Below are 288,358 nucleotides of genomic sequence, written 5' to 3'. Positions count from 1 at the left end.
ATCTCAAAGTCTTTTTCAATCTCACTCTGTTACTCTGCCACACTAGTCCCAAGTTCAAAACTCAAGAAAACCAATCAAAGGGCTATTTGCTAACATCAGTAACATTAATTCAGATTCTGCCAATGTTCAGCAATGCAGATTTTGGAATTTACTGAATCCTAGAAATGTATAGCACAGAGGTGACTATTTGACCCATCATACCCACACAGGCTCTTTCAAAGAGAATCGTGCTTAATCCACTTTGTGTCCATAAACCCATAAGATCCCCATCCTCAAAAATCATTCCAGTTATCCTTGAAAGTAATTACAGAGTCAGCTAACACCTTTTCAGATAAGAGTATTCCAAATCCCAACAACTCTTGTGAAAGGAAATCTTTCTCATCTCCCACCTAGATCTTTGCCATTCATTGTATATCACTTCTGATCGTTGACCCACCCCCTAAAGTAGATAAATAGTCTTTCTTAATATTAAAACTTCCCATCATCTATTTGTTCAGACATTAAATATTGTTTATTAATATATCTGCTTAATATTTCCAACCTCTCTGGAATGAAGCTCTTCACCTCTGGTAGTTCTTAACCATAGAACCATAGAACCATACAGCACAATTTCTTGTAAAGACATTTCTAGCCTGATGCATTCTGCAAGCATCTGATGTCTACTTTGAGAGTGCTGACCCAAGCAACAGCTTCATATTTTAAAACTTAAAAATACTCTTCAGTCAGACTCCTCCAAGTGGTGTTCCTGCAGAAAGGAATGGCAGTGAAATACTCAACGTTAATGTAGGATAAAAGGAAGTCTCATGTCGTCAGCTTAACCATGAAAACATCCTCCTCATTACCATCCACCATCCTCCTTCAGTTGGTGCTTACATATCCCTCCATATGGAGCAGCACTTAGATGAAACAATGAAAGTAGCAAGAACACAGTGGCAGCAGAGTGGTGCTGCTGGTAGACCCACTGCCTCAAAGTTCCAGAGGTCCACCATCGATCCTGATCTCTGGTGCTGTCTGTGTAGAGTTTGCATGTTGTCCCTGTGATCGTGTGGGTCTCCTCCAGTTGCTCCGATTTCCTCCTACTTCCCAAAGACTTGCACGTTGGTAGGTTAATTGGCTGTTGTAACTTGCCCCGAGTGTGTAAGTGAGGGGTAGAACCTGGTGTGGGGGAGGGGTAATTGATGGGAATGTGGGAAAATAGGTTACAGGGAAAATTAGTGGGTGGATGGAATAGCTCTGTGAGCTGGCATGGACTCAATGGATGGAAATTCTGTGTTAATTAAATATGGAAGTTAGAGGACAGAGGAGGTTGTCTGGGCAAGGCTCTTCAATGTTCATCACCAGGGACTGTCTCAGTAATTCCACCACTGACTGAGCTAGTTGAGTCCTGTCGGACACAATCACCAGACCGGGTCTGTGGAGAGAAGCGGCTTGACTTGTCCTTAACAATCTACCTGTTGAAGGTCTATCTGTTCATGACAACACTGGTAAGGATAATTACATAGTCCCTGTGGAATAAGTCCTGCCTTCACACAGAAGACACCCACTATTGTGATATGTTGAACAATTGGTTTATTAAATAGAATAGTTTAGAACAGAACTGGTTCTAAACTCAATATCTATGAGGCGCTGTGGGCCATCAACAGCAACAGAATCGTATTCCACTGTAAAGTGTAACTACAGGGCCCTCTCTCACTTCACCATCACCATCAATGGACACTGTGGAAAATTGCCCAAGAAATCCTAAAGAGCAAGAAAAATCCAGTCCAATAAGTAACTGCCTCCTTATTTACTCTCAGCAGTCTTTAACAGTGCTATCGAGAGACACTTAGTCATCACTAATCCGCTCACTCATGCTTAGTTTGGATTCCACTTGGACCAATTGCTTCCACACATCGTCACAGCCTTAGTCCAAACAAGGATGAAGGAGCTGAATTTCAGAGGTGAAATGAAAAGGACTGCTCTTAGTATCAAGACATAATGGTGCCCTGGACAAATTAAAGTCAAGAGGAAAACTATCCATTGGATGGAATCCAATCTCATGTAAAGGAAAGTGGTTGTATTTGTCAGAAGTTGATTATCCCCACCAAAGGACATCACTGCACAAGTTCCTCAGGGCAGTGAGCCAGACCAAACCACCCTCAGCAACCTTATTAACAAACTTTGCCCCATGATAAGTACAGGAGTAGGCGTGTTCACTGATAATTGTAGGACATTGAATTTCACTTGCAACTCTTTATGTAATCTCTATGCCTGCATGTAGCAAAACATAAACAGTATTCAGACACAGGCTGATAAATGTCAAGGAACATTCCTACCCTGCAAATGCAAGGTAATGGCAATCTCCAAAAGGAGTCTAACCATCTACCCCACACATTCAATAGCATTGCTATTGCCAGTTTCCTTAGCATCAACATTCTTGGGGTCACTATTGGTCAGAAACTCAACTGGACCAACCACAAATAAACTGTGGCTACAAGAATTGGTCAGAGGCAGGGTCTCCTGTGGTGAGGGATTTTCCATGCTTTTCCATCATCTCCAAGGCAGATACGTGATGTCAGAGTCCTCACTTGCCTGAACAAGTGCAACTCTGACAACATTGAAGAAGCACCACATCATCCAGGACAGAGTAGCCACTTAATTGGAACATCATCCACCACTACCGATGCACCACGGCTACAGTGTAGCTCATCTACCAAATGTAGCTCTTTGCCTAGCCCATGCCATCAGCACATCCCGAATGCACAACATTTACCATCAAGAACAAGGGCAGCAGACAGATGGAATACCACCCCCTGCAGTTGCTCCTTCAAATTGCACTCTGTCTTGTTTTGAACCATTTCAGGGATCTTTCATTGTCACTGGGTCCTTATCCTGGAGCTCCCTGTCCAACAGCACTGTGGGAGTATCTTCACCAGAAGAATGTATCTTATCTTAAGGTGGCCCACCAGCCTTCTCAAGAGCAATCAGGAATGGGTAATAAATGCTGACCCAGTAATAAACACCACTAACATGCAGATTGCATGGTCATGTTGCTGTTTGCAAGAGCTTCTCTGTGCAAACTGACTATCTTGCTTCCCACACCTGCACTTCAGGAGTCTGCTAAGGACGTCCTGGGTCATGAAAATTGCAATACAATTGCAAGTCTTTCCTTTTCCTTTGTAATGGATTGCAATCTGCGTTTTAGTGGTGCTTGTTGTGGGATAGACATTGCCGAGAAAATCTCCCTAGGTTTTAGTGCTGATACAGTTTGATTAATAAATGTAGTATGTGCAGTCAGATTCTGGAGGAACCCATTATAAACACCCCTGGACAAACTATCATGGTCCAACCTGGTGATCTGCTCTTTACAAGATTTAAAGTCCAGGAGTATCGTACGATATTGAAAGGTTATTGTGCTTCCCTGCATTTAAGGTTTTTGGACAATGTGTATTTCATGAAGGGGTTGCTCCTCCTTATTGGCCACACAGATAATATGCATTAACTTGCTTGCATTGGAGCTCTTATACATTGGAAGGGGGCCACAAGGTATCTGCAGACATCCAGCTGAGCAGGCTTCCTGCATAAAACGTGGCAGGGTGCAGTGCCAGCCATAAAGGGCATCATAGCCAATTCTCATCAAGTCAGGCTGAAATGTGCACTATTATTCTGTATGAATAACAGGACAGGAAACAAGCATCTGACTAGGACTCTATCACCCTTGCACAGGAGCAACTCCACATCGAACCCAGCTGAGGTCAGCAGCCACAGCATACGGCAAAGATCAAAACTGGGAATGCTCCCACCCACGTCCGAAACCTTCCGCCTGGCCAAGTCCTGTGGTTCAGTATTTCCACCATTTTGGCTGTGGCCTGAGAATTGTGTCTGTGATGAGGCTGACGTGATTTCAAAGCCGTCACTTCTTGAAACACACTTGGCTACAACACAGTTCTATCACCAGAAAACTGACAAGGGCAAAGGAAGCCTAAATTTGAGCTCTATGCATCCATAAGATCAAGTAAGATGGAAGAAACATGAAAGGTTTTGACAAATCATGAAAAGTGTGCTATTTAATATTACCTGGTTGCTTTATAATGGGTCTGAGGACAGGAATGCACTGCCTGTGTTATTAAACAGTGTCCCTCAGGCACTGTAGAGGGAAACAATGCTCCAAGTGTCTGATACTAAAACATCAGCAAGGATCTGAAGCACTGAATGAGCTGTCAATCAAGCAAACTGTAAGCAGTTTTAATAAGAAGTTGTTTTTACATGAACCAGCCAGACAGGGCAAGGTATGTTAATTAAAGGGGAATATTGTATAGGACACTGGCAGGACAGAAGGTCTGAGCCACAGATGACTGGCAGTGTTTTTTTATCCATAGTTCAAGCCAAGATATATTTGCTAATGCCAATTGTTCCTAAATATTCTCCTCCTGAAGAATATGGGCTGTTCCTAGGGTACATTTCACTTTTTTCACTCAAGAAGGGTACTCTTCAATTGTGAAACAAAGAGCAATTTAGCGTGCTAATCAACTACGCAATGAGCATTGCAGTGAAATTAGCCTGTCTTCACCAGATGTCAAGAATAGCGATCAAAAGAAAAACCCTCAGTGTTTGCCCCTCTCTGTAAAGTTCTTCATCTGCATTGCTCAGTACTGAGAATGACTTGCTTCCCCTCCAGTGCCGACCATTGTGGGACCCACAGATTTCGGGGACGAGGTGACTGGTGGCATTGGCAGTTGGGTGGTTTGTGAGGAGATGCACCTTTGGCTACTTGCACCGAGCTTCCGATAAATGGACTTGAATGCTCTCATTTGGGATTCCCACAGGTTGGTCGGGATGTCACACTTTGTCAAAGGGGCTTTGAGAATACCCTCGAATCATTTGCCCCTGTCCGCCTGGTAATCCCTAGCCATGAAAGAGCTGGGAATAGAGTATCTGTTTCAGAACTCTGGGGTTGGGCATGCAGGCCTGCCCTATAGAACTGTGGTAATTTGGGGTATTATCCTGTGACCACCCCCATCATCCTGCAGTCTAAATCTTTCCTCCTCCCTGTGAGTCACATGGCCATTTCTTGTGTATTCTGCAACTTCTTTACCATTTAGGTCTAAATCAAGGACTGAGGTCTTAAACTGGAGCCAATACCTGAACTAATGAAATCAGTGGAAATAATGGATGGAAGATTCAGGACAGTACAGTTTGATGGAGCCTCACAGCTCCAGAGACCCAGCTTCAGCCTGGATCTCGAGTGCTGTCTGTGCAGTGTATGCACATTAAGACAAGGTTTCTTTATTAGTCACACATACATTGAAACACACAGTGAAATACATCTTTTGCGTAGAGTGTCCTGGGAGCAGCCCACAAGTGTCGCCATGTTTCCAGCGCCAACATAGCATGCCCACAACTTCCTAACCTGTACGTCTTTAGAATGTGGGTGGAAACCGGAGCACCCGGAGGAAACCCACGCAGACACGGGGAGAATGTACAAACTCCTTAGAGACAGTGGCCAGAATTGAACCCGCGTTTCTGGTGCTGTAAAGCATTACGCTAACCACTGCACTACTGTGTCTGCCTGTGAACGTGTGAAGAGGTGGCTTCCTGACCGGAAAAGGAGATGAAACCTGATCCTAGAGTGGGAATGCAGCATCGAGCTTTCCTGTCTTTTCTTCTGGTATTCCACCTAATTCGGGGTGTTCCACTGACCTCCTAGATGCCAAGGACATGCCAGTAGATTAATTGGGTACTATAAACCACCCCTCAGCATACATTAATGGCAAAAAGAATCAAGAAGGAGTTGATAGGCATGCAAGAGGGTGAATGATTTTTCTGCTTTGGTCACCGAGCTCTGGAGCCGTCTAGAGTAACTGTGGGGCAGTGACAGAAGGCCCACTAATGCCCTGGGAGGAAACACTGGCACCTCAGTCATCAGTAGCTCAACATTGATGCAGCATGGACACCGGAAGAAAAATCTGCTTCACCCTCAGGACCCTTTAAGCAGCCTCTTCTCCTCCAGACAGCACTGCTGTTGTTCTGCCTGAGTTTTCCAACAGGTTATTCCTTCCTCATGGGGTTCCCACTGGAAGCCCACTCCATGCTGACTGAGCCTGGGTAAATGGCCACTGGAAGCCTAATCCTGTGGGTCAGAAGGAGTCCAGCCACGAAGTGTAGCTCTGTATCAAGAGTGTCCTTGGAGGGCCAAACCACAGCTTCAGAAGAGACCCAGAAGGAAAGTTGGAATCATTACAACATCACCAAAGCAAATTCATCTCATTGCCAATCCCAGCATTTTACTGTGAACAAAGCAGCCAACAGTTGGCAGCCCAGTGGCACAGCTAGTAGAGCCACTGTCTTAGAGCTCCACCAACCAGGGTTCAATCCTGACCTCTGGTGCTCACTGTGCGGACTTTGCACGTTCTCCCTGTGACCATGTGGGTTTCCTCTGGGTGCTCCAGTTTCCTCCCACATCCCAAAAATGTTAATTGGCCACTGTATATTGCCCCAAGTGTGCAGGTGACTGGTAGATTCTGGGGGGAGTTGATGAGAATGTGGGGAAATAGAAATGGGATTAGTGTAGATGGTGTAAATGGGTGGTTGATGTCCAAAGGGCCTGTTCTATAATTCTACAACTCTATTTTCCTTATGTCTTCAGAGTACTTTATTGACTATAAAACACTTGGGATCCCTTGAGGTTGTGGACAACGTGACATAAATAAATGTTATTTTTTTCGTTAGTAAGTAATCCATATCCAACTGATTAAATGGAAACTAAACTAGACATTTGCACAATGAGCTACCCTGGGTCTGTGAGTCTAAAAAATGAACATTAGGGGAGATTTTCCATCTGTTTATTTTGGAAAAGTTCAAATTATCAGGAAAATAAAAACAGAACTGTTAAATAATAATAAGCACTGTGAAAACTTCGGTCCCTGGTGCCTGAGTCCCAAGACAGGATATGGAAAGAATGTGTGAAAATGTAAGCAGAGACTCTGAATCTGTTTTCATCCAGAAGCTATGTATATAAATACATAAATAAGATTCGCAAAGGTCATAAAATTAAGTTATCAATGATGCCTTGTGTTGAGCCCAGTCTATAATTTCTGTTCTAACCATCAGCAGGAGAAGCAGACTCTAAGTAATGAATGTATTCACAATTATATTTCTTGCATTAGAGTCAAAATGTTATAGCAACAAGGTCACATGATTTCCTGTTGTCCGCAGGGCATAACTCCAGGATACACCCAGCAAACACCAAGAGCTGCTCATGACCTTCAGTTCAAAATGATCATTAACTGCTGTGAAATAAATTTACCCCTGCTTCCTTCCACCCTCCCTCCAGCGCCCTTCACTACCATTAGCCCTTTTGTTCTAGAGTTAAACCTCTTGAAGGTCACCGGGGGATCTTGCCCAAATTCTCATTCATTGTGCATCGGTCACATTGCAACCAGAGATATGTAGATATTTAAAGATTAAAGCAATCTGGGGATATGGGGTTTAATAACAAACTTAGACCACAGGTTGCAGGGAAATAGAACATAGAACATGGAACATGGAACATTACAGCACAAGAACAGGCCCTTTCGCCTGTTGTGCCGAACTAGTTAAATGCCCAACTAAACTAATCCCTTCTGCTGACACAGTGTTCATATCCCTCCATTCTCTGTGCATCCATGTGCCTGCCTTAGAGCCTCTTAACGCCTCTATTGTGTTTGGCTCCACCACCACCCCAAGCAGCACATTCCAGGCACCCACCACTTTCTGTGTAAAAAACTTGCCCTGCACATCTCCTTTGAACTTAAGCACTCTCACCTTAAATAGGTAATCTCTAAAATTAGATAGTTCAACCCGGCAGAGGAAACCACTAGGAAATAAAAATTGGAAAAGAGCACCTAATGAAGAACTGGGGGAGGATGAGGGCCATTTGGTATTGGTACTGATATTGGTATTGTTATTGGTTTATTTTGTCACTTGTACAAGGTACAGTGAAAAACTTGTGTTGCATACCGTTTGTAGAGATCAATTTATTACACAGTGCATTGAGGTAGTACAGGATAAAAACAAAACAGAGTACAGAGTAAAGTGTCACAGCTACAGGGAAGTGCATTGCAGGTAGACAATAAGGTGCAAGGTCAAACAAGGTAGATTGTGAGGTCAAGAGTCCTCATTTGTTGGACACTAGTGGGCACGGCTACCACAACAGAGGGAAGTGCCAGGAAATGGGAGGGTCCAGGAAGTGGAAAATTAGGAGAGGGCGCTAGTAAATGAAACATAAGGGAAAGGCATGTAAGTGGGGAACTGGGAGGAGGGAATACCTGAGCAGCATATTCCAGGAAGAGCACTGTTAATGGAGCACAGGGAGGGTACCAGTTCATGGGATGCTGGGGAGAACATCAGTAAATGGGAAAATGGGCTATAGTGTGGGCAGCTGGGTAAATGAAAAATTAGGGGAGGGCAAAATTAGGCTTAAACATGAGAAATGCTGATCAGGTCAGATGAAGTAAATAAATACTAGCAGTGGTTAGTTGGGCTGAATGACCTAACATTATGTATAACTGAAATGCAAGAGGGATCTTTGTCTTCTGGGTGAGATTTTTTTTTACAAGCCATTTTTCACTACTTCAATAGGAATTAAGCTTCAAAGGCCTCTCAGTTCTGTTAGCACATTTTGTGCTTTCCTTTGATCTGGATTTTTTTCTTGTTTTGTTTTTGTAAATCAGATCCCGCACGCAAAATGAGCAAAGAGAAAAATAGCAGGAAATCATTTGGTGCTGTTTCCATAATCTTCCTGGCCACTGCCCGGACAACTTTGCAGTGGGCCACATCGACATTCTGCTAGGAGGTGGAGGCATAGGGAAGAGACAATTCATTTTTAATATCCAGATTTGGGCCTTGTATTGATATTGAGTTACTTAGTAGGAGGGAATATTCAAAAAGTAATGTGACAAATCCTTAAAATTCAGTAAATCTGGTCAGTTGATATGTGGTCACTGGATAATGTGTCCACTAAAAACTAACTGATTGTTGTAAAAGCCCAATTGGTTCAGTAGGAATAAATACAAAGGAACCCTTCAGTTCCTTCAACACACCCTGCCATTGTATTAGGTTGTCGTTGATCTATATTTTAACTCTTGTCACCAGCTTCTGTTCTATAACCCTTTGTCCAACAAGAGCTGCCAAGATTTTGAAATTTTCAATAAACCTAACTTCATTAATGTTGGGGAAAGGGGGAGTTCCAGGTTCCCAACATCCTTCGTCAGAAGAAGTGTTTCCTGAATGTTCTGGCTCCAGGTTTAAGCCCTGTTTTGGGCTCCCACACAGTGGAAATAGTTTCTCCCTGTCTACCCAATCATGTGCTGTAATGATTCTAAGTACCTCAGTTAGGTCACTCATACTGATGAGAGTAGAGCCCAGTTAATGCAACCTCTTCTCAAGATTTAGCCTCCAACATCATTAACTTGTCCACCCATTTAGCCTCCAACATCATTAGCTGCCTCACATCGCCAGCTACCCAGGTTGGATCCTGACCTCAAATGTTGTCTGTGTGGAGCTTGCACATTCTCCCTGTGACCTCTGAGTTTCCCCCTGGTGTTCTGGTTTCCACCCACATCTCAAAGACATGCGGATTGGTAAATTAATTGGCCACAGTAAATTATCCCTAGTGTGCCGGTGATGGGAAGATTCTAGGGGGAGTTGATGGGAATGTGGGGAGAATAAAATGGGATTAGTGAAGGATTAGTATAGATGATCAGAATGAACTCAATGGGCCAAAGAGCCTGTGCCTGTGCTGTATTGCTCTAACACTCCGTGTTCATTCTGGTGAACCCGTGTTGAACCCATTTCAAGGACATTATTGCTTAGAACTTTAACCCTGGTGCCAAACATGCTTTATACATCAACGTATTCTTCTGTGCCTCTGAAGTTCAGACCCATTGAAGCCGTTGCAATGAACCTCAGAGGGAGATTACAACCTACTGCCCCGGGTAACCGGAGACAAAGATGATCTTTCCTGGGGTTCCATAGCATTGCAGCATTACAGACCTTGAGCAAAAGACCAATATCCTTTAAGCCATTTCAATGTATTTGTACGTGCACTAGCTTTTAGGTTTTTTTTATATCTGGACATCTAGATCTCTCTTTCCCTGGCTACAACTTGCAAAGAATACCTTTGCAACTTACTTCTCCGATCCACAGTATTTACCAATGGTTTTCAGGGGAAGGCCACCTGTCACCTCAAGCAGCCAAGGCTCAGGATTCCTTTGAGGCATGTTGGATTGGGCAATAAAGTGCAGAGTGAAGGAGGGATGCTCATATCATATCCCCAGGGACCCTATTAGAGACCACTCAAAGAGAAACCCCAATCTGTTCTCATTACACAAAAATAGTCTGTGCTAAATGGAGTTACAGACAAGACACAGAATTTCCCACTTTAAACCAACACCAGATCAATGCAAGAGTCAGTCTGCCTTCACTTACTGGGTGAACCTCTCATGCAGGTAGCTCACCAGATTGGACTCAGATTTCAGAATGCCTGAGCCTCTTGGCATATTCTGCCTGCAACCAACCATGTGGCACCAAATTCTAAAATCAGGCCCATTTTCCTGGTCTGTGGTTCTTCATCTCCCCTGAACCCCCAACTCTCAACCCCAAGCACAAAGATTGCTGCAATGGCAGGTAACTTGTTATGTTGCAGTCCCTGGATGCTCGGGTCTGTGGTTATGTGCCGGTGGTTGACTAGAAGCTCATGTCTGAGGTTACCTGCAGTCGATTAGAAGCATTCAGCTTTTATAAAGCAATTCAACAGAAGGAAGTATTTTAAACATGCTTTTATGCTACTTGTTAATTAATGATGAACAGCTGTTCAGATGTTCACCTTGGTAATGACAGTAATCATTTCCCAGGGCTCAGTCTCTGACATTAGTGCTGTGTAGCAACCTCTTTCATAGACTTTGATTATTTGTGCAATGTTAGATGCCTTTCAAATTTAGTGATTAGGTTGTGTTTCACAAGTTGTTATTTCGTTGTGTTTGTTTGATTGCTTTTCATCGGCTCTCCTCTGCCAATGTTCTTTCATACCTACACAGATTGTTTATGGGTACTAATTACCACTTGGGATACTGCCCTAAGTGACCACCTATTTCCCATCTGTTTATCCTTAACTTGTCCGTATTTTATGTCATCTTGACTGCACTTTCTCGATGGTACATAATTTAGAGTAGGTTTTCTCACCAATATCCACTTGTTAAATAACACTTAGGATCAGGGGGTGCAACATTGGTCTTAGTTTGCATAGGGTCTCGGCCCGAAACATCGACTTTTCATTTCCCTCCATAGATGCTGCCTGACCTGCTGAGTTCCTCCAGCATTTTGTGTGTGTTGCTCCAGATTTCCAGCATCTGCAGCATCTCTTGTGTCGTACATCTCACTGCACTAGGTTTAGCTGAACCAGTCGAACATCTGTAAACATTCCAGGAACGAGTCTAATGAATTTAGGATCAGTGTAGATTTGGGATTTAGGTCACAGTCAAAATTTGGTTCTGGGTCAGGGTAAGGATTGAGGGCTGGGACGGAATGGGACCAGGATTAGGTATGGATTCAGGGAGTGATGATTGTTTGCTGGTGGCATTGACAGTACATGTCATGGTTTGTTATTCTGAGTATGTGAGCATGCATTTATCAATCAGTGTGTGAGTAATGTAATGGCTGAACGTGTGGAATTTCCCTCTGATTATTTTAGTCCAAGTGAATGTGGTGTACTTTTGTTCGTACATTGGTTTGTGAGGGTAGAATATCTTTCATGTACACTTTTGTTTCTATAATTGTTTATCTATAATTGTCTGTCAAACATTGCAGTATATTTGGTGTGTATCTGCATTAATCTGATTTTGCTTTAATATGTTTCATAAATCACAAGCTGTTCCTGAGAGTGCTTCCTGGCAGAGGTACTGACTTACTGGTGCTCTGGTCATGGAGAGTCTGTCTGAGTTAAAGAGATACTTGTCTGAGATAGCAAGAAGATAATTTAGCTGAAATAACCCAGAGAGGGTCCATGTGCAAGTCATCATCTTTGCACAGACCACCCTGAATGTTTAACACCAAACGGCCCAGAGCGGAAACACCATCAAAGCTCGGCAACTTTCCCTACATTTCCAGAGGTTTCCCACCAGCACCCTGAACTAGGGAGTGGAGAATTACTTCAGCGCTCTTCCTACCAAAGATCGCGGAAGCTGAGATTCAGGGGCCTAGGAATTGAAGCAAGCCTGAAACCATGTTAAGCAGCCCTATGCTGGGTCTGGTCCCAATCTCTAACAGGACTTCAGGAAGCAAGAGTGTTCAAAGGCCTTTTGTGTGCAGGATGGTGGAGTTAAGAGAGGAAGAGAAATCAGGCCATGGATTGGAGTAGGGGGCTGGAAATATTGACCCTGATCTACTGATTAAAAGCCAACAGTTCTGCAGTAACTGCCAGCTCTCCCCTGTTTAATTGGAGAGGTGCTTGAGATTCCTGAGGCAAAGCTGCAGTCTCTTACCAATGGCCGATCTCGGCTCAACCATTACACTCTTCATGGAGTCCAGTGAAGAGCGCAAACTTCCACAGATTCTCTTGCATATAGGCTGGGAATCCTGCCTGCTGAACCTATGCCAGGGTAGCCTGGCGCAAGTCCAGAGAGCCCTTTGAATCGAGTGGGAAAAACACAGCTCCAGGCAGAGTGTAAGTAAAGGTAATTTCCTTTCCTTTGTTTCATTGAGTTAATTTAAATATATTTAATTGTTTTTAATTGTCCCATAGCACCTTCACATGCTTTAATTGGACATTGAAGCATTTTCTTGCTGTCCTGGTGGAAGTTCAGAAGTCACCTCCTCTGACCCTCCCTCTCTCAGTTATGTCCAATGCTCGGACTTCAGCCATAACTCTCTGCACACTTTGGCTCTGCTGCATTGAACTGACATCAGTAAGTCCAGGCCAAGAGTAACATCACTCAGGGGATCTACAGAGCTCTTGAATCATCTCCACGTTTTAATGCATTCCTCCCTCAAGGCATCCAACTCAATCTGAACTTGATTCAGCCCATTCAGTAACCCCATAAAAAACAGAAACCTCGTTGACATCAAACTTTTTCCCAAGATTTTCCCAGTCTCATCTGACCTCATTGCAACACCCTGGGTGTAGCTTCTCACCCGTGTATCCTGACAATGGTGCAGCCATCACCCTGACATTACAATCAGCCAATGTCCAAACAGATTCTAAACTCTTTCTCCAAACAGTCTGCTATCGAGCACAGTGAGTATTTCCACTAAGTCACTATCCAAATGATATTCTGGACTTCGGCTCCTCACAATGGGCCGTCATCCAGTTTGGGATCACTCACTCTGGTCTACTTTTCTGGCTTGTGAATGCTCTGCTGTGCAGGATTGTCCTCCAGGGACACTTAAGTAATGGACAACTTCTCCCCAAGCACCTCACTGCCATTGTACTGCGAAGTTTGCTTTTCCCGTTACCTACGGTGAAATAAACATGTGCACAACTCTCAGCAAACCAGTCAACAAATCAAACCCATAGCTTTCAAAAATTGCTCTCAATGTTCTCCGTGTGTTCTCATCATTTGATATTACCAACTCACACCCCAGCCCCACTTCTGGAGTGTTAACTATCCCTTCACTACTTGGTGACTTTCTGCTGAGTTCCTCCAGAGTTTTGTGTATTTGATAAGATAAGATATCTTTACATGTACATCAAAACACACAGTGAAATGCATCTTATGCGTAGTGCATTCTGGGGGCAGCCCACAAATATCGCCACGCTTCCAGCACCAACATAACATGCCCACAACTTCCTAACCCATATGCCTTTGGAATGTGGGAGGAAACCGGAGCACCTGGAGGAAACCCACGCAGACACAGGGAGAACATACAAACTCCTCACAGACAGTGGCCGGAATTGAACCCCGGTCGCTGGCACTGTAATAGTGTTACGCTAACTGCTACACATAATCTTTGCTCAACATCATCCAATCATTATCAATCTCTTTGGCACCCAACTGTGCATGCAATGACCCAATATCTGGCTTTCGCCTTCCCATGACTGTCTTGCATTTAGCTGCATACCTTACGCCTTCTTTGATGAGCTGTCACCAAAGTCCATCTGCAATGGTACTGGTGCATGAAACACAGCTGAAGAGTACATTGTTGGTTGGTCCAGGGTCTGCTGGCGAGAGTTCTATACATGTTTATATTTCTGTTGGTAGCAAGAAAAGCAGACACCTCGGTACAATGGCAGTGAAGTACCTGGGCAGAAATTGTCAATAACTGGAGTGTCAGTGGAACCTACCACACAGTGGAAGCAAAACCTGCAGAGCACACAAGCTGGAGAAGTAGACCAGATTCAACACACCGGCTCCTGTGGACAGCGCTGTCTACTTGTGGCGTACTCTCATCCCAAGTTATATTTTCTTCAGCCATCAACTGGCTCTAAGCAGCGTTTTCTTCTGCCTCAACAGAAAGTCATGGAGTCATACAGCACAGAAACTGGACCTTTGGCCCAACTCGTTGATGCCGATCTAAGCTCAGTGTTTGAGGTACTTCCAATACATGCTAAAAACAGGAAATGCTGGAAATATTCAGCAGGTCAGGCAGCATCTGTGAAGAGAAGAACAGAGTTAATGTTTCAGCTTGGAGAAAGAAAACAACAGGGGAAAACTCATTTCTCTCTCAGTTCTGATGAAGGCTCTTCGACCAACTTTAACTGTGTTTCTCTCTCCACAGATGCTGTCTGACCTGCTGAGTGTTTCCACCATTTTCTGTTCTTTATTTTAAGTTTACAACATGTTCAGCTTTTTTTTTGATTTTGATTCCAACATAGCCAGTAAAAATGTGCACGTGTTTATGATGTTATTCTCAATTATAAATTGGCCTGGGTAGTACCATTGTTATTCTCCCCTTCCTGTGTGCAATAAACTCCATTTACCCTTCTTCCAATGTCAAGGTGCAGATGATACCCCTGTGGAACTATTCTATACTTTTGCCCCTTGCACCTGAGGAAAATGAGACCAGCAGCACGACGGTGCAGATAGTAAAGCCGCTGCCTCACAGTGCCAGGGTCCCGGCTTCAATCCTGACCATGGCTCCTGTCCGTCTGGAGTTTGCACCTTCTTCCTATGACTACATGGGATTCCTCCGGGTACCCCGGTTTCCTCCTACGTCCCACATACCGCTGTAAGTTGCCCCTAGTTTGTCGGTGAGTGGTAGAATCTGGAGGGAGTTGATAAGAATGTGGGGAGAATAAAAAATTGGACTAATGTGGAATTAGTGTAGGTGGGTGGCTGATGTTTGGCACGATTCAGTGGGCCAAAGATCGTGATGACTAGTATGTTTGCCGGGAGTTATTTTCTTCAGGAACCTGCACCCCCATGCAATATTCTCTACCCTGTGACAATTATAACATGGGGCCTTCTTCAACAGGCATTCTGAAGCCAGGCGGTTGCCTTAGTATCCATGAAAGGCCTCCTAATTTCTGCCCTCGGCAGACCTACTGAATTGGTGCCAAACCCACACTGTGAAGAACTCTATTTTACTGCCAACACCGTAGTTCTGTGGACTCCTTTCCTGCCTCCATCTCAGAATTTTGCCCTGAGCAAAACTATTTTCTATCTTTCAGCACCTTGGTGACCATTCTGTGCACTTCCTTCAATGTTAGGTCCAGGGTCAAAGAGTTCTGCTTGAATTCTCTCAGTTACCAGCCTCCACACCAATCAACCCCGCAGCACCTCATCTAAAGAGGTCCTAAAATTGCACCTTTAAGCCAGTGTCCAGCCTGACGGTGGACTCACCAAATATTTTCTCTGCTCTCTGGTGCCAAACTTTTAGCTCTGAAAAACTTCTGAAGGGGTTAAAATGTTTTTCCAAGGCCCTTCCAGGAGATTTCATCCATGCTCCATGACACTCGTAACCTCATCAGCATCTCAATCACTTCTGGCCCTGCTACCAGCAGGAACTCGACTTTAACCCACAGCAGTGACACTCTCTGTTCTCCGACTTTCCCCAGACCTCAACAATATCGTTCAATCTCAGAAATAGCTCCACTTGTTCCATACTAAGTGAAATTTGCTGAGACCTTTTGTATTTCTTAAGCTCATTGACAAAATCTCCACAGCCACTGTACTGTCACCACTACTTTAGTGGAGAAACCTGTCATCTGTTACCTCACACTTGATTAATGCCCTGCTGCACCCTTAATCAGCAATACATCTCAAATTCATCTCTGATTTATTGTCCACATATGCTATTGTGTTGCTGCTCACTAAGGAAGTAACAAGGAAAGATCTACCAACAAAACATCTTACTAAGGGAGACAACACTCAACAAACAGCAGTACAACAACATATCAAAAGTCATTTTATATGTTACACACACATCTTTAAAGTAACGGATGCTTAGTATATTTGATATTGTTCTGCTTCATAAAGCTTGTAAATGGAGTAGAACAAAATTGGGGATCATTGTCATAACAAACTCTTCAAGTGAGACATAATGTGCAGATAAAGCCCTCAGCACATCCATCGTACGTTCAGTAGTGGTTCATGACCTCATCTCTTTCACTTCAATCCACTTTGGTGACCATAGGTCGGTACCGGGAAACAGTCATTCCATTTTGCACAGAAGTCTGCATGTAATGTCTGAAAAGAAACCATGATGTTAAAGAGTTTTTGGTGGCTTGTTTCTACAGTTTTGGCAAATAGTTACTGTCAGTTCCTCATCAGCCACATTTAATGTATAAATCACATGTTCACTTCCAACATCAGAGTTTTCACGTGTCAACTGAAACAGAGTTTCTTCAATGACCACTGTAATTGATTGCATAGTTATACAGCAATAGGACTGCCCATCTCTGCATCCTTGATGCCACTATAATGGGTATCACTGACCTGGGATCTAAAAAAAACACATACAGTATTTGCTTTGCATTAGCTTCACCTTGTGCTCCTTTTAATTCCCCAAACACTGCCTCCAAAATCAGAAGATCAGCGACCAGCAGAACAATCTTGGTTGGATGAGCAATAATCCATCCTTGCAAGGTTTTATCTGAGAAACCTTTGGCAAACACTAACCCCAGAGAGCAACCTTGTGTAGGAGAATAGTCTCCTTTGTGGGTTGATGGTCAAGTGGCGACTATATTTGTCAACAGTCAACTATACAAAGGATATTGCTGCAAACTATTTGTTCCAATCAATGATATCGTTACATTGATATGAAGCAGCGACATTGTATGACTCCTGTGCCATAGAATCACAGTACAGTACAACCTGTAACAAACAGGTTCCTCTTTTACAGACATTCATGACTTTGTCTGTAATTCAGGAAATACATAAAAATACTTCTCGCTGCCTAGGAAAAGCAGGAAGCATAATTAAAGACCCGTCCCATCCTGGACATTCTCTCTTCTCCCCCCTTCCATCAGGCAGAAGATACAAAAGCCTGAAAACACGTACCACCAGGCTCAAGGACAGTTCTATCCTGCTGTTATAAGACTCTTGAATGGACCTCTTGTACGATAAAGATGAACACTTAACCTTACAATCTACCTAGTCATGGACCTTGCACCTTATTGTCTACCTGCACTGCACTTTCTCTGTAACTGTTACAGCAACACTATATTCTGCATTCTGTTATTGCTTTTCCCTTGTACTTATTTCAAAACATAATGTTCTTATGTTTTGAAATGATCTGTATGGAAGGCTTGTAAAACTAAATTTTTCACAGTATCTTAGTACATGTGACAGTAATAAACCAATTCTAATTCCAAAATCACTTGATATGTAACTACACCCCCACAGGATTGTAATAAATGGCAGCAAAAGCACATGACAGATGAGAAAGAACAATTACTAAAAAGTGGAGAGAGAGGGGAAACTAGTTCTGCCGTTTGTAAGAATGAACCAACGTACGTACGTCAGACTTTTTAACTTAATATTATGGGAGCTCATTCATATGTAGGGATGTCCATGAGTCGGCTGTTCATAACCCAGGGATGGGCTGTGTATCTACACACAGAACAGATTGTGTCCAGGCAATAGATACACTACAAAACCCTTCTTAAAATCTGCTTATTGATCAAGCTAAGATCTTTCTTTGGCTTCATGTCAACTTTTATCTAATTATTCTCCTGTGAAATAGCTTAAAATGTTTATGAGATCATACAAGATCAGCCACGATCCCACTGAATGATGGAACAGGTTCAAGGATGAAGATCCTACTCCTGCCTCTATTTCTAAAACCTGGAACAGGAGAATTGTCCCTTGAGGAAAGGTTAGGCAGGTTATGCTTGTGTTGACTGATGATCAGTAGAGTGAAAGAGCCTTGACTAAAACATAGAGAATCCAAAGAGACCTTGACAGCATTGATGTGGGTGAATCTAGAATTAGGGATCACTGTTTAAAAATAAGACGTAAAATAAAATGTAAGAGAAATGAAGTAATTCTTCCTACTCTCAAAGGGTGGTAGAAGAAAGTCATTGAATACTTTTAAAGCAGAAATAGATGGATGTTTGACAAGCAAGGAGGTGAAAGGTTACCGGGGTAGGTGGGAATGCTAAACTGAGGTTACAGTCAGATCACCCATGACCTTATGAAACAGAGGAGCAGGTTCAAGGTGCTGAATGGCCTACTCCTATGTTCATATATATTTCCTAGGTTCTTATTTTCTTCTGCCTTCTTGCATTAAAGGTGCAATGTAAAAAAAATTGTTATTCATGTAATAAAAGCTGGGGGGCAGTTTAAAATGGCTTCAATACATTTCCCACAAGCATACCCTATCTAGCTCTCAGCCTACATGTTCTGTAGGATGCTAAGATGAGCAAGGACCACATATCACTGAGAAAATTTAGTTTTACCTCTGTAACATCTAACAGCTCAATATTTAGCTTAATTTTGCTTGTCGAAACCCTAATCCATACTTGTTTTTTCTTTTACACATGACTATTCCAACACGATCCAGCCTGGTCTTCTCATACTAACGATGTGTACTTGAGGCCATCTGAAGCCCTGCTGCTTACGGTTAAAATCTTCATCCTCAACCACAAATCCCTCCTTCACGTCACCACACCGTTCTGCTTCAACCCCACTCAGCCCTACATCCCCAATCCTCATGACTCTGAGACACCACCTGTCCCTCCTCTCTAATCCACCTCACCCACTTGTATCCTATACCCTGAAACCTCCTCCCAAATTCCATCCAAAACTCCAAAGAATCACCTCTTTGATCATCTAGAGCCTCTTAGAAAAACACCTGCTCCTTTTCTTCACAGTGAGATAACTGGCATTGTTCCCCTGTGAGTGGCTAAAAGGAAATGCAGGTTGTTGAGTTGCTAATCTGACAATAGCATAGAGAATTGACTGGGTGGATCCAGACAACGTTGGTCATTCTGTCCAAGTATCTCAATGCAGTGTCTACATTATGCTTTAGCATATAGATTTTAGTCAACCCTAGTTGTAGCTAAGGGTCTGAACAATTGAGCAGGTAAAAATTGCAAAACTTGGCACTTGGCCCTTGTTACCTCATGAACTGCGATCAAATACAGTAGCAATTGGACAAATAGCACATATCTGGGGCACATGGCTCAGTGCAACATGTTCCTCACTCACGGGTGAACAGGAAGTTAATGCAGGGCGTTAATCAGACCAGTGAACCGCTTGACAAGCCTTTGTAACAACAAAAAAATAAAGCCTGAGGTTTGCTCCTTGCAGGTGGGATTCAGGCATTGGATTGATGACAGAATTCTACTCAGGATTATTAATTGGGAATCTTTGTTTGAATGGGCTTGAGGCATTGCCGTGGGATGTTTTTTCATTAAGAACAGTTGGATTTACACAGGATCCCCTCTTCCAACAGTTTGCCTCTGTTTACAGAAGCCTTCATTGCAGCATTCAGGATGACACAGTGAAACATGGAGAGAAGCAAGGAACATAAACGCACCAGAGGCAAGGCCATCCCTTCTGTTAGAGAGCACGTCAGCATCACTTCTCTCCCTCTCATTTTTCTCCTGCTTTAGTTTAAGTTCTGAACAGGAATAAATAACATTTTCCCTCTCACCACTCTTTGTACTTCCAAGAATTATGTTTGTCATCCTCTCCTGCATGAAGAAGGAATTTGTTCCAATCAATCAGTTTTTTATGGCTCTCTTGTGATTTCAGTGCTTAAATCTCCCACCTCCCACAGACGTAATTTAATCTTCAGCTCTTTCCCTTCTGAAACAGCCTGCCTCTTGCAGGTTATAGTTCCAAACACAACAGCTGCCCTTGAACACCTCATCCAAGGTAGCATTCTTCACAATGAAATCTAGATAGTGGATGGCAGAAGACTATTTGATGTCACTTCACGCTGAGTCTCAGGTATAATGCAAGAAGATGTAATCACGCACCATCTCATACATATGCACCCACACTTACGTGCGCACACACACAAACACACACACACCCCTATGCACACACAAGCATGCTCACACTCACACAGTCACACAAATACAAACACACACACCCACCCATGCACACACAAGCACACACACAGACACACATGCTCACAAATACAAACACAAGCAAACACAGACACACACACAAAAAAAAACACACACACACACAGGTTTACACAGGGAAGATGGAACTAGGCTAAAGTCCATTTTTGGTCAGCATGAATGGCCTCTGTCTGGGATGTATGATTCCACAATACACTCAGATATTCCCTCAAGCACATACAGGTGTAGACATTTATTCTAATGAGATTAACTGGACACTGATCAGGGTCGGAGAATGACAGTGTCTCACTTAGGCACTGTGCCTGAGGCAGCACCAAATGGAGTAAGAACTAGGGACCATTTGAGCAAAAGGTTGGGTTCACTTTGGGTGTTGTGATCAGCCACTGGGCCACTGTGGAGCTCTTCAATTCAAATTAACAAGGCACTCACAGATACTTGCCGGGTAAAATGGCTTTCACATTATTGCCATGTTGCTAAAAGCAGCCATGCATAAAGGTTTGCAATATGTAACATTATTTATCTTAAAACAGTTTGAACTTGTAATAAAAATAGTAACCATGTTTTAAATAAGTAACAATGTATATGAACGTAAGGACATTAAAATGCAAATATTACAAAATAACATAGGCTTGTAAAATAAGAGCCATTCCATATTGCAGCTTTGTGCTGTAATATATCTGGGAGTAGGACTGCAGCATAAAGGCAGCAGTTCTGTAATGACAACACTGCTGTAAAATAATTGAGGGCGCGTCTATACATTCATAACAGTAACATAATGGTGGCATTGGTGTGCAATGTAAACAGCGTGTGCTCTGTGTTATTACTGAGGTAATAGTGCAGAATAAGTGACAGAAGTCCTGGACATCAATGATGACAGAGCAGTCTCATTTATGAAATGTGGGCTTTGCTGCAAGGCCTGCATTAATTTCTCATCCCTGATTGCCCTTGAGAAGGTGGTAATGAGCTGCCTTGAAGTGTTTGCAGTATATTCCCACAATACTATTGGGTAGGGAGTTGCAGGATTTGGTCCCCGTGCTGATGAAGGAAGTGTATTTCCAAGTCAAGGTGGCAAGTCAAGGGGAACCTGCAGGGGATCGTGGTCCCCGTGCACCTGCTGCCCTGGTCTTACTTACTGCTGAGGCTGTCAGAATAGCTGCTGAGTAACTGAAGGAGGGAATGAATGTTAAGACTGGGTGGGCTGCCAATTAAACACAGGACTTTGACCTGCATGATATTGAGCTTCTTAAGCTGCACTCACACAGATAAGTGGAGGGTATTCCACCACACTCCTTGGACATAATGGAAAGGCTTTGGGGAGTTAGAAGGTGAGTCACTTGTTGTAGAATGCCCAGCTTCTGATCTGCTGCTGTAGTCACAGTACTTATTTGTAGACCGAGCTAAAACTCCCATCAGTGATGACTCTCAGAATGCTGATGGTGGTGTTGGTAATGCCAATGAATATCAGGGGTAGGTCAAGCCTTGCATTTGCATGATGCAGACATTATTTTTCACTGACAAGTTTGTGTCTGATTGTCGTCCAGGTCATGTTGCATGCAGATATGGATTATATCATTTTCTGAGTTGTTGCAAATAGAATTGAACATTGTGCAATCATCAGCAAATGTCCTCACTTATGATGGAAGGAAAGTCATTGATTTCCAGCATCTGCAATTTTTTTGCTTGGTAATCACTTGGCGTTTGTATTAAGGCCATCAATTAATCAGCATTAATGCACAAATTTGAGATATGTAGTGAAGGCGAGACGTGGAATTAAAGGCTGCCACGTGGACGGCACCTTCAACCTGCCCGGCTGACACCTAATGACAAGGATCGCAGATAACGGGTGCTCTGCTCCTGAACCACACACACCCTTGGCTCTGGTATGCTGCTGTGAGATCCACTAAACAGAAGGGACCCCAACTGAAAGAGGATAGGACGGTCAGAGAGAGGGAGAAAACAGGGGGAGATAGAGAGAGGGAAGAGACAGATGGGGGAGAGAGAGGGGAAGGGAAGGGGGGAAAGGAAGAAAGAGAGAAGGGGAGAAAATGAAGCAGAGAGTGGAGGTAGGTAGAAAGGACAAAAGGGGAAGACATTACAAATCCTGAGAAGTAAGTTCTTGGCTAAATTATTACAAGGTGCGCAATCTGCTGTCAAGGGTACGTACTGTGCACTGTGAAGGTGACGAGAGAACATTTACCATTTGGCTGTGAGGATAGATAGTGCACAATGTGGTAATAACTAAAGCCTGTCATGCAACATTTAGATCCAGTTTCTCTTACAGATGTTTATCAACCCTTCCCTACTATTGCTGTAGTTCTGTGCTATAATTCTGTTACTAGATGATGAGCAGCCAGAAGCAAAGTGGAGGTGAATGTACATGCTAAAATTATTTGTTTATTCTCCTGAGCTAGGAACAACACTACGCCAATCAAAAGAGTTTGTCTTGTTAATGCAGTCTCAACAAAACTACCGAGGCCCCACATCTGGAAGGTATTTTGTCCAAAATCTGTGTAGGCTCAACTGTAAAAGAACCTTTGAATGTACTGTTGAAAGAAACTATTAAGGATGGACCACATTAAGTACACAGGAAGGAGAGCTCACTGCTAATTGCAGAACAGGCCTTTGGGTCTGTTTAAGGCCATGTTGAAGGTAATCAGCCGTCCTGCAGAATGAGAAAACTTGCAGCAAACCCTCATCCATCAGACCAATGACAACCAACGTGCTGAGGAAAGCTGCTATCAATAGGTCAGCAATGGAGCCACTTCCTGATTCTGCTTAAAGATCAGGTAAAGTCCTCAACTAAAAGATAAAACAGGACTGATTTCACATCAGTGAAGATGAAAATTCCTTAAGGCTGATCATGACTCAGTTACTATGTAATTATTATGGGATGATCTTTCCTGTTAAACTGAGGGGTGACCATGCTGGGAATGCAGACTTTCATTCTGAGCATGTCAATCAATGTCATTATCAAGTATTTCCAGGCTAAATTTCACATGCTTTAACCACAAAGTAATGCCCATTTTACACAATATCATCAGTGTGGGCATTTCCTTTTTACAACCAGCTTGACGTCTGCTCAACTGACATTGTCAAGTTACTGCCCATTCATACTGAATTAGGGTAATTTAGTGCAATGCTCATTAAGTTAATATCCCCAGGCTCTCATTGGATCTGCATGCTTGACGGATTATAATAAATCATTCTGAGCTGGATTTGACCTCAGATCTTAAAGGTGGTGAAACCTTCCACACTCTCTATAATGGCCTGAGTTGCACAGGCAAAAACAATCTCCTTCTATACCTGTTGGATTTTGAGGGAAGGTATTGCCTCTCTGAGCTGAGTATTGAGGGAAGGTATTGCCTCTCTGAGCTGAGTATTGAGGGAAGGTATTGCCTCTCTGAGCTGAGTATTGAGGGAAGGTATTGCCTCTCTGAGCTGAGTATTGAGGGAAGGTATTGCCTCTCTGAGCTGAGTATTGAGGGCTCTTCCACCTTCAGAATTTGGTGCTGACTGTCATTAGACTGATGTAAGATCAATCTCCAAAACTCATCAACAAATCAGAATTTTACCTCGCAAAACATCAGGCTGATAAATATGATTTGAAACAGAAAATGTCTAATAGCTAGTTTGTCTACATTATAACACTCTGATATACCTCAACAGTATGAGTCTCAGTACATCCTATTTCATTGTATGACCCTCAGTAGAATCTTAACTGTTCAACTCTGCTCATTACATGACTCAGTCTAACCCTACTTAATACAGCATCCATAGTATAATCCCTTCTGATGGGCTGTGTTCATCAGATGATTCTCAGTATAAGCCATTGATAAACATCGGTCATTACAATACTCAGTTGACCCCTTTCTGGTCGATACTGTCCATCACACTTCTCAGTATAACCCTTTATGATGGATCCTGTTCATCATGAGATTCTCAGTATAACCCTTGTTCTTTATGTGATTCTCAGTTTCTAATAGACCCACGATTCTCATCAATATTCTTTACACCACAACACTATATTAGAAAAATTTTCCACAATAATACCATCCCATTTCCATGCACCATGTCTATAACACTACTTGTTTCATTCTCTCCCTCATCATTAGATTTTCAGTTTTAACACTTTCTTAATACTCAGACGACTCTTCTTTTCACAGCTTGCCAGTATGTCACTCATCTTTCCATCACCCCAACATACATTTAAAGAAACAGAGAACATTGTCAGCAATGATCATTCTTTGATTCTGTGAAGGGGTCCTTTTCGATTAGTCCTCTTATTTTAATAACTCGATCCAGGACTATGTGTGTGTAAGCCAATGACACAAATACTTTCATTACCCTTGTAAAACTCCCTTTCTCTTCTTTATTAGAGGGCTGTTCCGTTGTTTGTCCTTTAAATTCAAAAGACAAAACCTTTGTATCTATCCCATAAGTGCTCATTTCCTCCACTGATGTGCCATTAGATGGTTCAACTTTCATGGGCCCAATTAATGGGGTTTTTTAAAGAGCCCTGTGGCACAAAGACAGCCCAATTAAAGGTCTGTCCATGGTAGAATCCTCACCCTCAGCATTCTTTGGTGGATTGATCTGGATTTAATTCTCAGTATTCTCCCCACCCCTCAGTCAATGTGGGAAGCTTTTGACAAACTGGTTCTTGTGTCTATTTTCCATTTACACTGCTTGCTTCAAACTATTTATCCGTTGAGGACAGCACACCAGGTCCACGGTTCCTCACCTCACCCTGTATCCGTTCCTGTCTGATTAGCTGCAGGAACATGCTGAGTGCAGATGTAGGCTGATATATCTCTCCTGGCTCAAATCCATCTCTAACTTTGCTTTGATGCTTAGTACAGCAACTCCAAAATGACAGCCTTGTTAGGACAAGCACCAGGTGATCAAACACATTGATGCAAAGCCTATAACTTTTTTAAATTATACTAAAGTGGAAAATAATTATTTGATCTAACATGCCTGTTCCAATATATTTCTCCAAGGAAAACACCTTGTCGAATTTTACCTTACTGCTCAAATCTCTCTTTGTTAAATAAATATCTAAGGTCTTGCTGAAGCAGGTTCACTTTGGGTGTAGTCATCACCCTCTGTGCTCTGTTTCAACAAGCTGAACATTTTAACCATCTCCATGTAAGGAAATCCTGCACGACAGTGACCTTCCAAATCCCAAACTACACTGGTATATAAGACTGTATGAAGATAGTTTTAGACAGGAGAAGAGATTTGTCTCCCAAGCCGCATACCCTCCCCGTATCTCCCTTTCCAGTAGAAGTTTGCCCAGCCCCTTAAGCCCTGTCATTTTCCTTGAACCTTCTTTCTGTAGCCATGCACCACAAAGAAAGTTGCAGAAACTTCCTATTTGTTTGTCACTTGGATTTAATTTGTGTCTCTTCCAATCTTCAACTTCCATGTCTAACTGAATTCTTTTCCGTGTGCAAGTTGTTCACACACTTGAAAAATATTCCAGCAGTTATTCACTTTTATTCAGTAGTTAAGATCGCAGGGTTTGATTAGCAATACAGTGGCAACACTGGGATTTACCCGACAATTTCTCAGGTATGCTCTGTCTAAAGAGAAGTAGCCAGGCTAATTACCATCCAGTCAGTCCACTCAGCAAAGTGACAGAGGTGTTCTTGCTACCAAGTGGCAATCGGTCACCAATAACCTTCTCACTGACTCTCAGTTTAGAGTTCTCCGGACTTTTCGGCTCCAGACCTTATTATAGCCTTCGTCAAGATAACAATTCCCATTCTTAGGGATAATCAGGGAGGAGCAACAAATGCTGGTCTTTTATCCACATCCCATAAAACTGAAGTTTGAAAAATGGAGGGAGAATCAGTTTTTGTTCACTAATAAAAACAGAAACACTTTGCAGATCAGGCAGAGCATTTTGCAGAACAGGGAAAGTGAGAAAACGAGTTAGTTTTAGGTTGCAAAGAAGGTGGAGGAAGATGGGGTGGATCGGACAAAGGGAATGTCTCTGATGGGGGTGCCAAGATGATCTAATGTTTACGGAGCTGTTGATGGATTAATGAGGGCAGTTAGAGAGAGAAAACAAGGCTGTGAAATGCAGGTCAGGGCCATTACAGGAACCTGAAACCAAAAGGAGAATGCTGGAAATGCCATAGATCAGGCAGTGTCTGATTTAGCTCCCTTTATCTGTGAACTTACCTTCCTTTCCTCTGCTCCTCTCTTCCCTCTGAACCCATTAACCTTCCTAAGTGTGTTTCTGACACCCCATATGCCCTCTGATGCCCTATTATTCAGATCCAAGTGCTCTTCTGGGATGCGAAATAACCTGGATCATTGCTAACAACACACAAAACACTGGAGGAACTCAGTGGGTCGGGCAGCATACTGGACTCATCAGTCCAGATGAAAGGTCTCGACCTGAAACGTCAACTGTCCATTTCCCTTCATAGATTCCCTCCATCAATAACCATTTCCCTCTGACATCGATTCTGCTCCAGGTTCCAGCAGTCTCTTGTGTCTGGATCATTACTATCCCGGGACACCACCCTCTCCAACATGAAGGCCCCCTCCTGCAGCTGAATTGGCCCCACCTTGTTGCCTCAGTTTGCCAAGCTACATGGGGATGCTCCTTGGTTCACTTCTCAGACCTGATCAGGATCAACCTGAAAATCAGGAAGGTTCTTTCATTACTGGAATGGGGAAACACTCAACCTTCATCAGTAGTCACCCCATAGTGAAAATAGCCCACTGTCTGTCTGATGTAGCAGATTGACTGCTGAGTTTGCAGCAGACATTGCTGCAATTCACCTCAACGTCTTTCAACAGGCAAGTCAGCTCTGATTGGTCCATCAATCAGACCTGACTTGTCAGTCAGGTGCGGGCAGTACTGGGCTCTGGTGTCACAATAGCTGGAAACCCTTCCAAACTTTACCTAATCTCACACTTAAAGTGAGCACATTGGTTGGGGTAGGATGAGCACCTCTCCCCCTCAGTGAAAGTCATGAACTAGAAAAATCCTGTCCCGTACTGAATGACTGTTGGACAACGTTTTAGGGGAAGGAGCAGGATTGTTGGAAGCAACAGTGGGAGCGTGGCCAGGAGAAGAGGCGGCCCCACTGGGGCAGGATCCATTAGCCACCCATCCCAGACTGTGCTCATTTCTGGCCTGCCAGTTACTTGGTGTAACCTGTGCTGGCAGGTACATTCCTGCCTGACCTGCAGGATCCCAACTGCTTGGCACCATCACCAGGAACCCAGTCACAGGCCACGCAAGGACCCACTCCCACCCCAACAGCTTTAAACATCATTACCAGTAGAGTCTGAGACATAAACTTACAGATGAAAGAATAATCCACTGGGAGATTGCTTTGACTGGCTGGCACATTGGTGCAGCAGTTACTGCTGCTGCCTCACAGCTCCAGGGACCCAGGTTCGATCCTGACCTCCAGCACTGTCTGTGTGGACTTTCCACGTTCTTTCTCTGACCACAAGAGTTTCCCCAAGGTGCTCATATTTCCTCCACATCCTAAAGACACAGGTTAGTTGTCTGTTGGAAATTGCCCCTTAGTGTAGGTGAATGGCAAAATGAATCAAACGGGAAGTTTATGAGAAAGTTAGAGAGAATAAGTGACAGGGGTGCAGGATAATAAAGGGAAGGCAGTGGATCCAATGGACCAACTGAGCCAAGTGGCTTCCTTCTGCTACATGGTCTTCAGTGCAGGAGGATCGAGAACTTGGATCTAGAACTTCAATACTAGAAGACATAGCTTTAAGGTGAGGGGGGAAAGTTTAAGGGAGATGTGTGGCGTAAGTTTTTTACACAGAGTGGTAGGTGCCTGGAACACGCTGCCAGGGGTGGTGGTGGAGGCAGACACGATAGTGGTGTTTAAGAGGCATTTAGACACATGAACAGGCAGGGAATGGGGGGATATGGATCATGTGCAGGCAGATAGGTTTAGTTTAATTTGGCATCATGGTCGGCACAGACATTGTGGGCCGAAGGGCCTGTTCCTGCGCTGTACTGTTCTATGTTCTAACTTACAGGCTGGTACTGGCTTCATTACTTGCAGCACAGCAACAGAGCTTCCTGCAGTTTGAGGCCAAAACAAGCCCCGTCTAGAAGATTAGCCAGAATTTAATCTTGTGTGGGCTTATTTAACCTTTAGACCAGTCCCTGTCTATAATGAAATGGGCTGAAAACATGAATTCCTGCAATGACTAATCTCACCTCTGCAGCCATGCCTGCTCAAGGCATGACTTGTGGTTACCACCACGTGCCATTGTCATATATGAGCTGGATGGGAGGATCCACAGAGCCATGAATACTCTCTGCCCATCTCTAATATCTACCTGACAGGGAGGAAATTTTGATTTGTTTGGGGCTTAGCGTGTGAGTATCCGGACTGAAGAAGCAAGACAGTTGTTAAATGTGTTGGAGAAAGGATGAGGAAGGCAGATGGTCTGGTTGTTGAACTGTGTCCGTGTGAACAGACGACCATGGCCTGATTTAATGCTGGTTGTTGAGGTAGAGAGTCAGGCAAGTTTAGAAAAAAGTCTCCTCAGTGCATTAGGACTGTGTAATACTCCAGGGGCCTTGGTAGTGAAATGGGGTGGTTGAAGTGAATTTTTTCAGCAGTGAGGCAAATAATTTTCTCTCAGTTTTGTCTTGTGTGACATCAGAATCTGCCTCATCACAATCGATGAACATGTACTCAACCAAATAACCAGCCCAAACCATACTTCTGCATTAAATGTACACAAAGGCATATTATCAATGGCTGTTGTGTATTTTTTAAAAATTAGGTCTAACTCATTACACAGTTTTAAAAATTAATTGTGAGTTAATCATAGTTTAAATCCCAATGTTAAACAGCAATAGATTACCAATATTCTTAAATATTCCGACGGAAAATATTTGTTTTCATATTCGCCAGTGATTTAATCTAAAATTCTCATTGTGTTTAACCCAACTGTGTGTCAGCCCTTACTTGTCAGCCCTGCACCCGGGGTTTCAGTGTTCTGGCCCCTTGCATGTCCCCGGTTTCACTCACCAGCCCATTGATGACTGAGTGGCTCATTAGCAGACGGCTTAGCAACTCACTGCAATATTTACACCTGAAGAAAAGCCATTGTTGCATGAGAGGGCACAGAGCTCAAAGAGAGGAATGCGACTGGGAATGGAGGCAGGAGGCAGGAACAAGGTGATGGGAGGGAGGAACCAGGTGGATGGGTCTGGATCTGGCCTGGCTGTGACCACCTCTCACTTTCCATTTGCTCCAGATGCTGGTAACTAAGCCAGATGCAATACAGCGTAGAATTGGGGAGAGAACGTACAGTTTTTGTAGGGAGGGCAGATGGTTTCATGTTGTAGCGATGATATATAGGAAACTATGTGGTATTGTGGAAGGATAGCACAGGGTACTTGGCCCAATGAATCTGCTCACGTGACAGTGAGTGTAGTTAATATAACATGCAGCAGAGAAAGTAGAGAGTATACTACTTGTCAATGAGGAGAGATGATGTACCAGGGCAGTGAGGGGAGATAATGTACTGGGGGCAGTGAGGGGAGATAATGTACCGGGGACAGTGAGGGGAGATAATGTACTGGGGGCAGTGAGGAGAGGTAATGTACCAGGGGCAGTGAGGAGAGGTAATGTACCAGGGCAGTGAGGAGAGGTAATGTACCGGGGCAGTGAGGAGAAGTAATGTACCGGGGCAGTGAGGAGAGGTAATGTACCAGGGCAGTGAGGAGAGGTAATGTACCGGGGCAGTGAGGAGAGGTAATGTACCAGGGCAGTGAGGAGAGGTAATGTACCGGGGCAGTGAGGAGAAGTAATGTACCAGGGGCAGTGAGGGGAGATAACGTACCGGGGCAGTGAGGAGAGGTAATGTACCAGGGCAGTGAGGAGAGGTAATGTACCGGGGCAGTGAGGAGAAGTAATGTACCAGGAGCAGTGAGGAGAGGTAATGTACCAGGGCAGTGAGGGGAGATAACGTACTGGGGCAGTGAGGAGAGGCAATGTACCAGGGCAGTGAGGAGAAATAACGTACCGGGGCAGTGAGGAGAGGTAGTCTACTTTCAGTGATTCATGTGCAGGGACATCCAGGTCCCTCTGAACACCAACCCCTTTCAATCTCTCACCATTCAAAATATTCTCTGCTCTTCTATTTTTCCTTCTAAAGTGGGCACCCTCACATTCTCCACTTTATCTTCCATCTGCCATGTCCCTGCCCACTCCTTTGGCCTGAAGCTTCTCCTCATCCTCATCACTGCCCACGCTGCTACCTACCTTTGTGTCATCAGCAATCTTGGATGTATATCATACTTGATCACTGTATAAAATCATTGACATAGATTCTGAACAACTGTGAACCCCAGAATTCTTCCCTGTGGTACCCCACTGATTACAGCTTCTCAACGCTTAAATGAGTTATTCTCTGTTTTCTGATTGTTAACCAGTTTTCAATCTCCAATACTCTGTACTTTAAGTTAGTTTAGTAAGCACTTGTACAACACCTTATTTAAATCCTGTTGAAAGTCCAAACACACCATGAACCAGTTGGCTTTTATTTATTCTGCTAGTTACAAGGACTATGGGACTCTTGGTCTGTTAGATCCTCCTGGGTCTGGGCTAGAGGTTTTTTCAGTCCATCACACCTCCCTGCTCCCTGGGTCTTTGCTAGAGGATTTCTCAGTCCATTACACCCACCCACTGGGTCTGGGTTACAGGGTCTCCCAGTCGTTACACCCCCTAGGTCTGGCTTAGTCTCTGAGTCTGTTAGATACCCCTGAGAATGGCTAGAGGGTTTCTCAGTCTGTTAGATCCTCGCACTCCCTACCCCCCACCCCGACCTGGATCAGAGGATCTGTCCATTCATTAAACCCCGTGGGTCTGAATTGAAGGATCTCTTCATCCAATGAATATACCAATCCTGGGCTAGAGGTCTCTCAGTCCATTATTGTTTGGAGATATATTTTAATATTTAGTTTTTCTATAACTAAATAGCAACCATTCATCTCTAGAAGCTTGAAGAATTTGCTGAATATTCCTACAATTTGCTTCTCAGCACCCCTTACAATCATGTCAATTTTGCAGTATGGTATTATTGTCCGGGGGAAAAAAACAACTCTCCCTGTTGAAAGAAGGTAAATTAGTTTGCAAATACTTTCTTTGTAAACTCTGCCCCTTTAGTAACATCTGACTGATGGAGGGTTGAACAGCAGGTGACTGAGACAGCCTGGGGTGAGGCTGCCTCTCTGCTCCCACAAAGAGACAAAAGCCTGGGCCTGTTCCCCTCCACCGGATCTGCTAATGCTTTCTTCTGCTGCCTGGTGTGTCAGCAGCTTCAGATCAAAGCCTTGTTAATCACTACAGTAGCATGCAGAGGAAGTGGCACCACACAATCCAGCTCCGGAGATGTGTTTGTATTTGCCACAGATTTTGTTGCCTGCACTTAAACTGCTTCATCTTGAGACAAAAGATGTCACACACTCAGCAAGTTGTGGGGAAGCTGCAGAGGAAGAAGTATTTCGGGTTGATCATCCTGTACCAGAACTGGTCATGAACCTCTGTTTCTCACTCCAGGGGTGCAGTCAGATTTGCTGAGTATTTCCAGCATTTACACCCCACTGCAGAGATCTGACACACAATCCATGTCTACACCACTGCAGAGATCTGACACGCAATCCATGTCTACACCACTGCAGAGATCTGACACGCAATCCATATCTACACCAGTGCAGAGATCTGACACGCAATCCATGTCTACACCACTGCAGAGATCTGACACACAATCCATGTCTACACCGCTGCAGAGATCTGACACGCAATCCATGTCTACACCACTGCAGAGATCTGACACGCAATCCATATCTACACCACTGCAGAGATCTGACACGCAATCCATGTCTACACCACTGCAGAGATCTGACATGCAATCCATGTCTACACCACTGCAGAGATCTGACACGCAATCCATGTCTACACCACTGCAGAGATCTGACATGCAATCCATGTCTACACCACTGCAGAGATCCAAGCACATAATCCATAACATCACTAACATAGGTTGTGTGGGCTCTGCTCCTCATGAAGCAGAACATATACTCTGATACAATACAAGAAGTAATTGATTGGCAGTGAGGTGCTTCTCACATCCCAAGGTTTGCCAGAGGTACAATCTTTCATTGAGTTCACTAAATGGCCATGCTTCATCGCGTTACTGTCTTCCTCTGGAGCTTCCCCGCAACCTGTTGAGTGTGTCTAGCATCTTCTGTCTCAAGCTGAAGCAGTGAAAGTGCAGGCAACAAAACCTTTACAGTGTTGCAGTAATCTTTCTTCCATTTCCCCATCCATCCTCTTTGCTCAGTCCCACTACCCTGCCACAAGCAGCGATGATGGGATAAAGGCTTGGGAAAACCATAGATGACAAAGTAGAGAAAGGAGGAAAGCTGGAAGGAAGTGGCTCCACTCGTGTTGCCTCTCTGACACCTCTTGCAAGTGCACAACAGGACAGGTTTCAGCGGGAGAGGTAAGTGAGCAACTCCAGTCATGCACTTCCACAAAGCACCAATCTGGCTTAACTGAGAAGATGTGATGGCCTGGAGCAAGTTGTGTTGGCGAAGGTATACTTAAATGTATCCTTGGCAGCTGTGCTGTGCTCCTGGAATAAAACTGCCCTCCAGGCCAGAGTCCTTGCTCTTCATATGATTCCACCGGCCAACACAACACAGCACTGTCAGCTGGAGAATACCGGGCTACTCTCTCATCCTGGTCAACTTGGCCAGTAGCCCAGTCCCACGTGCTATAGCACACATTGCTGTGAGGCACTTTCAACAAACAGCTTTATATCCCATCACATCCTCTCTCACTTACTTATCCAAATTTATTTAATCCCTACCTTGGGACAATTAACGTCCCTGTAATTTTCCAGTGGGCTCTCCCAATCTGCAAGGTTGCCTTCCCGGAAGGATCTGCTTTGAAAAAGCCGATTCTTAAGTGAGTGTGAGCAAGGAGGAGGGGAGGAGAGGGAAGCCAACTGTTTAATGGTTGTCAGCATCAAGGAACTTATCACAAGGTCACAGCACCAGTTAAATCACTGCAACCCAAAGGAAATCCTGTATTACTTGTACAAGTCGGTTTGATCTTATCCCTGCACAGCCACTAGAAGCAGATCCCACTGTAAGTTCACCCTTCCCTTATTGAAGCCCACGTTTCCTCCTAAACTGGCTGTACAGAGCCTCCCTCACAAGTATATTCTGCACAGCTGCAATCATCTCCAGGGATACATCTGCCTCCTCCTGTTGTGTAGGGAACTCCAGAAATCACCTTGGCACAGGCAGTGTCCAATTCTTTGCGCCCCCCCCCCCCTCCATTTTATAAACCTTCTCCTTAAAGTTCCAACTCTCTGAGCAGGAGTTAGCCACCTCTCTTAACACCCCACAAAGGATCCTTCTCTGCACTTCCTCTCCTCTATGAAATGTCACGGAACATTTTTATTCAACGAAGCCTGACATAAATGCACATTGTTCTTGTTGCTATAGAAACCAGAGAACATCTAGCTATTCTGCAATAAACACCCTTGTTTCCAACCATGTATAATTTGTTTTTATAAAATGCAGACTGCCTGATCAACCTCAGGCCTTTTTCTCTGTTCCTCCTCCCCCCAGAAGCAGCATCAGTTTAATTGTAAACATCAGCAGGGTCCTTTGCTAAAGCTACAACACTGTGGCCAGGTGACAGGAAAAACGTCCTCACCTCTGTGACAATTGGTGTTCAGCAGATGTTTCCGTCAGTTGGTGGGACGTATTGATTCAACAACTCAACTTCAACAACAAACAACCATATCCGTAAATCCCTGTGAATCTCTCAGGGCTGAATCTACCAGGGCTCCAAGGTAGCAAACCTCCATCCTAGTTTTTTGTGAAGGAGTACTGGATTCTCCTACATTCCCACACATTCCGAACGTTACAAACAATGATCTTGGTGGACCCATTGTTGGGATCACTGTCTTCTTTAGATGGGGAACAGCTGCTCAGAAAAGAAAAGAGCAAATTACTCCATGAGGTTTTTTTTAACAACGTTAATCCCTTCAAGCTTCACACATCCTGGGCCAAACTAAAGGATTGTCCAGTTGAATTTGGCTGTAGGTGGGTCCCATTGGTGGTGTGAACTATAAACTGGAAAGCAGCAGATGAATGGAATTAAAGGGGAAAAAATCCAAAAAAACTTGCAGATGCTAGAATTCTGCAATGAAACATAAAATGCTGGGGAAGTACTGGTAGTTATCTTCCTACAACCATCAGTTCTTGAACTGACCTGCACAACCCACATTTGGTCTCACCCTACCAGAGCTATTCCTCTTGTTCTACCTCAGCAACTACAGACCACCTCTTGCACTACAATGGACTTGTTTCTAATTGTGTTTTTGCACAGTCTTTTTCTTTACTGTCTTATATAATTTATGTGTTTTGTTATCTGAACCTATGTACCTGTGATTCTGCTGCAACCAAGCTTTTCATTGTACCTGTACCTCACCGTACTTGAGCACATGACAATAAACTTGATTTGATTTGAACACTTAGCAGGTCAGGTAGCATCTGTGGAAATAGAAACAGAGTTAATGTTTCAAGCAAATAGTTATTGTCAGAACTGGGAAAGAGAGATAAGTTAGTTTTCCAATAGCAGTCAAGGACTGGGTAAAACAAAGGGAATATCTCTGATAGGGTGAGACCAAATGGGTTAATGCAACAGTTAGAAGCAGGTTATGGTTCTTTGTCTGTGTTATGACAAGGAAGCATAACGTCTCACCCTACCAGAGATATTCCCTTTTTTCTACCCCCTCTCCCTCACCTTCTCTGCCATGGAAGCTAATTTGCTTTCTCTCTCTTCCAGTTCTGATGAAGTGTCTCAGATCTAAAACATTAACTCTGTTTCTCTTTCCACGGATACTGCCTGACCTGTGTGTTTTCTGTTAATAGAACTGGGGCAGACAGGGACCATCACAAAGGTTGTACCAGCCACATGCCGATGAGCTGAATGACCTACAACATTCCCGGAAGTGTCATCAGGATAATCAGCAAAAGGAAGCTTCACAACTAAGCACATTCTCATTCTCACCCACAGGTGCAACTTTGGAGGTCAGCAAGTATCAAGTAGGACCCTGAACCATTAAAGCTTGCAGCTTGGAATCAACCTTCACTGCACAATACTAGCTGAATGATAGCATGACCTGGAGCTCGGTAATGAAACCTTTATGTAAACTAGATACTATAATCTCACACTGGCTCTTGGATGTCTCCATTCTTCAGAAAGTAAACTAATAAGCCAGTTTATTTAATATGTATGATATGAACAGACGCAACGCAGTTCTCAATAAAATTCAGTTTTTCATGGCACTTGCTTTGATGTGGAATAAACAAAGGCTTAGAATTCTACCAATGAATTCATTTTCCACCTTCCAAAAAACATCTCTTGAATCAGTCAGCTTCAAACTTAGCAGGCGATTGGTCTCCCACTGAGATTTATTTTCAACTCCACATGTCTACTGCTTTTTTATGTTGCTACCAGACAACTCAAATCCAACTTTATATTGCTCTTATTAATAAATTAAATTCAGTACTTAAAGGTCTAACACATTGGCTCACTGGGACAGTTTTCAAACTCTTTCCATGAGGTTTATCAAATGTTTTTCTCCCTCTTTGTAACTGATGAACATTCTCTTCTCAGTTCTCCTTTTGCAGGATTTCTTCTGGCACTTCTGACCACAAGTCTGGGAGGGATCCTGCTGAAACCACCTGGGGGTGCGGTGACAAAGATACCAGTTTGCACGAGGTTTCTTTGGCAGGGAGTTGTGTGGCAATCTGCCTCTGATATTGGAGAGACATGTCTCACCCTTAAACAAGATTCAGGTGGCACGACCACCACTCATTTCATTCCATCTCTCCTGGTCTTCAACCTATCGCTGACCTGCCTTTTTGTTCTCATAGATTCATAGCATGACACTATATGGAACCATGCCTTTTGACCCAATGAGACCAGACCGACTATGAAGCAGCCATTTACACTAAACCTATGTAATCCCACTTCACATTCCCATCATCTCCTTTCAGATTGGTACAATTTCCTCTGGTGTGTACTCACTAGGGGCAAGTTACAGTGGTCAATTAAACTACCAACTTACATATCTTTGCAATGTGGGACGGAACTGGAGCGCTCAGATTGCTATCACTCTCTTGGTGAAAAACTCCTCCTCAGAACTTCTTACCCCTTATCTTAAACCTCTGCCCTCCAGTCTTAGACACCTCTGCACTAACGATTTGGAAGAGGGGACCGAGTGCAGCATATCTAAATTTGCTGATGACACTAAATTGAGTGGCAAAACAATTGTGCAGAAGGTGCAGAGGGTCTGCAGAGAGATATAGATAGGCTAAGTGAGTGGGCAAGGGTCTGGCAGATGGATACAATGTTGGTAAATGTGACGTCATCCATCTTGGAAGGAAAAATAGAAGATCAGATTATTATTTAGACGGTGAAAGATTGCAGCATGCTGTTGTGCAGAGGGACTTGGGAGTGCTTGTGCAGGAATCACAAAAGATTGGTTTGCAGGTGAAACAGGTTATCAAGAAGACAAATGAAATGTTCTTCATTGCTAGAGGGATTAAATTTAAGAGCAGGGAGGTTGTGCTACAACTGTACAGGGTACTGGTGAGGCCGCACCTGGAGTACTGTGTGCAGTTCTGGTCTCCTTACTTGAGAAAAGATGTATTGGCTTTGGAGGCAGTGCAGAGGAGGTTCACCAGGTTGATTCCGGAGATATGGGGGGGGGTTAGCCTATGAGGGGAGATTGAGTCACCTGGGACTATACTAGCTGGAATTCAGAAGAAGGAAGGCATTCTTATAGAAACATAAAATTTTGAAATGAATAGATAAGATAGAGGCAGGAAATTTGTTTCCACTGGTAGGTGAGACTAGAACAAGGGGACATAGCCTCAAGGTTCAGGGGAGTAGATTTAGGATGGAGATGAGGAGGAACTGCTTTTCCCAGAGAGGAGTGAATCTGTGGAATTCTCTGCCCAGGGAAGCAGTAGAAGCTACCTCATTAGATATACTTAAGACACAGTTAGATTTTTGCATAGTAGGGGAATTAAGGGTTATGGGGAAAAGGCAGGTAGGTGGATCTGAGTCCACGGCCAGATCAGCCATGATTTTAATGAATGGCAGAGCAGGCTCGATGGGCCAGATGGCCTACTCCTGCTCCTATTTCTTATGTTCTGCTCTGGGGTAAGATTTTCTACTATCTACCCTATCTATACCTCTCATAATTTTACATATCTGTATCAGGTTCTCCCGTCAGCCTCTTGTTCCAAGGAAAACATACCCAGCCTATCCAGTCTCCTCATAACTGAAACGTTCTGTCCCAGGCAACATCCTTGTGAATACCTCTGCACCCTCTCCAGTGTAATCATATCTTTCCCATAATGTGGTGATCAGAACTGTACACAGTATCCAAGCAGTGCCCTAACCAATGTTTTATTAAGTTGTACTATAATCTCTCCTTTCTTATACTCTGTGCAAATGAAGGAAATAATCCATATTCCTTCTTCACCTTCTTAGCTACCTGTGCTGCCACCTTCAGGGATTATTGGAGTTACACACTGCGGTCCCCGTTCCTCAATATTACCTTGGGCCCTATACGTATTAATCCTCCCAAAGTGCATTACCTCACACTTATCAACATTAAATTCCATCAACCATTTTACTATCTGATAAATATCATCTTGGAGCCTGCAATTATTCTCCACACTATCAACAACACCGCCACTTTTCCTATCATCTGCAAACTTACCATATCTACAAATCGTTCAGCTATTCTACAAATAGCAAGGATCACATGCACCAAACCCCATGATACATCACTGGCCACAGGTTTCCAATCACACAAGCAACCCTCCACCATCACCCTCTGCCTCCGATCGCAAAGCCAATTTTGGATCCAATTTGCCATTTTGCTCTGAATGCCATTGACTGTAATCTTTTGGACCAATTTCCCATGTGGGACCTTGTCAAAGGCCTAATTGAGGTCCATTGACTCTACCGTCCTCATTAATAACTTTGTTACCTCTTTGAAAAATTCAATCAAATTGGTCAGACAGGAATTCTTCTCAACAAAACAATGCTGACTATCTTTGATTAATTCATGCTTTTAAAAGTTTAGATTAATCCTGTCCCTCAGAATTGTTTCCAACAACTTCCCGCCCACTGACGTGAGACTCACAGCCCTGTACTTTCTTGGCTTATCCTTATTGCCTGTCCTCCAGTCATCCGTCACCTCACCTGTGACCAGCAAAGATATAGGAATCTCTGTCAAGGTCCCAGCAGTAATTTCCATAGTACCGTGGGGTACATTTCATCAGGGTCTGGGGATTTACCCATTTTTAAGCCTGCTAAGACACCTAATATCTCCACCTTTTTAATGATAATGTTTCTGGAATGTCACTGACCTTCTCCCTGAATTCCGTACCACAGTGTCCTTATCTGTGGTGAGAAGTGTACATTTAAGACCTCACCACATCCTTTGGCTCCATGCACAGTTTGCCATATTGATCCCTAATAGGCCCAACTCTCTACCTGGTTATCCTCTTAATATACTTAAAAAATGCTTTGGAATTTTCCTTAATCCTGTCCACCAGTGATATTTTGTACCCCACTTTTCCCTCCTAATTTTTTTTGAAGTATACCCCTCCCCCCACCCTCCCACCCTCCCCCCCCCCCCCACCTATACTTTCCACTCTCCTGAAGGGCCTCTTTCCTGTTCTCCATATTCTTCCTTTTTTTTCTTTATCCAGCCCTCAATATCTGTCGATATCAAGAGCTAGATAAAGCAAAAACGGCCTCAATAACCCTCCTCCCTGTATCCACACCATGAAATCCTTCCATTATTTTAAAGATCTCTGTTGGATCTCTATTTGTCAAGAGAAAAGACACAGTCTGTTTTTCCCTTCCCTATAATGTGTGCCCTCCGGTATCTTCCTCAGAAACCTTTGCATTCTCTCCTGTGCTCTGTGTCCATTTTATAATTCTCCTTTCTGTGTGGGCAGTCCCCCAGAGTCAAGGATAACTTGTTTCCACTCCAGTTTTCTAGATTTTGAGGGGACTGGTGAGGACAATGTGTGAACTACTGGTGGGCCAGGGTAGGTTGGGTAGTAAGTGAGGTGGTCCGTTCCTTCCTTCCAGGCTGGTCTTCTGTAGACATCCAATTCATACACTCAATGATCTCTGTGCCATCCTGAGTGCTCCTTCACCACTTTGAGTGGTCATGGGCCACAGGTGCCCAGGATTCAGTGGGGATGTTGGAATTTTTTTCAAAGAGGGTTGAGAATATCTTTGCAACTCTTTCTCTGCCCTCTGGAGACCTCCTTCTGTGACAGAGCTCAAAATAGAGTATCTGTTTCAGGAGACACAAGAGACTGCAGATGCTGGAGTCTGGAACAACAAACGATCTGCTGCAGGACCCGAAACACTGACAATTGCTTTCCTCTCACAGATGCTGCCTGACCCGCTGGATTCCTCCAGCAGCTTGTTTGTTGCTATCTGTTTCAGCAGCCTGGTGTCAGACATGGGACCAACATTTTTTTTAGATTTAGAATTAGATATCTTTATTGGTCACATGTACAGTATATTGAAACACACAGTGAAATACATCTTTTGCGTAGAGTATTCTGGGGGCAGCCCGCAAGTGTCGCCACGTTTCCGGCATCAACATAGCGTGCCCACAACTTCCTAACCTGTACGTCTTTGGAATGTGGGAGGAAACCGGAGCGCCCGGAGGAAACCCACGCAGACACGGGGAGAATGTACAAACTCCTTACAGACAGCAGCTGGAATTGAACCCGAGTCGCTGGCACTGTAATAGCGTTACATTAACCACTACACTACCGTGCCTGACTGAATTGAATTAGGACCTTAATGCTGGGGATCAGAACTGTACGTAGTATTCTTAGTGTATAAGGATATTAAGCTACATCAGATCCCATAGGAGTGAAGGAATATGACAGACTAGGCCAACCTTTATCAGAAGTCAGTTTCTTATAGAGCCCATGTATCAGAGAAAGCAGCATCAGAGTTTTTGTGTCCATTGTGTACAGCAACTGTTCTGTTTTCACTATTGCTGTGCACAGCTGTGGCCTGTAGCCCGTGTACACAGACCATGATTTCAGGACATTGAAGATCTTGATCAATCCCAGGTCGGTGCACACAGCCTCTGGCCACTGCCTTCATACGAACAACTCCCAGATGCTGAGCATGTGTGGGCAAGCTTGACTCTCCGATAGCCCCTGCAGCCTTCTCCAGAAGGGTCTGATCTTCCCCACTCACTCCCAGCTCTGATTCATTGCACCCTGACAAAGATATACCCATACACCTCCCTCAAGAGAACATCATTACAAGTAACCTTGGCAATCTCTTCGCCTGTAACCATTAAATCATTAACCACCAGGAATCAGATCATTCTGTGCTCTAAATTAGCCATCGCCTGCTCACAAAACAGCTGTGATAAAGCAGTCTGCCTCGAAGCACAGTATTCAACATCGTGGTAGACAACTTACCTCAGGATGGCCCATTGCTTCAATTGTATATCCACCATGGATGAAACTTGGGCTGACTTTGGTCCAAAAATCACTCCCTGCAGTTTAAAGTCCACAGCCAGAGTGAAATGCCTGTCAACAAGAAACTTCTGAAACCAAATGACCCCAAAAATAAGATAAGATAGTTTTATTAGTCACATGTACATTGAAACACACAGTGAAATGCATCTTTTGCATGGAGTGTTCTGGGGGCAGCCCGCAAGTGTCGCCACACTTCTGACGCCAACATAGCATGTCCACAGCTCCTAATCCATGCGTCTTTGGAATGTAGGAGGAAACCGGAGCACCCAGAGGGAACACACGCAGTCATGGGGAGAAAGTGCAAACTCCTTACAGACAGTGGCCGGAATTGAACCCGGGTCGCTGGCGCTGTAATAGCATTACGCTAACCGCTATACTACACCAAGATGTTTTGACATTTGCCAATAAGGGATTATGAATCAAAATCTTAAAGGTAACAATACCAACAAAGGAATTAGTCCCCAAAAGATAGGCTCAATCTTTATGATTAAGAGAAATCCATAATATGATGGCCAGATCTTCTTTCACTCAGCGCACATCTTTCCTTGCTGGAGGGAAGGGAGCAAGAAACAAATGCAAGACAGTGGCTCATGGTCAGATTCTATTACATGGGCAATGACCACATCCATCCCATAACTGGACACATTACAGTTGTAATGGTTCCACAGACAATAATGCAAGAGGAAAGATTCACTAATAACTTTTGCTCCACATTGTTTATATGTGTGCAGTGCTCTAGATGCCCAGAACCAGATCTCCCCATTGTGTAATAACTGGTGAAGAGGGCTCAATCTGGTGGCTAAACTGGAAAAAAAACACACTTAACACTGAAGTATTCTGATTAAAGAGAGAAGCTTAGTAACATTAAGTGGCATTCAACACAGACATCACCCTTTCTGAGTCAGATCTCTGCCCATTCTGAGTCACAAGTAGAGAACTTCAGGCTGCCTAAAAGCACACGTGTCAGACTTCAGCTGAATGTTGTACCTTTGTATCCTGCAGAACACTCCTCCCAACACCTAACTTGCCTCATCTGTCAGTTTGCACCCCATGCAATCTCCCACACAAGCTGTCTGAAAGGTCTGGAAATTCTACCTTTTTGCTTGACTACCAGTCGGTTCCTCTGATCCCTGGTTACATGGACTAAATTTTCTCAATGTCATTGGATTAAAGTATCCATTTCTGGAATTTCATGGTCTTGTGTGAGACGGCGCTGTGGGATAGCTTCAGCGACCTGGGTTCGATCCTGACCTCCAGTGCTACCTGTGTGGGGTTTGGACATTCTCCCTGTAATTGTGTGGATTTCCCCCAAGAGGAGTTGATTGTGGATATGGTGAGAATAAAATGGGATTAATGTAGGATTAGTGTAAATGGGTGCGTGATGAGTGAGGTGGACACTCTGGGCTGAAGGGTCTGTTTCCATGCTGTTTGCTTGTATGGGACCCTACCTAGCTCATGGTGATTATAGATACATCAATGCCTTGTTTCTCTGATCCCCGCTTTCCCCCAGGATCTCATGATATTGTTTACCCTCAGGAACATTTCATCTCATTCCATATGCTGGCTGAGCCCACTCAAATTCTCGAGCCAGCAAACGTATCCACTTCAACTACACCCCACTATCCTCCCTCCTACACAAACAAATCACACCCTCTATTAGCTCCACACTGCATCACCGTGCTGCTGCTTCCTCAGTGAGCAACATCCCAAACTCAACAGCAGCATCAGTAGGCTCTCTAGTGGAGCTGCTCACAAATCCAAATTAGAGATAGTGCTATCAAGAAAACATAGAAAGCAATAAACTCAACAAAGAGGGTTGGTGCAGTAAAGCTTTAAAGTCATCAGAATCAGGTGTATTGTCACTGACGCATGTTGTGAAATTTGTTGTTTTGCGGCAGCAGCACAGTGCAAGACATAAAGATTACAATAAATCACCCTAAATAAATAAATAAATAAATAAATGAGTAGATTGTGAAAAAGAGGAACAACAAGGTGGTGTTCATGGGTTCATGAACCGTTCAGAAATCTGATGGCAGAGGGGAAGAAGCTGTTCCTGAATCGTTGAGTGTGGGTCTTCAGGCTCCTGTACCTCCTCCCCAATGGTAGTAATGAGAAGAGGGCATGTTCCAGATGGTGAGGGTCCTTAGTGATGGATGGCGCCTTCTTGAGGCACCGCCTCTTGAAGATGTCCTCATTGGTGGGGAGGGTTGTACCCGTGATGGAGCTGGCTGAGTCTACAACCCTCTGCAGCCTCTTTCAATCCTGCACATTGGAGCATCCATACCAGGCGGTGATGCAACCAGTCAGAATGCTCTCCACCGTACAGCTATAGATTGTAAGAGGCTTTGGTGAGATACCAAATCTCCTCAAACTAATGAAGTCGTACTTCGTGCATACCACATGCAGACCCATTTCCTAAAGGTCTGCTCACATTATGTACACAAAAGAAGTATATGGCCATTCGACTCATCACATCCATACTAACAGCCTAATCTCACTTCCCAGCTTTAGACCTATGGTCTTGTAGGTTACAGTAGATCAAGTGTGCACCCAAATACCTCTCAAATGTGATGATAGTTTCTGTCTCCATCTCCCTTTCAGATAACAAATTCAAGACCCATGATATTCAGCATATCCATAGACTTCTCCAGATTGAATTCCATTTGCCACTTTTCTTCCCACCTGGCCTGCCTGGTGATATCTGCCTGCAACTTATTGTTTTCTTCCTCACCGTGAACCATACTTGCAGTTTGGATATTATCTACAAATTTCCTGATTGTTGATCTGTAGCATGTAAAGCAAAAAGCCCCGCACTTAGACATGTGGAACTGAGAGCTCACTCCTTTCGTGTACCAGGGAAGGTGCATTCCTAAACTGAGGGCAGCACAGTGACACAGCTGGGAGAGCTGCTGCCTCACAGCTCCAACAACCTGGGATCAATCCTGACTTTGTGCTGTCTGCGTGGAGCTTGTACATTCTCCCTGTGACTGTGTGAGGTTCCTCCAGGTGTTCCAGTTTCCTCCAACGTCCCAAAGATGTGCAGGTGTGTGGAGCAATTGGCCACTGTAAGTTGCCCTAGTGTAGAACGTGAGGAGAATAACCTGCAAGGAAAATGAGTAGAGAGAATGGGCTTGTTCTGTGAGCCAACATGGACTTGATGGGCCAAATGACCCCTTCTGTGTTGAAAGGAAATAAGTAAATAAATAAAGAGCAACACGTAAAAGGCACTGGAGGAACTGCCGTCTAGATGAAGGGACCCGAAATGTCAACTGTCCATTTCCCTCCACAGATGCTGCCTGACCTGCTGAGTTCCTCCAGCATTTTGTGTGTTGCTCCAGATCTCCAGCTTCTGCAATCTTTTATGTTTTCAAGGAAATAAATAAGATAAGATTTCTTTATTAGTCACATGTACATCAAAACACACAGTGAAATACATCTTTTTGTGTAGAGTGTCTCCATGCTTCCGGCGCCAACATAGCATGCCCAAACTTCCTAATCCATACATCTTTGGAATGTGGGAGGAAACCAGAGCACCCGGAGGAAACCCACGCAGACACAGGGAGAACGTATAAACTCCTTAGAGTCAGCGGCCGGAATTGAACCCAGGTCGCTGGCACTGTAATAGTATTACGCTAACCACTACACGTAAGTTGATTGCATTTTATATTGACAGCATCTTCATTTTGAGCAGAGTCCATCTATAACAGAAATGCAAGCTAAGACATCAGTCGGCCACTGGACCTGTATAGTATTCTCAGCCGGGTTTGCCTTGTGGTCAATTTAGACTAAACTCTGGATTTACACTACGCAATCTTAACTAAGTGGAGAATTGGGGTGTAAATCCTCCATAAATCTAATATTTTTGTAACTAATCTGATGGGATAACTGAAAAGGGTTTTCAGCAGATCAGATAACCATCTGTTACTGATATTCCCAAGGGCACCAGGTTATACCCCAGGGGATGTTAATGATCAGCTAAAGACATCAGGTCACACCCTGGGGGATTAGTTAACAATGGCAAGGGATGTTTTGCTTCTTGGTGTTTGCTTAATTGCCTCAGAGAATTGGAGGGGGATTTCTGAAAGCTTTTTTCCATCAGTTATTGAGGACCCAGCTTGGCTTGAGCTGCTTTTGTCTGTAAGGATATGCGGGGGTTGTGGGGGGGTGTGGGGGGGAATGGTGGTGCAGGGGGGCTGCACCATCTAAAGACCGTCACAGACTTCCCTCCCTCTCCTCCACGATTGAAGAGTGACTGTGATCTGTGGGCTGACAGTACAAGATCGTTTCAAGGCCTTGGAGATGCTGAAAGCCGGATGTGTGTCAGTAATGGATGATCTGCAGGATGCAGAAGCTGGACAATGTGCAAAGGAACTTTTCACAAGATGTCAGCCTGCCAGGAAGTAGTTGTCAGATGACGTCTGGGACCTGGGCTGATTGACAACTTCTGTTACCCCTTGCCCCATAACCCCCCATAAACCAAATCCTCTTGGCTTGCAGCTGAAAGAGATTCAGAGGGAGAGGAGGTTGGAGAATTCCTGAAGCAGTTGATCCTGGGCACGAGTCCACAACATGTGAGACCACCCACCCAGCACAGCAGCTGACGGATCTGCTGACTAACAGTGATCAGAATTCAATTTAAGTAACAACTCAGAAGCAACCCTTATTGTTTTTGTTGAAGGATAATTAGATAATTGAGAAAGAGCAGGCATCTTTTTGAGGACACTGCTAACCGTATTCTCTCTCCGTGGCTCTCACTGAGGTACAGTCACTGTGCTCAGAAAAGTGACCTGCCTTCATATGTGAAGCAGAACTGCTGGTATTAGAAGAATAGATATTCAACTGCAGAGGGAATCACAACTAAACCTGATCTTGCGCAGGAACGTAAGAAGCTGCAGAGAGTAGTGGACTCAGCCCAATACATCACGGGCACATCCCTCCCCACCATCAGTAATATCCCTCCTCAAGAAGGCAACATCTATCATGATTCCACCATCCACCATCTTCTCGCAGCCACCATCAGGCAGGAGGTACAGAAGCCTGAAGTCCCACACCACCAAGTTCGAGAACAGCTTCTTTCCTTCAACCATTCGGTTCTTGAACCAACCTGCACAACCTTAATCACTACCTCAGTATAACAAAACTAAGACCACTTTGCACTACAATGGACTTTGTTTTTTTGTACTAATTGTGTTGTTTCTTGTAAAAATTGTGTATAATTTCTGTTTAACTTATGTTTTTCTTGAGAATGCTGCTTATCTGACACTATATGCCTGTGATGCTGCTGCAAGTAAGTTTTTCATTGCATCTGTGCACACATGTACTTGTGCATGTGACAATAAACTCGACTTTAGACTTTGACTTGGCGGATTCTCACACAGAGATTGCTGGCCAGGGATCAGATCGACAGTGGCTGAGTTTCCCATTTCTAACACTGTGGTTTGGAGGCTTGATGTTCCTGTTGTGAGCACAGATGATGTTCCTAAGGCAGCACAGAGCTGGACCTAAGGTGCAAGAAGGACCTCAGCCATTCTGGATGTGAAAAATCTGCCATTGTTGACACAGCACCCAGCAAAGTCCCAACCTGACTGCACTGCTGGATATCCATCAAATAGCAAATCTCCCAATTTCATTAGCTGCAATTTTACTTTGCTCTGTCATTCACATTTAGTCAACAGTTATCCTTTCCCATTAAAAATAATCTTTGGAATCATTTATTGTTTCCTTTCCCTCCCTGTTTGTGGAGAGGACAATTTTTTCCCTCTGGTTAGTTTCAATTGTCTACCAGTCAGTTTATGATTGTGTCTCTTTCATTTATTCAAAGACAGGATCTGCATTTATATAGCACCCTTCCCAACTTCAAAACATCCCAATCACATTACAACCAATGAAGTCCTTTAGGTGCAGGGAGTGGTGGGACGTAGAAAACACTGCAGCCAACTACAGAAAACACAGTTAGTGATAGTGCTTTACTGATTTGTGTTGATTATCAGTATTATCCGTCACTAGGAAGAACTCCCCAATTCATTCTCAAATACTAACATTGAAACTCTCACCAGGAAAGGCAAGAGAAGTCTTGGTTTATCTTCTCACCCTGACAACTTCATACTCCCTTGGAGTCACAGCACAGATTTTGCGCTCAAGTCTCTGGCTGGAACTTGATTTGTGCTCAAGTTTTTAACACAGCAGCTTCCAGCTGCCTTTCCACCCTCTAGCTGAAGATCAGACGGATCCCATACAAAGAAATACACCTAACACCTGACTTCTCACTCCTGACGCCTGGACAACATCGGAACAAATCCATTGAGAAAACTGTTCAAATTACAGTTACACTCTCCACTTCACTGGATGATCATGCCTCAAATTAATTAACCCTCCCGTTCCATCCGGTTCGGCATGAGAATGACTTTATACAGCACGGTAGTGTAGTGATTAGCGTAACACTATTACAACACCAGCGACCCTGGTTCAATTCCGGCCACTGTCTGTAAGGAGTTTTGTATGTTCTCCCCATGTGTCTGCGTGGGTTTCCTCCGGGTGCTTGGGTTTCCTCCCACATTCCAAAGACATACAGGTTAGGAGCTGTGGGCATGCTATGTTGGCGCCGGAGGAGTGGCGACACTTGCAGGCTGCCCCCCAACACGTTCTGAGTAACACAAAAAGACGCATTTCACTATGTATTTCGATGTACATGTGACGAATAAATAAATATCTAAATATCTTATAGATTTGTGCTTGATATATAACGTGCTTAGGACTGAGTTGGGTAAAAATAGCCAGGAGACACAAGAGACTGCAGACGCTGGAATATAGAGCAACACAACCAGGTGCTGAGGAACTCAGTGGGTCAGGCAGCATCTGTGGAGGGAAATGGACAGTTGACATTAGCTGTGGTTCCCATCAGTAGGAGCATGTCACTGCAGGGGTACCGGAGCATGGCAAGGGCACAGGACATTCCTGGCCCACCCTTCTGAGCAATTAGCCCCAGTCCAGTACTTTCAATCGAAATGGTGACTGCCAATTTCCCTCCATAGATACTGCCTGAGCCGCTGAGCTCCTCCAGCTCCTACTGTGTTGCTGCAGTATTTTCAATATCAGGCATTGGACCAAGCACTATTTCGCAGAGACACTTTCCCTGCTCAACCTGTCCAGGGTAATCACACGCACCGAATAAAAACAAGTCCATTTTCAGGTTGTGCCACTTTTTAAACTGACTGGCCTCACCCCACACCCAACCACAGGGGGAGAACTTGCCCCCAGTCCATTACCTGACAAGGAGAGGGACAGGCTGTTGATGTCTGTTTGGCTCAGGACTTCCACGAGATGACGTCTTGGTGTCAGGGGTAAAATGGGGCTCCCTAACGGGCTGAATATTAATGAAAGGGACAATCATTTTAATCCACACATTGGTCGGCCACTGGCTGACAGAATGAGTCACCCACACATGCATAACCAGGATTTACAGAACATCATCGCCTGCTCCAAGTATCTGGGAAACACTCCATTGTTCGGATTCTTTAAAACCTGCAGTGTGTTGAAATGATTAGATGACTGACCCAAGGGCAGTGACCTGAAGAAATAAATCACACAGACTGAGTTTGTACACCCATTAGCAGCACGGCAGCATGGAGGGGGAGGGGCTGCAGGAGAGGGGGCTCAACCAGGATTTATGACAAGTTGGCTTCACCTGGAGGATCTGGTGGGAATGTTCCGGAATTACGGTTGCCATGTAATGCTTAACACATGTCGCCTCACATGGATTTCATTAGTAGACGGGAGCTGGTCCTGAGTGAGTAAATCATTGAGAAACGGTGAACGGGAAGGGCCAGAAACACAGTGTCAGGGAGTGACAGGAGAGTAAACTGGGAGTGATCACTGTCAGTGTGGGGGGAGGGGGTGATGACTGTTGGGGGGGGGGGAGTGATCACTGTCAGTCAAGGGGAGGGGGTGATAATTGTCAGTGGGGCAGAGTGATCACTGTCAGTGGGGGGGGAGGGGGTGATCACTGTCAGTGTGGGGGGAGTGATCACTGTCAGTCAGGGGGAGGGGGTGATCACTGTCAGTGGGGGGGAGTGATCACTGTCAGTGGAGGGGGAGGGGGTGATCACTGTCAGTGGGGGGGAGTGATCACTGTCAGTGGAAGGGGAGGGGGTGATCACTGTCAGTGGGGGGGAGTGATCACTGTCAGTGGAGGGGGAGGGGGTGATCACTGTCAATGGGGGGGAGTGATCACTGTCAGTCAGGGGGAGGGGGTGATAATTGTCAGTGGGGCAGAGTGATCACTGTCAGTGGGGGGGGGAGGGGGTGATCACTGTCAGTCAGGGGGAGGGGGTGATCACTGTCAGTGTGGGGGGAGTGATCACTGTCAGTGGGGGGGGAGGGGGTGATCACTGTCAGTGTGGGGGGAGTGATCACTGTCAGTCAGGGGGAGGGGGTGATCACTGTCAGTGTGGGGGGAGTGATCACTGTCAGTCAGGGGGAGGGGGTGATCACTGTCAGTGGGGGGGAGTGATCACTGTCAGTCAGGGGGAGGGGGTGATCGCTGTCAGTGGGGGGGAGTGATCACTGTCAGTGGAGGGGAAGGGGGTGATCACTGTCAGTCAGGGGGAGGGGGTGATCACTGTCAGTCGGGGGAGGGAGTGATCACTGTCAGTTGGGGGGGAGGGGGAGTGATCACTGTCAGTGTGGGGGGGGGAGGGGGTGATCACTGTCAGTGGGGGGCGTGGGTGATGAGAGGGACCATGGGATCTGGTCTGCCCATCGACACGTAGACCTGGTCCTGCGAATAGTTTGTGGCCTGAAGGTGTAGATTCAACCACAGGAAGACCAAGGTCGTGTTCTCCTTCTGGCCCGACCGATCCTCCATTCCCTTCACCGTCACATCTGAGTACCTGAAGGTGCTGGGGATTTGGTTTGGAAGGTCTGGGGCGTGTAATTAGCTTGAGTAGATAGGCAAGATGCAACACACGTTGGGCACTATGGGAGCAACACTCCCTCAATAACTGACAAGAACCTGGTCATCGGGGCGAGGTGGTCTCAGTGTTGCTGTACTTGGCCCCCTCACTGTGGCCGTCACCCAAGCCACTTCCAATTTCATCTGGGGATCCAAGGTGGAACATGTCCGACAGGTCACAATGCACAGGTCTCCAAAGTCTCCTGACAAAAGGGGGGGGTGGGGGGTGAAGTGTACCCAGCATTGTTCTCGTCCTGATGGCCACCGTTGTGTGTGGCTCTCTGTGCATAGAACCAAAGTACACAAACACCAAGTCAGAATCAGATTTATTATAACTGAAAAATGACATGAAATTTGTTGTTTTGCGGCAGCAGTACAGTGCAAAGACATAAAAATCTATAAGTTACAAAAATAAACAAATAGTGCAAATGAAAAGGAATAACAAGGTGGTGTACATAGGTTCATGGACCATTCAGAAATCTGATGGCAGAGGGGAAGAAACTGTTCCTAAATCGTTGAGTGTAGGTCTTCAGGCTCCTGTACCTCCTCCCCGCCTCCCTGATGGTAGTAACTAGAAGAGGGCACGTGCCGGATGATGAGGGTCCTAAATGATGGATGTCATCTTCTTGAGGCACCGTCGCTTGAAGCTGTCCTTGATGGCGGGGAGGGTTGTGCCCGTGATGGAGCTGGTTGAGTCTACAGCCCTCTGCAGCTTCTTGCGATCCTATGCATTGGAGTCTCCATACCAGGCGGTGATGCAACCAAAAAGAATGCTCTCCACCGTACATCTATAGAAATTTGTAGAGTCTTTGGTGAGATACCAAATCTCTTCAAACTCCTAATGAAGTAGAGCTGCTGGCGTGCCTTCTTTGTGATTGCATCAATGTGTTGGGCCCAAGATAGATCCGCCGAGATGTTGACACCCAGGAACTTGAAGCTGCTCACCCTTTCCATCGCTGACCCCTCAATGAGGACTGGTGTGTGTTCTCCTGACTTCCCCTTCCCGAAGTCCACAATCAATTCCTTGGTCTTGCCGACATTGAGTGCAAGGTCGTTGTTGTTGCAACACCACTCAACCAGCCGATCTATCTCACTCCTGTACGCCTCCTCACCACCATCTGAGATTCTACCTACAACAGTGGCGTCATCGGTGAATTTATAGATGGCGTTTGAGCTGTGCTTAGCCACATGGTCATGAGCGTAGAGAGAGTAGAGCAGTGGGCTAAGCACGCATCCTTAAGGCGTATCTGTGTTGATAGTCAGTGAGGAGGAGATGTTATTACTGATCTGCACTGACTGTGGTCTCCTAATAAGGAAGTCAAGGATCCAATTGCAGAGGGAGGTACAGAGGCCCAGGTTTTGAAGCTTGTTGATTGGTACTGAGGGGATGATGGTGTTGAACGTGGAGCTGTGATCAATAAACAATAGCCTGACGCATGTCTTGTGGTTATCACTACGTGCTGAGGTTCTACCTGTCCCAGGTGTTGCAAAGGATGGGCCTGGCCTCATTGCCACACAACGTCCCAGTCAGTTTTTCTTTGCCGTACCTCCTGTCCTTCGTTGAAAAGTTCTTTCAGAAAAACACATGTGACCATTAGGCAGTGGTCAGTGTGGACTATCCTGTGGGAGAAGGACATGCTGGACCCTGTGGGAGAGCTCCCTGAGCAAACTGTCAAAACCATTTGGCAGAACGCCTCATCACCAGAGCTCACCAACAAGCACCAAGGCCTCACTTGGCTGGTAGCGAGAGGGGACCTCCCCGTCAAGTCCTTCCTGCACGGTCAGAGTCTCATTCCCATCGCCCGCTGCCCTAGGGACAGCTGCGGTGAGGGCGAGACAATCGCCCACCTCTTTGTGGACTGTGGATTTGCAAAGGTCTGGAAAGGATGCAAGGGTCCTTGTTGAGGTTTATCCCAAGTTGCTCTGTAACAGAGGACTCGCTGACCTACGGGCTGTTCCCAGGGGCACACACTGAGACAGACATCAGGTTCTGCTACAAGATCATCGGATGAGGTGTGACCCTCTACCCCACTGTGCTTTTGGTCCTGGAGTATTTGGGTATTTGGACCCCAACACTGTAACAAATCAGTGCTGTGAGGGATGGTGCTCACTGGGCTACTGATGAATGTAGGCGTGGCATCGATGTTTCAGTCCCAGACATTCCACCAGCAATGGGTTTGAGTGGTCTTTACACAGGGCTTGGCCCCTCATGTCCAGCATTGAGATGACCCAGTATATCCACAGTGGCTGCACCAAGCTTCAGCGCGTCTCTCAGCACATCCTCCTGCACCTTGGAGTGTACCAGCCAGCAGTGTTCAGTTGTAGACCGTTCCCTGCACTGGATGGCCAGGAAGGTACCAAAGGCTAAAGTGCAACCAGAGTCTGCTACCTGCGCTAGGCCAGTACAATAGTCACAGTACCTGGAGTATGCAATCAGGGCCTTAAAGGAGGGAAACCAATCTCGAGTCCTCCTTTCTTGCTGAGAGGGGTTTTGTTTTCATGGATCAGTCAGCCTGGCATGATCTCATTTAGCTCTGTGACCTTTCAGTCAAGGACAGGGAGTTTAGAATTGTGTGTTGTGCATGCACCGGTTTCATCTGCTCGACCTATCCACAGATGGGTTTCAGTCAACGCAGCTATCCAGAGCCAAACTTTGGCCTGTGGGCTTGTATTTTCAAAGTTACCAGATAGCCATCACTGAATTCAAACTCTGCAGTTCAAAAGCAGAGGCATACTCACCACATTATACTTCTTAGGCAGTCCCTCAAGATCAAGAATAACTTTCTTTCTTCCACTCTGGCTTCCTGGGCTCTGGGTGGCTTGTGAGACCAATGTGGGAACTGCAGCCTCTGCTACAGATGGGACAAAGTGGCTGATGGGATAGTTTGTCCCTCTCTTTTTGCTAGGCTACTGTGTGCTTCCAACAAAGGGACCCTATATTCACAGAGCCATCTCAGATAGTCCTCTATTTCCAGTCCAGAGGAAAGGCCTTGACCCAAAAAGTCAACTGTCCATTTCCCTCCATAGATGCTGCCTGACCTGCTGAGTTACTCCACCACTTGGGGTTGCTCCAGATTCCAGTATCTGCAGTCCCTTGTGTCTCCATAGTTCTCCATTTTAACTGGCCATGCACCAGGGATTCCATGAGTCGATGAGGATGTTACGTTTTTTTTAAGGAGTCCTTGAGAACATCCTTAAAGTGTGTCCTCTGTTCCCCTGAACGTTGCTGAAAAACAGATGTATCATCTGTCCTGGTCCAAACATCCTCACCAATAAGAGAGGTAGCCGCCTTTCACCACGTCATCCACAAAGTGCTGGAGGAACTCAGCAGGTCAGGCAGCATCTCTGGAGGGAAATAAACAAGTCAACGTTTCGAGCTGAGATCCTTCGTCAGGACTGGAAAGGAAGAGGGCAGAAGCCAGAATAAAAGGAGTTAAGAGGAGGGGGAGGAGCACGAGCTGGCAGGTGATAGGTGAGTCCAGGTGAGAGGGGGAAGGTAGGTGGGTGGGAGAGGGGGGATGAAAGGGAGTGATGTGAGAAGCTGAGAGGCGATAGGTAGAAGAGGCAAAGGGCCGAGGAAGAAGGAGTCCAGTAGGTGAGAGCAGTGGACCATGGAATAAAGAGACGGAGGTGGGGGACCAGAGGGAGGTGATGGGCAGGTCTTGAGGTGGGGGAGGGGAAAGGGAAGGGGTGAGGGGGCCACAGGAATGAGGGAGAACAGTGGGGGGGGGGGCTGAACAATTTCTGTAACATCCGGTAACCCCTCCCCTCTGTTTGACCTCTTCCTCCCCCACCTTTGTTTTCCCTCATTCCCGTGGCCCTCATTCTTCTCCTTTCCACAGTGACAGTGAAAATATTCCACTTCGTGGTGTCCTGTAGGTGGTGAAATAAATCCAAATCCTGCAGATGATGGAAATCGAAAACAAAAACAGAAATGCTGGAAATACTCAACAGCATCTGTGGAAAGAAACATACTTAAAGCTTCAGGCTGGAGACTCTGTGACGTACATGTAGTCCAACTTATTGAGAGCTGATGTGTAGGATCAAAGAGCATCTGCCCCATTTTGTTTCTTTAATCTTCTGATTCCTGAGAACAAAGACCAGACCAACACTTCATCACGGGCTTGGTGAAGTTCTTCGGATATTGCCACATGCTCAACATCCCACTACGTTATTTGAAAGACGAGTCGGGAGACTTCCCAATCTTTGCGCCTTCAACAAATGTCACTGGGGAAAGAAAAATAAATGATCCGGTCACAGGCACATTGCTGTTTGTGGGATCTTGCTGTGTGCAAATGGGCTGCTGGGTTACCCACATTACAATAGTGCTCGCTCATCAAAAGAACTTCATAGGCTGTAAAGTGCTTTGAAACTCACTGAGATTGTTAAGGATGCTATAGAAATGGAAACCTTTCTTTTCATTTAGCAGCTCTTGCACTGTGTGAAGCACTTGCAATGGCTGTTTTATGGCACCAATCAAAGCTAAGCAGCTGGGGCATTCTCAGTGCGATGTCTGTCTTCACAACAGGAGACACATAAAAAATCTCCTGCCAATAGAGAACAACCAAGTGCAGAGAGAATGAGGAGGTAGAATAAATTAACATTGATATAAAGAATACAATAGGGAACATTAAGGGGACTGATAGCCAATAAATCATCAGGGCCCAATGACCTGCACCCATGGTTTAGAAAGAGTGGAGACAGTGGATGCACTGGGTGGTTATCTTTCAAATTACAGAGATTCTGGAACAGGTCCCAGATTAGAAGGGAGCAAACGGAATCCCACTATTTCAGAAAAGGTGAGAGAAAGCCGAGTATTATGTATAGAAAAGGTTTAGAAGCAAATGGTCCGAACATGGGTAAAAGGGACTAGCTCGAATAGACATTGCGGCCAGCACAGAGGAGTTGGGCCAAAGGGTCTGTTTCTGTGTGGTATAACTTTATGACGCTATGACTCTATGATTCTATAGACCTGTTAGTCTGACATCAATGGATTTATGAAAGGGAAATCATGTTTCACAAGGCTGTTTTTTGAGGTTGTAACTAACAAAACAGGTCAGGGTGAACCATTGGATATAATGCATTTGGACCTTCAAAGGACCTTTGATGTGGTGCAACAAAAGAAATTACTAAAATTAAGGATGGGGGTACTACACTGGCATGGATTAACAAATAGACAGAAGTCAGAGAGCGGGAATAAGTGGGTTAATTTTTGGGTTGGCGGATCGTGCACAATGGAATGCTGAAAGGCCCCTAATGTTCCCAATATATCAATGATTTGGATAAGGGAACCAAGTTAATGTATCTAAATTTTCTGGTGATATTAGATTGGAAAGCAGGGTGGGCTGTGAAGAGAATGCAGAAGGCTTTAAGAAGATGCAGCCAGGCTGGATGAATGGGCAAAGACATGGCAGATGAAGTATTGTGTGGAGAAAATGTAAGGTCATCCAGTTTAGTGGGAAAAGTAGAAAGGCAGACTATTTTGTAACTGGTGAGAGATTGAAAGGTGTTGGTGTTCAGAGTGAGCTGGTGTCATTGTACACAAATCACAAGCAGATACAGCAAGCAATTAGGAAGGCAAACAGTATGCCGTCTTTGTTCGAAGGGGATTTGAGTACAAGAGTAAAACATCTCACTGCAATGTTATGGGGCCCTGGTGAAACTGCACTGGGAATAATGTATACAGGTCTAGGAAAAGATACAGTTGCAACAGAGGGAGTGCCATAAAGGCTCCCCAGGTTGACTCTTTTGAGGAGACATTCAGCAGGTTAATCCCATTAGGGGCAGTTTTGTACCATAGACCTACCTGAGGACATTAATTCCATCCAGTCAAATTCATTTTGCACGGGAGCCTGGTGTCCATGGGCTGCATTTTATAACCAGGGGCCAGGGCTGAAGTTCCCTTCTCCAACCACCCGCCCCTTTAATCCCACCGACCTTCCACATTGAAATTGCAGAAGCATCCAGTGGAGCCTTGGAAATTCTGATGATCCAAACAGAATTGATGTGATTTACAGAGCAGAGGCCAACTTGCAGTCGTTGCTTGTGGAATCTGCGCCACTCTGTATCTTCCTTCTTCATTCTCCAGGATACTGGAAATAGTCATTTGAACTACCACCATTGTTCATAATACAGCTCACAGGGTCACTAGGAATCCTTCCAGCTGCTTTCTTCTCCTTCTGGAACAGCTTCTACCCCACTATGATAAGACTATTGAACGGTTCCTTTATACAATGAGATGGATTATGACCTCACGATCTACCTTGTTGTGACCTTGCACCTTATTGCACTGCACTTTCTCTGTAGCTGTGACACTTTGTACTGTTACTGTTTTTACCTGTACTACATCAACGCACTCTGTGCTAACTCAATGTAACTGCACTGTGTAATGAATTGACCCGTACGATCGGTTTGTAAGACAAGCTTTTCACTGTATCTGGTACAAGTGACAATAATAAACCAATACCAATACCATTATGTCCCCAACCACTATTGAAACTCTGGAAGCAATTAGTCATACAAAACAACCCTTATAGGGGTGACTGCATCAAAGGAATAATTATTGTCCATGACCGATCTTGCATGTGACACATACGTTACATCCCTCCTTTTATAATGAAAGGTAAAAGAAAAGCAAAAGATTCAGATTTCTGTGTGCTTTACTTTGGCACAGAGTTGTGGAAATAATTGGGTGGATGGACTGACGTTCCTGATCCAGTCCTAACTGACAGCAGTTCTCCCAGGGTTTGCTGTTATGCTGTTGTGTTCTCACTCCACAGGGGTAGTGTCCAAAGCCTGGTATCTCCGCATTGACTTCTGTCATTCAGCCTTTTCCATGGTCTGCCTGAGGTGGCACCTGTTCTTCCGATCCGGAATGTCATTCTCCATCATGACCCCATATGAGCTGGGTGTGGGTGTCTAGTCAGCACTGGTGGGGGCTTCACCCTCACTGTAACTCTTGTTCTTAGTGGGGGCCAATCCCTGGCACTTCTGCTGTAGTGATCTGTCTGCCTTCTGTTGGGCACCTTCAGTTGTCTTCCTACTTTTTCGGACTTCTGTTTGGAGCAGCTTTTGTGTTGTTGTGAGTAGAGATCCAGTTCATCCACTCACGTCTCTGCACAGAGCTGCTCGTCATCCCGTGGGCTGGGGAATTGTCGAAGGCCAGGGTGTTCAGACAGGCATCTCTCTGATGATTGAGCCTTCTTCAGCAGTTCATTGTCCAGGTGCCCTTCCAGTTCAGTGTGGAAAGTGAGGAGAAGCTGTCTGATAATTAAAATGCCAGTCCCTACAGAACCTCACAAAGTTGTCGGCTGGGAACTGTGGCCCACTACCTGTGATCAGCACCCCTGGGGCTCTGACCTGGCAATTCTTTCTTATGAACAATCGTCCATGAGTGGGTGTTTACTTGGAAGTCTCCCTGTTCATCTGCCGCCAGGTACATTTTCCCAATCACACAGCACAGATCTGATCGTGTTTCTGTCCCTGCTCATATTGTCCATTTCGTGAACTTTCAAAGCTATCTTCACGGTGCACTGTCTGCAGAAATGATTTTCCAATCTACATCACGCCACCTCCTTCCATATTCAGGGCATTTTATTTTTCTCAGCCTCTCAAGTCGTCATCCACAGAACTGCAACTTCTAATTACCTCTCTTTTCCTGCCACTTATCTTGTCCTGAGATAGCCAACAACGGGAAGTACTTGTATCTCAAGCTTTTGAAGGAGGTGGCTATAGAAAGAGAGGATCCATCAAATCATCATAAGAATGCAAGAACACAAGAATAAAGGAGCAGGAGTAGGCCACTCGGCCCCTCAAGCCTGCCCTGCCCTCGATATGATCCTGGCTGATCTGCCCAGGCCTCACCTCCTATTGTCCGCCAGTTCCCCATGGTCCTCAATTCCCTGATCTTTCATAAATTTATAACATGGAACAATTTGTCATCATTTCATAGTTCCAAAATTCCTCAGTTTCTAGAATGTTAGTGTGTTGGCCTCAAGAATGTTGCTACTGTTCCTATTGTTGAACCAGTCAGTGAGCTCAAACCTTGTAGGTACAATTTTGTAAATTTCTGTGGCCTTTCACTCTTTATCTCATCTGTGGAAAGTTGATGTGAAGCTTGCTGGAGTTAAGATCATCGTTGTGAAATGCCTTACAGAGTGCTTGAACTGTGCCTAGAGCAGTTACTACACGTGGAAGGTGACAACTACAATTAAGATAAGATATCTTTATTAGTCACATGTACATCGAAACACACAGTGAAACACATCTTTTCGCGGGGGGCAGCCCACAAGTGTCGCCATGCTTCCGGCGCCAGCTTAACATGCCCACAACTTCCTAACCCGCATATCTTTGCATTCATATAGCATTTCAATATAGGAATAGACCCCAAGCCATTCCAGGTGTGGAACTGGATACATTTTGAAACTGAAGTCATGCAGAGAATATTAGGATTGATCACCAGAAGTTGGTTACAGGTATTGAGAAGAGAGACTTTGAGAGGGAGAGGTCTAGGACAGGAATTCAGGAACTTTGGCATCTGAGGGAAAGACCATGAACAGTGGGTGAGGAAAACTGTGATGCCCTCAAATTCATTGGAAGGATAAGCAAACCAACATCAATGCCCTCTACAATATATTGGATACATATCGCTTTATTATTGTCATGTGTACCGAGATACAGCAAAAAGTTTTTGTTTGCACGCCATCCAGGCAGATCATGCCACACATAAATAGATCGAGGAAGTAAAAAGAAAAATAGAATGTAAAATATAGGGTTGCAGTCACAGAGAAAGTGCGGTGTGGGTAAACACATAAAGTGCAAGGGCCACAACGAGGTAGATTGAGAGATCAAGATTTCACTTTAACATATGAGAGGTCTGGAGCGGCTACTCCAGACAAGAGAGCAACAAACGATCTGCTGGAAGTACTCAGTGGGTCGAGCAGCATCTGTGGGGGGGAATGCACTCAGTGGGTCGACATTTCGGGTCGAAACCTTGCATCAGGATTTGATGCCCGATGCATCCAGCAGTTTGTTTGTTGCTCCAGATTCCAGCACCTGCAGTCTCTTGTGACTCCAGAACTGAGGCCCTAGTTACACAGTTAGCCACATTGAGCAGGCCATGTCATTCATGCCTCTTCATTAACACGCCTGGCACCAGACTCTCCAAACAGGCACTTTATTCCGTTACAGGCAGTGATTACCAGGCGGATAGAGGAACAGATTCGATGATGAAATCTCCTTTAAGAAATGCAACATCTCCACCGACTCCTGGGAATCTCTGGCCTGGGAACACTCAAAAGAGGAGAAGGAGCATTCGGGATGGTGCTGAGGACCTCGGTTCAATGCATCAGGGGCACATGGAAACCCTAAACTAATGGCAGAAGGACTGTGCCACCTCATAAACTACCCACTCACCCCTGCCCGTCTGTGGAAGAGTCTGTGGTTCCCATATCAGCCTCCACAGCCACCACAGAGCCCACCAAACCAGAGTGGAGACAGGTCATCCTCAATACCGAGGGACTGCTGAAGAAGAGAAATAATAAGCCAAAGTGAGAACATAATAGGGGAAATCCTACTGGTGAGGATACAGATAAGAAAGGAGGAGGCCTTGGATTTGAACACAAACATGAGAAGTTTAAACAGGAAAAACAAATGTGAAGAAAATTGTTCTAAACTAAGGGACTCAACAGAACTTTACAGCTGGGACTGGGTTTGGCTGATGGCCAGTGTAGCGTTAAATGGAATTGGATAGAACATTAAAGGCCACAGTGGGCCATGCTGAAGATGGTAACAATTCAATCCGCAAACTAAGCTATACCAGAAACAACAACAATTCAGAGAAGATTCTGTGGTAGAATTCCTGACTGAAAGGCAAAATCCATCAAGATAAGAGGCTCAGACTGCTGTGGAAGGGCGAGTCACTGCCAGCAACAGAGGCAAAGAACAAAAGGACAAGTCTATAGGCACATACCTTCGTGCAAAGTGGTAACGCTCCTGAAAGCGCAATCATTTTACTTGTGTCATCATTTTTCAGCAAGTTTATGTCACGTAGAACAGCTTCAAACAGAAGCAGCCACAGTATCGTTGAAATCTCAGCACAGTGGGAACATTGAGTGAGACTCAGCGTCTGAGCGGGCCACACCAATCCCATTTACTGCTATCGTTTCATAATGTTCTCTTCAAGCATTTATCTAATTCACACATAAGTAATTTACCTTGAAATGACATTCAGTGATCTATTGCATATCCCATAAAATATGCATGGAAAAATCCTTCTGACCTAATTTTTTAAGCTTTTAGCATTAGTTTGTGCCCCCTCTTGTTATTGATTCAGCTATAAACATACATAATCCTTCATTTGTAATCTGAGACTCCCTGAAGGCTCTCAACACTTTCATTAGATCCATTTAAACTTCTTTAGTACATGAACCTAGTTTCTCATTATGTCTATAAATTCCCCATCACTTCTTGTGAATCCATGTTGCACCTTAGTCATGATTCTGATGTTCATTCTATAATGAGGTGTTTACATTGAGACCTTCCAAACATCTGATGCATATTCATTTTCAATGTCCTGCATATGCATTCAAAGTTGATATAAAAGTCAATTTGCATGAACTCCACCTTTTAAGATGCCCAAAGCGCTTTACCGAGAAATCTTTTTGCAAGCAGTCACTAGTAACTGCAGATGCTGGAAGTCTAATGCACTCCGCAGGTCAGACAGGCTCTGTGGAAAGAGAAACAGAGTTAATGATTCCGCATGAAGACCTGATAATGTCTGTTGCACGAGGGATTAATACTGGCCAGTTGAACTGGTTCAGAATTAACAAACAATCTGCTGGAAGAACTCAGAACCTGATGCAGGGTTTTGACCCAAAATGTTGACAATTCCTTTCCTCCCACAGATGTTGCTCGACCCGCTGAGTTCTTCCAGCAGATTGTTTGTTGCTCCGGATTTTAGCATCTGCAGTCTCTTGTCTCTCCATGGTTCAGAATTCACCTGTTTACTTCAAGATAGTATCATGGAATCTTTGATGCCCTGAGATGGCACATGGTGGCCTCGATTTAACGCCATTCATCAGGCAGTGCCTCTGACTGTGCAGCTCTCTCTCTCAGTACTGTTCTTGAGTGTCAAGCTAGATTATGTACTGAAGTCGCTGGAGTGGGAATTGAACCCACTACATTCTGGCCTAAGAGGCAGCAGTGCCATCACTGAGTTAGAGTGAACTCAAGTATGTAAGCTTCCATTATTGGAGGCTCTGTGCTATCAATGGTTTATGATAAGGATTTTGCTGGGAGAATCTTTGTTTGAGGTGCCATTAGACATACCAATCTTAGCCTGCTACTGGCAGAGTGATGCCCAGCAGAGTTACACCGGCAGCAGCAAGGAACCCCGTATCTGCACACTCTCTGCTCAGAGTGCCACTGGCCAAAGACATAAGCTTGAGAAATGGGCCCTCAGACACAGTATGGTTCTGGACCTTTACAGATCCCAGTCGCTGAGCCTGTACACTGTGACTGGAGAAGGAAGGAAAAAAAATCCTGACTCCATACTCTGTGCAGAGATAAACACAGCCCCTGCTGTGAGTACAGGATCAGTGAGTCAACCTCTCTCTTCCTGCAGGAGCTGCAGAACTGTAAGTCTCCCATTCATATTCAGAATAATACACAAAATGCTGGAGGAACTCAGTGGGTCAGGCAGCATCTATGGAGAGAAATGGACAGTCGATGTTTCGGGTCAAGACCCTCCATCCGGATCTGAAGTGTCAACTGTCCAGTTCCGTCCATAGATGCTGCCTGAGCCACTGAGTTCCTCCAACGTCTTGTGTGTTGCTCCATATTCCAGAATCTGTAGTCTCGTGTGTCTACCATATTCAGAGTGTTTTGTTTCTAGAGGAGAAAATAATACTGAATATGGAGACACATGGGGCAGGCACGGTAGTGTAGCGGTTAGCGTAACACTTTACAGCACCAGCGACCCGGGTTCAATTCCCGCCACTGTCAGTAAGGAGTTTGTACGTTCTCCCCATGTCTGCCTGGGTTTCCTCCGGGTGCTCTGGTTTCCTCCCACATTCCAAAAAGATGTACAGGTTAGGAAGTTGTGGGCATGCTATGTTGGCACCGGAAGCGTGGCGACACTTGCGGGCTGCCCCCAGAACACTGTACGCAAAAGATGCGTTTCACTGTGTGTTTCAGTGTACATATGACTAATAAAGATATCTTATCTTACAAGAGAGATGGGGAAAGCTGCTTTCTCTCAGTCTGGGCATAGAGATATGGAGACACAGTAACAGGTTAACTCGTCCAATCAGAACCTCCTCCTCGCACCTCTTCAACATGAAGTGTCCGGTCCGTGCACTGAGTGCCCAGTTTCCAACACTGAATGCAGCCAGCTCCAGGCCTCTGGAGGTAAAGCTGGAACAGGCTCAGTGAAAGTTATCTCACCATGCTCACCTATTGTCCACTCGCCAACCCTTCCCCCAGAGCCGTTACTGCCTTTTGCTGTTGACACTGCGAGGAGGCTGCATGTCTGCAATTAACAAATAACTTTATGGCTGGCCACAGGTGTGAGAAGGCCTGGTTCCAAATCCAGGGCCAGGATAAGCCAATAAAACAGGCCTTTCAAATGATCCCATTTATCTTGGCTTGGAACGAAGTCATGTCATTTTTACGGCCTTTAAAAAGGTCAGACTACTGTTTCACAGTTCAAGATACCAGGCACTTGTTATGCCAGTAAGTTTAGGCTCCTGTTTATTTTGTTATATCCCCTGAAGTATTGTTCTTGCTCACTATCGAACGTGTTCAGAAGCCTTACTCAAACTAGTGGGTGTCCCAAGACCACAGGGAACATCCACACAACACAGAACTGACGCTTCCCAAAAAAAACAAAAACACAGGAAAGGTACTACATCTATCAGAAAGGAGGAAATGTCCCTCAAGTTCTCCCAAGATAAATACATTTTTTGTTGCCATGGAGACCTCATTGGGAAACATTGGAAATGAGGGCTACGGGGAGCTGGATCACTGCATGCTATCAGTGGAATTTGTTTTGAGGACCCATTACATTGGATAGATCATGGATCCTAGTTCTCAGTCAGCCAGTGTGAACAGATCACCTCACACCACAGTTCTGTGAAAACTGCTGGGAAGCCTTGAAATAGGCGAGTGGTGGGTTACATTCAGGATTCATTCCCAAGTCAGAAATTCCCAGATACTGGCTTGCCTGAGAAATGCTGGTGTCAATGTTCAAGATTGTGCCTTGAATCCTTTTCTTGAGACTGCAGGCCTAAACAAAATTAAAAAAATGTGCTGGAGGAACTCAGCAGGTCAAGCAGCATCTATGGGAGGCAAGGAATTGTCAACATTTTGGGTCAAAACCCTGCCTCAGGACTTGACAAAAACAAGTGTTCATCTTGACTCCTGTAGAATGTTCCAAAAATATGCAGCCTCTGATTTTTGATATACAAACGTTTCAGTCATTGAGATGAATATTTGTAAAACTAAAGTGCCTTACCTCAATGCTCTAGCCAGGAATACCTTGGAGTAATGTAAAAGGCAGAGCTGTCTGGCATTATTCCCAGGATTGATCCAAGACTAAAGTATCAAATAGACAGCATCAAAGTCATACACAACTCATCTCTTATCAATCCAGAGGCAGTCAGGGCTACTTTAGAGGAGACTTGAGTCATGCACTGGCCTGAGCTCAAAGTTGCTCAAATTGCCAGGAGATTGGAAGGCAGGATGTCCTGTGTGGTTGAAAAAGCTTACACCTGGGATAGGATGCCACCTGTCAATACACATCCGTACCTAGGTATCCTGTAAAGACTATTCAGAGTTGGACAGGGAACTATTGGTAGATGGGCCGCTCCAGATCTGTGACATGCTCACACTAACTTCTCCATGGATCACACTTGGTCCTCCTCCATGTATCACACTGTCTCACCCAGCTCACCAAAAAGAACAGAAACTTTGGCTAACTGCCTTGGTTCTCAGCTCAATCCCCAGTGGAAGCTGGAGTGGGCAGTGGGGAGAGAGCCATCCTGAGGACAGTGGAGGAGTGGTGTGGACCAGGTCAACAGCGAGGACAGGGGTTGGTAGGGAAGTACTCCCACACCTCTCGACTTCACAGAAAGGCTTTCCTTCAAAAAATGCAAACTTACACCTACCTTGGGGTGAGAGTTAGAGCAGCCGCTGTAGAGCCCTGAGCTGGCCAAACCTGCTCATATCAGGGCATTCTGCAGTGGGGACTACTAGTTGTTTTAGATGGATGCCAAATGATGTCGGAGAAAAGTCAACAATGAGTCAACACCTGCATGAATTGGACACAATCCATTTCAGTGAAATTGTTATAAATGGGCCCAAATATGAGCAATTTTAACCTTCAAATATTCAAAGTATGCTTACAAAAGTCTACATGATTAGCTGATCTAATTTATTATTATAATTATGAGAAAAGGCAGTTTAAGCTCAAGAAGAAAGGCATAACTTTCAACCTCTCAAATGTGTACCATTCAATGAAATCTTGATTGATGTATACTTCATTGATTCATCTCTGATGTATACTCTTTAATTCCATCCCCTACAGAAATCTATCAGTCTCCGTTTTGGAAACTGTAGTTGTCCGAGGATGCACTGCCATTTAGGGAGAGCATTCCAGTTTTCCACAGTGCTTTGTGGAAGAAAATGCTGCAGGTTTTACCCATAAGAGCACACTCTAATGTTGAGGGGTGGCATGGTGGTGCTGCTGCCTCTGCCTGACAGCTCCAACAACACAACTCCAATGCTGACCTTGGGTCCCAGCTTTGCAGTGTTTGCACATTCTCCCAGTCACTATGTAGACTTCCCCCAGGTTCTCTGGTTTCCTCCCACATCCCAGAAGGATGCTGGTTGGTTAATCAGCTCTTGTAAACTGTGCCTGGTGTAGGTGGGTGGCAAGAAGAATCAAAGGGGGTTGGTGGGGAATGTGTTGATTAGTGTGTGAGAGAGAGCATGTTACAGGGGTACAAAGGAATGGGGAAATGGGACTGGTCCCTGAGAAGCCAGTGTGGGCCAAATGATCCCCTTCTGTGTTGCGATAAGTACGTTACACCCCCTAGGCCTGGATTCCAATTGGGAGGTGAATTACCCTCTGTAAATTGCTCCTAATGTATGGTGAGTGATAGAATCTGGGGGAAGTTGATGGGAATGTGGGGAGAATAAAATGGGATAGGGTAGGATCAGTGTTAGAACAAAGGATGCTTAATGGTTAGCACAGACTCAATGGGATGAAGGGTGTTTCCGTGCCATATTGCTCTCTGACTCCATGACCCTTATGGATAATCTTTCAATTGTCTAAACCTTTGGAACAGAAACCAAGTTTCATCAGGTGCTTTGAAGACAACAGGACAAGTTGGTAAGCCATTTAAGAAAGTTTGGGATTTTTGGATTTGTAAAGCATTGAATGCAAGGAGCTGATGCAAAACATTTACAGATCACTGGAGCACAGTGCAGGCAGCGGGAACTGTAGCAAAGTATTGGGAAGGAGGTTACTGGGAGGATACCAGAAATAGAGGTATCACTGGTGACAAGTGGAGGAGGTGGATTCCAGTTCCTTGAAGCAGAGAGATCAAGGAGAAACGTGGTGCATGACATTATGATAGGCATTTCTCTGGCGAGAGATGTGACCCCCAGGATGGTATATTGCGTCCCACAGCAGGGTCACAGATGACACCATGTGGCTGTAGAACCTTCTGAAAGGGGAGGGCAAACAGCCAGAGGTCCTGGTACCCACAAGACAGGTGGGAAAAGAGGTGACGTCCTGCAGGCAAAGTTTTATAACAAAAATTAGGTCCACAAAGGTTGTAATCTCAGGATCTGGAGCAACATACACAGAGATAGAAGTATAGAGCAGGTGAATATGCAGCTGATGAGATAGATGGTGCAAGAGAGAGGACTTTAGATTTCTGAAGCATTGGAACAATTCCTGCGGCTGGTGGGACCAGTACAAATGGGACTGGTTACACCTCAGCAGGGCCAGGACCAACATCCTTGCCGGGGGATTTGCCTGTGCAATTGGAGAAGTTTAAACAAGCCTGGAGAGAGGGAGGGAAGGGAGGGAGAGAGAGAGAGAGAGAGAGAGAGAGGGAGGGGGGAGAGGGGAGAGGGAGGGGGATAGGGAGGCAGGGGGAGGGGTGGAGGGGGAGAGAGAGGGTGAGAGAGACAGACAGACAAAAGTAGGAAGCAGACGCAAGAATGTAATAAATAAATAGACAGCAAAATATTCTAGAAGTAAAGGAAATTACTAGGTAGTCTAGGGCCAAACTAATTTGTTGCTCTCTTTCTCAATTCCAGTGAAGGGTCCTGGACCTGAAACATTAAAGTTTCTCTTTCCTCAGACACTGTCTGACCTGCTGAATGTTTCCAGCATTTTCTGTTTTTATTGTGTTCGGTCTGTACCTCATCTCCCATTTACTTGTCTTTTCTCCAGATCCTTTGATGTCTTTACCTAACAAAAATCTATTGGTGCCACCAGCGTGTCTTCCATTTTCCCCTGCTGTGGGCTCCCGCCATTATAATTGGCAGGACCTTCAACTGTGCCTGTGCCACTCACTATATTTCTACTCTCAGGCCTTCTCCTCCCACCCAGAACTTGGGCAGGGTCCTTGTGCTCAGCTGTCACCTCACCAGCCTCCACATTCAGATTTAATTTACAATAGTTCCAATGCAATACCACCAGACACATCCCTGTCTTCACCTCCAAGTTCAAGTTTATTGCTATCATGGGCAATCATAGACAAGGTATAAATGCCATGAAAATTAGCTTTTTGCAGCAGCAGCACAGCACATTACAATCATGACAAATATATTAACATAAATTATACATAACTTACACATGTACAAAAACAAACAAGAAAATAAACATAACGACACTAGTGCAATATTGAGGGAGTGAAAAAGAAATATAGTCTGAGGTAGTGTTAAGGTTTCTCAGGTGGGTTGGTTCAAGAACCTGATGGCTGTGGGGAAGAAGCTGTTGTTGAAACTTGAGGTGTGGGTCTTCAGGCTCCTGTACCTCCTGCCTGATGGCAGCATTGAGAAGGCTGCCTGGCCCGGATGGCAGGAGTCCTGAGACATCACCTGTTGTAGATGTCCTCTGTCCTCGATGGTGGGGAGAGCTGTACCAATGATGGAACTGGCTGCGGTCCACCAGTTTCTGTAGCCTCTTCCATTCCTGTGCATAGGAGTCTCCAAACTAGGCTGCCATGCAACCAGTCAGAATGCTTTCCACTGTACGTCTGTAGAAGTTTGTCTGACTCTTCGATGACATACCAAATCTCCTTAAACTTCTAAGTAGAGACGCCGGCATACCTTCTTCATCGTTGCATCTATGTGCTGGGCCCAGGATAGGTCCTCCGAGATGTTGACACCCAGGAACTTGAAGCTGCTCACCCTTCCCCCCCCAGACCCTTCAATGAGGACTGGTGCTATAGTTTGCCTGATTTCCCCTTCCTAAAGTCTACAGTCAGTTCCTTGGTTTTGTTGACGATGAGCACAAGATCGTTGTTATGCCACCACTCGAGAAGCTGACCTATCTCACTCCTGTATGCCACCTCATCAATCATCCATGATTCTGCTAACAACAGTGGTGCCATCGGTAAATTTACAGATGGTGTTGGAGCTATGCTTAGCCACACAGTCGTAGGTATAGTGAGAATAGAGCAGGGAGCCCTGAGATGCACCTGTGTTGATGGTCAGTGAGGAGGAGATGATACTTCCAATCCACATTGATTGTGATCTCCCAGTGAGGAAGTCGAAGATCCAATTGCAGTTGGAGGTATAGAGGTCCAGATCTTGGAACTCGACGATATTTTGAGGGGATGATGGTGCTGAAAGCTGAGAAGTAGTCAACGAACGACAGCCTGACGTACATGTTCCGATTGTCCAGAGCAGAGTGGAGAGCTGGCCAGATAACACCTACTGTAGACTTACTGTGGCGATAGGCAAATTGAAGCAGGTCCAAGTCCTTACTGAGGCAGGAGTTGATTCGAGCTATAACCACCTCTCAAAGCATTTCATTACAGTGGGTGTAAGTGCTACCAGACAGTAATCATTGAGGAAGGTCACCCTGATCTTCTTGGGCACCAGTACAATGGATGCCATCTTGAGGCAGGTGGAAGCCTCAGAGCACAGAAGCGACAGGTTGAAGATGTCCTTGAACACTCCAGCCAGTTGGTCAGCACAGATTTTTTAAGCAGTCGATCAGGTACGCTGTCAGAGTCTACCGAATCTGCTGAATATATCCAGCATTTCTGGTTCTATTTCAGACTCCCCACCCCTTTCTGCATTTCAACTGGACTGCTGTCTCTGGCATGCTCTTAGTTACTCTTCCATCTCCTCCAGTTCCCATTTCCCTTCCCATCCACTTCTACCATTTTACCTCCTCCCTTCCTACTTGCCATGGTCCCTATTCATCTGCACTTCTTTCAATTCAGTGTACTGCATTTGTTGCTGCTGATGAGATCCCCTCCACATTGGGGATAAAACCTCACATTGTTCAGTCCCCAAGGTGACCATGAATCACCAGTTTTCTGTCAATTTAATTCTCCATCCTTGAGGTTTTTGGCATCTTCTGTTCCAATGAAGCTCAACACAAGCTTGTGGAATGTCCCTTCATCCTTTAAAAGTGGACGTGAAACTTTTCAGCATTGAGCTCAATAGCATTAATCAGCAATTCCATCATTAGCAATTTACTTTTCCAAAATCCACAGGTTTTTTCCTCCTGGTAATTTCAGATAATTGTTTTGGTCCGCCATCCCCCCTCCAGCTTGAATGAGTTATTTACAATTCCCTTCAATACCCTCTTTTACCATGAACTATCACCCTTGCCATTTTTCCTGCATCCACAGACCTTACCTTGTTCTCCCTTTCCGCCTTTCTTTGCATCTTAAAACTTGCTTTATCTCCATCTTTTCCCAGTTCTAATGAAAAGTTATCAAGCTCAGTCTTTCACTGTTTCTCCCTCCACAGATTCTACCTGACCTGCTAAGTATATCCAGCATTTCTTGATCTATTCCAGACTTTCAGCATCTGTATATTTGGCTTTTAAGTATCTTGAAAATTTTCAGTTGAGCCACCATCCAATATTTTAAGCAAATTTTCAAGCTTGCACTCATTTTTAAAAAAAATATGGGGGGTCAGGGGGAAAGGGGAAAACCAAGTCAAGGTAATCAACTCTCCTCGTAATTTAAGCCCTTTAAGCTTTGTAATAATTCTTGTGAATCTTCACTAACATCGGTGATGAGAAATGAGCTCAGCACTTGAGATGGAACCTGACCAAGGCTCTACACAACAGAACCACAACTTCAGCGTCTCTGCATTCCAGCCCCTAGAGGCCAACATCTGAAGTGTCTTTCCAGCCACTTATGATCCCTGCAATCCCTAGTCTCCTGTTGCATTTCCAGAATAGATGACTTTGTATTTGCCAACATCTACATAGATTTATCCACTCAGGTCTTTTTTCACCTAGTGTATTACTTGAGTTGTACCTTCAAGATCTCTAAAATAGTGAGAAGTTGAGGACTTGGATCCCTGGCAGTATCACATCACACTCTTTCCCACGTTGGTGTATAATCACAAAATTCTTAATTGTCAAATTCATGCAAGAGCATTGAAGGTGTCTAGAATTTTATGTCATCTTAAAATGCTAGCAATTAAAATTCTAAAAGTTTAGTTTCACTCATTTATATTACCCTTTCAAACTTACAAAGGGATGACTCTCAGCACCGACACACTGTTACAAAACACCTGAAATATGAACACCAGTTTATATATTACCTGCAGTTTCATATATAGTATGCAGCAAATAGCAGGAAGTTAGTAACAGGTGACAGGAATGGTGGGTTTGCTGTACAAGGAGAGATTCAGCAAGGTGGGAATGTATTCTTTGGAGTTTAGAATGAGAATACATCTTACTGAAACATTTTTTTTAAAAAAAGGAGCTTGACAGCTAGATGCAAGAAAGTCTAGAACCAAGGGACAGTTTGAGAATAAATGCTAGGCCATTTAGGACTGAGATGGAGGAGAAATTTCTTCACTCAGAGTGGTGAATCTTTGGAATTATCTAACCCAGATGGCTGAGTGTGCTGTCAATATGTGGATTCGAAACAGATACAGGTGGATTTCTGGGTATCAAGAGAATCCAGGGATATGTTGGAAAATGGCATGGAGGTTAAAAATCAGTCATATTGTTGATCAATGGAAGGCAGGCTTAAAGGGTCAGATGGCTTATTCTTGTTCCTTTTATCTGCTTCAAGTAGTTGTGAATAGGTAAGCAGAACAGCAAATACATGGGAAATGAAATTTAAGATAGAAATGTGCAAGGTAATACATCTTTGCAGGAAGAATGAGAGATGATACATGTCAAAAAGTATAATTTTAAGTGGTATCAAGAACAGAGATCTAGCCAGGAGAGTTGTGCACGAATCTATAAAGGGAGCAGGTCAGGATAAAGCAAGTGGGGAAATTATACCCAAATCTACACAAAACTCTTCAGTTTTTTTTCCCCTCAGGTGTATTGTGTCCAATTTTGGGGACACACATTGGGAAGATGAGATTAAGGGAACAAGAGATTTACTGGAATCGATCCAAGGATGAGGGATTACAGTTACATGAATAGACAGAAGCAGCTGGGGTTGAGTTCCTTAGAGATGGCCTTAGAGGAGATTTGATAGAGATGCTTAAAACTGAAGGGAATAGGTAAAATAAATAAAGAGAAACTCTTTCCAATGACAGAAGACATGATAACCAGAGAGAATAGTTTTATGGCACTTGGCAAATAAACATAACTAAGTTCTGTGCAACAAGTGGCTAGGATTTGAAATCCACTGCCTCAGTGTAGACGGACTCAATGAAAGGGAATTGGATAAATATTTGGGAAAATTGCAGGAATACAGAACTGGGTTTTTCAATAAAGCCAGTGGAACCTTGACAGACCAAATTTGCCTTGTTTACTGCTATACTTACATAGTTTAATCAAGGTTCGATACGTTTAACAATAACCTGCTTTGCTTCATTCCTAGAGAGTGCATTGAAAAGTGCCTTGCATTATTATAAACACCTTGAAGTTACTTATTTGAATATTTCCTGACTGCACAGCTTCTTTACCTATTTACTCACATTTTTCAAGGAATATATGGACTCACTCGTCTTCCTACCAAAATGCACTTCACAATTTGTATTGATTCACTTGTTAATTATGGATCCAATTTGCATTAATTACATTCTTCCTCTGTTGTGTCAATCCTCCTCTATATTAACTATATACCTTGACTGGGAATTTTAGAGTTTGGAAAAGCCAAACAATATCCACACCTTGCAGCCAGTGAAAACAGCTCTAATTTCAAACCAGTAACTCATTAAAAACCTTGCACAAGAAACAAAATGAACACTTTTTATAAAGTTACAGGAACAAACAACATTTTTGCAAAGTTTTAAACATAATTGCTTTTATTTAAAATTTCAAAAATGTTTTTTTTAATACAAGTATAGCCCTCCTCAAACAACTACCACAGACACTTGGGAAAATATACAATGCAAAATTCCACAGTTTTATTCTACATCACTTACCTACACAACTGTGACAGGGAAAGGTGAGAAATGCCAGATGGGAAGCAGGGGAAACCCACATTAAAAAAATTTTAGATCAGTGCTTTGCTTCCTCCTCCTTCCCAAGAAAAAAAACTGGTGGTGTGAAAAGGAAGATGAAGGACTTGATGCTCACAAATACTCAAATAATAAGTCATTTATACAAACTACAGTAAAGGGGCAGATGGAAACAAATTCAAGTTGTGCCACGCGATTTTTCTTTCCTGACAACTTGAAGTGCAAGAATCTTAATCTGGTTAGGTCTACACATCTGTATGCACTGTACAAATCTCCACACAAAAGGAGTACTTTACAATTCTTCAGTTTAAAAATCCCATTGCATTACAGGAGAACCACTTGGTCAGCAATCACAAGACCAGATGAGCCTACATGTGAAATGCAACATTGTTGGCAACCAACAAGCATTAGATGTTATAGAACACTGCTGTTCTATCACTGGGTGACATTAGCTTGCACCAACTGTAGCGTGCACGGAAAGCATAATCTCCAGTTGTCAATAACTAGATACCCAACATATTAAAACACCCTTTGGTTAGACCAGAGATTTCAGGGTAGATGACCAAAATACAAATTTGTCATCACAGATTGGACAGATCTCTCTGCTGGTCAGAACTGATCACTCTCCAGTTTTGAAATGGAGATGCCTATAAACTAAACATCTCTCACCAGTTCAGACTTATTCATCAGCAACTAGCCATTTCCAGGCCACAGTCATTCAATGACATAACTTAAATCAAAAGATGGTTGGAAGTCCAGATGAAGCTCAAGTTTTGGGCTTCAGATGACTTTTAGGGGCATAAATTCTACTCAAGTAGTAGGACAATGTTAGAATGGAAAGCAGCCTTGCATTTACAACACTGTTCTGCGATCAATGCAGGATAATTTTACACTTATTCTGATACATGGTCAAACTTAAAATGCAGCTGGATTAAACAGATGCTGGTGATGCATTGTGTGTGGCACCTGGCACAGCCTATTAGAGTCTTGGCCTTCAATCTGCTGGAGCTGCCACTCCTGTACAAATTGTCTCCAGCAACATACTTTTTATGAACCAAGAACTGACCACTTTGAAGTCTAGTTCCCAGTACCGTCATCTCTTATCTCACAGATGAACAATTATGAAGGAGCCTATGCTGAAAGCTGATACAAGGGACAGAAATATTAATGCAAAGGTTCTGTATGATGCTCATGTAATGAGAACTACAGAGCTATAATCAATGATCTTAATTTCACAACCATTTTTAATAAAACAAGGAACTTTCTAGCCCTCAGCCTCACAAATTCTCCCAACTGCACAAGAGATTACAAAATTCTATAAGAGCTTTTGGTTTCAACCTTTTTATATTCCTATGAAAGTGTCCAAGTCAGGTTGAAGTTTTGTATTTGATCCAGTATTTTAAATCAGTCAACGTAAACATTTAAAGTACAAACATGTCTGCAGTTTCCAAAATAATTACTACATCCATTATTATTTAGAAATTTTGGCTATTTGCAATTCACTTCCGACGCTTGCGTGGTGGGATGGAATGTTCACTTGATTCTGCATCACTGTCAACGTACTCGTCGTCCTCAACCTCCTCCTCTTCCTCCTCATCATCCTCCTCCTCTTCCTCCAACTCTACCTGCACCAATCTTGTCCTTTTCTGGATGCTCTTTCGTGGTTTGCCTCTTTTGTAGTTGTAGTTGGGGAGGTGTTTCCGCAACATCTCAATGAAGCATCGTTCTGTTTTTTCTACACAGGTGAGGACCTGGCTTCCTTCCTGATTATACAGTTCGGCATTGTTAAACACCAACTTTATATCCTCAAGAAATTCTTCCACAGATCTGTAGGTGCTGCATGAACACTTGCTCTGCATAGTCTGCAAATCCATAGGTTTAGTGATTATTTCGAAATAATCTTCTGCTTCTTCAGTTGTCACAGGCTCTCTAAATAAAAGGGGAAAAACAACTGGTAAACTTCATATATAAGGAGGGAAACCAACAGTTGCCTCAGTGTCAGGTGGTTCTAGTTGCACAGCGATCTGCATTAGTGTCAACTCCTGCAGTTTAAGAGCAATATGAACTTAACCTGTTCGCCTTCCACCACTGTGGCTTTGGCAGACTGGGTCAAGTGAAGCAAAGTTTGTTCTCTGTGAACTGTTCCCAGCATAACTCTGTGCAACTGTGATACGAGGTAACTCCTAAATATGCAGACTCCTACTGGATAGGTTTGCACAAGTATTAGCCAACCTCAGAGTGCTACTCAACTGACCATTTAACCACATGTCTCTGCTGATAACTTGAGTCCTTTAAAGTAAGATAAAGTTATTTACTGGTGGGCCACATTCCCTATGGCTCTCAGGACAATATACAAATTTCTTTCATGTTTCCCCTTTTTAAAACCCAGTTTATGAATCTACATTTTCCAGCGTGCTATTAAACCAAGCAATTGATTTAAGATCAAGACCCTGGTTCTGGACTTAATCACACAACTCAAAATGAAATTTCATCATACTTTGATAACTATTGCTCCGAGATCCCTTTACAAAAAGTTTTATCCCATCTCACTACACAATTAGATTTGAAATGGCCAGTTCTCTAGGTTCCTTCGCACATCGTTCGGAAAAAAATGAGCTCTGGTTTCATCTGCTACACCACTCCTGCTAATTTGATTTACTTAGTCAATACAGTCTCCCCCAAAGACTTGGTTACCATTCTTCCTTGCAGCAAACTGCAATTCCCTTACCTGAAGGGCCAGCTGTATCGGGATCGGACTAATTTATTCAGTATTTCTTCACACTTGGTCAGCTCCAGGTTTAGTCTTCGTGATCTATATTTTGTTCTTTGTCGCACCTATCAGCACAAGTAAATTGTAATTAGGAAGGCAAACCCCTACCAAGCAAAACATAAAATTATTAATAATACAAGGTTGTTCTCTTTTTCCTGCTGTCATCCATGGATTTATTGTTTGTGTGTGAATTTCAGTTAAGTCAGATCATGTCCTTGCACAATGTCTACACAGTATTCTTCCAGAAAGAGTCACTGGCTACTGACCAAGGGTAGGGTCCTGCCTCTTGAGATCCCCATCACTAGAGTCATCAGCTAATTCAATTCTCTCCATGTACCAAGGAATGGCTGAGAACAATGAATACAGGGAAAACTATGGGGCCAGATAACATCCTGGCTGCATTACAAAGACCTGAACATTAGAGCTAGCCTCACTTCAAGCCAAACTATTCCAATACAGTTAAAACACTGCCATCAATCCAACAATGTGGAAAACCACCCACACAAGCCCTGTTCACAAGAAATCAGGACGAATCCTATCGGTTAATTATAACCACTGGATCTACTCTCAACCAAAGTGAAGGCAGGCATCATCCACATGGCTATCAAGCTGAAGTTACTCACCAATAATCTGTTTACTAAGGACTGCTAAAGCTTTGGTCCAAATAGGAAACAAAGCTGAATTCAAAAAGTGAGATCAAAAAGTAACATGAAGGCAACATTTAACCAAGTATGGCATCAAGGATCCCTGGTAATACTGAAGTCAATTGGCATTAATAGTTAGAGTCATATTGCATACAAAGAAAGAGGACTGTGATTGTTAAGAGATTATCCTAATCCCAGAATATTACTACAAGAGTTCCTCAGGTTCGGTGTTGTAGGCCCAATTGTCTTCAGCTATCTTGACCTTCCTCCCATCATGAGATCAATTAGTAGGAATGTTTATAATTACACAATGTTCAATTCCATCACATCTCCTCAGCAAATGAAGCAGTCCACCCCTGCATGCAGTATTAACAGTCCTGAATCCCCTATCAACACCACACTGGGGGTGGTCACCACAGACCAGAAACTCAACTGGACCTGGTACGTAAATAACTGTAGCTACAGGAGCAAGTCAAAGGCTAGGTACCCTACTGCCAGTAAATCACCTACTACCCCAACGTTTTTCCACCATCTGCATAAGACAAGTCATGGATGTGATCTCTACGTGCCTGGATGCATGCAAGTCCCACAAGACTCAAGTAGTTTGACACCATCCAGGACATAGCAGCCTATTTGATTAGCATCTGATCCACCATACTAAAATTTCACTCCACACCTCTAAGCAGACTGTATATCCACTATGTGCCATCTACAAAATACACAATTTATTCCCATTTATTCTAAATTCACAAAGCACCAAAGGAATCAGTGTCAAGAGGAACATCTTTAACACAGTGAAGGAGACAGCCATAGTCAGATATTCCAGTCATCATTTACAAATTAGTACTGCTGCATAAACTCTATTTGCTTAAACTGAGCAGGGCCTATATCAAATGAGTAAATGCCTGGAATTAGCAGTTTTGGCTGAAAGCTGACACAGGCCTTTGAACAGAGAATTGTACATGTTGAGTCAGTCAAGAAGCAAGGTATCTAAGAAACATGAAATACGAAAGAGAAAAGTCAGACACCTACCTTAAGATAAACTTGTAGAATTAGTTTCCATAAATTGTATAGTTACTCCAACTGTTCACTTCACAGAAACAAAATGACTTAAGTGATTCATATCAGATCTCACTTAGCCAAAGTTCACATAGTACTTAAGTGTTCACCATACTTTATACAAAATATCTCACTCTGATCACAGGGTGTCACAAAACAGTGCAAGTCAATTCCTACAAAAATAACCAGAGGCAATATTGACAGCAAACCCAGAATTTAAAACAATTGTACTTTGGTGAAAGGAATGTATTAAAAATACCTAATTACTCAAGTAGAAGTGTAGCACTTGGAATCATTATAGTTATCCCGATATGTCTGTGTTGTTAGCAGGATAACACTTGCAACACATGATGGGGGCTGAGGAGGTGGTCAGTGAGCAGGGATACTGAGGCATGGGCAGTATTTGCTCTAAACATACCTAGCAATGAGAAATCCCAGATATTATGTACTATACATTTACTACCCACAGCCTCAGTAACAGAATCTTGATAGACAGATTAGTAACTGGTAATGAAGATACTTCTATTTTGGTTTCCAGTAACCCTGTAAAACATTGCTCTAATGACTAGACAGAAGCAGGAAGCTAATAATCTTCACATTGGACGCACATCAGAACTCAAATCTAGGCATCCATAAGATGCTGAAGAACATCAACCACAGAATTGTATTCCAATACAAGGAGGAATCTCAGAGGAATGTACCAACAAAAACACCATGTCCAAAGAATGTGATACCAACTTGATGAAGCTGCACAGAACTGCATGCTAAACAATGAAAACAATGCACAGGAGACAGTTAAGTGATCCTACAACCAACAGATCAAATTTAAACTCTGCATTCCTGCCACTTCCAATTGTGAATGATAGTGAACAATGAAACAGCCATCAGCTAGACTTAGCCCATCCTAAATAATGGCAGAGACAAGGCTGAAGGACTTGTAATCAATGGAGATGCAAGAAACTGCAGATTTTGGAATCTGGAGCAACAAAAAAATCTTCTAGAGGAACTCAGCAACTGTGGGGGGTGGGGGGAGAAAGTGTCAATGTTCCCCGAAACATTGACAATCCCTTCCCACCACCCACAGTTGCTGCTCAATCCACTGAGTTCCTTCAGCAGATTGTTTGTTGCACTTGTATTTAATACCTGCTGATGTCTCCACCATTACCAATGCCAGGCTTGGGCCAATTCAATTGACTTCACGATATTAAAAACTGACTGATAAGCAGTGGATGCAGCAAAGACCCCAGGACCTGAAAAAATCCCAATCTCAGTGCTGCAGGTGTTCAAGAACCCATCACATCTTTATCCAGTCTATTTAGTTACTGCTGCAAAAGTGGATGTAAAACTGCCCAGGTGTGTACAGGGACAACAAAAAGACAAAATAAATCCAATTTGTTTAAATACGGTCCTACCAATTTACTCCCAATATGCAGCAAAGCAAGATGTAAAGGTGTTGTGAACTGGGCTCTTAAGCGGTAATCATTTATCAATAACTTGGTGGTCAGTTTAGGTTTTGCCTAAACCACATGGTTCCAGACCTCATTACAGCCTTGGTCCAAACATTGGCGAGAATTGAATTTCAGGGGCAAGGTGAAAGTGACTTCTCGACATCAAATGGCACCAACTACAGCGCACATAGGAGCCCTCATTAAACTGAAGTCAACAGGAATCAAACTCCACAGCTGGAGCTGACCATCTTATCATGCGGTTGCTGGGGGGGGGGGGGGGGGGGAAATCGGTCTCTGTTTCCAAGACACTGCTGAAGAACATCTGCAGTGCAGTGTCGTGGTTCTACCCATTTTTAGCTCTTTCATCACTGGTCTGCCCTCCCATCATTAAGTGGGGAATTTGCATTTATGTTTTCACAATGTTCCACTAATATTTTTTCAGACAATAAAGCAGATCATGTCAGGACAACATTGAGAACTAGGCCATTAAGTGGCAAATAATATTCATGTCACACAAGTGCCAGCCATTGACAATATTCAATAAGAAAGAATCAATTTCCTCCCCTGACAATCAACAGGACTGATAGAGTTCCACTATCTTCAACTTCCTGAAGTGTCCTTTGACCAGAAGCTTAACTGGTACCAATCCTCCAACCTAAACATTCATAGTCTTTACCACTGGTACATTGTGGCTATAATCTATATCAGCTACAAAAAGATGCAGAAACATTTCAAGACTTTTTCAACAAGACCTCTGAAACTCAGAACATCTGGAGTCTGGGACAAGGCATGCAGTCAACTGGGAGTACCACAATCTCACATACTACTATGGTGACTATATTTTCAGATCATTCCTTTATCATGACAAACTTTACCCAATGGCACGGCAGCAGTACTTCACCATACCGAGTGCAGTAGTTTGAGATGACTCACTATCACCACAAGAGCAAATATAGCCTGGCAATAAAGGCTGGCCAACACTTGCACCTCACAACATATATTAAAAAAAAACAGATGCTGACAGATGGTATGGTTTTAATTGATTGTGCAGGGAAATTGCTGGTTTCATTCTTGAAAGTTCATAAAACCTGGGCTTATGCTAAGTTGCACATATTTTTGCCCAACAGTCAGAGAACATGGATTTCACAAAATGCTAACAAATACTTTATCCATGTGTGTTTTTTTTAAATCCAATCATAATTGGAGAACATGTAGCTAGAAATACCTCACTTATTTTAAGGCTGTACACAGTGATGATGCAATAGTCAGAGCAGAGATTCAGCCATCATTTAAGCTTGACAATCACATTGCTTTGTAGATACATTTGATGTACAATCTGGCATTCAATGCATTCTATATCTTTCTGCATTAATTATTTGATTTTACTGGAAGTTGTTTGCTTCTTCTGCTCTTGAAATAGATCACACAAATTCTCTATGTTTGCTGAGTCATATCAAAACCCACTTCTAATGCACTGACAGTGTTGACAAATAGTTTTAAAAATGTATAGTTGAATAAGGCAGTAAGACTGTCAAAGCAACCCTTGATTCCAAAAGATCAGAGCATACAAATTTCAACATATTACAATAGTTCAGCCAATAATGATTCAATGCTGTGTAAGCATAATCATGTCAGCAGTGGTATTATAACCATTAGTACTATTCCAAACCCACAGAATGAAACAGCTATGATAATACTGGATGCTCCACCATAATTCAAAACAAAGTATGAAAATTTTACAAGCCCATACATCATGTAATCCTTAGAAGATGGTTCTTTTTACGCTGCCCCCTTACAAGTGCACACACCCTAATACACTCTGGACTGGTTTATTCTGCTGAATCTGTCTGTGACAAATGAGGATGGATTATCAGGTCGGGTCCGTAGATACTGTTTATTTGGTCTCCTGATAATTGCTGCCCGTGAAAGACGACCCCACTTCTGTTTGGCTGGAGTACAACAGGACAGCTGACGGAGGGCTGCGACTCTCTCTAACCCCAGCAGGCCAGCAACAACTGCCAACAGTACAAACAGCCCGAGATGTGGCTGCATTATTGGGATTCTAATACTAATTGGACCCCCCAGCCTACAGATACATTTAGTCCTATTTTAAACCCTCTTAACAACCTATGAATCATCTCTCAATAATCCACAAAGTGTAAGGGTTCAAGAGCATCTTTGCCGAGATATTTGTCAAAAGTCTTCCACTGATTTTGTCGTTCCCTTTGTCGAGACCAGAATAATTTCCTGGCGTCTCCTGCTTGACCTACTCAAAGTTGGAGAAGAAAAGACCCGACAACATAGCTGGAATGCCAGCAATGATTTCTCAAAAGCAAGAATTTCATGACCCTGGATCAGAAGGAATTTTTTTTAAAATGTGGTGGCAAGGGGAAGAATACGAATGATAATTCTGCTAAATTCTTTATCTCCAAATATTAATTTTCTGGGATTTGAGTGAGCTGTGATTAAGGCTTAACTATTGATCAGAGTTCTAAATATTCACAGGTAACTCAATTCAGTCTTGTTAAGCACGTCTGGCCAAGATCAGGTTCAGCATCTTTTACTTTCTACCTTACTTGGCAGCCTTGTGCTCTGTTCTGAGACTCTTTTCCCCTTCTCCCAAAGCTTGCTTCCAGATCTCAACTCCTACTTCCCAGACTTGATTGCCCTCATGGTATCCATTTACAAAGGTAGTGGGTCCTTTAGTATTTTAAATGGTGACAGTTAAAGTAATCTTATCATGTGAAGGATCTTTTTCTTACTTTTTAATTTTTTTTAAATAATACAAGATGTAGGAAGTGAATTTCCTGTATCAACAAACAGTTAAGGTTACTGAACAAAAAGCTCTGATTTAATGAAGCTTGATTATCACTTTCATGGGATAGGAAGTGTCCTGTAATAACGTTACTTAATACATTCACTCCAAACCAGATTTTGCATCCAGAGGTAGGAAACAAATAGATTTCAAACTTGTACATTAGATTTCCTGTCACAGTACTTGCATTCATCACATCAAAATAGTGCAACCTCCAATCTTCGGCAGCCTTCCTGCTTTTTTTACTACCTTGAGATGCTTAAAAGTAAAGAGATTGATGTATGAGAAATAAATCTCACATCCAAGTATTGGCAATGCAGCCAGAGTCTGCCTCCGATTGAGTTACCAAATTTATTAAAAACAAAAAATCTTTATTAAATATGAAGTGCAATTTACAGCTGACAAGACAACATGTTGCAAATGACCATGAAAAATTAAAACATCTCAAATCAGGTTTTCCACCAGTTAATTTGCCATCAGTATGGAGACTCCCATGCCCAGATGACAGCATGGGTCTCTTGGGCAAATACGTAGCTTATATTACACTGGACATGGTCTGATTTGGGCCGTCACTACAGCTGCCTCATCTATCCTCACATTGTGGTTACATAAGACTTCCCAGAGAAGACTGCAGACTGGAATATGGGACCCAAAACAATTTTCTCCTCCCAAATCCAGGCCAACTGAGACCAACTCTATTGGTTCTCAGTGAAATCAGCACAGCTGGAGCCTTTGCTGGTTTATACAACTCAGCAACTTGGCCACTGGGAAAGAAATACTTTAAAACCAGTGCTCTCTCTCTAAAACCTACATTAGATATTAATGTTACATCCACTACGAAGAATATTAAGAGGCAATCACTCCCACCACTGAAAGTGCTGATGCAGTCATGTTTTAGGAGCTTGTACAATTTGTCAGTCATTGTGACAAATGATTTCCCCAATCTCCAACAGATAGCATGTTGTCCCAAACCAACACAGACCATCATTATGCCCAACATTTATACATACATTATTTAGATATGACAATTTTATGCAAACAGAATAAATGAAAAATGAATGGTAAGACAGCAGAAAATTCACACACATTTTTATTTTCCTTGAGACACTGCTTCAGAAGCTAGAAACAAGTTGGTCTGTCTCCATGGAATCGAATATCTGTTATCTCAAGTTTGGATTTCAGTATACAAGATTAAAGCATTTTCAGACAAACACCTGTTCATTTTATAACTATCTTGTTGCCAGGCCCAAAATTCTGGCACTTGGCAGCTTGGCACTCACCAGCTCATCAATGTCCACTCCGTTGACAGGTGACGTCTTGTGTCGAGTGTTTCTGCCGTGACCGTGTGGGGACCGTTTCTTCCCCGGCTGTTTGGCCTGTCTCTGAGGACGGGTTTGAGGGCCTGGTTTTCCTCTGGCAGCTTTCCTGAGTCTCGCTGTAAAGAGCAAGATGTATATGTGATCATTACGCTGGCACACAGATCCTTTCATGCTCTCCACTTCAGTGGCATTCCAGCCATACAGTCCCTTGTGCCTACCCAACCAGTTAAATCATGGCTTTGCCTCCCTCCCACTTCAACCAGAAATCTACAGGCCTTGAACAACAAATTTAATGATTCAGTCTGCACAGCTCTTTGGGGTAAAGAATTCCAAAGGTTCAAGATCTTAAATGGGTGATCCACTGTCTCTGAATTTGACTGCAGGGGAAACATCCTCTCGGCATCTACCTTGTGGAGCCCCCTCATCCGTCATATTGTTATATATATTTTTCAATAAGACCATTTCTCTTTCTTCTAATCCCTAATGCTTAACTATTCTTCTTACAATAGCCTCTTCCTTCCAGGAATTAACTAATGAACCGTCTCTGAACTGCCTTCAAAGTACACCTCTCCTTAAAATATGAGAGGAAAACTACATGACATACTCCACACACAGATTCAATATTTGAAAATAAAAAAAAATTGAAGATGTTTGAAATCTGAATTAAAAACAGAAAATATCAGAAACATTCACAACTGATGAAGAGTCTTCAACCTGAAACGTTAACTGTTTTCACTTTAGACAGATGCTTCTCTAACATGGTAAGCATTTTTTGTTTTTATTTGAGGCCTCACCATTACCAAGTTGTTCCCACTGTTATACTCTGTCTCTTTGCAAAGAAGGTCAACTTCCATTTGCTTTCCCAATGACTTGCATGGTCAGCTTTAATGATACCCAGACTGCAGTGTTTTCTCTCTCTCCATTTAAATAATATTCTACTTTTCTATTTTTTCTATCAAACCTCATATTGTACTCATCTCATCTACCAAACTTCCGTCCACTTGTTTTATCTGTCTATACCTTTTGCGGATCGTCTTCACAACCTATCCAGCTTCGTACCATCAGCTAACATGGCTACAAAACACTCTGTCTCTACACATCATTAATAGTGAATTGTAACTAATTGATGTCCAACACTGATCCCTGTGCCACCTGACTTGCTACAATGTGCCAGTTTGAAAGTGATCCATTTGCCACCATTTCCTGTCAGCCAATCCACTAGCTATGCTGTGTGCTCTGAACTAGTGCAGTAACCTTAAATGTGGCACCTTATCTAATATCTTTTGGAAATCCAAGTACATCACATGTACCGGGTCCCCTTTATCCACCCTGCTCTTTACATAGTCAAAATCCCACTAAATTTGTCAAACACAACTTTCAAAAAACGATGCTGATTCTGCCAACTGTACTAGTATCTAAATGGCCTGTTCATAATTTAATAATAGATCAATTTTGCAAGACAGGATATTAGGCTAAGTGACCAAAAGTTTCCTGCTTTTCTCCTTTCTTGAATACAGTGTGACATTTGCAGTTTTCTTATCAGCTGACAACCTTCCAGTATCAGGGAAGTTTGAAAGATCATGTACCAACTCTGCAGCCACTCTTTTTTACTCCCCAGAAGAGCCTAAGATGCAAGCCATCAGTCCAGGGAACTGGGCAGCTTTCATTCCTAGTTTGCCTAGTACCTTTTCTCCAGTGAAAGTAACAGAAACTGCATATTATTGTGGATAAATGTACAAAACGAATGTCAAGTGCTAGTTTGTAAAATCAGCAAAATCTTCCAAGATATGATAAGAGTTCCCTTCCCTTTAGATGTCCAAACTAAATCATAATATTGAGTAGATTAAACAAAGTAATTTGGGAGAGATGGATGGATGGAGTAATATTCAGGGCAGTTGTCATCAGACACATTCAGATTACTGCAAATTCAGAACATAAAAACATGGAAGATTATTCCAAGATATCTTACATCTGAGTCTAGGCCCTTCTCGCTCCTCATAGTCATCTTCCTCTTCCTCATCCTCTTCCTCCTCCTCCTCCTCCTCTTCCTCCTCCTCCTCCTCATCATTGGCTTCATCTTCCTCCTCAGCATAATTTCTGAAACAACGTAATGAAGAATGAGTTTTTTTAAAAATAAAAAAATGATTTTAGACTCCAATCATTACTACAAAAGCAAACTATTGTGGCAAAAATAAAAACTCAGAACAGTGGAAATATTCATCAGGTCAAGCAGCATCTATGGAGGGAAAACAGATTTGAAGTTCCAGGTTATCACCCATTAAAATAATGAAAAGTTAGAGGTACATAGATTTTAAGATAGAGAAGAGGGGGAGGTGAGAAGAGTTAATCAGCGTTAGGGTGTAATGGAGGAGGGATTAAGTGACAAAAAGGGACAATAGTGTAAAGTGGAAAAGGGCGACAAAGGCGTTAATGAATAACAAAACATTAATCAGGACGAGGTGTCAACAGGAGATAGAATCATTACTTGAATTCATACGTGTGCTTCACTGTGTGTTTCGATGTACATGTGACTAATAAAGATATCTTAATTTATTCCAGTTTCTTTGGAACAAGGTATGAGGCATGAAACTGGAGGGTCAGATTAGTAGCAGGACAATTGAAGTGACAGGCAACTGGAGATTTGGGGTCACGGCTGCAGACTGATTGAAGGTGCTCTGCAAATCATTCCCCTAATCTGCATTTGGTCTTCCCACTGAAGGGACCACATTGTAACCCCCGGAAGCTTAAACTAACACCAAACCACTGCACTTCCTGGGAACATTGTACAGGGCCCTGGTTATTGTGATGAGATAAGATAAAGGGGCAGATACTGCACTGTCTGCTGTTGCACAGGAAATATTCGGTGGGATTAAGAATGGATGCTGATGTGAACAAGAATATCCTGGATGGAACTTTTGCTTCTAAATGCCGAAGAAGAAGGGAGGAGAAAATATAAGAAAGTGGCATCGCATTGCAGGTGTCAGATATTGTGGAGAATGAAAGGGGTGGAAGGTGAGAACAAGGGGAACCCGATTGGCTCTGGGGAGTGAAGCAGTAAGAGTACTGAACACTGAATGGATACAGCTCAGGTTAGCATCACCATGAACAATGAAAACCAGGATTACACATTTCAACTGTCACAACTGCAATCTTCAAAGCTAAAAAGCTGATGTATGCGGCAAGTCTCAATACAAGATTTTTTAAAAATGTATTTCATAAAAAGGTCACAGCATTGACAGACAAGAGGCCATTTGGGGCACTGAGTCTGTCTGGACTCTGAGTAATTCCACTGGCTCCACTCTACTCCCTCAGCCCATACTCCTAAAATTTATCCTTCAAATACTTTCTTCTTGAGCATCACAACTGAATTTATTTCAACCACTCAAGCTAGGAGTGCCTTTCTAACCATAAAGTGTAAGCGAAATCTCTTCACGTCACATCTGGTTCTTTTGCCAATTATCTTCTATGTCCTCCGTTTGACGACCCCCTCCATCAACAGGAACAATTTCTCTTTCTAATCTATTTAGACCCCTCATGATTTTAAATCAGAGTAACTTTCAACCTTCACTGCTCCAAATAGAGAACCACACTGCTTCTCTCGTTTAGCTATGTAATAAAATCCCTGGAATTATGCTGGTAAATCAGAATCTTTCCTGAAGCACGGTGCCCAAAACCAGACATAATACTCCACTTGTGGCCAGTGCAGTATTTTGCAGATTCATGACATCCTTGCTATTGCACTCTGCATAAATAAAGGTCTAGATCCCATAAGCTTTCGTAACTATTTTCTCAACCTGCTCTGCCACTTTAGTAATTTATGCACACATACCCTCTTGTACCCACAGGTTAGAAAAAGAGCCTTCCTCCCCTTTCATTCCTATCTATAACAGAATGGAAGACAACATTTCTAACATAAACCAATGGAAATTTTCCACTCCCAAGTAAAACAATTGGCCTATCGATTTTTTAAAAGATCAATTTTTAGGCAATTAATAAAAACACTGACAGAGACACCAGTTTCACTCAGTATTCATGCCACTAGTTTCCATATTGACTGCTAAGCAGAATTTCTGGGTACCCTACCATACGTGCTTTCAAAACGGTGCAAGCTTCTTGTTGAATATGGGTCTTTGGAATTCAATTCACAACTTTTTTAGCTTTGCACTCTGGCCGGGGGGGGGGGGGGGGGGGGGGGGAGGGGAGGTGGTGGAGGGAAGAGGTCAACAGTGGAAGAGCAAAACACAATGGACATCAGATGGAGTCTTTTTTAAAAACTGAACAATATTAGAGTAGACAGATGAAAGTGATTCATTGTCAGGGAAAAATCCCCCAAATATTGATTATTCAAGAACTCAACTCAAGACAATATTTTTATTAACCCTGTTATACCTGCTGGAATCCATTTCAACAGCCATGTATGGTTTTACGTGGAAAAAAAACTAGAGGATGAGAGAACAATAGACAACTGCAATAGTAAGCTGGATGTAAATTACCTATCTCGTGTGCCACGCCTGGCTGTGGCTGGCTGACAAGCTGGACAGAGCCATTCCCCATCTGGTATTACATACAGGGCTGGCCTCAAACAGAACAAGTGGAAAGCCTTGTTACATTCATCGCACAGGATCAGCTTGTCATCTTCACCTGGGGAGAAAAAAAAAGATAAATCTGAGTTTACAGACCGTAAACATGGATCATTCAGAGCAAGATTTATTCTTTAAAATGAAAGACCAAATAGAACTATGCTTTTGGAACATGCCATATATTGGAATAGTTAAATACACTTTCTTTGGAATCCCCAAAAATTATAAAAGGCTTTGAAATAATGTTGCCATTAATTATAAGGAACCACCAATATGGTAGAACACAGTACAGATTGTCCACTTTGTGCAGTGAAGCAAAAGTCCGACTTCTCCAAAAGCAAACTAATGCAGATGCTATAAATCTAAAGCAAAACAGAAAATGTAAACACTCAGTTGCGGCAGCACCTATGGAGAGGAGGAAAGAGTTGAAGTTGCACATTGACGATCATTCATCAGAACTGGGAAATATTAGATAAGGAAAAAGCTTTCAATTGCAAAAAAGGTTGTGTATGAATGCATATGTATGGGGGTGCAGTGGTGGGGGAGGGGGTGTTGGGGGAGAGGGGAATGGGGTACCAAAAAGGGTGTAAGTAAAGAGAAGATTTGTGATAGACTGGACATGGTATGCGGGTAAGGTTACTGGTTGGGAGAGTGATAAAAGGCAAAAGGTAGGAAATAACAAAATAGGTACACCCCAGAGAGAGGTAAATGAGATAAAAATCCAGACATTAGAAGTTTGTTTAAAAAAGCTTTTTTCAAAGTGGCTTAGATGGTTGTTTAAGAAAATTAAGGCCCATGGAGTAGGAGAGAGTGTGTCTGCTTTGGTAATAAATTGTCAGCTTAAAGATAAAAGCAGCAAATTATGCTAAATGGAAGGTGGGAAACAGTGATGCTGTTTCCCAGGGTAAAGCCCCATGATACCAAACCTGGATATGTGGCAAACAAACAAAGATGACAGTCAAGTAAAATTATCAGACAAGTAGCAGACAAAATTTAATACAGAGATGCATGTTGTAAGAAAGGATGGGGGGGAAGCAATATAATAGCCGTCCCGAAGTGTGCATGAGCAGAAGGGCCTTGGCTCATGTGCAAAAAAATTCTGAAGGTGAGTGGACATATTGAGGGAGTAGCTAGCAGAGCAAAGTCTGAAGTAAACCTCTTAAAATTCCTAACCTGCAAAGCAGATATGTCAGCACTGACACCAAAAAGAAACAGGTGATATTCAAAATGTTAGAAGTTTCAGATAGTCTTGCACTACATCATGAAGCTAGGTTTTCTCTGCCAAATACAAATGAGCTTTATACATCTTTTCATTACTTGACAATGCCCAGTAAAACAGTCAGTTGTGCTTCTGTAAGATTTCCTATAATTAATTTGCTGATGACTATAGTGCTTACCCTTCTTGCGGCACACTTTACACCGGGCATTTTCAGTTGACATGTCCCATTTTATACAGGCATCCAGCATTCCCAGCAACACATGCATGCGAGAGAAGGTCTGAGCCTCTCGGATAGCACTTTTCCATAGCTCCAGCGCAGAAGCAACCTGTAGGCAAGTTAGTGAAGGGCAATTACAAAACAAGAAACTTTAGAAACATAATCTGGATGTAAGCACAGATACACAGGGACACAGACAGCTGGGGAGCTCAAGCAAAGCCTATAAAAAATTTTCAAAAAATATTGCAAAGCAAGCTTTCATTAGACTCCCATTTCACACTCACATTTTTGCATTACACAGAGGTTGAATGCCCTGTTTAGAGTGCATTCGGTAATAACTTACTCTGTATGTTCACTCAATGTGAAATTACACAGCTTAATGACTTACACCTGGCATCATCTTATCACTACTTTTGGTGTACCTTCAAAGAGAACGCAGTATGCAGGCAAAAAAAACAGCAATTATTTTGTTCAGAATAGATGATAAATTCCTAGTTAAGTTACTGTAATGCTAATAAAATGCAGATCCTCAAAAATAGATGTTTTTAGAAACTGTAGCAAAGACATATTTGATACTGAAAGTTACTCCTTCTGGGAATTATTTCCACTAAAATCCGAAGCCAGTAAGAGTTAGAAAGAGCCATCCTACAGCTCCTACAAAGCAGAATCTCTCATTTCTGTCGCCAGTTCAACCAAACTTAATTGGCCAATATTCAACTGGATGATAGTTTGGGTTGTTCTTTTATAAAAGGGAACCTTAGATTCTAAACATCTTACTGTTGAATTTTAGTACCTCTACTTATAGGCTAAATGGTCAGTTAGGAGAATTGAATATCGCATCTGCTCTGCAAGATTCAGTTGATTCCAGTTTACTAGATGAAATATCTAGCTCAAATTTGCTCATGAATAGGATAGTTGATTGCTAATTGTACATAAACATTTGATTGAAAATATAAAATGAATGTTTGATTCAAAAGAGCAAAAGGGAAAGTGAAGAAAATCAATTAAGTCACGATGAACTTGCTTTAAACATCCAAAAGGTTAAAATAATACAGCAGTTTCGAAGTTTTGACAGCCAATGAAAACATGAATTAGAGTGGAAGCAATGACTCTTCGTTTAACAGATACAGACAGAAGTGTGCAGACTTGAGCATGTGGTTACTAAGGAAACAAATACTTTCTATGCTCATTGACCATAAAAGCAAAACCTAAACGGACAAAAGAATCAGCAGCAATCTAATTTAACTTCAATACTAAGAAATATTTTCACTCTCTGGAACATGGTAATCCTCTGCAAAATTAGAATTGTTATTGCCAATTTCAAACAAAGCAACAACTCATTTTAAGAACCTATTTTTCTCGTATTACAGTGAGCAGTCACACAGAACTGCCATTCAACAGGCATTTTGTCATTCAACAGCAGATGAGCAGCTGCACCCACTCTACACAGCAGTGCACCCACACACTACCTCAGCTAGGTGCAAAGGTAATACATTTTGCTTTGACTGTAATTACAAGGCTGTGAAATAATTGAAGGGTCCAGAAGGTATTGAAATTTGTCTGAGTTAAAGAATGCTAGAATTAGATTACAGCTTTGTAATGCCAAACAGTATCAATTTTATGCTCAGGTTTTATTTGCTTTTTGAAGTGCAATAACCTGAACACAAGTGGATTAATCACTTCTAGTTTTACCCATTAATAAAATAATTATCCAGCAATGCTTGGTATACATTAAAACAAAACATTCTGAAGTTTGATTGTAGGTTGGCAACATCAAAGGATTCAAATGACTGCCACTAAAGTACACCAGACTGCAAGTTCCCAGGGACAATTCGAGGTCTACCCTGTATTAGCTGATCTCAGTGGTGATAGCAGTTAGTAATTACAGATCACTTTAGCATCCCTGGCTTTGGGGAGGGGTAGTGTAAAAAGATTCTGTACTTTATTTCAGTGACTCGAGACGTGACAGGGATCAGGTCTGATGGGAATGCCTTTGCAACCTACCTGCTTTCAGTGACCAGGTTCATTCATTGAGAACAGTCACTTTAACAAGGTACTTTAAACCATAGATGGAATTTCAAGAGTCAAATGGAAATTGGTTAAGGTGCCCAATCGAGTACAGCCAGTTTTACATCCTGAAATTACACCCTTTAACCTAGCAATTAATTAGTAGTGGAAGGGAATAAAATGTAGGCAGCAGTAAAAATAACTGCGATAACTCCCATCGTCTATATTCCAGAATATATCAGAACACCTCAAATGATTCAGTTTACAACTTATCCTTGTTGCCACTGGGTTGACTAATGGCTGATACCTGAGCTTCCATTGTAGTGCAGTTAGGAGCCCAGAAATTCATCAGTCCCTGCAGAGGAACAGTAATAATTGGCACATAGGCACTAACACTCATTTCCTGTGGATTTGCTAATTGCAAATTCAGTAGCAAACCAGGCCTTATGCAGGGTGCTATTGAACCGAAGAAAGAAAATGCTGGAGATACTCAGCAGGCTGAGCAGCATTGTGGTGAGACAGGGTTTACATTTCAGATCAATGATCTTTCATCAGAACTGGAAAAGACAGAAAACAAGCATGCTTTAGGTTGCCAAGAGGAGGAATAGTGGAAAGAGCAAAGAAAATACCTGTGTTGGAGAGGGGATGGGGGGGAGAAATGCAAACTGCCCAAGCGACAAAAATTGTGTTGGTGTGATCCAAGAGAGAATAATGAATGCTCATTAATCTTAGCTGGTCAAGAGTGTAAATATAGAGGGGGGGGGGGGGGGGTGATGATGGCAGTAGAGAGGGTGGGGTCGTTTGGAAACAGTTTTCATTTTGTTCCTCCTGGAACAGAATTCATATCCTTCAAGATATTAATTAACTTTATCAGATTTCCTTGCAACCTCCTTTGCTCCAGGAAGAACAATCCCTGCTACAGCAATCTATTCACATAACCAAAGTCCCTTATTCCTGGAATAATTTTAGCAAATCTCTTCTGCACCCTCTCTTGTAGCCGCCACATCTTTCGTAAGTAAAGCACCTGGAACTGGACACAATACTCTAATTGTGGCCTAAAGAATGTTAAGTTATAGAGTCATATGGAAGCAGGCCATTCAGTCCACTACATCCATACCAAGCAGGCACCCATCTGAAATTAGCCCAAATCTTCCAGCCTGTAACCATCTATGCTGAGGTGATTCAAGTTCTTGACTAAGTGGTTCTTTAATGCTGTCAGTAACTGTTTTCACCACTTTCTCCAGCAGTGGATTCAAGGTACTCACCACTTTCTTGATGAAAAAGGTCGCCCTCAGATTCCCTCTACATCTTTAAGCCCTTATCCCAAATCTATGTCCTCCAGTTTTATTCACCTTTGAAAAGGTGAAAGTTTCCTGCAGTTTACCCCATCTCCACTCCTCATAATTTTATATAACTCAATCATATCCCCTCAAACTTTTCTACTCCAGGGAAAATAAACCTAGCTTCTCCAGTATCTCCTCACAACTGAAACACTCCATCCCAGGCAACATCTTGGTGAATATGCCCTGCACCCTTTCCAGTGCCATCACATCTTTCCTATAGTGTGGTGACCACAAATGTATGTAGTACCCCAGCTGAGATCTGACCAAGGTTTTATAAAGTGGAGCATAACCTTCCTGCTTTTGTATTCAATGCCCTGACTAATGAAGGTCAGCACTCCATATATGCCTTCTTAACCCACATTTTCAACTGCACTGCCATCTTCAAGGATCTTTGGACTTGCCTTCTGTATCTCAATACTCTCTAGGAACTTACTAGGAAAATATGGTGCATGTCCTAGCCTCGTTAGTACTCCCAAAATGCATCATCTCACATTGATCGGCATTAAACTCCATCTGCCTTTTCTCACCCCATTGTACCAATATATAATTCACACTGTTTCCTACGAATACACACCGTCAATAACCACTAATCATTGCATCATCTGTAAACTTACTGATCATGCCTCCTACATCCATATCATTCATGGGTATTAGGAACAGCAAAGGTCCCAGTACCAATCCCCGTGGAACACCACTCGTAACTGGTACCCAATCACAAAGACAGCCCTCTACCATAACCCTCTTATCACCTACTTCTAGGCAAATTTTAGATCCAATTTGCCAACTTGCCCTGGATCCCAAGGGCCCTAATCTTTTGAGCCAGTCTCCCACATGGGACTTCGACAAAGCCCTTACTGAAGTCCACGTAAACCACATCTATTGCACTGTCCTCATCAATACACTTTGTTACCTCCTCAAAAAAATTCAGATTGATCAGACACAAGCTTCCTTTGACAAAGCCAGCTGGCCATCTCTGATCAGTCTTTGCTTTTCCAACTAACCATTAATCCTGTTCCTCAGACTTCCCTACTACTGATGTTAGGCTCACAGATCTATAATTGGCAGGCTTTTCCTTGCTGCCCTCTTGAAAAAGGAAACAACATTTGCCATCCTCCAGTCATCTGGTACCTCACTTGTGGCCAGTGAAAACCTCAGCCAGAGCCACAGTAATCTCTTTCCTCCCAAAGCAGTCTGGTTTGACACAGGCCATACCTAGGCAATGAACAGGTTAGTTTTTCAGACATCCACAAGCTTATTTTGTCCATAAGTTGGAAAATACACAAAAATTGTTATGGTAGACAGTATTGTAATAAATGGCATCAAAAGTACACAAAACACACAAGAACAATTATTAAAAATAGAGAGAGAGAGAGAGAGAGAGAGAGAGAGTAGTTCTGCCATTTGTAGGAATGGATGCTTTTGAACAATAAAATTTTGGGAGTTTGGTTGTATGTACAGGTGTCCATAAGCAAGCATTCGTAACCCAGGGATGGCCGTAAAGGCTCATCGTGACTTTCCTGTTCTTGTACTCTATGACTATTATAAAGCCTAAGATCGGTATACTTTTGAAGCACTTTCTCAACTTGCCGTACCACTTTCAACAAACTATGCATGTATATCCTCAGGTCTCAAAGCAAAAAAAAACTGCAAATACTGGAAATCTGAAATAAACACATAGGATATTTAAAACAATGAGCAGGTCAGATAGCGTGTGTGTAGAGAAATAGTTAAAATTTCAGATGGTTGACCTTTCATTACAACAATGAAAGGTTAGAAAACAAGCATGTTTTAAGCTGCAGAGAAGGGGAGGGTTGGAGAGAACAAAAATAATATTTGATAGGGTAGAGACCAAGAGAAAGTAAATGATGCAAATAGTGGCTCTGGCTGAAGAAGTGCGGTGAAGGCCCATTAATGCAAATGATCTGTCTGCATGAGATGCAAATAAAAGATGTGAGGTCAGGAAATAGAAAAATATTGCAGTTATTAGATACAGAAAACTGCAGTTGCTGCAAACCTGAAATAGGAGAAGGCAGGAAATACCCAGCACGTCAGGGAACATTTATGGAGTTAAAAAAAAAAGTCAGGTTATGTTACAAGTTGACAACCTTTCATCAGAAATGGCCACTTCTGATACAAACTGGAAAGGCTATTTATCTAAAATTATTGAAATCAAGTATCGAGTCCAGAGGGATGGAATGTGCCTAGTTCAACTGTCTCTTTAAATCTCCCCCCACTCTAGAATTGTGCCCTAGAATTTTATCTTGCCTCTTCTCATTCTTTCTACCAAATAACACTTCATATTTCCCAGCATTAAACTTCAGCTGCCTTCCATCCATCCATCCCACCTGTGGTCAATATCTCCTTACAATCTTCCCACAGCTCACTGCTTCCAACGTACAATCTGCAAATTTGGAAAAACCCAAGTCTGGGCATTAATATAAAGAAACACAGTGGTCCTAGCAAAGACTCCAGGGGAACTCCACTGTACACTTCCCTTCAACCTTTTATTTCCACCATAACCTGTACCTTAGCCAATTCTCTATCTTTCTTGCTGCAGCTTTCATTCCACGTCTTTAATCTTGATGACAAGCTTATTATATGGCAATTTTTGAAATAACTTTTGGAAGTTCATATATATCAATCAACCCTCTCCATTGCTTCATCAGAAAACTCCCATCAAATGCGGCACAAATTACCTCTAATGAATCTATGCTCGCTTTCTCTAATTAATCCATACCTGTCCAAGTGATTGCTAATTCTGGCCCAGATTATTGTTGCTTGAACGTACCCGTTATCAAGGTTAAATTGTCAATGTTAAATTCCACTACTCAACATAAACTAATCAAAACAACGTGAACAATTCTGGAAGTCACCATAATTGTGTTCTACTTCTACACTTTAAACTATTCTTTCTCAGGATGACAACATTAGTGGTCTCACCATACTTGTGCCTGTCCATCAGCTGGATTTCAAAGTACTGTTGTTCCTAACAGGGAAGGCCAGACTGAGTCCACTGTCAAGGCCAGAGCTCCACAAGTTCATTCACCAAGGCTACCTTTAGCATCCTTCATATTCTGCAAGCCACGCTGCCGTTACAGGGTGGTGGGGTTTGACAAGGGAATATATGGGATCACCAACACAAGGCAAAACAAGTAGAACGTGCATCAAGGGAGTGCACAGGACATTTGTGTTATGTTTGTATATTTCTTTTGTCATAATGGTAAGTATTAACATGATTTGCAATGCCAGTTTGATGCTGGCCTTTATTTTATCATTGTGGTCAAGTGGACAATGGAATTATCAGAAAGTGAGGTAAAGCGAAAGAAAATTATACTGCAATGGAAAATTGGTAATACACTCTGTATAAGCCGTTGTATCAGTTGGTTTCCAACTGTGCAGCAGAGGTGCTGCTATCACTGCCACTTCCCTTTATTCTCTTCCTCCTCCAAAGTTGCTGAGCCCTCATGATTAGAAAAGCATACAACTTACTCTGCTCTGCATGGCAAAGCACCACCTGAACAATCAATGCAGCTGAAGTGTGAATCTGCTTAAATGGTACTGCAGAACACAACATGGCTTCTGATAATGGGCACATTTGGTCACGTTCGAGTTTAAGGGCCAAGTACTTAAAGGTTAGCAGTTTCCTTGTCACTAAACACTGGTTTGGCTTGGTGGCTTAAAGATTGCATACTGGCATAAAACAAAAGTGGCACGACCTCATTCTGAGACTGCACTTTAAATATTCTTATTGAATAGGGCCTCCTGATGAGGGACTAGCTCTCATCTGGCAGGTTGACCTGCTCTGCATGCCTCCTCCTCATACCCACTATGGCACTGAACTGCTAATGAAATTGTCACTAGAGAACCAAGTCTGAGACATCATTGTCCTTCAGAAAGAAGAATTCAATGTCATTCACCTTTCCATAAAGTTATTGAGTGCAGACTACAAAACTGCAACAAGAGCTGAAAAGACCAAGCTGCAAATTACTCCAGTACTTCATAAAGCACTCAGCAACTGTCTGCCAATTATCCATGACTCCTTTAAATGGAGATGGTGCTTTGTACACCGACTGACTCCAGATCCACCTGCATTGCACACTCATTGCATGAATGTAATGCACAAGGTGGCAGCATTGGCAAGTGTTGCAACTGCACTACAAATACACTGTAAATAGATCTTTACCTAGAGAAACCACACAAGAGGCACCAGAGAGTCAAATTTCATAGTTATTACTGACACTATATCGGCTAAGGCCAATAATAACATCTTAAAAGGGAACCAGCCTCATGTTTTAAGTAAAAACTAGTAGCATAATATCACTGTTCACATAACGAGTCACTGATTACTGTCTGTTCACAATGCTCTTGCTACAAGTACATTTTCTTGTGCTCAAGATTTACACTGGAGAAGAACATCCTATCTAGCAATGATATTTAGGAAGAAACTTCTTTGTGCACTTCAGTGAGAAGCAGTGCCTCCCAAGACCTGGTCTAGCTACATCAGGTGCCTCAAGGCACTGGAAAGAGACCACCAATCTGCTCTTTACCAAATTCTCCAAATTTACTGGGAGGGCGATGTCCCTAAGCACTGAGGTCATCATTGCACCAAGTTGGCTTCAAAGGGCAGGCAACATCATTTGCATGAGATTATACTATCAAAAAGACACCAAGCTCTGTAATAGAAAGAGAAACCAGGCAGAACTCTGAAAATTGCAACAACCCACTGATTCTTGGAAATCCCTGGCCCATGACTGCTTAAAGTGGAGAATTCACATTCAGGATGATACTGAGAACCTGAAGTCTATGCATTGGGAGCACAAAGATCCTGCATAATCAGCAGAAGCACTGTTCACCCACTCTCTACATCAGGCCCATTTGTGGAGAAGTCTGGTTTTGTGGATCTTGAGGTAGCTGATGAGGACAGGAATGCTGAAAAGAGAAAAGGCACAAAGAGAGTAACAATCTTTTTGTTAAACTAATATTGACCTCTACTGGCCATTTCCATATGCTGCACTGCAACTCCAGGACAATACAAGTGTACTGAATTGTAAAGATTGTTTGTGCTATCATTCTGTCTTAGAGGAAACTAATAGTGAACACAGTGATTTAATGGATTTAATGGAGAGTAAGACATTTTCAACTGTTCATTTGCATAACACAGAAAGTTTTAATCCTTAAAGCGAAGAAAGCATTTTGAAATGAAGGTGAAATAGTGGCATTGGGAACAATGTGAAATGAGGTAGATCGAGCATATTGGTTTCAATGTGATTTAACCTTTGATTAAAAGTTTGTGAGAATACTGTTGAAAACATCTCTCACTCTGCCATTTCAAGACTGGGGCTAGCTGACTATATTAAAAACAAACTTGACTGGACCAGTCACATTATAATCTGCTACAGGGGCAACGATAGACTGGGTACAGCCAACAGTATACCTACCAACTTCCCAAGGCACTTCCACCAAATCAGGAGCATGATGGAATACTCCCCACTTGTCTCGATGAATGCAATTCCAACAACTCTCAAAAAGTTCAACAACCAGGACAAAGCAGGTTGGCATTCTATCAACCACCCAAAACATACATTCCCTCTACCACCAGTGCACAGTGGCTGCAGAGTGTACCATCTCTATCAGTTACTCATCCAGGTTATTCTGACAGCATTTCTCAAACAGGAATATCCATCACCGAGCCCAAATGCAGCCGTTGTGAGGAAACAACAGCTGCAAGTTTCCCTCCCAGTCACACACTATCCTGATCCAGAACTATATCACCAGCTCTAAATCCCAGAACTCCCCACCCAAGTATATAGACTACACCTTCACCATGACTTGAGCGCTTCAAGGCAGAGGCTCACCATCACCCTCAAGGACGATTAGGGATAGGCAATAAATAGTGGCCTTGTTGTCAATGCCCCAATTGCAAAAATAAATAATAGATAGATAAAGTTGCCTCTTCAATACAATATAATGTGCAAAGGAGCTTCACAAAAGCATAACCACAGAAAAACTGACAGTGTGTCAGAAGGATCCTTTAGCATGCCCAAAGTAGTAGGTTTTAAGGAATGTCTCAAAACAAGAGACAGAGGTGATAAAGAAGGGCTTTTGGAAGTCACGTCCAAAATACAACGTTCAGGAAGCAAAAGACAAGGCTACTAATGAAGGTTAGGTCTGTGGGTTTATAACCCTGGAGAAAGCACATCATTAATTGTTATGCCTTCAAAGTAAGCAGAATACTTGGAGTGATGTTTGTATTAACTATGCCCCAATCAAACATTTTCCAGAAAGAGTGAAACTTCACAACTTACCTTAGCCTCTTCAGCCATTTTCTTTTCCTCATCCACTTCCTCCACTTTTGCTTCCTCACCTGCCTTCTTTTTCTTCTGCTTAGGGGCCATAAAACCTTGCAGAAATTTCTTTATTATACACTCCTGAAGTGTGATCACGCACTCTCCCAAATCCTTCAGATCATCCATCGAGCGCACCTAGCAAACCATAAAAGATTAGGAAGCAATTCAAACATTGAAATTACTTCCACCTCCTCAACTTGGCTCTTAACTGCAGTATTGCCCAAATGGCACAAACTTCAATTCCACATCATGCAAATGCACTTGACAGCAAATATTACGTAGCACATAACATTCCACTGAGGTGTAAAGAAACAAGCAATGCAACTTGGCATAATGGTTAGAAAAAGAGCAGGAAGAGTTCTGATTTAACAATTGGTCCTCACCAACTGGGGCTCCCAGTTTCTCGGCAGTCACCTGACTGAGCTTCATAAATAGCTCTACACAGTACTGCTCTTTGAAATAATGGCATGAATGTAAACATTAACTACTTTCTTCCTGTGTATATCATCAGCATTATAAAGACTTATTTTTTCTTTCCTTCCCACCTTCACCCCTCCCCATCTACCCAAAAGCCCTATTTCAATGACAGTAAATATACCACATTGACTAACCACTGGCTGCACCTCTTATGAGAGCCACAGAACAAGGTACAGCTGTTTACTCCAATATGGGAATATTTGATCCTAGCTTTACCTTATCCCTACAAATGCAAAGTATCCCAGATGCTGAAAACCCAAAATAAAAATTCAAAATGCTGTAACTACTCAGGTCAGGCAGCATCTGCAAAGAGGAAAAGAGTCACGTCTCAGGACCATGATCTTTCAAACATCATCAAGAAACATCAACTTGCTTCAGCCTCCAAAGATGCTGCCTGACCTGCCGAGAATTCCAGCATTTTCTGTTGATTCCATTCTTTTGAAGTGAGAGAAGAACAGTTGATCTCACTGGTTAAATGAGCTTGGAAACTGTTTGATGGGAGACAGAAAAAAAAAGGATTAGAGCAGGGAGAAATACCTAGCAAGGCTCAGAAGGCTATGTGATGTTGGATAAGCTCCCTATGCTATGCCACTTGCAATGCCAAGAAGGTGCCTCCCAGTTTATGAAGAGCTAATCAAAACCATGCTGCTCCAATCCCCAATTCTTTATTTGGAGAATATCATTTCGAAAAACAATTCTGGAAAGAGTTAACGTTTCAGGTTGAAGACCCTTCATCAGAACAGAGAAAGGGAAAAGACTTAAGTCTAAGTATTAACTTTGTTAATGTTTCAGATTACAGATGGTGCTTGATCTGCTATGCGTTTCCAGCATTTTGTTTTGTTTTGTTTCAAATTTCCAGCATTTGCAGTTTTAATTTTTGTCCTTTACATCAAGTTAGCCTAATCCCACTTTCACCATTAGATGTGTCTCAGCAGAATAAAATTTAACCAAGTTTATCAGGCAACTAACCACACTGTATGCACATAATATGCTTAACTGCTTTCAGTCTTAATTTTGAGCTCAGTCTGAGGATGTTTAAAAAAAATTAATGTACACATTATCATTGTTCTTTAACATCTCTGTTCTAATCTCAGCAGGCACTCTTACTCCCACAGTGTACTATTTTGCCATTTCCCATAATTTGGTTAATCCAGGCGCCATTTATGCTCAAATCGGACAATGAGCTCATGTCCACGATAATACGGTTGGTTGTGCCTTAATATTTCATATAAGCACCCATAGCATGCAGACAACTAATTTAAATTCCGTCTAACCAGGTTGAGTTGGAAGTTGGGAATTATAAAGCAATTCATTTTTAACCCATTGTATTGCAAAGCTGTTCATACCCCAGCCACAAAGCTGGAAATCAGTTAAGTGAATAGTTATCATTGATGATACAAAACCAATAGCTGAGCACTAGCACAAACAATTGGTATTGGTATTCTTGTGTTGGGGGAAAATAATCTGTCACCAGGAAGAGAACCAGTGATGTAATCCAGAAGGGGACCACCACTCCACAAAGGACAGACTTTTTGAAGGCACCATTCTTGGCTAAAATGTTATAGAAACTAATAGCACAGAAGGAAGCTATCAGTCCATGACATCACTGTTGGAAGAAAAATAAAAAAAACTCACAAGGTTAAGAAGAGTTCATAATCTCAATTTTAAAAATGAAAAAGGCAAATTGTTACTTTAAAGCCTGATGAAATACTCTTAACAAGGAGTGGAAATACACATCTTTAGTTTTGAATGTCTGCATTTTGCAGGGTAGAGACCAAACTGTTTTATCAAGAAGAAAGGGTAAAATTAAGAAAACAATTTTAACACTAAACTGGTAGAGGAATCAGCAATTTTATTAGTGATAATTTGCTGGGAAACAGTTCAATGATTTTGGATGATTGATCATTAACAGCATGCTGACATCCATGCATAATACTGCTGGTCATACAAACACCACCTTGCTGAGTACACTAGTATGTCTATGTGGTTACTCACCCGCTCCTCAAATTCATCACATTTGTCCATGTATCCCAGCCCTCCCTTTTGCAGTCGGGTTGCCACCTCAATCAGGTCTGTTCGGAGATAGTTGAGGAGTTCCTGATGGCCGTCACAGGACTTCAGGCCAAGGTTTGGTTTCCGTGCAAAGTGGAGTGAATGAAGAATATCTTGATATCTATAAAAAATAAGTCACTTTTTAAAAATTGCAACATGTATCATCAATTTCATCAATAAACCAAAACACCTCTTTCAAAGCAAGTAACCATCTTAATACCTTGTCTGTAGGACCTTAGAATTGCACCTTAATTGCATCTGCATGTAAATTGGCTAAATTTCTTGACCCCCTTGCTCCAGCCACCTATAAAAAATATTAATTCCTATTCCCATTGAATAGCCTCCAATTTTTTTCCCCCACTTTATATTCCATCTAACACGTTATTGCCCATGATTAATTAGTCTATTTCCCTTTGCAGACTCAGATACTCCTAACTAATTAGTGACCCTAGAGTCCTCTAATATGTATTCCCTAAACATCAATCAAACCTACAAGGAATCCTTAAGGACATGTATCACATTACTTTGAGACAGCTTATTGGACATTCCCCAGATTACAACAATGACTAATTTTTAAACTAATGAGGTTCTTTTGAAATGTTTATTGGTATAAAATATTGGACAGGTACATGGATGGGAAAGGTTTAGAGGGATATGGGCCAAACATGGGCAAATCAGACAAGCTTAGATGGGCATCTCTGTTGGCATAGACCGGTTGTGCCAAGAGGCCTGCTTACATGCTGTATGACTTATGATTCTATTCTGAATAAATACAACCTTTTTTCTTAAAAAAAACCATTCAAACTACTTTGTTATATTGAAAAGGTTTCTTAAATAAAATTGTTAACAAATTAATTTGACACCAGAGGAGAGCTTCCATCCTAATATTATAAGAGAACAAAACCTAATCAGATGTGAATATACTTCCATGGGATTGAGCCTACCACTTCAACTGTGCAGATTCATTCAGTTGTTTTATATCACTGTCATATCCAATTCTTGGAGTTTTAGCAAAGGTTACCAACAAATCACAGGGGGAGAGGGGTGACCTTGAAATCATCATCAAAAATAACAAGAAAGGAATCAAAAACATTATATTGTTCAAAATTTATTACAGGAATGTAGTGCAGCATTTTCACAAAGGCTTGGAGTGGCCAATTAGAAAAACAAGATTACTTGAGGACAGACAGTAGCACATACCATTCACAAGCAAAAATCTGCAAATTCAACCAAGGTACGTACTTAATCATAACCCTGTATTCAGTAATCAGAAATATCCCAGTAAGTTGAAGTGTAAATCTGCTTCTCAATGTGCAGCAGCCAGCCTCACAACCTAGCTGGTAAAATGTGTCTAATGCTGCACCTCAGAACAGGAAAATCCCAGTTTTCTGTCTCTCCCTAGTTTTGTAACATCCAGAAGCCATATTAAGGTGCTAAAGTTAGTCAAAGTACTCTAACGAGATCTGAGGTGGGGAAATGAACTAAAATTCTCAATCACTTAGTCAAATTGTAAAATGAACATGCGAGCAAATTGTAAAATGAACATGCGAGGGAGAAATGGACTCAGCTAAGAACAGCCACTTTCAATCAAACAGACTGAAGTCATGTTGATGGTGTGTTGGAAAGTAAGGAACCACATTCCGCAGGAGCCATGGACCTAGGGCAGCAGATAATGTGGGGAAAGAATTTCAACAGCTCTGGAATTCTTCAGAAAGGTTAACAGTGATGATCATTAGAAAAAGTTCGCATCCTGGTTTGAGCTTCATTATCTGTCCAAAGACAACAACTAATCAGTAGCACTTAAAATCTCAGCCAGGTCATTCAGCAAGACTATTAGTACAAAGAAAACAAGTGCAATAATGGCAAAGTACATAAAATGCAAATTAAGAGGAAACAGAATCTTTTTTCAAAACATAAAACAAGTTTCATGGAACTTTTAAAAGAGGACTTACTTTTTCTGAAGTCGTTCTTTCAGCGCACTCTCTCTGGCACCTTGCTGATGAAGGCAATTCAGGAGCTCATCAAGCTCCTTCTGGGTGTCACACACAAACCTGTGGATAAATCATAGTCCCACTAACTAACATCTTCAGAGATGGAAAGCAAGCATATACACATCAGAAATAGTGGGCAAATACCTTAAAAGAAAATAGATGAATGCTCTAACTCCCTAGGAGAAAGCTGACAAGACTGTAAAAACCAAACAAAAAAGCAATCAAAAAGCTGTAACAAGAAATTTAAGAAAGTACCTCAAGCAATCATATAGCATGGCACTTGTAGGACAACCCCATGAAAAGTGATAATTAGGTTTACGAGTCCGAGGAGATGGAAAAATAAAAGGGGCAGTAGGATGCCAAAACACTTAAAATTAAACTGTATTAAGCAGGCAAACAATGTATAGCGTACAAATGATAAGAAATGTAATTAAACAGCAATGGAGAAATTCTAAACTCAGGTGAGGGACTTCAGAAAGAAAATTTGTTCAAGTTTTAATGACCGCTGAGATTTAAAGACCCATGACCTGTGGTGCTCCCCAGGGTTGGTGCGAGGCTCATTGCTGTATGTCATCCTTATCAATGATTTGGATGAGAATATACAAGGCATGGTTAGTAAGTTTGCAGATGGCATTAAAATAGGTAGTGTTGCTGACAGTGAAGATGGTTATCAGGATTCAGAGGGATCTTGATTGGCTGGGTAAGTGGGCCGAGGAATGGCAAATGGAGTTTAATTCAGTGTGTGGTGTTGCATTTTGGAAGACAAATCAGGGTGGAACATTCACAGTCAACAGAGAGTGCTGTAGAACAGAGGGACCTGGAAGCACAAGTACATGATTCCCTGAAAATGGCATTGCAGGTAGACAGGGTGCTGAAAACAGCTTTTGGCATGCTGGCCTTCATCAGTCAGGGCACTGAGTATAGAAGTTGGGATGTTATGTTGCAGTTGTAGAAGACGTTGGTGAGGCCACATTGGGAATATTTGTGTTCCGTTTTGGTCGCCTTGCTATAGGAAATACACCATTAAGCTGTTAAGAGTGCAGAGGAGACTTACAAGGATGTTGCTGGGACTCGAGGAACTGAGTTATGGAGAGTGGTTGAGCAGGTTGGGACTTTTCTCCCCCGCCCCCCCCCCCCCCCCCCCCAGTGGAGCGTAGAATGAGGGGTGATCTTATAGATGTGTATAAGATCATGAGGGGCACAGACAGGGTCAATGCGCATAGTCTTTTTCCCAGGATTGGGAATCAAAAACTAGAGGGCTTAGGTTTTCAAGGTGAGAGGGGAGAGATTTAATGGGAACCTGAGGGGCAACTTTTTCCACCCAGAGGGTGGTCAGTATATGGAATGAGCTGCCAGATGAAGTGGTTGAGGCAGATACATTAACAACGTGTAAAAGGTACTTGGAGAGGTACATGGATAGGAAAGGTTTAGAGGGATATGGGCCAAACGCTGACAAATGGGAATCATGGTCGGCATTAACCAGTTGGGCTGAAGGGCCTGTTTCTGCAATGTATGACTAGGATCATCCCCAAAGCTTGTAGTGGTAAAGACAGAGGTTGGCTCAGGAGATGTATTAATGCAATCAATAGTCTAGTTAGGGTAAATGGTTGGTTTCTGTGCCACACATCCTATGGTACAAAAGAGCCTAAGAATATCCTTTTAGCTTTGCTCTAATAATAAGCACATTTTCCACATTTCCCCAAAATGAAAAAGGTACATCACAACTTCATAAATTCAAGAAGGATGAAAACTGGCTCAGAGATGGTAGAGCAACTACACTCTTGAAACCACAAATTAGTTAAAGTTTTTCTTAGTTGCTCACATCAACTTCTTAGGGGTAATTTAAGGTGCTTTTTCTCCAGCACTCTGCTCACATCGGAGTCCACACAGTATGTAAAGCATGTTATCTGACCAGGGAAGAACCACATTTCAGGCTGAATCCTGTTCCCAATCAGCATCCAGGCAAACTAAGCAATTACCGCTCCAAAGACCCAAGCCCCAGCCCACATTCCTGCTTGTCACAAGGGCATTACTGGCAAAATGATAACCCTACTGGTCTTTAAAGTAAAAGTATAGAATTTAAGATTAAAATTGATTTTGAAAAATTTTCTGAAACTATTCATTTATTCACAACATTGGACATTAAACTGTTGAAACTAAATAAAGGTGTAAAACCGGAAAGTACCATAGATTCTGTCCTTGCTTAGGCACAGTGGTTTCAATGCAAATTTCTGCTGTATAGGAGGACCCCTGGTGGCCACCATCATTAAAGCTGCTCTCAGCAATGCTGTCATCATCATTGCCTAAAAGGTAAACATATTCCAGAGGTTCAGATGAATGATGTTATCACTCTTAATTTTAGAACGTTAATATAATTAGTTTTTAAACAAGATACACCATTCTAAAATATTACACCTTTTACCTAATTAACCAAAAATAATTAAGTGCAAATCATAGAAGCCACTGCCCATAAACTGATTTAATCTCAGGTACCTCAGCAAGGAAAACTTGTTAAAGAGGCCACGTTACATTTAAAACAGAGTGAAGGTCTTTCCCACACTCCCAACAACACTAGTGTGAAGTTTTCCCTTTCTTACATTACCCATCCACTGACCTGCCAAAATGAAATTAGCATCACACACATAATTTTGCTCATTTTCCTCTCCTTCAATCTCACCCCACCACCACCCCCCCCCAAAAAAATGACAAGCAAAGAACAAAACTCAGACATTGGTCCTCTTGCATGGAATACGAGACGAGACTGAACAAAAAAAGCTATATTTATAGAATATAAACAAAAAGCACAAAAATTTTAAATGCCAAATGTATTGTGTCTCTTGACCTGTAATCTCCATCTGCAAAAGGCTCCACTGCAGCATTCTTCACAATTAATGTAAACAAACAAGTCTGACAAAGTCAGACAAGAAAAACACAATGACGAGATTGATTGCTAAAAGTTTTGCTACTTTCTATACAGATAATGAGTAGTTTCACTATTGCTCAGCTATACTATTTCCCCAAATCTACCCAGATGTTCACACCAGCAATGCAATTGATACATTTCAAATTTATAGGCCTGTCATCTTTCCTCCTCTGCCCATGAAACCACCAGTTGATGTCAGGAAAGGAATTCAAGTGCTAGTAATCCTTCAATACCCTACACAAGGAGAATCCACCACTCAAGCTGAAAAGGAGGATGGGAAGAATAACCAAGCACGATCCGGTTCTCAATTCCTGCTATTTCTCCTCTTTCACCATTGAGGAGACTGACTTTAGTATCCACATGGGAATTTTTGATCTACTTCACTTAGCATTGATCTAGCCAGGACCTGAATCCTTTGGACTTTCAGACTTCTACTTTACTATGACCTAATTAATATAGTACAAGAGACCCCATATTACAACAGTTTGGGTAACAGAAATTCCCCTTCTGGAATTCATAAATCACTACCCAAAAATTTGACATGGGGAATAAAATTCACTCATTACAGAATGTGTCAGTGTGTGTGAGAGAACAAATACAAAGTGTGAAAGCAACACATTTTGTCACTTTTTATTTTTAGTCACTCAATTCTGTGGGGCAGTAAGATTTGGATCTGACAACAGTGTCAACTAGGTTGGCTGTCACAGTCAAGTCCCTCCTTTGTCATGCCCTCTCTCGTCCAACATGTAAAAGGACATCTCAGGATGTGGTATTGCCACACATTTTATCTGTAAGGTATTTTCTCTGAGGGACTGCATTGTAGGGAGCTGCAGTAGCCATGGCCAGTTCTTACATCGGCCTTTACTCCACTTCCACTAAGTCACTGCGCTTTAACCCATCACGCCCCGAACTTCTCCCACACCACCTTTCTCCCACGAATCCCGATCCTCAAATCCCATCCCTTTCTCTGATATCCCCACTTTCCAAACAGTTTCCTAATCCACAAGATGTCCATCCTGAGTCTAATGTTAGTCACTGCTGTTAAATAACAAAGTGGGTCACTTTACTGATAAAGTGGCTTAATATGAGAGAAAAACATCTTGTAGGAGTGCATCTTATAACATGGCATTCAATGGTAAATTGGGGGTTTGCATCATGGAAAAAAACAATCACAATACAGACCATTTTCTCGGAAAACAACCTCTCCATAATACAGGGGTTGCCAGTATTAAGTATTCTGGCACATTGTCAGTAATTGTTTTGCCTGCTGAATGAACGAGGTATTTATTTAAGCTGTGTGTAATAATAATGATTGAAGACTTACTTTTAGAGTCTGGGTCTTCTTCATGGCGTGCATATTCTTCTGGAAGGGTAAAGCTGTAATCAATACTGTCGTGGACCCAACCCTTCTCTACGTACAGTCCAGGTACCAGGTCAGAAAATAGCCAGAACCTGCATAAAAGTATCACACTTGGTTACTGCAGGACCACATATCCAATAATTTCCACTATGGCGAAATTTCAGCTTTAAAGAATTAGTTTTAAACTTAAGATCTCACCACAGTCAAACGCAATAAAACCATAATCACACAAGAAACTATTGCACAACATTTACACAATCCAGAAGAAACCAGATTAAATATTTAACAAATTTCCCCCAGATTTTAGATCAAAAATCTAAAACTATCTATCCACAATGGGTGGAAAGCCAATCTAGTTTACCAAGTCCAAAATAACTGCAAAAAGAAACCACCTTTTGAACAATATTTTTCTATTAACAACAATGTTTTAATAGGCCAGCAAGGTCTAGCTGTCATTTTTAAACTGGTTAAAGGAGGAAAGGTGCATCCCATGCTCTGCCCTGCCAAGGCCAACATTCTGGAAACTGGATCTAAGATCAGAAAAAAAAACACATCATTTTGGTTGTTTGAGGGATGTTGCTCCATGCCCCATGAAAAAAAAACTTAAGGCCTTCTGTTTATCCACTTCCTCCATAATCCCCAGAAGCCCCTTTCAAGTCATCAGTGTTGGGTCTGCCAAAGAAATTACGGTCCAATTAGAACATCCTATCTGGAGACTGGAGATTTTAAGTGTCTTCATACAGTGGGTCAGGTGGCTGCACATCTTAGTGACCGCCTACCCAACCAACCAATGGCCAACTGAACATTTTGCCGAGCTGTAAAAATCTCATGTTGCGGCAACATACTATCGATCTTTTCACATTAATAAAACAGCACCGGAATCTGGATGTGTTCACAATTGATCACCAGTCAAGTAAAACTCAACTAGTCAGACTGAACACAACGTTTGCAAATATCCAATGGGCTACCTGACCCACACTACAAAATGGTGCTATGAAAATAATAATAAAAGCCCTGTGAAAAGTCAGAAAATAAATTTTGCTTTCTTGGAAGATGAAATCACATACCTATTATGGTTGCGGTCGGTGCCCAACGGTGATCTATGCAAGACAAGTTTAGATTTTGTAATTCCCTCCTGGAAAGCCTTCTCAGCTGCTGCTTTTTGCTTGCGAATTTTCTCTTCCTCCACTTCTTTTTCCATTCTCTCTTTCTCCTGCTTTTCCCGTTCCTCCTTCTCCTTTTTTGCTTGCATTGCCATTTGCCGCCTGCTTTTAATGGCACTAATGAGATCTTCACTGCCATTGACATCCACCAACAGATCATTTCCACCTTTGTCTGCCTCTAGCTTTTTATCAAATTCCTTCTTCTCTTTTTTCTTGTCACCCATTTTAATATTTTCTGGCTCTCTCTTTTTTGCCTCCATTTCCTTTTTCTTCAGCTTTTCAGCCTTTTTCCGGTCATTCTCCTCTTTTTGCATGGCTAGCCTCTCTTTCCAAAGTTCTGCAGATTTATGCTGCAAGTCCTCCATGTGATCCTGAACTGAATAAGTCATCAGAATCCGATGGCAGAGTGCTGTTAGAATCTTCACTTTTTCTTCCGGGGTCAGTTCGAAGAACTCAGCAGTTTCCAACTTATCTAGAAATTCATCTGCAACTTCATTGTCTTCAAATCCTACAGAGTCTTTACAATCATCATTAGTTTCTGACATTTCACTTTCATTCTGCACATCAGACTTGCGCATGCAGAGCCGAACCAACTCTGAAGCGGAGTGCAAAGTGAGTGGGATTTCAGACAGCTTCATGCCTAGTTCTCGATAGTCTTCTGCAATTTCATCCTGTAGCAAAGTTTGAAGGAGGATCAACAATACTCTGTTCAAATAGAGGAAACCTCCCTTTTCAGAGGTGAGTGCTTCCATCAAGGAAACTGCTGTGATTGGATATTGATCATCTGGCATTAGCAGACCAGCATAACAGCTGAGAAACTCAACTACCATAGCAACATCGCCAAAAAGGGTGTTTGGGAGGCCTTCTGGTGTATCAACTAGCTTTAGTGCAGGTAAACTCTTTCCTACAAGAGTCTGATCTTCAAACCTCTTCTGTTTCTCTAATTTTAATTGCATTTCCTTCTCTCGCCGTTCTTTGGCCTTTTGCTTCAGCCTTACCCTCAGCTCTTCACGTTTTTTCTTGTGATAATCTGCTCGCTCTTCCAAGGTCATCAATGCCCACTTCCTCTTATGTTCCAATATCTCATATCGTTTCTGCACAAGATCTCTGACTTCCTCCGGTAGACGAGCACGATCTTCAGCAGAAAGCACTTTAGCCACCCGAGTAACGAATGCAGAAACTGCACCCTTTTTCTCCTCTTTTCCTTTGTTATCTTTGAAATATCGAAGGAATTGTAAAGCTAAGGGTGGCAAATATTTCTGAGGCTTAGTCACAGATCTCGATGCCCCTCCAACACCTTTCTGCGTCTTTCCTGACTTTGAAGTACTTGATTTTGCCATTTCAAAAAGTGTCATCTGCTTCATTTTTGTCTTTGGAGTTTTCAGCCCCTTTTTTGGAGATTTGCTGTTCCCTGGTGATTTCTGCCCATTAAGCAACTTGTTCTTATTCTTTGATCTCTCCTTTTTGTTCATTTTATCCTTAGTTTGTAGCTTTTTTAAATTCCGGGCAGCACCGGAGCCCTTTTTGGGAATGTGGAAATTTGTGTTCAGCTTGGTTGGAGTTACAATCTTCATGACTTCTTCCAGTTCTTGTTCTGGAGATCTTTTGGGACTATATGCCCTATCAGTACCATTCATAGTCTTTTTCACATGTACATGTCCCCATAATGTTGGGCTCAAAGGTGGACTAAGAGGAATCTTATCTTTATTGCCACTTTTCCGTTTTTTGGTCGTCTCTTTGTTCGGGTCCACATTTCCTTTTGTTTTTTTTGATGGTTTTCCCTCAGCTGAACCAGAATTTTTTCTTTTCCCCAAATTCACAACAGGGTTATGAATCATGTACTGAAACAGATGCAAGAGAACATTAGTATTTAGCAAGGATCTGAAACTACTACAAAATCTTACACAATATGTTGTATCACAATACTTCAGTGTGAAATCAACCAACTAAAATCAGTGGAACTACATATTGCTTAAAAAAAAGTTACACAATGTATCAAGAAGTGAGCCATTTGTGCCCTTGTGCCCACTCCACTTTCCAATATGATCACAAGCTCCAAAATTCACAACTGAAGTTTCTTCTAATCTCACTCCTCCATGGTCGACCCATTACTTTGAGACCGTCTTGCCTATTTTGAGCATCCCCAGCCGAGGAAAATATCATCACGTTTAATGAGATCACCTCTCATTCTTCGAAACGCAGGACAGTATAGGCCCAATTTGCTTAACCTCTCTGCATATAACAATCCTACAACCTCACAGATTCCTTCAATTCCTTCATTATGGAATCATACAGCATGAAAAGAGACTCTTACATGCCAACCAAGGTGCCTACTTGAGCTAGTCCCATTTGCCAGGGCTTGGCCCAAATCTCTAAACCTTTCCTACCCATGTACCCACCCAAATGTTTTCTAAACTTTGTAATTTTACCCGCCTCTACTACTTTCTCTGGCAGCTCGTTCCATTTACCCACCACCCTCTGTGAAAGACTTGCCCCTCATGTCCCCTTAAAATTTTTCCCATCTCACCTTAAACCTATGCACTTGTTTTAGACTCCCCTACCCTGAGAAAAAGACTGTGTCCGTCACCTTATCTATGCAAAACAAGCCCAGTCCATCCAGTCTCTCCTTATAACTCAAACCCTCCTTGGGGAGGAACATCTTTGTGAATCTTTTCTGCACCCTCTCTAGCTTAATCACATCCTTCCTGCAGCATAGCAACCAGAAAAGCACACAATACTCCAAGTGTGGTCTCACCAATGTCTTGTAAGATGTCCTCCCAACTCATGTATTCAATGCCCTGACTGATAAGGTTAAGTGTGCCAAACACCTTCATCAACCTATCTACCTGTGTCACAACTTTCAGGAAATTATGTATTTGTACCCCCTTTGTTTTACAACGCTGTCTAGGGCCCTGCCATTCACTGTGCATGTCCTGCCCTGCTTTCACTTCCCAGTGCATCCTTTGCACTTGTCAGAGTTAAATTCTATTTACCACTCATTTACCCAATTTCCCAGTTGGATCTAGATCCTCTTCTAACTTTAGACAATCTTTTTCACTGTATCGCCGATTTTGTTGTCATCCACACATTTACTAATCAGCTTACTTAACGACCCAAAAAGGAAAGAAACTTTGAAAAGCAAGAGTAACTACTACTTAAGGATATTTTCCTCATGAACATGGGTTCAATATCATACCCAAGTTAGCTTAGTACCCATTACTAATTAAAAATTGTTTTAAGGACAAATCTTTTCCAAAACATTATTACATTAAAAAAAACTGGATATCCTCCACTTTGTTGACACAGAAGACATGCATTGTATCCCATTTTGCTTATTGCCCTTTATGCAGCCTTTACCTTTTAATTGCTAAAGTCAATTGCAATTGGCACTCAACTGGTTCAGCTTCTCATCAGAACTGGCTGGACCAAGTTTCAAGGTGTCTCTCTCACCTCTAAGACAATCCACTAGTCCAGGATTTTTTTCTGCATGCTCTTTCAAGCCCACTCTTTTGCCCCTCCACCCTTGTTTTCAACAAGAGAATCTCATGAGCTTTAAAAAGAAAAACACTGCAGGAAAAGGTTCTGATGGAAGTTCATTAACCAGAAACTTAATTGTTTCCCTCCCCACAGACACTGCCTGATTTGCTGAGCATTTCCTCCTTTAAGACGATTCACTCAGATGCAGTTGTCTCTTTCAGCTTCATCTTATCAAACTTGCCCCAAAATGTTCCCACCTTATTTTTATTTTTTTATGAGACTCAAATATTGTTTTGGTATCTAAATAACAAAAAAAGGATACACTTGTTTTGATTCCTGGGACAAGTTGGTTATTCTATAAAGAGAGATCAAGTAGAATGAGCCTACACTCACTGAACCCCAAGAAAAATGAAAAAAGTACTAAGTGCTTAACTCTTTTTAAATTTTGTAATTGTTTTTTCAATAACTTTGAATGCTTCTGAATTCTAAACACAAAATGATTTTGTCAGGTGTGACCAGGCCATCTTGAACCCCCTTGTATTTTAGAACCAATTTTAAAACCATGAATCTTCCCCTTCTCTAACACTGTTATACCAAATGAAATCTACTTTAAGAATTAAATTTCTGTCCAACAAAATGCTTTTATTCATGGAATAGCAAAGACCTGAAAAGTATTAGTCCTCACTGATCAAATGCATTTGACTAAATTAACTTCTGAATGCTGATCAGAAGTTTAAGAGAACAAAAATAAACATTTATAAGCTGATCAGCGTACATCCAAATGAAATATATATTTGTTGATTAACAATGGTACGAAGGGCCTTCATACCAAAGTACGACATGCACTTTGGAGCCAATTCAAACCAGCAACAAGTTTTCAATATGCATTGACAACATGCATTATCAAGTTAGTTCACAGCAAATTGTCTGGTCAGTTTATTCAAATCAAAATAGAGCAATATCTCCCAATAAAACAGGCTAATTTCCCCAGAAAAATCAAGCAGAGAAGAATATTTATATACAAATACTCTCAACCACAGAGCAGTAATTACCAAGCTTGACTGAATGTTATTACTTTCTCATTTAAAGAAGAGCTATACAGAAGAATAGTAACATTAAATCATCTGACGTGGTCTTAGATTGGGGAAATAAGGCTGGAAATTAAGCAGAAGCTGGACAATGAGTGAATAAAAAGCAGAATCTTAAGTGTGACAGCACAGCTAAGGCAAGGAGCAAAGTAGATGGTGAATGACGAGAAGATAACACAAGTGATAGAGAAGACAGAAGAGAGTTTAAGGCTATCTTTCTTAGAATCCATTCCCCAAACATGGTCCGAAGGTATTCAGGCCTTCATTTCTTATAATTTATACCTTGTTCTCCACCTCTCAAAATGGAAAAGCAGCCTATGAAGTTGAGAAGAGAAAATGAGAAATAAGACAGAAAATACTAGAAGTGCTCAAGTCAGCATTTTCTGCTTTATTTTAGACTTTAAAGGATAAACATGATAATAAAAAGGCAACAACGTATTCCCTGATCTTGTACAATTACACTACAAACTAACAGACAAATCACCTTGTGAATACTATGTATTTCTTCCATTTGTAAGATGTGTTAGCACAATACTCTGCCTGATCTTGCAGTAATAAATATTTTAGCTTTCTTCTGGCTTCTAACCTCTTATGGTACTCATGTAACCATCATCTCCACATTTTCTTAAAGCAATCCTATTAAAATTCAGTAAAATTAAAATTCACCCCATGACAGTACCAGAGTCCATTTACCATATTTTTCTTCTGCACTAAGAAACTGAAATGTATTTGACATTTCCCTCAAATCATCTATGTCTAGTGTCTCTATATGTCCATGCCATGGAACTCTGCAACCATGGAATTGGAATTCCCATTGGACTATCTTTGGCAACTTTTTTTTTCTCAAAAATATGCAGTGCAAATCAATTGGGATCAGGTTTTAAGAGTTCCTTTGAATACTTTCATGGGGTCAGATAATCTTTCCAGTAACAAATCACAACTAGTCAAAATGCCCACTAACTGAACCAAGGCACACTAACAGGTTAGTCCTGATCATAGAGAATTTTGCAATACATCCTCCCCAGCAACCCCCCCCCCCACAAAGTGAGCCACAAACTCTATACCCTATTTAGCATCAGGCCACTTAATTCAATCACTACAACACCACCCATCTTAACCTCCATGCATAGAAACTCTTACTAAAAATGAGCCACATACTTAATTTTCAAAATTTGCAATCCATCTTTGCACCACACATGTGAAACCACCAATACATTGGTTCCCCACAAACTAAATTTTAATTTCATATCAAATTTCTCTAGGTCTCCAACCCACCCAATTTTTGCGACCCATTTATATTTGCATCTCAAGATCTGATTTGTGGTACAACATACTCTACCTATAAAAAAACTAGAGCATCATACCACCACCAACCCCCCACCCCCCCAAAAAAACACCCATCATGATTTCTTCAAAATCCAATTTAAAATCTACCCATTTGGCCAAGGTTTTGGTCACTGTCCAACTTCCTTCTTTAAGTGAAATAACATCCATTTCCTTTAGTCTTCCATTCCAATGTCTTTTCTCCAGACTCTGTACTAATAACAATTCGTGAGGAAAAAGTAGCACTGCTGGGATGAAGATGACTGAATCAGGAAATAAACACAGCCCTCCCACACAGAACATTTGACGTATATATGAACACTGAACCACAATACTTTTCCATGCTCATTAAGCTCATTTCTGGAAGATAAAAATGTCAACGGAGATTGATAATCAGGCATTAAGATTCATATATTAAAAAACAGCCAGAGACATAAACCACTTCAAAGTACAGTTTTCTCACAGAAGGCTCAGCATTTTATTACTTCTACAAAGCCAAACCCAAAATATTCTCAGGAACAGAAACACACACTCACAAGCATTCTCTTCGGCAACAGAATCTGGAGCTTTAATTAACTCCTAAACTGCTCGACTAAAACCAAGCATTCCAATTTCCTATAATTTTGCCACCCTTCCTGAGAATCTTCAGCATAAAATCAACACCTGTTTTCTAAATGGCATTCAGGAACTGGCTTACAGAGGAAAAAAAAACTCCATGAATGCACCAATGAAAACATACTTTACTGTCAGGTCAGCAACTGCAGTACAAGTGTGTGGGAGTGAATTGCTGAACGAGGAACATAATACGATAATGAAGATGACATCAAATATAGTGGTAACGTCATTACTTCTATTCAGAACTATTTAAGACAAGCCAGAGCATTGGTACCACATTGGGCAATTAATCTGTGTTTACATAAATGTACATATTATTTATCACTTGTAATCCATTTTAAAAAAATTAAAACATAGTTTTAATTTTCACTTCATTCCTTAATTACTTCCCCCCCCCCCCCCCCCCCAATTACTTTTCTCACCCATCAGGACAGTAAAGCTCAGCCTGAAAACCTCATTATTTATATCCAGGTGTTACTTCAACAGGAGATTCTACATGGAACCTTTGTTCTCCTTAACCAGTGGCCAAAGTGTCCAATAGCAACAGCCCAGCTGAAGTCAACTAGTAGTATGATTCAGTTGAATACCACTTTAACCAGCCAAGGCAATGGAGGCTGCAGCCATTTCCAGACCAACATTTTAAATACAGAAATTGCAACATTTGTGTGTTATTATGCAAGAATCAACCTGGCAACACTAATTTAACTTTGCAATTTATAACTAGGACTGCTTGTCTCCTTCCTTCCCTCATAAAACAAAGTAAAACTGCAGCAAAATTTCATGTACCAACAGCAAAAAAAAAATCAGTTTCACTTATTGGTAAAGCTTTGCTTCTCATCACAGCTCACAATCTTTATCCAGTGCAGCAATCAGGGACAGGAAACTTCATTAATCAATGACATCTCCATTCCCTGGCCATTTAACCAACTGTCACAGTCACACCATCATCTCACCTGAGGTCCAGCCAAATGACCACAAAGCCACCTTGCACTTTTACATAATGAAGGAAATAAAGTCCTTTAACCAGACAACACCTTATTTTGTTAGTGGGGATTAGCTAATTGACATTGCTCAGATGAAACAAGGGAAGGAAAATGCTTCTAAAGAAGCAAAACTCCTTCAAATTAGTCATTGCATCACCCTTGCCTACAGAATAGGTTTCAGACCATAAGATATAGGAGCAGGTTTAGGCCATTCGGCCCATCGAGTCTGCTCTGCCATTCACTCATGGCTGATTTATTTTCCCCAACCCCATTCTCCCGCCTTCTCCCCATAACCCTTAACCACTTTAGCAATCAAGAACCTATCAATCTCTGCCTTAAATACATCCAATGACTGTGGCAACAAATTCCAGATTCACCCCCTATAGCTGAAGAATCAACTAAAACACAAAATCATGTTTCAAATTCAACATTATTCCAGCAAACCAATTTTTCCTTCATTCAATCCCTGAATATCAAGAGGTTTTTCAAAACTGAAGCTCTCCATTAATAATAAATTTTAATTAATGTGAATCCAAAAATACGCATGGTTACAGTATGCAGACAGCACAGAAAATAAGCATCATTCCACTTGTACTTGGTCCAGTTTGTTCCCATCTCTAGAAAGGAAAACATAAGTACCAACCAAACGTAGATGCTGGAGCAAAAATCCAGCACTCTTATTTGAAGTCATCAGCAATCTTTCAGGCTGGGAAGAATGCAATATTTAAAAAAAAAGACTCGAATATCCTCAACATTGAAAGATCATGATTCAAACATCCTTACTTAACCCTTTACTGAGACAAACAAGTTTTTTTACCTGTACTACATCAATGTAACTGCACTGTGTAATGAACTGACCTGTACGATCGGTGTGCAAGACATGTTTTTCCACTGTACCTCGGTACAAGTGACAATAATAAACCAATACCATTAAGTTAGTAGGAATAGGCGACCTAGGCACTCATTCAGATCACAGCTGATTCAACTGCAACCTTAACCTCATACTTCCATCAACCTATAATGACCTTTCACTCTCTTGCCTATGAAGTATCAGTCTACCTCTGAATTTACTTTCCATTAGCTATTCACAAACATAGGGATAGAGGTAATCAGTAAATTTTACACTTCATTATCTGTTGGCTGCCATATTACTTCCTGGTTTAAGAGATCATTTTTTGCCTCATCAACTTGAAATGTTACCATGGCCCAGGTTATTTCACAGAAGTCATACGATAAGTGATCCTTCTCCTTATAATCCATTGTAGGCCAAATTCTACTGTTGTTCACTCATATGTGAGTGTTGAAGTGGCACATGAGACAGCTGTGCTAAGTTTAATCCCTTGGTACAACAAGCTACCTTGAAGCTTTAAGAAAACCTCATATCCAGAATTAAACAGAGAGTCACATGGGGATGGTACCAAGGACAGATCATGGAATCTGATTTCAGAACTAAAAATTACACACTTTTTTTATTGGTCAGATTCTTCTGCATGGTTTTAGCATCATACCAAGTTATGAGGACAATACTTCATATTGAGGGACAGATAGGAGATTTAGAATCAAAGCGGTTGGTATTAGAGCAGTCCTAATACCTCTACAAATTCCTCTATGAATTACCACGAACAAGGAAAAGTATGCAAGATAGGGTGAGAAACAATAAATGGAAATATAAAAAGTATATGAAAGTGGTAAACTGAGAGAAAATGCAGAGGGAAAGAAAAAAAGGGGCAATAATTCAAGAAAGCAAGACAGTGTTCATCATTCTTCTGAGAGTGGGAGACTAGACCCATACATAATATTCCAGATGCAGCCTTATCACTGCTGTACATAACTGGAGCAAGACATCTCAAATCCTTCAGCAATAAACACCAACGTAATGGTTGAGTTCCTAATTGCTTGCTAAATCTGCATTGTGGACTTTAAAAAAAATACCTTTCTACTCTTTTTTTTAAAAACCAAAATAGATAACCAGATCTTCTCTACATTATATTCTACCACCCATCCCTTATTTATTCTCTATCCCCCGGAAGCCTTTCTGCATCCTCCTCATGGCTCACACTGACACCATTATCAGCAAATGTGGACAGAATGATTTGGATAAAAGGAGAAAATGCAATGATATACATTGTGAACTCCCAGAACGCCAGCACCGATCCCTATGGTTTCCCACTGGTCACAGCTTTCTAACCTGCAAATGATCTTTTCATTCCTGTCTTTCAGAAATGAATCCAATCAGCTCTCCATGTTATTGGATTCTGCAGACATGTAGGTGGTAAAATATTCCACAATAATAATTAGGTTCCATATATTAGTAACAATACAAAATTCTGTTTTTTTTAAAAAAAAAGTCTGCATCACAATTTAATTAACCATTATAGTGCTGGAACAGTTTTGTAAATGGCTTCATGCACAACTTCTCAACTTTTAAATAGCACACACTGGCATTTGACCTGCTCAGTGAATGATCTGGTCTGTACTAGTTTGTGTCATTTCTGAACTTTAATATTTCAGTTCATTCACTTCTAAACATACTAATTTCCATTCTTTAATTCATGCTTATAACTTACATTTCTAATATTATGAATTACTTTTCTTGTATACAACCTTGGTAGAAGATATCTGGCAGTTGTAAACCAGACTGATCAAGATATTCTAAACTACTGTTGCCCTTTAATACTTTAGTTATGCATTTGAATACATTTTCCAGGGATCTAGCACAGAGTGCTGAGGAATAGAGGAAAGGGTGCTCTGCAACACACCCGAGAATTCAGTATAGCATTTAGAAAGGTATAGTGCACATAAGTGAAACAAAATGGACACATTTGCAATCAGACCAAAGCAAGTAAGCACATGGTTGGAGTAAATTAACTGGGGCATAAATTTTATTAATATGTTCTCAAGACATGAAGTGAAATGGCAAAATTACAGTTACACCCCAACCAGCTCCATGGAGGTGATGGATCTTGTCCTTGAACAATTCCACATACTGGTGCTATTGCGCATTCTCCAATCACACATTTGATCCTGTTATTTCGTCTGACTAAACTGGACCCTTTTGGGTTTTTGTCCTCATTTTTCCAGCTTTTGCTAAATTTAAGCATGGGTCTTATTCTTTTGTCATTATTGGTTCAATGCAGTTTTAGGTAGGAAATTCCTGCATCCCAAGCCAAAAGTACATCAGTCCATTTGTTTGTTTAAAAACTGCACCATATTTTTAATCAAAAGATTTAAAAAGTAAAACACTGCTCCAAAAATGGTCCAGTGAACTACATCATCCAACTCAGGATCCTCAAGAAGCAGGCAGCAGAAACAGTGAGGTGACAGCAATATTCTGAACAGGCACACAGCTGTTACTAATAGCACCCTGATTCACACATACTGGGCTGATCGTCTTTAGTCCATTTAGTGAACTGAGTTAGTAGTCCAAGAGTTAGTTATTTAGACCCCATTTTTCTCCTCCCAGAGGGGAATCAAAGGGCAAAAAAATGAGGAAGATAGGAAAGCAAGTTAATGATTATGACTGAGATAATACCAGGTTTTAAGATAATCATATTAAACTAAAATTTTAGTTTTTAAATAATTAAAAACAATTCAACATCAACTACCACCAGAAAATTCCATCCCCAGCTTTGCCAGCTGTCCAAGAGGTAGGGCATCCTCCTTGTAACAAAGGCTTGCTCTGTCACCACTAAGACCATTTCACTGGACCTGGGAAAGCAGAGTTCCTTTTATATGGGCGAGGTGGGGTTAAGTGAGGGAAACCAGGTCTGGCCCACTGCTTACACACAAACAATAAAAAGACACTTGAAAGTGGCATTGGCAAGTACCCTATTGCCCGATGAATTCAAAATGCAGCAGCTTCAGTACAGAACATGTTGGAGAATTAAAGAAGAGTGCTACCATACACTAAACAAATTAGAAGGCATTTTCACACATTTTTCTAGGTAGGATACACATCAAACCTAGGAAACTTAATAATGACTACCCCATAATCTTTGCAAATTATCTGGCATCACTGGAAACTTTTGAATACAGTTTGTAGAGAAATTTCAGTCTTGTGAACAGTATTAGTAGGCACCACACATGTACTATATATCTACTGTAAATTTCAGTGTCAAGCCATTTAAGGATAATGGCATACTAGTTAGTTTACTTCACACATCTGACTAATAGCACAAGCACAAACACCCTGACAATCGCCATGTGAATACAATGCAATGGTTTACAGTCTTGTTCCAACAGTAATCCAATTTCTATGTGGAGTGGAATTCAGACTGTAACATATAAAAGGAATTTATTTGCAAACCACAGTCCCCTTGCTCCACTTCACTAGCCATGCATAATTCTGTTCTCTCGATGCTAGGATCTGCCTTCTGGAATAAGCATTACTTGACAACATTCATAGTGTTACTCCCCAATAAAGAAGCAAGACAAAATTATGGCATTCATGCTTAAATCAGTAAACAAAGCACAGAATAATCAACAAACCACAGATCTTTCATATGAGATTCAGCAATTCAATGTCAAATTTAGTGAACTAACATATTTCACTTTCTTCAAAGAGTGCACAATAATGGAGAGATGTGGGTCTTGATTTTAAATGCTAGGAGCTGGATTGAAATCCCATTTAGATCAAGTAGATGAAAACCACTGATGAATGTAAATGTTTTCTACTTAAGTACCTTCATCAATGAGAACCTAAGAAATAAATCTGTGAGACTGGGGCATTCATTAAGACTGATCTGAACTTTGGCCCCACTTTCCTGCAAAATCCCTTAATACCCATATAGTCAAAGTTTACCTACCCCAGCCTTGAAAGTACAACTCAGCAACCATAGTTCTCTTGGAGAGAATTCCAAAGATTCACAACCCACCAAACTCTTCTGATTTTAGTCTTGTGGTTAGTCCGATACACTGTTCTCTGGTTCTAGGTTTGCCTATTAAGGTAACATCCTTACAGCATCTATACTTAAGCTCCTGAGCCTCACATTTCAAGTTAAATGTTAAAAATTTTATATTCAAACTGAGATGCAAAGATATTTCTTCCGTCAGAGAGCAGCGAATCTCTGGAATTCTTCACCCTGGAGGGTGATGGAGGTTAGAACATTACATATATTTAAGGCAGGGATACATAAACATTTGAAAGATTGAGGAATTTAGGGTTATGGGGAACTAGCACAGAAGAGGAGGCCAGCATAGATCAGACATGATCATATTGAATGGTGGAGCAGGTTTGCGGGGTCTAGTAGACTACTCCTGCTCCTATTTTGTGTTCTTGTGACATCACCTCATTTTTCTAAAATCTACTAATTTTGTTCAATTTTTCACAACCCCCTTATCCCAATTATTGTTGCTGACTTGCTTCTAAACCAAGTATATTCATCCTCAAAGATTGCGATGAAAGCCATACAAGGTACTAGACATGTGGTCACACCAAATTTGTAGCAGGACTTTTGTATTTGTACTCCAAATTCATGCAATAAAAACCAACATTCCATTTACCCCCTTAATTACTTACACTTCCAACATGCCAGCTTTGTCTGACAGCCGATTTGAGGGATAAAAAGTCCAAAGCACAATTCACATACTAAGTGGACATTAAGTCTCAATTAAAATCAAAAATGATGAAATGTGCTTAAGTTCAGCTGAAATAGTTTGTTAAAAGAACAAAGAGCTTTACTTTGAATCTGCCTGCAGTATATCTGAACTGGGCACGAACAAAATAAACATTTCTTGTGACAGATGCTAGCACTCCAAGCACAAAATTCACCCTTTTTTTTAATCTTTGTGAAATAAAAATTGTTACCTTGTATGGAGAGAGCAGGAAGTCACTGAATTTACTGGGCAGAGAATATTTCTCCACAAGTTTGTCTTCCACCACCCAAGGTGCATTTTCACCCATCCCCATTCGCATCGAGTTATGCCTGATGAAATAGCGCAGGATTTCCTTGTTTGGCGGCCGCTCTGAGCGGATAAGACTTTCAGTTGGAACATTACTTATTATCTAGAGTGACAAGAACAACATTTGGTTAAAGAAACTGTGCAAAGTCCACCCAAGAGCTTTGATAGAATGCAAGGGGGAGAACTGCATCTTTGGCCACCAAAGCTGGTCAAGTATATCAGTATATTCTACTTATTCCTCTATATTCAGTTCCACTGGAATGACCCATGACCAATTTGTTCCCTCAAACTTGCAAAGCATAAAGAAGACAAATTCAGCAACCAAAACATTCCAATAAGTTATTAGATTCAACGGGCTATTTTAAGCATTATGCTGGGCTGAAGTATACAGCATACAGAATTTTTGAGACCAGATAATTTTACTGTTCTTAAGTGCCGCAGTTGATGTGGAGATACCAAATGCTGCTACAAAGCAGAAATGTTTCCTTTCACTAACACGAGACCTTGATTAGTTAACCCTATATACTTATGATGCCTCATGCATCAGGCTCAGTGATTACTTTTATGCTATTTGTTTACATGTTAATGTTTCCATTTCATCTCCTGGGACTGACTTTAATCACTACCCCAATTTATGCACAGAAAAATAAATTAACAGAATGATAACAGACAATTGATCAAAGAAACCCAATTAAAAAGTCTGTTTTACTTCTTACTTTATCCTCTTCCAGCAGTTTTACATCATATTTGTAGGGCAAGAATTTTGGGTGAACCCATTTCTTCTCTTCCTTCTTGAGGCTTGTAGGTAACTTCCGTGGTGATCGACGAGCTCTGTCACCTGATCAACAAAACACATTTTACATTGCTGCCTGTTCCAATGTCTCAATTCAAACAAGGCGATAGACCAATTACTGTATGCCAAAGCAATCACATTGAATGAGAAGGAAAGCCAGTCCAAAAGCATTAAAGATATTGTACAATTCTGCAAATCATCTATGCAATGATGTTCAGCATGGAATAACCATATTACACCACTAATAGAACTGCCCCATTGACCAACAAGCCAAATGCCTCAGTCAGAAGCACCACCCCATAGTAATTCACAATGAAGTACTTTTTGTAAAAAAACTCAACACAAATGTTCCCATTTTACTCCTTCCTACAACTCAATTTTCAATTCTCTACTTAATTATAAGTAGACTTTGGAAAATTCAAAAAATCCATTTCCCTGGGGGAACTGGTTTAATCTTAAGGTCACAAATTCATTATATTGAATGAATACCATTGCAATAGCAATAGTTTTCAAACATCTGGGTTAACTTTTGCCCACTTCCCTTGTTCAGCAATTTTCCCTGGCCTTGGATTTTACAGTAAAAGGAATAAATCATGCTTACGTAGATCTCATTTTTTTTCATTTAGTAATAATTCCCTGCCCTTCTTTTTTTAAATACTGTTACAAATACTTATCCACATCCTTTCTTTAAAAAAAGTATTTGGTTCCCCACCACATATCCTGCCAGGGCATTCTAAAATCTAGCAGTTGTGCAAAATATTCTCCTAATCACACCTGTTCTTATGATTTTAACTTTATAACTTCTAGATTATAGAATCCTTAGGTAAAAACTTTCCTCATACTTCATTTTTTTAAAATCAAAGCCTTCATAAGTATTTTACACAAATTAAAGAGCCCCAGTTTCTCTTCAAGACAAACACCCTCTCTCCCTCTCTCGTATAATTGCCGTAAATTTCTTCTGTGTCCGCTTCATGATACCATTCCCAAAAGTAACCCAAACTGGACACAATATTCTAACTAGAGATCAATTAATAATTTGTAGCAGTTCAGCACCAGTTGTGCTATTACACTCCATACTTCTGTTTATAAAGATAGATGGAGATCTTGACAGTAGATTTTCCCATTTTAAAGGATCTGCAATGCTCCTTCTCAAAAAATGACTGAATGGTTTGACATGAGGGGGATCGCAGCACCTATTTAAAAATTTGATGTAGTTTGATTTGGGATTAGAAGAGATAAAGGAAGGTACAATCAAAGAGACGGCAGCTGATTGAATATGTAAAGAATATAGAGAAATTGTGGCTTTGAAAATTTGTAAAAGGAGAATACTTATTGCCATGGGGAAAGATTCAGATGCAAAGATTAAGCTAACATATGGAAAAGTGCAGGTTGTGAGGAAATTCTACAACTTGAACTCATGAATGTTGAATGGAATCAATAGTAAAATGGGAGCAGGTTTCATGAGTCATTAATAAAAGAAATACAGTGAGAAAGGAGGAACAGTGTCATATGAATTCCCACATTCATACAGAAAGCTTAACTGATAATTCACTTATCAATTCTACATGCGTGTCCACTCTCCCATACATCATAAAATGTAGCACATACTAGAGTTGCTGTCCCTCTTGCTCTCAACTTTGACGCAGACTTCTGTACCAAGGTTATCTTGTGCCACCTGACTGGAGTTCTCCTTGTCACTGGAAGGTGAATTGCACGATCCTTCAGTTTTCTTCTCAGAAGATAACTCTTGCTTCAACTCCAGAGGATGTATTTTTACCACCACCACTGGAAGGGTTTTGTTTTCCCCAACCTAGTTAAGCAAGAAGGCAACATGCCAGAATTCAAACAGGCTGTGTACAAACAGGCAACACCAACTATTTTCTATAACATGAAGCCATATTATGTGCACTTGCATCAAGAAATGCAAATTGAAACAAAATTAATTTTGTATTTATCATTATCCCCCCCCTCACGTAAATTCTGTAAGTGAATTTTATTCTGTACCTCAAATTTTTGAGAAGTGATTTGTGAATTTTGTAAGGGTAAATTTCTATTACCTGAACAGCTGTAATGTGGAGATCACCAATATTATCATTAGCATTTGACAACTAAATATGAATATAACCAATGTTGTTTTAGAAAAATAAGATTATACCCTTTGAGCCAGAGATCAAAGGCAGTAAACACTCTCACTACTGCATGCACATCCTTTACTATTTATTTTCTAATTTATCTTCTTGCCTAAAGACCTTCTTATTATTTCATGTTCCGAGTTGCTAAATTCTGGTATTTCTCTTCATATGACTTGAGAAATAATTACTTTTGGCAACATACAGCTTTACATCTAAGAAGCTGTACTTCAAAGCTTACAGTGAATTCTGGCACATCTAGAAGTATCCTAGTTACGCCCAATTCCATGGAAGTACCTTTTTCAGTGGTGCACAGGAAAGCAATCAGAATCTTAGATCCTCCTTTAGTTTCCTGTGCTACCAAAAGGACCAGAGCAAAAACACCAAAGCTTAGGATTATTAAATCCAAAGTTTCTGGCTGCAACCCATTAAGCCATTCCAGAAACATTTTTTCAAATTTCTACAAATGCATTCCAAAACTAACCTGGAATTCACACTGCTCTCCCAAAGCAAACTTTGTCATGATTTCCATCCAGGTTTTGTCAACGAGCTTATCCAACGACAAGGTACTATGATGAACCAGTTCCAATACAGGCTTTTCAAACCATACTGGATATTCCTCCTTTAACCTGCAGTGACAAAGCAGAACAAGGTAAAAGCCACTATTAAACATAATAATAAGGGCAAATCAGAAAACATTTAAAAACCATTAGTCAAAAGACTGTGAAGCTAGTTTTAAAAGCCTTGACTGTACAAATGGGCAACAAGCTTGAGAAATTTAGAATGAGTAGGGAATGGAATAACTCTAGAATTCAACATGTGCAAGAAATACATTGGAAGAAAAGCTTCTAATGATAAATTAGTAGCCAGCTGGAGGTTTTGACTACTTTGGTGCATATAACAGACCTGACAAAAGCAGATCCAGCCAACCAATAGTCATGAAAGGTCATTGATCTGAAATGTTATCAGTTTCTCCCCCAAGAGATGCTGATGACCTGCTCAGTATTTCCACCATTTTACTTTTATTTCAGATTTTCAGCATCCACAGCATTCTGCTATTGCAATAGCCCAAAGTAACCAAACTTCTACCAATGCGAACACCACTTAATACGCCCTGTCTAGCATACAGTAGGCAGTCAAGTAGCAGAAGTATGGGGAATCATTAACCCCAAGAAGGTTCATATCGTCAGGTTGAATACCCTTGGAAGATGCACTAACTGCACACAGGTGCTCAGATTGGCTATGTCAACAACCAGCACAATGGTGCAAGATAACACCACCATTGATTGAACAAAACAACATAGATGCCTGCAGCAGATGGTTGTATCCAGGAGCTGTTGTGTGCCAGCACTATAATATACATCTTCAGGGCAACGACATAGCTCCTGCTCTACCATAACCAATCAATCAGGATTCAATGAATGTAGAAGAACATGACAAAAGCAATACAAAGCATACCTAAAAGTTAGGGGCTAATGAAGCCACGGTGCAGTGCATTATAGAAAGCAGAAATTGAATGCTACATAAATAGCTCCGATTCCATATTCAAAGGATCCATTAAAGCTCTGCAGTGTTGCTACATTCAGTTCCAAATACTGGTGGACAATTGCAACTAATGGGAGAAAGCAACTCCACGATTCTCAAGTAATGGCAAAAGTGTGAATACAAACTATAAAACCAAAGTGCTTGCAAATACCCTCATCTAAAACAGAAGAATGATTCATCCTAGAATAAAAACAAAAAATGCGAATACTCAGATCAGGCAGCATCAGTAGAGAGAAACAGTTAACATTTCAGATATTGTTCAAAAATCAACCATGCCATTTGTCAAGCCGCTCCAGTGCTCTGTAATACTGGCAAGTAGAAAATTGCTGGGCTATGTCTTAAAGAAAAATATAAATCCACTCCAGCCCATCACTACCAACCTACTCTCAATCAGTATATTGATGAAAGATGTTGAAGGTAGTATCAAGTGAAACTTATTAATATCCTTCTCACCAGTGTGAAGCTTGTTTTTTTTGGACTTGGCCTGATAAATAGTAAGTAACTTTAATGGCACACAATTACCAAGTACTGATCATCTTCAACAAGAGATTCTAACCACTTCCCCCAACGTTTACAGGTATTACTGTGGTCAAATCATCCACTATCAATATTCTGAGTTTGGGAGCATGGACGAGGTGAGAAACTTAACCAGCTTCTTAAATGGACCAACCCCATAAATAACGCAGCCTCAAGAGCAGATCAGAAGCTGGGAATGCTGCATCAAGTGACTCACATACCATCCTTCCCACCATTTTTAAAGGCACATCAGGTGTCATAGAATAGTCTCAAATTGCAGACTTCTGCAACTCCAAGCCATCTAGCTTCAATATCACTCCACATACCATCTTAAATAATTTCTCTAACTATCATATCATGGCTTAGGCAAGAACCATTTATAAAACGCATGGCAGAAACTCAGCAAGGCTTCCTTGGTAACAGCTCCCAACAACATAACCTCCATCTGCTACAAAGACAGCAAATGCAAGGAACTATCATCCGCAAGTCTGACTCCAAGCTACACGTCACCCTGACCTGGAAAACACTGCCCTTCCTCTACTGCTGCTGGGCCAAAATCCTAGAACTGTTGACTATCTTCATTACAAGGACAACAAGAGATGAGAATTAAATGCTAGCATTGTGAAAGAAAAAAAATTCCCCAAAGCAATGCACCTAGAGATTTACATAAACTTTTCTGAGATATATAAAATAAGGAGCATAGATAAGGTGGATGGCCAGTCTTTTCCTCAGGGTAGGGGAATCTATAACTGGAGAACATAGATTTATGATGAGACAAAGATTTAAAAGGGACCTGAGGAGAAACACTTTTTCCCCTACAGAGGGTGGTGGGTATATGGAATGAGCTGCCAGAGGAATAATATGTTCTTCTAATATTCATATTCTGCCTGGGTAGTCAACAACCTGGTGGTACAAACACTGAATTTTCCCAATTTCAGGTTACCCTTACCTCCTGTGTTCCCCTTTCTCTTCTCCTGATCCACCTTCAGTCCTCCCATTTTGTTCCATCCCATACACCCACACACCCTCCCAATTTTCAGCCCCCTCCCTCTCCTGGTTCCATCCAACCATTACCCTGACATTTCACCCACTGGATAACCTCCCCCATCTGGTTCCATCTGCCCATCATCTCTCCCCTAATGGTTCTCATTATGACCTTCCATACACATCAGATTCCAGCACTGGTAGTCTTCATGCTCCCCCTTCTGTCTCCCCTTTCACCCTGAAGCAGCTGTCTCCACCCCACCTGGCTCCTCCACTCCCCCCACCTGGCTCCATTCACCCTCTTCTTCCCCCCACCCCCACAATCTGCTTCCACTTATCACCCACCTGCCTCTGTCTCCCAACTCCACCCTTTCCATTCCCTCTCCTGGCTCCATCTGCCCGTCATCCTTCACCCCTCCTTGGTCCATCTACCACCTACTGGCCCGTCTCATCCCTCCCCCTCTCCTCTTTATACTGGCTATCTTCCTTCTCCACTAGCAGTTCTGATGCAAGGTATTGACCCAAAATGTCGACAATTCCTTTCCCTCTACCAACGCTGCTCGACCTACTGAGTTCCTCCAGCAGATTGTTTTTTTTTGCTCTATTTTCAGCATTTTCTATTATACACTGCATCCCACCTAAACATTTGAAAAGTTACATCTTATTCCTCCAAAGCAGATGCCATTCTTCCTCAAACTGACAACAACATGTTTAATTGTTTCCTTTTCTAAATTAATATTCATTCACTTTAAGCAACATCTCCATGACTACAAGAATTCATGCTTTTCTGAACTGCAAAAGTATTGAGCTATTAAAAGTATCAAAATTCAGAGTTAACTATTTCCTTCCAAGAACACTGATTTTACATTTTTAAAATGTAATCACTTATCCACTGCTAACTCCTCCCTCCATCCTCAACCCTTACCCAGCTGACAATTTATGAATTTATGGGCATCACTGCAGCACTTCAACCAGATAACCTTTCTTCTTAAAATAAAAGTTTCTGCACTATTTTGCCTTTGCTTCCTCCTTGGGCAATTCCAACCAAAAATCAGCCTAGGGTAAGAATCTTCAAGAAGCTAAATTCTATATTTGCCCAAAGAGTATCTGGGGGGGGGGGGGGGGGGGGGGAAGAAGGGGGGCTAATAGTAATATGCTAGTTAACTAGGCAACATAATCAAGTTCCCACATCCTAGCTCGAGGCTATTTTAAGGAGGCAAGTGAACTGCAAATGTTACACCCTGTTTTAGAAAGTGAAGTATGAATAAATGCAGCAACTATAGACCATTTAGAATGAATTAACTGCACGGGTGGTGGACACAGATTCAATCATGGATTTCAAATGGAATTGGATCAGTACTCAAGGAAAAAAATTGCAAGATTACAGGAAAAAGATAGGGGAGAGGGACATACAGCAGTGCTCTTGCAGATACGGATATGGACTAAAGAGAGCCGAATGGTCACCTTCTGTATTGCTACTATTTTATGAGTTATACTAGGTTAAATTCAGTTGCATTTGACCTACACGTTCTGACTTTTATTTCTCTTATAGCCAGGAGGGCTGTGTTGCTTAAATGGAAGGAAGTCACTCCGCCTACTCATGCTCAATGGTTACGGGATGTTATGTCATACCTAAATTTAGAGAAGATCTGTTGTTCAATTTCTGAATCTAACTTAGATTTTCAAATGCTGTGGGGACCTTTTTTGAAGTATTTTCAAAATCTTTGATTTGGTGGCTAAAATACAGATATTGGCTGATATCACCATGTGTCAAGGGTTTTTCCTTGTCCTTTATTAAACAGCTTCGGTGTTGGTAGTGGGTTTAGATTTTTTTTTAATAATAAAATTATTCCAATTTATTCGTTATTAATTATGTGATTATTAATATAGAGTAGTGTGATTTCAAGTATGATTTAACACAAACTTAACTTTTTGATTCATGTACTCTGTATTTTCTTTGTGGAATTATTAAAAATATTGTAAAAAGAAATTCAGTTGCATCTAACTAATTAACAGAGGGAATAAAGTGTAATGAAAATTAATAATGAGAAGATGATGTCGAACTTACATTTTAAAAACTTATTAAGAGTGCAGAAAAAAAAGAATTTAGAGTTACCAAGGGAATGTTACAGCAGGAGTTTATGCCTCCTCTTTTCAGAGCCTAAACTGTGCTTAAAATTGAAGACTTCCCTAAATCTGTGAAGATGATTGCAATAAAGTGCGAAGAACATCTCCAGCCACCTATATGCATATGGGATCATGTTTCTCCCCCCAGTCCCACACTCTCCCTGATCAGGTAGAGAACAACAGTTCAGCCAACATTATTGATGGCCCAATATCTGTACAGCAAAGGGGCAAAAATTAGCACTTTTTCCAGGTTAGCCTAGTAATACTGCATTGCAGAATCAGTTTCCCTTCACTCACCAACAACACAGATGACAGGTGATAGTGGAACTTGTAGAAAGTCTAAATTACTGTAACTATTGAGAGAGGATTTTGAAACCATCCATCTTGCCTGGGAGTGGAAGCAATACAATAAAAACTTTACCATACAAATGTCAAAGCTCAAATCATCAATAATTCTGTATCTATCAATTTCTCCATCAATTCACAAATCCTGCAATTAATCAGAATTCATTTGTCACATTAGGATTTAGCCACAATACATTCTAAAGATGAAAGGTGCACATATTCAACATGGATGATTGGAGAACTGGGGCAGAGTAGAAAGAGATAAAATAGGAGTGTGGGGGATTTTTTTTGTTACAATGAGTTTCATTACCTCTGGATACTCCAAAATGCTTCACATCCAAAAAATTACACTTTCACTTTTGCAGTCATTGTGGTAATGCAGGAAATTTAACAGCCAATTTACACACAGCAAGTAGTCATATAGTGACCCAAATTAAAATATACTTCTCCCTACCACTTTTCATTAGCGATGCTTAACAAAATTCACTGCAGCAACAGGTGGAGTCAAATTTCTCCCAACACTAATTGTATTTTGTGTGAAGGTATCTGCCATATACTTACAGTTCAGTTACTTCCTGCTCCTCCTCCCAGGCCTCCTTGTGAGTGAGCTGGTTGCTGCCTGTGCTTTTACACGTCCAGATTCGCTCTGCGTATCTAGACAGTCGACTTTCATATTCTCTGAGTAAGAGCTCAGGAAAATAACGTAGTAAATTTAGGTTTTACACCCAAGCATTTGAAATGCAAGTCATCACATTAGCACTTTTACACTTTTAAACATCTGTACCTTGTATCACAAAACTGAACCATTGTGTCCACTCTTAACATGTTTATTTTTGTCAAATTTCTTAGATTTTCCCAATTTTTCCTACATTTTTGAATATACCAACTCCAGCTGGGATACAGACACTCCAAGCATCTTCAAACTGCATCCAAGTGGCCACTTTTGTATGGAAGCACGAGTTTCTATAGACCATCTAACTATGCTTAACAAAATTAAGTACAGTTTTACCCACCACCATCACATTCCAATGAGCAATAATTTCCAACATTTGCAATTTATTTTTGTTTGGCAGTAGGATAGGGATAAAAAGACCAGAAATGGAAGAAAGAGGAAAAGGATAAAAACCAAGGTGGGTTAACATTTTGGATAACTATACTAATGTCAAACTGGAAGTCACCCCTTTCACAAAAAGAACAGAAAAACAAGTCGAAAGTGAGTATAACCTATAAAGTGAGTATACTATATAAAAGACAAGTAGTAAAAAAAAAAGACTTAAATGGTCTATACTTTTTAAATAGAGAAAAGGCAGAGAGATTTAAGAACAGATTTTACCCCAGTTTACCTGTACACATCTTGTAAAAGCTTACATGTGCAAACAACTCCTTTGGAACTCACATTAGTGCAATTCAGTCAGTAATATGACAGGGACTAAAAAGCTCTAGTCCTAGGCTTATAAATGTGATGCAAATAAAGTTCTTGGGAATTCCTATCATTGCCAGCCATCAGAGCATTTCAGATGATTATCATGCAGTCTATAAAATTGCTCTGAAGAAAAGTTGAATGTGCTTTGCTGGACTACTTATAATTTTATGCTTGCAATTCCTGCTCAGATTTCTTTTTTTTTCATTGCAGTAATACTCCTACATAAAGCTGTTCTTTACTGAAGTGATTTCAGGACTGAACAATGAGCCCTGACCACACTATTCCATTAATTCATTGTTATCTCTAAAACAGAGTGCACATTGCATCTGCACAGAGATTTGAACTAATGAAAAGTATAAGTGTGCACAGAGACAGTTTTAATCTCCAAACCTCATGACTTTCATTATATCATCTTAAAGTTTCTTAGCTAGAATCATTCAAGCTTTTCGATTGCGGACTTGCAAACTGTGCGTCAAGGAACTTTGAGGACCACATCTAAAGAAAAACATAACAATTATTTCAAATCTGCTACAATTAATCATACTGATTTATCTATCATTAATATAAAAAGGACCAAGTTCTTTCCAAGCCTCCAAACATGAAAAAAACTGTAGTTGCCCTGCAATTAAGACTGCCTGAACAAATGGCACATTGGCCTGCAGACTGAGGTTTCAACACCCCCAGTAATCATTGCTAAAATACAGAGCTTAAACTGGAATTGTGCTGGTACATAAAGCATCCCACTTTCATCACACTTGCACTATATCTTGCATTTGCACCATGCTCAATTAACTTTGCTCCTACTTAGATATCAAACCACTTGGTACATTTCTACAGGACATGAAAGATCCAAGCTTCTCTAAGGATTAGAGGTCAACCATTTGCTTTCACTTCCCATTAAATCTAAAGTGCACCAATTTATGTGGACCTGCAGAGCTGTCTGTTAAAAGTAAGACAGGCACAGAAGTTAAATACTGCAATGATGAAAAACCTGAAATTAAATACTAAAAGTGGTGTACCTGGGAGTGAGAAATAAACATTCCAGGTCAATGGCCTTTTTTCAGAACTGGAGGATAATAATGCAACAGTTGTTAAGCCAGAGGTGTGTGATCGGATGGAGGGCAGAAATGACAAAAGATGAAAATATGAGATAAAAGGGACCATACTGGAACAAGAATTAAAAGATGTGTCCAGAGCACCCACTATACTGGTAAAAAAAAATAGAAACAATGAAATCTGAACTTGAACCTAGAACCTGAAAGTATACAAAGTGTTGAAGCCCCGAGTTTCTGGGGTATTCACTGGAACTGGTGACAAATTCAAACTCAATATGCTGAAACCACATGCCTAGAAGTTGTTTGAAATTTTCCCCACCATCCTTTAAAATTCTCAACAGTTGCCTACAGCATTAACACTGCAAGGTTGGCATTATACATATTTAAGTACCATAAGCATCACTGAAGACCCATTTGACTCAAGAATCGCAAGTTAAACCCAGTAGCATAAAAAGACAGCAAGTTAAAAATTCCACAGAAGTAGATACTCAAGAGCAAGTCAATGTCATCACTGCCCACTGAATCACATTACAAAACAGGAAATGCTCCGGCAACCTGAAAGGCTAATAGGAGGGATTTAATAAGATACAACAACAAAATACATAGAATTGACAAATTATGTTTGGGTCAACAATGACTGAATGACACTGACTATAGTCCCAATGAATTGTGTGCTTTCAGCTATTCAAATTAAGTGACTTCTAAGCTTTCACAATAACATTTTCAAATGTGGAAATCTTAGACTTGCTAACAAAATTAGAATCTAAGCTTACTCTGCTGCTAAGTTGCCATGCCCATTGCAGGGCTCAGTCTTCCTAGGATCCAACAGTAATAGTTCATGATAATTTTTCAAATGTCACTGAATATTAAAAATCTTGAAAAAACTATTAATATCAAAATCTTGCCCTCAGCTTAGCTTACACTCTGTTGGGGATAGAGCCTCACATCCAGCCCAAGTAACTGCAGGCACGCAGAGTCGACAGATGGCAACATCTGCCTGGGGTGATGGGAAAGGGAGAGAAGACCTGGTCAGCACAGCCCACCCAAATGAAAACCACCTAGTTTGACTGTAGTTCTTACAGTTTCAAATTCAGGCCATTTTCACTGAGTTTTGGGAGCTTCATAAAATGTGGGTGAAAATCATTCACAACAGAAATTGAGGTATGAAACATTTATGCATGATTTTAGGTAAATTTTCCTTAATAATATGCCAAATATGCTCAGTAAAAAGGTCAATGTAACTTTTACCATCCTCTTAAGTACAACAATCAAACATGGGGTGCATTCACATCACTTACTGAATATTTAAAAAGTTACAATTAATACTTAAATGATGTATTTTTAAAGGGCAATAAAAAATTTCATAATTGAAATATTCTGATTATTTGAGTTTTGAACACATGAATCTATAGATTAGTGATTTTGATCATTTAAGCTGCAAGTACTATTCATTAGCAGTGGTGGTAACAGGGACAATCATTCATGAGAAACTAAACAGTACACTCAAAGTCCATTGCTCAAAATTCCACTGCACCATTTCAAGTACAGTTACTACTGCAAATGTTAAATATCTTTCAAAGGTTGGACTAATTGTTTTATTTTCAAAACAGCAGTTATTTTACAGTATTTTTAATTAAATTATCAAAATTATGTTATTAAAATTATTTGAAGTTTCTGAATGCTTTTGATAATCTAAAGATAATTAAAAACCAGTTTCAAAGGCTGAAGTGCAATGCCATCAAAAGCCGCCAGAGCATTCTAGGGGCAAGTGCTCAGGATCCAATGATCAAGGTTACTTGAAGTCTTGAAGTATGGAACCCACTCCACTTCGCAGGATGCCTCCAGTGTACATAGAAACAATTTGGCTGGACCTCCATATTTAGAACATTAGTGCAGGTGAGAGAAAAGATCCAATATGATCCAGCCCACTAAATCCTAGTCAGTCTGTGCATGTCTCCAGAAGAAAATGAACAACTCAGACCCCACCTTTATTAGTTTCAAATGTGGGTATGAGAATGAGTTTTCATTGAGAAGTATCTTATGCTTCTTTTAAAAAGAGATGAATCAAGTTTTCTCACTTTGTTTGAGATCACCTGCACGACTCAGCTGCCATAGGAAGGCTAAAAAAAGAGACCTTCTGACAGTGTGGTGCAAGCTCTTTAGTCAGGGCACAAGTAAAATTTTCCTCTTCTACAACAGAACAGACTAAGCTAAAAGTTGTACTCCAGCCTATTGTTCAAAATCTCTAGTGGAAATTCTTAAGATATACCAACACGTTACTACCAACTGTAAACAAGCTCTGACTAATTACACAAGTTCACCATAACAGACTTAAAACATCTTTTCCTCCTCTGGCACTCTATAAGTGTATTCATTACTGTGTAATCTCTAACATGAAATGCTGGAACCAAGGCTGTGAACAAGAAGTCAATATAGATCATCTCAACCTTTACCAAGAAGGCAGAACTGGAAAAAACACAAGCAGAATTGCAATGCTGTCCTTCCTTACTTCTATGAAACAAGTGACGTTGTTCTAAAAATGTACGTAGTCCAAACTGTGTTAAACTTAAAACTAGAAGTTATACAAATCTCCAGAAGACCCTGTTTTAATTTACTCTAAATAAGTTTTCTCCCTCAAAAAATCTTTTCCAACAGCCTTTAAATACATTTAAACAGTTGTGACAGTGATACAAAAGATACTTTGTTTCACCAGGTTACATAAATAGCTGAACTTATGTAATCGCAATGTGTTCCACTGGGCATAGTGCACAAACCTATATAGGCCTGAACACTTAGAAGGCATAAACTGAGTGGGCATAACCATAGCAACTAGCTCAGAAAGAATCCTTTTACAACAAAAGGATTCTTTTGTAAAGAAGGCCTTTTACAGCAACTAAAATTAAAAACATCCTTCTGAAGTAATTCAGTTCCATTCCACTTACTCTTTCTTCTAAAACCCTCATGTCCAAAATCAAAAAGGACCTTCATTAACTGATTAGGAAGCTAACTGAGCATCCAGCAAATCAAGAACAAGAGGGATGCTCGTACAGTTTAAGAAATTAAAGGCATTGATCCAACACACTATTAATTACCAATTTCAGAATAGAGTTCTACTCCAAACAATAGAAAAAGTTTGCCAAATCTAGTAAATGCATACATGCTTCATAGCATTCTTGAAAATCTACTAGAAACTCTTAATATATATTAAAAGGTTGCCAATATTAAAACACTACAGCCAAAATGCTTCAAGGCCATTGACAACCTAAAAGTAACATCAGTTAACCTTTCTGACAGGAATCCCTTAACATAAATGACAATTCTAAAAAAAAACCTACAGATCCTAGGAAGGTAAAATAAGAACAAAGTGTTGGAAATACTCAGCAGGAATCTCATCTCCACAGCTGCATTCTGTGGAGACAGAAACAAGGTTAACGTTTCAATTCAATAATCCCTCATCTAAGCATTTCCAGCTATTTGTTTTTATACCTTATTATAATCCTCCCTCAAGTGTCCAGATTTGACTGACCTCTACGAGCTTAGATTTTTTTTTCCAGAATTGCATTATTTTCAGTCTTTTTGCAATAAAGCTACTGATATACAAATTCATGTACCGCAATAAGAAAGTTGCAAATATGGAGATCGTTATTAGAAAGGGCTAAGGCAGCATTCGCAATGTGCAAGGAAACGACGAACCACTCTGCGAACGCTGCAAAAATCAGTCCAAAGGTGAACTCCATACCACCCGCACACTGATTTTGAGACAGGGTTGGAGCCTGACTCTCTGGGATCCCAGTGGAAAGCCATCGGCGAGTAGGCCCAGCCTGGCCCGACGCGACCGGGCCTCTCGGCAATGACGAACTTGTGGAGTTTAAAAAACACTGGAGTCTGGAGTCCACCCAGCGGGACGGTCGGGCGGCTCAGGGCTGGGGTACGATGTCTGACAGGACGCTCAATCACAGCCGCCCTCGCCGCGGCCGCTCCCACTCCTGCCCGGCAGCGGGAATAACGCCGGCTCCTGCCCCGAGGCCAGACACCGTCCCTGGGGAGATGGATACCGCCTTCGCCCCAACGCCGACACCCGGTGTTCCCGGAATCAGCCTCGAAGGATACTCGTTGCTCCTGAAGCCCTCGCCGCTGTGCTCGATCACGTAGATGGTCTCCTCTGACGTTATGTCGGTGAGCGGCTTCGCCAGCGGGAATGGCTTCCTGCCCAGCAGCGGCGCCATGGTCCTATGTGGGCGCCGGCCGGCTGGCCGGCTCCGGAGGAGATGGGCCGGGCGATCAAGGCCTTATCCGATGGCGGCCGTTATCCCTGCGGTAACGGGACCGGCCCAGAGACGCGAGTCCGTCGCTCGGCTTCCACTCGAGAGTTCAAAAATGGCGGGATTCCGCGGCGGCCCCGCTCCTCACCGGCGGCCGCTTACCTCCCGCCACCGCGCAGCCCGCTCCGCCGCCGGAACCGCCCGCCCACCCCGCACCCTCATTGGACGCCCGGAAAACCGCGTCATCCAGTTTGAACCCGCTTCTCCCTCCCATTGGCTGGAAGCCGCTGCCCATCATACCCTACAGCTGCGGTTCAAGCGCGGGTTTGTGATGAAGGTGAAAGGTTACGACCATCGAGTAAACGGTGACGGAAAGGAAGGATACAATTTAAATTCGGATTGTCCAAGCCTTACATTAGACATAATATATCATCATTTCCGTGGATGCCAATTTTTGATTTTTTTTAAAGGAAGGTTGTTTATGTACGCACAAAATAAAGCCGCCGTGAACCCTAACAACGGGTGATCGATTGGACCACTGCGTCCAAGAGGCGGGATTAACTTCTGAAATCTGATTGGTTTTCTGGTCTATCTATCAATGTCGAACTGCGTTTGATGGCCGAGTTCTGCATTTTGATTGAGCGGGCGAACCATCAATCAATGTCCAGCCAGTTAGCAAGTGTGGTTGTAAGGCTATTTAAAGTGGGTAACAGTGAGTGAGCGGGAGCGATAGTGGAGGCCTCCGTGGGTGACGGGCTGCAGCAGTAAGTGGATCAGGATAACACTGACCCTTCCTGAACCTGGAGATCTACCGAAGAATGGATTAATCTTCAAATTATCTCCTTATCCTGTAAAAAAAATGCTTTCCCGAAATGGATCATTCTCGGGGAAGGTCACTGTTTTTCTCTCGCCACAGGTATTGCTCGACTTGCTGAGTTAGTTCCAGCATCGGGCAAGTGAGATGAGTGCAGTTGGGCAAAAGGTTAGCATGGACCTGGTGGGCCGAAGGGCCTGTTTCAGTGCCCTACAACTGTTTTGCTCCTGATAACAAAACAGGCACAAAGGGCCAGATGGCCTGCTCCCGTTTTAATTACTCTTAAAAAATAAAACATACTGGATGTAATAAAGAAAATTAAGATTTCTTTATTAGGCACATGTACATCGAAACACACAAGTGTTCTGGGGTCAGTCTGCAAGTGTTGCCAACGTAGCATGCCCACAACTTCCAAACCCGTATGTCTTCGGAATGTGGGAGGAAACTGGAGCACCCGGAGGAAACCCACGCAGACACAGGGAGAACGTACAAACTCCTTACAGACAGCGGCCGGAATTGAACACGGGTCACTACAACGAGATTGCTGTGTGTTTGGCATCTCCGATCACTGGCAGTATTTCCAAGCACTGGAATCTTAAATGACGTGCTGCTCTTCACTTAATGAAGACCATTATTTTGCAGCTGTTTTGTTCACAGCAAATATCAATGAACATCAGAAATAGGCCATTCGGTCCCTTGAGCATACTCTGCATTCAACAAAATCATGGCTGTGCTTCATAACACAAGAATCCAAGAAAATAATAACAAGAATAGGCCACCTGGTCCCTCATGCCTACCCTGCCATTCAGTCTGTGGCTAATCTACCCCAGGTGTCAATCCTTTTCTGTGCCAGTTCCCCATTGCCCTCAATTTCCCCATTTTTAAAAAAAATTATATATCTCTTTTAATGAAGCAACCTCCACAACCCTTCAGGGTGAGAATTCCAGAGTTTCACCACCCTCTATGGGATTAAATTCCTACACACCTCAGTTTTAAATAACCATCCTCCTTTCTTGTAACCACATCCCATTGTTTGAGGGGATAATATTTATCACAACAAAATCTTTTCCTGCCCTATCCCCATATCCCTTGATTCTTCTTTTATCAGTCTCAGTTCTCAATGCATTTAATGAGAATCCTACAGGGTAAAGAATTCCCTTTGAGTGAAGAAATTTCTCATCTCAGTCCTGCATGGCCTACCTCTTATTTTAAGACCATGATCCCCACTTCTGGATTCCAAAGCCAGGGGAAACATCTTTTCCCTTCATTAATTTCCCCTAATAATTTTAAAAAGCACTATGATATGTTTCAAGGAAAACAATCCTAACTTCTCCAGTTCATTCCAGATAACTAAAGTATCTCACCTTTGAATAATTTAATAATTCCATATCCTCTCTAAAGCCTTCAACATCCTTCCTAAGTTATGGCATACAGAATTTGACATAATAATCAAATTGTGGTCAAAACATTGGTTTATAAAAGTTCGTCTAGTTCTTTTACAGCCACCTTCTCAACCTGCCCTGCAGTGTGCACATTTACCTCCAGATCTCTGTTCTTGCACTCTTTTTTATGCCCTTTAGCTTATATTGGCTCTTTCTTCTTACTAAACTATAAACTTCCCATTTTTCCAGTATTAAATTTCATCTGCCACCTATTCACCCAGTCCACCAGCTTATCTATGTTACCTTTAAATTTATTACTATCCTAATAATTCACTGTGCCTCCATAGTTTGTGTCATCTGCAGATTTGGAAAATTTGCCTTGTACACCCATTAATATGTATTAAGATAAGCAGTGATCCTAGTACTGACCTTTGGGGAACTTCACTGTGCTCCTCCAACCTTTCACCCGTGTTTTCTGTTACTTAACCAATTTTCAATCCATGCTGTTACAGCTCCCTTAATTCTTCAAGTTTCAATCTTGAAGGGATGCCTATTATGTGGTACCTTATCAAATCCATATACACATCAGCTGCAATTCCATTATTGTTAAATTGACAGGTCTGCAGAGACTACTTTTATCACTATACCCTTTTTTGAAAAGAGGGTAACATTTGCACTTTTCCTATCCTCAGGCACTACACATGAATCTGTGTCTTTGTACAGTGCAGTGGGGTTGTCAATGTTATCTGAAGCATCTGGATCAGGTAGGGAAGGACTGAATCCAACAGCACAATTTTGTTGAAAATCTGAGTGACAGAGAGTGTCTCAATTATGAATATTTCACTAATTAAACTTCTTGAAAGATAAAACATTTGAAATAATCTCCAAAAGAACCAGAGGGAAATGTGCTTTCCTCACAGAGTTGTTGAGACCTCAAAATGCACTGCCGAACTCCTTAGCAACTTCCAAAAGCAATTGGGCATTATTTGAAAAAGGACTAATTTCCAGCACTGTGGAAAGTAAAAAGTATTGAGTTGGGCAGCTCTTTTAACAAGCTAGAACAAGCACAATGCACCAAATGGCCTCCTCCTGTGATGCAGGATTCCATGATTATATAGCAGTGTTCCACAAGAAAACAAATAGTGTCACTGAAACAACATTAAATCGCTCTTTTGGCCTTTTGGTTGAGGCCACATGCCTTTTCTATACTGAAGAATGCTTAATATCCACTTAATATGTTCGATTAGAGGAAAATATCACTGAAGTAAAAGATCACCCCTGACCATTGAACGGCAGAGCAGGCACAAGGCTGAATGGCTAACTCCTGCTTCTGTTTCTTAGGTTCTAATGTTCACAGAAACCTACAGCACTGGAAGAGGTTATTCAGCCATCTATGCCCACGCCAGCCAAAAAATGATCTTTTTAGGTTAATCACATTTCCAAGCTCTCAGTCTGTAGGCTTACAAAAGAACTTAAGAAAATAGGAGCAGGTGTAGGCCACTCGACCTGCCTCACCATCCTACATGATCATGGCTGATCTACCCCAGGCCTCATCTCCTCTTCTGTGCCAGTTCCCTGTAGTCCTCAATTCATTGATCTTTCAAAAATTGTCTTGTAGGTTACAGGGCTTCAAGTGCTCATATAGGTACTTTTTAAATGTGATTGGAGTTTTCCCCTTAACAACACATTCATGCAGGTTTCCCTAAACCCCTACTACTCTCTGGGTGAAATATTTTTTTTCAGCTTCCTTCTAACCCTTTTATTAATAAACTTAATCTATGTCCCTGGATTTTGACCTCTATTATAAAGGAAATAGGTCCTTTTGGTTTACCATGTCTAGCTCTCACATAACATTTCACACCTCAATCAAACCACTCCTGTGTTCGATAGAAAAGAACCCAAGGCTAATCAACTTTGCCTCATAATCAAAAATTTCCTTCCCTTTTACATCCATTTCAGCCCTATTACATCTCCATGTATTGTGGTAACCAGAATTGTACATGGTACTTTAATTGTGGCCTAACTAGTATTTTGTTTTAAACAGTTCTGTGAAGATTTTCTTACGTCTGTTTTCTATGACTTGGTTTAAGTTTTCCCACTTAACAATCTACTGTACTTGCCTTGCCACTTTCAGGGATCTGTGGTCATACACCCCAAGATTCCTGTTCCTCTACACTTTACAGTAATTTTTCATTTCATGTAAAGTCATCAACCTGAAACAGATGCTGCTCAACCTTCTGTGTATATCCATCATTTTCTGTTTTTACTTCAGATTTCAGCACCAACATTATTTTGCTGCTGGTTTATACATATCTTCCTGCAGCCTAGATTCCCTTCCTCATTATGAACTGCCTGGCAATTTTGGTATCATCTGCAAACTGTCTAATCTTGGGCCTTACTTTATATCTATCACGAAAGGTAAGGGGCCTGGTACTAAGTTCTATGGAACACATTCATTTAAAAATCTCGAGTCATTAAAGCTCCCGATGACCACGACCTTTTTTTCACCCATTGAGCCTGTCTTTAATGCTACTCACCATTTTCCTTTTTTTGATCAATGTGTCTTGTGGGACTTCATCAAACCATTTGCTAAAGTCCAGACTCCAACAAATGCACTGTCCTCATCAACCCTCCAAAAAAGAAATACAATAAAATTAACCTTACACCGCCTTCCTTCAAAAAAAAATCAACATTGACTGTCCTTGTTTCTATCTAGACGTTTACTTATGCCACCCATCAGATTTTTCTTCCAATAATGTGTCCATCACAGATGCTATGCTGCATGGCCTGCAGTTATACTTCCTACCAACTTCTCCCTTTTTAAACAGTACAGAGAAGATTTATGAACTACTAGATCTCTTGATGTGTCCTCTCTCTCTCTTTCAAGTGCAATTTAAATTTAAATCATTTGCAGATGAAACCAAAATCATCAATGTAGTTTATAGTTAGGAAGTGGTTTATTGTACCCAGTGCTTAAATCTCTTTCTCCTCACCATCAACATCTGTATCGTCATTCTTTCCTGCAAAGAGACACACGATATTTAGAATTAATTATATCTTCTACTTCCACATTCAGTTTAGCATTTTGGTCTTTAATACCTTGCTCTTTCCCCTTCATATCATAACTCATCAGAACTTTCCTTGATCTTATCTTCCATCTTTGCCTTAGTATGTTTATAATTTATTCTTTTTTCTGGTTCTAGGTTTTCTGTATTATTTAGCTCTTTGCATCTATCATTAGCTTCACCTTTTTCCTTTGTCCTGCCCTGTGTGTTCTTCAATATCTACAGAGGTCTAAATAGGAGAGCTCTTCCTTTCCCTATTGTGAACATATTTGGACTGAACTGGGTACCACTTCTTCCTTAAATGCCTTCCACTGCTCTGCCATTGCTGCATCTAGTACACTTTTGCTAAATCACATCTCAGTCGTCTTACATCAATTTAAAATGTTCACTCCCAGCTTTCTGTCCTTTTTCATGACCATGCTAAATCTAACTGAATGATGATTGCTGCCTCCAAAATGTCCTCCCACCCTTTCCATTTGCCCAAGTCATTTTCCTAAAATGGTTCATTATTGATCACTCTCTTGTTGGCCCTGCAAAGTAATGATTAAAAGAGTGTCTTTCAATACAATTAGAGAACCCTGCACCTTTGATACTTTTAGACCGATAAAGTCCCAATTAGTTAGGATATTTAATATACCTTACTAGTAGGCACCTCAGAAGCCTGCCTACTAACTCCCCTATCTTTGACCACCAGCATTATGATTGCCTTTTTTTTACGTCTCAGTTCAACACATCTGCATTCATTTATTGATATTTCTGGCACATAATTCCTTTTCACAGCTCTAATTATTTCCTTAACCAATATTAAGCACTCTTTTTCCCTCCCTCTACTTTGTCTGCTAACATTGTAACCAGGAATGCTGAGCTGTTATTCCTGCTCATCTTAAAGCATATTTTAGTAATGGCCATGGCATCATATTCCACATGCGTATCTGTACGATAAGATCATCACCTTTACTTCCTGTATTAAAATATAGACTGTTAACCATTGTCAGACTTCCTTGTTCCTTTCTTCCCCTCCAACCTGTTTTCTCTGCTTTCCAAACGCACTCCTGTCTTCCAGACTGCTTCACTGCACAACTACTTTCCAAATTGAATTCACCTGTACAAACAGTATGCAAGACAAGTTTTTCACTGTACCTCAGTACAAAGTGACAGTAATAAACCAATTCCAATTCCAAATCCAGTTTTGTCCCCCTCCCTTTAGAAACTGCTGCAAGATTTCCATTCTCCACCAAACTAGTTTAAACTCTCCCCAACATCACCAGCAAACCCATCCAGTTTGGATGGTCCTTCTTCTCCCTAATCAACGTCTCAGGAATCTAGGTCCCTCCCTTCTGCATTCTTTCTTTTGCGACCTACTTTGAACTAATTGGCTCGTGATACTGGCAGCAATCCAGCCCTGCTTTTCAGTCTCATCTCTAGCTTTACATAATCTGCCTGCAGGATCTTGTCCTTCTTTCTGTGGCTGTTATTGGTATCCTATGGGCCTCAATACTCGCTGTTCACTTCCTCAGAATGTTCTGCACTTGCTATATGATGTCAGTAATGTCATTGCTAATCCTTTGCCTTTCCTGTCCAATGTATACCCCTTGATTCTATGTGTCCGTAGGTCCACTGATCTTAGTCTGAGAATAGCCAATGAATGAACATCTGCCAATGGGAGAGAACTCCAAAAAGCTGTAGTCCACTGTGTAAAAATCTATCTACTTGTTGCAATCCCAAATGGCTTCTCCCTTATCCTGAGATTCTGACAGAGGCTAACACTGAAATAGAAAACAATCAGGGAGGCAAAAGTTAATGGTAGACCTGAAGATCAGGATACATTCAGAATTCAGAGGAGGACATAAAGAGAGAGAAAAATAACCTCTGCAGGCAAACTAATGAGGAATATAAAAACGGACAACAAGAGTTTCCTTAAGTATATAACAAGGAAGATGGAAGTCCAGGTGAACATTAGCTCCTTACAGAATGAGACGAGGGAAATACTGACTGGGAACAAGGAACTGGCAGAGGAGTTAAACAAATACTTTGCATCAAAGGACTAGGAAAATTCCATTAATGCAGAATAATGCCAGGGAGGAATTAAATACCATCTCCATCATCATCACCAGAGAATTGGTAGTGGGAAAATTAATGGAGCTAAAGGCACGTCCCCTAACCCAGATAGCTTGCATCCTAGGATACTGGGAAAGTGGATGCAATAGTTATAATCTTCCAAAAATTCATTTGGATTGGAAAACTGTCAACGTGTCACCTATATTCAGAAAGAGGAGGTAAAAAGATAACAGTATTAGAATCAATTATTAAGGAAGTTATAGCAGCACATTTGGAAACCTTATCATGCAGAGTCTGCACGAGTCACGAAGGGGAAATAGTGTCCAACAAATTCATTAGAATTTTTTGAGGAAGTCTCCACCAGAGTGCGTCAAGGGAAACCAGTAGATATATTGTGCTTGGACTTCTAGATGCCATTTGATAAAGTGCCCCATCGAAGCTTCAGTCACAAAATACGAGCCCAAAATGCGAGCTCAAAGGTGTTTACTAGGATAATCTTCACTACAGAGGAGTTGTCCCACAAGGGACAGATTAAACAGGTTGGGACTCAGTGGCTCTTAGAAGAATGAGAGGCAATCATATTGAAACATAAGATTCTTTAGACTCTAGATAGCTAAGAGGATGTTTCTTATGGGAGAGTGCAGAACCAGAGGGAAAGGAAGCACCCATACAAGATGGAGGGGAGAAAGAATTCCTTTTCTCAGAGAGTTGTGAGTCTTTGGAATTCATTGCCACAGAGCTGTGGGACCAGAGTCCTTGGATATACTTAAGGTTGAGATAGATTTCTAATCAGCATGGAAATCAAGGGTTATGGGGAAAGGACACGGAATGGTTGCAGCACAGGAGGTCATTCGCCCATTGGGTCGATACTGGCTTGGCGCAGGAGCAATCCATTTCACACCCCCTCCCAAATTCTTTCCTTTCACATACTTATTCAGCTTCCTTTGAACATTACAAATGAATCACTGCCACTCCCAGCAGTGCATTCTAGACCATAACCTCTCACTGTGTAAAATATGGTTTTCACGTCACTTTTGGTTCTTTTGCGATACATCTTCATGACATCTCCTATTTCTTTTGACCCTTCTGTTAATGGAACTAGTTTCTCTCTATATCTTTTACAACTTTAAATAGCTCCATCAGATCTCCTCACGTCCTCCTCAGTTTCAAGAACAACCCCGGCTTCTCCAGCCTGTCTGCATAATTAAAGTTCCTCATACCTGGAATAATTTCTTTTAAACTTTCTCCAAAACCTTAACATCTTTCCTAAAATGCGGCACCCTGAACTGTATACAATACTCGAATTATGGCCAAACAAGTGTTTTAAACAGGCTATAATGACCTCCTTGCCTTTGTATTCCATGGCTACTTATAAACTCAGGAGCACGTATCATTTGTAAACTACTTTCTCAACCTGCCCTGCCTCTTTCAATGAACTACGTACATATTCTCCCAGCTGTCTGTTCTTTAGAATTGTGCCCTCTTCTCATTTGATATTGCCTGTTCCCATTCCTCCTACCACAATGCAGCACTTCACTTTTCTCGCACTAAGTTCCATCGGTCACCCTCCCTATCTCCCATATACCATCAGCCTGTCTATTTCTCCTTGAAGTTTATTACTACCCTTCTCACAGTTCCCTATACCAAGGTGTGCATCATCTGCAGATTTGATAGTTGTACCCTGCATGCTCAAGTCCAAAACATTAATCACTATCCTAATACAAACCCCTACCAAGAATAACTGACCACATTTTAGCAAAGAATCCAACCCATTGTATCTTTCCTTACAGACAGAAGAACAACCATTCACCATCACTCTTTTTCCTGTTACTATAATCATCCACGTCATTACTGCAAAAAACAAATATTTTCAGTGAAAGAGTGAATTTCTTATCTTTAAAGAATTTCCTTATTTTAAGTTTATGTTTCACTTTTAATGCTGTGATAAGATGGCTGTACAATTTATCTTACTGCACCCATTTCTGCAAACACAGATATTTAATATAATAATATCTGCAAGCAAAACACAAGCACTTGCCTGAATTCTATTTTTCTAAAAGAACTCTTTCCCATGAACCTTTGTATGAGATGAGATTTAAAGGAAAAAGTTTGTTTAGCAAAAATATTTAGATTCTGCTTTAACAATACATGCATCATCAGTACAGGTAAGACTAATTTCACTGAGGAACCAATTGTATTTTAGTTTTTCCCAAGCAATAAAAATATTGAAATAGTCTGACCTTGATACTTTTTGAAGCCTAATTTAAACTTTGAAAACGTTATGAAAATACACAAAAATCCACTGAAATATTGCTGCAAAATAAACACCAAAACCAAAAAGGTTGCAGTAAAAAGGACAACATTTGCCCACGGTTTTACAGTGAGTATATTTGCAAGCATTTCATTTAACACCATTAGCATCTCTGGAATCCTACTGGAAATACCAGTAGGTAAGTATAGTTTGAGAAACCATACCCACACATGAAATTCACTTCCGAGGTCCCTCAATTACCAAGTGCCTGCAGAAGTTAAAGCAATGGCCTTCATCTTGCCTAATTACTGACTGGCCAAAAGTAACTGACCATATTCTTGCAAAGAATGTTCATTGATATCTTTAATCCAATATCTGAGCCAGTCTCTCATGCAACTTGTTTGTTCACTCCAATCAGGTACCCATCTTGAAAAAAATGTCACAAATTATGTTTCCATTAATGTAATTATAGAGAATTATCACTTTATGTCCTATCCCACTGTAATCAGAACGTTATCAGCAATTAGTTCTAGTATTCTTCATATGTCTGGAGCCCTTCAACAATCAATCCTAAGCCTCCCAGTTGTCTCTTCGCATTACCACCCTTAGACATGGCGTCAGCTTCCTAATGTGTGCTGATGGCTCTCAACTCTATCTCTCTATATTCCTTTGTGATACTTCTATCGTTTCTGTTTGCAATGACAAGACGCATCCTGTTGTGACTGTGATCTGAGTCACCAGAGAGACATTGAAGCTGGTGATATAAAGGTCTTTGTTCATCACGACAAGCAGGCATTCTCCTGGACACCCTCTTGGTAGAATCTCCCAACTCAAAGTACATCACATTTTTATACCCTTAAGAACTAAGGTGATTCAATATAATTTCAATAGCTACAATAACATCACTTACTTCAATACTTTAAGTCAGACAATGCTTTCATTGAGTGATTTATCTACAGTGGGAGACTCCTCTGAATGTTCAAAACACCTTTGCTGGGAGAAAGTAATTCACAAGGATGCTCTAAAGGCTTCTGAGGACAGAGAATCTGTACACCCAAAACTAATATTGTGAGGGCTGACTCTCTGAGTACACAAATATCCCAACTACTGATAGATGCCTGTGACTGTTTTTGATGCGCTAGGTGACAACATCAGCTTCCTTGAACTTGGTCACAATGGTGCAAAACAACTTAGCCTGGTTTAATGTAGGCCAATTAACATGCCTCCATTGTCTTACGATTGGCTGATGCAGACGAGAGCGTCTCATGGTCACGTCACTTTGCAAACCATGTCTCTTGAGCAGCCAGCAGCCGGCCCCTGCTCTGTAGACAGTGCTGTCTGTTTACAACTTCAACTGTCCTTTTAACCTCAAACTGATTACTGCTTGCAATTTACATTAACTGAAGACTGGTTCTTGTTTAAATTAATATCTTCTATATTCACATAATTTCATAACTCCTGAATCCCTAACACATCCTATTGCTATTGTTGGATGAGGTGCTCATTTCCCCAGCTAGATTTTATACTGTGTGTAACCAATATCTTCTGCCTCCACAACATGCATGTTATGACTTGCAACCATGTACCAGCTTCAGCAGTAAAACCAGCCTTAAATTTGACACCGTGCCACATAGGAAGCACAGAAGAAGGTTTTTATGAGAGGACACAAATAAAAAGAGATTTAGGGAAGGAATTTAGGGAAGGCTGGAGCAAGGTTCTCGGAGGGTTTGCTAACACTTATTATGACACATTATCCTTGCCAGCTCCCAGAAGAACAATCCTATCAGTCCCATTCCCTCTCTTCTTACAGCCCTACAACTTATGCTATAAGTTGAAGGAGGCTCGTGAGAGGCAGGGCAGGGCCTAGGAAGGACTTGAACAAAAGGATGCTAATTTTAAATTTGAATTATTGCTGGCTCAGGAGATAATGCAGGTCAGCAAGCACGGCTGATGGCTGAAGGAGGTGAGGTAAGTCACAATACCCACATCCGAGTTTTGGATGAGCTTATGTTTATAGAAATCTTTATCACAAGCTTAAAGTCCAGCAGAACCTGCAGGACTTACTAACGAGAGAATGCTATTAGGAAGCAACCTCAGCTTGCAAGATACTATAGTTAATACTCTGAAAGCTCAGCCAGCAGATGTCCATCTGTCTCTCTTACCAAACCACCCCCCCCCCCCCCACCTCACTACAGGCCATTACACTATAATCTCCCTCCATATACAGCTATTACTGTTCCATCACAGACGTGATCCTTCTTCAGTAACCTTTTATTATATTAAATAATTGACCAAATGGTTCTCTTCTGTTGAACTAAATCTTAATTTGTATTAGGATTAGTTACCTTCTCATGTGGCATTCTCCTTCCAGGGAAATCCTGTTCAATCATGTGAAGGTACTAATTATGTCTAATTTATTCTGGCAGCGCTTCTCATCCTGAGCAGCAATCGTTCATTGCAAAGATGTAACTGAATTTTTATGTTGCAATCAAAACCCACATCTTCCACAAAGGATTGTGATTCCTTTTACATTTCCCCACTCAAGTATACCCTTCACAAACAACAAATTGTTGCTCAATTCCTTCCTTAAAAGCATAAAGCAAAATGATTAAACCAAATATTATAGAATGCTTTATCAAATTTGACTGAAATTGTTGGATTCCTTCTTCAGCATTTCCGCTACTAATAGATTGGTAAATTGGTTTGTTATTGTCACACGTACTGAGGTACAGTGAAAACTTTGTTTTGCATGCTATCCTTACAGATCATTTCATCACATCAGTACACTGAGGTAGTACAAGAGAAAAGCAATAACAGAATTCAGAATAAAGTGTTACAGAGAAAGTGCAGTGCAGGTAGACAACAGAATGCAAGGGCCATTACGAGGTAGATTTTGAGCAGGATAGAAGTTGTCCTTGAGCCTGGTGCTACATGCTTTCAGGCTTTTGTATCTTCTGCCTGATTGGGGGGGGGGGGGGGGCGGAGAAGAGAGAAGGGTGGGTGGTGTCCTCGATTATGTTAGCTGCTTTACTGAGGCAGCGAGAAGTGTAGACAAGAGTCCATTAGAGGGGAGGCTGGTTTTCATGATGAGCTGAGCTGTGTCCACAACTCTCTGCAGTTTCTTGAGGTATTGGGCAGGGTAGTTGCCATACCAAGCCATGATGTATCCAGATGGGATGCTTTCTGTGGTGCAGCTATAAAAATTAGTGAGTGTCAAAGACGACATGCCAAATTTCTTTAGCCTCCTGAAGTAGAGGCGCTGGTGAGCTTTCTTGGCTATGGTGCATGTGTGGTTGGAGCAGGACAGGCTATTGATGATGTTCACTCTTTGGAACTTGAAGCTCTCAACCCTTTTATTTGATATTGATAAAAGGTTATTTCATTTAATACTGTCTTACTGCCTTTGATTCAGAATCAGAGTTTTAATTTAAATGGTAGTCTGTAATGGTATCAGTGACTTACAAATGTTTATGAGGAGGCAGGACTCCGAATCAACTAGTGCACTCTCTAACTGACCACTAGATGAATAGCTATTATACACTGCGGATTTATGTTGGTTATTTTCAACCAGTCTATTCACACAGAGGAAGTCAAGAGTTTTTAAAGTTGCAATCAGCAGCAGTAAAACTGATGGTTAAGTTCATGCTTTTCAGCTGTATAATTCTAACAAGAACAAAAACAGATGGACCACCCAGTGTCGAACTAAACCATTCTTACGTGATTTAAATCCTGGATCTTCCTATTCAATCACAATTCAGAAAGACTGTAATGCTTCAAGAGCTTCTTGAGAGTAATTAGGGATGAATCTGGAATGAGTAGTAGATTTCCTTGTTGGAATTAAACCAGTTGGGTTTTACAAACCATCAGGATTGCCAGTCCTGATGAAGGGTCTCGACCTGAAATGTTGACTGTCCATTTCCATCCATAGATGCAGCCTGATCCTCTGAGTTCCTCCAGCTCTGTTGTGTGTTGCACTAAGATGAGCCTTTTTTAAAAAAAAATTATTTTAAATCACACACACAGATTATTCAATTAACAAATTAAAATTCCCAGTTTCTGTGACGGAATTTGAACTCATATCCAGTTCTAGCCTTTAATTTGCATGCATTTTGATTGAACACAAAAATTTAGGAATAAAGGACTGACTGGCTACAGCACAGAAGTGTCATCTTAGATTGTGGGACTTGAACACACAAGTTTTTTGAAGCCAAAGTACTATCAAGCTGAATATTTCAGAAAAATGTGTGTTTGCTAATGACATGGGAACAAAATGCAGTAAATATGTGACATTGGACAAGAGCGCAAAAGAAACATATTCATTATGCTGAATGTACAAGGGTTTTTGATTCTTGAATCAATGATTTAAACTGCCAATGACACCAGTTTCATCAATAGACTGGGATTCTGCAATCTGAGTTAAATGGTTGCCTATTGCAAATGCCTGCTTACAAGTGATGGGACAATGTAATAGAGAATCCTTAACCTGTACACAGGGTATCAAATGCAATCTCACAATACAAATTCAATTTTTCCAGAAATGCATGAATAGGGTGATCCCTACAAACAAATCAGCACTATTTTGGAACTCATACATGTCTTGATGAGCCTCAGATTTAGACTTCTATATTAACTATTTTTTTTATGAACATGATTGTGAGTTTATTTGCAAATTTGAACTGCAAAGAATTGAAAGATGAAGAACAAGGCTTCAAATGAAGGACAGAAGGCTCACTTTTAAAAGCAGTTGCCAATCATCACTACCGTCCCCCTTCCCCGAGAATAACTGTTAAAAGAGAAACCTGACGGATTTGGCTATGGTTTTATACCAAGTTTATATTTTCTTCACTTTTTACAGGTGATCCCTGCATTACAGCTGATCGGGTAACAGAATTCACAAATCACCTCCCGAAAATTTGAGATATGGAATCATTCTCATGGATTTTATGTGGAAAAGTAAGTAAATAAACACAATTTTTTTTCCAACTAGTGTTTCTTGACCCATGGGCAGAAGATGGGGCTTCGTGCTATGGAAAAATTGCCAAATGGGCCGTTTTCTAGGAATGCAACCCCACTGAAATATGGAGATCGCCTGTACTGTTATTAACACAGATCTGCCTCCGCACAGGTGAGACTGAAGCAAATTCCCTCAATGTATATCTGTCCTCCATTACTCCCATTTGTTCTTCCACAATTTCTCCTTATTATGATCCAAAATGTATTTTCTATCTTAGCATCAGAATGATTGTCGTATATACTGAAAATCTTTTAGACAATAACTTAAATAATGGTTTGATGAGTTCAACATTTGATTTTTCTTACACAGAAGGAAAAAGGAATACAACATTAACATTTAACATGGGCTCCACTTGTTCATGGCCTTTTCCTTTAGATTAGCTGCCATGTTATAAAGAGGTACATTGAAATTGTTGGTAAAATTTGCTGGTGACGTGATTTATGTAAATTTTGATGTGAATTGTCTTTGACATCCTTTCAGGGAATTCTGGGTTAATGACTCTTTGCAATAAGACAAGGTCCCCAGAACTCCTCTTGATCTTTCAGTCACTAAAATGTATTTCCCAATTTAAAGAGTACATTCATCCATTACAGACTATGGATGTTTGCTTCATAGACTGTAAATGTGTAATTGTACAGGCCCAAGTCTCAGACCAACTATGGACCAAATTTTTCAGTTCCACAGTCTCATAACCACCTTAGATCAGGTCAGTCTGTGTTATACTTGACTGAAGGTGTGAGTGGACAGCACAACAGAAGAGTTATTCACAGAGATGGGAGTGGGTAAGGTGGGAAATAGAGAGTTGGGCAACATTGGGCAGAATGTGATTTGATTGAAGCATTTTAACTTTCTATTATGTGAAGAACAGAAAACAGTTTCAATTAAATTAATGACATAGTTTGACTAATCCACAGAAGTGAGGAAACAGACACTCAAGATTGGTGCAACACGTTTGGTATTACTGTTCTGCCCAGCAACAGCCCTGATACCTATCTGCATAACAATGTGAACCCAAGGGTGGCTGCTCCAGTTGGATTAGTTAAGTAACTTTTAAGTTGGCATGAGCCCCTCAAGGCCCTGGCATTATCCTTCAAGTTGTTTTTAGGGAGGCTGCAGAAATTCCTGCAAAATTCTTGAGTTACTACCAGCTGGCAAGATCAGCCATTATCTGAAATCTTAAGAATGTCTTTCTCTATCATGAGGAAACATATTTTGCCTCTTTTATCTCACTTTAAGCAATTAAAAGTACACCAGACCATGCTTAAATTCAGCAGGAAAGTTGGTAGGAAGCCCATAAGATGTCTTAACTAACATTTCATAGAACGTACAGCACAATTCGGGCCCTTCGGCCACGACGTTGTACTGACCTATATTAACCTTATCCACGTTTAACTATCCCCCTCTCTACTTCACCTCCCATAACCCTCTATTTTTCTTTCATCCATGTGCCTATCTAATAGTTTCTTAAATTACCCTATCATATTGGCCCCTACCACCACCCCCGGCAGTGCATTCCAGGCACCCACCACTCTCTGTGTAAAGAACCTACCTCTGACATCTCCCCTGAACTTTCCTCCATGCACCTTAAACAGGTGACCTCTAGTATTGGCCATTATCACCCTGGGGAAAAGATGCTGGCTGTCCACTCTTGTCTTTGCCTCTCATAATCTTATATACCTCTATCAAGTCAGCTCTCATCTTCCATCAGTCCAAAGAGAAAAGCCCTAACTCGCTCAACCTCTCCTCATGCTCTCCAATCCAGGCAGCATCCTTGTAAATCTCCTCTGCACCCTCTCCATAGTTTCCACATCCTTCCTATAATGCGGCAACCAGAACTGAACACAACATTCCAAGTGTGGTCTAACCAGAATCTTATAAAGCTGCAACATTACTCAAGCTATTGAACTTAATCCCCTGACTAATGAAGGCCAGCACACATATGCCTTCTTAACTGCCCTATCAACTTGCGTGGCAACTTTGAGGGATCTATGTACTTGGACCCCAAGTTCCCTCTGTTCCTCCACACTGCTAAGAATCCTGCCATTAACCATGTACTCTGCATTCAAGTTTGATCTTCCAAAGTTTATCTCTTTACACTTCTCTGGATTGAACTCTATCTGCCACTTCTCCACCCAGCTCTGTATCCTGTCTAAATCCCATTGCAAGCTATAACAACCTTCTGCACTATCTCCTGCACCACCAATCTTTGTGTCATCTGTGAACTTACCAACCCATCCTTCCACTTCTTCATCCATTTATAAAAATCACACAGAGCAGGGGTCCCAGAACAGAACCCTGCAGAACATCACTAGTCAACAAGCTTCAGGTTAAATATTCCCCTCCCACAACCAACCTCTGCCTTCTGTGGGCAAGCAAAGTTCAAATCCACACAGCCAGTTTTCCATGGATCCCATAACCTCATGACTTTCTAGATGAGCCTACCATGGGGAACCTTCTCAAATGTCTTGCTAACATTCATACATACCACATCTACCGCACTACCTTCATCAATTTGTCTTGTCACTTCCTTGAAAAACTCGATTTGGCTCAGGAGGCATGATCTGCCCTTCACAAAGCCATGTTGGCTATCCCTAATAAGCCTATGCTTCTCCAAATGCTCATAAATCCTGTCCGTAAGAATCCTCTCAAATAGCTTGCCACCACTGACATAAGAGTCGCTGGTCTATAATTCCCAGGATTATCCCTTTTACCTTTCTTGAACAATGGAACAATATTTGCCATCCTCCAATCCTTCGGTACCATTCCTGTGGTCAGGGAGGACTCAAGACATTGTTAATGCTCCAGCAATCTCTTCCCTCACTTCCCATAGTAACCTGGGGCATATCCTGTCCAACCCTGGGGACTTATCTACCCTAATGCTTTTTAGCAGCTCCAACACTGCTTCTTTCTTAACCTCGACATGCTCCAACACATTTGCCTGTTTTATGCTAACTTCACATTCGTCTATGTCCCTCTCCCTGGTGAACACTGAAGCAAAATATTCATTCAGGACCTCCATTACCTCCAGACACATTTTCCCCCCCCTTATCCCTGAGCGGTCCTACTTCACCCTAGTCATCCTCTTGTTCCTCACATATGTGTAGAACACCTTTGGGTTTTCCTCAACCCTACTTGCCAAGGGCTTCTCATGTCCCCTTCTAGCTCTCCTAAGTCCCTTCTTAAACTCCTTCCTGGCTACCTTATAACTCTCAAGAGCCCTGCCTAATTTTTGCTTCCTAAACCTTAAATATGCTTCCTTCTTCCTCTTGACTAAACCTTTCACCTCTCTCGTTAACCATGGTCCCTTCACCCTACCATCCTTTCCTTGTCTCAGTGGGACAAACCTATCTAGAACCCCATGTAAGTGGTCCCTAAACATCCTCCACATTTCTGCAGTACATTTACCAGAGAACATCTGTTCCCAATTTACGCCCCCAAGTTCCTGCCTAATACCATCGTAATTAGCCCTCCCCCAATTAAATACTTTCCCATAATGTCTGCTCCTATCCTTGTCTATGGCTATGCTAAAGGTCATGCTGGAGGATGCTTAGGAACCACTTACATGGGGTTCTAGATAGGTTTGTCCCAATGAGACAAGGTAAGGATGGTAGGGTGAAGGGACCATGGTTAACAAGGAGTTGTCTGTCACCTGACCAGATTCCTGGTCTAGTACCAGATCCAGTATTGCCTCTCCTCTAGTCAGCCTGTCTACATATTGTGTCAGGATTCCTTCCTGTATACAACTAACAAAATCTGCCCCATCTAAACCTTTTGCACTAAGGTATCGATCAATATTAGGGAAGTTGAAGTCACCCATGACAACAACCCTGTTATTTTTGCACCTTTCCAAAATCTACTTATCTGCTCCTCAGTGTCCTGGTGGCTATTTTGGGGTCTATAGAATACTCCCAATAGAGTGATTGCTCCCTTCCTGTTTCTGCCTTCCACCCACACTGACTCAATAGATGATCTCGCTACGATGTCCTCCCTTCCTACAGCTGTGATATGATCCCTGATTAGCAATACCCACCTCCCCCCCCCCCACCCCTTCTACCTCCCTCCATCTAAAACATCTAAACCCTGGAACCTCAAGCAGCCAATCCTGCCCTTGCAACAGGCAAGTATCTGTAATGGCCACAACTTCGTAATTCCATGTACTGATCCATGCTCTGAGTTCATCACCCTTATTCTGAACACTTCTCACATTAAACACATTTCAACCCATCTGACCGACTGCATTTATGCCCTATCCCCTGCCTATCCTACCTCTCAGTCTCAGTACACATCGCATCTACTTCTACACCAACTGACCCATCTTCTAATCTAACCGGTTTCCGTCCCCCTGCCAACCTAGTTTAAACCCTCCCCAACACTCTAGCAAACCTGCCCGCAAGGACATTGGTCCCTCTCGAGGTCAGGTGCAACCCATCCCTTTTGTACAGGTCATACCTTCCCCAGAAGAGATCCCAATGATCCACAAATCTGAACCCCTGCCCTCTGCACCAACTCTTCAGTCACTCATTAGTCTGCCAGATCTTCCTATTCCTTCCCTCCCTGGCTTGTGGCACAGGCAGCAATCCAGAGATTACTACCCTTGATATTCTGCTTTTTTAGCTTCCTTCCTAACTCCCAATACTCGCTCTTCAGGACCTCATCCCTTATCTTATGTCATTGGTGTCAATGTGTACCATGACTTCTGGCTGCTCACCCTCCCCCTTAAGAATGCTGTGGACTCGATCTGAGATGTCCCTGAACCTGGCACCTGGGAGGCAACATACCATCTGGAAGTCTCGTTCTTGTCCATTCTCCTGTCTGTTCCACTAACCAATGGATCCCCCATCACCATTGCACTCCTCTTAACCCCCTCCGGCCTTTCTGAGCCATAGAGCCAGACTCTGTACCAGAGACCCGGCTGCTGTGGCTCTCCATTGGTGATTCATCCCCCCCCAACAGCATCCAAAATGATATACTTGTTATCGATAGAAATGGTCACCGGGTATCCTGTACTGACTGCCTATTCCTTTCCCTCCCCTTATGGTCACCCAATACCTGCATCCCGCACCCGAGATGTAACTGCCATCCTGGTAACTCCTATCAATCATCTCCTCAGTTTCCCGAATGATCCAAAGTTTCATCCAGCTGCAGCTCCCTAACGCTGTCTGTAAGGAGCTACAGCTGGATGCACTTCTTGCAATGTAGTCATCAGGGACACTGGAGGTCTCCCTGACTTCCCACCTCCTACAGCAGGAGCATATGTCTGCCCTGACTGCCATTCCCACTGTTCTATACAAAGAAATAACAAAATAAGAAAGAAAGAGACCCACCAGAACCCTCTGCTCACCTACTCCGCCTCTTTACGCCAGAGCCTCAGCTCCCCACGCTAATACTGGCCCACTCCAACAATGGCTGCTCCGCTTGACCCTAACTTCTTTTTATTGGCAGCTGCTGCCTAATTATCCAATTAGCTAATCAACAGGCCTATCAACTCACCACAGCAACAACAACAACGGGTCTACCTTTTCAAACTGCTTCCCACTCTCATTCTCACGGTACTTACCACGGCAATGAGGACTTCCACTCCCGTACTACTCAGCACAGCAACTCCAAAATTCCAAATTGTTTTTCCTGCTAAAATATTGGGTTGATATTAAAGCCTTAAACACATCTGGTGATAGGAGAATGACTCCGTCTTTAATTAAAGCAGAAAAAAATGTTGGACATAGGAGTTGCGCAGAGAAGAATTTAATATTTTAATTAACCTTCCATCACTGGAAAAAAATTAAGAATCAAAATAAATTTAAAGATGCAGAGAAAGGGAGGAAAGATCAAAAGGGAAAGTGTACAACGCAAAAGGCTGGTAATGGGACAAGTAAAGAAAAATGGGTCTATAGGAAATGCAACCACTACAAAATCATCTGAAACCATTGAACCTGTTGAGTTTGGAAGGTTGTAATATGCTTAATCAAAACTCTAAATTGATCTTCTTTGAAACATTGTCAAAGGCAGAGGACAAGAGATCACAGTGGCTGCGTGATGGAGATTTACAGTACAGGCAACCAGAAGCTCCAGGTCTCTTGGAGATATTCCGCAAAGCACTCACCTACACTGCCTGTGCCATTCCCAATTTAGAGGGAACAGAATTGTGAGCAAATATAATATACAAGTTGAAATAAGTATTTTACTGTTTCACCAGGAAAATGTGATCTGGGCCAAATATAGAAGAAATAAAGGGCAGGTGTTATATCTCTGCTTGCACGGCAAGGTGACATGGGGTAGGGAGACTTTCTTGGTGATTGAGGAGTGGACCAGGATGGCAAAGAGAGAACAGTCTCTTCAGAATGCTGAAAAGAGTCGAGAAAAATTAGTGCCAATGTCACATCAATGGTGCCAAATATGACAAGGAATAAGCCATTAGATGCAGCTGATGAGATGGAAAGTGAGAACAAGGGATGCTATCATGCTAAGAGGGCACCTAGAAAATCATTATACAATTAGGCAAAGTCGAGATGGTTTAATGAAAGGAAAATAATCTTTTGCAATATTTTCTGAGGACGTAAATTGCAGGGTAGATAAAAGTGAACCAGTGGTGAAGGATATTTGCATTTTCAAAAGGTGTTTGATTAGGTGCCACATGTTAAATAAGAACTGGCACAATATATTAACGTGGATAGAGAATTAAGAGCAGTAAACGGAGAATAAATAAACAAAATAATTTTATTCTTGATCTGCCACGTGAGTCATTATTGGGCCACTCAGCTAATTACAATCTATGTTAATGGATGAAAGATCAGGGTAGGAGGAATAGAAAAACAGATTTTAAAAAATGGTAATTAAATGTTGGTGCACAAAGGGATCTGGTGTGCAAGGAGGTGGTAGCACGAGTTACATTTTGAAAGGCTTTAATGAGATGACATCTGTAATTCTGTATACACTCCCAGTACTTAACGAAATACAAATGCAAGACATTGTTGGAAGTTTGAAGAAAAACATAAATTCCTAAAAATTCTCAGCAAGTCAGGCAACTTCTGTGGCAAAAGAAACAGTTCACTTTTCAGGTCAAGGACTTGTTATCAGAACTAAAATGCTCATTTTGTTTTATTCCTTACTGATGGTACCTGATCTGCTGCACATTTCCAGATTCCACAGCAACTTGCTTTTGTTTCTCGGTCCTCAATTGACTTTCTAAATTCTAACGATCTCATCTTTTGAAGAATCCCTTCACCATCCAGTTTGGATATATGTTCACATGAAGAGCAGATAATCAGATTATTGCAGCTTTACTCAGCTCTGGACATGGTACAGCTTTTCAAAACTTATAACAACTCAAAATAAACTGATGTTAGTTGCTTATCTTCCCATCTAGCCTTTCTAAAATAATAGTGTATGTCTTTAGGACCTTCAATATAGTCTTTTCCATCTGCAAGTCTGGATGGAAAAGCGATCACTGCCACTTCGTCTCAGTTTTATATTGTTCAAAGTGCTGTCTCCAAACCTAAACCTAATGAAAATCTATAAAGCAATCAGATTAAAAGGCAGGATCACCAAAGACACAAATTCTGTTTTATTTGAAAGAGTGAGATTTATGCTGATGCTTTTCAGATTACATTTTCCAATTCAGTCCATTTTCTCTTAACTATAAATCAATTACTCCAGAGTCAGGAAGTCCAAGGTAGCACTTGGCAAATTAAGCACTTGAAAGCGCTACAGGAAACAGAATATAATGATAACTTATGCTGAATATTTCAAGTTTCATTGTGCTGTTTATATTTGTCAGTTGCTAATTGGTTCAGAGTTTTCAGAGTTCATATGTGAAAAGTATTCCGTATAATCATTGTTACGCTCCACAATCTAAATGAGTGCAAGAACTGAACCTGCGTGGAAAACCTATTGTAAATTATCCTCTCCTGGCAAAATGATTTTTGCCAGGACCAACTGCCAATGATCATTTTTTCCCAACTTTCTATTCTTCAGGAGTGAACCTGGATGGTGAATACTGACAGAAGCAAAACCAATTCAAATGTGTGATCATCTCTGTACAGTGCTCTTGGGCCTGTAATCAGGAGGTGAAGAAGTGGTGGTTGTAAACCACTCAAACTTCTCTCCCACTTGCTTTGTCATTTGTCATGCCTCTAACGCTGTTAATGAGATCAGCCTGTCCAGCAGTGACCTGAAGTCAAACTCAATATCTTCAGGTCTGTCTTCTACAGGACATATCTGCACTCCAAAGCCATATATAAAGAATCTTCTTCAACATATATTTTATAGTGTCATGGGGGATTAATGAAGATCCTGCAAGATGGCTTAATCAAGCCTGGGCCTGTTTTGCCACTACTTACCTTAGCTTGTACATACGACCATTCATGGTAAAGATGTTGGCCAGTTAAGAACTCTTGACTTCATGATTCTACAACTGTCTCAATGATATTAGCATTGCCTGAAACATATGTAGATAGACTAAGCGTAACTGGGAGCAAACCAAGCAATGAGTGTTCCAGCTTCAAATTACATTGAAAGCAATTTCTCCACTTGAGTCTCTGGGCCATGATGCCTCAAGCCAGTGTAGCCAGGGTCGATTTGTTACGTTCTTGACTCAGACTCCAGCAGCGCAGATGTTCGCAGCAAGTCCTTTGGAAGGTTCTCTCGTGCTTCATGCATGCGGTGCTGAGCATGCCCAAATGCCGCTGAGCAGAGAAAAGACAAAATATACTCTTAAGCAGTTGCAAAAGGCTTCCTTTCGTCTAACCTGAGGAGCAACAATAATGAGCCCATGTGGCCAATGGAAGGAAACTGCCACAACATGCCTCCACCTCAAGGAAGTATTACATTTCTCACACCAACCTTCCTGAAGTCTTACAGCAAGATTGTCAATTTAGTCCAAATTAATGCAGTATATGACGCAGGTGACTGATTATAAAATAAAAGTTTGGGATGGCCAAACTCTGTTCACCTACGTCCCCTTACAGTCAGTAAACAAAAACGAATTTCAATCCAAATCTAGCCAGGATTTAACCATAAACCTTAGGACAGGATAGGCAGTTGCTAACACATCACCCTGTCTGAACACCAGAACACGATGCCTCTTACTGCGAGAAAACAAGTAACAAACAGGAAACACAGAACATAGAACAGTACAGCACTGAATAGGCCACTTGGTCCATGATGCTGTGCTGATCTCAGTGCCAATTTATACTAAACGTCCTCTTCCTGTGTATCATCCATATCCCTCCATTCCCTTCATATTCATGTGCCCATCTAAAACCCTCTTAAACTCCACCAAACTGCCTGCTTCCACTACTATCCCTGGCAACCCATTCCAGGCACCCATCGCTCTCTGCGTAAAAAATTTGCCCCTCACGTCGCCTTATAACTTCCCCCCTCTAACCTTAAAAGCATATTCTCTGGTGTTTGACATTTCTACCTTAGGGAAAAGATTCTGACTGTCTACAGTAGTTTGACTTTTTAAGCACACAATGGTCTCATAGTCTAAAGATAATGAAGGAACTAGCAGAAATTAAAACAGTAACGCTTGTTAGCAATGTACAAGGCATTAAACACTACTGATAACACAGTACGATGAATTCCAGCCTAGCCAATGTGCATTACAAATGAATTACTACCTACCCAGCACAGAATGGAAGGTAGCCTGGTGAGTAAGTCCTCCCATGCGGTCCAGAACATTCTGTGATCTTTTTCTTGCCATGTTTGAATCCAGAAAAGTTCTATCAAAACACCACAGCACAAATTTCATCTGAAAAACTAAAAGTGTCAGGTTTACTATCTGCTGCCTCAGTAGGCTACCTACAGTAATGGAGACACAAGAGAAACTGCAGATGCTAGAATCTGGAGCAACACATAAAACACTGGCGGGACTCAGCAGATCAGGCAGCATCAATGGAGGGAAATGGACAGTCGACGTTTCGGGCCAAGACCCTTCATCTGGGCTGAGTCGACTACTGTGGCCAATTCACCTACCAACCTGCACATCTTTGTGATGTAGGAGGATATTGGAGAACCCGGAGGAAACCCACGCGATCACAGGAGAATGTGCAAACTCCATACGTACAGCACCAAAGATCAGGTTTGAACCCGGGTCTCTGACAGTGGCTCCACTACTGCGCCACTGTGCCACTCCATATGCATGGCTCAGTTTCACAACTGAAATAATCAGGAAATCTTAAAAATACATTTTTGTTAAGGTAAAAGTTTTTGTCCCACCTTGCTCTCAATTTTGTACAACTCATTTATTTAGACAAGGGAGCAGCTCCCTTCCGCCCCCCACCACAATCTCCAAACAACCTGTGCCTCCAGCACACTCACCTCATCAACAACCATACTCTGCTGGAACAATGACTCTTTGGTTACTCACTTGGGCTGGTGAGTGGTTACCCAAGATCACATGCTCCGCACTTAGGTCAATAACTTCCCAGGTCGTTCCTGATCTAGCGACGAGGGATACCACCTTCCCCTCCAGAAACATCACTTACCTAGTTTAGCATTGCTAAGTCATTGACCTCACCACCTTGTTTGATGGTCAGACCATGGGTTTACACACCTGCATTGCTGCATGCAATGAAACTTGAAGGTTACAGTTCCTGTGGTTTCCGTTCTGAAACCAAAGCGACTCAGCCTCTCTCCCTGAATGCAAGGAAAATAATTTAATTGCTTTACTTATCCTTTGGTCATGAGCTATATTCTTCTATCACACAATCAGGGTGATCCTTCACATTCCACATCCTCTAAATATACCAATAGTTCACAATCCATTTCCTTGCCGTCCCCTCTGAAGCAAAATTGACAGAGTTCTTTTTGTGCAAAACAGAGAGCAAAACACTTCAAAGGTGAATAAGCAACATTAAAAAAAGGATTAAGCTAAAAAATGTGACAGTAGATCAGTGACAGAGAAATGAGCAACTTGAGAGGTTAAATAAGGGGAGAGTACAGGGATGGGGAGGATGAGACCCTGAAGGGTTAAAGTGGGGATGAGAATTTTACAATCAGAGAATAGAGCTAAAGGCAAGGTATTCGAGGTGATATTGATGAGCATTAGGCTAGTAGTTTCAGCTGAGACTTTAGATGAGGCTGAAGTGTGATGACTGGCCAGGACAGCATTGAGAGGATCAAGTCTGGAAATTACAATGATACGGATTAGAGTTTTAACAATTGGTCAAAGTAGGGGTGGGGGGAGGTAACAGGCAGAACTTGCTGCCAGCAATAAGCCACTCAAGCTTATGTACCAGCTATGGAGTTAGTCTTTCTAGATCTGCTAGTACAATTTGGTCCCCATAGCTGCCTTGATGAGAAATTGTGAGACCCTACACAACACAATGTTGTCAGGTGGAAGGGCCAGAACAAGTTTCCACCCCCAACAAAACAGCTGAAAAAACTTGCTAGCCAGCGAAGCCATGCTCCCATGCCCCTATTATTCAATAAAAGAGTAAAATCTCTGAAAAATTAAACAATTAAAGTATTTTGAAAACTCATGTCACATTAATGCTTTTAAATAATTAAAACAATAAAGCAAACTCCATTAAAAAAAAATAGAAATTACCTCATACTTACCCTTCTTCCTCCCAGCCATGCTTCTACATTCCTGTGAATGGTCTTGCTGTTTCTGCACCAGTAGCAGGCGGATTCTACGGATAATTGAAGAGGAACTGCAGCAGGTTCACACTCTGCCAGCGGACTCATGGAGCCCAACAGCTGGGAAATTGCTGGCTGACCTTGGAGGCAAATTCAAGACCTCTGCATTTGTGCAGGAATCCCAAACTTCCTGGCATTTGTGGATGCTGTGCAGTGCAAGTTCAAGCCCAATGTTATGAAAGTTTAGCAGGTTGTCCTTATAATGGGGAGAATACAGATCTCAGCTCACGTTCAAATACATTGTTCAGATTGTAAAGGCCTGAGACAGTGGCCAGGGAGAGATACTGAGTTTGTGGCAAAGACTGAAGTAAATTATTTCAGTCTTTCCATTGTTTTATCAGAGGGAATGATGGCCTCCCCTATTCCCAGCTTCATTTCAGGCAATTGGTATGACAACATAAGTGCAGTGGTCAAGGGAAAGCTGCACAGGTCTTGAGAGAGATATAAGGTGAGCAATAAATCAGACGAGAGGTGGCATGGGAAAGGAGCATCTCCAAACAGTGATAGAGGTTGGTTTGTGAGGAGATAGCATCAACAACGTTTTAGAAAAGGAAAAGGGGCAGTGATGAACAAGGTGCAATGTTTGAAAGAGATATAGAGCAGCTGCTGAAAGAATACATTTGGTCATCCTACAGCCTCAGTGGTTTGGATAGGTGAAACATATAGCTCGGTGGGGCCACTTCGCTATTTTGTTGCCATGTGAAAATCAATTTTTAGTCACCGTGAATGCAAACACTCACAGTAAGCTCCCTGTACTTTGCCAGTCCCTTCCCTCTCTGCACCAACACTTGCTCCATTTCCTGTTACCTTATCTATTAGTGAAGAAGGGAGGAATTATTCATCCCAGTTAATTGCAATAATTTATTTCCAGAAAGACACAAGGAAAGATCTCTAATCCTGCAAAATCACGTTTAAAAATTCAGCTCCACACACTTTATGTAGTTAGTCTGGGATACCCAACAGGAATATTTGGAAATGATGAAGGGTTTAGTATATATTTTTTCCTCAGGATTCCTGCCCCACTGCCACCTCCACAAGTGTCTCACACCTCCTAAAATGGCCTCTCAGATCTGGTATGTTTGATATTGGTAGCTGTTACAACCCTGCCAGAACGCCAGATCCCAACAACGACTGAGTATATGCTCAGCAATTTAGATAAGATTGACCCATGTGCACATCAGCAGATAGTTAGGCTATTGAAAAAGAACAGCACCAGCCCAATACAGCAATTGATCTCAGTTTCTCCACTGCTTCAACTCACTTTCCAGACAACATCCTACACTCTTGGCCAATTTACAACCCAGGATTACATGTATGCCAAAATGCAGAAACACTCAAGGTAATCTGCCAATGAATGAATCAGATTAAAGCTCTACAGTCCTGCAAAATCCAGCCATAAGTAGTAGTGGTCAATTAAACAGAGACCAATGTTTGAATGCAAAAGACAAAGCCAAGTACTTGCAACCATCTTCAGTTTAGGATCTGATCCATGCTGGCCTCCTCCTGCCAACATCACTGAAGGCAGCCAACTGATTATCTCAATACAATGGTCAGAAACTGCTAGCTACACTGTATACAGCAGACCACAGACTCTGGCAACTAAGCTGTGGTGCTGACAGCTAGTACTCCAGATCTAGCCATGCCTCTACCAAATTGCTCCAGTACAGTTACACTGACAATGGTCTTAACCAACAAGTCCACAGTAGACCCAATCTGCATGTGCACTGGTGTCAAACAAGGCTGTGACATCACTCCTATATTTTTCTCAAATCTTCCTTACTCCCAATGCTGCACTTCACCCCCAACAAGCTTCACGGCTGGGGGACTTAATGTACAAGACAAATGGGACACTGTTCAACCTATGTCATCTCCATTCCAGAATCAAGGTCACTGCAAGTTTAGCGCTGCAGAACATAGACAATGCACATGCACTCATTCAGAAGGCCACGTTCTCAGTCATTTTGAGGAAATCCATGTCCTCATCCAGCAAGAACCCAACAGCATTCAGGCAGGGCTGAAGTAGCAATTAACACTTGCAGGACAGAAATGACAGGCAATGACTACGCCCAACAACAAGTCAACAATGACACTCAACAGAATGACTATTGCTGAATCCCTCATCATCAATGATTTGCGGTTTTACCTTTGATAAGAAACTTAACTGGAGATCACGTTAATATTATAATGTGTATGCTGCAGCAAGTTCCTCATCTGCTGATTCTCCAGTCCTTCAACTAGCTACAACTGCATTCAGGAAATAATAAAATATTCTCTCTTTTCTTGCATACATTCAGCTCCAATAGCTCTCAAGAAACTCAGGACTTAATGGGCACCTGATCTTGAACATTTACTCTCTCTCTGCCTCCGGTACACCATGGTTGCAATGCTTACCTCTGCAAACCAACACCTTGTCAAAGTTTCTTGAACAGCATCTCTGGAACTTGCATCTCTATGATTGGTTACCACACTAAAGGGAAAACAGGATTGTCCTGGAGAGGGTGCAGAGGAAATTTACAATATTATATAGATTAGAAAATTGAGCTATGTGGTAAGATTTGATAGGCTAGGTTTGTTTACCGAGGCTGAGGGGAGATTTAATTGAGGAGTGTAAAATTGTGAGGAGCACAGAAGGAATAAATAGGAACAAAATACTTTCCTTAGCAGAGGTTTCAAAAACCAGGGGGCATAGACCTTCATAACATTTAAGCATACTTGCATGTGCACCTGACCTACAGGATGTGGACCTAGTACTGGAAGTAGGATTAAGCTGGGTTGCTGTTTCTCAACTGGGACAGATATCATAGGCTGGAATGGTCTCCTGTGACATAGACTTTCAATGATGTGTATGCATACACCGTCATCTGCAAAGCTCTCCTCCAAGTCTACTCATTATGATTACCGGCGGTATAAAGACTGTAGTTATTTAAGACATCAGTGGCAGCTCTTCACCACCTTCTCGAGCCTAATTAGACATGGGCATTAAGTGCTGGCCTGCCAGTAACACTTTGATAAGTGAGTGGTGAGGTAAATTTCATTGGTACATTTTCCAATACTTTTTTTTAAAATCACAGGATCCCTCCATAAATGTCTTATGTTTTTTGAAAAAAAGATTCCCATCTTTTCCTCTCATCCCTTTTCGACTCTCTGCCTTTTGCACTTCGCATTTTCCTGCTGACATGGAATCACAGAATTGTTACAGCCATTTGGCCCATTGAGTCAATGCTCTCTCTTTGTAGAAGGATCCAACAAGTTCCACTTCCTATTGCTCTGCAAGTTTTGTTTTCAAACCTTCACTATTCCAAATCCCTTTAGAAAGCACAATTAAATTTTCATCAACACTTTCAGGAAGAACATTCCAGATCATAATTGTTATATAAAACAGTTCCTCCTGCATTGCCCTGCAATCTTTAGGAACACAGGTCACTTTAAACATTTTCTCCGGTCCTTGACTCCTCCACTAATGGCACTGATTTCTCTCTGTCTAAATCCATCAGAATCTTGTGCACCTCTATGAAATCTCATGGGTCGTTGATGATTGGCACAGACTCAGTGGGCCACAGGGCCTGTTTCCATACTGAACTCACCAAGTCTCTCAACTTCTCCATCACAGGGAAAACAATCCCTGAATCTCTAGTCTATTCTTTTAATCAAAAATCCTCTGGAACAAAAAAATCATCATTCCTAAACCTTTCATTTCTCCCTGCTTATGCTTCCTTTTTCTCCTTACCTACCATCATGTCCCACTCCTAATGCTCTTGTGTGTCCCTTCCATTGTTCTGCTGACTCTTTTCAACCAAAGTGCTGTGCAGACTGTTTTTTGGAGGGAAAATAAACCACAGAAGCTAAAATAAGCATAACTCACGCTAAGTTCAGATGTGAACTGCAAAGCAGCTGAAAAGAAAGTAACTAGAGTGGAGCTGATGGATAGAGAAACTGAGAACCATCAGCTAGACGGGGAATAGATGACCAAAATGACAATTTGGGAACTGGTTGAATCAGGAGCCAGTTGTAATTCTGGCATCTTAATGCCTCAAGCAATTCACATTCCCTCAATAATTTTCATAATTACCTTAAATGTGCTTGGGACCCGGACATAAGTCATATCTTCAAGCTCAAGTGCACCACCAACAAAGAATCTCCGCAGTTCTGCTGATGTTCCAGGCAAGATTGGTCTCCAAGTCTGGCATGTCTTTGTATAGCTACCTGTCAACAAAAATGTTGCACCTTTCAATAAATATTAGACAAAAGCAAATACTTGGGCAGGAAGAAAGTAGTTTAGTCAGTAACCTGGAATTTGGTTTCATTTGTGGTACAGAAAAATGGAATGATAGGGTCCAAAATCAAGTGAGACATGAGACAGAAAGTCCGAAACAAAAACACTGAATAAGTACTCTGACTAGCAGTATTGGGTTTGAATCCAAAGCATTAATATTTGTTTTCAGATAATGACAGACCGGTGGCATAAAATGATGTTGGATAGTCTCAATCCAATTCATAGTCAATATCAACTCATAGCTTAGAAGTATCAATTGATAATCTTTTCTCTTTAATCACATTCAAAGACCACAATCACACTAATGCAGTAAGACACACTCTTAGAATGCTGAGGATAAGTCATATTGTTCAACTGACTTCTGTACCCAGCTGTGCTGAACTCATGCACAGAGTGCTAAATACAGACACAAATAGCAAAAGAAAAAAATTCATTTGCCAATAGTAGCAATTGTCGCACAAAAAAAGTTTATGATTTTGAATATTTTCCTAATAATTGAAAAGACTGCCGTACCAGAATTATGGCACATTGAAGTTGCCATCAAATACATTAAAAAAAAAGTTGTACAAGCTTAGATGTAACTGTTTGTTTTGCCTGAACTATTGTACATCTCAATTACTTGGTTGTTTGGCTTTGTTATTAGATTGTTGTTATAACTGTGAAGGGGTGATGCCTAGTATGAAACAATAGAATGTGGACACAAGTGACTCCATGGGCTTCTTAGAGTTGGAAACATAAGATTTCCTTGCTGCCTACAGAATGGCTCTGCTAAATTTCCGGCAGACAGACAGCAGTATAATATTCTAGGTGGGGATGATAACAGGAAAGTGCAATGTCATGAGGAGATCAATGATATGAAATCCATGCACAGTGTAGACTCAGCCATAATAACCAGAAGAAGGCAGGATTCAATTTACAGTGTGGCAATCCCAACTGGAGCAAGAAAAAAAGACCTTTATACACATTGCTAATGGATGTTATGTAAAGGTCCAGATCAACTTGGCAATAACACAACAGTCACTGTCCAGGTTACACTGCAAATGACCACGTGAGCCCTACAACAGAAAGCATTTTGAGTATTTATGAAATTGGAGCACTCTGGCAGTCAGCCTATTTGAGGAGGAGCGATGACTCACAGGTAAATAAAAACAGTTAATGTTTCTAATGAAACAAAGTAGAAAATGTTGGGGACATTCAGCAGCTGTATAGTCAGCAGATGTTAATGCTTCAAGATTAATTTTTTATCAGTGTAACTGTCTCAGTTGTGTCATTAATTTGAGTATTACACAAGTTTTTAATTTTGGGAGATTAGTGCTTTTTTCTTACCTGGACTGTCAGGAATGTTGATGTAGCCATAGCCCTCAATACGATATCTCTGCCAGAAGTCATTAGAGTACACTCCAAAATAAAGCATTGGCCACTGTAGCAAACCTGCAAAATCCAGAAAACAGAACAAGACTTGACTAGTGCTCATTGTCAGGCCTTTTCACAAGGGACTGGGGAGCACTGAAATGCAGAAGATATTTGCCCAAGAGATTGAGAAGCTCAGAGATACATAGAATAAAAAAGGAAAAGAGAAGGATACCCACTTTTTTTGCTTGTATTGTGAATCGGCAGATCAAAGAGGCATAGCATTAGGCCAAGAATAATTGTGGCACCAGTGGTGCTTCTCCAAATAATTGTTATTGTTGTTGTTGCATATCTGGTTACCAGGGTTAATTCTGAGTGCAAATTTTACATTAAGTAACCTTACAAAAAGGGGACAAGAGCAAACAGAAAAATACAAGGCTCAGGCGGACATGAAAAGAAAAACACAAAGAATGACAAAAAGCAAAAGTAAATGCACAAATGCTGGAAATCTGAAATAAAGCAGAAATCTGTAAATATTCAGCAAGGTCTGGCAGCATCTGTGGAGAGAGAAACAGAGTTAACATCTCAATGATGATCTTTCATTGGAATTTGGAAAAGTTAGAAATGAAACATGTTTTAAGTTTTTAAAAACCTGAAATGGAGAATCTGTAAGGTAGTCAATGAGAAATAATCCAGTGTTTTAAACCCATCATGATGATGAAAGCAAACCACTGGATTCTATAGAAAGGCAGAGTCAGACCCTTCACCTAAATGTGTCTTTGAAATCTGTGTGCAGGACTACAGTTAAAGATTGTCACCCAGTCTGTTTTATTGCTAGAAATTGCAGGGTTAGATGTCACTGAAGATTATGGTTCTTCCTACTTAGCTCCACATAACTTGCAAGACAGTGTCCCAATAGATAGAGGGGACAAGCTGGAGGAAGTTTGCCAATTCTGTGTTATGGTATATTGCGCAGTTATATCTGCTTTGTCCTATTTTCATCAAGTTGTGTCTGCCCTAGGCAGGTCAGGTATTTCACTACAGGGAATGATAACATACTTCATACCTGAATATTAAAAACTTTATCATGTGCATTGTCAGCAGCTTGGTTTAAAGATATTAGGATTGGTTTCCAGACAACAGACATCTAGCTGACAAAAAAATCCACAATCTAGAACCAATAGCTTTCTTTTAACACGCACCCTCTACCTCCAAAAGTTTAAAATTGATAACTTTTGCCTGAAATCTCAGGAAATTCATACTTAGAGGTACCAAGTAGGTACAAGTGATAAAATGTTCAGTCTCTGAAATATCTTTTATTCTTTAGTTATATGTCCCATAAAATTTAAATCAATGGATTTAATGTTATGATTCAAACAGGAAACAAGCTACTTAATTATCCCATGCATCAGTATTTTGCTAGGACATCTTGCTATCTACTTCTTATATGGAAGTAACACTATCTACATGAATATTTATCTGCTTTTAGCAATAATGCAAATTCAACTTGAGGATATTTCATGAAAGTAGAAACTATGAAGTCAGTGCAGTGACTGAGCTAATCCTACCTAGTGGGTAAGACTGAGAGCAGGTGTCTATAAATGCAGATTATCTGAACCACAACAGAAAGTTGCCAAGTTTGCTGCCTATTACAATCTTTGCCCTAGAGGGTTGAGTTTCACTGGAAAGGTTTCCACCAATCTCCTCTTTAGTCACAGCAACGATTCCTGACCCATTATTGGCAAGTAGGAAGATTACCACAATTGGCGGACAGTGGAAAAGAATAAAAGAAAAATAATAAGAATCAGTCATTTAACCCAATTGCTGTAATCTGACATCTTTTCCACATGATCCTTAATTGGATTAGGTTCAGGATGGTTTCAATCCCTGTGAAACTGTAAGGCTATAGCAGGGCAAATAAGAGATAAATATCAATGACCGCAGGCTGTGCTCATTCACAACCAGTACTGAATCAGAATGCTCTCTATGTTCTTCTCAGCATCTTCTTCCACCATCCACATCATCAGGGTTTAAAGAACAGCTTAGCAAGGCTCGGTAACAAATTACCAGACAGCCCCGATCGAAGCCCAAGGTGATTGCTCTCCTGTTTTCCCGTTTGGCCCACTATCATTCCTGACGATGCTTACCGAAGCACGCAGAGCAGAAAATACAGATTAAACGTAATTTCAAAACACAGTTAAAATCAACAACCAACGTTCATGGTTACCCCTTCCCCATCCTGATCCTAATCATGCCCACGCGAGGATGAGCTGAAACCTACTCACCCACATCAAAGCTCCTTCGAAGGAACAATTCTGATCATCACCTCAAGCATGCAAAGTCCACAATTTAAGAAGAATTCACTGGGGATTGGAAAAGAACTACATGCACTGCACTCTTACGGAAACAAGAAGTAACCCAAAAACTTCTGTAATTGTCCATGAACAGTGAAGCTTGGTTAGCTACAATTCTAAAGATAAAAGAAAACCTTTAAAATCACCAATGGTAATGGACATCTTAGCACAGTGGAACACATGGAAATCTGAACTCCCATCCTGTAGAAGATAATCCTGTTGCTTCCAAAGGGATACTTACCCTCGGGCTGATCTTCGCTTCTTATAGACATTTCAAAGTTGAATGGATAAGAAAAATAGGCAACATTCTCCTATTTAAAATAATAAAAGCAATTACAACAGGGAAAAACACTAAGCACTGATACTTAATGTTTAAAACAACTGTTTGTTTTTGACTGAGATGTTTTTGAAAGTCAGCAATATGCTGGTACCCCAGTCACACTAACATGATTCCTTATAGCATGGTTGGTCCTTCAGTCTGACCTCTCATAGGTTTCCTATCTACCCTTTACAAAAGATGCTTGCTCGGGATGTCATTCCTGTCCTAGGAACCTGGCGCAAGCCCCTTCCCTCCACTGGTGCTCTCACAACAAAGAACCACCACACTGGTGTGGGGAGGCGACCTGTGTGGGCTGGTAATGGGTAGGCTGGGGCAGCACCTGCTCCATATGTTAACCGATCCCTGAATCCTACAGTCTCTGTTGGAGGTGACGGAAGCTGCCATCTCCCCTTTCTTTTTGTTTGGCCGCACAATTTTTTTACCCAGCCTAGACACTTGTCTCTGGTAACAAGCTCTATGGTGGTCACTGGTCTTTGAGCACGTGAAGCCAAGCAAGGAGAGGGGAAGACAGCAGCTTCCGTCATATCCAACAGGAGGTAATGAGAGAAGCTGGAGGATACAGGCTGTACAGTGCTGGGAACCTGGTGCCAACCTCTGCTGGTACTCCCACAGCAAAGAACCACCTGCACTGGGGTGGAGAAGCTGCCTGCAGAACATGGAACTGCTGCCAGTCCCCAACAATGCTTGCACTCACCATGCTGGTCAGGGTGTAGCCCCACACAGCTTGCTCCAGCCTGCTCAACATAGTCTCCACTAGAACACTAGTACCAGACAATGATTCACGTCAGGTTCCTGGCACAGTAGCATGAAGGGTTTACACCAGATCCCCAAAAAACAGCACCGTCAGTAACGCATGCTGCAATGGTCCCTTTTAGTGCCGATTCCATTAGCACTCCCGCCCCTAGGAATGCATTCTGAGCACTAAGCGAGGTACCTATTAAAGTACAATGGGGTCTTATTACAGTTTTGTTCCTTTTCTAACTTCCAAGTTGTGGCATTGCTTTGTTTTCACAAATCAATTTCCAGATCAGGCATCTGTTAGCTTTGGCCAGTGATACCACTCCTCTAAAGTCTGGAGCTTGTGAACTCAACAGCTACTCCAAACATGAGTGCAGAATCTACCTTGATATTCCAATAACATCCTTCTGATGAGATATTAAACCACATCCATGCTGTATAGGTAGGTAATATCTGAAAGAACAGACCTCGATTAAATCATTAAAACAGATTATATGGTAATATTACTGTTTGTGAAACGCTATTATGTGTAAATTTGGTTCTTGCCTTCCTTTTATCAGGATAAAATCTGTACCTGTCTTCATTGATTATTACAGTACAGTAAAAGATTTGATAATCTGGCACCCTCAGGACTTTGATAGATTTCTGGACTACTGAATGTTATTCCCAATAATACCCCAGCACATTGTTAACTTTGTTTCTTTCCCCAAAGATGCAGCCTGACCTGCTAAGTACTTCCAGCATTTTTTTGTTTTCATTATCAGCTCCTTACCTGGCCATCGACCTTGGTAGTGCAAGTCTGCGTCACTCCAGACAACTGCTGGCTTGGAGGACAGGTCCAATCTGGGCATTAACAAACGAAGTTGTTATTTAGACTCTGCAAGCACCATGTATCTGTGTGGTGATGATGCACATCACTCAATCTAAATGACATGTCACAAAAGGAGGTGGCAAACAGTCCAACAATGTAGAGATTCTACAGTTATTTCAGGTAGCAAACTAACCCACTCATTCATTTCAACATTTTGCTTTTTAAAATAACGCAACATGGTAGTGCAATATATTGTACAAATCAGACCAAATAATTAAAGCATCTATGGCTAAGCATAATATATTATGTATGATATAACAAAGCATGCACTTCAGCTACCTTATACTTCATTGCAGTCCAAGGGCTTTCCCAGCAAATAGCTAGGAACATTTTGTTAGTTATTTAAAGCACAAGCTGTATGTTTATAATTATAGTGTAAGCACACAAAGCTTTAAAAACCAAGACATCAGTCCCATCTTTGTGTTGAGAAATCATTGCTGAAAACTATTGCTGTAAACGCTCTCTGATTGTTCCTCATGTCATTCTCAGATACGAGGTTCATTTACCTGTTTCATGCAAGTTCTTCCCCTACTCCTAAATTTCAACACCCCGTTAATTTTAAAACTTAGCAATACTTACACATGCTTCCTGTCTCCATGCAAAGACTTTATCTTGCCCCCAAATAGATTCCAGACCTAACACCCTAATGGGAGGCTGTTTTAATGTCCCGAAATAAATTTATAATTTGATCCAGATATATTATTATACTTTTTAAAAAAGTAACCTTCTACTTGTTTATTTTAATCTTGGAGAAAAGCCCGTCATTTACAAGCAGCTGAACCACCCTAGCAACCAGCTTCTAAACAATCAGCCCTAGTTCAGTTGTGGAACTCAGCCAAAAGATCACAAATTTGTTCCACTCCAGGATATAAGGCCAAGTTCAGTGCATCACTGAGAGAGTTCCTGTATTATTAAAGGTGCCAATTTTCAGTTAATATGTTAAACTGAGGCCCATTTCAGAGAGTTATGAAAGTCCCACGGCACAATTTGTATAAGAGGGGTTTGTCGCTGTCCTGGCCAGCAAATATAGATCAATTTGTCATTTATTTCACTTCTCAGTGAACAGTGCCACAGGACACAAGAGACTGCAGATGCTGGAATCTGGAGCAACAAACAAGATGCTAGAGGAACTCAGCAGGTCTGGACTCCAGATGAAGGGTCTCAACCCAAAACGTTGACAGTCCATTTCCCCTCACAGATGCTGCCTGACCCACTGAATTCCTCCAGCATCTTGTTTGTTATGACACAAGAAACCTGCTAATATAAATACACAGATCAAGCAAGTCTGCAGAGAAATAAATCAAGATGGTGCACTAGTAAAATCAGAAATTCTGTAAAATACAATAGTTCTGTGCAGGATAACAATGTGTTAGAATTACAATTCTAAGGCAAAGTTAAGAAATGATAATAAAATTATTTAAGATTTTGATGGAAATTGAAAAGGCTGATGCAAGTAGCAGAGAAATAGATTGTAAATGAATCCTTGCCACTAGATTGCCTGTTTCAGAACTGCTCTCACACTTCTGTACCAAGATCAGGGAGGCATGTAAAAGTATCCTGAAGTCTGTTGGTACTGCAGCACGGAAGGGGTAGTTGGAAGGAATCTCCCTTTACTCATGCGGGTGGACCAGTGAGAATTTCCACTCATGTTGCTGCTGCTGAGAACCAATGTTTCAGCCACTGCTCCCAAGGAGGAAGGGTGTGAGGAAAAGGGGAGGATGGATAAACAGCGAGGCACAATATAATAAAGCAGAAAGTACAGATGGAGACACAAGAGACTGGAGATGCTGGAAATCTGGAGCAACGCACAAATGCTGGAGGAACTCAGCACGTCAGGTAGCATCTGTGGAGGGAAGTGGATTGACATTTCGGGTCGAGACCCTTCATGAGGACTCGTGAAGGGTCTTGACCTGAAACATCAACTGTCCATTTCCCTCCATAGATACTGCCTGACCCGCTGAATTCCTCCAGCATTTTGTGTGTTGCTCCAGAAAGTACAGATATATGCATTAACACATGTTCACAAACAAAAATCAAGTGGCATACTCACTGTCTGGAAGTTCAAGAAAGAAATGTACATAAAGGTTGTCATATTCAAAGCCATGAGCTGACACTGAAAAAAAGAATAAAATCAGGTCAAGCATATTATTAGGCTAATCTCTGGAAACAGACCAATTAATTCATGGACTGTACTCAGATACACCAAGTACACACAGTGTAAAGTTCATCAGTAGAGTTACTTCTTCTAGGTTCCAGACAGAAATGCCCATTTCTTGCATTGCCCAACCCTGGTATTAGGAGCAGTGCAATCAGTGACCATCTCCAGCTACCAAAGGTCCTAGTCAGACATCGACATTCTCATCTCAAGTGGAGCAGTGTCATTGAAATTTGGAGCTGAACTTAATGCATGGCAATGTAGGCAGGCCAGTGTTGGTGGTTATCTAGTTTGCTTGCAGTTACGCAAGAACTTTTTAAGAAATGTATTCATTATAGGGATCTGAGGATCATTGTGCATAATTCCCTTTGCATTCATGTCCAGTGCCTGAAATGGTATCCAAATCAAATAGAATACTGGGTTGTATTGCTACAATGATTCAGTGTAAAACAAAACAGACAAGAATTGTCTTCTTTAACTCCTTTGTAGACTTTACTTAGTGTCTTGTTTTGGTCACCTTGTGAGTTACAAAACTTATGATTTTTATAATGTATTTATTTGGAGAAAATGAGATTGGAAAAGGGAACAGTTAGAAACTAATCATTTTTATTTTAAAATACTGAAGGTCTAGATTATGCTCATAAATAATTATTTCAGGTTCAAAGAGATGGGGCTCGAGCATTCTAGTTGTGCAAGGGCAGTAATAGCTAAAAGTTCAGGAGTTGTTTCCTTTCCCCAAGGCCAGGCAGCCTATGAAACAAGTTGCTGCTTACAGCAGAGTGCAGATTCACTTATCCTTCGAGCAGAATTAGTCCAGTTCCAAACCCCGAAGAAGCCACAGCAGGATAGGAGGAATAATGTCATAGAAGTAATGGTCCAGCTATTCTTTTAGACTCCAGGGTATTTTCAAATTTGTTTTTCCCTAAGCTCATACATTTTTAAAAATATTTGTTAAAAATATTTCTAATAGATCATGTAGCTGCTGATATCAGTTATAAAATACAATGTTCAGAGCATGATGGCATGTGGGTCATGCTTCATGGATCAACTGAATTTTTTCCTTTATATTGCACATGTTCACAGCCTGTGGGTCACCCCACCAACCTTCCTGTTCACATAGCTTATTAAAGAATAAGGTGATACATTTATATAGAGTGATAACTGCTCTCTTTCTTGTGAGGCTTGTGGTCATGAACATTTCCTGAATTAAACCCTTGTTAGTCAGAACAGAGAGATTACAAACCAAATCTAATACAAATCTAACTTACCTACTTCACCATTCACAAACACCTGAAGAAAACCCATAGGAGGCTGCAAAATAAGGATGAAATGTTTAAAAGCGCACAACATGTGGTGATAGTGCATTAGGCCACTGCCTACAGCTATGACCTCCACATCAACCATAGGGGGCTGATCATGGGAAAATGATTACTAAATACAGATAGTTCTTAATAGAAATGGAGGCAGAGGTGAGGGCAAGTCTCAGCACCAGCGACTTATAAAGGAGTGGTCTCACTTTGTTTAAAATGCTGAAGGTTTAATAGGCCAGGTAATATTGTAATGAGCTAACCCATTCAGTAGCAAAATCAAGAAGCACTTTCCTCTCACAGAGGGTAATAGGATCTGTATCTGAAATTCCAGGGACAATTGGACCTTTTACAAATGAGTTAAAATTTTGTTAGGTAGAAATATCAAGGCATATGGATTGTTGACAAGTAGGTAAAAGTATTATATAAATCAACCATTGCCTAATAATGGTGGAGCAGATTCAAGAGCGTGAATGATCTACTCATGTCCGATTGTTCTTTGTGAGCTGATAGTGTCTGGTACTGAAAAAACCTTAAAGAAGTTGAACAAATTTGCACTATATTTCACTACTATTGCTATGAAATTAGAAATTCTATTTTCTTCCTCCACTTTCTCCAATACTTCCCACAATCTTCTCTCTAAAACGTTCTCTTTCTCCTTTAGCAGGACTGCTATGTACCGACAAGGGCTAAAATGCATCCTACTCAAGGCCATTCTGAGATCAGTCATGGGATGCATACAGAAAGCACTTCTGTATCAGTGAAGAAATGCCCAGTGGATTGGAAGCTGTGGGTGAGAGTAGAACCTTTTGTGCGAGGCACAGTACACAGAAACTTGTTCACCACAAGATGGCTCTGTAGACAGTGTTTCAATTCCCCAATTACCCTGACACAAGTTTTAGATCAGAAAGCTAGTTTGATCAATTCAAAGCATACCACTACAGGTGCAGGCGAACAAAATCAAACTGTATCCATCAAGAAGAGTCTGCGTTAGTGAGTATATCCTGCTCCTTGATGCTAAATTACATAGTTTCTGTCTGGTCAAGGCAAAGATACAGAAACACAGCCTATTTGACCTTGGCATGGTATGAATGTGCGTTGTCACAGAAAGTGCCACAAAATAAAAGCATGAGTGGCACTAATTTTACGTTTATACTTAATTCAATAAAGAGCGTTCCTTTGAAAATTGAAGCCCATGGGAAGAAAGGGGAGGTGTAGAAGCAAAACAGCAAGAAGATAGATAGCAGCAGTGATCAAATAATTTTCAGAATGAAGTGATGCGTGCAGAAATATCTTTCATGGGATGCTTTTGAGACCAATGACTTTTTTTGTATTAAATGATCTAAGATTATGTACTAAGATATCTCAAAGTTTCCAACTGATACAAAGCTAGGATGCTTGCAGGGCAACCGCAAAAAACAAAACTTGCCACGTTAAATGGGTTGCAGCAAGAGAGATGCAGATCTCCCTTTATATGCAGCAGAACAATTTGATGTGGATCGCCCCTTTTATGCGGCAGAACAATTTGAGAAGACTCTTAAAAAAGCATTCAGGATCTTCGCTTAAAGTAGGGACTGACAAGAGCAAGAAAGTCCCATCAAGATTAATGGATGAAAGAGAAGTTGCGTGAAGAATGTAGAAAAATTGCTGCCTCTCCCTTTTGGAACAGAGAAGGATAAGGGATGAATTAACATAAGTATTTAATTAGAAGAATCTTTAATTAAAAATAAGGAATATGAAATAAGGAATAACTTTTCAGAGGCAGATGTGTGTATAACCTGAGGATGCATAAAAAGAAAAAGAAAACAATTCAGTTATGATCATGAAAAAGATTCAATACTAACTATTAAGAGGAGTTAGAGAAATATTTGAAAGGGAAAAATTGAAAGAAATTTGGGGATGGAACATTGGATAAAACCAGCGTAGGGTCAAGGGCCTCTCTCTATGCATTATTAACAACTTGATCTTGACATAGATTAAATGGAAGTTTATATACAGTTTTTGATGATCGGTGTACCATCATCAACATTCCTGATTTAAAAATTTGTTAACGCAGGCACAGGTATTCTTCATTTCTGTCTGCCATGACTTAATTATCATAACACAGCTGCTCAGTCCTCCCCGATTCATTGGTGAATCACAATGTCCACTGTGAAATTGATTCGTGGACACCGGGAAGTGCCATTACCAGATATACCAGGATGTGCCGAGATGGCCAAGTTTAGCTGGAGCAGGAGCTATAAGTAGAGCCTTCTAGGAGACCAAGCTCAAAATGGCTCCCAGACATGATTGCCATTCAGTGACCACAGCTGAAAAATGCCTAGATGAATCTTCAGTCTATATATTTTAAATAAAGGTCAAGTGTCCAATGAGCTTTCTGATGCTCCAGTCTTTTCCATGTTGCTTTAAGTTGAATGACACAGGGAACTGGGAAGCTCAAAAAGGATTAGTGCTATTTTCCAAATGCCATGCCAAGGGACTAGAGAAATAAGTTACAAAGAAAAATTACATCATCTGCCAAGGGGAACACCAGCAAGGAACCTGACAATATGGAAATGCTGTCAACTCCAACAAGTGATGACACCACAGCTGAGTCCAATGGCCAGCCTGGTGCTGCCTGCAAAGAATGGGAATCTTCTTCAACACCTATTGATTGGATTCAGACAATTTGAACATGTATTTTCAAATAATATTGTTCCTTCTCAATGAAATCTAGAAAGGATAAAATATATACTTACAGTTTCAAATTCATCTCCAACCAAAGCAGTGAGGTAGTCTTTGTGTCTGTTGTACAGCTATCATCAAAAAGAGCAAGAAATAAATTATCAGATTTTAATTGAAATAAAAGGCAGTGCACACTTAACATAGGAATGTTGCCATTGCATGACCAACACAATACCAGTTAGAGCACTGAACATAAAAAAGACCTTAAATCCAGTTAAGATTTTTTATCGTGCACTTGTTGAGGAGTGGAACAGGTGATGGGACTTGGGGAAATGGCAGGTACCTTTTTTCCTTACCTACCTGAATGCTATCCTGTTTCACCTGTTTAGCTGCACTGTCTCAAAGGAACGTCTTCGCAGCATCATTGGGCTCTATTTCATCATTATTATTTGAATGCCTATTCCCATGATGGATGCTTCTGGATAGCTTTTTGTATTTAATAATTTGGAAGAGCAGAAGGAAAGTTAGAGGAAGGAAGCAAGACAGATATATTTTTGGCACCTTAGTCACCTGCTATGTATAGTGACAGGGAAAAGCCAAACTACAATTCCTAAACCAAACCATATATAATCTTGCCACTGCACTGGAAATCCACTTCAATAACAGTAATATCTATCAGTAGAGGTGAGTGTAGGAGCTACTTCACTCTTGCACCACAGATCCTTTCTAATCAGTTGCAGGAAATGCCTGCATGTTAATCAACCTGCAAGGAAACATTATGTCATGCAATCACAAATTCTCTTGGATACTCCTGTCAATTCCCATACAACAGAAGACACTTGCACTGAACTAACCAAAACTTTCACTGTCCCTCCAGATTCTACAATTGAAGTATTGACTCTTGAGCATCCTTCAGGGGAGACTAGCTGGTTGGCAAGGGCTTCAACACTGCCAAGGCCATTCAGCAACTGTTAAGCAATGTGTCACAGAACCTGTCCCACTGTCGGGATCATGACTTCTATTTATGTTGGACAGTGCCACAATGGTTCAACCCAGCTTGTAATCATTATTGTGACATTATCATCAGTCCAACAAATATTGTGGTGATACATTCTTTGGATTAACTCAGGCAAAGAATGATGTGCTAACTTCATAACTGAATTACATTGAATCGCTTAATCATATAAAGAATTAACTTTCACTTGACATTGTATTTTATCACATTTCAGAGATGCTTCAAAAGACTTCATAGCTTATCAGTTAAAAGGTGCAGTCCTTTTTATCTGTACACATGACAGACAACAGGTACCAGTAAAAAAAACTATTAATACCAATGAGATCAAGAAGTTACTTGTACAGCATTGATTAAGAAGAAGCTAGTGCCAAGGATATTAGGAAAACCCTCTAATCTTATTCAGAACTATGGAATCTTTCTCATACACCAACTCAGAACACAGCTTAACATCTCATCCAAAAGATAAATCAGCAAGCAGTCCCTCACCACAAAACTGGTGTCTTCCTGTTGCAAAGGGTTGGGGGGAGGGGAGAAAACATGCCTGACTGAGCGGTATAAGTGCCACCATTGGGTCCAAAGAAAAGCAATGAGAATAGATTTGTTGGTCTTCCAGCGAAGCAGGATGCTGTAAGTGAGTGCTACCATCTGCCACATTCCAGGCTGCAGGAGTACGTATTGAGGGACGCACTGATGATTGGTGCAGCCACCCCAAAGGCTCTGTGGGAACGGACCACAATCTAAGGTCCCACTTCCATTGAACACTGTGGGGCTGGGTTCTGTGCAACAGCCTCTCAATCACTTCATGGGGGTGTTGTTTAAAGACAAAACATGAGTGCTTTGATGCATTGTTAATAGAACGTATTGAATTGATGGCACAATGAAAGTAAAGAGTGATAGACTGATTATATTTCCCGTATTTTTTTTATGAATAAAGTTTATTTTTGAAAAAAAAGAGAAAATGCTGGAACTAGTCAGGTCAGGCAGCATCTGTGGAGGAAAAAAACTCATTAGAAAAGACTGACTAAATCTAAGACTCTTCCAAGATGCAGAGAAGGTGGAGGGATAGAGAGAACAAAGATAGAGAAACAATCTGTGATAGAGTGGAGACAAAGAGACCGACTGACACAAGTACTGGTGTTCCCATCTGAGAGTGACGAGTGAACCTTGTTAGCTGCAACTGATCTGTCGACAATGTAAATAAAAGATAAACATGAATGGAAGTGAAAGAAAGAAACTTTGAGATAGAAAACAATGTTATTGCTGCAAATCTGAAATCAAGGACAATCCTAAAGTACATAGTATGAGTGAAAAACAGAGTTAACATTAATGGTTGATGATCTCTCATCAGAATTATTGGATTCTATAAAGTAATCTTACTTTACACATTTTAAGACAAAAATCACACAACTCATAATTGGCCCAAAAGACTTCCACCAGTTCTGACACAAACTGAAAAGCTGATTATCCAAAATTCCTGAAATCAATCTTGCATCAAGAATTGTAATGTGCCTTGTGGGACGATGAGATGCTGTTCTTTAAGCATTGGGTTTCACTGGAGCAGCATAAGAGGCTAAAGCCAGTCAGGTAGGATGGAGAATTAAAGTGACAGATGACTGGGTGCTCGGAGGCGCTCTTGTAGAACAAACAGAGGGGTTCAGCAAAGCAGTTACACACTCTGCTCGATTTCTGCAGTGCAGTGGAGAGCACATTGTGAGCACCAAATGCAGTACACTAAACTGGAAGTAGTACCAGTGAAATGCTGATTCACCTGGTGGTGTGTTTGGACCCAGGATGGTGAAATAGGAAGATTCAAAAGAATCACTGCTTTGTATAACGTAGTAATTTTACTTTCTTTTATGTTTTATCATTCAGTTCAGAAATGGCCCAAATGTCCTCCAGTCTTATCAGTTATCAGGTGATGCATCTCCTGCAGTTGCCTAGGAAGGTGCCACAATTAGGACATTGTTGGAGGACTAGGAAGTCACAGAGGGAACAGTTCCTTCAGAATGCTGAAATGAGAGAGGAGGAGATCAGAAAATGTGTCTTTTGGTGCATCACACTGAAAGTGGTGGAAATTATGGAGGATGATCCACTGAATGTGGAGGTTGATGGGATGAAAGGGGAGGACAAGGGAAACGTTAATGTTGTGGGTGGAAGGTGAGAAGACGAGAGCACAAGTATGGGAAATGGAACAGACGTAACTGAGAGTCTTGTCAACTATGGTGGAGGGGAAATCACAGCTAAGGAAAAAAGATGTTTACAAGAAGACACAAGAGACTGCTAATGCTGGAACCTAGAGCAAAAAACAAACTGCCAGAGGAACTGTTGTCTTGATGCAGGATCTTGACACGAAATATCTAACGTCCCTTTGCCTCCACAGATGCTGCTCAAACTGCTGACTTCCTCCAGATGTTTAGAAAGCACTAGTGTAGTAGGTGTTGGCATCAGAACATCAGAAGTTGCTATGGGACTCTGTGAGCTTCAAATGGAATTGATTGCTAAACTATCCACAGGTCAATTCGAAAAAGGTATGGGAAGAGTTAGACATGGACTAGATAGAAGTGAGATCATGGTGGAAATCAGCACGAAAGTGATGAAACTTTTAAACTCTGTACGACAGCAGAAAACAGCACCAATATAATCATCAAGGTACTGCAAGAAGGGGTGAGGGAGGAGGCCTGAATAGGACTGAAAGGAGGACTGTTCCACCTATCCCACAAAGAGAGAGACATACAGTGGGCACCTGCAGGTATCCATCGCGTCAACTTTGATTCAGAGGAAGTGAAGAGTTAAGGGGGAAATTGTTCAATGTAAGAACAAGTTTGGGAGTTGCAATTAACCAGATGCTGAATAGGACCCAGCCCCACTTAAATATTTTGACTACAGGAGCAGGCTGGAGGTTGGGTATCCTGCAATGAGTGACTCACCTCCGAGCACACCAAAGACACAAGTTAAAAGCACGATGGAATACTCTCCACTTGGCTGGATGAGTGTGGCTTCAAAAACATCCAGGACAAAAGCGGCTACTTGTCTGGGACCCCAACAACAATTCATTCCCTTTACTACCAAGACACAGTGGCTGGTAACATGCACCATCTGCTAAACGGCATTCCAGTGATACGCCTAAGCTACTCCAACAACACCTTTGAAACCCAAAATCTCTACCACCATGCAACACAAGGGATCAGGTGCATGGGAACACCACGGGCTGCATGATCCCCTCCAAATCAGAAGCCATCCTTCTTCAGCTCAGGAACTAAATCTTAGAACTCCACATCCAATAGAGTTGTAGGAGTACCTTTACCAGAAGGACTGCAGTGGTTCAAGGTGGCTCAGCATCACCTTCTGAATGGAATTATGCATAGCCTAAACAATGGTCTTACCAGCAATGACCACTCTGTGAAAAGTAAATAAATATCATTGCCATGGTGCAACGAAGGGAGAATAAGGTGGTCCTGGTTTAATCCCCAGTTTGCATGGAGTTAGGTAGCACAATACATAGATTCTTTATTCTAGGAAAGGGAATAGATGATGGGAATTTAGCCAGTGCTACTGATTTTCTGGGGCAGAGTTGGACCTGGCCTTTTGTTACTAAGCAGCTGCCGATGCTTTAACTTAGGCACACAAATAAAGTCGGATGACTAGGGTATGGTAAACAAGGGTAGCTGAAGCAATGGTTCACAGTAATGCTTTTCTGCTGACCTGTTCAGCCACATTTTAAATCTTTTGTGCTGAGTTGGAACATCTTCAACTCTATCTCAGCATTCCAATCCAAACATGACTTATCTAAAGGGATGTTAGAGGAAAATAAGAATCAACAGTATTAAAAACAAATTGTTCTTACATCTCTGAAGAGATTTTTCTCCCTGTTCTGTTCTTCAGGCTGGACATCAACAGATACATTATTGAATGGTGTATAACCACAGATCCCTCTTCTCTCCTCCGTCTCAATCCTACTCACAGCAAGAATATAGAAAAAACAGAAGTAGACAATAAAGAGTTATGGATCACGGCTAAACAAGGCACATCCTCTGCCACTTCTTCAAAGGGCTTTTCAGATAAACGTGCAGACTTAGTATTGAACCTGGGGTAGGGGGAGGAGAGAGAAACAAGGTAGGGGGAGACAAGGGGGAATGAAAAAGGAGGAAAAAAAGGAATGTAAAAATCTGATAAAAGCTCCAAATGATATAAAAAACTGGAAGGGGTAGCATGGCCGTTAGCAATCTGAAAGAGAAATCCTGCTGCAATGTTTAGGTCTCATTGCTGTGCACCTGCTTTCACTGGATAATATCCTCTGTCTCTAGCAGATTGTAGCAACTGATAGACTAATTCAGGATTATCCATTAACTAAACAAATGTACTGTGGAGTGCAAAAAGCAGTCTATTCCAAACAGGGGAAAGAAAATCATGCAAGGATCCATAAAATTAAATACCTAGAGCTAATAGGGTTTGGGGTCTACAAATCTAACAACCCATTCTGAAGGGCAAGCAACACAAGCTTGCCACAGAGAATTTCTCTGTAAAGGATTTCTTGATTCTCTTATCTGCTCACATCCCCCCTAAAAGTACAAAGGAAGTATCTCCATCAAAAATGCTATATCAATGCAAGATATAAAACTTTATTTATACAGCATGATAACAGGCCCTCTGGCCTAACGAGCCCACACCGCCTAATTACACCCACGTTAACCTACTAACCCGTACATCTTTGGAATGGTCTTTGATATGTTCTTGCATTCTTGCTATTAGTTTTCAAAACAACAGGAAGAGTGAGTCACTGTATAGAGACTATTTCAGACAGATCATATGTTGGCAATATCACTGAGAAATCAGATAGGTAGTGAGAAATGACACCTAAACAATGGAATGGGCTGGTCTCTGTAATACTTTACCAGCATCCCAATATTTGGAACTATTTAATAAATGGTTCCATTGTCTGTATAAGTCATTAACATAGCTGGATTCCATCTGCCTGCCTTGCATTACCAGTCAGTCCTGTGCAAAGAGATTCCTCAGACTAACTGAGCCACTTCTGAAGGACATCTAACCAGACTTTCATCTGTCTCTTTTAGTTGCTGAATGATATGCATATTTTCAGTGTATAGTTTGAAGTTAAGATTTTCACTTAAGATCATTTCTATTGTATCAGAGAACAGAAACATTTTCTTAATATTGAAAGATGACGAGTTGTGGAGGAGGAAAAGTACTCAGGTACAAAAATCATTAGAAGTGAATGAACAGGTACAAAATGCAATATAATAGACAAATGAAATGTTAGCCTGTATCTAAAAGGGCTGCCAATACCAAAGGGAAACAGTTACACTTTGTCTGCATAGAATCTTGTTAGAACCCATCCAATGTTCTGGGTTTAGTTTCAGGCATCACAATCTATTATCCTTATAAATAATACGATATACATTCACAAGACCCAAGGGATAAATTAGGAGGGCAAGACAATTATTGCACAAGACAATTATAAATCAATAGGATTCAATCAAGTTGATACAGAAAATTTGTATTTCCTATGGTGCAGAAATACAGAACAAAAAGAATGGCCTGGACATAGAACTTGCCTACAGAAATGTCAGTAACTAAGACTGACGGTATGACACACCGGCCTGAGCATGGTACTTGCCTGTAGGCTGCTTTAGGATCATTGAAGTCTGGTTTAATGGAGAGAACTCCATTGTTGTCCATCTAATGGTGCACAATATATACTCATCCTCACGATGTCCTAGCCTGAACACAAGAGAACATAATTAACTATTGAAACAGCAACTAATTTTAACCAAGTGCAGTTTAAAATGGAGCTCCAAGATGAAACACCTACTTCCATAGGGCCCCAGGTCTCCCATGATGTACATGGTTTGCACTGGAGTATTCAGAACATGGTTGCTCCTCACAAACTCTTCCGTTGGCTCCCAGGTTATGACCAGTGATCTTAGAAGCTTCCCTTCCTGCAAAATTAATATGAAGATAGATTTGGATCCCAATGTGAGTTCAAATCCTGGCCTGCACCAAGTTAGCTAATCTCATAAGTAGGAGCAGAAGGGTTACATTAGGATTCAGTATCACTTGGATGCAAGTCCAAAACAGATGGCATACTGATTGGCCCTCTCCAAGAACCAGACCACACACAGTTCACCTATAGCTGGCATTCTCAGCAATAACATATACACAAGTAAAGATTTAAAATAATTTATTAAAAATATTGCCAAGTCACTCCACATTTTGTGGAATTTCAAATGAACCTTAACAACAGAAAGCTCCCACCTGTTTGTATATTATTATTGCACTCTCCTCCCAACCCCACTTACATAATTCTGCGCTCTTGCCTCCTGCGTCGAACGTGTGACATTCTCTCTGTTAGGTAGGATGGAGTCTCCTTTGCTGATGTAGTCACCTCTTAGAGTGCTGTAAAAGGACATGTTTAATTGAAACTGCACCACTATTTCGCAATCTGTTGTCAGTTTATCATTCTATTCAGAGAAGCCTGTTTTTAGCCATATCCGTAAATGTCTTATGGGAAAGGCCCATCCAATCTCAAGGCCAAATAATGTGCTTGTTCTACTGTTATATAAGCGGCAATAGGATCATCAGTAACTGGATGGAACAAGACACATACTCGAGAAACAAAATGTGAAGGATTATGAGGAATCCACCAACGGTGGTCAATAAGACCCCTTTAAAGAAAAACAATGTACCAAGATGCTTTTCTAGAGTTACAAAATTTAAAAGCTATGTTAAATTCAGGAATATCAGTCAACTCAATGAAATACAGAAAACCGTTCTGGTCTCCACAATGTAAAAATGGTTATAATGCACTGGAGAAAGTGAAAAAAGACCATTCTTGACTAATACCAGAATTGAAAATTAGCAATAAAGGCCAACTAGGCTGGGAGATGTCCATAGGGAATGCTGCTGGCTGGCACATTTCCAGGCTGCAGGAGTACGTGCTGAGGACGCACTGAAGCTGGGTGCAGCCAGTGCAAAGGCTCAGTGGGGAAGGACTACAGTTTAGGGTTCTTCTGCCACTGGAGAGGAGTGGGCGGGGACAGGGCGAGAAAGCCCCTAAATATTATAAATACGGGACTGGGTAGCTTCCAGGGAGCAACACATGTGGCATCGGTGCTGTTTTTTTTTTAATATATATAGATAAAAAGGTACACTAATGTATGATCTGTACAAGAATGTAAATGTTTGCAATTGTTTGTAATTGCATATAGTTTGTCTTTTATTATGAATAAAGTTTATTTTGAATAAAAAAAAACTAGGCTGGGGATATTTTCTTCAAAAAAGACTGAGGTGTTACCTCATAAAAGTGCCCATGTTATAGGGTTTCACAGGGTTGATGCAGATAAAATGTTTTCATCCGTGGGTAAGAGCAAAAGCACGTCTAAAAATAAGCTGGCCACTAATAAACTCAATTGGGAATTCAGGAGCAACTTCTTTACCCAGAGAGTGGAAGAAAGGAAAACCAGGATTTGAACTCATTCTTCAGGTCTAAGCCAAAATTTTATTTACAACAGCAATTAAAATACTAATGTAATCAATTTATACATTTTGACCACCTTGGATGAAGGAGAAACACCAGTGTGGACCTTACCTCCAATTTGGTCACATTCTCCCTAAAATACATTTCTGTTGTTTATCTGAGGACATATCCTAAATTTCCACTTCTGGCCTTCAGCCTCCTCTGCTCTCCACACAAGAACACAGACCTCCCGATAATCTGTACTTTATCTCCGCATATCCTTCTAATCAGAACCTTTGATGGCAGGAAAGAGGTTCCTCCACTGCACCTTTTACCATCCATCCTCCCACCTCCCTCTCACTGTCAATATCTTTCTTCCCTTGTCCTCTTAGCTAATTCACACAGTAATAGACATACCTGCTGCCCATGTGCAAGCCACAAGAAATATTCCAGTATTAATGTATAATCATTGAAAAATTCAATATTTTAAAATAGTAATAATTTGACCATTAACTTCCTAACTAGCCAATTTAGGATTAAATGGTTTCTCTTTTTAAGCCAAGGTTCTGGTTCTCCCTTAAGGAGCAACATCTATAAAGATCCACAGATCTGTGGGTATTCAATTGGGTTTTGGAAAGTGGAGGAAGTTCAGGACTCCAATTAAAATCTTCCCCTAAAGCCTTAGACAGCATTTTCAACAATATCAAACAGAAAATAAGGTCAATATCTGAATAAAGGTGTTTGTGAAGGTTCTTGTTTCATTTATTTCATTCACTGTATAGGATCTGGGCCATTGCTGGAAAGGCATTCACGATTCTTCCCTTTCATTCTCTTTCCATACATGCACAGTATTGTAGGAATATACATATCGGATGCTAACAATAATTGGGTACAATTAAAATCATATTGTCTGGTATTAGGAGGTTCCTTAAAAAGCACAAAGCTCATGTAAATTGAACAAGTCACCATTTGCTTGCCTTGACCTATTTGGTCATTTGATTAGGACCTCTATTCTAGTAACTTTCTTTGAGAGCTTAATAAAACGGGTTTAGTTTTTACAAATGTCCATAAGTCAATTTGTCTGTAAGTTGGAAAATACACAAAAATCATTCAATATGGTTACTGTACTTCCACAGTATTGGAATGAATAGTATCAAAAGCACACAAGACCGATAAGAAGGACAATTACTAAAGTGGAGAAAGGAAAAAGTTCTGCCATTTGTAGGAATTAATGCCTGTAATGTACATCGGACTTTTGAATTAATATTAGCGGAGCTCGATAATCAATAGGGGTGTCTATAAGTCAGGCATTCTAAACCCGGAGACAGCCTGTACCATGCCTAAAGGAGTTGCTTTTATTTTTCTTAAGTCTAAGAAAGGGAGTAATCAGATTCAGTACCTCTTCAGTTGCTGGTGTAGCGGTCAAAGTCAGTGTAGGTAAAGATTCTGCGATTCTTTCTCCCTTCAGTTTCATCCAGGCGCAGGATCTCATTACGGTATTGATAGTCCAGCGGACTCTGGCAGGCATGTTCATTCTTGAACAGGTCAATTTCAAACTAGAATTGAAAGTAGTCATTTTAGGCTTTCTCCTGATCTTCTACCCTTCCCTCTCTTCAATATTTCCCAGCTAAGGGACCCTCCTGCCACATCACTGCTTTCTGACCACATGATGAATTTGGAAATTATGGGGGAAGGAGCCGAAGGGTAGACATGTGTAGGTGGTGAAGGGGCTTGAGAGCAAAATTCACAGCCATTATAAAGGTATTGGTATAGGTTTATTATTGTCACTTGTACCGAGGTACAGTGAAAAACTTGTCTTACAAACCATCTTACAGGTCAATTCATTACACAGTGCAGTTACATCAAGTTAGTACAGAGTGCATTGATGTAGTACAGGTAAAAAAAAACAATAACAGTATAGAGTAAAGTGTCACAGCTACAGAGAAAGTGCAGTGCAATAAGGTGCAAGGTCACAACAAGGTAGATCGTGAGGTCATGAGGTCATAGGTCATAGTCCATCTCATTGTATAAGGGAACCGTTCAATAGTCTTATCACTGTGGGGTAGAAGCTGTCCTTAAGTCTGGTGTTACGTGCCCTCAGGCCGCTGTATCTTCAACCCGATGGAAGAGGAGAGAAGAGAGAATGTCCTGGGTGGGTGGGGTCTTTGATTATGCTGGCTGCTACACCAAGACAACAAGAGGTAAAGACAGAGTCCAAGGAGGGGAGACTGGTGTCCGTAATGCGCTGGGCTGAATCCACAACTCTCTGCAGCTTCTTGCGGTCGTGGGCAGAGCAGTTGCCGTACCAAGCCGTGATACATCCTGAGATGAACCCATTTCTATTTTCGTTGTTCAACACCATCGGTGGGGTAGTTACAAACCAACTTCAGACAGGAAAGGCCACTATAATCATCTTCAAAAGCTTAATGTTCTGCTAATAATAAACATCTTTTCACTGGCAACTACAACAGGAGAATCTAAACTGCAGTCCCAGGACCATATGTTCTCATTTAATCTAGGCAAATGACTTCACTATTATCAAGTTTTTATGATTTGTGCTATTTAATTTTGTGGCCTTGGAGCTTTGATTGGGCTGCCCCTAATAAGGGAGCTATGGTCATTTGTTTTTAAAAATTATATTGTATGGCACAAGTGTAAACCCAAGTATTTTGCATTTAATGCCTCAAAGATATTCTCCTTCCTTAAAAAGATGCTTCAGAAATTAGTCACTCTGGCTCATGGTAGTTTGGCAAACAATTACCTGGCTGAATAGCTTCTCTTGCAACCTACTACAACCTCTTCTTGGTCATCTGTCCGATAACCATCTGCAAGATTGAAAAGAAACTCCAATTACTGATGCAGTTGCTCAAAGCAAAAAGAAATTTATAAAACATTTTAGCATGGGCATGTATAGAATGAAGGATCTCAAATATACAGTACTTTTCTGATGAGCAGCAATTTTCTCTAAAGAATTAAAAATTCTTTCTGATTTTAATATATATATTTATATATTTAAATATATATATATAGATATATACATTTATATATAGTGTACTTGCTGCTTACACTGGGGAAACAAATGCAGATTTGTCACCTTCTCTGCATAACACTTCTACTCCAACACCACAGCCTCCCGTCATTTGAATTCTCCATCCCACTGTCACTCTGACCCAAACATTCAAATGAAATCAACACAGACTCAAGGAATGCCACCTAATATTTAGATTAGAAACATTACAACTTTTCAGAATTAATTTCTGTTGCGTCTGCTACTCCTGTTACACGTTCACTAGACTATCTTTTACTTCTTTACTTGCCCTATTACCCTGTCTTGTACCACCATCCCTTTCTTTATCTAATCCTTCTTGTCTTCCACCTGCCATACTTTCTCTGCATCTCCATCTTTTCTGAGAAAGATCATCTTCCCGTAACTGTGTTTGTCCCTCTCTACAGATTCTGCATAACCAGCAATTTCCAACATTTTCTGTTTTGATTTCACATTGGGTGGAGTGCCCTGTTACTTGGTAGTTTCATGCTGAAGCTCACTTTAGGGCAAAACTTGTTAGGTTGCAACTTACCAGTGATGCTTTCTGAAGTCACTGTGTCGAATGTAGACATTTCGATGACATTTTGCTTGGAGGAAGAAACAGGTTGCAAATGTTGGGTGAAGAGTGTTGTTGGGGTGACCCGCTGAAGCCATACACTTTTTAAGAGTAGAATATAAATACACTTAAATGCCTCCCTTCATAAAGCCCCTGATCTTTAAATTAATCTAAATTGATCACAGAAGTTGATCCCATTCATACATTTAATACCACCCCAACCTATCAAGTGGCAGGATAGAGCTAAAATGGAAAAAGCATAGAGTCAGATGGAGAGTTCTTTGGACTATCATTCTAGAAATCCCCCTTCCCATCAATGTATCTGTATATTTTCAAATGTCAAATGGCCAACTTCTCTGTTTTCTCTCTGTCACTCCTAACTATTTCTTATGCAAGGGCTAAACCTGTCTCCTTTGTGCTGATGCATCAAAGCAACTTTTCAGCTTTGCCTCTAACGCACGGGGTGAGATTGTGTAAACATTTTTGGCTTTGTGGGCTACAGGAGATGAAACCCAAGTCACAAGCTGAAGGTTTGGTCTTGTGAGTTACGGTGTAATTGCTGAATATACAACAATCATAAGAAAAGCATTGTTAACCACCATCATTCACAGCACCCCTTCTGCCCCCACACTCCTTCTGCAGCCCATTGTCTTCCCTCCCCCACCGAGGCTTTTACAATTGACACAGGAAAAAAAATAAGGACACATAGAACCAAGCTACTTTGCGCTTCAGAAATATGGGCCCACATTCTGCACTTCAGACAATTCTACAATTAAATACAACATAGAACACTCGTGAGGGCATTCCTTCCTAATGCCAGAACGTCCAGCATGTCTTCCATTGTCCTCAGTCAAGGGCTCCACCATTGTTGGAAGAGCCCTAACCCACATTCATTCCATTTCAGTCACCTGTGATCTGACCCCACCACTCCCTTCCAGAACAACATCTCTTTCCATTCCACTCAGGCCAGTATAACAGATCATCCTCTGTCACTTCCAGCACCCCCAGTGAGATGCCATCCCCCAGACAGAGTCTCCCCTAGTTTTCCACTGCCAAGAGGAACAGTACAACTTTTGGCTATACAGGCCATGCATTACTCTCAGTCATTAATCTACATGACCACTGGGTCATTGGTAACACTCTCGCCTCAAATCAAATTGTGCAAGTCCCTCACTGCTGAGACTAGGCTGACACTCTGGAAAAGCTATACTTTTGGAGGTTCTGGTCTCTTCAAAGAAGAGTTAGGCAGAGTGTCCTACTGATCACTTGGGTGAACAAAAACATGCCAAAATACCATTTGTGTCCAAGCTTATGTCACTAAAGAAAGGTACCTCACCTCATTGTTTGATGAAACTGGTGGCCTGCACAGCAACTCTGACTGCAGGTTAGAAGTACTTAATTGATATGATAGAGGTATGTTTATATAGACCTGGCCAAATGGGACCCATCGCCTGCTCTCGCTGCTCATATATCAATTTGTCTCTCACTGACCATGTTCAGATCAGCAAGGCCAAACTTGCAGATCGAGTGTATCCTTGTTCAATCAGCAAGACCTGCCTGGCACCAGAAACTTGTGCAACATAATCTGGACATATGAGTAGACTACAACATGTTCTGCCCATTAAACTGCTCAAGAAACTTTTGACAGACAGCAAAATCACGCTACTGTTTTTTGTTAATCTTTCAGAATGCCTCTGACTTATCAAAACATTCAAAAACTATTAAAAATGAAATAAACTACTATAAGTTTATTTTGAAATAGCTTTAAAACTAAATTTAATTTTAAAAGCCATTCTTACTTTTCTACTTTGTAGCTGTAAAATTGTCACAAAGTAAACAGGGTACTGGATCCTGTGCTGACAATAAATGGCACAGGATTTGAGAGCAGATTCCGCAGTACAAGTGCTGGAGAGTGCAACTGCTAGTGCTGCAGGAAGATCAAGTTCATGTTCTTGGCATGCACCTGAGCATACTGAGGGATTTACATGATGGAATCAGTCAGCACTCACAATGGGTAAGTTCCAGCAGATTACCAAGGAACTCCGGCATTTTCCAGCAAGATCTGAACAAGTGCATTGTTTCCCCCCTCAGATTCTGCATCAATTCCTATTCCACATCCCAATTAAGGATTTCAACCGTATCACACTGCATTAATTTCCATTCTCCGATATAAAAACAAATGCTGTGGACTCTCGAAACAGAAACAAAAACATTAAATTGCAGGACGTGTACAATAAAGGGGAGGCAGAATCTGTGGAGAGAGAGAGAGAGAGAGTTAACTGTTCAGGAAAATGGCCTTGCTTCAGGTCAGTGCCCCTCTGATGAAATGGGCTGGATCACACTGTCAGCTACTCAGGCAGTTCCACAGAAACCTGCCCAAGAGTTCCAGGCTTTCACTCCTCCACACTACAGGGTAGAAGCATGGGATGGCCTGAAATCGGATGTGGTCACATTTGACCTGTCCCTCTGCCCCTGGATGCACCGTTGAATCAAGGGACAGTTTGTACTTTACTGAACTAAGGGGCCAGACAGACTTTGCCAATGGCACCCATCTTTACCTCCAGCCAGACCTGCTGCACCTTGCACAGCCTTGTTCATTTGAATGAGGTTGCATGCTTCAATAAAACATTCAGCTAAACTTTATTTTACTGTTATGGTTAAATATGTGTTTTCTGGTTATTTAAGTAAATTCCAACTATTTTTAAATCTCTCTGATTATCAAGGACACTTAAAAGTAGACCTTTGAAGCATGAGTGGAGATACAAGAGTCTACAGATGCTGGAATCTAGAGCAACAATCTGCTGGAGGAACTCAGCAGATCGAGCAGCACTTGAGGGTGAAGGGAACTGTCGATGTTTCAGGTCGAACCCTGCATCAGGACCCGAAGTGTAGACAACTCCATCCCCCCAACAGATGTTGCTCAACCTGCTGAGTTCCTCCAGCAGATAGCTTGTTGCCTTTGAAGCACGAGCTTTGGAACCGAGACTCTGAGGTCATTAAGGAGGCACATGGCTGCCAAAGGATAGTGTGATCACAAATCAAGCAAAATCTGGGATATTAATGCCATCCCTCTACAAATACTATCTACCAACCAAGCACTGCAAGCATCTTTTACCTTTTATTTTAATTAGTGCTCAGGGTAATCAATTCTTCACTAGTCCCACTCCACCCCAACCTCTGCGATAATACCATTCCACCCCAAACCCCTGCAACTCTCTCACTCCGCTCCAAATCCTGCATCAATCCCACCCCCCAAACCCCTGCGTCAATCCCACCCTCCCTCGACCCCTGCGTCAATCCCACCCCCCAAACCCGTGTCAGTCCCACCCTCCCCAACCCCTGCGTCAATCCCACCCCCAAACCCCTACGTCAATCCCACCCTCCCTCGACCCCTGCGTCAATCCCACCCTCCCCAACCCCTGCGTCAATCCCACCCTCCCCAAACCCTGCGTCAATCCCACTCCCCCAAATCCTGCGTCAATCCCACTCCCCCAAATCCTGCGTCAATCACACCCCCCAAACCCCTGCGTCAGTCCCACCCTCTCCTGACCCATGCGTCAGTCCCACCCTCCCCAAGCCCTGCGTCAGTCCCACCCCCAAACCCCTGCGTCAGTCCCACCCTCCCAACCCCTGCGTCAGTACCGCTCCCCCAAACCCCTGCGTCCAGTCCCACCCCCAAACCCCTGCGTCAGTCCCACTCCCCCAAACCCCTGCGTCAGTCCCACCCCCCCAAACCCCTGCGTCAGTCCCACCCCCCAAATCCTGCATCAATCCCACTCCCCCCAAATCCTGCGTCAATCCCACCCTCCCCCAACCCTTGCATCAATCCCACTCCCCCCGACCCCTACATTAATCCCATTCCCTTTCTCCCGCGCAGCCGCAGCATTAGGCCGCTCCCCCACACCGTGGGCCTTGCACTTCCCGCACTCTCACCGGATGCGGAGGTTTTGGACGGGATCCTGAGTCCGGTAGACCGCTGCTGCTGCCCCTCTCTCGCTGCCAGATTCGGCCGCCATTGAACTTCACCCCGCCCACCGCCCCGTTACCCGGGTAACGGAAGGCGGGGCCCGACCCTCCGGCAGCGCCGTGCGGCGGTTGCCCTGCCAACGGAGCGAGCCTGAGCCCGCCCGGCCGCCAGGAGCCGGCCGCCGGTGGGCTCCCGGTGCCTCATGTCGGGGCGTCTCTGGGCTCCGGCGGATGGAAGACGCCTGGGTGTTAATTTTACACACGGTCCGAGAGCATACTGCCCCCCCGGGGGGGGGGGGGGGGCTAACTGGAGCTGCAAGCGCTGTCCAGCTACTTCCTCGGGAATTCACTGTGGCACTGGTGCAGGGGCTCTTTAGGCAGTTTATGAATAAGAACAAAATATACCGTAAATATTTTCTATTTCAGATTTCTAACGGCTCCAGTCATCGTGTTTTTTTTTATTTTTGGCTGCAGTTTGGGACCCTTCTGCCATTGCACTAAATGAGTTGACCCCTGTTGCTTTGAGGTTGTGACTGAATGATAACTGGTGACAGCTACTGTTAAGTAACAGGAATAATATGACCTCCAGTGAAAGTGTTGCCTTGAATGTTCTGCATTATGTTATTTGTAAAAAGTTCAAAAGTATATTTCTACTTCATTAGGAGTTTGAGGAGACTTGGTCTGTCACCAAAGACTTACGAATTTCTACAGATGCATAGTGGAGAGCATTCTGGTTGCATCACTGCCTGGTATGGAGGTTCCAATGTGCTGGTTCGAAAGAGGCTGCAGAGGATTGTAGACTCAGCGAGCTCCATCACAGACACAATCCTCCCGGCCATCAAGGACATCTTCAAGAGGCAGTGCCTCAGGAAGGCAGCATCCATCACTAAGGACATTCACCACACAGGACATGCCCTCTTCATGTTACTACTATCAGGGAGGATGTACAGGAGTCCATAAACACCATCACATTATTCCTCTTTTGCACTATTTAGTATTTTTAAAATACCTTTGTCTTGCACTGTAATGCTGCCAGAAAACAACTTTCATGACCTATGTCAGTGATAATAAACCTGATTCTGAACAAAAAAAAACATACTATCAAGGAGGCACTGGGTTTGTCCCATTCTGATCTCCAAAATAAAAATATTCAGTGGTATATAGGAAGAAGGGAGTGCTCCTAGGAGTCCTCAACATTGACATCAAGCCAAACAAAAACAAGTAAACTACCTCCTGTCCTCACTCAGCTGATGAGTCAGTACTCAACCAGGAAAAGCAGCACTCAAATTTATATCAGGGCACAGAATGCATTTGTGGTGGAAGATTTTCTCATCACCAAGAATGGTTCAGTAGCACCACTGCTGACCAGACAGGCAAGTTAGTGTTGTCAGATAGGTTCTACATTAGGTGACAAGTGAATAAACACAAGGGGTTATCCTACAAAGTCATTATCATCAATATATGTGACTGATGCACCTGTCCATAACAGCATTAGTACAAGTCACCATCATATAGTTCCACATGAAACAAAGTCCAGTCATTTCACCAAGGATCCCTCCATTGTGCCAAATGGGGTCAGAACAGATCTCGCAGCTCAAACAGACATTGTGGCTAAAGGAACAGAATTGTACTCTATCACCAATTGTAAGTTCATGTACAAGCTTAACCCTCTATCCATCATCACAATCAAGCCTGGAGCCAGCATGGGCATATCTAATGGATGCTTAACAGCCACAACCGTTAGGCAATCCCACAACCAATGCAGCAAATCAAAGCTCTGCATTTCTCACACATTTATTGGTGAATATTGGTGGCCAATTAAACAGTCAATAGAAAGAGAAGGGTCGATGAATATCACCATCCTCAATGGCTGGGCCTAGCATACAAGTGCCAAAGATGACAGTGAAGTATTTGGAAATATCTTTAGCCAGAAATAGAATGGTTGATCCATCTAGACTTCCTTTCCAGAGAATCTCACCATTGCAAATGACAGTCTTCCACCTATTCAATTCACTCCATTCATATCCTCAACAATAACAGAAGGGCTAAAGGGGCAATTAAGGATGCACAATAAAGCAGGCCTTACCAGCAATGCCCAGAAAAATGAAAGTGTTTTGAAACATTGCTACGATCTTCAGTATTAATTATAACCCTCACCACAATTAGGTGTAAACCTTTACAATAAATAAGAGGTTACAGCACTTATCCCTGTGGAACACAAATTCCCACTTTACTAGCCCAAATAGCTACTTTAATCCTCTCTTTATTTTCTGTCTTGTAGCCAGCTTGTTGCCTGTCCCTAATTATATCATTATTCTACTATTTTTTAAAAATGCAGTATATCATATTAACCTTGTCAATACCTTCTGACATTTGGAGGGGGGAAAATGGTGAAGAGTTGCAGTCATTCATAGACCACAAACCACTGCTGTCAATTTGCCATAGTATAAAAGGCCAACAAAAAATTTAATTCATTCCACTTTATTTTCACAGGCATTTTGAATAACAATCCCCTAAATAATAACTCGAGTTTTACAATTTGAAAGGCAACACTTAACCTTTGAGGTATGAAGTATTTTTTGACATTACGGTTTGCATCTTGAAATGAAGTTTCATCACTGAGGCACATACCAGTGATTTATGTTATTTGCTTCTGTCTATTTTCACAAACAGAAGACAGATTTTACAATCATTAACACAGTAAAGGCAGTAAGAGAAGATCACCCATCCTGGAGTGCTCCTGTAAATATCAGAATTTAATTTTCATGGATGCTTACCTTAAAATGCAAAGTACAAAAATGGCAATGCATTAATACTTAATACTGCATATGTGCCTGTACCAATCACCAAGGTTGGTGCTTACCTTTTCAAAAGTTAAGAAATTTAAAAAAAATGAAAAACATCATCTTAAACCAAACAAATGAAAACCTATTGTTTTAGATTTTGGGCTGTGCATTAGAATCAAACTTGTCATTTGTTGAGTGCTCCCCAAGTCATCTGTGTGAAGTGCTCCATGGTACAAGTGTAATCAAAGTACTGTGATCCACCCAAGAGTCAATACACACAATTCAAATCATACTTCTTTGGAATGTCACACAACTAAAGTGTGATAACTTGTTAAAATGCACTTCATTGTGTGGTGAAACTTGGGAGGTACAAAACATCAGAAATAATATTTGCAATAAAGATAACGAAGATTTTTTAAATAAATGTTTTAAAAAAAATACTATTTAAACAATTAAAGAAGTCTAGAGAGTCATGAATTAATCAATAACTATGCATGTGTACAGACTTTAAGCAATCCTTACTGTTCCACTGCTCTAATAATGATCTAGGCTTTTTGGACACACATTTAGAATTCAGTCTTATATTTAGGCATCATCGGATACTAGTTGAAATGGTTGAGTTACAAATTGAGAAGTTTGCATTACCAAATAAGGAACGACCCATTATACCCTATGAAAAACATCAACTGTTGCTCTTCAAGCATTTTCACGAACAAAGTCTGAATGCTCTGGAACCCTGGTTTCTGCTCCATTGCGCAACATTCCATGCATTTTGAAGCAAACTAAGTGGAATTACAAAGAAAAATACTCAACATACAAATTGATTAGTCTATTTAATCTTTATATTCAAAAAATATATCTATGCATTTTCATCAGAAAATACAAAATATGAACATTTTTCACATTGTCCTGGCTTCACTTCCATGAAAAATAAGGAAGGTGTCCATACTGTAACTAGGAAATCTCTCATCTTCATAGATTCTGAAAGATAACCTATTGGTTAAAAGATCTGCTACTTAAAGTAGCAAGTAATATTGAAACTCCACTATGACGAACACCAAAAACTATTAAAAGATCCATATTTTTCATTTTATATAAAATGTAATACTTTTTAAAGTTGAGATTGTAAAAGTAACTAATGAAGCACACTGTGAACACAAGTTTAAAAATTAGGAAGTTAGGAATAAGCAGCAATAGCAGGTGAAACTATCACCAAATCTAGGCAAATATCAAATAAAATACAAAGATAAGATACTGAAGCAAACACAAAAGATGTTAAAAGACAAAACAGGCGGACTTTTGGCAATTAGGAGTGATTTTAACTTTCAATCACTAATCAAAAACAAAATCATAATCTCACTTGAGTATTTTTTTTAAAAAGTCGAGCAGAAATGGAAATTAACTATTATCCAATTTTCTCAAGGTGGTAAATTATAGTTAAGTTGAGAGACAATGTGAGAATGTTTGCAGATGGGTTGAATGATCAAAATAGAGAATCTGATGCAAAACAAATAGTTTAAAATAGAATGAGTACAACAGCAATTCAGAATTAAACCACTGCTACCTGGGTTAGCTGCAAGTACCACATACAGGCTTTGATGCAGAAGCTGACAGGGGAAGTACCATGAGGACATGCATTTTTATGTAGTTTGCCAAGGGCAAGGTTTTGACAAGAGCAGCATGCAAGGAAGAAGCCTCCATTAGGAAGGCCATGATTTAAAATCATGATGATGGGTATTGAAGAGGGCAATACAAAGATGTTAAAAATGGCACATTCATCAGGATGGTCATTAATCTAAAATGTTAACTTCATATCTTTCTCCACAGGTGATGCCTGACTTGCTGAGTATCTTTAGCAATTTTTTGTTCTTATAAAAATGAATTTCTTGCCCTCGTTAAAAGGATCAATAAGCAAACTGTATATAAAAAACATTTAGGGAACAGCACATAATGGGGTTGAATAAAATCTGAAGTTTTATTTTGCAAACTTTCTTGATTCCAGACACATTGACTCTTGAGGGGTCCGTGATGGATCATGGATGCAAATATTCCTCTGGTACACACTCAAGTAATCATCCTACATTTATGAACTTAATGTGCTTCTGCAAAATACTTATGTATTAGCAATACCCCAGCTAATAATTGATGGTAAACAGTGAGATTTAAAAAAAAAACTGAAATGCTAAGATATGTTTACCAGTATAATACACTGGAATCATGGCTATGTCAATTAAATCACAGCTGCTAGTTTGTTCATGTTTTCCTAACTGGTTGATCTAGTATTACCTGTTATAAAACTGAACTAGGATTTAATCTAATTTTGTTTCCATTAGGAACCATTCTGTTTTAAATAAAATCAGCTTCAGATGCAGGCTGCCAGCTTGATTTAGGGAACAAAATGAAGGATGTGATCTGTATTGATAGAAAAGTTGGGAGGTTAAAGATTCCAATTCCTCCTTTATTGTACTAGCTCTTTAATTAGTCAACCCTGGCCATGCAGGCCTAGACAAAAAAAAATCAGTATCAACACATTGGTCAAATGTGGAGGGATTGAATTGCCATACCAATCCTATTAAGCCATCCATACATATGCACCATTAGCATAGTCATAAGCAAGAACTCTAGTTGGTATGTCATACATTATCTCACCCAGCAAAGGCATATGTAATGACATAAATGTTGACAAGAACAAATAGAAGAGATTAAATTCTCTTTTCAAGAAAATAAATTTCTAAATTATCTGTAGGCTCTCCCCAAAGGAAAATGCAAGTCCAGGTTAATGGGCACTTAACATTAGTTCAGTATCACTGAAACTAATACAAAGGTACCCATACCAGCTTGAAGATTTTCAAATGCTTTTTGCATCATGCAAATTCAGTAAAATCATGAGCCACAGGAATATAATTTTAAAAAAGTTTCTATACAACTTCAATAGCATTTTTGTGAGAAACTGCACTCGGTTGTACCTTCCTTGAATGCAGATGACAGAGTCTAACTTTATATCATGAATAAAACGAGGATGAAGACTGCATATGTATGTATAGTCAAGAATCGACAGCACACAAATCCGTCTTCAGTCAGCTCACTTAAATATTGGTGAAGATTTAGAGGCACTTCAGTATCAAGGCACTTTCATATTGATGCTGAGACTCTAGAAGAGCAGCTCTCAAGCAGGTACTGGGATCTTCAATCCATCTTTTTGCACTGTACCAGTTTGCAGCTGGTCCCTGTTAAGGATCAATACAGAGGCCCATCTTTTCTTCCAGTGGGTATGCTTGTCCCAGGAAAAGGCTGGTGCTGGACCCATTTAAGAGGTGAGCAGGACACTTCCTTTATATTAGTGCTACTTTTGACACTATCAATATAAAAGTGTCTTCAACTAGGAAGGCCCAGTGAAGCCACACCACACCCATTCCTGCTGCATAACAAAAGGGACATCAGCCTGCAATACAGAAACATTTTAAATTCAGACACCTAAATCACAAGCATCACAATCCATTAAAAGTAGTAAATAAATATCACATTCTTTTAAGTCAGTCAGTGATGGCAAGTCAGAGGGTACCATGGAAACGCCAGCTTTGATTCTGGGTTAGCTCTCAGTAACTGGCTGAGTCACAGCATTCTGTCCTGTGCAAACCCTCTTCAGTGGTGGCGCCCCAGAATATTCATCATCCTCCTCTTCCACGACCTACCAAGCACAGAAGATGAAAATCAAAACAAACTTTTGGAAAGGCTGTCTTAAATTAATTAATTAACATTATGATTTAAATCATAATTCAGATTAAAATACAAATGGAATTAACATTTTATCCATAAACAGCCTCTGGCACTCCACCTCTCCATAATCCAGAGGTTACTGGCAACCTTCAGCTTAAAAAAGAATTTTTATATTCTAAACAATCATTATTTAGCCTAAAATTAAGTCTATAAACAGCAATTGTAATGGAAAAAAAATCAAAAAACTGCAGATAATGGAAATCCAAAATAAAAATAGAAAATTCTGGGAACACTCAGCAAGACAGCATCTGGTCCAGGATCCATCATCAGACACATTCCCATCCCCTCAGCATTTTGAAGAGATTGCTCTTGAAAACTAAATTTGTTTTCTCCCTTTCTAGTCCTAATGAAGGCTTGTAGAACTAAAACATTAGTATTTTTTCTCCCCACAGATATTTCGTGACCTGCTGAGTGTTTCCAGCATTTTCTGTTTTTATTACAACCCAGTTCTCTGAGTCAAAGTTGGAGACAGCTCTTGCTTTTCAAATTTCAACCATTCTCTAATAGTCACAGATCCTAGCTGCTGGTACATTGTCAAAGTGGCCATTCAAATGAGTCTAGGCACTGTATCTGCAGGATATGCAGTCATGGAGAGCAACAGAACATATTTGAACCCAACTGTGTTATTCACTCAATGTCTGTTTTTCAGCAGAGGCTATAGGAAAGAACTGCAAATTTCAGCCACTTTTTTCTGCCTTCCCAAGCTGAGTTGAGCTGTAGTTCCAATTATCCCAGTGAGCCAAGTCTATGAGGAATGAAGCCAAGCAAGTCTCTGCTAAGGCTCCCTTTATCTCCCTGGCCATGCACAAGGAAACTCTACTTATGAAGGTAACCACTAAAACTATTCTATAATTCATACAGCTATATCATTCTTTTAAACAGTGGAAGTATTAATGTCAGCCACTATAATGTATAAACCAAAGCTCTCACAGCAAATTACATAGAAAATATAGTTTAAATACTGACAAAATTTGTCGATGAATTGTGCCCCATCCACTAGGGCTTACTAAAACAGGGATACTTATTTCAGCATCCTGCCTTTCTTCAGGGGTCTGTGTTTTTCTAAAGTTCATTGCTTTGTGTATTTTATCTTTAACTGTCCAATTTGAGCCAAATAACCTAATCAGACAGCTTTCAATTAAAGGTTCAAAATGGAATCTGGTACTCAATTTTATTGAATATTTTAATTACATTAAAATGTATATACAAGCTCTGTCTTCCCTGAATATGCATGTCCACACAGTGTCCTCCTGGCTTACCTGAGGCTGCAATGGAACCAGTTCTTCCTTTGTGAGCATTGGGGGATCATCTCCTACTTCTGAGGAAGGAAGGGAAGGTTCTGTGAGAGAGAATTAAGAAATTATAACTGCTTTTACCACACTGTCCGCTTGCTGCATAACAGAAGTAAATAGTAGAGCCATTAACAGAAGCAAGGGAACAGTGCAACTTTTGATCAAAATAATATGGAAACTAAAACAGCCAATGGCCTCCAAAACAGCTTTATATAAAACATTCAAAAGACCATCAAGAAAATGATAACATTCTAATAAATGGCAACCATGCTGGAGAATTACTGTATTCTCGTATGGACAGAGGTTCCTGATTTCAACTGAGGGAATGGATGAATAGGGAAGGAAAGGTAACCAGCCAAGGCTCTCATCACTAATTACTATTCAGTGATTAATGCACAATGGAATAACTCCAAACACAACCTATGCCAAGTTAGCTGATCTTTATAAACAGAACAAATAGTAAGTGTTCAGAGTGGCTAAGGCAAGTTCCTCGAAGAGAGATTTGCTTCACTGATGAAGCTGTGCCCCACTGAGAGTTAGTGTCTTCTAGTGGAAGCAAATTGTGTGAAAGACCTCAATGTGAAAACAAGTTCTACATCTAGCACCTGCATGGAAACCTTGAGAACAAAACAATTATCACCCTAAAATGTTAGCACCTAAATTGGGAACAGTTCCATACACCAAATACACCCCAGTACTTTTCCCAAGAATCACTGCACCATCACTTATCTCCAGACATTCTTCAATGGTGAGGACCAGCGGATCAGCAAACCACCAACTAAATGGCACTACACCAGTGCACAAGTGTGTCTTAGGCCAACTGCAAGTAACAGCTTACTTAACATATATTGGAAGTTTAAATGGGAAGGTTCTACTCTGTACAGCAGTATGTAACACCTTGCAATGTAGAAAAGGACTACGAGATTGTCAGTGAATTTAGTTATGAGCAAAGGTGGGCAAATGTGTCAGAAGTTTTAAATCAGTAACAAACAGAGATTGAAACAAACCTTGTGTAGAACAGTAACAAAACATAAATGGTTTCAAATTGAACCAAAACTGCAAGGCAAGGGAAATAGATTTTAAAAAATGGCGAGTAGGTAAGAAAATATAGAAGCATCTCAGAGTCCTCTAGTAGATAGAGAGTATGTTAGATTTGTGGATGATCAATAAATGGGACGAATGATCACTGCACTTTGTAAAAGCAAGAAAGAAACAAAATATAAAACAGTACAGCACAGGAACAGGGCCTTTGGCCCATGTGTCTGGGCTGACTATGATGCAAATCTAAACTAATCCCATCTGCCCACAAATGGTCTATATTCCTCCATTCCCTGCTTGTTCACGTGCCTGTCTAAGTGTCTCTCAAATGTTGCTATCGTATCTGATTTCAACCAACCCAGTGAGTTCCAGGCACCTACCAATCACTGGAAAAAACCTGCCTCAAATCTCCTTTAAACTACACCGCCTTAACTGCTCCTTAGAGCTGATACCTTCTAATCCAGGAAATATCCTGGTGAACATCTTCTGCGCCCTTTCTAAAGTCTCTGCATCCTTCCTCCAATGCAGCATCAGAAACATACATAATACTCCAAACACGCCTAACCAAAGATTTATGCAGCTGCAACATGACTTGCCGTTTTTAAAAAAAAATATATACACTCAACATCTCAATTGATGAATGCAAGTATCTTTACCACCCCATCTACTTGTGTTGCCACTTTCAGGGAGCTATGAACTTGCACCCCAAGGTCCCTCTGTACATCAATGCTCCTAAGAGTCCTGCTATTTACTGCGTACTTTCCTTTTGCATCCACTGCCCTGAATCATCTATCACTTCCTCAAAAAACTTGAGTTTATAAGACATGACCTCCTCCACACAAAACCATGTTGACTATCCCTAATAAGTCTATGTTTTTCCAGATGAGAGTAGATCCTGTCCCTAAGAACCCAAGAATCTTTTCCAATAACTTCCCTACCACTGATGTAATGCTCACCAGTCTAATTTTCAAGTTCATCTCTACTGCCCTTCTTAAACAGAGGAACAGCACTGGTTATTCTCCAGCCCTCTGTACACTCATCATCTTGTTTGCCCACATTATAAGCATCCAGAGTTCACCTAGGTGGAAAAAAAGCATATTCCAACAATGTGTACAGTCTGCATGTAGAGTGCCCACCAGAAATGTTTTGTTGCATGGAGGCTATTCAGCCTTTTGTCTGTCTGGCTCATTTCACAGAGCTACACACTTGGTTTCAATATGCCCAAATCCCTGCATTTTTCCCTTTCAAATAGTTATCCAATGTGTTGCTGAAAGCCAATAATGAAATTAATTGTATCCATCATCAAGCAAGGCCTTCCAAATCAAAACCATGTAAAAAAAAATCCTCATGACCCATTTTGTTCTTCTGCAATTGCCTTAAATCAATGACCTTTTGTTACTAACACTCTTCCAGCCAGTGGAAGCAATTTCTAATTCTTTATTCTGCCTGAATTTTTGAAACATCAAAATCCCTTCAGTGTATTCTGCAACAAAAAAAATACTGTCTTCATTACAAAGCTACAATCCCTCATCCCCAGAACCACTAGTAAATCTCTTATGAACCTCCTCAAAAAGTCTTCACGTGCATACAAATGAACAATACTCAAAACTGAAATCCATACTCCAACAACACCTCCCAAACATGCAAGCTCCAGCACCAAAAACAAGGAAGCCCATGAAATGCATATGGAGCTTCTTCAGTGCTATTGGAACCGCACTCATCCAAGTGCAAGATTCCATCACATTACATTTCCTTATATTGAATTTCATTTGCTCAGTTAATACCATAGCAATCTAATGTTTCCATCTGTCTTTGTGCTAATATCAAGTGTAACATTCTAGCTCATCCACTGTTGTTTATAAATAAATGGAAAAAGCAGGTCTCAATAGATTTTTGGAGGAAGCTACTAGTCATATCCTGCCAATTTGACTATTTATCAACTAATATTTACACACTGTCACCTGCTGCTCAGCCAATTTCTTAGCCAGAACAATAATTTGCCTTCAGTTCTATTAGTTTCTACTTTTGCATATACAATGCACATTCTGCAATTTGTTAGAAGTCTGCCTGCAGAGTGTACAATCCAAAACCATTGTAGGCAGATCATGCCATATGCACATCTTAATACACTTACTACTTACATTTCAGCTCTCTGCACAGGACTCCAGGACATATCAAACTTGTGAGTTTGGCCAGACCAATTCATTGTTTCCTTTTTGATTTCCGCTTAGAATAAATCAGGACTGAACTACACAAACCTTAGTCTTCATTGTTCTTACACTGCCTGTGATGTGCAATGCCCAATGTCAGCCTTCCACACAGCACTTACCCTCAATGTTTACCATATATGGGAGCTGTTTTAGTTTTGATGCAATCATTGTTGCAGGCAGTTTGTAATATAAAAGAAAACTCATTTGTGCCGCATGGGTACAGGGTTAAATGGTCACCATAGAGATAAGTGATCCACACATTTGTTTCTGGCACAGCACTTTCAAACCTGCACTGAACCCCATTCTTGTATATATCTTATTCATTAATATATCAGTCTAGCCCTTCAACACCATGGCATGATCAACAACTTGTGGTTGTACGAAGTCTAACATCACATTTGATCAGGCAACCGTCACAGTCACTTTTCACACAGCAAGATGCCGTAAAGCGCAGCGACATTGCGTTTTCTCTGATTATGTCAGCTGATTATTGATCAGAACACCAGGAGAACTTTCTGCTCTAAAAAGAAATATCCACAGGTACTGGAACATTGAGATAGATCCATACATGAACCAAATATATGCAGCTCTCATAATTCAGTAGTCTCTACACACCATTCTGAAGTGTCTCATCACATTAAACCTTAATAGTTTTAAAGTTCAGACATTATACTTCAACATTAAGTAACAATAATTCCTAATGCTCTTCATACCTTCCATGATTTCCTGGCCAAGCATGGGAGGCTGAGAGTCATCCGCTTTAAAATCAGACAGAAGTGTTGGGCTGACAGGCTCACTTTGCTCTGGGCTGGGGCTTGAATTTGTACTGCTGTCCACTTTTACCTGGTAAGCATCTGACAGGGAACTCTGATTACTAGTCTCATCTGAAAAGGTAGGAAAAGACAAAATGAAACTGAAATGAACATAGGCAGAAAAACAACCTGACAGTACAATGTTTCCCTATTAGCGTCATCAACAAGTATTTCGTATCCTTCCCCAGCTTTCCTCCCTGCTCCATGGAAGCACAAACATCTGCTTGGATATGGATCCAAGGTGCTTTACTGATCTCAGTGACCATTCAAGATTTAAACAGCAAATGCCAACAACTTAACTTTATAGGGCAACAGAGGCAAGCCTAATTCTATTTTCTTTCCGCCAAACTATTGTTCCTTCCATAGCCCAGAAGCTGAAATTTCAGATTAGGTACTTCAAGACATATTGGGAATTGAACTTGGCACCTGCTGGATTGCTTTGGTCTGTTGAATCCTGTTCACATCAAACGGTACTTCCTTAGTGAGGAACCTGATCCTCTCCAATATGGGGGCTCAAATTTGGAGATGCTTTCACAAACATGTATTGTCATGTAGGCAGTCCAAAATATAACATGACACAGACAATCTTACTTGATTCTCAAACTTCATTCCCTCCTCCTCCTTCAGCTCCACCCCCACCACACCAAGAATTGTTGGGAGGAGGCTGGTAGTGGAAATGAAGATAGTACAAATGACTCTGGACAGCTGTAGGTGACAAAAAGTGACTTTTTTTCTTCCGCATGACCAAACACCTTGATATCATTTATACTATCTGATTAGGCACAGAAATAAAGAAAAAACTTTGGGTTCAATTCAAGGTCAATGTCATTCAGTTGATTTACTAACCGAGGCCAAAAATGTTGCAAGTTAATTAGAAGTGAATAACAAAGGTCATTGCACCAGTTGATTCAGAGGTTAGTCAGACTATATTTCTGGTTATTTACTTCAAATCATGTATTTCCCCAGCTCTTCTATAAACAGACAGCCAATATGCTACCAATCCCAGAGTGATTCCTGCTTCTATCTTTCTTTCAATGGTATGGCCTCTTTCATCAAGAGACTGGGTTCAAGTTTAGGAATTTGCAGAGTTGTTGGCAGCAGGGCTTCCTGTGTATTTTGCTGTTGCCATACTGAACAAGGTCTGTAACAATGCAGCTATTATGAATGTGGGAATAAGAACACAGGAATATCCCCAAAGTAGCAAGCACATGGCAAGAGAGGAAATGTTATAAAATCTATTTTATTTTTGAACTAATATCTGGGGAAAAACTTGCATGAAAAAAATCTCAGTTGGTGTAATAATTTCTTTCAGGTGAAGACACCCAATATCTAAACTAAGTCTAGCCTCACACCATTCTCAAAGCCCTCAGAAATGATTCCGCATGAATCATTACAAAACAGAAAATGAAATACATTACCTTCACTCAATCAACACTAAATCCAAACTTTCAGATATTACCCATATGCCAAGTAATGACAAATAAAACAAATTACCTTCAGATAATCCTTAGAGTGTCACATAAAAGGAGTTTGAGCATACACTCACCATTTAGCTCCAAGAGAACAGGAGAGGAACTGTTGTCAGACACAGGCAGCAGTGGGAAGCCTTTATCTCCCTTTGTGCCTTTTGATTCAAGATTGTTCTTCGATTTTGACTTCTCCTAAATAAAGCAGAAAGGATGCAACAATAATAGAAATCATTGCAAAGTACTTGAACATTCCTCTATCTTTTCACCCATTCAAACCCATCACAGTCATTTCACCAGAAAGGTTAATGAGAAGTGATTTTTGGACTTCTTAAACTGCATTCAGTCAAAAGGTGCTTTTAAGGTTGATAAAAATTCCTGAATACTTACATCGTCTTAATCCACTTCCTCATGCACAGTCCCACCTCTCTGACACCCTGACCTGCAGCATAGCTTTAAGATCCCAGATATGTTTGCTAATGTGCAATTAACTGGCTCCACTTTGGACTACAAATCCACTCAATTTTTTTTCAGATAAAATGTGATATATACAGAGCAATTTGCACAAAAAATGGTTTACTGGACTTGCTCAACAGAAGGAACAGTTGAATTGAATTCTACAATTCCTTCTCAATAAAAAAATTGCAAGAAATTCAAAGAATTAAGTGGCTGTGCACAGAAGGAGTAGGTGATCTACTGACAAATAGAAAACAGTCAGATAGTACAGTAGACTACTCCTTGCATTTCCCAATAATTGATATTCAGGGATGGTTGCTGAGGAGAGGGTCACAAGTCCATGGCTCAACCGTACAGGACGAAAATAAGGAATACTCTAATTATTGGGGATTCATTAGTTAACAGAGTAGACAGGCTTTCTTGCTACTGCAAACATTTTGCCTTGCTGATGGTGCCCGTGTCAGGGACATCATTAAGCAACTGCAGAACATTCTGGAGGTGGAGAGGGTGAAAAACCAGAATTTGTGTACATTGCAGTACAAGAGGCATAGCAAGAAACAGAGAGGTTCCGCGGGCATATTTTAGGGTGCTGGGATAGACATTAAAAAGAACTCCAAAAGATAGCAGTCTCTAGATTATTACCAATATCACACATAATACCAATTATAGGAATGGAGAGATAGTGCACACAAATACATGGTTGAAGAGATGAAGGATGTAATGGGTGAATGTAAGGGTACGAGGAAAAGTAGGGAAGAAAATTATGGAGGTGACAGTATTAAGGAAATATTACAATGCTCAAGGGAAAGGATAATCTTGAAGGGTTTGGGTCAGGAAATCTTTGGTTAGAGAGAAGAACTAGGTGTCATTATACAACTAGATGCTTTCTATACATCACTTTCCAGAATACAAGAAACATGAGCAGGAGAAAAACGATCAGCTCCTTGAACCTGGTTCACCATTCAATAAGGTCATGGCTGATCCAATCTTGGTCTCAACATCACTTTCCTGTTCTCACCTCATACCCCCTTCAACTTCTTTGAAGTTTAAATATCTGTCAATCCCTACCTTGTAAATATTCAAATGATATTGTTTCCAATGTGTCACATGCCTCTGAAAGAAGAGATTCTTCCTCAATTCCACCTTAAATAGGAGACCCCTTATTCTAAAACTATGCCCCCTAGTTCTAGATAATCCTGTTATGAGAAGCATCATCCACCCCATCAATCTGCCTCAGAATCTTATGTTTCAATAAGATCACGCCTCATTCTTCTAAACTCCACCAAGTTTAGGCTCAACTTCTCATCACATTAACTCCTTATTCTTAGGATCAAACTAGTGGGCTTTCATTATGTGGCCTCCGATGCACATGCTTCATTCTGTAAACATGGACACCAAAACTGTTATACAGTACTCTAGATGTGGTATAGTGGCTGCTCTGCAAAGTTTAATCTAAATTTTCCTACTTTTATGCTCCACACTCCTGGTAATGAAGACCAACTTTCCATTACTCTTCCTAATTATTTGCTGGACCATCTTGTAACCCTTTGTTTCACAGACACGGAGTCTTAGATTACTTTGCAAAAAAAAATATTTTGTAGTCTCATTCCACTTAAATAATAATTTGCATTTTCATTAATCGCTCTGAAGTTTTCCCAAATTATATTTCATCCACTAGCTTCCTACCCACTCACATATCTCTCTTAGGTAAGCTCTGTGTCCACTTCACAACATGCTAACCTGCTTATCTTTATATAACCAGTAAATGTCACCAAAGTACACCCGATTGCCTTATCCAAGTCATTAATATAGATTGTTAATAGTGTAGGCCACCGCACAGATCTCTATAGTGCCTCACCAGTTACTGATTGCAAATCCAAAAATGATTCATTTATCGGGACCATTTTCTGTTAGCTAGCCAATCTCTTATCCATGCCATGTATTAACCCCAAACTCTTGTGCTCCTTTGCAGCAACCCTTTTGTGGTATGCTTTCAAGTGCCTTCTGGAAATCCAAATACACACCAGTTGCCCTTTGTTCACCTGCTTGTTAAAAGCTCAAATCTCCTTCCTCCCCTAGAGCCCACTGATTAACAGGATGCTTTTAGTACCTACCACCGTTCCAAAATAATTATTTTGGAACCTTTGACATTTTGCCATTTCCAATTACTGTGTTCGATCTGGTCGCTACACTTTAGGAAGAAAGCGAAAAATTTAAAAAGAGTAGGAAAAAAAGCTATACAGGAATGAGGGACTCCTGTGCAAAGACTGGAGAAGCTAAAGTATCTCTCCTAAAACAGAGAGCAGAAATTTGATAGAGGTGGTCAAAATAATGAGGTTTATGGACAGAATAAATAGAAAAGAACTTTTCCAATCAGTGAAAGGACCAAGAATTTTAGATTTAATGTGACTGGCAAAAAGAACCAAGGAAGTGTCATCCGAAAACCACGTGCAGTTAGTGGCTAACTTCTGGAATATAGTGCCCAAAAAGGTGATGAAAGCAAATTCAATTTTGACTTTCAATAGGGAATTGTACTTGAAAAGAAAAAAAATGCAGAGTCACAGACAAAGGACAGGGCAATAGGTCTAGCTACATTGCTCTTACAGATGGAGAGCTGAATGGTGTGGTGCTATGCTGAGACCATTCTATGACTCCATGTTTGATTTGATTTGATTTATTGTGTGCGTGTGCCATGATGCAAAGTCTTCCAACTGTCAGCTTCTCTTTTCTTTCCCATCAAAGCTACTTCCTTTCTCCACTACAGGTGTTGCAAAGGCATCAACTTGTATTGAAGTATAGGGCCACTAAACATCCACTCCACATGTATGTGCCAGGACTGAGGAAGGAGCCACTCAACCAAGTGAGCTCCTGCTCTTACCAATTTACACATTAGGAGCAGTTACTGGACAGCAATCACAATAAAGCACTACAAAAGATATTACTTTTCCCAATAAAACCAAAATCAATTGAAGTTTAACTGAAATAACCTTGGCTAAGATCAGCTAGAACAGTTCAGACACATAAATTTACAACACTGGATCCACACTAACAAGTACACTTACCAATTGAGTCATTCGGGGAGCTCGGATGTCCTTTGGAAAAGAAAATGGGAAAAATAGGAGTCAAGGATAGTGATAACTGTACAGCAAATGTTTCTTTAGTAACTGATTTGAGTTATTAAACCTAACGGCATGAGGAAATGGAGAAAACATAGGCAAAGTTGGAGATGGAGAGCATCAGAGAAACTCACATCTATACCAAGTTTCATGTTGCTTTTACTGAAAACACACACCATGGCACTTTATGAGAAGTGTGGGCAGTAGCAATGTAGATCTAACCCAACAGGAAATGAATTGAGGATGCCCAAATCAGCTTATCATGTGGTCTTTATATTTCAATTTTTGCAACAATTAAGTCTATGACTGTGAGATTTAAATAGATGACTCTTCATCTCTACCTACCTCTTTGGGATCAGTCACCGGTACCCATTTAAATATCCGTAGTGATGTGTCACCCACTGTCACCCACTTCTTCTCCCTGTGGAAGTTCATAGTAAATGAGCTCAATTTATAAAGGGTGCTGGGCTTCAAAAAGTTTAAATAAAGTTCCAATTGACATGGAGAGGTTCCGAATAGCATTCAGCAGCTGCAGCAAGCCAACCTAAGCAACCTCAAAATAACCTCAAGAGATCAGAATTCCCAACATGAAATTTCAAATACAAAACTATAGGACCTGCTACATTTAATGAAGAACAACAAATGACCACAAATGTTGAAAAAAAATCAAAGGAAACAAAATCCCAGCCATTTAATACTGATGTCAGAGATAGCCAATACTTCTAAATGTCTAGATTCCAAAACATCCAACTTACTATGTGTAATGTCAATGAGATCAGCTACTACAAACAAAATGAAAAATACAAATATTTGTACTCGAGGGTCAGTACCATATACTCTGCAAATGTGCTATTGCACTTCTAATATACACTTCTAATCAACTCAAAATTGTAAATTATAATGAAAGATTTTAAGAAACATATAGAATGGAGGCACAAATCCAGTCCTCGAGATTTGTTCATCTCAATTATACACTTTTTGGTCGACAGATCCCAAAGCAACCCACGATCATTTTTATGTAAAACTAATACTAACTGGCCACTATGGCTGAAGCTATATTGCCTCTGGAAATCCACCAAACATTTTGATGAGGGAAGGATGCTTTCAGAGTCTAATTTTCCCCTTTACTAGAAAATCAAGAACTAAGCCATACATCTGCAGCATGGTACATAATCTAGTAGTCATATGATTTAGTGTATACCAAGTGTTATATTACCAAATGTGCTACCTTTTGAATAAAACATACATAAAAAAGGGATTATGGCTGCTCACGTGAATGTAACAAAAATTCCACGTCATCCATTTTTGGAAGAGCAGAAGTATTAATGTATCATCTCAATAGTAACAGACATGAACCAATCAATAGGGACCAAGGCAACCTTTACATTCTTTGTTCGAAAAATGCTGTGAAGCTACAGTCAAGAAATCGACAGATGCTGTTATCCACCCATAAGACACTGTCTTTATGAACTCCTATTTTCACATAGGAATTTTCAAAATGTCCTAATAGGGCCACAACCACAGCAACACCTTGTGGAACTGGCTCTACATATATATCAGATTCATATGAAAGGATTATCATGCAACACAGCTGATCAAAGAATATCTATGCCTTTGTCTTCCAAGAAATTCACAAAAAATTATCAAGGACATTAGTGAGGCTGGTAGAGTTGCTCCCTCACAATTCCTGCAACTCTGTTTCAATCTGATCTTTACATGTTCTCCCTGAGACAGTGTGGATTTCCTCTGGATGCTCCAGTTTCCTCCTACATCACAAAGATATGCAGATTGGTCAGTTAACTGCCCACCATAAAATGTTCCTAGCATTTAAGTGAATGGTAGAATCTGAGGGGAGTGGTGTAGGATTTATGGTACATGGGTGCTTTATTGACAGCACAGATGTGGTGGGCCACAGGGCCTATTTTGTGCTGTATGATTTAGGACTCTAAATACAAACACCATGAATAATCTCATGGCCCATGTCCTGGACACCAAGTAGGTTAAGCAAGATCAATATGTCTCAAGAAATGATAACAATGCTGGAGTATACATCTTAGCAGTTAAAATGGGAGACAATTAACATCGCAAGTTTTTACAAACTATCAAATGTTGCAATCCTGTACTCTTTGATTCTTTCTCAACCTGGGTAGGGGTTTTCCAAGACAAAATGGAAACTAAGCAACTTTCAGAATGGTCATCAGATGCCAACACATACCTGCTCCATGACCACAAGCAATAATGATCTTTCAGCTCTGCAAATGTGAATGAATCACAGACCTATATTTCATTATGCGAAAGCACGAAAAAAAAAACCAGCAAAATGGTCTGTTAGAAACCATTTCCCGGTCATCAACACCACCTGATGATTCAACCCTGAGTGCTGAATTGTCAACAACTTGCTTCACTAGAACTCTGACATGAAGATTAGTCAACTTTCAACACCAACATGAAAATTGAATTCCACATCTCAAAGAAACTTCTCAAAACTTATTAGAATCTTACACTCAACAGCAAAACAGAATGTATGCCATAGCTGTAATAAGGAAAACATTCTTTGCTAGTCAGCAGTTTTCAAAAATATCCTATAGGATCATGACAAAAGGTAGAGACCCAAATAAAGGAGCTGGATTGACAGGATAACTAAACCCATCTGCCTCAAGCTCTGCACGAGAAGATGGGAAACCCAGATCTCACCCATTCAAACAGCACCTTGGGTGCACTCAAAATAGGAAAAAAGTATCCCTACCCCGCCACAGAGTCACTGTAAATTTAATTGCTTCCCATATCCATTCAGAGTCAAAAATGTTGGAAGACAATAAGTTATGAATGAGGGTGACCAGGGAATATTAGCATAAACTACAGAATTGTTGTCTGGAATTAAATCCTTCCTCCTCATAAATAGCGAGGGAAACAGACATCGTTTTGGTGCCCTGATTAAAAAAGTTACCAGACTGGATGGTATCTACTTCAAATTTCAGAGTGAAAGGACGTTTTGTTTCTCATGCATTTCACCGCCATCCACCCAAGTGGAAGAGTGCCAAAGGAATGAAAGAAATGCCCTGCTATAGTCTAGCTTGCCTCTCTTCCAACATCCAAGAAGCTTCCCAGCAATAAAGCAGATTTTGATGCTAAAAGCAAACTGCTGGAGAAACTCAGTGGGTTCCAGATTCCAGCAACTGCAGTCTTTGTGTCTCTAGTTTGAGGATAACGGACTTATCCTTCAGGATTGGAAGACTAGGGGCACTTCCATCACTCCTTTTTCTCCCCCCATCTAGGATGCTGTGTGGTGACAGAAGATAGTTCCATTTTGAGGACTGTTTGCAGCCAGCTAACGCTACGACTAACTCAGCAATGATTTCTGACTTATAATTCTGTGTCAACCTTTGATGACGTGACCACCTGGCTAACAATGAACAAGGGATTTGTCTTGGCCCATTCATGTTTTAATGCAAGTGACATCTCCAACATAGCTTGAGCCAAATTCATACAGGCTGACGACATAGAATTTCCTGTACAGGCAGGATTACTTGTACAAGCAACTGCCATCATCTTACCCAGCTCTACAATGAATAAAGTCTTTCAGGAATTGGAAATTATTTCCCAACCTCTCCAAAATTTTAGCAAAGGTAATCCACCTTTACAATAAAGCCACCTCACAGAAGTTGAGGAAAGAATAGAATGTGTGTGCAAAGTATTTAAGCTGAATCATTCTCTCATCTAAGATTGTTGAAGACTACAGAAAAATTGAAGCATAGCCGTTCTGCAGAATCTGAATTGGATTTATTATCACTGAAATACGTTGTGAAATTTGTTGATTTGCAGCAGCAGTACAGTGCAAGACATAAAAATTACTAAGTTACAAAAATAAATAAATAGTGCAAAAGAGGAATAATGAGGTAGTGTTAACAACCTTCAGAAACAACTGCTTTGGTATACTTCATTACCGTGGTAATTGTACATGGCCGTGATTGTCTGCATGCTATCAAGATTGGGTTCCTGCATGAATAGATATCACACCAAGATGGTGGTAGGTACAGTTAGGAATATAAATCTTCCTTCAAAATGATGGAAACTAAAATCGTGGCCAAGCTGCAGTTGCATCACTAAAAGTCAAACACCAGAGATTACATATCTGATCTTTTCACGGCACCAGGCTGACTTTAATGCAACCATACAAGACTCTTAAGTTAGCTCCAAACATCAATATGAATAGCAATGCCAAGACAACCAGCCAACACACTTTTCAAAAAGTTCATACTTTCTTGAAATTATAGTGATAACAATACATTGACATACACAATTTTCATCATCACAACAAAAGGCAAAAAGCCATTTATAACAAGCCAAGAGTTTTAATTTATACTGCTTTTCCCCATCATGCCATCCCAAAGAAGTTTGAATTGTTTTAACATGTCACACAGCTATCAAAGAACTTCAGCTGTGCATCTAAGGCCGTGCAGTCAGGAAGTTTAGCTATAACAGGAATCATGGCATCACAAGATCAAATACCTACCAGGGGAATTGACTTAGGCTTGCACTCTGCATTATACATAGCTCAATTTTTAACAAAACGCAAGTGAAACAGTGAGACAAGAATGGATATATCAGGTAGTTTAGATGAGGGGTTCTTAAAGTAATCTTAAAAAGCAGGATTAAATAAGAAGGTGGCTCAGAGGATGGCTTCTTGCATTGTTAGTAAACTTTCACTTTACTTAAAGAAACAACATATTAACACAGACTTCTGAAATGTAATCATCTGCCTCAATCTCAGCAGCAAACACTAGATATGCAACATGCACACACATTTCCTTGAGTATTCAACCACCTCAGTGCTACGGATCCTCTCTTCCAGACTAAAAACTAAAATACAAGTATTATCATTATTCCAGAGCACTTTGTAGCCAGACTGCAGAATAAAAGAGTAACATGGTGATGTGGGGCCTGCTGGAGGGAAAGGAGGAAGAAATAAAGTGAGGAAGTAAATATCTGTGTCTTGAATCAGGGTCATTGAGGCACTCAAAGTTGTAGGCCTTTGGACACAAGTACAATTTGCTCCAGACTTCAGTTATACCTTGTCACTTGTGAAGACAGATCATTTGTGAAACAAATAAACATTCTTTATATAAATGCACAAGCTGAATGAAATGCAGGCACAAATTCAACAAGAGGTTATGGCAAGGGACCTTTACTGAGATCTGATCGCAAGACTGGGAACTAAATATCACAAGTTCACAAATCTTTTTGCTACAAGCGTAAAAACAGAACAGTACAGCATAGTACAGGCCCCTCAGACCACGATGTTGTGCCGACCAATATAAACCTACTCCATGATCAATCTAACCCTTCCCTCCCTACGCAGCTCATAACCCTCCAATTTTCTTACATCCATATGCCCATGTCTCTTAAATGCCCCTATTGTATCAGCCCCTACCACCACCCCTGGCCATGCATTCCAGGCACCCACCACTCCGAACAACCTACCTCTGACACCTCCCCTAAACTTTCCTCCTCTGACAAACTGATGTCCTCTGGTATTGACCATTGCTGCCCTGGGGAAAAGGTGCTGGCTGTCCACTCTATATATGCCCCTCATAATCTTATACACCTTATCAAGTCGCTTCTCATCCTGTATCACTCCAACAGAAAAGCCCTAGCTCGCTCAACCTTTCCTCATAAGACATGTTCTCTAATCCAGGCAGCATCCTGGTAAATCTCCTCTGCACCCTCTCTAAAGCTTCCACATCTTTCCTATAATGAGGCGACCAGAACTGAACACAGTACTCCAAGTGTGGTCTAACCAGAGTTTTATAGAGCTGCAACATTACCTCGCGGCTCTTGAATTCAATCTCCCGACTAATGAAGACCAGCACACCATATGCCTTCTTAACCACCCTATCAACTTGCGTGGTAACTTTGAGGGATTTATGGACTTGGACCCCAAGATCCCCCTGTTCCTCCACACTGCTAAGAATCCTGCCATTAACCTTGTACTCCATCAAGTTCATTCTTCCAAAGTGTATCACTTCACTTTTCCAGATTGAACTCCATCTGCCACTTCTTCACCGAACTCTGCATCCTGTCTATATCCCATTGTAAGATTTATCAATGTTCTACACTATCCACAACACCTCCAACCTGTATCATCTGCAAAATTACTAACCCATCCCTCCACTTCCTCAACCTTTGTCAATTATAGAAATCCCTGTGGAACACCACTAGTCACCTAGCTCCAGACAGAATACTCTCCATCTACTACCACCCTCTGCCTTCCGTGGGCAAGCCAACTCCAAATCCATGCAGCCAAGCCTCCATGGATCACATGCCTCATGATTTTCTGGATGAGCCTTCCATAGGGAACTTTGTCAAACGCCTTACTAAAGTCCATATACACCACATCCACTGCTCTACCTTCATCAATTTGTTTTATCACCACCTCGAAAAACCCAATTAGGCTCATGAGGCACGACCTGCCCCTCAAAGCCATGTTGACTATCCTTAACAAGACTACGCTTTTCCAAATGCTCATAAATGCTTCTTCAAAGAATTTTTTTCTGCCACCCAAACTCTCCATCCTAATTATAAACACTAAACTAAACCTACTTGTTTTTGAAAGCATTCTCTCCTTTTAAATTTTATGATGCTTTCACTTCAAGCCCCACTTCCTGCCATCAACCTCTATTCAAATACCTTAGGTTTACAGAAAGTAGTGGAAAATGGCAGAGGAAAGAATTGGTGAGCAAGGATAAAATTTAATACTTAAACAAGTTATCTAATGTCTGAAATTATACCATTTGGAATTGCTACCAAGATTCTCTGTTTGGGTAACTGCCCACAGTGAACGGTGTAGATATGCTATTAGACGAATAGTAGGAAAGCTGAAGCAGATGGTCAAAAAGGAATTTCCATAATTTTAGGTAAAAAGGGGTGGCTTAGAGCAATGTAGGTCACTATAAAATTGGTAACAGTGAAATTGCAAATAAACATATGTAATAATTAATTTGTTGAATTAAGTTGCTTCAGTTTTAATAGTAGAAAAATAGTATTCTAGTCCACCTGGGAAAAATAAAAGACAGTGATTCAACAAAATTAAATCAAGAAACAGTGATAAAGAAAACAATGGCAACTGGGGCCACGGAACTAGGTGGTTTCCATCATATAGTTTTCAAGAGAGAAGGCAAGAATAATGCAATTACTAACTGTAATTTTCCAAAGTTCTCAAAACAGGAACCTTTTTGGTTGTTAAATTACTAGACTGATACATAGACTCCGTTAAACCATACCAAGAAATTGCAAAAATTAGGACTTCTTTTTTCCTGAAAATGAAATTAGGAAATGTTTTGATTTAAGCTTTCAAGAAATTAAAGGAAAATAATAGGGCAGATACAGAGATAAAATTTCACCTCGGTGGAGAGGTTAAATTCTAAGGTACAGTCTAAAAATTAGATTTAGCCATTCGAGAAAGAAGTTAGAAAACAATTCCACACACAGAGTGGTTCAAGTTTGAAACTCTCTTCTGCAGGCAGCGAATGATGCTAGTTAACTGTTAATTCCAAAACTGACAGATTTTGAAACCCAAAAGGTTTCAGACACATATGGGGGGAAAAAATTAAAAGCAGAAAATGCTGCAAACACTCAACAGATAGGGTTTACCTGCTCATTACAACAGAAAATGCTGGAAACACCTTCCGATTTCCAGCATTTGCATCAAAACGGAGACACAATGATTCTGCAGATGCTGGAATCTGGAGCAACACACAGAGTCCTGATGAAGGGTCTCGACCCGAAACGTCAACTGTTTAATTTCTGTCCGTAGATGCTGCCTGACCTGCTGAGTTCCTCCAGCACTTTGTGGGTGTTGCTCCAGTATTTGCATGCTTCCCCCCCCCCCAAAAAAAATCATTTATTAGGGAAAAGGCATGTGTGTGTTGACCCCAGGTAACGGTGGGAGAGGCTTGTGAAGCCAAATCCCCTCTCATCCCCATGCAACCGTCACGAAGCTCAGTGCTGCAGAATAAAGGCTGAAAGGCACAACCGTTACACGAATGCCAGCGGTCTGAGGGAGACTGCTCCACACATCAGGCCGGAGTGAAGGGACTCCTCCGGCCGGACAGCAGCGGAGAGACCACAGAGTGGGACCGAGCCCATGGTCTGCGGGGGACCGAGCCGCTCCCCATCTCCCATCCAACCCCCCCTCCTCATCACCGCCCCATCCAACCCCCCCGCCAACCGCACCCCCACCGACCAGCAGGAAATCCCACCTCCCTCACTCTTTTGTCGGCACTGAGACGCGGTTACCACAGGAACCGAGACCCAATCCCTCTTCTGATTGGTCGAATTAAACGTCAACCACCCACACCCACAACGTCACATCCGCTGTCACATTCGGTTGCTCCCGCCCACTTGCCTCAATCAGAAAAAGTATTTATCGGAAGCCTGCTCACCATTTTCGGACTTTCTCTATCGCTGCCATGACCTTTTTGATGTCATCCTTGGCTCGACTGCGAGTCTCCGCTCTAACCGACCGGCCCGACATCTTCTCATCCGTGATCTCCCTCGCAAAAAAAACTTTATTCGCTGTCCCGACAAACGCGCTCCAATCCCACCCGCGGCACAGCCGTGCGCATGCGCCTGAGCGTCAGCCTGACGCAGTCCGGGCACGTGGATGGCAACGTCATCACGACCTTCCTGCAAGGTTACTGATATGTTATAGGAACCCCCGATCGATTCGAAGGGAGCAAAGCCTTAGACACATGCAACAACTACTGACGTTTATAAAGCCTGTAATACATTGGCTTATACGAGCTTCACACAAATAGATAAATAGGTGCGAACCAGAAAGTGGAGAGATTGGGAGGTTGTGGTGGGAAACTTGCAACTTTTCCCATCTTCCTGAAACCATCGTTAATTTACGCTTAATCACATTTTCTGAAGTAAGTTTTAAAAAAACATCTCTGTCAAATAAATGATAAACCATCAGACAATTGTCCAAATATTTTAACGTGTTTATTATGACAGCTACCGCATAACAACTTGCATTAGTTACAAGTTATAAAGATGGATTTTTCAAAAAACATTATGGTTAATCACCTGGCCATTGATTTGAATTAATTTCAGAGGGCAAAATATTTCATAATATAAAAGAAAAGAATGCTGATGCTTCAAATGAATCATCAGGTGCTTTACCATAATGTTTTTGAAAAACCCATCTTTATAACTTGAAAATTTACCATTTCAAGTTTTAGAAAGTCTTTGTATATGATTCCTCAGGATCAAGAATGATATGCTTTCAAAGTGAATTCTGAGGTGACTGATGAGGCTAATGTGGGACTCTCAGTCTCATAGATGGGGCAGGAGGTCGCACAGTAGTGCAGCGTTTAGCACTGCTGCTTAACAGCTCCAGTGATCTAGGTTCAGTGCTGACCTTAGATGCTATCTGTATGGAGTTTGCATGTTCTCCATTTCCTCCAACATCCCAAATATGTGCCAGTGCAGGAGGATAAAAAGGTGCAAAACAACAAGGCCTGTAGACCAGACACACCCTTCTTTAGTACATCTTAATCTTCCTTATTGCGGTACTGCACCTCACAATAAGAAGTGAAAGTTAAAAAAAACTGCAAATGCCGGAAATCTGAGACTAAAACAGAAAATGCCGGAAACACTCGGCAGGCCAGGCAGCATCTGTGGGAGAAGAAACGGATTCAACGTTTCAGGTCAATGAATCTACATCTGAATTGAGAATTGTTTCTTGAGAGGTTGAGCTGTCAATCGGGACCATATGGGCGGCACTGACACAAACTCTGCACTCTCATTGGTCAACTTTATACGTGGTACGTAGCACCGAATCTCTGATCTGTGATCGGTCGAGGCGGGTGTCAATCAGGATTAGGTTCCGCCTCCTCGGTGTGGGACTGGCAAGATGGCGCTGCTATGTGCCGGTCTCAGTGTGATGCTGCACTGTGGCCGGGATGTGGGGGACTGGACGAGGAAAGTCATGGCTGTTGGCGGCCGAAGGTGCGACCGGGGTCTGGGGAATACCTCGGGCTCCATGGAAGCTGATGTTCGGCAGGGGCCGGTTGGCCGTTGGGAAACGAACGGCCGGCGAGCGGCGCAGGGTGCGCGCAGTGTGGGGGGCGCGCCTGCGCCCTGCCCCCCGTCACTGGGGCAGGGAGCCCTGAGCAGAGTCATTGCCGCACAGCTGGAGCCGCGGCTGCCACTGCTCCCTGTTAGAGGCAGTGCCAGGTGGGGACCAACAAAGGTTGGGGGCCGTGCAGTGGGACGCCTCTCCCAAATCCTCGCTGTGTTGCCCTTCTACACCCCACTGCTAAAACCTGCGAATGTTTCCTCAGCTGAGACACTTGGCAAAAAATACCCATCACTGAAGCCCAGTGAAATGGCTGGGAGTATGAAAATGGCTGGTGACTGTGCCCCTTGGGCTGGGACCCTCGGTGACAATGATACTTACACAACTAAAGGGTTTACCAACTGTGGAAAGGTTTGGTCCTGTCCTGTGTTTTATCAGGGGGTGAATGACAACTACCGTAGTGGGCTTTGGATCCGAACGTTTCAACGGTTGATCAGCTCAAATGCCTCTGCATTGCTTCAGGACAGTAACCGATACCGTCATTGTCATTCTACTGGCATGAAAGCACTACAACAATGCAGAATGTATGGCTATTATAAAGACGATGAGAGTTATTTTGGTAAAAATAATGCTGTCCCACTTCCACGAGGGAACAACACAGTGTACTATAGTATTTTGAAAGTCTCTCCAAATGCCACACATAGTCAGATCAAGTCTGCCTACTACAAGCAATCATTCATTTACCATCCAGATAGAAATGCAGGCAGTGAAGAGGCAGCATTGAGGTTTACTCAAATCAATGAGGCATATTCTGTGCTGGGCAGTGTGAGTCTAAGGAAAAAGTATGACCGAGGAATTCTGACTCCTGCTGATTTGCACATTGGTAAAAAACCTTCGGACAAAGGCCAGGCCTCAACAATAAAACAAACAAAGACTGGAAGTTCAGAAGAAAAGTTAAATGATGGGAAATCAAACTTCAATTTTGATGAGTTCTACAAGGCTCACTATGGAAGACAACTGGAGATGGAGCAGTTACTGCGCCAGAGAAGGATGCAGCTTCGCAAAAGCAGGGAAAATTTTGAGAAAAGATGGAATCTTCAAAAGTTAATCGAGATGATAGTGATTGTTATGCTTATTACAGGATTTCTCATCTTATTCAGTTTCAGGAGCAAATAAAGAAAGAAAGCTTCTTTAGGAGTTGACATTGAGGGCAATGGGTTGTCATAATAGCCACAACTTGTAAGATCCGCTCATGGTTGGTGTAGTTACTGCATTCTTATAATAACAGCAAGATGTTTACTGCTGCAATCAAATGTCTTGGGGGACAAAACAAATGCAAATGCTGAAAAGAGTGTGGAGTACAGAGCAGGCCAGGCAATGTCTGTAAAGTGGAAAGGAACTGTTCTGAACTTAATCTATTTTACTCTTTACAGACTCAGATTGGCCTCCTGTGCATTTTTGCTTTATTTATAAACAGCTTCATCTTGTTTCTTTTAATATTGCCAGTTTTTATGTGCTTGTTTCATTTGGGTGCAGTTTAAAAATAGCTATGCCTGCATTGTAGCAGCAAATAACAATGGATCCTGAAAAGACTTAAAACAACAGTTAATTTGCATCAGCTTTTTGCTAAAAAGGCCAGGCTAAGGGCAACTAAACATCAGTGCAAAGCAATTCACTCTTTTTATAGAAATTTCCAGTAAGGTCATTTCTATAAAATTCTTTATTCCTCTCTATTCACTTCTCTCAGGAGCCAGATTGGATCCTCATTCCGGATCAGCACAATGCTTTTAACAACATTACAGATGGAGTGTAGTTGCAGTTTCAGTTAGCTTTCTACCTTTACAGACTGTCTGATATCCTAAATATACTAAATCATCATCTACAATCCCTGTGCTGGCTAACATTGGCCTCCAATTTGGCAATTGATCCCTTGGATTTAAAAAAAATCTCATTCTTTTATCAGGTATTTTCAGAGTCTTGCACTTCCCCAACACTCATCCATTCCAATCTTAAAACTTTCAAATGTTTGCACTACTCCATATCTACCCATGTGCATTCCCACTTTGGTTCCCTTGCCTTCATTTCTCTGGGCTCTAAGATCTGGGATTTCCTCCCAAATCAATTGATCTTCAAAACCTACGTCACTACGCTTTTAATTGCTTGCATAAAGTGTGATTTGATATCAAATTTTGTTTGACCACCTTGGGACCTTTTACTACTTTAAAGATATAGATGTGCAGTTTGTCTATTTAAACATTAATTGTGGGGTTCTGAGTATGTATTTTCATTTTTCCTGGTGCAGTTACATTTGAAACTTCAATATTAAGACATAAACACTACTGGAGGATTAGAAAAACAGAAAATTTGACAAACAAGTGTAATTAATGATTATGATGCAGTGATTGAATCTTCACAGTAGGCCATTTAGCACTTTGATGCTGTTCTGATATTCAATGAAATTATGGCTAATTTGTGCCCGAGATCCAATTGTCTGCATTTGTTCTATGTTTCTTCTATCCTTGCCAATATAAACTTTCAATCTTGGTTTTGAAAATTTCAGTTGTCCCAACGTGTCTGACCTTACTGGGCAGAAGAGTTATCCATTTCCATTACTTTCCTAATTTTCCCAAATGGCTAAGCTTTTTTTTTAAGGTCGTAGACTATTTTCTGAGGCGGTTTCTCTATACCTAACATAAAATTTTTGTGTTGTTTGAAACACTGTTTAAATCATCCTGCCACCATTTTAATGAAATAATTTCTCATAATTAAATTCATGGTTTAGCCCCTCTTTTTGCAGTTTACATTTCTTTCAACTACTTCATTCCAAAACTGAATGCAGTACTCTAGAGGGCCACTGTTGAGTGAGACATAATTTGCTCACATTTGTGTTTCAGTTCTCCACATATAAAGGGCAACATTCCAACATCTTACAGACAGTAACCATAAAACAATCGTTTGATACAAGATTTGACACATAGAAATGAGAGCCAAGGTTGATGACTCATCACGGGTTTGTTCCAAACCCCTTGTCACCCCTATCCTTTTCCAACCCTTATCTTTGTAACCTCTCCTACCCCTGCAGCCCCTATAGATATTTTTACTACTCCAATTCTGACCATTTCAACATTTCTGATTTTAATCACACAACCACTGGTGGCCTTGGTTGCAGCTAGCCAGACCTCTAACACCCTCCCTAAAATTCCCTATCTCTCTTTCTTTAACATACACCACAGAATTCACCCCGATTACGACTGATAATCTGCAAGGATATCTCTATGATTTGGTATCATTTTTATTGTGTAATCCTTCCGTTAACTGTCGTAGGATGCCTCACTACATTAGTGGTGGTATTCTTTTTCTGTGTCATGTTTAAAGGAGGATATTTAAAGTTAAAAAGGCAAAAAGTGACTTTATGGATGAAGATTGTCAATTTTCAGTTAAAAATCCTCCCAAAATCATTACCTGAGTTCTAATGTAGGGCTCCCAAATGACCAAGTATCCATGAAATCCATCCTAATTAGAATTAAGGCACTCGGGTGAGGAGGAAATCCCAGTGGGTGGTAGAAAGTCACCTTGACTGGCAGTGTTAGCTGTAGAGTGCAGTGTCAAATTGGCTATGGGAATTTTGGAGTGCCATCGATGGGTGAGGCGGAAATAAGGAAGATCTTTTCAGGTACATGAGTTTTTTAGCCAGTTAAATGTTAAAAGCAACAGTAGATTCTACCATAAATTGCAATCGATCAGATTTTATCAATGTTTATAAATTCTTATTTTGTTTCAACCCTGATGTATTCTAATACTGGTCCCACAATACCCACTGGTTCCACATTCCAAGATGATCCATACAGTTTTTCTTTCCTGACAAGGATTTAATTTTCAAGTAATTTACCATGTGAGGGTGAGATAGTTTGTAACATATTAATGAACCTTCATGCTCCTATTCTTTGTAAATCTGCTGCTCACAACCTCCTTTTCATTCATCACCTTTGTCCTTGCTGATCTTCATTGGTTCCTAGTAAGTTTTAAATTTTTATCCATGTTCTCAAATGTCTCCATTGCTATTCCCTCCTTGCCAATTGTAATCTTCTCCACTTTACAATACTTGCAGTCCCCAATTCTAGCCTCTTGATCACCCTTGCATTTAATTGCTCCACAGCTGATGGCTGCATCTTCAGCTACCAACTCTAAAGCCCAGAATTCACGACTTAAAAGAGGATAGGTACAGAAATAGTTTAACACACTCAAAATCTGCCTCTGTGAGCAACCTTTTGGTCATCCGTCTTAACATTTCCACATGACTCAATATCATATTTTGTTCAGCAAGGTTGTTGTGAATTACCTTGGGATGTTTTGCTATGCAAAGTTGCCTCGGAGAATTATAAGTTATATCTTATATTCTGCTTTGTATGCTTGTATTTTGGTGGCCCACTGGCCAGAAAATTTCATTTTCCCGAGGCTGATACCTGAGAAGTGGATAAATCCCAAGTCAGAATCAGGATTCATCATGTCAACACAATGAAATATTATTAGATTAATGGAAACATGGACTTATCCTTTGCATATAATCTTTAACTCTGTGGTTTCACCTTTTCAGCTTACAATGTTAAACCTTCAGGCATTGTTATAAAAGGAAATATACTCTTCTCTCAGAAGTGCAGTTAATTTGCACAACAGTTTGAGGTCCAAGGTGGAGGGCATTCTTCTGGGAGATTGCTGGCAATTTTTCTTTTTGAAATGGATAACATTAATCCACAAACTCAATAATGCAGAATCTACCAACACGATTTATGCCCCACCAAAGTTAAATTGGTGCTTCTGAATACAGCAATGGACATGAAGTCTGCTACATGCAATTTTTGTACAAAAGTTGCATCTTTTTCTAGTAAGCAATAGTTATACACATTTTATGACCAAATATAATCAGTTATGTGAGTGGCACTACATAATTACATTGCTGCAAGTTATATTCTTTAGAAAATCACCCCTTGACTTTCACTAACCACTTAAAATGTGTTCTGTCATATAAGTGGAGCTATTAATGTACAGGCATTAAGATGTGCCCGGTGACATCACAGTAGAACAGAGATGAATCTCTGCTTCAGAATATATTAATAAAGTTACATCAATCTATACCTTACACAACAATTATATTTTTACTAAGTTATCTAGGATGTTACGCTATTTGATTCTAATTCATTTGCAAGACTGTGCCTTGAGTGAGTGTGGATGCCTTTGCTATGATTTTCTATTTATCTTATGTGCACCCTTACATTGCTGATAGCAGCACTTGAAGATATCAAAATATAAAATAAATTTTATTTGCTTAACATGCGGATGGTTCAAAATTATCTGGTGGGTTCTCTAGGGTACTGGGCTTTAATACCATGAGGTCGGTCACACTGCTGTGATATGATAGTATGAGGCATTGCTAAAACATGATACCGTGTGGTTGGTCATACTGCTGGGTTATAATACTGTGAGGTTGATCACGTTGCAGGGACACAAGGCCATAAGGCTCATCCTCCTTTTGGAAAACGATATGATGGTGTCAAGCAAATCCCCCTGACTTGGCTTCAGTTGTAAAACCAACTCAACTTTAAAATCCTTAATGTTTGGTTTCAAATTATCAGTGGTTTTCCCCAATTTTTAATGTTTTCTTCTGGTCATACAATCCTCGAAGATCACTGCAGTCTCCAGATCTGGCCTTTCGTGCATTCTTGACCTGATTCCCCTCCCCATTCCCACACTAACGTGTCTGTCTTCGGCCTCCTCCACTGTCAGGGTGAGGCGCAATGCAGAGAGGAACAGCACTTCATATTCTGCCTGGTATTCAGCAACCCAGTGGCATGAACATTGAATTCTCCATTTTCTGGTAACCTGCTCCCCCTCTGTCCCTTTTCTCTGTCCTGATCTACCCAGTTCCTCCTACACTCACCCCAGCCCCCATCACCCTGGTTCTTTCCCCTCCATCCACTCCATCTGCCCATCACCTACACCCCTCCCACTGGGTCCTCTCTACCTACTGTTCCCATCTGCCCACCTAACCTCCCTTATTTGGTTCCATGTTCCACCTTTTCCTATCAGATTCCACCATTTGCAGCCCTTTATTGCCTCCACCTTTCACCTCCCAGCCTCTGTCACTATTTCCACTCTTCCTCCTCATCTGGATCCACCTATCACTTTCCAGGTCTCGCTCCACCCCTTCCCCTCACCGCTTTATATTGGCTACCTCCCCTCAATCTTTCAGTCCAGATGAAGGGTCTCAACCCGAAACGTTGACTGTCCATTTCCCTCCACAGATGCCGGCTGACCTGCTGAGTTCCACCAACAGCTCGCTTTTTGCTCCAGATTCCAGCATCTGCAGTCTTTTGTGTCTCCATTTACCATATCTTCGCCCTTCATTATTTTGTATACCTCTATCATGTTCCCGCTCGGCCTCTTCTGCTCCATGAAAACAATTCTAACCTATCCAAACTCCTCTCAAAACTGAAACATTCCATCCCAGACAGCATCCTGGTGAATCTCTTCTGCACCTTCTCCAATGCATTCACTTCCTTACTATAGTTGATGTCCAGAATTGCACACAATACTCCAGCTGTGGCCTCACCAATGTTTTACAAAGTTGTATCTGTGACCTCCATGTTCTTCTATGCCCTGGATAATGAAGACAAAGCATTTCACATGCCTTCTCCACCTTTTAACCTGTGCTGCCACCTTCAAGGATCTATGGACTTGTACACTAAAGTCCCACTGTTCCTCAAGACTCCCTATAGGGCCCTACTGTTCATGGTATATGTCTTAGTCTTAGATCTCTCAAAATGTTGCCATCATCAGGATTAAATTCCAATATGCAATTGGAATTTGTGCTCTGCACAATTTTTCAGCTGATCATATCATTTTGTAGTCCAAAACTATCCTCTTCACTATCAACAACACTATTTTTGTATCATTTGCAAACTTACTAAGCATACCCAGATTCACATCCAAATCATCAATGCATGTAGCAAACATTGTGGGTCCCGGCACTGATTCCTGTGGTACACTGCTGGTCCCAGGCTTCCAATCACAAAAGCAATCCTCCACCATCACCCTCTGTCTCCTATTGCCAATACAATTTAGTATCCATTGGATCCAATTTGACAACTTGCCTTGGATCCCATGGGCACTAGACCTTTTGGATCAGCCTTCTATCTGGGAACTTGTAGAAAGCCTCACTGAAGTTCATCTAGACTACATTGACTGTATTGCCCTCATAAATAAATTTTGTTACTTCTTCAAAAAACTTAAATTTGTCAGTTAGTATTTCCCAGCAATAAAGCTGTGCTGACTCCTTGTTCAATCCTTGCCTTTCTGACTGTAGATTAACCCTTGGCTCCTGGGATGATGGTGTTGTCTTGTTAGGAAAGAACAAGAGATGATCTCATTGAAACCCAAGAGCCGAGAGGGCTTGACAGAGTAGATGCTGTGAGGATGTTTCTCCTGATGAGGGAAGTAGAGAAATAGGGAGTATATTCTCAGGACAAACAATCAAGCACTTAAAACTGAATTGAAGAGAAATTTATTCTCCCTCATTAAGTTTTTTTAAAGCCTGAGATTGAAAGAATTTTAGATTATAGAGGAAGGGGTTTGTTGGGATCAGACATGAAAACGGAATAAAGGCTAAAGATTCAATCAACAATGAACTTATTGAATAATGGTGTAGGTTTGAGAGTTGTATGGTCAATTCCTGCACCTATTTCTTTTGCAGGACTCCTTCCCTCTTTCTGGCTACATCAACAGTATCCATGTGAACCACAACCTTTGCTGCTTCCTCAAATGTTTTGGAGTTGCTCAGTGCTTTAACGTCATGAATACAGCACATCATCCTAGAATCATAAACAAGGCTGTAGAAACTCCTATTTCCCCATCCTGCACCCAACTATAGATTCCACGGTCACTATTGGTTGACATTCCTCCTTATCCCTGAACATCAGAGCTAATCATGGTGCCTTAACCTTGGCTCTTGCTGTATCCCCCAGGGGTTCTATCAAGCTCACCAGTGTTCAGGACTACTGAACAGAAGTGAAAAACAGTACACAACACACGTACATGTGCTCTCATACCACTAAGTGCAACACATATTCCAACAATACTTGTCTAACTTATTTCTGACGATTTTAAAGCAAATCTGTTTAATGGTCAAAGGTTTCAAACTTTTGAAGATGTTTAATTCATTTGTACCTTTCGGACAGTTAGTACATCTGTATTGAGAGGTGAATATCTTTCATCCAATGTAAAATCCTGGAATTACATGTGAAACCTGAAATATTAACCTGTCTTTCTGTTTACAAAGGCAAACTGATGTGCTGTCAACTTCCAGCTTTGCAGTTTCAAGTGCACTGCTGCCCAATATATGTTTGCTGAGAAATTCCAGTGCACCCAAAGGATGGGCTGGAATGATGCTGTGCATGTTGGCCTAGTGCATGGAACCAGTTGTAACCGGAACCCAAAGCTCAGCTGCAACAGACCAGGCATTGTGCTTCTGGCAGGTGAAAATGTGCCACCTGGTCCTCCACCGCTGAGGCCGGGGCGGGTGTCTGAGGGGTGTTGAGATTTAGAACCATAGAACATTACAGCACAGAAAACAGGCCATTCAGCCCTTCTAGTCTGTGCCAAAACTTTATTCCACTAGTCCAATTGACCTGCACCCAGTCCATAACCCTCCAGACCTCTCCCGTCCATGTATCTATTCAATTTATTCTTAAAACTTGAGGGTGAGCCCGCATCTACCACATCAGATGGCAGCCTGTTACACACTCCCACCACTCTTTGAGTGAAGAAATTCCCCTAATGTTCCCCCTAAACCTTTCCCCTTTCACCCTAAAGCCATGTCCTCTCGTACTTATCTCTCCTAATCTAGGTGGAAAGAGCCTACTCGCATTTACTCTGTCTATACCCCTGATAATTTTGTAAACCTCAATCAAATCTGCCCTCATTCTTCTACGCTCCAAGGTATAAAGTCCTAACCCATTCAATCTTTCCCTGTAACTCAACTCCTGAAGACCCGCAACATTCTAGTAAATCTCCTCTGCACTCTTTCAATCTTACTGATATCCTTCCTATAGTTAGGTGACCAGAACTGCACACAATACTCCAAATTTGGCCTCACCAATGTCTTATACAACCTCACCATAACATCCCAACTCCTATACTCAATACTTTGATTTATGAATGCCAGGATGCCAAAAGCCTTCTTTACAACCCTGTCTACCTGTGATGCCACTTTCAGGGAATTATGTATCTGAACTCCCAGATCCCTTTGTTCCTCCACAAGCCTCAGTGCCCTACCATTTACTGTGTATGTCCTACCTTGATTTATCCTTCCAAAATGCAACACCTCACACCTGTCTGCATTAAATTCCATCTGCCATTTTCTGGCTCATTTTTGCAGTTGGTCTAGATCCCTCTGCAAGCTTTGAAAGCCTTCCTCACTATCCACAACACCTCCAATCTTAGTGTCATCAGCAAACTTGCTGATCCAATTTACCACATTATCATCTAGATCATTGATATAGACAACAAACAACAATGGTCCCAGCACAGATCCCTGAGGCATACCACTAGTCACAGGCCTCCAGTCTGAGAAACAATCATCCTCTACCACTCTCTTTCTTCTCCCACACAGCCAATTTCAAATCCAGTTTACAATTTTTCCATGGATACCTAGTGAGTGAACCGTCTGAACTAACCTCCCATGTGGGTCCTTGTCAAAGGCCTTACTAAAGTCCATGTAGACAACATCCACAGCCTTTCCTTCATCTACTTTCTTGGTAACCTCCTCGAAAAACTCTACGAGATTCGTTAAACATGATCTACCATGCACAAAGCCATGCTGACTATCCTTAATCAGCCCTTGTCTGTCCAAATACTTGTATATACGATCTCTCAGAACACCTTCCAATAATTTACCTACTACTGATGTCAGCCTCACCGGCTTGTAGTTACCTGGTTTACTTTTAGAGCCTTTTTTAAGCAATGGAACAACATAAGCTACCCTCCAGTCCTCCGGCACCGCACCCGTTGCTAAGGACATTTTAAATATATCTGCCAGGGCACTGCAATTTCTACACTAGTCTCTCTCAAGGTCCGAGGAAGTATCTTGTCAGGGCAGCAAGCACCTCCTCCTCTTTAATCTCTAAATGTTCCATGACACTATTGCTGGTTTCCTTTCCTTCCATATATACTATGTCAGTTTCCTGAGTAAATACTGATGCAAAAACACTGTTTAAGATCTCCCCCATCTCCTGAGGCTCCACAATAGACGACCACTCTGATCTTCTAGGGGACCAATTTTGTCCCTTACTATCCTTTTACTCTTAATATACTTGTAGAAACCCTTCAGGTTTACCTTCACATTATCTGCCAAAGCAACCTCATGTCTTCTTTTTGCCTTCCTGATTTCCTTCTTTAGTATTTTCTTACATTTTCTATACTCTTCAAGTAACTCATTTGTTCCTATTTGCCTATGCCTGCTATACACCTCTCTCATTTTCTTTACCAGATCGCCAATATCCCTTGAAAACCAAGGTTCCCTACACTTGTTAACTTTGCCTTTAATCCTGGCAGGAACACGCAAACTTGGAGAAGTGAAGGTGGTGAGCTAAGATCAGGAGTGGGACCTGCATAACGCTGTGTTGGGAATGGGGACAGGGAATGGTGGGTAGTCATTGTAGAATGAGGGTACCTTGTTGATCAGAGGCCAGGAGCTTATTGTTGGGAGTATTGCATTCCAAAATCTCCTCTGGGTTGAGGTTGGTGGGGAAGCAGGTGCAAAAGTCAGGGTGGAGAACATCAGAGAACATCAGATTATTGGCAGGATGGTCAGGATCAGTAGCAAAGATGTAGGTTATAGGATCAGTGAATGACAGTCCAGTGAATGGGGCCATGAAGGGCAGTGTGCTATTATTTTGTTGAGAATTCTAAGGATTTTGGTAAGTACTTCACTCATCCTCCGATCTCTCAGTTTGGCACTGCAATTTTATGACTACGTTGTCCTGGCAGTACCCAGCACTGGGCATCTCCTGGATGATGTGTTCAAAGTTCCCTTTCAATGTTTCAAGAAGAGTACAACATGAAGAATGCCACCCTCACACACATCCCGATGTGGAAATCACACCAGTTAATGCCTGTCAAATATTTTGAGACATGCAAAAATATTTAGAAATAGTTACAGTTATGGAAAAAAAAAGAATCATTGCATTATGCTGAAAGAAACAGCATTGTGGAACGGATTGGATTTGAATCTATTATTCCATTAATAGCCAGCAGGTGGCATCTCAACATGCTTTATGGTGATTAAGGGACTCCCTGCTTCTCAGGTTAATTTCCTAAGTGTTCACCCAATAACCTCATCGATGTGGTCATTTTTTGTGAGCTTAAATGGGAGCCATATGACCACAAAGGTAGCACTTCCAAAGCCAATTCTGCTCTCTTCCACCATCCATATCAATGCAGTTTTCAGCTGGGGTCACTGAACTGTAAGTGAAGTGAGAAATCAGAATCAGGTTTATTATCACTGACATATGTTGTGAAATTTGTTGATTTGCAGCTGTAGTACAGTGCAAGACACAAAAATTACTATAAGTCACAAAAATAAATAAATGGTGCAAAAGAGGAATCACGAGGTAGTTTTCATGGGTTTATGGACCATTCAGAAATCTAATGGCAGAGGGGAAGAAGCTGTTCCTAAGACGTTGAGTGTGGGTCTTCAAGCTCCTGTACCTCCTCCCTGATGGTAGTAATGTGAAGTGGGCATGTCTCGGATGGTGAGGGTCCTTAATGATGCATGCTGTCTTCTTGAGGATGTCCTTGATGGCGGGGTGGGTTCTGCCCGTGATGGAGCTGGCTGAGTCTACAACCCCCTACAACTCCACCTTTCAGAAAATTCTGAACCCAGCGATCCATAGGCGGAACCCTCCCGAGTGTTACAAAGTGTAAAGGATTAGTTAGATGATGTCTGTGCTTTAAGAAATTTAAAAGTCACTGAAACAAGTTGGGCTTAATGGTTATCAAAAAAAAACTGCTGATGCTGAAATCTGAAAGGGTTCTGATGAAAGGTCCCAGACTCGAAACATTTCACTTTCTACAGATGCTACCTGACTTGCTTTCCAGCATTTTCTGTTTTCATTTTGGGCTTGATGATCAGCTGGTCACACTAAATTCTGGAATGATTAATATGCAGGTTCCTTGCAATCCTCCTATTCCATCTTATCAGCTATGAATAATTACAATGTTCAATAATTTTATTTCTCATCCTCAGCCCACCTCATACTGTTGATTACCAACAATGGGCAATTTTTTCCCATTATTGTCATTCTGCACTGGAGGTCCTGGCCCTTCCCCCCACACCCAATACCATTCACATCAAGCCCACTTGTCCATCTGATTAAAGGGATTAGCATCAAGTGGAACCCTGCCTTCACCACCCCAGCTGCTACCGTCATTTCACTTTCATCAAGGAGGAGTAACCATTGGCTCCCATCCTGAAGTAAAGGAAGGGAAATTGCACTTGCTTGAAAATAGCATACAGCCTTTAGCAACCAAGAGAGCAGCAGGTGACTGGTTGAGCTGATTGTGGTGACAAGCACAGTTGGTATCTTTTTCTTGTGCACATACAGACATCCTGTGAGTGATAGGGCTGCCTCAAACAAAAGCCAGGGACTGGGTTTTCTACTCAAGATTAGGAAAGGACTCAATAGCTTTGAACATCAAGCTTTGTCTTTCATTTGCAACATAATTTTGGAATTAATTTAACAAATGTGAACACAAACACAATAATAAAAAGTATTGCAATGAGACAAATTTTAAACTTCCATTTGTGAACATGCACTGACATGATTACAATGCAATATATCACCACCACCCCAGAACCCAGTGTCCAAACTCTTCCTACATTATGACTCTATCAGTGATACACATCTCCCCTGCACCCCAACATGTCTAATGGTCTCTGCTTGTGTAAAGATCCCCTTCACCAACATGAGCTTCTCACCTACTTGAGTTTTCATCACTAACTGACTGGCAGATTCTTTTCCCATCCAGAATCTGCTCCCCCCCCAAACAAAACTGTAATTTAAGATAAAAGGGTTTTAAATACGACTTAACAGCCTTTTCTACTCTAGTGAAAATTGTCTCATTATTTCACATCTCTCCATCTAGTTATACTTCCCCACCTCCAGTGTCATCCTGTACCATCTGGTTCAAATATCTTACAATTTTCTCTGAACAAGAGCACTCACAACCACAATAACTTACAAGGAATGATGTATTTTTACCATGAGGACTCACAGTTCATCTGCAGTCTTCAACATCTTCCCATCGAGTGGTGCTGCCATTCTGTGTTTTACCTTTTAATATGTATTAACTGTTAAATAACAATTTCCATCTCTTTTTGCATTTAAAAGAAAAGTCAGTCTACTCATGTTCTCCTCACTGTTGACAAAGTCTTCACCCGATACAGGGTTTCAACCCAAAACGTCAACAATTTCTTTCCTCCCACAGACGCTACATGACCCCCTGAGTTCCTCCAGCAGATTGTTGCTTCACTTGAGCGTGATTTGTAAATGTTCATGTTACAGTCCCCAAATCCTAATTCAAACAATCTATAAACAGAGAACAAAAGCGGGCTGAGTGTTTCACTTACAGCTCTCCCTCACTTTGTACTACCCTCATTAAATCAAACATTTTTAATCCACTTTTCTATCACTGCTATACCACTTCCTCCATAGTACAGACTGATTTTTTTTATTACGTGCCTTTTGCGGAGATTGGTCTCAGTGCTGGTGAATTAAGGATGACAATGCAGCCAGCATTTCTGTTAATGATCACTATCCAACAATCCCTCTTAGAAATACTTGTGCCTGCATGCCAGATATGTTGAATGAGACTTTAATGCAAAGTCAGGTCTCCCTCCTGGGATGATGTTACTATTTTGAAGAAGAACAGACGTGCTCTTCCTTTTGTCTGAACTGCTGCATCTCTCTTTTATGCTTCATCTTAAACAAATTATCTATTCACTATCATGTTTTTTGCATACATTTTCCAAAAATTAGCTGCTTCATTCCCTATAACAGAAACTACAACAAAAAAAATTAATTGGTTGCCACTAGGATAGCCTGTAATAAAATGCCCCGAGATAAATGCAAATATTTCTGATGCAACGAGTAATTGGGAAATCTATGTACGCTCACAGACTGGGTATGTATCAGAAAATGTTGGCTTCTGTAGGAAGGCCAGTAGCTGTGGGCTGTATCTGAGCAAGGAAAGAGAGGGAGGAGTCTTTACAGAAACAGGGGATTCGATGTTCAATGTTCACCTGGTTTAATGAGTCGGGGTTAAAATGATTGAAATTGTCCAATGTTCATTTTCATTCAGTATACATACATGTTGTGTTATTTTCCTGGTAGTTCTATCTATTAAAACTGCAATGAATCACATTATTACAATCCCTAGGATCAAACGGGTATGTGGCTGAGGTGTGCAGTCCTAAAATGGTTAACTCGGCTCCTTTGAACAAAAGCAATACATCCAGTTGTCATACACAAGCACAAACACAGTCATTTAGCTCCATCTCTCCGATGAAGTGACACCAGTGACCCACGTATATACCTCAGCCTTGTTGGGGGAGGGAAACCTCACTCCCTGTCAACTTACCAATATCCCTACTATAGGCACAACAGAGTCAGCATGCTCGTCATTTTCTCCTTGGTCCCCACGCTTTCTAAAGGTCACCTTCCTGTCTGTTAATGGTGGAATTCCCCTTCACACCAAGTACACCATGGCAACACATGAAATTTATATTTCACATCTATTGCCTTGTAGGTTTCACTTGATCGTATCTTTAGCTGTGGTATGCTAACTTCACCCGGTTACAGTGCAAGGTAAAATTCCAGCAATAATTCCAAAAAATGAAGAGATGTCACAAAAGGGCGATATTGATGTTTATGTTTTGAGAGGGAGGGGGTAGTTCATCTGTTCCTATCTCACTAATTAGGAAAGGGGGAACATGCTGTTTACAGGCAATGGCATATTCATGGTACCAAATAACAGCTTCCTTGTTTGATAAATTGGAGATTGTTAAACCACCCAGAACTTGATGAGAGGACAAGCCTCAACAATACCGTCTACATACGTGGCTGTGGATACGGTAAACACAAGGTGGTGAAGAGTGGCCGGACCTCAATCCCATTGAGTGGAATGTAGAATTGGTCAGGAGGAATTTGTTCTTTACTCCCATTGATTCCTACTCCTTGTTCCAAAGGGAGTCAGGAGGCACACCCTAGTCAGGTTGGCTCCTCAGAGGAGAGTGTTCAACTTAGGGTTAAACACATGATCACAAATTACGGTGCACATTCAGGAAATGCCAGTCAGTTTATACTGTCAACAGCAAACGATGCGGTCTCCCACATCATACTCCTCGCTGTCAGTGAGACTGTTCCTTTTATCAGTAAGTATCACTCACCCTCCACCCCATTATTGACTCCTTCCCCACTGAATGACACAGAATCACTCATTAACAAATGCCACAATTTCTCCTTTATGCTGTAGTATCACAGCCTCTATCAGTGAGTGACAGCTTCCCCGTTCTCACTCATTAATGCAATTCACTCTGTAGGTGAGTTACGCAAGCACCCTGTATTAATGAGTGATGGACTCCTTCTGTGCCACTGTAGAGGATCAACTGATATGGACTTTATTCCTTGATCTCTGTCCAACTATCCTCTAGATGTAGATTATTTGAAAGTTATGAAATTTTTCTAAGGGTGAACTCAGAGTTTCACATTAAAGTTGTCTCAGGGTTTGATGAATTGTGTCATACTTGATAAGATGCTTTTGAAATGGAAATCCTTGATTGTGTCAAGTTTGAGGTTTCAGCTTCTCTGGTATTCTTGCAAGTTTAGCAACCAACCAGAACATGTGGGACTGCTAGAAACTGTGCCTTGTAAACCTCAAGACCTTGCCTAACTGAATCTGCTCCAGCCGCATCTCAGAACAAGAGCACTGAATATCACACAGATATATAACTGCACATGGAGCAGGCAATGAGTAACTCTCTTATTATTGAGGCATAGGTTTCCCTCTGTTTTAAATTTTCACTGCCAGTTCACAGTAATACTAGCATCGTTCTCTTTTTGCATTAAAAACATTCCCTGTGAGTGGACAGATGTACTCTTCCCAGGCTGGTGTCAAACTGCAGTACATTTCTCCTGCATTTATTTTCTTTCCAATTAATTCAATGCTTCCCTCTTGCTGGGGTAGAAGTGTAGCCACTAAGTAGTTTCTCTGGCCATTTTTTATGCATAAGCCAATTTATCTTAGTGGATGTCAGCAAGCTAATATAGCCGTGGGGTCAATGCAGTAAAATTCCACCTTGACCTTACTTATGGTTATCAATATACCTTCCAGGAAGATGCCCCAGGTAGTGATCACAAGTCAAGGAATAGTGAACTGGAGTGCTGGATGATGCTCAAGAGTCTCTAGATTTTAAGTAGATCACTGTGTGGCAAACAGGAGTCCCTGATTGTGTCCAATCAGGATTGTGATCAGAATGTAAGGGTTAATAAACAGAAGCAGGTGTAATCCATAAAGTGCCTTGAATCTGTTCCACCATTCAATTAGATCACAACTGAATCTCAGCCTAAACAACTTTAAACTTAATTCGCAAATCCCTAATTCCAAAATCTATTGACCTTGGCACTGACCACACAATGACTGAGCACCTACAGCTCTCCAGAGCAGAGGATTCCAAAGGGGTTCAACCCCCTGATTAATGACCTTCCTTCTCTAGCTTAGTCCAGCCCTATCCTGTTACTCTACTCCCAATGCAAGACTTTCTAGCCAGAAGAAACAGCCTCCTAGCATCAGCCATATCAAGCCACCTTAGAAACTTATAGCCTCCAAACCATAGTGCACCAGCCAATGCAAGATAAGCCTGCCAACAAATATTCTAATCAAAGGCCTTGTACTGCGAACTTCAACATTCAGTAATGAACCACTGTTGTATTTCCTCCTGCATTTTCTGGAGCACCAAAGAAAATTTACCTTCCAAGACAGAGAGCAGATTCAGAGGGTTGGGTGGGAGGGACAGGAGTCAGGGCTGGTGGATCAGGGCCAGGGAGGAGAGGGTCAGCAATAAAGATTGAGGCCAGGAGGGGATAGGTTGGCTTTCAGGTTTGGGGCCTGGGGCAGGGAGCTCGGTTGGGTTGTCGATCAGGATTGGAGGGTTGGGCTCCAGGATATCAAGGGCTTGAGGCTTGAGCTGATTGGTGGGGAAAGAGAAAATGTGGAGGTCAAGGGGTGAGATTAGTGGGTGGAGGTGAGCTGAAGGATAGAACATAATCACACTGGGGTCCAAGTCCAATACGGTGCAGTGAAAATATAGTTGACCCTCCCAAGACAGTGTGGTTTAATTTCCCTGGCAATGCTCCAGAAAGAGTGTTCCATGGGACACTGACACTGTTTGATATGTGCCTGTTGCTGAAACTGGAACAGTCATGGAAGAGTGAAAAATAGATAGAAGAGTCCAGCTGAATTTCCAGACTGACACAAAATGATCCAGAAATGAGTCATTTTACCCTATAAAAATTCAATTTTCAGTCACGTAATCCTGAAATAAGCAATGTGATGTGATCAAATGTCTAAGCCATTATTAAATGATTCAATGAGTTCTCCTCACATTCTTCTAATTCCTAGAGCACAGGTCCAGTCCGCTCATCGCAGGAATCGACTGAGTGAATCATTGCTGCACTAAATCCAAGTCAACATGCCGTCCTTAGCCACAATGTTCTGAGTGCACCTCACCAAGGCTATAAATAATTGCTCCAAGGGTGATGTAAATAGGGACTTTTTGTTTCACACAGTGAGTAGGTAGGTATGCACAATCTGGAAGTATGGTGGATATTGATGGTGGCTTTCAAATATTTGGAAGGAAAGAAGGAAAGAGTTGGTGAAATGGAATGAGTGGATTATTCTACAAAGAGCAAGTATAGTCTTGATGAGTCAAATGGTCTCCTTCTGTGCTTTAATAATTTTGATTCTAAATGAAGTGAGGTTTCTTTAATCTTTTCCAATCCTTTTCCAATAAAAGCTAACAATCATTTACGTTTCTAGTTGTTTGCTGCCCTTACAGGTTTTTGCAGCTTCCCTCCACAAGACATCAAAATTCATCTAATATTTGATAGTTACTCACCATTTTTAAAAAAAAGCACCTAGAAATTGGATCTGATGTTTTGCTCAGCATTGTGTTACCTGGGGCAAATATCCAGGAGAAATTGTGACCTTTGCGAAATTGGAGTGGTTAATTCCTCTCTGGACCCATGCTAGCATACTTCCCCTCTGCTGCATCAGAAGTGCATGCAATGATATCCCCATGTAGGTAATGCACCTTTCACCATGCTGCCTCTAACTGAAACTGGATCTCCCACATCAGGACAACAACTGTCATGTGACAGTCACAAAAAAGGTGTGAAACCTGCTGAGATCACCAATGGGAAACGAATTAATGGATCTCCATTCTGACCTTAATGTTTCGATCTTCTGATACTCACATCCTGAAAGTCAAGATATATGTACAGTTATTTTCCTCTTGCTCCATCATTGTCTGTTGCCTTTTTAGTTGAAGCCCCTCAATGCATCATGCTGCGTGTTCTACCTCACTGACCACTGGTCGGTGCTGAGGGGACTCAAGTGACACGTGACTCCATCAGTGAGAGGTAAGAGTGGCCACACACAGTGAAGATCTCATTTTCCCTCACCTCCATGGCAGCTTTTTATGCAGCTGCTCTTTGCCTGGCATGGAAAGAGGTTCTTTAGGATCTGATGAGACTTCCCAGCAATCAGCTTGCGGGCAACATAGCAGAAATGAGCTTCTCATGTGGTACCCGCTGGGAAATGCACATCTTGAGACTTAACACTTGTTTGAGTTAGGGAATACGAGAGTGAACTTTCAAGGCACTTTTCTAACAACTTAGTGAATTTATTAAGGCATCAGTGAACTGGCACAAGGCACCCCCCTTAAATGGGTCTGATCCAATTTCAAGACAATTGTATTTTTCTTTGCACTACTAAGTATCCTCACATTTCCCCTCATTATACTTCACCCAATCCATTTCCTCAACCTTTGTCTTCCTCATAATTCAGTTCCCTATCTTGTGTATCCTCAGATAATTCAGATGCATAGCATGCAAATTATCTTTAATCTAAATTATTCATACGGATTGTGAAAAGCCGAAGGCCCAGTGCTGATCTGTGTGGGAATCCACCAGTAACAGTCTGTAACTTGAAAATGACCCATTTATTCCAGCTCTGTTTTATCAAATCCTCTCTCAGGAGTTCCTAGCTAACATTCCCAAACTGTAACTTCAGATCTCCTGGTACCAATTAGGGACTCCTATAAATTAGCCTGCCGTCTTCGGTCAGTGATCAGGAGTCATGATTAGTGAACTGGAGTCCCTTGATCATGATCCAGGGTATCTGAACAATGATCTGAAGAGTTCTCAAATTCTGCAAACTTATGTCCCAGGAGAGCGATGTGAGTAGTGCCCTAGTATTTCTAGATAGTGATCCTGAGTCTCTAGGTAGTGAACTGGTGTCCCTGGACAGAGATCTGCAGTCCCTGAAAGGCAAACTGGTGTTGCCAAGTATTGATCTGGTGTTTCCTGATAGTGATCTTGTGTCTCAGGATAATGATCTGCTGGATCTGGACAGTGATCTTAAATCTCCTGATACTGACTATACAATATTACCCAGACTTCACAACATTAGTATCCCATTGTGCAGATAAAAGGAGCTTAATTGCTCCTTAATGGCTACATCATTTCACCCTATCATGGAAATTCTCTTTGTTCTACCCACTGCCCTCCCTGCACTCACTGCTACCTAGACTAACTTGTTTTCTCGCTTTTGCAGTTCTGATGAAGGGTTTTGACCTGAAACAATAACTGCTTCTCTTTCCACGGATGCTGCCTGAATTTTTCCAGCATTTTCTGTTTTTATTTCAGACTTCCAGTATCTCCAGTTTTTTTCTGACTTTTGCGATCTTGAGTCCTGATAGTGATCTATTATCTCTGAATAGTGATCTGTTGTCACTCAATAGTGATGTTGAGTCTCTGGATAGTAATCTGGTGTCTCTTGGTATTGCATAGGAATCGGTGGATAGCAATGAAGAGTCTGAAGAGTGATCTGGAATCAGCAGAAAGTCAGATCTCTCCCTTGTCATCCAATACTACTGAGGGCATTTGTAACACTCAATTTCCACCATGCTGAGCAGATTCCGGGATCTTCCTGACCAGCATGTGTCAATAGCACACCAGCCAGTGCCTTTATTTACTCATGTTTTGAAGAAACTTGTTGTCTTTAAGAGGAACCCAAATGATAAGACCACTCCTTTCAGACTTGAAACATAATCTGGAATGTTTAGTTACAATATAAGTACCTCTTGTTCTCCCATTACAAATTACCTTCCCATCTCACACACTCACACACTACAAGTCATTACTATTTATTCGGCAATATATCATCATGAAATTTTAAATACTCCGTTTCTCCCTTCAGTGCAGAGCTCTGCCAGAACCAGAGCCAGAACTTTAGGTGTTGAGTGAGGAGATAACGAGAGCAACCCTACACCTGGGAGACAATAGGAAAGGCAGAGAGAATGCAGGCAACAGCAAACGGGTTGAAATTGCAGAACAAGACAGAACACTTGCCAGTCGATCATTGTGTGGGATCCAATGGGAGGTTTAAATCAATCATTAGTATGAGCTGTGTGAATTCTGACCCTGTTGTAACCTTTATAATTCAGCACTTCAGCATTAATTGAATTTTCTGCAAACTGGATATAAGTGAACATGCTGTCACTCAATCATATCTCCAGGAACAGGTTTTGAGCATTTTGTATCCCAGCATCGGCTAAACCCTGTTCCTTTTTATATAGACCAGAAGTGACAGGTGGAATTCCCACCAAGTTCCTCCCTAAGCTATTTTACCACAAGCATCCTGTTAATATCTGCATTTTAACAGCAGACAACAATGTACAAACCTGCTCAGCCATTGTCTACTTTTATGCGGTTAATAATTCCTCAAACACTTAGTCTTAAATCTAAGATGACTCCAGCTTCTGATCAATGTTACTGGAAGGATTTGATGTTTATGCCTGTAACCACTTCCCCTCTGTCCCCTTTCCCCTTTTCTCTCTCTTCTTGATCCAACCGGCCTCCATCACCCTATCTCTTTTCCCTCCCCTATTCTCTCCCTTCGAATCTGCCCATCACCCACACACTCCTCCCACTGGTTCCCCGCCCTACCACCCTCCCTCTATTCCATGCTCCACTGTCCTCTCTCATCAGATTCCACCTTCTTCAGCCCTTTTGTCACTTTCACCCATCACCTCCCAGCTTTTGACATCATTCCTGCTCTCCTATCCTTCATCTGCCCATCACTGCCCCCTCACCTGGATCCACCTATCACCTGCCAGTTCTTGCTCCACCTCTTCCCTCCACCTTTTTCTACTGGCTATCTCCCCTCTACCTTTCCAGTCCATTTCCCTCCATCGATGCTGCCTGACCTGCTGAGTTTCTCCAGTGCTTTGTGTGTTACACATTCATGTATAATTCCTTTGCTCTTTTCACAGATGATTTAACCTATTTACTTAAACTTGGCAGAAGTCTTCATTAAAATAATGGATGATGTAATTATTCAAAAGGTATATCAAGGGTTGTTATGAATAGAATCAATAATTGACTTGCTGTCTATCGAAGTCAAACCCTTTTAGAAATGTTGCAAATAAAGAGAACCTTCTATCCTTCAGAAAAAAACTCATCATCTTAATGCAGTGAGAAAAGGCATTGGGGTTCTAAACAAAGTAAAACACAACAGCTGTATTTTTGATACAAAAGATCTTTTATTCCAATCACAATATACAAAATGGTGCAGTGTACATGATGTGCTCCTTCACCGTCATTCTGAAAAGAAAACACCCCAAAACTGGTGTTTCTACTGTGACCTCACTCATTGCCAGTGATACCACAAGATCCTCTCCTGGAGCCTTCCACAAGCTGCCCATTTCTCTTTACAGTGCTTACATGGAACACTGGAACCTCTCTTTTCTTCCAAAACCTCTCACTCTGAAAACTGTTTCAGACGATTATTTACCTGCACTGGAATGCTGGACAATAATGGCAAAGAAGCTGAAGTAAAAATGATGCAGGTAAAGTGGGAATGGTGGAGTATTGAGAAGCTTAGATCAGGTAAGGTTGCAAAGGTGTGGGGCAAAAGTGCATCAAGGGCATAGGACAAGAGGAGCTCTTGGAAATGGGTCCAGTACTGTCAGGTGTCAGGCTTTCCAAAGGATGGAGGAGTTTAAGGAGATATGTCAGACAGGGCAATGTGAAAACGAGGCAGTGGCACCTAAAAAAGTGGAATTGGTGATATTATGGGATATTGGGACAAACAGGACTGAAAGGCAATGGTTGGTAAACCAGAAGATAGTGTGCAAAAAGAAATGACCAACACCACTGGATGAGGGAGAACCTGTACAAAACTGCCTACCATTTGAAGAGCAAGAAAAATAACTTACATATACTTGGTTACTTTCACCCAAGGACATTCCAAGACTATCGAGAATATTGATATTACTCTTCACAGCCAATAAATTACTTTTGAATCACTGTTGCTGTTTGGGAACTGTGGTAGGGAAAATGTGACTTGAATTTCAGAGTAATCACTTCCATGTTAATAGCAAACTAATCTAACTACTTACAGAGATTTAAGCAGTTACAATCACCATAGCAACCCTTGCAATGACACTTGGATATGTGTGTTTACACACTGCCCTGAGGAATGGCAATTATGTTAAGATCATTAAGGTTACAGAGAACTGGCACAGGTTCAAGAGATCTTTATGGAATTATAGAAATTTGTGGCACTGAATGAGGCCATTTGGCTACTTGCCCATTCTGGCTGAGAAAGACCTCTCCAGTGCAATCCCACTTCTCAAGTCTCAGTTTGTAGGATCATAATGTACAGCTCATCAAGTCAGCTGTGGAGTATTCCTCTCAGATTCATCTACCCTCAAAAATTCATCTCCATTCTACATCTGCTACATGATGGCATGCAAGCCCTAATTCTAAGCAACAGGTCCACCAAAGATCAGGGTCAAGCCTGACTTTGTCATTGCTCCAACTCTCTATTCAATTTTTTTCTGTCACAAGTTACACCTCACCTTCAACAAGGTTCCTGCTGGAATGGATGTATGGGAAACTGTTCAACCTACGTCACCTTCATTCCAGAGCCAAGATCATTCCAACCTCAGTCATTGAGCTGCAATGCACTGACAACACTTGCACATATACATTTCAGAGGCCAAGCTTCAATATACTGAAGCAATCCAGAGTATGGACATTATACTTACCATCCTCTACCAACACTGCCCCTGACAATAAAGGTCCATGAAGAAACAATGGAAAATGTGAACTGCTTCCCAGATCTCAGGAACCACCACTCTGCAAGGGGAGACACTGATGAAAGAATTCACTACAGTTTCCACTGCACCAGCAGAACTTTTGGGTTTCTGAGGAAAAGAGTGATCAAAGCTCTAGACCTCAAACCTGGGGCAAAGCTCATGCTCTACTAGGTAACAGTGATACCCACTCTCTTGTACGCTTCACAAACATGGTCTACCTACAACAGCAGCTCAAAGTACTAGAGGGAAACCAACAATGCCATTTCTGCAAAAGTTCTCTTAAGTCCACAGACAGAATAAGTAATATCAGCGTCCTCTTCCAGGCCAATATCTCCAGCTTCCCATAACAATGCTCAGTGAGCTTTGAATGAATGGGCTACGTCACCAGTCTGAGTGTTTCTCATCTCCTTCTGACAATAAGAGATTATCAGAAGGAGGTGAGAAACACTTAAAGGCTGTTCTCAAAGGTTCCTTGAAAATTCTGATTCAATTGGAGAGTGAAAACATTTCTTAACTTTCTAACACTTCAAATTTATTGACCTCCATTAGGTGAAATGGCTCTCTCATGTCATTCTTTGTATAAGCCCCATGTTATTTTAGATAATCAATTAAAATTCCCCTTGGCTTCCTTGATTCCAAACAACCCTAGGCTGTCAAATCTTCCCTCATGGCTGATTTTTATCCAGCTTATAAATCAAGACCATATCATTTGTGGGGCTGGATGGTAATTAAATCAACATTTTCCAGTTGGCAGTGAGGATTCCAGGAAGTAGATGCTTCATTAATTTTCTCAGGGATTTTCTGCTTCACTACTGCAAAGGCTTTTGCACATAAATGGGGATTTTACCAAATACACATTGAAATTGTAGGAACAGAGTGGGGAAAGCCTGTTTCGTCTGCATTAGGCTCAGAGACAGTGTCAATTCTCTGCCAGTTTGAGTGGCAGGAGTCATGTGACATGTAGATGCTCTGATAAAGTTGCATTCGGTCAGGTGCCCAAAGCCAGAACTGATTTTCTTCCATTTTCTGACATTTCTATGTTTGAAACATCTGGTGAAACATCCCAGTTTTGTAACCATTTGACAGCAAGAATTTTCTATGCACTGATGAACGACCTTGACTTCAGACCTCAAAAGAATATGTTCTCGACAAAAAAAAAGCCCTATGCTACTTGTGCCTTAAAGATCTTCATAGCCTAGAATAATCAAGCAAAATTCCAGAAAAGTCAACCAGCCACACAGCTTTACCATCCATACCATTTACTTGGACTGCTGCCTTCTCCCTAGCCCCAGAACTTCCCAGCCCTTCCTTTGCACAGATGAACGTTTTGACCCATAAACACCTGAGGATCAGTCAGCAACATAATATTTTCCCTAATCAAATGTTCAAACTTTGTTTTGTGAGAGTTAATTAGCAAGGCATCAGCTGATTGCAAAAAGGCTGAGCGTTGTATCCAATACTTGGAGGGGGGGAGAAGTGTTTTTTTTAGGTAAGGTTTCTTAATGGATTCCCGAAAATGTTTTCTGAAGTTCAGCTTTGCTTCAGTGTAATACATGTTTGTCTAATTTGAATGGAGAAGCTTCTGGCCACTGTTTGTAAGGAGTTTGTACGTTCTCCCCGTGTCTGCGTGCGTTTCCTCCAGGTGCTCTGGTTTCCTCCCACATTCCAAAGACATACGGGTTAGGAAGTTGTGGGCATGCTATTTTGGCGCCGGAAGTATGGCGACACTTGCGGGTTGCCCCCAGAACACTCTACACAAAAGATGTATTTCACTGTGTGTTTTGATGTACACGTGACTAATAAAGATATCTTATCTTAGTGGCAAGTCTGCATTAAAATCTATCTGCCATTCCTTCATCAGTGAGGTAACCAAAAAAAAAGGATTTGAGGACATCAAGGAACAGCTCATGCACAAAAGATCTGAGAAGCAATGAGCTATGTAATCAACCGTTCGACACAAACTATCCAATCAATATAATCGGCTTGGTGCCAGATTTGATAATTGGAGACACTGAAAAAATGGGACACCAAAGAAATAAATGGCAAACTACCCATTTGACTGAAAACAGACAGTCCTACTGTTTTAGGTACTTCCAATATTTATGAAGGCTATTTATCTCCCTGATATTTGTTAGCTTGATGTCAGCAACAAATGTCAGAAACATATGAGGGTGCACTCACTTAGCAATAATACTACAATCAAATGGCACCCATAATACACCATCATGGATGTGTTACTGCTTCCAGAGAAGCTTCTCCATTCAAAAACCTCGGCATCTTCCATTTCTTTCCACCCTATTCCAAGGTTCATTTCCTATTTGTTCCATGATGCTTAACTACTCCTAAGCCAGATCACCAAATAGCACCTAAAAATCTAAATCTATTATATTTCCCTGTCAGGTTGGTTCAGTAATTCCCTCCTCAAAGAATTCCAGAGGATTAATGGGTCATAACTTAGTGCTGACTGCTAGCCTCTGCACTCTTTAGTTGAGCAGTGAAAGTATCCTATGAAGTGCACCCAATACTTATAAATTAAATATATCTGCCCTGCAAGTTTAAGTTTATCATTTCTAAATGCTAGATTGCCTTAGTTGATGGCATTCTTGCGGCTGAGTTAGAAAACTATTGGTTAAACCTTCACTCCATTCCTGCGTAAGCAATGTATCTTAACACTTCTCTGCAATACTGTAGGAACTCTACATTGTCGATGATGCTGCCGTTTTGAAGAAATGTTAAGATAAGTCCCCTTTACTCAGCTAGGCATAAAATATTCCACAAGGGTGAGCAGTGGTGTTTCCAGCAAACAACAAACAAAATACATTAGCTGGTAGTTTATATGCTGCTTGAGGAAGTGTAGTTTGTGTAAATTGGCTGGCACAATTGAATAGGATTTGGAAGGGTTGGGGAGCAGTGCTGAAACAACCTGCCCTCAAGGATGGGATCTTGAATACATTAATATCCTGTTTGCTGGGATTCCACAGCCCTTTACTCAAGAGGTAAGGTCATATACAAATCATGTCCGCCATTGGAGAAGTGTCACTGAGATTTAATTACATTCACTTTTCCGTAGGACTCAACCTTTGGATCAGAGGCCAGAATCAGAAACCTGATATCCATATGCTTTAATCCTACACCAGCTGGTACAGAGCTATGGGGCAGCCACATAAATGTAATTGCTTAAATTGTCAATTCCATATTTAAGCTAATACACGTTTGAAACTGGCATTGAACTTAATGAGTGGCTTAATTTTATTAGATTTACATGAACTATCAGATCCTGTGTGACATTTCTCAAAGCAATCTAGTGTGTGGAGCACAGATGTAAGGATTTACTAATCTGGCCCACCTCTTTAATAGTGCTGATCTAAATATGCAAATGCAGGTCAGTGTTGCCTCTTGTAATTTGTTGAAGTCATTCACTAGGGGAATAGTAACTACTTATAACTTTCATGTCAGTGACTTGATTTCTACTTTTTCTTGATATGGTTTTGAATCCAAGTCAGAGTGACATTTACATCTGACATATGCTTCAGCTGCAAGATTTTGGATCATTGCAGGTCAGGCAGCATAATTGATTGTTGGACAATCAAGTGTCAATTAAGAGTTGCAGATAGTCAGTTCCAGCATTAACAATGAACCAGCAATTGCCAAAACAGATGGAAGAGCAGGATTTTTTAAAAGATTTATGCCAAATGTTTCAAGGTCTGCCCGTTTACATGTACACCTCAGATGCATCTTGCTGTGTTCATGCATGAGACAGATACAAAATATAAATCAGAGGCATTACTGTAATCTATTTCCTATCAGACGCACAGCGCCAGTTACAAAATGAACGGTTACTGATTGCCATTTACTCCCAAACACAGGAGGCCACCCTCACACCAGAATGGTTAGTTCAAAGAAACCACCCATTGACGTGTACTCAAGAGGCAATCCCCATCATCAAACTGATTGCCAGAGATTGCATGGAAGAGCTGGGCCTATCCTTTCTTATGATTACCAGAGGCAGACATTTGAGGAAATGGTGTGTTGTTTCACTTAGGATAATGTTCGAGAGTTCTCATCTCAATCTCACCAGCTATTATCCAGAGCAGTTCCAGACCCATTCAGAACTGAACTGTAACAAAGCAATATTAACCCAAGTGGATCTAAGGGACGTCATCCAGTTTCTGACCCATACTCATCTTTTGTCTGAAGAAACTCATACCTCTGAGCAAGGTAGGTCAGATTGACCTCCATTTTAGGGCTACACATTTCACTGGCTACGTCACAAAGTAGATAATTAACAAACTTCATCAAGTCTCCTAGATGCTCATTCACTTTCATGACTTTTACAATCTAGATCAGTTAGTGCAGTCCTCCTGGTGGGTAGATAATTTTGTGGCGAATCATCCTCTGGAACTGAAAGTAGAAAATCCACTGTTGTAAAAAGGGAGTTTGAAATATTCATTCATGGCAAATCCTACAATTAGCCACTCATGAAGAGATGTTGTTCATTTAGTCAGACGGTGCCAATCCTTTTGACACCTATTGCTAAGTATCGCAGTAGGTTTCCACCTTCTGTTTTGCAAATATACTCAGGAGCAATCCGAGATCCCAACTTGAAAATCCTTTTCTCCTCCACTGACCCTCCCTCAAAGAATGTCTTCCATGTAATCACTCATTCTCTTCTTCCCTTCCTTTTCTGACAAGTTATCTTCGATGTGGTTTTGTTTACAATGTGTTATTCTGTTGTTCCCCCATCTGCAATGATTTGCACAGAGCAATATTTGGAAGGTCTGTCCATGCTCCTATCGGTAGGGAGGTTGCTTCTGCACCGGGTACTCCCTCTGAATCTTAAATGGCCTAGGGGTCCATATAGGAAGCTGGCCAAGCAAACGCAGGCCAGAGCGAAGTGCGTGGGGCGTGAATGGAGTGTTAGACTGTGAAGCTGCAGGTTGGTGCTCACGCAAGCTGAGTGGAGGCAGGTTCTTGCTCTGAGGAACAGGCGAAGGTGCAGGGAATGGACTCGCGGTCTCTGGGGTCAGGATGACAGTGGGCTTGAAGCCCTGACGCTGATGCAGGATGTGGCCCACAGGTCCATTTCTCAGGTTGGGAGGAAGATTGTGGGAGGCCGCTCGCTGCTCTGTCCTCTGTTGCACTACCTGCTGCTGACTCCGTTTGTCCTTCTTAATCAGCTCTTGCAGCTTCTCCATTTGAGTTTTTCTCACGTGGCAAAGTTTTCTCGTCCTGTGGAACTTCTGCAGGAAGCTCTCCAATGACACCTTACCAGCCAAGAACGTGTCAGTGATTTCCTATAAAGAAAAATAATCTCATTACATACTTTGATCCTGAAGTTGAGTGGAGCAAGAAAGGCCCCAAACACAAACACTATGCTCCGCAGAAAAAGTTTCTATGGGCTCTCCCCCCAAGCCTGTGGAAGATCTGGGAGCCAGAGAGAGGTCAGGTTCTAATACTGTACCAGAATTTTGCAGTACAACAGAGTATAACTGGATTCAATACAAACTGACAGATGTCTCAGCAAGTCTCCTCTGAAGACATGCCAATGAAAGGTCAGGATCATCAGTGTGAAGCTAATAAGCTCAGTGTACAGGCTACCACCAGGTCAAAGTGTAACAGCTGAGTTAAGTGCACTGTTAGTGCTGCTATGATGCTGCTACACTTTCTGGCAGTGAAATCCCTTTCTATGCATTGCCACTGGGGTGCAGTCAGGATGCAGCCTTGTTGCATATGACTACAAATAAACCAAGCGCTGCAAAATGTTTTACTGTCTGGAGAATACACCTTTTGCTTCACTGGATCTGCACATCACTGGCATTTTACATTATCGGCCCTGAACTGCGCGGCAGTTAAGACTCAGACCACATCATTGGGTCTGGAGTCACATATAGTCAGAGATGGGCAGATATGGCAGATTTCCTTCCCTGAAAGGCATGAGTGAACCTAGTGGGGTTTTACAATGGGAGCTTTTTGTTACTGTTACTGATGCTAGCTTTTTTATTCCAAGTTTAATTTATTAACTAAGTTTGAATTCTTCAGCTGTCATGGTGAGATTTAAGCAGATCATTAATTGAGGCCTCTGCGTTGCTCGTCTGGGAACACGTGTTACCACCTCTCTCAGTATCTCTCTGCCTGTAAGTCTTTCGGATGTATTAGTGGACACAGTAACACTTAAGGCCTATAATTTTTCTTTACTTCAAGTGCTTATCCAATTCCTTTTTGAAAGTCACAACAGAATTGCATTGTTATCTTAAAAAATGCTTCCTCATACCTTTGGTCTTTTAAATCTGTATCTTTTGGTCTTTGACCCCTCCACTAATGGGAACAATTTTTCTCCATTTATCGTATGTAAATCTGTCAAGATTTTGTACATCAAATTTCCTCTCATCTTCTGAGCTCCAGTGGAAACAATCCAAGATTCCCCATCCTCTCCTGATAATTGAAATCTCTCATTTTAGCAAATCTTTTCTAAAGATTCTCTAAGGCCTAAAATGCAAAGAGTGTAATGTAATACTCTGATCAATGTTTATAGAGGTTCAACCAAATCCCTTTGTTTTATACTCTCTGTTTCTGTTTGTGAAACCCAGGATCCCACAAGCTTTCTTAAACCACCCTGCCACATTCAATGATTTAGACATGCATACACCCACATCTGTCAGATCCTGCACCGTCTTTTTAAGAATTTGACCACCTAGTCTACATTGCATCACCTCATTCTTCCTGTCGAAATGTGCTACTATGAACATCCGCATAAAATCTGCTACAATCTATGAGACTGTTTTCCCACTTTGCACACACGCCCTAGATGTTTATTGAGGAGCACAGGGCAGGGTCAACTGTGGGGTCTATCTTTATGCTGTCCAATGCAGGTCACTTCCATTGGTCACTACCAGGTGGTCAGGACAGTTTTATTCATGTGTTTTTATGTGGCAGTGTGGTCCAACTGAACGACTTTTTAAAAAAATTTTATTTACAGTGTGGTAACAGGCCCTTCTGGCCCAATGAGTCTGCGCCGCCCATTTTAAACCCAAATTAACCTACCTGTACATCTTTACCATTGCAGATAGCAATTCAGAGTCAACTGGACTGAATAGGCAGATCGGCTAAGAACAAAGGATTTCCCAAAAGAAACTGGTTTAACAATGCCACATCCCCCACACTTGAATTTTAACTCTGCATTAAATGTTAAAGGTTGTCTGGTAGATGTCCGGTTTACTGGAGCATTGTTCAGCTTTTGCTTTGTTTCAGACAGCAACTCATGATGCATTCAAGCAAGTTGGGGGAGGGAAAAACATTTCCTGTGTAAACATGGTGCAAGAAATAAATTGCGTTACATGGCTTTGTTTAGAAATGCTCTGCAGTCAGGCAACCCATGTGACTTCTGGTGCAGAACAGCACTCAGGTACAGAGTGGGTTTGTGTGGACCACAGCTTCCTGAGGTAATGAAGCACCAGCTGCCTATCTCCATCCTCCTCAAGTCATTAGATGCTTGTGTTTCTGTACCGACAGTGAAATGTTGCTAGTTTTTTAAAAATACTTTCAGAGAACATTCTGCAAGGCTATTGAAAACATATATAGTGGAAATGTATTCATTTCATTCATTACACTCCAATTTTCATCTTCAGTATTGAGCTTCATCCACCTTAATTTTCAACAGGTTCTTCTGTAGATGATGGAGATATGGACAATGTTTCCTCGGCTTCCTCATGTATCAGGGGACTGATACCTTATATAAGATATGGCTGCCATTTGCAGTGGAGTGGGTTTGTGTGTCTAGCTAGGCTTCTCTGAAGGAAACATAGTGCATCTGTAAATCAAGAGGGGGAAGTAACTAATGCAAAAGCTGGAGTAGGCTTGTGAACATTCTAACTCTAGGCTGCACTGTATTGATAGGGCAAATATTAATGTGGATTGTCATCTTTGCATGTCACATCTGTATAGACTTTAACTGTGTAATGTTCCCATAAAGGCATTAAAACATGAAAAGGCAATGGTTTATTTATTAGGTAGCAGACTTAAACTAGTTACATGTTAAAACTTTAAGCTATCAGACTGATTGCCAATGACATTGTTACATTGTTGAGAAGCAGGCATTCCACACAGCACTCATGTCCATTAAGGATCAGTGTATGGGCACAGAGAACAGGGAGGCCCTGATTAAAGATGCATTACAAGCTGTATGATACAAAATGTTTGAAAACTCCTTTTGCCATTTTTAAAACTTCAAACATTTATGGGCCTTACGAATTTTAACCAAGCTTCATGTTTGCTTATTGAACTTTCACAATACATAAATAATTATTCAGCTTGTTAAACAATTAAGGAACTCTCTGCTTGTCTAAGTTAGAGAAACTGAGGCAAATACAACAACCAGCAGTAGCTATGGCCTAGAGCAGAGTGGGGACAAGGGAAATTCTGGATTGCGTAATTGTACAGCTCTATCATTGTGTGACTGATTGGCAGCAATATTAAATTCTAAGTGTGCTGAAAATGGAAAATACCTGTGCTTTCCTGAGGGGTAAAGGGGCATCATGCCAAAGAAAAATGTTAGGAATGGTGAAATAAAGCTTGGTTAAGGAATGGATTTAAAGGAGAATCTCAAAGTAGGAAAGAATTAGAGAAGCAAGCGGCTTTAGGAAGAGAGCCACAAGGTATGTGACTTGATGGCACAGTTGACAGTGGGATGAAGAGAGGGAGATACGCACAATACCCAAAGATTGAAGAATTGGGATTAGATTGTAGGGTTGGAGTAGGTGACAGAAGCAGGTGGAGGAAGGCCATAAAGGGATTATAAAAAATATAGGTGGCATCATTTACATTTAAAGTATTGGGGGAATTGGGTCTTTACGTTTGTAAGGGTACAGTTGACAGGCTAGTGAAATTGTGGTCAACCGGTGGATGATGGTGGATAACCAGTCTGACAACACATAGATAGTGGAGGGGTTGGAGTGGTAGGACTGCCTGATATCAATTCCATGTGGAGGGACACCTGTGGATGATTTCAATGAGGAAAAGTATGTCGCTAAAGAAGAGGAGGTGCGTGGGAACTTCTTCCCACAGAGGGTGGTCAACCCCTCTGGAATTCTGTACCCCAAGGGGTTGCGGAGGCTGGATCATTGGAGGTACTTAAAGAGGAGGTAGCTAAATTTTTGAGGAATTGAGGCTCGAGGAATTGAGGGCTATTGGTAACTGGCACAGAAAGGAAGTTGAGGCCTGGGGTAGATCAGCCATGATCATATTGAATGGTGAGGCAGGCTTGAGGGATCATGTGGCCTGTTCTTGCTCCTATTTTGTTCTTGTGTTTGCCTAATGTTTTAATACAATTTTCAGTTTAGACCATAAACCAGAGGGAAACACCAATACTACAGTAATAAAAATATTGTCATGTCTGGAATGCTGCAATTAGTGTAATACAAGTCATAAACAACCTAAACAGATGGTTGAACTCAATTTTACATAATTATAAAGCCTGTTCTGAAAACATGGATAGTTTCTTTGCCCCGTTTAGGTTGTTTAGCTTTATGTGCATTTTGCTTTCAATTTTTTCTGATTTTTTTTATTGAAGAACTTTTAAAATTTTCTTTAATTTACTTCATGCTTTCCTTTAATTCCTGCTTTGCTCTACCCATTGGAGGTGGATGCAATGTTTAAGAAAAATAGTCAACGATGCTAATCTTTGGGCTTTCAAAAGACACCTGTTCCCAGCATGGAAAAACAAACTGCTGGAGGAACTGAGCAGGTCAGGCAGTGTCCGTGGAGGGAAATGGACAGTCGATGTTTCGGGTCGAGACCCCTCACCTGTCCAGTCCAGATGAAGGGTCTTGACCTGAAACATCGACTGTCCATTTCCCTCCACAGATGCTGCCTGACCCGCTGAGTTCTTCCATATCCCAGCACCTGCAGTTTCTTGTGTCTTCACCTGCTCCTACTGGACTAGTTCCGTCCAAACAAGGAAATAATTTGGGGAAACATCCAGTACTAATCTTCCAATTAAATCCAGGACATTAACAAACATGGATGAGGATGAATTCAAAAAAAGTAATTTTATACCAGTACCAGCTTGGCAGGTATCAAGTCAGAAGGTTATTCACAAAGTCTCATGCCAGAATTTGAGTACATCAGGCCAATAATGATGGAGTGCAGCAAGAGTCAAGTGTCAAGAGTCAGCTTATTGAATACCTTTCATAATGTCAAACTCTCTTATAGAAAATATGATGAGGCAAACAGAAATTTGCACCACAGGATCCCATAAACTATGAAGAAAGGCCTGTTAACCAGTTTTTAGTGGTTTTAGGCTGTAGAGTTTTACAGCACAGAAACAGGCCCACTGTGCCCATGCTGACTACCAGGCACCCACACACACTGATCCCATCCTCACATCCTTACCAATTCTTCCCAGATCCTATCACTCACCTACACACTAAGAGCAATTCAAAGTGGCCAATTAACTTACTAGCCCACACATCTTTTTAGGATGTGAGAAGAAACTAAGGTTCCTGGAGGAAACCCATGCATTTATAGGGAGAACATGCATTTCTAGACACCATCAGGGGTCAGGATTGGATCCAGGTTACTAGAGCTGTGAGGCAGCAGGTCTATCAGCTGCAACACTATGCCACCTCTATGGAATAGATCTGTCTCTAAACAAAAAGGGTTGGTTTCATTCACCTGACTAGTAGATGGGATGCTCAGTTATTGTCCTTTAAGCTTACACCCTACACTTTCCAGCTCCTCCAACAGACACTGGAGTATATTTAGCACTCCTGTTGGTAAAGTACAGTAAACTCCCTCCACACCATATTAAAGTATCAGCCTAACTAATGAACAAGTCTTGGTGCCCTTACAATCTTCTTACTTAGAGGCAAAAATGCACTGATTCAAGTTCAAAAGTGATGCTGTTATTTGGACAACTGTTAAAATTAAGTGGGTGTTGGAAATTCCAAAGTACAATTTGAAGGAGAAATTTCCTCCAGTAAACCAGACAATATCTCTCCCTGAACAAAATCTAATGAAACAAAATTAACTGGCTGTATGGATCACTTGTGTGTGAAAACAGCTCCCACATTCATGTATATCATGACAACATAAAGAGAGAACCTAGTTATAACAAAATGTTTTGCGGTGCAAATTCATCCCAGTTAAGCATATGTTTATGTCCTTGCTGGATGGGTGAAGCAGAAGCCTCTTCAGCCACAGCCTCATGCTCTCTCATATCCATTCACCTCATTCAATTATTTTTGAGTGGATTTGGATATCATTCCCTTTGTACTGCTTTGTATATAAATATTCAGTATGCTCTCTCACCCAGAGCAGGTGAGAATTCTGACAACCACACATACCAGCTGTTCTGAGTCCTCCTGGGATTCTGAGATAACCTCTCTCCTGTGCCCAGCTTTGATAGTTTGTTTGAGCAGATTGCCTGTATTTTAAATTTTAATGCACTCAGAACAAGGAAAGTTCAGTTTTCCAGATTTTTGATCTCTTTTTGACTTGATTTTTCTCCTCCAGCTGTTGTACAGGATTCACAATAAGATAAAAGGCTGGTATAGTATGAGCTATTGTATAACCATTAGGGCTTCAAATGGTGGCTCACAATTACAAGATGGCAATGAAGAAAACTCAGGGAGAAAATGTTGAACTTGCAAAACTAACTCTGCTGTTTACTGACATAAGGAAATCAGGAATGATATATCAGACTTGGCACCCAGTCGAGAGTTCGGGCATGGATATGCATGCACAGAACTTTTATTCAGCTTTTCATAGTTCCAGAGTTAGGAGCTGAAGAGAGAGTGACAAAATTAAGTATATTATTGCTGCTAGGGTTACACTAATAATAAATGGAGACATAATGCAGTCCAATCTTGATAAATCTCAACTGGTCAGATAGGAGCCATCAAATAAAATAAAGAAACAAATGATCCTTTTAATACATTATAATCTAAGGACCAAGGGATGTATTAAAATATAAAGACCTTGAGATCTAATTGCTCATAAAAACATGCACAAAAATGGTACTCCGTGTGTTTATGGCCACTTTTCAGGGTGCCATTAGTGCAAGCACTTGTGCCTTCAAGAGGCACAAACCATGACCAGTTCCCCATTACCACATTATCTATAGCGAGTAATCTCAGGAGTCCTATGCACCATGAAGTTAATTCACATCCTGACCACTCCTATATTCCAAAAAGGAGAGAGAAGGAAAGCAGATAATGCAAGATAGTTTGCTGAACATCTGTCAATGGAAAAATGGATTAAATTAAATGCATTATGTCACGGCACATCCAAGGTAATTAGGCTGTCAAAATGGCTTTGTGAGAGGAAATCCTGTTTGACCAATTTATTGGTGCTCTTTGAAGAAGCAACTTGTGCTATGATAAAGGGAACCCAGTGGATATACTATATTCAGATCACCAGATGGCATTCGACAAGGTGTCACATCAAAGATTATTGTGGAAAATAAAAGCTGCTGGTGTAGGAGGTAACATATTAGCATGGATAGAAGACTGACCAACCAACAGGAAACAGAGAGTAGGTATAAATCATTTCCTTAATTACAAGATATAATGAGTGATTGCTACAGAGATCAGTGCAAGGGTCTTAGCGTCATTTTACAAGGACCAAAGATTTGGTTTCTAAGTTCACCGATGGCACCAAGATAGATGGGAAAGTAAGTTGCGACGAGGACATGAGGAGGCAATCGATGGGATAAATGAGGGACATCGATGGGATAAATGAGTGGCAAATGGAGTATTATATGGGAAAATATTAAATTAAGTATTAAATTTTGGCAGGAAAAATTTTAAAAATGACCAAAATGGTGAGCGATTGCAGAGCTTTGAGAAGCAGAGGGATCGGGTGTCCAAGTCCATGCAGGTGCAGCAAGCATCAGGAAAGCTAACGGAGCATTAGGAGATGGAAAACCAAAGCAGGGAGGTTATGTTTCAGTTATATGGAGCACTGGTGAGACAACATTTGGAGTAGTGTGTACATTATTGGTTGTAGTTAAGGAAGGATGTTAATGCATTGGAAGTGGCTGAGAGGTTTACTGCACCATGAGGAAAGATTGGACTGGGGAGGCTTCTATCCACTAGAGTTAGAACAGTGAGAGGGGACTTGATTGAAACATACACGATCCTGAGTGTTCTTGACAGGGTGGATGTGCAGAAGATGCTTCCTCTTGTGAGAGTATCTAGAACTAAGAGTCACTGTTATAAAATAAGGGAGAGATGAGGTGAATTTTTTTCTCCAAGAGGGCCATGAGCTATTCTATCTTTCTTCCTCAAAGGGCATTGGAAGCAGAGTTTTTGAACACTTTTAGGGCAGATTTGGATAGATTCTTGATAAACAAGGGGGCGAAAGATTAGGCAGGTAGAGGGGAATGTGTTTAGCTTACAAAGAGATCAGCCTTGACTTTATCAAATAGTCGAGTAGGCTCAGGGAAACACATGGCTTATTCCTGTTTCTACTTTGTATATTTGTATGCACGCATCTCTTAAAAAAAGTGGTGATTGCTGAATTCAGCCATGGCTGGAAGTCATTATGCAGCTTGGGGAGATATGTGACATATGTTGCAACTGTATAAAACTTTAGTCAGGCCACATTTGGAGTACTATGTGCAGTTCTGGTTGCCAGCTATAAAGAGAATGTGGAGGTTTTGGAGAGGGTACAGAAGAGGCTCACCAGGATGTTGTCTGGATTGGAGTGTACCAGCTATAAGGGGAGGTTGGACAAACTTGGATTGTTTTCGCTGGAGCATCGGAGGCTTAGGGGCGACCTGATAGAAGTGTATAAAATTATGAGAAGCATAGATCAGGCAGATAATCAGAGTCATTATCCCCAGAGTAGAAAGGCAAAATACTTGAGCACATAAGTTTAAGGAGAGAGGGGGGGAAGTTTAAAGGAGATATGCAAGGCAAGTTTTCTTTAACACACATAGAGTGGTAGGTGCCTGAAATGTGCTGCCAGGGGAGATGGTGGAAGCAGATACGACAGCAATGTTTAAGAGGCATTGATAGAAGCACATGAACAGGCAGGGAATGGAGGGATATAGACCATGTCGAGGCAGATGGGATTAATTTAAATTGACATCATGGTCAGCACAAACATCACAGACTGAAGGGCCTGTTTTTGTGCTGTTCAATGTTCTATGAGTTGTGACCACCTCCCAACTCCATGATTTACACAAGCAGAAGCTACTAAAACACCCTCACATTTCTGTGACTATGGAGGCCTCCCAGCCCGGAGCACCCGGGGGACTTGACCAGGGTCAGACTCTGCTCTTGGCAACTCAAATACTCTTCCACCTGAGCAAGGATGACCCATGAAAAGAACTGATGCATCTTCTACTTCACAAGTAAGCAATCCAAGTAGATACAAGGTGGAGCTTGAACTCACAACCTTTTGTGTTAGATTTAAGAGAGGAAGTAATGAAATGTCAGAAAAATCAAAATAACACAAATGTGTTAACCCATTTGATTGAGCAGTATGAAAACAAATTAAACACATTCCCAAGCTAAGGATTTTGGTCTCTGAAGTGTTTAATTTGTTCTCTTCACAGCTCACAATCAGATGGGCTAATAAAAACGGAATGTAATTTAAACTGGCAATTATCTCAGAGGGTCTGTCTACAGACAGAAATAACCTACATAACAACCTTGGTTCTCTCTCTTTTAACATGTTTCGAACATTATGCTTGGGTTAGATTTGAGATTTTTTGCACCTATTAAGGTTTTTTAACATTTGGATACCACTATAATCAAAAATATAAAATACAGACAAAGATGGCTGTTTGAATATTTATGATCCTGTACAACAGAAAATAACTTATTTCCGATTTCCAAGGTTGCAGATTGTGTTGAAGGGTTAAAGTCCATCAGGAAAGGGGATGCAAGGGCTTTAGTTTTGTCAAGCTCTCACCTCAGATTCAACACACACAAAATGCTGGAGGAACTCAGCAGGTCAGGCAGCACCTACGGAGGGAAATAAACAGTCGACGTTTCGGGTCCAGTCCTTTCATCAGAACTGGAAAGGAAGAGGGCAGAAGCCAGAATAAAAGAGTGTGGGGAGGGGGAGGAACACAGGATGGCAGGTGATAGGTCAGTCCAGATGAGGGGGAAAGGTAGGAGGGTGAGGGAGGGGGGATGAAAGGGAGTGATGTAAGAAGCTTGAAGATGATTGGAATAGGTAACAGGAGTGGTGAAGTTGAGACGGTTAATGTCCCGTTGGCAGTTAGAGATGAAAAGACCCAGAGCACATTTTCCCCTCCACCACCCTCTCCGCTTTCAGCAGCAATTGCTCTCTCCATGACTCCCTTGTCCACTCGTCCCTCCCCACCAATGACCCTCCCGGCACTTATCCCTGCAACTGTGCAAAGTGCTACACCTACCCCTACCCCTATACCTCCTCCCTCACCACCACTCAGGGCCCTAGACAGTCCTTCCAGGCGAGGCAGCACTTCACCTGTGAATCCAAGGGTGTTATTTATTGCATCCGGTGCTCCCTCCTCTACACTGGGGAGACCCGACGCAAATTGGGTGACCACTTCGTCGAGCATCTTCTGTCTGACCACCACAACAGCCAGGATCTCCCAGTGGCCACCCACTTCGATTGCACTTCCCATTCCCACACTGACATGTCTATCCACGGTCTCCTGTACTGCCACGTTGAGGCCAGATGCAGGTTAGAGGAGCCACACCTCATATTCTGCCTTGGTGGTCTCCAACCTGACGGCTTCTACATCAATTTCTCTAACTTCTGTAACCCCTCCCCTCTTTCTGCCCCTCCCCCACCTTTTGTTCTCCCTCATTCCTGTGGCCCCCTCATCCCTTCTCTTTCCCCTCCCCACCCTCACGAACTGTCCATCTATTCCCCACCTCCTTCCCTTTAATCCATGGTCCACTGCCCTCTCCTACCGAATTCCTCCTTCTTCAGCCCTTTGCCACTTCTACCTATCACCTCTCAGCTTCATACATCACTCCCTTTCATCCCCCCTCCCCCACCCACCAACCTTCCCCGTCTCACCTGGACTCATCTGTCACCCGCCATCCTGTGCTCCTCCCCCTCCCCCCACCCTTTTATTCTGGCTTCTGCCCTCTTCCTTTCCAGTCCTGATGAAACGTTGACTGTTTACTTCCCTCCATAGATGCTGCCTGACCTGCTGAGTTCCTCCAGCGTTTTGTGTGTGTTGCTCCAGATTCCAGCGTCTGCAGAATCTCTTGTGTCTCACCTCAGATTCCTCTTCCTTTTTGACCATGTCTCTTCGCAGGAGTTCCAGTGCAGACTTGGGGCTGTGTCTCTCCAGGTAAGCGGCTGTGGAGACAGAAACCACACCGAGTCAGTAGATCACAGCAGGAATTATAGTCCTTACATTAAGAAACATCACCTACTTACCCCCTGACAATCCTCCAGAATACTCATAATCTTACTGGATCAGGCACAAAATTATGTATTCACACTGTGGCATTTTCTCCACTTTGAAAGACTAAGTATAACCACAGTGTAAAAGGTCACTAAGATAATTCTTCACCTGAAAAATCTCCGAACTTTACAATTAGGTTTCATTTAACAATCACTAGTGAGGACTGAGGATGGTGTGATTTAGCAAAGGCATATTGGATAGAGATAGGTAACTATCCATAACAGTGCAGGAAGCCTCAGACAGAGAAGTCAGAGTGGGGTTGGGATGAGGAATTATTGGCTGGTAACAGAAGCTCAGGGTCTGAATGCAAGAGGTCCACAAAGTGATCACCCAATCTGCGTTTGGTTTCTTGATCGTAGAGGAGTCACATTGTGAACACCAAATGCCATCCACTCGATCGTTAGAAGTGCAAGTGAATTGCCATCTTACCTGGAAAGACTGTTTGAGTCCCTGGCAAGGGAAGAGGTGAAAGGAGAGTTAGTGAGCTTCCAGTGGCCTGCCACTTTAATTCACCATCCCATCCTCACTCTGGACCTTTGTCTGTGGCCTTTTGCACTGTTACAATGAAGCCCAATGCAAGCTTGAGGAACAACACCTCAGCTTTTGCCCGGGCATTTTGCTGCCTGCACGGCTCAATATCGAATTCTCCAACTTTGGATAACTTGCTCTTCCTTCCTCCTTGTCTCAGTACTGGCCACTTTTCCCGCCATCCCCTTTTTTCCTTTCTCTTTCCTTTCTATAGTCTATTACACAGACTTTACAACGTTAGGGGCACATTGAACAAAGGAGCTAACTGCCCTGTAACGAACTACAGTATTTCACCCCATCAGAGAAATTCCCTTTGTTCCACCCACTACCTGAAATGTTAAGTTTCTCTTTCCATTGATGCTGCCTGACCTGGTGAGTTTACCCATCATTGTTCCAGCATATTTCAGATTTCCAGTGTGTGTAGTTTTTTTGATTTCCAAAAAATGCTCATGCTCAGTGTGTGTAAATGAGGAAAAGGTTGTGATTGGCACCTCTTCAGTACTTGAATCTTTCCACAAGTGTATGCATGAATAAATTGACAAGTCTTCTGTGCTGTACCATTTCAGTGCATGTTTTTATGTGTGAATGAACCTCTAAGCCGTCGGGTCGTCGCCAAGGTCTGAGCTGTGAACCCATTTAAGGACAATAAACTGCCCACCATTCATGCTGTCCTCATCCCCATGATAGATGGTGCGGATTAACAATGTAACAATTGAAGCAGGCAATTGTTTGACAACACAGAGGAAGGAATCAGAACAATCAAACAGCACTGAATATGATTCACTATATTAACACTAACGATGTGTTAGATAACTCTGTTGAAAGGGCAAAACATTTATCAATCAGTGCTTCTTCACATTCTTAAATGTATGAAAAAAGCTGCAAAACCATTGAATTGTTTTTGAAGTACACCTTCTGCTATCACATATGCAAAATTTAGTCAAAGTGCAAACAAAGTCCCACAAATTAATTATTAAACAAATCTACTGGAGTGGGTTACATTAAGAGAAACAGTGTAGGTCTGAAGAGACTGCTTTGGTACTTTGGCACTTTGTAGTAGTATACAGTCTGGGTGTCCAATCCCGGGAAGGTTATTATTGTTTGACAGGGATTATGGTGATTCTGGATACGACATACAAGTTCCAAGGGAACTAAGGAAATTGGGTTTGTTTTTCTTGGAAAAGAAGACTTCAATGTGATCCTTATTTGAGGTTTTGAAAAACTGATCAAGGCAAATTATTCATAATGACAAATAGCCAAATCCCAATACACAGGCTCAAACAAACGGAAATTTGAGGAGTACAGGAATATATTCACCCAAAGGTTTAACAATTAAAAGAATTAACATGCCTGCTGCACCATTCAATCCTCTGATATTAAATCCTCAGCACCTAGTCCATCCGCACTGTCTGCTCCTTTCCATCCTCTGATCTGATAACTAGTCATGACACGTTCTTGATACTTGTGATTATTAGATTATCCTTATTCTCTGTTCCCTCCACTCTACCATCAGCAGACGTTCAGTATTTTTAGTTACTTGAGCAGCTGGCAAAGAATTTTAACAATATGAAGCGACCCATTAGAAAAACAGCCATTCCAAAACTGAAACTGCAGAACGGCATGAGAGATTATCTTCAGACTGCTGTCTGTGTGAACAGCTCTATGAGCCTGATGCTCTGTATTTGGAGGTGCCCCATGACTACAGCTGAGACTGGAGCAGATGGGAGTAACTATAACGCAGGAGACAGTAATGAGGAGATAATGAGGATGTGCTTGTGCAGTCGCTCTGTAATGCACAGGGGAAATCCTATGAAGTGGCCACAAAATGAGCACCACCATGACTGCCATCTGCTTCTCCGACCTCACCCATCTGCTGCACGGCACCCTCTGCATACCTCATGTAACCTCTGCAGTCACGTGTTCTTGTTCCAACAAGCTTCCAATGTCTCTCCATGCCAAACAATCAAATCAGTACGGGCTTGATGCCAGTGTCAGCACTCCCCCCTTGGCTCCAGGGCAACCATATGGAGTTAGTCAATCCTCAGCCTTGTTCAGAGAGTTGCTCTGGGTTTCAAGCCAGCCCATTTAATTAATTGCTGGATGGACAATTATACTTGCCCAAACAACAAAAGAGGAACCCAAAAGATCTATCAAGCACCTATCGGACGGCACAGTGGCACAGCTAGTAGAGCCACTGCCTCACAGCGCCAATGACCCGGGTTCAATCCTGAGCTGGGGTGCTACCTGTGTGGAGCTTGGATGTTCTCCCTGTGACTGTGAGGGATTCCTCCAGGTATTCTGGTTTCCTCCCAAGGACGTGCAGGTTGGTAGGTTAATTGGGCACTGTAAATTCCCTTTTTGTGTAGAATCTGGGGAGAGTTGGTGACAGTGTGGGAAGACTGAAAAAAAATGAGATCAGTACAGGATTAGTAAAAATAGGTGTTTGATGGTCAGCACTGAAGGTGCACACAATGTGCATGTTGGGAATGTAGTGTTTATGTACCTGGACTAGTGGAACAGTGGCTATATTACTGGATTGGTAGAAAAGCAGTAATGTGCCTTGCCCAGATAATAATGAATATCATTATATTAATGGAATAAAAATCAAGATATCTGGACCAGTGATATAGGAACTCCAAATGAAATCTTAACCTTGGTATTCTGAGAAGTTGAATTCAATGCAAAAACCCTAGGAATAAAAGGTTTTCACCAGCAAAGTGACCATGAAAGTATGGAACTGCTATTGTAACCTAATTGGTTTCCTTTAGGAGGGAAACTTGCTGTTCTTATTTGGACTGATTTTTATGTGACTCCAGACTGACCCCAATATGGTTGCCATGTATTAACAAGCCATTGCAATTGTATCAAAGGTGTTACTGAGTAGTTCAAGGTGGTGGTTATTTCCACCACCTCCATAGCAACCAGGGGAGGGCAATTAAGGCTAACCTTGTGTTGGAGAATTCTCATCAGGAAATTGGATTATACAGTTGCCAGCAGAATTCATATTCATGCCAATGTCAATTCTTCATTGCATTTGGCGCCACTTAAAAACACCATCAATGTGCACTGCACATTTTATTTCCTCAACAGTGGAAACTGGTTCAAAGTCAGGATTTACAACCTATGTTAGTGGCAAGGATTTTCACACTATGGAAACCTGTGTGATTTCAAGGCATACCTCTGGAATATCTGTAGGTTATCACTGTTTCAAATGAGTTTTATCAAATAAAAGAATTCAACTACCAATGAAACATCATTGACCTGAAATATTAGCCTTGTTCCTCTCTCCACAGAAGCTGCCTGACCTGTGTACTTCCAACATTTTCTGTTTCATTTTAGATCTGCAGTAATAATGTGGAGGATGAGTTGGCAGAATATTTCAATATGTTTCTTCTCACGTATGTGAACAAATAAGTAAAGGATCAGGCTAATTTATATCTCATATGGTGCAATGAGATCTGAGTAATTAATAGCTGTGGCAAAGGGACTCTGGGGAAGAGTAAATGAAAATATGATAGAATTTTATATTGCGCTTGGGAATAACCTGAAAGTAGACTGAACAAAGTAAATTATGTAGATATGGTGGGTATGTTGGCTAAGAAAGATTGGGAAATTACATTAGAAAATTTAACAGTAGATAAGAAATTACAAATATTTAAACAAATAATTTGTAATTTGGAACAAATACTCGTTACTTTAAAGGATTAAAAAAAAGCCATGGGAAAAATGGTCCAACAATAGTTATATGAAGTTAAAGATAGAATTAGATTAAAGGAAGAGGCTTATAATGGTGTATTAATGAAGTCTGAGCTTTGGGAGGATTTTAGAATTCAGCAAAGGCTAACCAATATGTTGATAAGAAACACTGAGAATAGAGTAAATCACAAGATATACAAACAGATGGTAAAAGTGTCTTTCTATTGACATGAGCAAAGGAAGAGATAAATAAAAGGAAATATAACCAGGAAGAGGAGAAATATAATGGAGAATAAGGAACTGGCAGAGATACTAACTAGATCTTACGTCTACAGAATTAAAATAGGTAAAAATATTAGTAATGGGACTAACAAAGAAAATACAATTGATTTCTGGACCCAAGGCTTACACCATAGAGCCTTGGAAGATTTGGCTACAAAGATAGCAGATCATTAGCTTTACTCTTCCAGAAATCCCCAGATTTTGGAATTTGCTCATGATTTTAAGGGAACACTGTTGTTCTGGAAAAAATGGAGAGAGAAAACAGGGGTCTGACACCAGTGGTTGGGAAAATGTATCAGAATCTATTGTGAGGAACATTGTAATAAAGCATCTGAGAGATATCATAGCACGATTAAGCAGAGTCAACAAGGATTTACGAAAGGGGAAATCTTGTTAAACAAGCCTGTTTCTAGTTTTGAAGAAAGCTCATTAAACTGAAACGTTAACTCTCTCCACAGATGCTGCCTGACCTGCTGAGTATTACCAGTATCTACAATTTTAATTTCAGATTTCTAGCACCTGCAAATTTTGCTTTCAGCTGCTCTTCGATTAAGGTTGTGGGCACGAACGTGGCAGATGGAATATAATGTAGACAAATATGAAATTATATATATGGGTTGAATATTTTTTATTATTACTGAAGGAGAGTGATGAGAAAATGTAATTCGGAGTGACCTATATACTGTAAATCGCAAAAACCTAACATTTATGATCAGTAAACAATTGGCAAAGTGAATGAAGTTGGGCGTTATTAAAAAATATGTTGGAATATAGAAGGCCTTAGATCACACACAAAGCAATTAATATCATTTTGGTCTCTTTACCTATGGAAGGGGATAATTGCTTCAGTGGTAATTTAATCAAGGTTCACGAGGCAAACTTCTGGAATGATGTATAGGTTTTTGAGTCAAGGATTATGGGGAACAGGGAGGAAAGTAGAGCTGAAACCAAGATCAGATTATCCATTATCTTGTTAAATAGTGGTGCAAGCTTCCAGGGCTCTGTAGTGCCCAGGTGAGACCATGCCTGGAATATAAAGTACAGATCTGGTCTCCTGACCTAAGGAAGGAAATTCCAATGATGGATGGGTGCAATGAAGGTTCACCAGATTGATTTCCAGTACTGGAGATTTCTGTTTAAGGAGAGATTAAGCAGACTGGGTCTATAGTGAGTTTGAGAAAATGATGTGATCTCATTAAAACAATAAATTATTATGGGGCTTGACAAAGTAGATGAAGGGATGATGTTTCTTCCTGGCTGGAGAGTCAAGAATCAGAGGTCACAGTCTCAAAATAAAAGGTCACCCATTTAGGACTGAAATAAGAAATTTCTCCTCTCAGAGGGTGTTGAACGTTTAGAATTTTTTTTACCAGAGAGGGCTGTAGAAGCAGGCAGAGATAAATGGGATTTTGGATATAAAGGGTATCCAGGGATGTGGTATCCAGTGCAGGAAAATGACACTGAGGTAAAAGATCAGCCATGATCTTGTTGAATCGTAGAGCAGGCGTGAGCAGCTAATGTTGCTGCAGGGTTGCTTCTTCCTATTACTTATAAGGAAATGTCCTCTTGAGGAAACAATGAACAGGCTTGACTACAACATCTGGATTAAAGAAGAACGAGAGCTGACCTAATTAAAATAAAAGTTGTTGAGGGGTAAGGCATATAACTTCTGGGAGAATGCTTTCCCTGGCTGGGGAATCTAGAACCAGGATTGATGGTCTCAAAACAAGGAAGATAGCCACGTGATGAAGAAATGTCATCACTTCATGCACAGAGGGCTGTGGATTTTCAGTCATTAAGTATACTAAAGACAGGTACATAGATTTTTGGATATTAAGGGAATCAGGATAGGGAAATGGTGCAGGAAGGTACAGTTAGGGTAGGAGAGCAGCCATGTCCTCGGACAATAGCAGAGCAGGTTCAAATGACTGAATGACTCACTGCTGCTATTTCTAATGTTGTGACTTAGTTGCATTGCTCCAATTCTGAACTCTTGCGCATCCTTATTTTAATGTCTCCAGCATTAGTGGCGATGAAGTTTAGATGCCAAGGTCCCATGTTCTGGAACTCCCCACCCTCCCTAAATCTCTCCCCCCTCTCTTTCCTCCTTTGAGACACAGCTCAAAACTTGTACCTCAGTGTGACATTTTGTTTCAAAATACTCCAATGATGTGCAAAGTGATGTTTTAGCGCTATAAAGGTGCTAAACAAACATTGATCATAAAATAGTACAGCACAGGAACAGGCTCTTCAGCCCACAGTCTGTGCCAACCATGCCAATCTAATCCTATAAAAGGACAGGCAATGGTCGGCAAGACTGCACAAGGTCCATATCCCTCCATTCCCCGCCTGTTCATGCGCCTGTCCGATTACCTGTTAAATGTTACTATCGTATCTGCTTCCACCTCCTCCCCTGGCAGAGCATCTTATTATTGGATCACGTCAGGCAGGAACAGTGCTAATGCACAGCTCTATCAGTGTAGCTATTACCTCTGTTCTACAAGAGACTCTGCTGGTGGCAAGCATCTGACCTTCACTCAGTCTTGTTATGATGCATGTAGATGATTTTGATCAACCTCCCACACAGCAGCCCAAGGCACAGCAAGGCTGAGGCAGCAGTGTGGCTGTGTGTATGGTTTAAATATTCATGCCTGTGACGGTTTTTATGCTGTTTCCCCCAGTTACTTTCATTATTGGCAACTATTTTTAACAGTCGACTTGAAGGAAAGAATTTCCCTCCTTTCCCTTCTCCTAACGTGCTACACGTTAGTGGGTTACATGTTTGGAAATGTGTTATTTGGGATTTCAGCAACATTACGACATGGAGGGCCATTTGACCATCAAGTCAGTGCTGACTCTAAGCAAAAGCAATTCAGCTCGTTAATCTCTCACCCTTTTCCCGTAGCCCTGCCATTTGTGTCCTTTCAAGTATGTATCCAGCTGTCTTTTGAACACTACAATTCAATCTGCTTCCACTACACATACCATAGTGCACTCCAGAACCCAGCCACTCACAATGTAAAAAAGTTTTTCCTCACATCACTTTTGCTTCAGTTTCTATCTACTCTGACTAGACCCTTCATCATTTCAAATCGTTCTGTCAGATCCCCTCTCAACCTCTTCCATTCCAAAAACTCCAGGTTCTTCCGTCTATCTGAACGAAGTCCCTCAATTCTGAAATCATTCCAGCCCATCCCTTCTGCATCCTCTCCAAGGATATCTTTCCTGAAGTATGGTATTTTGAACTGGACAAAATACTTCAGCCAAAACAAAGGTTGATCGTGATTCCTTTGCTCTTGTATTCTATGCCTCTCTTTATAAAGCCCAGAAACAAATCTGTTTTTCTTTAATAATTGATTTTTCAGCCTGCCTGACCCTACCAACAACCTTAGGGGTGGTACAGTAGCGTAGTGGTTAGCGCGATGCTATTACAGCGCCAGCCATCGGGGTTCAATTCCTGTCGCTGTCTGTAAGGAGTTTGTACGTTCTCCCGTGTCTGCGTGGGTTTCCTCTGGGTGCTCCAGTTTCCTCCCACGTTGCAAAGACGTACGGGTAGGCTAACTTGGGTTTAAAATTGGCGGCGCAGACTCATTGGGCTGGAAGGGCCTGTTACCACGCTGTAAATAACAGTTAAAAAAAAATTTAAAAATATCCCCAGCTCTCTCTTTTCCTGCACTGTCCTTGAGTTTATATTGCCTCTCCTTGTTTTTCCTGTTGAAGTATAACACTGTACTTTTTTCTGCACTGGCTCCTGCCATGTGCCTGCCCATTCCATCAGCCTGTCAATTTCCTCTTGAAGTCTATTGCAATCCTTCTCACAGATCACTGCCTCCAAGCCTTGATTGTTTGCAGATTTGGAAACTGATTCTTACTATCTGAGCCCATCATTAATATTTATTAAGAGAAGCAGTGGTCCTGATGGTGACAGCTGGGGAACGTCAGTGCGCACTTCCCTCCAGTCTCAGTCCCTGCTGACTCTCTAACCATGCTGCTACTGCCCTTTCATGGGCTTCAATCTTAATGGCAAACCTATAATTCAGCACATCATCAAATGCTTTATGGAAGTCCATATACACCACATCCACAGCATTTCCCCCACTGACCCTCTCCATCACCTTTTCAAATCCGCTATCAAATCAGTCAAATTTGGCTTGTCTTTAATAAATCCATGATGACTTCCTATGACAATTCACATTTGTCCAAGTGACTGCTAATACTGATTGTTATTAACCTTGGCTTACTAAGCCACTTAACAGCCAACCACATTAGTTGGGTCTGAAATCGTCCATAGGCGAGATCAGCCAAGGATGGCAAGTTCCTCCCTTGAAGTACATTAGTGACAGTTTTTTTTCAGTCATTGTTCTAAGACTAGTTGTGGCTTTCAGAATTCAATATCATATTCTCCAACTTTAGGTAATTCACTTTCTTTCTGTCTGTAACAAAACTGGCCATTTCTATCTGTCATCATTTTGACAGTTTTTCATTCAGTCTAGTCTGTTGGACATTTCTCAGAGAGTTGCCATGAGTAACATATTACACAGACAAAGAAGCTTAATCTGATTTTAACTGCTATTTAACCACCACATCTAGTCATCTGGTCTCATCCTTTCAGAAATATCCCTATCCCTCCCCCACATTCGCTACTACTGAAAACTAACCTGGTTTCTCTCTTTCATAGTTCTTCCAGCACTTTCTGTTTCTGTTTCAGATTTCCAGCATCTGTAATTTTTTGATAAGACTATTTGTTCTTTCCAAAAACCAGATTATTAATCTAAATTCCACAGGGGCATGGCGGGATTTGAACTCAGGATTCAGGTGCCCAGTAACTTAACTGCTGCACAACTACCATACCTAAATGATGAAACTTTGGTTTCCAAACTAGATCTTGGCAGTTCTCATTGTGAAAGGGCCATAAGGTGACAGAGATGCCAATAATATAGACTGTATAGACCAACTTTGTTTGAACCAAGATATCGTTATCATAAGGAGCAAGGAAAATTTCAACTACTCCATTTGTTTGCTATTTTCCCCTCTGCTTGTGTAGATTTGATCCAGTAATTAACAGGAAGAAGCCAGCTGTATTCAAGTAATCTTGTCCAGGTATTAGAGGAGAGTTGCTTACCCACTTTTCTCTGCTTCTCCCCGTATACTGCAGTCACCTCCTGCAGCTCCTGGTACTTCCCGGCTAAGCGCAGTTTGCCGGTGTCCAGCAAAGGCTGCATGCTGAGATTATCCTCGGCCATCCTCCGGTTATTGGCTAGGGTCATCTCCCGCTCCAGCTGGAGTGCCTGTAACTAAATCAGAAACACATACGTTAGCCCCAGAGATGCACTAATAGCTCATGCAGAGCATGTATTCTCAGTGCCTTTTCATACTGTGTGTTATCCATAGTGGTGGTGCTTTGGGTGACACACTTAGACACATCTCGGATTTTAAAATGTCAGTCTGTGTGCTCAAAGGTGATTACTTTATCACTGCTACACCATTGTATTGGTGATAATGCTTTTAACCATCCACTTCTACTGACTTTATACTTTTCAGAATGGCATGTGGTTTGTTGGTTCTGGGTGGTTTTGCTGAATGCAAAGCTTCTTGAAGAGAGAGAGAGAAAAACAGCTTTGAATGAATAATCACTGAAACAAAATGAACATTGAAGTTTCTTCACATCATCTAAAATCTCATGGCTTAAGAATTCCATAGGAAGACCTTTGGTACATTGCTCAAATGCCAATCTCCATTGTTGAACCAAAGCAGCAGGAAAGGGCGGGAAGGTTCGACAGAGCAAGTAGGTGTCTAGCGTATATGATGAAGCATTAACAAACCTTTGGTTGCAAGGGGCGAATAGCGGAGTCTCATTCCTTGGGTAATCAACACACACACACACACACACACACACACACACACTTTTTCCAGCAGTAGTTATCAGGGCAGGAACATCGGTTGTTGCTCCTAGGCGGTTTGTGCATGCACGTGTCTGTGTGTTGATAAATGTGAGAGTGCATGCATTTCTGTGAGGCAGGAGGCTGGACCAGCTTGTCCTACAGAGTTTATGGAAGTTGGTGACTATTGGCTCTTGTTTTAGGATTTAAATGGTCAGTGTCATCAGATAAGGTATTCTACATGTTTATTGAAGTGTTTCATAATACAAGCAGTGATAAATCAGTAATCACATGATACAAACTTACTAAAATAAAACTGAAAATGCTGCAAAAATATTCAGCGATGAACGAGGACAGACAGACACAGAATGAAAAGCAATGCTGGTTGTTTCCAACATTCTTTGCAACAGATTTCCAGTAAAAGCCATGTTCTGTACTTCACAGTTTCAGCAATTTACATTTGTGCAGTTTCCTCAAAGATACATGTACAGAGTATGCACGCTTTTCTCACCCATTTTTGAACAAGTACAGATTTGGGATGTGACCGACTTTTTTCAATTTCCTGTGCCTTCAGGTGCAATGAAAATGTTCCTTGTGCAACCAATCAAAACCCACTAGTAATAATCTTTCAAACCTCACATTAACACACTTCTAAAGAGTACACAGGAACAAAGGGATATGGGCATAGGACTTTGAAGGTAGCAGGATGCTGGGTTTCATAAAGAAACTCAGACAAGAGCCCAGGGGCATTATGTTGAATCTTTATCAAACACTGGCTAGGCCAAAAGTGGAGTATTGTGTCCTTTAATTGCACACTTGAGAAAGGATGTTACGTTCTAACAGAAGGTGCTGAAGAGATTCACAGGAATATTTGGAGGAATGAGGGATCTATGCTGCAGTTTAGACTGGAGAAGCTGGGGTTTCTCTTTGGAGCAAAGAAGTGGAGAGGAGATCAGACAGAGTTGCACAGAACCATGGCATGTTTGGATAAAGTAAATGGAGGGAAGCTGTTCCTATTAGGTTCAAGTACCAGGTGACACAGATTTCAAGGGAAGGGCAGAAGACAGAGTAGATCAAGGATGGATCTGGAAGTGGAATGCAAGGAAAAACATTTAGTTTATGCCAAGTGTGATTATAATCTGGACACTGCTGTGTGTAATGGCAGTTAAAGCAAGAGTCATTTATGGCTTTCAAAAGAGAATTGGATCGGCATGAGGGGAAAATGCATGGGGAAAGAGCAGGAGAATGGGTCTTAAGGAAATGGTTTACATGGAATCAATAGACTAAATGGTCCATTGCCCAATATTGAACATACACGTGTACACGTGTGCCAGATTCCTATTTACCAACGTCTACACTTCAATCAATTCCCCCTACTGATGTATCACCAGATTATGAACGGAAACACCCTGAGCCTCCTGTTGCATGTTTTGTAAGTTACAGCAACCCTGTTTGGCATGAGCATTTTTATTAACTGCAAAGAAAAACAGCAAGACATTCCATGCAAAATTAACTGTCTGAATATGAGAAGGAAAGAGGAGTCTGACCTCTGCCTCTAACCTATACTATTCCTTAGCAGCTCAACACAGCACCTCATTGTCAGGACATATCACAACCTTCCAGACTCAACACTGAATTCAACAGGTAAACAGCCAGAAATCTGCATTTAATTCTTTTCATTTCCTCTTCTGCTAATTTGAAATTTGATTGGCTCCTCCTACTTCCATCCCCAACAAGGGCACCTTGTTTTATTCTCTAGCCTTGTGCACCCTATTTCAACCAGCTTCACCATCTGATTCGTTCAGTCTCCTGCCCATCATCCTATCACAGACCTTCACTTTTGTTCTTTCCACTTATCTCCTGTTCTTGACATCTTAAAATTTGTTTTATTTCAAACTTTCCCCAGTTCTGATGAAACATCACTGTTTCTCTCTCCACAGATAGTGCCTGACCTGCTGAATATTTCCAGTACTTCTTTGTCTTTATTTCAGATTTCCAGCACCTGCAGTGTTTTGCTCTAGTTGGCTGTAACTAGCTCATTAATGTCATCAGGAAAAAGATTGGTACATTGTTGATTGTGGTGAAGGGTTTAAATTGCAATGAATATTAGCTAAAAGTGGCCAAATTAAAAGTAAGCAAGATCAGATGCAAAGGATTCCCTAAATATACAACATAACAGCACAGTACAGGCCCTTTGGCCCACAATGTTGTGCCGACATTTTATCCTGCCGTCATGATGTGGATTTCACTCACAGGAGGCATAAATAGACATGATCATTACATAGAACAGTACATATGGAGCAGTTTATCCTGGAAATGCATTGAGGCAGGGAGGTTAAACAGACTGAAGGCAATTGGAGACATTTCTGGCAGAGATAGGACTGAGGGTCCTGTCAGAAGACGGGTGAGTGTTACTGATCTTTCAAATAGGGATGGGTTCATTTGGGTCACTGTCCTTTCCTAAAATCATTCATAATATTGCCTGCTTCCTTTATCTTCCACTACAAATTAATTGTCTGGTTAATTATTTATGTTATTGTCTGCCAGAAAAATCAATCTCTTAATTGTCGATCTGCATGGATCACTTCTCACAGCTCATTACTCACAAACAGGCAGGGGCTAACACTGTATCACTGAAGCATGGGCATCATGTGGATGTGAGTGTGGAGGATGGGAGGCCATTTGCCCTGAAGGTATAGGGTGGAATCTCCTTCTCTGCTGCTTGTTTCTTCTCTCTCCTCCCTGCAGCCACCAGTCCTTCTGTTGGACAGGAGAAGGAAAGCTCAGGACACTGTAGGTAAACAGTAGAAGGCCTCAATGTATTATTTGCTGCCAATATAGAGTTGGATTATTTCATCTGTTTTATTTTTGGATCTAGGAGCCCCTGGAAAGCCAGAATTTAATGTGACCTCTAATTGCCTTGAGAATCCTACAGTCCTGGTGAAGGTGATCCCTCAATGCTATGTGTAGAGAATTCCAGGAATTAGACCCAGCATCTATGAAGGTCTAGCGATACTTCCAAATCTGGATGGTGTGTGACTTGGAGGGGAAGCTGCAGGTGGCGGTGTTCTCATGCGCTTTGACCTTGGTGGTGGAGCTCATGGGTTTGGGAGGTTCTGCCAGTGTAGCCTGGGTGAGTAACGACAACGCTTCTTGTAGATGGTGCACACTGCAGCCACTGTGCGCTGGTGGCAGAGGAAATGGGTATTTAGGGTGCTTGATGTGTTGCCGACCCGAGCTTGCTGCTTCGTCCTGGATGATGCTGAGCTGCTGGAGCTGCACTCGCCGATGCAGATGGAGACCATTCATTGCACCGTGCTCTTGACTTGTGCCTTGCTGGTGGTGAAAAAGCTTTGAATGTCAGGAGGTGAGTCACTCATCACAGGATACTCAGCCTCTGACCTGCTCTTTTGACCACAGTATTTTTGTGGCTAGGGCAGTTGAAGGAAAATGCAATATGTGGACTCTTGCTCAGGTATACTCATTTTCAAACCAATTGCTCACAGGTACGGAGTGTCAATGGTCGATTTTACTATAGCCAACATAATTAAGTCCATTCTTCTCCTCGCCCAATAAAGAGTTCACTGTCTGGCTAATTCTACAAAGCATTGATGTACCCCAACCAGTTGAGGACATCAGTTGCAACAAACCTGCTTGGCATGAGGGTTATTATTAAATGGACAGAAAAATGGAAACGTTGGTTTCTGCTGAGAAAGAAAAAGCAGTCTTAATAGAACTGATGTGTAAAAGATCCAAAACCATTTCAGAGCAGTTATATTTAAATATCTCATTGACTTCACTGAATGCAAGATGGCAGTCAGAATCAAACATATAGTGCTCCTATTGGACCATGCCTTGAGCATCATGTTCAGCTGTAATCACTGAGAAATAATGGAAGTATCCAGGCTGCAGAGGCAGTGCAGGGTGATCTCCAGGGCTGGAATCTGAGTAATGAGATAAGATGATGGAGGGAGCATCAGGTGGAGATTTTACAAAGGAATAGAAGTTTAAAAATAATAGCCTAGGGACATCTGCACCAGATTCAAATGGTCAATGGTTCAAGAGTAAAAGGACAATTCAGGACGGAAATTCAGTGTTCCTCTTTGAGGTTCTAGAGGTGATTAAAGTAAATACCCAATATGGATCATGGGTAAAAGAAGTTGTGCAAGATTGTTGCTGACACAAAGAAACTTTGAGCAACCAGTCGGGCAGGGTGAAATATGCAGAAGGAAAGGCCATTGGGACAGAGCAGGATAGTAACATGGGAAACAGCAGATGCAGGAAATCTGAAATGGGAGATGCTCGAAATATTGAACAAGTCCAGTGGGATCTTGTGCTCCCCTATCCTCATTAAATGCCTTCTATCTAAACCACCTGCAGGCAGATCAGCCATTAACCAGCCTTCAGCACCAACATTTGTATCATTTCAGTCTCCACCCTATCACAGGCATCGTTTGCACTCTTCTCCCCCCCCCCACCCCCCCACCCCACAACTTAAAACATGCTTGTTTTCTAACTTTTTTCCTCTTTCTGATGAAAGCTTGTTGATTTGAAACTTTAAATCTCATTTCTCTCTCTGCCCTTGAGGTTCAGGTACACCTCTGGAGGTGTAAATCCTGGAATCGTTTAACAAGCAAAAAGATGCAGCAAGGGAAGAGAATGTACAGTTGTTAAGAATGGATGAATTATGGGATGTGCAGAATGATCTTCCTCATCCATTAAGATCCTGACAGATTTAAATGTCTTTTTTTTAAAGAGCAAGTCAGATCAAAGTAGGCAGCAGAATTGAATCAAAACTAACAGAGGTCACAAATGCACATCATGAAATTAGATGGATAGCTCGTACAGGAATTAAATTTAATCAGAATTTCATCACTCTTCATGATAGCCTTCACAAACTGTAGCTCAGTGTGACCGTACACACCCCCAACAGCCCTTCACCACACCACCTCCAGCTATGCCTGCACAGTGAATCCGTCCGGGAATTCATCAGTCCGAAGTGCTTTAACTTAACAACCAGATCTGCAGGGCATTCCTAATTCTTGGATACAGATATACAAGTGAAATTGGGTAACAAATTAGCACTCTTTTCATTGAAGGCTGCTGGAAAATGTTCACGTCATAATTTTAACTATCTTATCTCTTGCAGCTTTAGAGTTGGTACTTCTCTCTCCATGTTGCTCCCCATCACTTGGTTAAATCCCAGTCTAGGACTGAACTTGGACTGCACTGGAAGATGCACTATCCTTTGAATTAAGTGTGAAGCTGTGACCCTCTGTCTGCTTAACTAGATCTTGAGCAGTAGCAGGATGACTGCTTTGTGTTTATCTTCTCCCATCAACAGGCACCAAAACACAGGCCATTAACTGGTAAGAATAACTGCTGCATCTTCTGAGAGGTAGTTGAAAAGGTGCTATATAAATGGAATGCTTTGGTATTGCATTTTCTGTATCTATTTCTCAAGTCCTCTCAGTTGATATTTATTCTAATATGCAGGCCATCTCCAGGTTAAGAACATTTGACTTGTGGACACACGTGCATACAAACGAGCTCCCATGATACTAAGTTCAAAAGTCTGACAGACAGTCATTCCTACAAACAGCAGAACTAGTTTCCCCTCTCTCCAAGTTTAGTAATTGTTCTTTCTTGCCAGTCTTGTGTGATTTATTTTTTTGATGCCATTCATTACAATACTGTCGAGGTATGGTGACCGTTTTGAGTGTTTTGTTTTTGTGTATTTTCCAACTTGCAGACAAAAATCCATTTATGGATATCTGTAAAAACATGTGTTGCCCAGGGACAGGCTGTATTTTAGTAATTATTTACACTCCCACATAGTTTCTCTTTATCTAGTAGCTTAATTTAGCCCACATATTGTCCCTAATTATTCTAGTAATGTTCCTTTTCTGACAATATGGAAACTATGATTATTTGCCTTTATTTTTCTTGGGGATATAATTCCCCTGCAGTCTCAACATGTTTCCCACATTTTTTTCCTTCCTCAGCGGAACCATCTTTTAGTGATATTTCCTAGTCACAATTGGCTGAAGGGCCATGCATCTGCTGACTGATTTTTGTTTCCACTTGGACAGTGTTCCAGGTCATTACAGCTCAAGGTGTGAACAAAGTTCACCCTCTCTTCCCTTGGCCTAAAACTTCCCCTCAACCTTCCTTGCTCCAAAGAGAACAAACCATCCTCTCCAGCCCAACCTGCAATAAAATTGCAGTCTCCATTTGGAAACTTTTAGAGATGATGATTCAGTCCATTTTTGAAAAAGAAAATGATTATCTCATTCACATTTATAATTGAGAAAGATTATGGTAAATTTGTTGTGCACTGCATCTTCCTCCTCTGAAACACTTTACTGAGGGGAGGGTACAGTTAAGTAATCACCAGTTTATAGAGGAAGCCTCCACTCTGAAAGTCTGCCAGAATTCCCAGTAGAGAATGTTAATGATGTGACTTTTAATGTTGTATGGATAGCTGTACTGCTCTTCTTGTTTTATTTGAATTGTCAATTCTAAATCAACTTTTTTCATTCAGAGGGCAGTGAATCTTTGGAATTGTCTACTGGAGTGTTGCGGGAGCTCAGTCCTTGAGAACCGTGTCCTAGATCACAGACAGCATCAAGGGGAATGGGAATAGAGCAGGGAAATGGTGTTGAGATCGAAGATCAGCCATGATCTTACCGAGAGGTGAAGCAGGTTGAAGTGCCCACTCCTACTCCTGTCACCAGCATGTAGTCAAACGCACCTGTTCACTTAACACCTTCTACCCAGACAATGAAAGCTGTTGAACAGCTCAAATGTGGCTCCAGCAACAACATTCGCACTGGGGCACCTTTTGAACGTCGGTGCTTGTTAGCAGGAGTCTCTCGGGCCAAAGGAACCCCTCGGCCGGCACACTCCGGATTCTTTCCGTTTCATGTAGGGTTTGTTACATCTTCAGCGTTGAGTACCGCGGTCAACCGAGTGGATGCTACCGGCAACTGCAGTAATCTCCACTCTTTGTTCCAAACTAAGACCGGAGTTCACCTGCCCCGGTTCTCAGCCGCTCTGCATTGCTCTGGCTCCCAGTCCCTTCTCCACCACGTCCCATCACCATGCCTCCGTCCCCCTCTCCCTGGATAATAGGGTTTCAAACATCCCTCAAAGCCTTTTTATTTTCAATAAATGCATGGCTTTGATCTGCAAGTATTTGTTAATCTCTCCTGGCCCCACACCGTCTGCCGTTGACAGGGGGTGTAAATTCAATGTTGTGTTGAAGAGGTTCCAACGCCGGGGTCTCCGCCGTTCACGGGCTCCTGTGCTGCGATTTATTACAATGTGACTGGTGTTTCTATCCCCTACCTGCGGACTCAGCTGCACCATCCTGGCCAGTTTCTCCTCGTCCTCCAACACATCCTTCAGCTGGCGGGTGTTGAAGATGCCGAAGCGGTCCCGGGACATGCTGCGACCGGTCTGCCACCGGAAAGGTGAGCGCCACGGAGTTAATAGCGGAGCCGGACCATGCCAAAGGCAGCATCCGAGACACGGGGGCAGCGAGCCGGGGCGGAGTGTGTGCAGCGGGGCGGGGACTGAGAACCGCCAGCGGCCGCCAGGTGGGGCTGCAGAGGCGGTGAGCGATGGAGCAAGGTTCGGGGGAAGATGTTGACCTTAAAGAGTGCAACATGTTGCTTGGTTAGTGCAGGTTGCATTTGCATTGCGCCTGCAACAGGGGCATAATCAGCCGTAGAGATACGTGACCAGGCGCTTGCTTTTTTTAAATTCAGTTTTCACTGAACAGGCCACCACTTATTGCCCCTGGGGAGGTGGTGGCGAGCTGCCTTCTTGAACCGTCTCTCTGGTGAGATGCTCTCTCTGGGCTCTGGGGAAGGAGTTCCAGGAGTTGGAACCAGACACCACGAAGTCAGGAAGATGTGGATTCAAGATTGGCTCGGAGGTAGGAAGCAGAGGGTGGTGGTTGAAGGTTGTTCCTGGGAATGGAGGCCGGGGACTAGTGGGGTGCCGCAGGGGTCGGTGTTGGGACCCTTGTTATTCGTTATTTATCGAAATGATTTGGATGCAAATGCACAAGGCTTGATCAGCAAATTTGTGGATGACACGAAATTAGGAGGTGGTGTTGATAGTGAAGAAGATTATCGTAGATTACAGGGGGGCCTTGATCAGTTGGGGAAGTGGACTGAGGAGTGGCAAACGGATTTCAATATAGATAAGTGTAAGGTGATGCAATTTTTTGGAAAGTCAAACCAGTGTAGGACTTGGATTATGAAATGTAAGGCACTTAGGGAGTGTAATGGAACTGGGGGGGGGGGGGGGACCTGGGAGTACAACTTCATTGGAAGTAGCATCACAGGTAGACAGGATGGTGAAAAAGGTGTTTAGCACGTTGGCCTTCATCAGTCAGGGCACTGGGTACAGGAGTAGGGACATTATGTTGCAGTTGTATAAGGTGTTGGCGAGGCCGCACTTGCAGTACTGTGTACAGTTTTGGACACCCTCTTATAGGAAAGACATGGTTAAACTAGAAAGAGTGCAGAAAAGATTTAGGAGGATGTTGCCAGGACTGGAGGGCCTGAGCTATAGGGAGAGGTTGGCCAGGCTGGGCCTTTTCTCCTTGGAACAAAGGAGAATGAGGGGTGACCTTGTATAAGTGTTTTTAAAAAAAAATGAGGCATGGATAAGGTGGATGGTAACAGCCTTTTCCCAAGGTAGGGGAGTCCAAAACTAGGGGGCATAGGTTTAGAGTGAGAGGGGAAAGATTTAAAAGGGACCCGAGGGGCAACTTTTTCAGGCAGAGGGTGGTGAGTATATGGAACGAGCTGCCAGAGGGAGTGGTCGAGGCAGGTACAACAGTGTCATTTAAGAAGCACTGGGATAGGTACATGGAGGGGCAGGGCTTAGAGGGATATGGGCTGAACGCAGGAAATTGAGACTAGCTGGGTGGGCACTGTGATTAACATGGACTGGTTGGGGCGAAGGGCCTGTATCCGTGCTGTATTGCTCTGTGAGGTGTGGTTTGGGTGGGGAGGGGCAGAGCCTGAGAGTGGTTGAGTTCCCATGGGTTTGTTGCTTGCTTCTTTGTTGAAGAAATTGCAGGTTTGGGAGGAATAACCCAGAGGAGTGACGGCACACACTGCAGGTCACCGTCAACTAGTGGCAGGAGAAGGAATATTTTGGGTTGTTAATGAGCTGCCAGTCATACAGACTGCTTTGTGCTGGATGGTGTTGAGCTTCTTGTGTTGTTGAATCCACACTCGCACAGGCAAGTGGAGAGATTTCCACTACACCTCTGACTTCCGTCTTGGAGACGGTGGAAAGTCTTCGGGGTGTCAGGAGAAATGTTGGAGGACTGGGGCAGGTTCTCAATGAGGCGAGGGCGGGGTTTGGTGGCAAAGATGAAAATGTTAAAATGCAGGCATTGTCGATTGGGGAGCAAATAGTTGGTGAACACAGGAGTGATGAGTGAAAGGGATTGTTATGTTTTCACACATGGGAGGCAGAGTTTTGGAGATGAGTGTACTGACACAGGATGTCAAGTGGATGTCAGGTAGGGAAGTCCTGCAATAGGTAAGTGCAGGTGTAACCGAGGGATAGATGACAGTGAAAAGGTGATCACCCTATTTAAAGCTATGATAAAGTGGCAAACATGGGGGGAGGGGGGGTACAGTCCAGCCAATTCTATAGATGGGTTTACTTTGGACCCCAACTATATGGTGGGTTTATGGTGTGGAAGCCCCTGTTGATATTCGGCTGATCCAGACTGCAGCTTTGGGTGAATTCTAATTCATCTTTACAAACTCTACTGGTGGTGATGTTTGCAGCTAAAGATTTCATCACAAATCTCCAAAATAATCAGAAAAGAATTTGGTAAATTCTTAAAATTACTCTGCACCTTTGACAGTGAAAGTACATTTATCACTAAATGGTTGAATTGCAAGATATCATGGAATATAAATATCTCTCAATACATTATACTCTGTGCAACTGGAAGGGTCTGGTTGAGGCTGGGAAATCCTATTGTTCAGTGTGAGTGCAGGAAAATTTTGGGACACCCCCACAAATGTGCAAGTTCTAAGCTTGCTGGCTCAACTCTTGTGACTGTTTCTGCCTGCATTTCACCATTGGATTCCAGGAGCAGGGCATAAACTTTCCAAGCTGCCTCTGTATTTATGTTGGTGAATTGGCTTCCAGATCCTGCGGCAGGATCTACCCTGGCACCCTATTGTTTCTGCTACAGGACGAGCATTTTTCCAATGTAGTATTCCAGCATGTGTCCTAATTAAAGGGCTGCATGCACTTGTGCCATTGCCAAGTTTGATGCTCCATTTAGGAAACTGTCGGCTGAATAAGCTGCAAAATAGATGAATATTTCAACCACCCCCCAAGAGACAGCTGTGAAACATCACTGGGATTTAATGTCAAACTTTCTCATTTGTTTATTCACTTTTTGATATGTGGGCAGCACAACTGAGAGCTGATTTGTTCTCTGTCCCTAACTGTTCTTGAGTAAGCCACTTGAACTGCTGCAGTCCTGCTGAAGATCCTCCCACAGTTTAGTTAGGCACCAAGTTCCTGGATGTGACACAGTGAAGGAACAGCAATGTATTTTCTAAACAGTATGGTGTGTGGCTTGTAAGAGATTAACCATTTCTGGGTTTTCTCAAACCGTTTGATTGAGCAGGCACAAGAAGGTCTCAGCCTCGCTATTTAATGCCTCATTGCAAGCTGATTCTGGCTGGAGCTGGCACAACAAGGGGGGACAGAAAATCTGCTGCAGTTCCATCCAGGTGGCCAAGACCCAGTGACTGCATTGGATTTCACTTTGGGAAGTGCAGGAACATCACTGCAGGACATGTGTAAATGGTGTGTTCCCTTGCCCTGGAAAGCCCTCGTCCTTCTTAGTGGTAGAGGTTGTGAGTTTGGGAGGTGCTGTCAGAATAGCCTAGGGGAGTAACTGCAGTGCACTTTGTAGGTGGTACACGCTGTAGCCACTGGATTCTGGTGGAAGGACTAAAAGATTGGGTAGGGAGATGGATGGGGTACCAACCAAGTGGGTGGCTTTGTCCTGGATGGTGTTGAGTTGGTTGAGAGTGTTTGGAGTTGCACGTGCTGGGAAGTAGAGAATATGGTGTCACATTCCTGACTTGTGCCTTGTAAATGGTGGAAAAGCTCTGGGGAGGTGGGTGACTTGTCCCAGGGTACCCAGCCTCTTGTAGCCACAGTATTTGTGTGCCTGATCCAGTTGAGTTTCTGATCAATGTGATGACATTGAATGTCAAAGGTAGGAGATTAGATTTTTATCAGAGATGGTCATTGCCTGGCACTTTTGTGGCATGAACATGTCACTTATCAGCCCATGCCTGAATGTTGTCTGGGCTTACCATCTGCAGGTATGGATAGCTTTGTTTGCTGAGGGGTTGTATATTGAATGAAGATTATGCACTCATCAGTAAACATCCCCACCTGATCTAATGGTGGATGAGAAGTCATTGACACAACTGAAGATGCTTAGGTCCAGAACACTGCCTTGAGGAAGTTCTCCAGTGATATTCTTTCATTTCCCAAAGTGAAGTCCAATGCAAAGCAGTCATTGGGACTTGTCAGCCTTGATGGAACTGCAGTGGATTTTCTGCCTCCCTTGTGGAGCCAGCTCCGGCCAGAATCAGATCTTATTGCTTCCAATGAGCCATTAAATAGTAAAGCTGAGATCTTCTCGTGCCTGCTCAGTCAAACTGTTTCAGAAAACACAAATGGTTACTACAGTGGTTACATTAAAGTGGTTCTGTCAATCATGCTGCAGAATTTTGGTGTGATGACCTCTGCTGTGTCAGTGCAGTAGCCAACTTGCACCACTGGGAAAACTGGAACTCTCAGCCCTCACTCCTGCTGATCTCTACACAATCAATTTGGGCCTTTGAGTTGAGAGACTTTCTGGCCTCCCCAGATCACCAAGTATGCTGCAGTGTTACTAATGACTTCAGGACCAGCCTGCAAAAAGGTCCTTTGTCACGTTGATGTAGCAGTTTCTGAAAACTTGGTATGGATGGCATTTTGTGCTCAAATGGGACTAGATCAGTTGGGCAACTTGGTCAGCATGGACTAGATGGGCTGAAGGGCCTCTTTTCCATGCTGTGTAGCTCTATGACCCTCTTCCTGCAGGTTGGTAAGCTCTGTGGTAGTCCTCTCATTTGCTCTGTCATACTGAACATCTAGAAGCTTAAAAACTCCCACAGGTGGCCTCAATCACTCAAGGCTCAAACAAAACTCTGCCCTCACATGGCTTCTCTCAGTCCTCTGGTGCCCTTCGTAAATCTGCACAAACGATGCTCCTTCCATTTCATAACCAGTCAACCTGCAAGTTGTCATGAATCTCTTAAAATAGCACAGCATGGGGGTTGCTCCCAGCTTTAAATGCCCATTTCCCTCTGCCTGTCTAATGCACTGTTAGTTCATCCACAGCTCAACAAAGACTTGACACTCTGTGCAGTTCTGGTTGCCCCATTACGGGAAGGATATGGAGGCTTTGGGGAGGGTGCAGAAGAGGTCCACCAGGATGCTGCCTGGATTAGAAAGTATTAGCTATAAGGAGAGGTTGGACAAACGTGGGTGGTATTCTCTGGAGTGTTTGGGCTGAGAGGAGACCTGATAGACGTTTATAAAATTGAGAGGTATAGATAGGGTAGATGGTCTTTTTTTCCCAGGGTGGAAATGCCTCTAATATTTGATGTAGCTTTAAGGTTGGGGGAAGGTGGGGGGGGGGAGATGTGGGGAGTTTAGAGGAGCTGTGTGGGATATTTTTTTAACAGTGGTATGTGCGTGGAACATGCTGCCGGGGGTGGTGGCGGAAGCAGGCATGATAATGGAGTTGAAGAGTCATTTAGACAGGCACATGAACATGCAGGGAATGGAGGGAAATGGATCATGTGTAGGCAGATGTGATTAGTTTAATTTAGCATCATGGTCGGCACAGACATTGTGGGCCGAATGGCCTACTGCTGCGCTGTACTGTTCTATGTTCTAATGATAGACCTCTGCATGAACCCTGATGGGAGCTGCAGGTTCTGTTTGAGCACCTTTCAAGCTAGGCTAGCTACAATTTCTGGGCGATGGAGGCCAATAACACCCAACTCTGGCTGGTAATGGTGGCCTTGGTCCCATCACTGGCACTGTATAGCTGAGAATTGTTTCTGCTTGAAGATAAAATGTTGAAAATGGGTATTTACTATTGTACTTGGGCAACAGATGGCGATGTTGCACTGTGCAACATAAACTATTCAGCGTTGTCCCTAAATGAATTATCAGGTTTTCACAAAGTACTTTGCATTCAATGAGCTATTTTCTGATGTGGATCAGTGTTATTTATGTGTTTGTGTGTGCCCATTTATAGACAAAAACTGCAAGATTTTATCTGGTTGTATTTAACTGTGTGTGTTAGTAATATTTGTTTACATATATTTGTAATGAGTATGAATTTGTGTAAAAATGAGATCTATAAATTGAGGTCATATAAAAGACTTGAATCAGTACACTTTCAAAATAGTCTTTGTAGGTACAAATTTCACTACATAATCTTGAAAGAACAGCTAAGATTCTTGTAATCTTCAAATGTATCTGTAAGCATGAACATGTGGTGTATACACCCCCTCCAACCCAAACTCTATATCCACAAATGTGTTCATATTGTGATCCTATTAGACAGTCATGTGGAGTGCCTGTATTTCAACAATATAACTTTGGCACAGAGATACGGCTCCAAGTGCTCAAGTAAGTAGTTAGTGTGTTGCCTTGTATAAGTCTCTATCCATGCTCTATCTCAATTAGATCCTACAAATCTGATTAGTTAATCAGTTATATCAATGCTAATACGACAACAAACACTGTAATTTCACAATGGTGTGTGCCGTTGATACAGCCATCCTGAGCACGGGTGTGTGAGCCCTTCGTGTGGAAATTGGACACATACACCCTCTGGGTCTGGAGCATTGTGTGCTTCAACCCTATTAGGTCTGCAGTTTAGGGTGGTACTGAGGGGGCAAGCCCTCTGTGTCTGAGGACCCTAATAGAGCTGGGGATAATTGGGATGGATGTCATCGTGATGCTTAAACTCACTGAAGGTACTTAAAATATTTTAAAAGGTGACATTAAAGGCATTTTTTTTCCTCTCAGATCTGTAATTTTCTGAGTATCTGTGCTTTGTATATGTTTCAATGTTAGTCTGGTCCCCTAATTCCTGCCCATTATTTGGGAGCAAGCCTACAGATTTCATCTTACACATTTGTAGATTTGCTCTCTACTGCTTAATCCTGCTGATTCAGCAAAGCCAAAAAAATCCATTGAAATGAAACTCAGTTTCTGTCTCCACAGATGCTGCCTGATCTGCTGACTATTTCTGGTATTGTCTCTATTTCACATTTTTAACGTCTCTTGTTCTTTGTTCTCTAAAGCCTAAACATTCCCCTTTTCCCATGAATCAACTAATCTGCTCCTCCTTGTGAAGGGCCCTGGAATATTTCTCCCTGTTCAATGCATTCCATGAATGTAAGTTGTATAGATGAAACTGTTGTATAAAGATGTGCAACAGAAAGGAGAAAATAATATTCTTCTAGGATTATTGGAATGGATCAGTGTAACGTTCTATTTGACTCCATGTTTAACATGTATCCTGTCACTGCAGAAAATTAATTAACCACAGAAGCACAATGTTGCACCATATAGGATGTGGGACAATGAATTAGAGGAAATCATGGTAAGTTAAGACTACTTTAGTGAAATTATATCCAAGCCCACTTTTGGTCTCTGTAACAAGGAAAGAGATTCAGATGTTGGAGGAAGTGAAGCAAAGCAGCAGCAAATGTCTTCCATTTGTCACAAGCTTGCATGATGGGGGGGGGGGGGGGGGAGAAAGGATTTTAATAGGGGTGGGTGAAAGGTGATGTTACTTGGGTCTACCAGATATTAAGTGTATGGAAAAGGTCTGGAATAATGTGAAGAACAAGGGCGTAGGTTCAAATGAAAAAATTCAGTACAAGTATCAAAAAATTCTTTCTTGTACAAAGCATTATTTACACTTGGGATATGCTCCTGGATATTTAGGAACACATGGATATTGCAGCAAGGCACTGGGGAGGAGAGAAGCAGTGGTATGCTGGATAGGATCTGCAAAACTGGCTGAATGGCTTTGCTCCTGTAATGGACTTCTGCTGTTGTGAACTAACGTCCAAATGCAAACTTTGGAATGTTGTAATGTTGTCCTGATGCATGCTGGACCTGAGTTACTGACTGATCCATTCTCCTAGTGAACTACAAATGTTGTCTGCACTTCATTGGGAGGATGTAACCTCTCCATGGTGACGATACAAGCTGCAGGGAAAGGGGTCCTAGAAGTCAAAAGAGACTGCAGATATTGGAATCTGGAACAAAAAAAAGCTTGAAGATCTCAATGGGTCAATCAGTATCTGTGGAGGCAAAAGATGCAAGTTGACATTTTGGACTGAAACCCTGCATCAGGATTGGGAGGGAAGAGGAAAGATTGGCAGGATATAGTAGTATGAGGGCAAGGGAATAGAGGCTGGTAGGTGATGGGTGGAACCAGAGGGAAGGGGATGGGCAGTTACCATACCCTAGTGTTCTCCCACACATACTCGTCTGTCCACCTAGTTTCCTTCTCCTTTTGTGCACCTTTCCCAATCAGCCTCCCCACCTACTTCCATCTGCCCATCATCACCTCCCCAGCTAGTCCACCTGTTACCTACTAGCATCTCTTTCCACCCCACCCCCCTTCCTGTACTGCTATATTCTGACAGTCTATTCTTTTCCCTCTGTCTTGATGCAAGGTCTTGTCCCAAAATGTCAACTTGCACCTTTTGCCTCCACAGATGCTGATTGACCTGCTAAGCTCTTCCAAACGTTCTGTTTTTTGCCCTAGATGAAGTACCTTGCACCATGAAACTGTTAAAAATCCCTGTATAAGAACCCAGAGTTGTGGGGTACTGATAGAATGTACTGAAAGACTGAGCTTAGTCCTAGAGAACAAAGGGCCTACTAACTATGTCATCATTTGAGCTACTGCATGATAGGTGTCTTCAGGTCTTGGACTGGTTAACGTACGACAGACTATAGTAACCAGCTGAGAGCAAATGAAGTGTTGGACTCATTCTGTTTACAGCTGCAGGTTAGTAAACTGAAGTTTGCCTGATGGTATGTTGGAGGTGACTGAGGTGAAGGACTTAAAGGCTTTAAGGTTGAGACCAGCTGCCATAAATCTGCTGGAGAAATATATTGGTGTGTATGTGGATATAAAATTACTTGTTCTTGAGTAGGATTGAGTTGCTGACCTGTTCCAGGAACGAGAGCAGAACAGTGGGAGAGCAGTAGTGCTGCTCCCACACAGTGACGTGTGACCCGACCTGGTGTCATCGTACATGAACATGGGAGAGCAGGTAGTGCTGCTCCCACAGCTCCAGTGACGTGGGCTTGACCCTGACCTGGTGTCATCTGTGTGGAATTTGCATGTTCTTCCTGTGATGTGTGGGTTTTCTCCCACATCCCGAAGACTTGCTGGTTAGAAGATTAGTTGGCCACTGTAGGTGGATGGTAGAAGACCTGGAGGGGTAGGAGGGATGGGGATATGAGAGGGAATAGGTTACAGGGAAATAA

General features: G+C 41.7%; 5 protein-coding genes across 8 annotated transcripts; 1 reads left to right on the top strand and 4 right to left on the bottom strand.

Annotated features, from left to right (window-relative positions):
* Positions 1-71,563: 71,563 nt before the first annotated feature.
* On the bottom strand, positions 71,564-136,015 carry baz1b (bromodomain adjacent to zinc finger domain, 1B). 2 transcript variants are annotated; one of them, XM_052035625.1, is made up of 18 exons: positions 135,885-136,015; positions 129,858-129,974; positions 124,264-124,408; positions 123,259-123,460; positions 121,574-121,695; positions 120,763-120,960; positions 107,375-109,311; positions 106,272-106,399; positions 104,210-104,327; positions 101,986-102,084; positions 99,977-100,154; positions 97,463-97,639; positions 87,769-87,916; positions 86,285-86,432; positions 83,761-83,888; positions 81,753-81,907; positions 74,465-74,571; positions 71,564-73,665 (listed from the first exon to the last, which is right to left on the bottom strand). In XM_052035625.1, exons 1-18 carry the CDS (start codon positions 135,998-136,000, stop codon positions 73,236-73,238), a joined length of 4,653 nt encoding a protein of 1,550 aa, XP_051891585.1. In that variant the 5' UTR covers positions 136,001-136,015; the 3' UTR covers positions 71,564-73,235. The 2 variants fall into 2 exon arrangements, with proteins under 2 accessions (XP_051891585.1, XP_051891586.1); XM_052035626.1 differs by lacking the exons at positions 120,763-120,960; positions 121,574-121,695; positions 123,259-123,460; ... (1 more) ...; positions 129,858-129,974; positions 135,885-136,015 and adding an exon at positions 113,895-114,037.
* A 21,421-nt stretch (positions 136,016-157,436) lies between these two features.
* Positions 157,437-194,592, bottom strand: mks1 (MKS transition zone complex subunit 1). Its single transcript, XM_052035425.1, is given in 20 exon segments — positions 157,437-159,301; positions 160,242-160,339; positions 161,173-161,255; positions 166,330-166,463; positions 167,860-167,964; positions 170,479-170,548; positions 172,088-172,158; positions 174,237-174,299; positions 175,610-175,652; positions 178,387-178,443; positions 183,172-183,280; positions 184,963-185,023; positions 185,026-185,066; positions 185,154-185,284; positions 185,641-185,741; positions 188,201-188,357; positions 189,563-189,585; positions 189,588-189,626; positions 190,380-190,504; positions 194,337-194,592. Coding segments are annotated over 20 exon segments (1,698 nt in total). The 5' UTR covers positions 194,420-194,592; the 3' UTR covers positions 157,437-159,197.
* Positions 194,593-196,840: 2,248 nt separating this feature from the next.
* On the bottom strand, positions 196,841-219,941 carry LOC127581299 (B-cell CLL/lymphoma 7 protein family member B-like). 3 transcript variants are annotated; one of them, XM_052035556.1, is made up of 8 exons: positions 219,764-219,941; positions 211,668-211,743; positions 211,269-211,298; positions 207,831-207,945; positions 206,186-206,356; positions 202,192-202,271; positions 200,718-200,843; positions 196,841-200,597 (listed from the first exon to the last, which is right to left on the bottom strand). In XM_052035556.1, exons 1-7 carry the CDS (start codon positions 219,853-219,855, stop codon positions 200,745-200,747), a joined length of 663 nt encoding a protein of 220 aa, XP_051891516.1. In that variant the 5' UTR covers positions 219,856-219,941; the 3' UTR covers positions 196,841-200,597; positions 200,718-200,744. The 3 variants fall into 3 exon arrangements, with proteins under 3 accessions (XP_051891516.1, XP_051891515.1, XP_051891517.1); XM_052035555.1 differs by having other exon boundaries at positions 196,841-200,843; XM_052035557.1 differs by having other exon boundaries at positions 196,841-200,843; positions 202,192-202,250.
* A 1,304-nt stretch (positions 219,942-221,245) lies between these two features.
* On the top strand, positions 221,246-226,673 carry LOC127581298 (uncharacterized). The gene has a single exon (XM_052035554.1). It carries the CDS (start codon positions 221,269-221,271, stop codon positions 222,577-222,579), a length of 1,311 nt encoding a protein of 436 aa, XP_051891514.1. The 5' UTR covers positions 221,246-221,268; the 3' UTR covers positions 222,580-226,673.
* Positions 226,674-249,687: 23,014 nt separating this feature from the next.
* Positions 249,688-279,264, bottom strand: vps37d (VPS37D subunit of ESCRT-I). The gene is made up of 4 exons (XM_052035964.1): positions 279,050-279,264; positions 270,943-271,114; positions 261,123-261,205; positions 249,688-250,191 (listed from the first exon to the last, which is right to left on the bottom strand). Exons 1-4 carry the CDS (start codon positions 279,146-279,148, stop codon positions 249,688-249,690), a joined length of 858 nt encoding a protein of 285 aa, XP_051891924.1. The 5' UTR covers positions 279,149-279,264.
* Positions 279,265-288,358: the final 9,094 nt, after the last annotated feature.

The sequence above is a fragment of the Pristis pectinata genome, chromosome 21 (assembly GCF_009764475.1).
Source record: "Pristis pectinata isolate sPriPec2 chromosome 21, sPriPec2.1.pri, whole genome shotgun sequence".
In the NCBI taxonomy this organism is placed as follows: Eukaryota; Metazoa; Chordata; class Chondrichthyes; order Rhinopristiformes; family Pristidae; genus Pristis; species Pristis pectinata.
The sequence above is the reverse complement of the archived record's forward strand: the minus strand, read 5'-3'. Positions and strand labels throughout refer to the sequence as shown.

What these genes read in the sequence shown, in the direction of transcription:
- baz1b (XM_052035625.1), bottom strand. Translation starts at nt 136,000, where the DNA reads ATGGCGCCGCTGCTGGGCAGGAAGCCATTCCCGCTGGCGAAGCCGCTC. An exon ending in GAGAGCAGTGTGAATTCCAG is followed by an intron (nt 123,461 to 124,263) that starts GTTAGTTTTGGA and finishes TTGCTTAACTAG; the next exon opens with GTTGGGGAAAACAAAACCCT. An exon ending in GAGTGGACATTGATGAGCTG is followed by an intron (nt 74,572 to 81,752) that starts GTGAGTGCCAAG and finishes TTGTGCTGATAG; the next exon opens with GTGCGACAAAGAACAAAATA.
- LOC127581298 (XM_052035554.1), top strand. Translation starts at nt 221,269, where the DNA reads ATGCTGCACTGTGGCCGGGATGTGGGGGACTGGACGAGGAAAGTCATG.
- vps37d (XM_052035964.1), bottom strand. Translation starts at nt 279,148, where the DNA reads ATGTCCCGGGACCGCTTCGGCATCTTCAACACCCGCCAGCTGAAGGAT. An exon ending in TGGTGCAGCTGAGTCCGCAG is followed by an intron (nt 271,115 to 279,049) that starts GTAGGGGATAGA and finishes TTTCTGATTTAG; the next exon opens with TTACAGGCACTCCAGCTGGA. An exon ending in GGAGAAGCAGAGAAAAGTGG is followed by an intron (nt 261,206 to 270,942) that starts GTAAGCAACTCT and finishes CTGTCTCCACAG; the next exon opens with CCGCTTACCTGGAGAGACAC.
- LOC127581299 (XM_052035555.1), bottom strand. Translation starts at nt 219,855, where the DNA reads ATGTCGGGCCGGTCGGTTAGAGCGGAGACTCGCAGTCGAGCCAAGGAT. An exon ending in CGGTGACTGATCCCAAAGAG is followed by an intron (nt 211,299 to 211,667) that starts GTAGGTAGAGAT and finishes TCTTTTCCAAAG; the next exon opens with GACATCCGAGCTCCCCGAAT. An exon ending in TGGTTCCATTGCAGCCTCAG is followed by an intron (nt 200,844 to 202,191) that starts GTAAGCCAGGAG and finishes TGTGCTTGGTAG; the next exon opens with GTCGTGGAAGAGGAGGATGA.